Source organism: Nerophis lumbriciformis, linkage group LG12 (genome assembly GCF_033978685.3).
Source record: "Nerophis lumbriciformis linkage group LG12, RoL_Nlum_v2.1, whole genome shotgun sequence".
NCBI lineage: Eukaryota > Metazoa > Chordata > Actinopteri > Syngnathiformes > Syngnathidae > Nerophis > Nerophis lumbriciformis.
In genome coordinates this window covers 19,651,358-19,939,715 of record NC_084559.2, presented here as the reverse complement: position 1 = coordinate 19,939,715, position 288,358 = coordinate 19,651,358, and the positions used below count along the sequence as shown (strand labels likewise).

The 288,358-nt window shown below is 41.1% G+C and overlaps 2 protein-coding genes and 1 non-coding gene across 6 annotated transcripts in view; 2 read left to right on the top strand and 1 right to left on the bottom strand.

Moving 5' to 3' along the window:
• Positions 1-57,736: 57,736 nt before the first annotated feature.
• trnas-gcu (transfer RNA serine (anticodon GCU)) lies at positions 57,737-57,818 on the bottom strand. Its single transcript has one exon. It is a non-coding gene; the product is annotated as a tRNA-Ser (tRNA).
• A 20,393-nt stretch (positions 57,819-78,211) lies between these two features.
• On the top strand, positions 78,212-241,651 carry LOC133623085 (netrin receptor UNC5D-like). Its single transcript, XM_061986044.1, has 18 exons — positions 78,212-78,240; positions 84,070-84,119; positions 90,113-90,291; positions 125,977-126,180; positions 151,557-151,700; positions 154,899-155,002; positions 163,109-163,277; positions 169,430-169,597; positions 173,506-173,670; positions 179,546-179,731; positions 188,760-189,116; positions 193,471-193,555; positions 209,144-209,315; positions 218,025-218,252; positions 220,509-220,658; positions 230,108-230,272; positions 232,613-232,791; positions 240,952-241,651. Exons 3-18 carry the CDS (start codon positions 90,210-90,212, stop codon positions 241,121-241,123), a joined length of 2,730 nt encoding a protein of 909 aa, XP_061842028.1. The 5' UTR covers positions 78,212-78,240; positions 84,070-84,119; positions 90,113-90,209; the 3' UTR covers positions 241,124-241,651.
• A 32,686-nt stretch (positions 241,652-274,337) lies between these two features.
• LOC133623079 (tumor necrosis factor receptor superfamily member 10B-like) overlaps positions 274,338-288,358 on the top strand; it is a 20,780-nt gene continuing 6,759 nt past the window's right edge. Inside the window, exons 1-8 of one of the 4 annotated variants that reach the window (XM_061986036.1) lie at positions 274,338-274,428; positions 281,828-281,969; positions 282,091-282,219; positions 282,350-282,461; positions 282,552-282,643; positions 286,664-286,765; positions 286,920-286,948; positions 287,660-287,722. In XM_061986036.1, the coding sequence (XP_061842020.1) occupies positions 274,405-274,428; positions 281,828-281,969; positions 282,091-282,219; positions 282,350-282,461; positions 282,552-282,643; positions 286,664-286,765; positions 286,920-286,948; positions 287,660-287,722 (693 nt within the window). In that variant the 5' untranslated portion in view covers positions 274,338-274,404. Of the gene's footprint in view, positions 274,429-281,827; positions 281,970-282,090; positions 282,220-282,349; positions 282,462-282,551; positions 282,644-286,663; positions 286,766-286,919; positions 286,949-287,647; positions 287,831-288,358 lie in introns of all 4 variants that reach the window. The other 3 variants (XM_061986034.1, XM_061986035.1, XM_061986033.1) reach the window with 3 other exon arrangements.

The following is a 288,358-nucleotide window of genomic DNA, read 5'->3' as shown; positions in this document are numbered from 1 at the left end:
TATAGCGACATTAGCTCGGATTCAGACTCGGATTTCAGCGGCTTTAGCGATTCAACAGATTACGCATGTATTGAAACGGATGGTTGTAGTGTGGAGGCAGGTAGCGAAAACGAAATTGAAGAAGAAACCGAAGCTATTGAGCCAAATCGGTTTGAACCGTATGCAAGCGAAACCGACGAAAACGACACGACAGCCAGCGACACGGGAGAAAGCGAGGACGAATTCGGCGATCGCCTTTTAACCAACGATTGGTATGTGTTTGTTTGGCATTAAAGGAAACTAACAACTATGAACTAGGTTTACAGCATATGAAATACATTTGGCAACAACATGCACTTTGAGAGTGCAGACAGCCCAGTTTTCATCAATTAATATATTCTGTAGACATACCCTCATCCGCTCTCTTTTCCTGAAAGCTGATCTGTCCAGTTTTGGAGTTGATGTCAGCAGGCCAGGGAAGCTAGGGTCGATATTCTTCTCTTGATCATTTTCGGTGGCATAAGGGACGGTGTGAGCCAAGACATCCAGGGGGTTTAGCTCGCTCGTCTGCGGGAACAAACTGCCGCCATTGCTTGCCGTGCTACCGAGGTCCTTTGTCCCTGAATTGCTCACACACTCCGGCAGATTCAATGGGGGTCTGGCGGCAGATTTCTTTGACTTTATCGTTGGAAATGCATCTGCTTTGAGTGTCGCAGGATATCCACACATTCTTGCCATCTCTGTCGTAGCATAGCTTTCAGCGGTAAAGTGTGCGGAACAAACGTCCAATTTCTTGCCACTTTTGCATCTTTGGGCCACTGGTGCAACTTGAATCCGTCCCTGTTCGTGTTGTTACACCCTCCGACAACACACCGACGAGGCATGATGTCTCCAAGGTACGGAAAACAGTCGAAAAAAACGGAAAATAACAGAGCTGATTTGACTCGGTGTTTGAGAAAATGGCGGATTGCTTCCCGCCGAGAGCGAATATTAGAAAGGCGTTTAATTCGCCAAAATTCACCCATTTAGAGTTCGTAAATCGGTTAAAAAAAAAAAAGGTCTTTGTTCTGCAACATCAAGGTATATATTGACGCTCACATAGGTCTGGTGATAATGTTCCCCTTTAAGAGTGGCAGGACAGCTGGACTAGGACGAGTGGACGCACAAACACACACATAGTCATCCCGTGGGCCGCCGCCGCTCGTCATCCTTCTTCTTTTAAGCCTTTTTTCCCCCCCCAGCTAATTCATCACTTTGCAATAATCAGGGTCTCTATCTGGGGTAATTCTTCATAACCGTTTTGGCAGTGAAGATTAAGCCCAGGCACAGTTGTGATACCTTAGCCTACCTTACGTCCCCCCCAGGAGTCAACCGCTTCCAGACTTTCTGTGGTTTCATCTAAAGTTCTGTTCTTCAGGGAGATTTGCCTGATTAGTGTCAAAGAGGCCAGCGGATGACATGGCTGACATTTTTCCTCCCCTTTAGAGAGCCAGGCCTTCAGCCTAGGCGGTGCGACTCAGCCTTTGTGGTCTTCCGTCGTTTACATCTACACGATTAGTCATGCATGGCAGCTTTGGCCCTGACCAACAGAAAAACAACCGCAACAGAAGTTTCTACCAATATTAAAATACTTGTGTCCACTAACTTAAAACCACCTGGAACACCAATGACGAGAAGGTCCTTAAAAGGCCCCTCTAATGCTGACGACGTTATTTCAAAGACTACGTTTACACTGCAGGCCAAAAAGGCCCAAATCTGTTTTTTTTTTAAATCTGATTTTCCAACTGACTGTTTACACTGCAAGTAAAATGTGATTTTTATCAGACTCCAGTGTAAATGTGCATGCGGCCCCAATGTGGCCCCCACATTAGCTTCGACGCCACTTGAATGCGCACTTTGATAAAGTGAAAACTAGAGATGTCCGATAACGGCTTTTTTTGCCGATATTGTCCAACTCTTAATAACCGATTCCGATATCAACCGATACCGATATATACAGTGGTGTAATTAACACATTATTATGCCTAATTTTGTTGTGATGCCCCGCTGGATGCATTAAACAATGTAACAAGGTTTTCCAAAATAAATCAACTCAAGTTATGGAAAAAAAAATGCCAACATGGCACTGCCATATTTATTATTGGAGTCACAAAGTGCATTATTTTTTTTAACATGCCTCAAAACAGCAGCTTGGAATTTGGGACATGTCCTGAGAGAGCATGAAAAGGTTGAGGTGGGCGGGTACGGGGTAGCGGGGGGTGTATATTGTAGCGTCCCGGAAGAGTTAGTGCTGCAAGGGCTTCTGGGTATTTGTTCTGTTGTGTTTGTGTCGTGTTACGGTGCGGATATTCTCCCGAAATGTGTTTGTCATTCTTGTTTGGTGTGGGTTCACAGTGTGGCGCATATTTGTAACAGTGTTAAAGTTGTTTATACGGCCATCCTCAGTGTGACCTGTATGTCTGTTGATCAAGTATGCATTGCATACACTTATGTGTGTGTAAAAGCCGCATATATTATGTGACTGGGCCGGCACGCAAAGGCAGTGCCTTTAAGGTTTATTGGCACTCTGTACTTCTCCCTACGTCCGTGTACACTCCGTACAGCGGTGTTTTAAAAAGTTATACATTTTACTTTTTAAAACCGATACCGATAATTTCCGATATTACGTTTTAAAGCATTTATCGGCCGATAATATCGGCAGTCCGATATTTTCGGACATCTCTAGTGAAAACAAAGGAAGTTGACCGGGAGAAAGTCGCTACTACTACAAAATAAAATAATAGTCACCCCACCTTTAAAATTAGTGGGTTTTTTTACGTGAAAATAAAGTAAAGTTATATAATGTATGAATGGATGTATATAGTGTAATATATTTGGAGGGTTCTAATCGTTTAATGGCTGTTAAGTAGAGGAGACATGGACATAAGCGTGGATCTACTAGTTGTACTCAATCAATCAATCAATGTTTATTTATATAGCCCTAAATCACAAGTGTCTCAAAGGGCTGCACAAGCCACGACGACATCCTCGGTTCAGAGCCCACAAAAGGGCAAGGAAAAACTCACTTGTACTGCTTGTCCTTAGTCTATGCTAATTAGTCGCCTTAGCTTCAAGTGCGATCGGAACGTTGTTCCGTCGACTTGTTTTCTGTTTTTTGTCCCTCTTCGAGTTTTTGAGAATAAATAATGTTCCTACCTGCACGTCCTGTCCGGAGTGGTCCGTTTGCATCCCGGGGGAACGAACCTTGCAGCAAGCTGCGACCCCCCCGCCGTAACATTCCAAGCGTTTTTTTATCATCTTTAAAATCCTAAATAAAAAAAAAAGACGTGTGTTCTTGTCTCTCATAATGATTCCAAAAAAAGTGCAGTTCCTCTTTAAAATTAATTGCCATCCAAGCAATGAACAGAAAAAAATACCAACTTACAGTATATCCATCCATCCATTTTCTACCTCTTGTCCCTTTCGAGGTTGCGGGGGGGTGCTGGAGCCTATCTCAGCTGCATTCGGGCGGAAGGCGGGGTACACCCTGGACAAGTCACCACCTCATCACAGGGCCAACACAGATAGACAGACATCATTCACACTCTCATTCTAGGGCCAATTTAGTGTTGCCAATCAACCTATCCAATGCAAATTCCCCACAGAAAGACCCCGAGCCCAGGATCGAACTCAGATCTTTTGTATTGTGAGGCACATGCACTAACCCCTGTACCACCGTGCTGGCCAACTTACAGTATATGCACACTACAGGGTAAGTACATAGAGTAAGAGCCTGGCAGTAGTTTGCTAACAAACATTACCACAAAAAACACCATTCCACAACATGGCTTCACTTTCACTTTGTATCAACACTAAGACTTTGGCAGAGTTCTTCGCTCACCTGGGTTTTTTTTTGTTTTTTTTTACCATGCTTGGTCACCGACTGCAACAACTGAAGCACTTTTCTTTTCCTAATGAGACCGATCATTACTTGGCACATGCAGAATGTGGTTACGTTTTCTTACTGGCCTCCTTTGGGTTGCAGTTTTTGGCATTTTAAAACGCCATTCACAGTAATTAGGGATTTACTTTAACAGCGTGGCCATTGACATTTGATTTGGTTTACATAGCGTTAGAGAAGTTTCACTGTTTTCTTACGTCTTCTGAGTGGTGTGAATCTACAGCTTCTACTCTTTTACGACTCCTCCATATGTTCTTGATTAAGGTAATTGAAGTTGAATTATATATTTAACACAAATTTAAGATACTCTCAGCTCCTATATAGTGTAGAATGGTGTATATGGTGTAACACTGTGCTGCTTGTAGCTATGCTGCCTGGTATTTTTGAACCATAATGATTACTTTATTCATCCCATGTAATTCTGCATGTAGTTTCAGTCCGGTTTCAGGGCAAATCACTGTACGGAGGCAGCCCTTGCAAAAGTGACTAATGATCTACTGCTAACGATGGATGCTGATGCGTCATCCATGTTGCTGCTTCTTGAGCTCAGCACTGCTTTCGATACCGTCGATCATAACCTTTTATTAGAACGTATCTGTGGAGGGGGGCGTGGTCTGCGGGCCTGCCGCGGAGCGGGGTGTGTAAGGCATACTTGCCAACCTTGAGACCTCCAAATTCGGGAGATTTGGGGGGGGGGGTTAGGGTGGGGGGGGGTTAAGGGGGAGGAGTATATTTATAGCTAGAATTCACTGAAATTCAAGTATTTCTTATGTATATATATATATATATATATATATATATATATATATATATATATATATATATACATATATATATATATAAAATAAATACTTGACTTTCAGTGAATTCTAGCTATATATATATATATATATATATATATATATATATATATATATATATATATAAAATAAATACTTGACTTTCAGTGAATTCTAGCTATATATATAAATATATATATATAAATGAAATAAATACTTGACTTTCAGTGAATTCTAGCTATATATATATATATATATAAAAATAAAATAAATACTTGACTTTCAGTGAAATCTAGCTATATATATATATATATATATATATATATATATATATTTATATATAAAATAAATACTTGACTTTCAGTGAATTCTAGCTATATATATATATATATATATATATATATATATATATATATATATATATATATATAAATAAAATAAATACTTGACTTTCAGTGAAATCTAGCTATATATATATATATATATATATATATATATATATATATATATATATATATAAATAAAATAAATACTTGACTTTCAGTGAATTCTAGCTATATATATATATATATATATATATATATATATATGTGTATTTTATTATATATATATATATACATATAAATAAAATAAATACTTGAATTTCAGTGTTCATTTATTTACACATATACACACATAACACTCCTCTCTACTCATTGTTGTATTTGAAAGTGCAATGCACAGCCTTTGAAGGAGCATAGATATGGGCAGTGTAATATTCTGGGTGGGAGTCAACTTCATACTTCAGAACCGACTACCACACTTGCCGTCAGGGTGTGCAATACAACGTAAACCGTTGGCCAACCAAAAAGTAACCTTTTGGTTGGCCAAGCAGCGACAGGCTGTCCTCACTCAGGTCCGCACGGACCTGAAGGGGGCGTGCCTTAAGTCCGGCTGGAAATCGGGAGAAATTCGGGAGAATGGTTGTCCCGGGAGATTTTCGGGAGAGGCACTGAAATTCGGGAGTCTCCCGGAAAATTCGGGAGGGTTGGCAAGTATGGTGTAAGGACCGGCCTCGAAGCCAGCGGCAGGTGAGTGGATTGCCCAGCTGGGGCTATTTATCTAATCATCTGTCGCCTTTATTAGCAGCAGCTGGACCGAGACACGTTGTTGGAGTTGGAGACAGAGAGAGAGAGCACAAACAGAGACACAGCGGACTGAAAAGTCTTAAATATATGTTGCTGGAAAGCAAACCATACTTGTGTATGACAAATAAAAGACTTGCTCCAACCTGTCTACCGGGCTCACGAAAGATCTGTCGGCACCAGGAGAACCCTCCCACACTCAGAGACTTCCACAGTATCAAAACACGCATTGGTATGTCAGACTCAGCCTTTTCTTGGTTTAACTCCTATCTTACTGACAGGATGCAGTGCGTCTCCCATAACAATGTGACCTCGGACTATGTTAAGGTAACGTGCGGAGTTCCACAGGGTTCGGTTCTTGGCCCTGCACTCTTCAGCATCTACATGCTGCCGCTAGGTGGCATCATACGCAAATACGGTGTTAGCTTTCACTGTTATGCTGATGACACCTAACTCTACATGCCCCTAAAAGTGACCAATACGGCAGATTGTAGTCACCCAAATGAAATCAAACAATCGATGTCCAGCAACTTTTTGCTTCTTAACGCTAAGAAAACGGAAATGCTGATTATCGGTCCTGTTAGACACCGACACCTATTTTATAAAACCACCTTAACATTTGACAAGAAAACACAAAGCGACTCAGTAAAGAATCTGGGTATTATCTTCGGCCCAACTCTCTCAATTGAGTCACACATTAAGAGTGTTACTAAAACAGCCTTCTTTCATCTTCGTAATATATCGCAAAAAATTGTCCCATTTTGTGAGATGTCCTCGGTGGTCCCCACATCTGCGATCCCTTCCAAGGTTTGTCGTTCTTGGAAGAACGAGAGCCGAGGATGTCGTTGTGGCTTGTTCAGCCCTTTAAGACATTTGTGATTAAGGGCTATACAAAGGGAATAAGCGGTAGAAAATGGATGGATGGAAGTAAACTTTGATTGTTTGACTGAATAACGTGTTGATAGTAAGGTATTTATTATGATGATAATAATAATAATATTAATATAATAATAATTGGCTCCAAATACATATAGTAACAATAATATAAATAAATAAAACATGCACGGTATTATTATTATTGTTTTTATTTTATTTTTTTATTGTAAATTATATTAATAAAGTAGTACTGGAAAAGGCTTAAATCTTTGTGGAAATAATCATTGGCATAGTTGGTATTAAGGTCAGTTTACATTTTGAGCAAACTGATTTGAGGTACGTTCATACTTGCCAACCCTCCCGGATTTTCCGGGAGACTCCCGAAATTCAGCGCCTCTCCCGAAAACCTCCCGGGACAAATTTTCTCCCGAAAATCTCCCGAAATTCAGGCGGAGCTGTAAGCCACGCCCCCTCCAGCTCCATGCGGACCTGAGTGACGTCAGGTGCGCAACACCACATAAATCGTTGGCCAACCAAAAAGTAACCCCAGTACGCTATAGCCAACATTCACCAGGAGATGGCAACAGACAAACATAGATCACTATTCCAACCAAAAAATGCAGCAGCTCAATTAAAAAACTGTACTGAAGCCACATTCTTTTTTTTTTTTTTTTTAGTACTGAACTCTTAACCCTCATTTGTAAAAAATAACATGCTTATTATACAAACAGTATTTGTACACCTTTAACAGAGATTTTTATACTGTCTTCAGAGATTCATTTTTTTTGGTGGTACTCGAAACCTTTCTGGGTACCTGCAAAAGGGTGTTCAGCATGGTTAGAAAAATAGTGACAGAGAATAGAACAAGGATGGACAAGTCAACCCTTAACTCAACAATGAGTAGATGAGTGTTATGTGTGTGTATATGTGTAAACAAATGAACACTGAAATTCAAGTATTTCTTTTATATATATATATATATATATATATATATATATATATATATATATATATATATATATATATATATATATATATATATATATATATATATATTGGCCCTGCGATGAGGTGGCGACTTGTCTAGGGTGTACCCTGCCTTCCACCCGATTGTAGCTGAGATAGGCTCCAGCACCCCCCGCGACCCCAAAGGGAATAAGCGGTAGAAAATGGATGGATGGATATATATATATATATATATATATATATATAATAAAATAAATATAAATATATAGCTAGAATTCACTGAAAGTCAAGTATTTCTTATATATATATATATATATATATATGTATTTATATGAAATACTTGACTTGGTGAATTCTAGCTGTAAATATACTCCTCCCCTCTTAGCCCCGCCCCCAACCACGCCCCCGCCCCACCCCAACCACGCCCCCCACCCCCCACCTCCCGAAATCGGAGGTCTCAAGGTTGGCAAGTATGGGTATGTTGATTCTTGGTGACAGACTAGAAGCTTCCTGCCACTTCCTGTAACCCGATGCTTTAAACACAAAAACACTAGTTAGCATTGTTGCATCGCAAATAAAATAAAAATCACCCTTCACTGCTTCACATGTTTCATGACCATGTTCACACACTTTTAACATCTAATTGTTAAATATTAAAAACGTATCACTTTCCTCTGGCACTGTTCCCCTAGCATTCAAAAAAGCGGTTATTCATCCTCGGCTCAAAACACCTAACCTCGATCTTGACCTCATGGTAAACTACCGGCCGGTGTCCCACCTTCCCTTTATCTCGAAAATCCTCGAAAAAATTGTTGCACAGTCCCTAAATGAACACCTAGCGTCTAACAATCTCTGTGAACCCTTTCAGTCCGGTTTCAGGGCCCTTTTAGACCAGTTGATCTGCCGTCTCTTTTCTACTCTGCCCCCCTCTCCTGTGTGGAGAGGTTATTAGGTGACCACAGATGACGCGCTAGCTGTTCAAAGTCGGGACCCGCGTCAGGTTCAAACACTGATGACATCTATTAAACAGACGAGAAGCAAGGAATCATGCAGAGACAGAGTTCAATTTGACTCAATGAGGAGACACGTGTTTTGGGCTGTATTGTCATTACAGATCCAAACTACGCTCTAAAAGTCCAGCCCGCGTGCTTCCTCATCCCTGTTTACATCACTGAAGCTGTCGCTGAGGGAAGGGGGTAATCTCAACAACTCCAGCTAGACACAATATATGATTATACAAAAATGCAAGTGTGTTGACGCTGGTGATATCGCCTTGTCTCTGCTCTGTCTGCGTCACGGCGGTGTTCGGCCTTGGCAGTCAGCAGGCCGAGTCTGGGCACAACACTGATACGAAACGGCTGGCAATCTTTTGGATTTTGGAAAAATACAGATAATAACTATAGCAACGGCCCTTAAGCATAAAGTTGTGTGATAATATATACATGATTATTCTAACAACCCGGGGGTGGACCACTCATTTGTGCATCAGTTGGGGACGTCTTTGCACTGCTGACCTGTCTCCACTCATGATGATTCCCTGCTGGCCCCACTATGGACTGGACTCTCACACTATTAACTAGATCCACTTGACGTCCATTGCACCGGTCGCCCAGGGGAGGATCCCCACATCTGCGGTCCCCTTCAAGGTTTCTCATAGTATCCCGTTGGGTTGAGTTTTTTCTTGCCCTGATGTGGAATCTGAGCTGAGGATGTTGTTGTGGCTTGTGCAGCTCTTTGAGACACTTGTGATTAAGGGCTATATAAATAAACTTTGATTGATTGATTTATAAATCAGTCATGGTCATTTAAAGAAGGAATTTGACCTGGAAAATATTTATGAGTTGGAAGAATGCTAACAGGAATCTGATCATGTTGGCTGTGCTTTGTCAAAAACATGCCTTTTTACGGGATAAAAGGGTTCTCATAGCACAATTAGAGGAACGAGTCAAGGCCAAGTGAAATCCCCCCACTTCTCCTCTCACCTCTGATCGACACACTGACTGTTGGCAGCCTCACACTAAACAAATATACAAGCCAGTCGGTTCCTGCTTTGTTTCCTCCCCCTCCCCGTGAACCTTCCCTGGCTCTGACGCTCCTGACTTTGCCTATGGTGTTTAAACTGTGTGGGCAAGCACAATAAACACAATAAACGCAGAGGCCACACTTCCTGTCATCGCCAGCTCTTGTGGAGAAAGACCAGAAGAATGACTTGCAGGGAAGGTGACTGAAAGCAAAAGTAGATGAGGCAGAAAGAATGTGGGAAAAGCCAAAATATGCCTCGGAATGTGATCTGCGACGTACAAGCCGGGTGACAATGTAGCGGTTAACTCGGCTGCCATCCTGTTGCAGCTAGGATTCATTTCCCACACATTGATGATAAAGGTGTTTCTGGCGAACAGTCAATTGTGCTACTATTTTTCCGAAATTGGGCAAGATGGACTTTGAACTGGATCGGTTCGCAGCCGAGTGTGAAGCGACTGGGATGAGAATCAGCACCTCCAAGTCCGAGTCCGTGGTTCTCGCCCGGAAAAGGGTGGAGTGCCATCTCCGGGTTGGGGAGGAGATCTTGCCCCAAGTGGAGGAGTTCAAGTACCTCGGAGTCTTGTTCACGAGTGAGGGAAGAGTGGATCGTGAGATCGACAGGCGGATCGGTGCGGCGTCTTCAGTAATGCGGACGCTGTATCGATCCGTTGTGGTGAAGAAGGAGCTGAGCCGGAAGGCAAAGCTCTCAATTTACCGGTCGATCTACGTTCCCATCCTCACCTATGGTCATGAGCTTTGGGTTATGACCGAAAGGACAAGATCACGGGTACAAGCGGCCGAAATGGGTTTCCTCCGCCGGGTGGCGGGGCTCTCCCTTAGAGATAGGGTGAGAAGCTCTGCCATCCGGGGGGAGCTCAAAGTAAAGCCGCTGCTCCTCCACATGGAGAGGAGCCAGATGAGGTGGTTCGGGCATCTGGTCAGGATGCCACCCGAACGCCTCCCTAGGGAGGTGTTTAGGGCACGTCCAACCGGTAGGAGGCTGCGGGGAAGACCCAGGACACGTTGGGAAGACTATGTCTCCCGGCTGGCCTGGGAACGCCTCGGGGTCTCACAGGAAGAGCTGGACGAAGTGGCTGGGGAGAGGGAAGTCTGGGCTTCCCTGCTTAGGCTGCTGCCCCCGCGACCCGACCTTGGATAAGCGGAAGAAGATGGATGGATGATGGATGGATGGATGGACTTTGAACAGGATAAGCATGTAAAAAAGCACATATGTCTACAGCTGAAGTCAGGCACAACTGATGTATCTGACGTAGTCGTAGATATAAACAGGCCATTCGCAATACAGCTGGACACATAATGGCATGTAACCGTCTGAATATCAGTGTGACAGTCGCTTGCTGTCGTGCAGGTTCCAAGGACCATCAAGGAAGGACATAGCTGCCAGCACGTTTAGATTTCTTTTATTTTTAAATAACAAAGGTCTCTTGCCGGGTCGCTTTTCAGCTGCTCCGTCTGCCGCTCGCTCTTCCGCTTGCTTTTCAGCTTCTTGCGTCGTCTTCTTCCTCGGGCTCTCCGTCTCTCTCGCTCGGCATCCGCTTCTCTCTTGCTCCGTCTCTTCTCTCCGTCTCTCTTCTCCACGTTCACGGCTGCCGCCCTTTTATACAGTGCGAGACGATTATTTGATTGTGCCCAGTTGGGCGATCCACGCCTCCTCGCCGCCATCTTGGAGCGGGCTCCGGTGTGCCCTGCCTCGCTGTCGGACTGCCGGCCCCGCCTCTCCACAATCAGTATTAAGGCAACATTTCTGGGTATACACTTGGGGCCGGATCTACTATGATCCAAATAATAAGTGCTAAATTGTGTGTACCAGTGTCGTCCCAATACCAATATTTTGGTAGCGGTACCAAAAGGTATTTCGATACTTTTCGGTACTTTGCGATACTTTTCTAAATCATACTTGCCAACTTTGAGACCTCCGATTTCGGGAGGTGGGGGCGTGGTCGGGGGTGGGGCGGGACGTGGTTGGGGGCGTGGTTAAGAGGGGAGGAGTATATTGACAGCTAGAATTCACCAAGTCAAGTATTTCATACATATATATATATATATATATATATATATATATATATATATATATATATATATATATATATATATATCTACATCCTGAAAATATGCAAACAAAACTGTGTTTAGATAATTGATACTTCAAACTTGCATAAATAAATATTAAGGAATATAACATAACTTGGCTTCTGAGGGTTTCAAAATGTAATGAATAAAATGCTAAAGTTGTTGATGAACAAGCAATTATTTTAATAATTAAATATGGTCATTTTAAATGAATTATTATGATAATTTAAAATCAATTATTTCAAATATGTTTATTTTAATGTATAATTCTATGGCTGGATGTAATAAGGAGTCACGAAAAAATACAAATAAAAATACAATTAATTTTGATGTTTTTAGCAAAATATAGTAAAAATTATTATTATTATTATTATTTTTTTAATTAATAAATATATTTATTTTTAGGTAAAATAAACATAATAATACAATTTATCTCTAGTCTGGATGATTTAGTTCTTGTCACCCTGTTGTCCTCCCGTCATGAAAAAAGGCTGTCCTCACTCAGGTCCGCATGGAGCTGGAGGCGGCGTGGCTTCCAGCTCCGGCTGAAAATCGGGAGATTTTCGGGAGAATATTTGTCCCGGGAGGTTTTCGGGAGAGGCGCTGAATTTCGGGAGTCTCCCGGAAAATTCGGGAGGGTTGACAAGTATGTTCTAAATAAAGGGGACCACAAAAAATGGCACTTTTGGTTTTATTTTAACAAAAATGTTTAGGGTACATTAAACATATGTTTCTTATTGCAAGTTTGTCCTTAAATAAAATAGTGAACATACAAGACAACTTTCCTTTTAGTAGTAAATTAGCAAACAAAGGCTCCTAATTAGTCTGCTGACGTATGCAGTAACATATTGTGTCATTTATCATTCTATTATTTTGTCAACATTATAAAGGACAAGCTGTAAAAAAATATTATTAATCTACATGTTCATTTACTGTTAATATCTGCTTATTTTCTCTATTAACATGTTCTATCTACACGTCTGTTAAAATGTAATAATTAGTTTTGGATGATACCACAAATTTGGGTTCCAATCCGATACGGATTAGTTACAGGATCATACATTGGTCATATTCAAAGTCCTCATATGTCCAGGGACATATTTCCTGAGTTTACTAACATACATTTTTAAAAAAACGAAAAAGGATTTTGTGATGCATATCGATGTAATCGTGGTAGTATCGACTAGATACGTTCCTGTACTTGGTATCATTACAGCGGATGTTAGGTGTTTAATTTCTATTTTTTTTATGTCATCTTACTACTAAGTCAGTCACAGTAACAATCAAAATGTTATGTTATCACTGCGCCTTAACCGTAATCTGAACACGGGAGAAAAGCACCACCCACCTGAACCACGCGTGCAGCAGGTGTTTGCTGCAGGGATGTCGCCTCTCCTCACAGCAAAAAATAGTCTTGCTATGGCTTTCCATACGGTAGACTTTCTTTTGTCCATTTCTGATCGCTTGTGGGTCATCAGTACATACTTGCCAACCTTGAGACCTCCGATTTCGGGAGGTGGGGGCGAGGGGGGCGTGGTTATTTACAGCTAGAATTCACCAAGTCAAGTATTTCATATATATATATATATATATATATATATATATATATATATATATATATTAAATACTTGACTTTCAGTGAATTCTAGCTATATATATATATATATATATATATATATATATATATATATATATATAAATAAGAGAAATACTTGAATTTCAGTGTTCATTTATTTACACATATACACACACATAACACTCATCTACTCATTGTTGAGTTAAGGGTTGAATTGTCCATCCTTGTTCTATTCTCTGTCACTATTTTTCTAACCATGCTGAACACCCTCTCTGATGATGCATTCTGCTTCGTCTCCTTATTGTGTGCGCAGTTGTGCACTGCACTCTCTAAAAGCCCTTCATGTTATTGTCACATATGCATGTACAGTAGATGGCAGTATTGTCCTGTTTAAGAGTGTCCCAACATTGCTGTTTACTGCAGACGAACTGCTTTACGGTAGATGAAAACGTGACTGCTGTTGTTGTGTGTTGTTGCCGCGCTGGGAGGACGTTAATGAAACTGCCTAACAATAAACCCACATAAGAAACCAAGAACTCACCCTCCATCATTCTACAGTTATAACGTGATTGGGCAGGCACGCTGTTTATATTGTGGGAAAGCGGACGTGAAAACAGGCTGTCGACACGTCACTCAGGTCCGCATGAATTTCGGGAGATTTTCGGGAGAAAATTTGTCCCGGGAGGTTTTCGGGAGAGGCGCTGAATTTCGGGAGTCTCCCGGAAAATCCGGGAGGGTTGGTAAGTATGTCAGTAGCAAATAAACTGCAGCCAAGTTCCTCCGCTACAGCACTCTCCAAGGGTCAAAATGGACATGTGTGCGTTAATCTCCCGTTTAAATAATAACGGCACAAAAATTGTGCCGTTATTATCGCGTTAACTTTGACAGCCCCAGTTTTAATGCACACAAATCTTCAGTATATCAGGCCTTGTGTACACACTATTGTGCAACATCAGAGGCTTATATAAAATGGTTGAAAAAATATTGAAAATTACCTGTCTGTCACGATGGGGTCGCACAATAGCGAGAGTCGTGTTCCCAAGATGCAGATGGACAGGCAGGTAAGATGAATCTTTACAAAAATACAAAAAACAGAGACGTGCCACTGGGAAGCGCCATACCCCCCCCCCCCCGAAAAACTCCCGATTTCCACCCGTACAACATAATTGGGGGTGTGCCTTAAAGACACTGCCTTTAGCGTCCTCTCTCACCTGAAACCTTCACTCCTTAACAGCCGCATGCTGTCCAGGCGTCCGCTTTTCCTCCATATAAACATTGTGCCGGCCCAGTCACATAATAATGTAGCGTTGGAAGGGTTTAACAATGGTCTTTACTCGAAGATGTCAAGAAATGCTGACACGTTGTATGATCTTTTAACTGGTTTAATGATAACGTTAATTTCAAGTAAGGCATACTTGGTCAACAGCCATACAGGTCACACTGATGGTGGCCGTATAAACAACTTTAACACTGTTACTAATATGCGCCACACTGTCAACCCATACCAAACAAGAATGACAAACACATTTCGGGAGAACATCCTCACCGTAACACAACATAAACAGCAGCACTAACTCTTCCGGGACGCTACAATAACATCTACGGCTTTTGGAGCTCAGTGCACAACTGCACACACAACAAGAAAGAGACAAAGCAGAAGAACGAAGTGACATGGCGACGACGAGCAAGAAGAAATACACTTGTAAGTTCCAAAATGATTGGATAAAATAATTTAATTTCATCCAGGACAGCTCAAGGAAGGGGTTTGCTGCCTGCACCTCAACCACGCCCCCCAACCATGCCCCCCAACCATGCCCCCCCACCCCATCTCCCGAATTCGAATGTCTCAATTAAGATGGCGGCCACATGGTAGCAGGCTGAGTGTGTTGCGTCTGCTCCTTCATGCCTAATTAACTTTAAATCCGCCGATACTAACTCTCTCCTAACAACATATTAAACCAATAAGTTTGCTGTTTGCACATGTTTATTTTCTGATTCCTCTAAAAATGCCGAAAACCAGAGGAAATCAGACTGATGCGGAACCCGAATTGTCTATGGCGTCTTTGACCACTTTGCTCGAGTCCCATCGGGAATCTCTATCCAAAGATTTCAAAACTTCGCTCGCAGCTATAGAGAGCAAACTGGACGAAGTACAAGCCACAGTATCTGCAAATTCTGCCAAACTTCTAAATCTTGAGATTACGGCTAATGACATGGAGAGCCGCGTGCGAACTCTGGAAACATCCATTACAGCACTAGCAGACAAAAATACCAAACTGGCAGTCAAAGTTTTAGACCTTGAGTCCCGCAGCCGCCGCAATAATATCAGAATAATTGGCTTACCTGAATCCATTGAGGGTCCACAACCTACTGCTTTCTTCTCCAACATGCTGGTGGAAGTCTTCAGCGACATCCTGGACTCCCCACCCGAATGCGAGCGCGCCCACAGGTCCCTCGCCCCCAAACCTCCAGCAGGCCAGCGACCGAGACCGGTTATCATCAAGCTCCTCAGGTTCCAGGAAAAGGACGCGATTATCCGGGAAGCCCGGTCCAAGAGAGGAAAGCTGAAGTTCCGTGGTCACTCTATCTTGGTCTTTGAGGATTATCCACCCGAAGTTGTCGATCAGCGAAAGGAATACTTCATGTCGAAGCTCTTCAAGTTAGGTCTCAGACCTGCCCTGCGTTACCCAGCCAAACTTTCCATCATGGTGGAGACAGGCAGGAGATCCCTCTCCTCGGTCGATGAGGCTAAGGCATTCATCGCGACCCGGGCTGCGAGCTGCAATTTGGGTGTTGAGCCAGCTACTGAGGCGGCAAACGGCTAACGTGACTTGCTACACGGTAAGGCTAACGTTAGCTAGCCAGCTAACACACCATAACTTTCTCGGAGCAGAGTAACATTAACATTAACATACATCTCTCCTAACTGATCTACCAGCCCACGCCTTCACGTTGCGCTTTAAAGTCAATATGTACAATCCCACGCGTTGATGTTCCTCATATTGTTCACAGCGTTTGTTGATGTTTTGGTTTTCTCTGAAGTGAAATTAGAGCAGGCTACACCTGGCTTTGATACACACGTGACATTCTTGTTATTGTTTTGGTCTCGTATTGGCCGTAATTTCTTTTTACCCCGCGGGGTGGCGCTGATGTGCCTCGGAACTGGTCCAAAACCTGACTGTTAGTTGGGACCTCTCCTTTTTGGTAAGAAATGTTACGTTTTCGTGGGACTCATACGCCCATCGGGGTGACTACGAGTGACATTTGGTGGGTCGTTGGCGGGTTGGGGGAGGTGCGTGAATGTTTATTTTCTCGGCATGTCATGTCATATTCATACATTGAAGGGGATTGATGCGATCCTATGCTAAATGGAAGCAGCTTTTTCCAGTATGTATGGTACGAGTGTGTGTGAATGGGAGTGTCCATGTATGAGTATTTACTATTTGAATGCCATCCCAGCAGGCAAACCTGACTACTTTCATATAATATTTTATGGGTTTTGAAGACCTTGACACAGTTGGAGATTTACAGCACTGCATTGGTATTGAGAATAATATAAACTGCAATGTCTATGACCCTGAGCAATTAAAGTCCTTATATGATCTTTATAATTACTCATTTTTACATTTGAATATTAGAAGCCTGAATAAACATCACACTGATTTAGTCTCTCTACTTTCCAATATGAGCTGTATGTTTAACTTTATTGCCTGTAGTGAATCGTGGCTTTCTGATTCCTCATATATTGATCTGTTTAGACTGGATGGATACAATTTACATGTAAAAAATAGACCCAGTGGAAGAGGTGGAGGTGTGTGCCTCTATGTCCAGAACAATCTTCATGCCAAAGTATGTAACATCACCCTAGAAGATGATCTCTGTGAATCCTTGTTCATGGAGATCAACAACAAAGGAAAAAAGTTAATTGTTGGAGTACTCTATCGTCCTCCTGACTCACCTCTTGACACTTTTCTTTCCAAATTGGATGAACTATTACTCAGTCTAAATAAACTAAACAAAAACTGCATCCTTCTTGGTGACTTTAATATTGATATTTCCAAGGACGATGGAGCAAAACTGAACTTTATCAACACGTTACATTCTTCTTCCTTCTTCCCCACCATCAATAGGTTCACTCGAGTCACAGATGCCTCAAAAACAATAATCGATAACATTATTACTAACATCCGTAATACAAAGCTCGTGACAGGGGTGGTGCAATCCGATATCACAGACCACTTTCCCATTATACTATTCTTTGACTCTGGCAAAACTCCCTCCTCCCTACCTCCTAAAGGTAAAACCAAAATACTCAACAATACAACTCTACTACACCTAAATAATAATCTGCTTGCCAGGAAATGGGACTCTGTGTTTAATTGCACCTGTCCTGATGCTGCATATGAACATCTGATTAAAATGATTCAGGATGCTATTCAGGAAACAATCCCTGAAAAAATTATCAAAAATCATACCTCAGAAAAAAATCCCTGGATTACAAGGGGGATCTTAAAGTCCATCAGACAAAAGAATAAACTCTACAAATGTTATATTTCGAACCCTACTACTGTCAACAAAGAAAAATACACAAATTATAGAAATAAATTAACTCATATTATCAGGAAAAGTAAGCGCAACTATTATTCTGAACTATTACAAGCATCGCAGGGGGATTGTAGGAGAACATGGAACGTGCTGAATACTGTTCTCAACAAGGGACATAAGGCCCCTGTTGTTCCGGATACAGGGTCAAATAGGGCTGATCTTGCCAATAGTTTTAATACATTTTTTGCTTCTATTGGGAAAAACCTATCCAGTAAAATAGGTCAACCTCCAGGGTATTCCTTTAAAGAATTTTTATCAGGCAGCTACCCTAGCTCCTTTTTCATGCAGCCAACCGACATCAATGAGCTTCATACGATCATTATGGACCTAAAGTCATCACATACAGCTGGAGTGGACGGGATATGTAGCAAAATCTTGAAAGCCATAGCAAATGTGATCATAAATCCTCTCTGTCACTGTATAAACCTGTCACTTAGTGCTGGCATTGTACCCAAAATGTCCAAAGTGGCAAAAATAATCCCAATTTTTAAATCAGGTGATAAAAATAATATGAACAATTATAGGCCAATTTCAATTTTACCAACATTTTCAAAAATATTTGAGAAAGTGGTCTATAACCGACTGAATGGCTTTCTGGAAAAACTAAATATCCTTGTCCCCTCCCAATATGGTTTTCGTAAAAAAAGCACCACCAGTATGGCTATACTCGACCTTTTGGAAAAGGTCAATGACTGTATTGAAGAAGGAAAATGCGGTATTGGCATTTTTTTGGATCTATCCAAGGCCTTTGACACAATAGACTTTGAGATCTTATTGTATAAGCTATATCACTATGGTGTCAGAGGGGTACCTCTCGATTGGTTCCGCTCTTACCTATACGGAAGGCAGCAATGTGTGTGCGTCAATGATCACAATTCACCCTGTATGACCATAAATTATGGGGTTCCCCAGGGATCCATCTTGGGGCCTCTCCTTTTTATCCTATACATAAATGATTTTGTAAACTCCTCCGAAACTTTTCATAAAATAATTTTTGCTGACGATACAAATTTGTTTACCTCACACAGGAGCCTACACGATCTACAAGTAACTGTCAATTCAGAGCTTGTGAAAGTAGATTCCTGGTTCAAATGCAATAAGCTCTCACTTAATGTAAATAAAACAAATTTTATTCTATTTTGTTCTAATAAAAACCGGACAAATACTGAGCACTGCCATATCAACATCAATGGGCAGGAAATACAGAGAGTGTACTCCACAAAATTCCTGGGGGTCATCATTGACGAATACCTCAATTTCAAATGTCACATTAGCCATCTGTTAAACAAATTATCCAAATATGTTGGCCTGTTCTTTCACCTTCGTCATTATCTTCCTCTTTATGCTCTACTCACACTATATAAAACTCTCTTTGAACCACATCTAAACTACTGTAATGTCATCTGGTGTAACACCTTCCCTACCTACCTCCACAAATTAGAATCTATGCAAAAGAAAATTATACGGGCCCTGTCATGGTCCAAGTTTAATGCCCCCACTCGACATCTATTCCATAATTATCATCTCTTAAGACTGACAGAGTTCAATATTTATCAAAATGCTTGTCTAACCTATCAAGTCATTTACAGGCTGAATTTAAGGCTCTGTAGCTTGGTTCCTATCTACCATCCCCAGCATGCCCACAACACTCGTAACTTAGATTTGATATCAGGGAAACATCGTTTACTGGATTGTACCGCTCGAAGTGTTGTATGCAGGGGACCAAAGATTTGGAACCGGCTTAATGAGAACCTCAAGATGCTGTATCCATTCTCCAACTTCAAAAATAAACTAAAAACTTATCTATTAACCACCTATATTTAATGCCTCATGTAGGGTAGACTACTGTTGGGTTTTGCATGGTTGAATGAATGTATGTATGTATGTGTATGCTTGCTTTAGTACTATTATCTTGTGTTAATCATATAGCGTTGTTTTTTGTTTTGTTTTTTGTTGTTGTACTTGCTACCATGTTCCATCATTCCATGTATATTCCATCATTCCATGTATATTCTATCTTCTGGACCCCCTGTCAAAAGCTTCTTCTAGCTTATTTGGGGGACCCTTTCACGTACCAACATCTTTAAATGATGATATTTTACTACTATTGTATTTGTTATATGGTATTGTGAATAAACTTGAAACAATAAAAGGTTGGCAAGTATGGGAAGCGCACGGGAGCTCAAGGCAAAGGATCATTCTTAGACTAGCATCAAAATGCATTGTGATGTACAAGAGAGCGTGATTAGTGGAAACAGCAGGTGGGGACACTAAGCACTAAACAAAGGCAGGTGCGGAGAACGGCGCTTAATACGTGGTCACGTCATAGCAGGAAGAGAAAACCAAAATAGGAGCGCTAGAAAACTAAACATTAACATACCTGCAGGGAATCCATACAACAAAAACAACACAGGACATGACAGGAAGGACTAGTCATGACAATGTCAAATCAACGACCTCCCACAGAAACATTGGAAAAACACTTCAACGCGTTCTATTCAGGCTGTAGTACTATGGAATGCCCTCCCGGTAACAGTTAGAGAGGCCCAATCCAAGTCCCATCTTAAAACTCATTTGTATACTCTAGCCTTTAAATAGACCCACTTTTTAGACCAGTTGATCTGCCGTTTCTTTTCTTTTCTGCCCCCCTCTCTCTTGTGAAAGGGGGGGCACAGGTCCGGTGGCTATGGATGAGGTGCTGGCTGTCCAGAGTCGAGACCCGGGATGGACCGCTCGCCTGTGCATCAGTTGGGAACAACTCTGTGCTGCTGACCCGTCTCCGCTCGGGATGGTCTCCTGCTGGCCCCACTATGGACTGGACTCTCACTATTATGTTAGATCCACTATGGACTGGACTTTCACAATATTATGCTGGACCCACTCGACGTCCATTGCATCCGGTCTCCCCTGCAGGATGGGGTAAACCACATCTGCGTTCCTCTCCAAGGTTTCTCATAGTCATTCGCATTGACATCCCACTGGGTTGTGAGTTTTTCCTTGCCCTTATGTGGGCTCTGAACCGAGGATGTCGTTGTGGCTTGTGCAGCCCTTTGAGACACTTAGGGCTATGTAAATAAACATTGATTGATTGATTGACATTAGGTATTTTATCGGTCTGCGCTGTAAAGGTCAATTGTCGGAGTAAAAGTGCCTACGTCTGAAGGTACTCCCCTTGAAGACATCTTTTATTCCTCTAAAAGTATTTTTCCTGAGACAGTCTGTTGACATTAGCGCAAACAATCTGTTCTCAAAGCACCGATGCATGAAGATCGCTGAATATGTCCTCGCAAATTTGCCTACCAGCCATTTTTGAATACTTCTCCGGTCATGTTTATTTTTAGAAGGATAAGGATCACGGCAGGATCACTGATGATCATCCCGCACATGCTTTTGAGGATTTACGATGGCCGGCCTGTGCGAGGTGCTGTGCTGCCTCCCTTTCTTTTGGCTGCAAGCATCTTTAGGATTCCAACGGTCCGGCCAGCAGAGCAGGGAAACCCCACCGCTGAGAGAAAGCAGCCTCAGCAGTCTGCGGCCAGACGAGCTCCTATCAACGGCGGACGTGGTTCTGCCAAGAATCGAGGTCCAGAGGAATAACAGGAGTGGTGTGGAGAGAGTTCATCTCAGTTTTGCAAAAACCGGGAGGTCGTGTGTGTGTGTGTGTGTGTCCGAGTCTATGTGCCGTTGAATGGCAGAAAGGCACTTCCAGCTGTTGTGCTTCATAGGCAATTAGCTCTAATCAGCTCTCTGAGCGCTCTGGGTGTTCCGAGACGCTTCCATAGACTGGCACTCCACCGGATATCATCAACGACTACACACACACACCAGCCGACCAACACTAAGCTTTACCTTGAAAATGAAGCAATTCTATTATGCATCCACTGCCTGAGAATTGGAAAGGACGTGGGGTTCTCTGTGTGTGTGTGTAGGTAATATGCGGTGGTTGTTTGTAGCCGGCCTCTGTGGACCATCTAGCCTTTGGCTCTTGTTGCGTTCAAACTTCAGCATGTGTTGCACACATGTTTCCAGGCCCGTGAATCGGTCTTTGTGTGAAGCTGCATCCTTCACAGCAGTTAGTGTATTTCCTCCTTATTACAAAACTTGCTTGAACGGAAGACTTTTGACCCCTTTCTGGGTCCATGAGTACGGTAACACACCAAGAACAAGGAGGCAAGTTGGAACTCCACAGATTCCTGAACTGATCCCCTGCCCACTTTGACAGTGACAGATCCCCAAGGGGCATTGGGGGGCTTGTATTGTAAGCCGGCCATGACACTTCTCATCCCCACTGTGTGTGGGCCCATTCAGCCTGCAGAGGCATCTCCCGGTAGACATGAACCACTGCTGCTCCGCAACTGTTGCTCCAAAAAAGTTCGAGTGAGAAATTCCACTCCCCACTTCAGATAAAAATCAGTGAGCTATAACTTCTACATCACAAATCAAAGGAACATATGGATAAAAAGGATGAGGTTTATTTCCCCCACATGGCATTAAATCTACCCTTTTTTGATTCTTACAACCTATCCCTTTCATGTAGACATTTACTGTAATGCACAATGGGCCCCATTCAGCAACCGTTCTTAAGAACAAATTTTGTTCGTAGGCCCAGAGGGGATTTTTGTATTCACCAATGTTTTCTTAGCTGGAATTTGTTCGTAGGTAAGAACACAATCTACGAGTGCTCCAGAGCACTCTTAGGGTGGCCTATTTGTTCTTAAGTGTGACAAGTTCCCTTACTTCTATTGTCTAATGTTAAATTAACTCTTGTGTCATGTTCATATTGTTGTTACTCAGCCAGCGTTTGTGGGTCTGATGGACCCGTTGCATTTTGTGGCTTTTAATGCCTCACAACTTTTATGTTAAAATACTGAACAGATGTTTACCTTATCCCACACAAGGTTGCAACATTGTTTGTCAACACTGTCTGCTCTCATTTTCTCACACATTTGACCCTCTGATGTTCTGTGTACCTACACTCTGTCCTCCTCCTGTCTAGGCCTGCCGTGTGTGTGTGTGTGTGTGTGTGTGTGTGTGTGTGTGTGTGTGTGTGTGTGTGTGTGTGTGTGTGTGTGTGTGTGTGTGTGGGGTGGGGGGTTTGTGGTACACAAAACATCAATTTCCACACTACACTTCTATTAGCCCCGGGAGTAGGGGGAGTGTATGGTGTGTGTGGTCATTAAATATGTATTCTGATATTTGTTCTTCACAGAAAATGAGCCGAAGTCAGTGAGTCTCAGTTTGAAAAATTAAACAATTGTATCGTTTTTCTTTTAATAAAAAATGAAAATGGGTCCCACAGACACGAACACCACACAATAGATAGATAGATAGATAGATAGATAGAGATAAGACAGACAGACAGAAATATAGCAAAATGAGCAATATATAGACATTTCAAAATACTGTGTGCGTGCACGCACACACACGCACACGCAAGCACATACACACACACACACACACACACACACACACACACACGCACACAAACGCGGTTTCTAAATCTTCACAATAATGCCGCGACGTGTGATGGGCAACTCAACTCACACATTGGCAATGCTTTTGCTGCTACTGCAAGATGCCGCAGATTGTGCCCTTGGGAGGGAGCGCATATTTCACCACCATGTAGACCTATTTTCCCCAAGTGACAAATATTTATTTGAACGCTTTGGACTACCCTGAGCAGTCCCCCCTTTCTTAAACGTACGTTTTGACATTATGTATTTCCCCCGCGGGATAATACAAATTTCTCTTCTGTAATCTGTTTGTGTTTTCTCCGTGTGCTTTGATGTTCGGCTTTTCCGCCGGAATTGTGCCCTTATATGGGGAATTAAGGGCGTTTACCTATGCAAATTACGGAATTCTGGTGTTTACATATGCATATTGGGGAAATAAGGGCGTGTCTATATGCAAATTATGACAGACACGCACGCGCTAACCATTTGGCATTCAGCAACATAAGAACAGCAGGTGGGAACAATTTGGCCGTTTAAGAACATGTCATGAATTTGAATGGACTCCTCTTAGGAAATCACTTAGGAAGAAAAATAAGAGGAAAAGTTAGGGACTTATTGCTGAATGGGGCCCAATGAATGGGAAGTTGTGTCATGAAGAAAATGAGGCAAACTAGGGTGCACTACTTGTCTGCAACCAGCAGAGGCGCTGTTGTTTTGGTTAACAATGATGAAAAGTGAAAATAGTAAGAGTGCTTTTTAATATACTTCAATATGTATACTATGTACTCTGTGTACATCATAGGTGTCAAACTTAAGGCCCGGGGGCCACACCTGGCCCAACGTATCATTTTATATGGCCCATGAAAGCCTGGACATAATGTGCGTCAATAAGGCATTTCATTTTTCATGATGAGTATATTTAAATTTTGACAGAAAAAAATACAATGCATGCAAATGCAGTTATCGATAATATTTGCTACAACTTTGCTTTTCCAAGCTCGTTTTTGTCATTGAAACCCTTTTCAAGTGAAATTCTACACTCGCCAAACTAAAATATCTACTTATCATTTTGACGGCTGATTTCAAAGCAAGGTTTCCATCAGTTTGTTCATAAACAATGATGTTACTGTAAGGTCTGGGGTAGAATGCACAACTTTTTAAAAGCAGCATCCACCTAGTTTGTACATATATTGGTCACACAATTCTATAAGCCGCAGGTGTTATGATTTTGATTTACAGAATAAACAACTAAGAACTAAGGTTTTGGCCGTTGTTTTCTCTAAACGCATACATTTGTCTAAATATGGCCAAGGACACGCATTATTGTGGGTTTCCTGGACGTCATCTTCATCTCTGAAGGAAAAATTGAATCTCGGGGTGAAAATCCCTCTGCCATTTTCAAGTTTATTTATTTTTTTGAGGAGTCAGCTTGAAGCGTCCCTCTGTCTCGGACTCCCTTGAATGCGTGACTGTTATGACTTTGCTTACTAGTTTCGATGACCCGCCTTATCTTGACTCTGATTGGCTAGTCTGTAATGTTTCGCCCCAACCTTAGCCAATTGCGACTCATTATAAGAACACCAACCAATCATCATGGATTGTGTCCGTATGTGTGGATGTTCTCATTCATCCAGGTCATTGGATTTTCTCCATATTTTTTGGGGTGGCCTGGATTTGAAGTCCATGTTCTCTCTTTGTATCTTGTAGCTTTGATGTAAGCTACATAGCTACATGGGTCTAAAAGTACCTAAGCTACAGGAAAAGCTACTGGAAAATGTAGTTAAGCTATGTAGCTTAGCTACATGTAGCTTGCTACTGCCCATCACTGAAGACGGACACGCTAAATGGATTGAGCTCTTTATTCTGGCGCACTCCTCTATGCACACTGTGAGGAGGCAGGGCCGGCAGACCTGCAGCGAGGCGGGGCACGCTGGGACCGGCTCCAAGATGGACGTCAGGTGCGTGGATCGCCCACCTGGGCGCAATTCTATAATCACCTGGCAGTGTGTAAAAGTGCAGTAGCCGAGAACGTCGGGGCAGAAGGAGTTGGGTAGCCAGAAGAACGACCGAGAGCGAGACGAAGACGGCGACGACACGTGAGGCTAAAAAGCGAACCGTAGAGCGAGGAGTTGGGAAAAGGAGCTGAAAAGCGACCCGACGATAGATGTTTATTGAAAAATAAACTAAGTCACGAAACTGCTCGAAGTCATGTCTGTCCTTGGTGGTCCATGGAACCCGGAGGGAGGAAGACCTCCACACACACGTTTAGTAGCTCATCTTTGCATGCGCTATCAAGTTTGCACGTGTTTCAGTACACGCAAACCATTAGTAGATCAGACGGTGTTTTATTACGAGAAGGCACCTGTTGCTATGGCAACAAGAACTCTCTGGCTCAAAGAATAGTGTTGTGAGAGCTATTACAGAATCAGGTCTATTTGCTTGTTTTTAAAGTGTAAGACTATAAACAAAGTAGTTGCTGGCGATTAGCAGCTGACTTCCCTCAGTAGCGAGCAGTACACATGCCGCTTCAGCTGACTCACCCTACACACACACACACATACACACTGTCGTAGATAAACATGCGCACAAGTGATACACACACTGACACTTGGTCAGGGTGCAGCTCAGCACATTCTTGTGGGGTATGTTGACACGCCGACAGGCAGGATCTAGGAGAACGTTCTGGCATGGAGAGCACTTAGTTATTCCAACACATATCGACTCCCATCGCTTGCAGCCACAAACCAAATGAGAAAAACAAAAACCCAAGACTTAAGTGAATGCATTGATATTTGGTTGTAACGTCCTCCTCGCTATGCAGAGTGCTAACGCATTGAAGCGATCGCTTGTCCTGTTGTTATTTGTTAGAGGCTAAGGCCCCGTTTACACGAAGCCAGATAAGGTTATCCAGGGTAAATCGCACCTAACCTTATCCGTGTCCACATACAACAATGCCACCGTTTAAGACCCCCTCCACCCTCCGTAAAATGTGAACGTCATAGTCACCTCCAGTGTTGCTTTTTGTGCAAGTTCTTAAGTTAAATGTCATTTATCTGAACAATATCCAGTGTTGTGGTATTTCAATGAACTGGAATCCAGTGTGCTGTGGGGCCCTATTGTAGTGAATCACACCTGAGCCATCATAAATTAATCAAATCTTTATTAGACACATAAACAATGTGATAAAAAACATTTGACAACAATCAATCTAGGGATCTAGATATCTGGTCAGGACACTCCTCACTCTTTTGCCTTCACCTTCATTGTCCATTCGTTTTTGGTGACTTTATATACTCTGGACCGAGACGTTGAGTCCGCGACATACATGGCGGACAATAACTGATAGTCTGCTTTGCCAGTCCAAAAGAATTTGCCGTTTTCCGTAGTTAGTCTTCCCTCGACGGCCAGGTAATACAAAGCAAACGCTACCTTTTTTATCACATCCACGGGAGCTTGCATTTTCGTTGACTCTCCTTTGACAAATGTGCGAAGTTTTTCCCCAAGTAGAATCACAGCTGACCTGGACATTGGAAAGTTCTCTTGCCGTCTGAGAAGTGTTGTATCCCAGATAGCTGCAATTACTTTCTCTTAAGGTATTCATGTGTGATTTCCACAAGCGTCTGTACATGTAGAAGAAGGAAAAACACGGGCATGTCTAGATGACTCGCCTCCACATTTCTAGTGTTTACCTCCGAGTTACGAAACCGCTTTATTATGAAGCTGGCTGTGGCGCGTTCTTTCTGACGTCACTTCCTGTGTGGGCCGCGGTCTTTCTGGCGTCACTTCCTCTCCGAACTGACTTTGTAAACGATCAATGAGTCCATACAAAGCTAAGAGCCGGAGATTCAAGAAATAAACGGCGCACTTAGCTGTGTAAAAATGTGTCCGAGGAGGGGGACCTTAAACGCTGGGTTAGTGTGGCTGAAACGGGGCTTAGGCTAAATAATTATTCGTTTAAGGGGTTAAACGACTTAGTGTAGACATGGCCTAAATAACAACAGAACATACCGTTTTTTTCGGAGTATAAGTCGCTCCGGAGTATAAGTCGCACCGGCCGGAAATGCATAATTAAGAAGGAAAATAACATACAAGTCGCACTGGAGTATAAGTCGCATTTTTGGGGGAAATTTATTTGATAAAACCCAACACCAAGAATAGACATTTGAAAGGCAATTTAAAATAAATAAAAAATAGTGAACAACAGGCTGAATAAGTGTACGTTATATGAGGCATAAATAACCAACTGAGAACGTGCCTGGTATGTTAACGTAACATATTATGGTAAGAGTCGTTCAAATAACTATAACATAGAACATGCTATACGTTTACCAAACAATCCGTCACTCCTATTTGCTAAATCCCATGAAATCTTATACTTCTAGTCTCTTACGTGAATGAGCTAAATAATATTATTTGATATTTTACGGTAATGTGTTTATAATTTCACACATAAGTCGCTCCTGAGTACAAGTCGTACCCCCGGCCAAATTATGAAAAAAACTGCGACTTATAGTCCGAAAAATACGGTACACACTTTTGTTTCAGGACCCCCCGTTGACCTTCAATACAACTGAATAGAATGCATTCGATGCTGATTCCATCCTAACGACTGTTGCTCTCTTCTTTGTAGCTCAACAACTGTCATTTTGCACCACAATAGAGCAAAGTCGTCCATGTCTGGGCATGTCCCCTCTTGTAGAGAATACATACGTTGAAGCCTGCACCAGGCCCTCAGACTAAGGCCCTGTCTACATTAAGGTCCCATCCATTTGATAATATTTTACACGGGTAAGTGCGCTGTGTAATTCTTGAATCTCCGGCTCTTAGCTTTGTATAGACTCATTGATCGTTTACAAACTGAGTTCGGAGAGGAAGTGATGCCAGAAAGACCACCCCCACACAGGAAGTGACGTCAGAAAGAACACTACACAGCCAGCTTCATAACAAACGGTTTCGTAACTCAGAGGTAACCATTGAAAATATGAAGGCGAGTCATCCAGACATGCCCGTGTTTCTCCTTCCGTCTGTACAGACGCTTGTGGAAATCACACATGAATACCTTAAGAGAAAGCGATTGCAGCTATTTGGGATACAACACTTCTCAGACGGCAAGAGAACTTTCCAATGTCCAGGTCAGCTGTGATTCTACTTAGCTAACCAGCTAATTGAAATACCACAACGCTGGGTATTGTTCAGATAAGTTAAATTTAATTCAAGAACTTGCACACAAAGCAACACTGGAGGTGACTATGACGTGCACATTTTCCGCGCATGCGTACTAGGTCGCGTTGTGCTGGCGGACGGAGGGGGGGAGGGGGTCTTAAACGACCATTGTGTGTGTGTGGACAAGGATAAGGTTAGGTGGCATATACCCTGTATAACCTTAGGCTTAGTGTAGAAGCTACCTAAAACTGTCCTAAGTCTGAGAGAATGAACTGATGAAGTCTGCTCGGATGAGAGACCCAACGTCTTCTAAGATCGTCTGGACAGTCCAGTTGGGATGTATTCAACGACCTGAGAATTTGAACAATGAACGACAACAATGTTAACTTTAAACATGTAACTCTAATAACTATTTACAACAAGCACTGCAAGGCATGCTGGGAAGTCAGCATCAACTCCCAGTGACATGTCAAACAGGACAATTATTGTGATTCCAATAAAATACATTGTCTCTGATATTATAATTCGGTGTTTGTCTGGACCCCAGGATGCAGAGACAGAAGGCAAGTGCTGTAACTATTTTTGATTATTATATTTTTTACTAGCAGAATGATGGGTAACTTGATTGAAATTGTAAAACAAGTTGAAAAGCAGATATTTTAATTATTTTTTAAAATTTTTGCTGTTATGGTTTGGTTGCGCGGTTCGTTCTCTTGGGATGCAAACGGACGACTCCGGACAGGACCTGCAGGTAGCAACATGATTTATTCTTGAACAAATCAAAGAGGTACAAAAAACACAAAACAAACCGACGGAACAAGGTGCAGATTGCTCTTGAAGCTAAACACTTAGCAGGGGTTAGGAGACAAGCAAAACGTACGTAACAGTAGCGTGAAGCAAACAAAGAAGCCAGACCCACGGACTGGCAAAGGCAGGCTTAAATAATGTCTCTTGGTTAGCAACAGGTGAGCGTCCCAAACACAAGAGGCAGGTGAAAATAATACGTAGCCATGGTAACAACTCAGAGGTGCACAAACAGGAACTAAAGGAGTCCAAAACTAACAGAAAACACAAAACATTTGCATTATCAAATATTTTTTAAGTACAGAATATATGCAATTATATGTAGTATAAGAACTAATACATTTATGCAGAAAGTGCTTTATTATTTCCAGAGTTTCACAGTCCACATTAAATGAGGCGGCAGAGGCCACCTTAAATGTTGTGGCAGGCAACGTTCCCTCTAAGGTGCGCGCCTGTGCAATTGCGCACTGCTCAAGCGTCCTCTGCGCACGGCAAATCTATGCCACGCACAAAATCAAATAAAAAAATAAGCGCATAACAATTTTCGACACACGGACACGACAGAGAAAACCGTTTTCGTCATCATTGTTCAAATATTGTAACGTCTGTCGAGACGCTTTGAGGACATGAAATCCATCCATCACTTTACTGAGCAAAACTCTTTATTGTCGGCCATAAACACATCACCAAAACATTAATAAAAAAAAAGTATATCTAGCAAAACTGGTCATTTCAAACCAGACCAAAAGCAACTTTGTTATATCAACAGCAGCCGCTCGCTCTTTCTCACTTGCGACAACACATGCACATATGGCACTTAGCCAGTGATGCGTTTACAGCCACACAAAAAGTCGGACAACTCCAACACCACACATAAAATGTCATTCCAGGTCGTTACACTATGATTTACCAATCAAATGTGTGCTTATTCTAGTGTCATTTATTAGGAATCTTAATTTATAAATATTAATCATGAAATGCTGTTAGTATATTAAATAAATACTAATAAAGATATATTTGTGCCCCTGCTTACATCTCATTGTGCAACATGTGAATGTTTTAATGGGCACTAAATGCAATGTCTGAAAGAAGTACAAATTATTTCCAAAGCAGGACCTCCACCTAGACAAACAATACTAGCACACAGTTCATGAAAAACAATATTTTTTGTTATTGTCATTGTAAGTGGTCCTAAACACTTATATTAGAAAATAACCTCATGGAAATGACTGCTGTCATTTGATTATAATAATAAGAGAATGTTGTCTGTCTATCTGCGGTGACTTGTCCAGGGTGTACCCAGCCTTCCGCCCAAATACAGCTGAGATAGGCTCCAGCATCGCCTGTGACCCCGAAAGGGACAAGCGGTAGAAAATGGATGGGCCTTGAGTTTGACACCAGTGGTTTAAAGCAACAGAAACAACAAACAATGTCTCTTTGAATGTTTGCACTGCATTCCCCTGTTCCAACATGAACCCTACCAATTGTTTTGTTGTGGCCCTTCTGGTGGCTTTCATGTGCCCAAATCTCCCTTTCAGGCCCGTTTAATGATCATAGAATGTCTATTCTAATTTGGGGGCGCAGCACAGCTAATGTCAAACACATGCAAGGAAGAAACGGATTACATTTCTTCTTTTAAGTGATAATGACTTGATTTCTACTCTTGACTTTCTCCGCATGTGCCGTACATGTGCGGGAGCCTGCACAAGAATGCTGCATACCGTACTCCCATTATCTTCCACGCATATTCCCCCTTATGTTATTATCATTCACCCTGTCATCTTGTGATTGACTGAAACTGTTTCGACACATTGCAGGTTTTTTTTTTTGTGAGCGTGCAAACTCCTTGCCGCAACATGATTCAGATGCCACAAGAGCAAGCGCCCCCTATGGGCCGCCCAAAAAAATATCTGTGGTCCGTTTGGGCCGCGGTGGTACTCAGTTGTAATACACGTTTTCACCACTTGTGGCAGTAATGACAAACAGAAGAGGTCTGGAGCTACAAACCCCGTTTCCATATGAGTTGGGAAATTGTGTTAGATGTAAATATAAACGCAATACAATGATTTGCAAATCCGTTTCAACCCATATTCAGTTGAATATGCTACAAAGACAACATATTTGATGTTCAAACTGATAAACATTTTTTTTTTTTTTTGCAAATTATCATTAATTTTAGAGTTCGATGCCAGCAACACGTGACAAAACAAGTTGGGAAAGGTGGCAATAAATACTGATAAAGTTGAGGAATGCTCATCAAACACTTATTTGGAACATCCCACAGGTGAACAGGCAAATTGGGAACAGGTGGGTGCCATGATTGGATATAAAAGTAGATTCCATGAAATGCTCAGTCATTCACAAACAAGGATGGGGCGAGGGTCACCACTTTGTCAACAAATGCGTGAGCAAATTGTTGAACAGTTTAAGAAAAACCTTTCTCAACCAGCTATTGCAAGGAATTTAGGGATTTCACCATCTACGGTCCGTAATATCATCAAAGGGTTCAGAGAATCTGGAGAAATCACTGCACGTAAGCAGCTAAGCCCGTGACCTTCGATCCCTCAGGCTGTACTGCATCAACAAGCGACGTCAGTGTGTAAAGGATATCACCACATGGGCTCAGGAACACTTCAGAAACACACTGTCAGTAACTACAGTTGGTCGCTACATCTGTAAGTACAAGTTAAAACTCTCCTATGCGAGGCAAAAAATGTTTATCAACAACACCCAGAAACGCCGTCGGCTTCGCTGGGCCTGAGCTCATCTAAGATGGACTGATACAAAGTAGAAAAGTGTTCTGTTGTCTGACGAGTCCACATTTCAAATTGTTTTTGGAATCTGTGGACGTCGTGTCCTCCGGACCAAAGAGGAAAAGAACCATCCGGATTGTTATAGGCGCAAAGTTGAAAAGCCAGCATCTGTGATGGTATGGGGGTGTATTAGTGCCCAAGACATGGGTAACTTACACATCTGTGAAGGCGCCATTAATGCTGAAAGGTACATACAGGTTTTGGAGCAACATATGTTGCCATCCAAGCAACGTTACCATGGACGCCCCTGCTTATTACAGCAAGACAATGCCAAGCCACGTGTTACATCAACGTGGCTTCATAGTAAAAGAGTGCGGGTACTAGACTGGCCTGCCTGTAGTCCAGACCTGTCTCCCATTGAAAATGTGTGGCGCATTATGTAGCCTAAAATACCACAACGGAGACCCCCGGACTGTTGAACAACTTAAGCTGTACATCAAGCAAGAATGGGAAAGAATTCCACCTGAGAAGCTTAAAAAATGTGTCTCCTCAGTTCCCAAACGTTGACTGAGTGTTGTTAAAAGGAAAGGCCATGTAACACAGTGGTGAACATGCCCTTTCCCAACTACTTTGGCACGTGTTGCAGCCATGAAATTCTAAGTTAATTATTATTTGCACAAAAAAAAATAAAGTTTAAGAGTTTGAACATCAAATATGTTGTCTTTGTAGTGCATTCAATTGAATATGGCTTGAAAAGGATTTGCAAATCATTGTATTCCGTTTATATTTACATCTAACACAATTTCCCAACTCATATGGAAACGGGGTTTGTAAATTCATAGAACAGTTTCTTAACACTAGAACAGGTTTTTCTTAACCCCTGCAATTCCCAGAGTCGAGCCAAATGGCTGTTAGTTTAAAACATAATGCTCAACAATCGACATTTAGCCTCCTTTCTTTTGTAAAGAAAGCCATTTCATCGAAATGTGGTGGACCCCTCGAATGCCCAGACAGGGGGAGGGAAACCTCAAACCCGTTGGACAGGCTTTGTCCAGGCTGCAAAGTTTGGAGGTCTTTCATGGGAAGCTTCACACAGCTACTGAGGCCCTGTCTACATTAAGCCGGATAACCCCTTAAACAAATAATTATTTAGCCTAAGCCCCGTGTCAGCCACACTAACCCATCGTTTAAGGTTCCCCTCCTTGGATATTTTTTTACACGGGTAAGAAAACCAAGTGCAACAGTGTGGTGCAAGAGATCAAATGCCGCCGATTCCAATGGCTTGGGCGTGTTCTCAGGATGGACCAAGACCGCATCCCCAAGATCGCACTACGTTAGACTCGACCTGGGAAAAGGAAGCAAGGCCGACCCAAGAACACGTGGCGGCGTACGGTGACAGCTGAGCTGAAGGAGATGAACCTAACCTGGGGCGAGGCACAGCATGTTGCTCAATTTAGTGTTTCCAATCAACCTATCCCCAGGTGCATGTCTTTGGAGGTTTTTATTTGCAAATCAATCATTATAATCTGCAAATAATGTGCCGTTGTCTAGTGTCTGTGCTGTATAGAGCTCGGCACGGTAACCGTGTAATACTCTTCCATATCAGTAGGTGGCAGCAGGTAGTTCATTGCTTTATAGAAGTCGGAACGCTTCAATGATGGTTTGTCGCGATCCCAATATGCAGAGCACAGCGGGAGACAGGGTGCAGGTAAAAAGCTATGTTACGCTTAAACCAAAAATGAACAAAAGGCAAGTCTCGCTAGGAAAAGGCACTGAAGCATAGGGGTGGCTATGCAAAACGAAAGTAAAACTGAACTGGCTACAAAGTAAACAAAAACAGAATGCTGGACGACAGCAACGACTTGCAATGTGTGTCCGTACATGACATGACAATCAACAATGTCCCCTCAAAGAAGGATAGCGTCCGCACAACTGAAATAGTCTTGTTTGCCAATACAAAGCAGGTCAGGCATTGGCACTCAAATGAAGGCGTAAATCTGCTACAGGAAAACACCAACAAAACAGGAAAAGCCACCAAAATTACAGCACGAGACAGGAACTAAAGCACTACACACAGGAAAACATCAAACTAAAAAAAAAAGACAATCTTGTGGAGTTTCCTTTTTTTAACGTTTCTTCTAGTGGTGTGCCTCTGTATGTTTTCAATGAAAAAAAATGTGTCTTGGCTCAAAAAAGGTTGAAAAACACTGCCCTCATGTCCAAATAACTCTAAATTAAGTCTTTGTTACTTTAATAAGAAACTAATTAATGGTGAATATGTTCCTCATACTAAAGTGTTACCGGAAATGTATTTATGAGTCCCTTCTCATGTGGTATATTTGGTTAGTACTTATTTTTCTAATCAGCCTGACCTAAGCCTAAGTTTCATGTGTCAATTAAATAGTCATCCAGGTGATTAATACATTGTTTCATATTTTGACAAAGTTTTTAACTGTAAGTAGGTTATCTATCATCACTGAATATGATTAAAATCAAGAGTAAGATTGACAGTGTTAAAGGGGAACATTATCACAATTTCAGAATGGTTAAAACCATTAAAAATCAGTTCCCAGTGGCTTTTTATATTTTTCGAAGTTTTTTTCAAAATTTTACCCATCACGCAATATCCCTAAAAAAAGCTTCAAAGTGCCTGATTTTAACCATCGTTATATACACCCGTCCATTTTCCTGTGACGTCACATAGTGAAGCCAACACAAACAAACATGGCGCATAGAACAGCAAGCTATAGCGACATTAGCTCGGATTCAGACTCGGATTTCAGCGGCTTAAGCGATTCAACAGATTACGCATGTATTGAAACGGATGGTTGTAGTGTGGAGGCAGGTAGCGAAAACGAAATTGAAGAAGAAACTGAAGCTATTGAGCCATATCGGTTTGAACCGTATGCAAGCGAAACTGACGAAAACGACACGACAGCCAGCGACACGGGAGAAAGCGAGGACGAATTCGGCGATCGCCTTCTAACCAACGATTGGTATGTGTTTGTTTGGCATTAAAGGAAACTAACAACTATGAACTAGGTTTACAGCATATGAAATACATTTGGCAACAACATGCACTTTGAGAGTGCAGACAGCCCAATTTTCATCAATTAATATATTCTGTAGACATACCCTCATCCGCGCTCTTTTCCTGAAAGCTGATCCGTCCAGTTTAAGGGACGGTGTGAGGCAAGACATCCAGGGGGTTTAGCTCGCTCGTCTGCGGGAACAAACTGCCGCCATTGCTTGCCGTGCTACCGAGGTCCTTTGTCCCTGAATTGCTCACACACTCCGGCAGATTCAATGGGGGTCTGGCGGCAGATTTCTTTGACTTTATCGTTGGAAATGCATCTGCTTTGAGTGTCGCAGGATATCCACACATTCTTGCCATCTCTGTCGTAGCATAGCTTTCGTCGGTAAAGTGTGCGGAACAAACGTCCAATTTCTTGCCACTTTCGCATCTTTGGGCCACTGGTGCAACTTGATTCCGTCCCTGTTCGTGTTGTTACACCCTCCGACAACACACCGACGAGGCATGATGTCTCCAAGGTACGGAAAACAGTCGAAAAAACGGAAAATAACAGAGCTGATTTGACTCGGTGTTTGAGAAAATGGCGGATTGCTTCCCGATGTGACGAGAGCGAATATTAGAAAGGTGTTTAATTTGCCAAAATTCACCCATTTAGAGTTCGGAAATCGGTTAAAAAAATATATGGTCTTTTTTCTGCAACATCAAGGTATATAGTGACGCTTACATAGGTCTGGTGATAATGTTCCCCTTTAATATTTGACCCCTCTGTAGGGGAAAAGTTGGGCCCTGGCATCAAAAAGGTTCAAAACCCCTGCACTAAGGCATGGTGCCAACTGCACATACAGTTTTGTCAATGGAAAGATGCCTTGCACGGCTAGGTCTATCAGAGATGCTCCAAGTTCTCGAATGACTCCGCAGTGGTGGGATGTGTGTATGAGACGAGCATGCAGGAATACCGAGAAGTCATCTCAGGCTTGGTCGACTGGTGTGCATATAATCACCTGCACTTGAACACCAGTAAAACAAAAGAACTTGTGATCGACCGCCAGCGTTCAGCTGAAAAAGCGGACTTATTCAAATACCTGGGTGTCATCAACAACATCAACAAGAAACTGAACTGGAACTCGCGATTAAAGTCGCCTGTATCCTCCTAGGGCGGGGGTCATCAACCCGCGGCTCCAGAGCTCAAGAGGCTATTGACAATTCCAAAGTCTGATTGTGTGTCTCCAGTCCATGCTGCTCTACTTTCCTGACCCGTGTTGTTCCTGCCTTTGAAGCTGAGCGCTCTGCTTTGCTGCTGCCAGACAGGATGCCCCACATCCTGCAGGAGACAGGAAGGAACACTTTGTGTGCAACTCCAGGAACGGCCTCCAGCAAGCCTTTTTTTTTCCTGCACAAAAACATCCAGAAAAAAGAAAGTTCCAGAACTTCGTTAAAGAAGGTGAAAAACATGATTGAATTAAAGAAAGAACTCGTGCTCGATGAGTGTATTTTTGCGCACTAGAATGTTGGCACTGTTCTGACGTCATACTGAATTGCCGTATTCCGCCTGGCGCTAGTGTTTGACTTGCCTCCATTCAATAGAGTACCATCATTTTTTAAGTTACGTCACAAGCCTCTATGCTTTTTTTATCGATAATGACTGCAAAATAAGTCACCACAGGGCCTAAGAAAGTGGCAAGTTCCAGAACTTTGCTAAAGAAGGCGAAAAACATGATTGAATTAAAGAAAGAACTCGAGCTCGAAGAGTGTTTTTTTACTCACAAGGATTTTGGCACTGTTCTGACGTCATACTGAATTGCCGTTTTCCGCCTGGCGCTAGTGTTTGACTTGCCTCCATTCAATAGAGTACCATTATTTTTTTAAGTTACGCCATAAGCCTCTGTGCTTTTCTTATCGATAATGACTGCAAAATTAGTCCCCATGGGGCCTAAGAAAGTGGCAAGTTCCAGAACTTTGTTAAAGAAGGTGAAAAACATGATTGAATTAAAGAAAGAACTCGCGCTCGAAGAGTGTTTTATTACTCACAAGGATTTTGGCACTGTTCTGACGTCATACTGAATTGCCGTTTTCCGCCTGGCGCTAGTGTTTGACTTGCCTCCATTCAATAGAGTACCATTATTTTTTTAAGTTACGCCATAAGCCTCTGTGCTTTTCTTATCGATAATGACTGCAAAATTAGTCCCCATGGGGCCTAAGAATGTGGCAAGTTCCAGAACTTTGTTAAAGAAGCTGAAAAACATGATTGAATTAAAGAAAGAACTCGTGCTCGAAGAGTGTTTTTTACGCACAAGGATTTTGGCACTGTTATGACGTCATACTGAATTGCCGTTTTCCGCCTGGCGCTAGTGTTTGACTTGCCTCCATTCAATAGAGTACCATTATTTTTTAAGTTACGCCAAAAGCCTCTGTGCTTTTCTTATCGATAATGACTGCAACATTAGTCCCCATGGGGCCTAAAAAAGTGGCAAGTTCCAGAACTTTGTTAAAGAAGGTGAAAAACATGATTGAATTAAAGAAAGAACTCGCGCTCGAAGAGTGCTTTTTACGCACAAGGATTTTGGCACTGTTCTGACGTCATACTGAATCGCCGTTTTCTGCCTGGCGCTAGTGTTTGACTTGCCTCCATTCAATAGAGTACCATTATTTTTTTAAGTTACGCCACATGTCTCTGTGCTTTTCTTATCAATAATAACTGCAAAATAAGTCACCATGGGGCTTAAGAAAGTGGCGAGTTACAGAACTTTGTTAAAGAAGGTGAAAAACATGATTGAATTAAAGAAAGAACTCCCGCTCGAAGAGTGTATTTTTACGCACTAGAATTTTGGCACTGTTCTGACTTCATACTGAATCGCTGTTTTCCGCCTGGCGCTAGTGTTTGACTTGCCTCCATTCAATAGAGTACCAATCATTTTTTATTTTACGCCACAAGCCTCTGTGCTTTTCTTATTGATAATGACTGCAAAATTAGTCCCCATGGGGCCTAAGAAAGTGGCAAGTTCCAGAACTTTGTTAAAGAAGGTGAAAAACATGATTGAATTAAAGAAAGAACTCCCGCTCGAAGATTGTTTTTACGCACAAGGATTTTGACACTTTCCTGACGTCATACTGAATTGCCGTTTTCCGCCTGGCGCTAGTGTTTGACTTGCCTCCATTCAATAGAGTACCAATAATTTTGTATATTACGCCACAAGCCTCTGTGCTGTTCTTATCAATAATAACTGCAAAATAAGCCACCATGGGGCCTAAGAAAGTGGCAAGTTCCAGAACTTTGTTAAAGAAGGTGAAAAACATGATTGATTTAAAGAAATAACTTTTGCCCGAAGAGTGTTTTTTTACGCACAAGGATTTTGGCACTGTCCTGACGTCATACTGAATTGCCGTTTTCCGCCTGGCGCTAGTGTTTGACTTGCCTCCATTCAATAGAGTACCATTATTTTTTAAGTTACGTCACAAGCCTCTATGCTTTTTTTATTGATAATGACTGCAAAATAAGTCACCACAGGGCCTAAGAAAGTGGCAAGTTCCAGAACTTTGCTAAAGAAAGTGAAAAACATGATTGACTTAAGGAAAGAATTCCCGCTCGAAGAGTGTTTTTTTTACGCACAAGGATTTTGGCACTGTCCTGATGTCATACTGAATTGCCGTTTTCCGCCTGGCGCTAGTGTTTGACTTGCCTCCATTCAATAGAGTACCATTATTTTTTATGTTACGTCAGAAGCCTCTATGCTTTTTTTTATTGATAATGACTGCAAAATAAGTCACCATGGGGCCTAAGAAAGTGGCAAGTTCCAGAACTTTGTTAAAGAAGGTGAAAAACATGATTGAATTAAAGAAAGAATTCCTGCTCGAAGAGTGTTTTTTTTACGCACAAGGATTTTGGCACTGTTCTGACGTCATACTGAATTGCCGTTTTCCGCCTGGCGCTCGTGTTTGACTTGCCTCCATTCAATAGAGTACCATTATTTTTTAAGTTACGCCATAAGCCTTTGTGCTTTTCTTATCGATAATGACTGCAAAATTAGTCCCCATGGGGCCTAAGAAAGTGGCAAGTTCCAAAACGTTGTTAAAGAAGGTGCAAAACATGATTGAATTAAAGAAAAAACTCACGCTCGAAGAGTGTTTTTTTACTCACAAGGATTTTGGCACTGTCCTGACGTCATACTGAATTGCCGTTTTCCGCCTGGCGCTAGTGTTTGACTTGCCTCCATTCAATAGAGTACCAATCATTTTTTTATGTTACGCCACAAGCCTCTGTGCTTTTCTTATCGATAATGACTGCAAAATTAGTCCCTATTGGGCCTAAGAAAGTGGCAAGTTCCAGAACTTTGTTACAGAAGGTAAAAAACATGATTGAATTAAAGAAAGAACTCGCGCTCGAAGAGTGTTTTTTTACGCACAAGGATTTTGGCACTGTTCTGACGTCATACTGAATTGCTGTTTTCCGCCTGGCGCTAGTGTTTGACTTGCCACCATTTAATAGAGTACCATTATTTTTTAAGGTACGCCATAAGCCTCTGTGCTTTTCATATCGATAATGACTGCAACATTAGTCCCCATGGGGCCTAAGAAAGTGGCAAGTTCCAGAACTTTGTTAAAGAAGGTGAAAAACATGATTAAATTAAAGAAAGAACTCGCGCTCGAAGAGTGTATTTTTGCACACTAGAATGTTGGCACTGTTCTGACGTCATACTGAATCGCCTTTTTCCGCCTGGCGCTAATGTTTGACTTGCCTCCATTCAATAGAGTACCATTATTTTTTTAAGTTTCGCCATAAGCCTCTGTGCTTTTCTTATTAATAATAACTGCAAAATAAGTCACCATTGGGCCTGAGATAGTGGCAAGTTCCAGAACTTTGTTACAGAAGGTGCAAAACATGATTGAGTTAAAGAAAGAACTCGCGCTCGAAGATTGTTTTTTTACTCACAAGGATTTTGGCACTGTTCTGACGTCATATTGAATTGCCTTTTTCCACCTGGCGCTAGTGTTTGAGTTGCCTCCATTCAATAGAGTACCAATCATTTTTTATGTTACGCCACATGCCTCTGTGCTTTTCTTATCAATAATGACTGCAAAATAAGTCACCATGGGGCCTAAGAAAGTGGCAAGTTCCAGTACTTTGTTAAAGAAGGTGAAAAACATGATTGAATTAAAGAAAGAATTCCCGCTCGAAGAGTGTTTTTTTTTTACGCACTAGAATTTTGGCACTGTTCTGACGTCATACTGAATCGCCGTTTTCCGCCTGGCGCTAGTGTTTGAGTTGCCTGCATTCAATAGAGTACCATTATTTTTTATGTTACGTCACAAGCCTCTGTGCTTTTCTTATCGATAATGACTGCAAAATAAGTCCCCATGGGGCCTAAGAAAGTGGCAAGTTCCAGAACTTTGATAAAGAAGATGAGAAACATTATTGAATTCAAGCAATAACTTTTGCAAAGTACAATGGTACCTTCGCCAACAAGTCTTCAATGAAAGTAAAAGTGGTAGTGAATGTTAATTTGTCCACTTTATTTTCATTAAATTGTTTTCTGCGTGGAAGATTATAATTAAAACTGTAATCATTCTCTGTTAAATGTGTTTTAGTTCACATTTTCTCAGTGTCTGGAATAAGAGGCTTTCCTTTTGGATCTAGATTACTAACGAAAAGCCAGGTACCACTGTATATGTTGTTGTCAACATGAACCAAACTCGTATGTAGTTGATGTCTGTTTGCATTGAACACAGGCCAAACTTCCATGTTGATTTGTAAAGCTGCTTTCAGCAGTCAGGAATTGAGGCGTCAATTTTTAAGTATGTAAAAAATATAGAAACAATATCTGACACGACATATGAGAACAACATTATGTATTATATCACTATTATTTACAGACGCCTTTAAAAGGGTCAGTAATATTTCACATTTTTGCACTCATATTTCATGGGTGGCAATGACGCTCTGGGTGGTTGCAAAGTGAAAACCGTAACAGGAGACTTTGTTTTAAATGGAGTCATGCATTTAGATTTTACAGCCAAATTTGATACTCATTCTTTAGCGCCATCAACCTAAGTTGCCCTTTTACTTCACTCTAAACTGGGTCTAAGTTCCCATCTGCCGACAGTTTGGGTTGAAAGGGAGCAAACTTGAGTGCTTAAAGCCCCCCTTTAATGCTCGACTGTCGCTTGTTTTTGGACCGGCATGCCCGTTTTGCCAGACTATTGCTTTTCAGTGCAATGAAAACGGGCACACATCCAGAATGCTTGGCCTCCTCCCAAAGACCACAGAGAGAGAGAGGGGGAGTGACAGTGGTGGTTGTGCTCTCTAATAGCTCCGCAGCTGAGGCCAAAGGTATCACTCTGTGTACTGCAGTCTAATCTGTGCCAGAGCAAATTAGACTCGCTGCCCAGTCAGCTCTCAGGTTAGGGAAACTGCCTCTGTCATGGCAGTCATCAAATATACTACTTTGATTTAGATCATTAAGATAAAATGCAGAGTGCAGTACTGCAAGTCAATACACAACAGGTACGTGCGGTGAGGCTGTTGGCTGGTGAGGTACTGACATTTAACTTTTTGTGCTGTATGTATGTATATATATATATATATATATATATATATATATATATATATATATATATATATACAAACCCTGTTTCCATATGAGTTGGGAAATTGTGTTAGATGTAAATATAAACGGAATACAATGATTTGCAAATCCTTTTCAAGCCATATTCAGCTGAATGTACTACAAAGACAACATATTTGATGTTCAAACTCATAAACTTTATTTTTTTTTGCAAATAATAATTAACTTAGAATTTCATGGCTGCAACACGTGCCAAAGTAGTTGGGAAAGGGCATGTTCACCACTGTGTTACATGGCCTTTCCTTTTAACAACACTCAGTCAACGTTTGGGAACTGAGGAGACACATTTTTTAAGCTTCTCAGGTGGAATTCTTTCCCATTCTTGCTTGATGTACAGCTTAAGTTGTTCAACAGTCCGGGGGTCTCCGTTGTGGTATTTTAGGCTTCATAATGTGCCACACATTTTCAATGGGAGACAGGTCTGGACTACAGGCAGGCCAGTCTAGTACCCGCACTCTTTTACTATGAAGCCACGTTGATGTAACACGTGGTTTGACATTGTTTTGCTGTAATAAGCAGGGGCGTCCATGGTAACGTTGCTTGGATGGCAACATATGTTGCTCCAAAACCTGTATGTACCTTTCAGGATTAATGGCGCCTTCACAGATGTGTAAGTTACCCATGTCTTGGGCACTAATACACCCCCATACCATCACAGATGCTGGCTTTTCAACTTTGCGCCTATAACAATCCGGATGGTTCTTTTCCTCTTTGGTCCGAAGGACACGACGTCCACAATTTCCAAAAACAATTTGAAATGTGGACTCGTCAGACCACAGAACACTAAGTTCAAATAAAATACCACTGATTTTTGTATTTTTTTTCTTCTTGATTTTGAACACTGACTTTTTGCAGTGTGTCTTGACTTTCCAATAATTTCTACAACTCCTATTTTTGGAGTGATTGGAGCACATACTTGTTGGCATACTTGCCAACCCTCCCGAATTTTCCGGGAGACTCACGAAATTCAGCGCCTCTCCTGAAAACCTCCCGGGATAAATATTCTCCCGAAAATCTCCCGATTTTCAGCCGGAGCTGGAGGCCACGCCCCCTCCAGCTCCATGCGGACCTGAGTGAGGACAGACTTTTTTCACGACGGGAGGACAACAGGGTGACAAGAACTAAATCATCCAGACTAGTTGTATTATTATGTTTATCTTACCTAAAAATAAATATATTTATTAATTAAAAAAACAACAAAAAAAACATTTTTACTATATTTTGCTAAAAACATCAAAATTAATTGTAGTTTTATTTGTATTTTTTCTGACTCCTTATTACATCCAGCCATAGAATTATACATTAAAATAAACATTGGAAATAATTAATTTTAAATGATCATAATAATTCATTTAAAATGACCATATTTAATTATTAAAATAATTGCTTGTTTATCAACAACTTTAGCATTTTATTCATTACATTTTGAAGCTCTCAGAAGCCAAGTTTTGTTATATTCCTTAAGATGTATTTATGCAAGTTTGAAGTATCAATTATCTAAACACAGTTTTGTTTGCATATTTTCAGGATGTAGATATATATATATATACATTTATATATATATATATATATATATATATATATATATATATATATATATATATATATATATATATATATATATATATATGTATGAAATACTTCACTTAGTAAATTCTAGCTGTCAATATATTCCTCCCCTCTTAACCACGCCCCCGCCCTCAACCACGCCCCCGTCCCACCCCCGACCACGCCCCCCACCTCCCGAAATCAGAGGTCTCAAGGTTGGCAAGTATGCGTGTTGGTCACAAAAAAACATTCATGAAGTTTGGTTCTTTTATGAATTTATTATGGGTCTACTGAAAATGTGACCAAATTGTCAGGTTCAAACACTGATGACATCTATTAAACAGACGAGAAGCAAGGAATCATGCAGAGACAGAGTTCAATTTGGCTGAATGAGGAGACACGTGTTTTGGGCTGTATTCTAGTTACAGATCCAAACTACGTTCTAAAAGTCCAGCCCGCGGTGCTTCCTCTATTTATTTGGGAGGTCCCTGTTACATCACTGAAGCTGTCGCTGAGAGAAGGGGGTAATCTCGACAACTCCAGTTAGACACAATATATGATTATACAAAAAAGCAAATGTGTTGACGCTGGTGATATCGCCTTGTCTCTGTTCTGTCTGCGTCACGGCGGTGTTCGGCCTTGGCAGTCAGCAGGCCGTTCCTGGACACAAAACACTGATTCCAGACTACGCTGTACACTGCAAAAAGTCAGTGTTCAAAAACAAGGGAAAAAAAATACAAAAATGAGGGGTATTTTACTTGAACTTAGCAAAATTATCTGCCAATAGAACAAGAAAATTTGGCTTGTCAAGATTTTGCAAAACAAGTAAAATTAGTTAACCTCAATGGATAAAAAAATACCTTAAAATAAGTATGTTCTCACTAATAACAAGTGCACTTTTCTTGATAGAAAAAAAAAAGAGACCTTTTTGCTCAAAATGTTGAAAAATATTCTTCAAAATTAAGTAAATGCTAGTGCCATTATCTTGACATAATGATATGCGCTCAGCATTACATTTCTTGAAACCAGCAAATTTATACTAAAAACTAATTTATTGTTCTTAATGGAAAGGCAACAAGGCAACCGCTTGTTACTCTCGGGGTCTCCCAGCCGCTTAGGCAAATCATATTCTCTAAAAATGCATTTTTCCATCGATAACATGACATCATCGCGCCAAGTGTGTGCTCTTTCAGTCAATTAGTGCGCATATATACAGCCCGGCCCCAGGCCACTTTTTTTTAATTGTAATTTTGAAGAATTCATCTGAACTATTTCTGTTCAAAATTGTTAGAAATGTTAAATGTTTAAATATTAACTGTCAGTTTACTGTACCGTGCCAACTGCACTACTATATGAGTACGTGTTTTCTATTGTTTCATTGAAAATAAAACAGCAAAGTCCATTTGGCTGTCATCTGTTTTAATTATGAGACACAATTTTGTCAATTTTTTTTTTTTCATGCTTGAAATAAGAAATGATTACTTTAAAAAAGTAGTTTTATACTTGTGAGTGTTGATGACACAGCTTTGCAACAGTTGATATTCTAGTTTCAAGCATGTTTTACTCAATATAGGTCATCAAATCTCAGCAACAAGCTGTCATATCGTGCTGAGATCATTTAGGACCAAAACCCTTAAAACAAGTAAAACACTCTAACATAAAATCTGCCTAGTGAGAAGAATTATCTTATCAGACAGAAAATAAACAAATATCACCCTTATTTGAGATGTTTCATCTTACTTAGATTTCAGTTTTTGCAGTGTAAGACAGTGAAGTAAATATTATTCTTAAACAACATCCGTCATCTGTAAATCTACTAAACGTATTTGCCTTATTAAAACTACATTATATTACTACTGTATCCTTTTGATTGGACAAATATCATTACAACTTTTTCTCACGTTGATGGACATACAATGACTATTTTACAGACATACAGCAGAAAAAGGTCCATACAGTATGTATTCTAGTGTCTCTGCAGAACTGGAGAACTGTCTTGGTTATTGCAGTTACAAGAGCCCCCTTGTGGCGGTGGTCTGGATGTTTCTTGGCGGAGCTGCTTAGTGCTAATGAACTGAACACTTAGTCACATTTATATTATGGCATCGCAAATTAAAAGTCGTGCTCCTTGAGGGTCAGCAGGCTCTCAGTGAGTGTGGATGGTTTGCTTTGAGGGGGATGCACACACCTCCTCCATCTGTTCATCTAACGCAGGGGTCGGCAAGCCAAAATGTTGAAAGAGTTATATTGGACACAAAATACAAAATAAAAAATCTGTCTGGAGCCGCAAAAAAATTAAAAGTCTTATGTAAGTGTTATAATGAAGGCAACACATGATGTAAGTGTCTATATTAGCTATATTAGCCTAATATCAAAATTACTTTAAAAGTTTTATATAAGTGCTTATATAAGTGCTTTAATGAAGGCAACACACGATGTAAGTGTCTATATTAATTATATTAGCTTACTATCAAAATTACTTTACAAGTCTTATATAAGTGCTAAAATGAAGGCAACACATGATGTAAGTGTCTATATTAGCTATATTAGCCTACTATCAAAATTACTTTAAAAGTCTTATGTAAGTGTTATAATGAAGGCAACACATGATGTAAGTGTCTATATTAGCTATATTAGCCTACTATCAAAATTACTTTAAAAGTCTTATATAAGTGTTATAATGAAGGCAACACATGATGTAAGTGTCTACATTAGCTATATTAGCCAACTATCAAAATTACTTTAAAAGTCTTATATAAGTTCTTATATAAGTGCTTTAATGAAGGCAACACACGATGTAAGTGTCTATATTAACTATATTAGCCTACTATCAAAATGACTTTACAGGTCTTATATAAGTGTTATAAAGAAGACAACACATGATGTAAGTGTCTATATTAGCCTACTATCAAAATGACTTTAAAAGTCTTATATAAGTGTTATAATGAAGACAACACATGATGTAAGTGTCTATATTAGCTATATTAGCCTACTATCAAAATTGCGTTAAAAGTCTTATATAAGTGTTATAATGAAGACAACACATGATGTAAGTGTCTATATTAGCTATATTAGCCTACTATCTAAATTACTTTAAAAGTCTCATATAAGTGTTATATATAAGGCAACACGTGATGAATGTGTCTATATTAGCTATGTTAGCCTACTATCAAAATTACTTTAAAAGTCTTATATAAGTTTTATAATGAAGGCAACACATGATGTGTCTACATTAGCTGTATTAGCCTACTATCAAAATGACTTTAAAAGTCTTATGTAAGTGCTATAATGAAGGAAACACATGACGTAAGTGTCTGTATTAGCCTACTATCAAAATTACTTTAAAAGTCTTATATAAGTGCTATAATGCAGGCAACACATGACATAAGTGTTTGTATTAGCTTTATTAGCCTACTATCAAAATTACTTTAAAAGTCTCATATAAGTTTTATAATGAAGGCAACACATGATGTAAGTGTCTACATTAGCTATATTAGCCTACTATCAAAATTACTTTAAAAGTCTTATATAAGTGCTATAATGAAGGAAACACATGACGTATATGTCTATATTAGCCTACTATCAAAATTACTTTAAAAGTCTTAAATAAGTGCTATAATGAAGGCAACACATGACGTAAGTGTCCATCCATCCATTTTCTACCGCTTATTCCCTTCAGGGTCGCGGGGGGCGCTGGAGCCTATCTCAGCTACAATCGGGCGGAAGGCGGGTTACACCCTGGACAAGTCGCCACCTCATCACAGGACGTAAGTGTCTATATTAGCTATACTAGCCTACTATCAAAATTACTTTAAAAGTCTTATAAAAGTGCTATAATGAAGGCAACACATGACATAAGTGTCTATATTAGCTATACTAGCCTACTATCAAAATGTCTTTAAAAGTCTTATATGAGTGCTATAATGAAGGCAACACATGACGTAAGTGTCTATATTAGCTATATTAGCCTACTATCAAAATGACATTAAAAGTCTTATATAAGTGTTATAATGAAGGCAACACGTGACGTAAGTGTCTATATTAGCTATGTTAGACTACTATCAAAATTACTTTAAAAGTCTTAAATAAGTGTTATAATGAAGGCAACACATGATGTAAGTGTCTATATTAGCTATTTTAGCCTACTATCAAAATGACTTTAAAAGTCTTATATAAGTGTTATAATGAAGACAACACATGATGTGTCTATATTAGCTACATTAGCCTACTATCAAAATGACTTTAAAAGTCTTATTTCAGTGCTATAATGAAGGCAACACATGATGTAAGTGTCTATATTAGCTATATTAGCCTACTAGCAAAATGACTTTAAAAGTCTTATATAAGTGTTATAATGAAGGCAACACATTATGTGTCTATATTAGTTATATTAGCCTACTATCAAAATTATTTTAAAAGTCTTATATAAGTGTTATAATGAAGGCAACACATGATGTAAGTGTCTATATTAGCTATACTAGCCTACTGTCAAAGGCTGATGCAAATCTTCGTTGACAGAAATGTACTATTTTAATTTTTATTTTACACATTTTTGCAACATTGGAAATCATTAGTAAAATGGAGGCTTCTCACAGGATGAGATAACTTCTGGATATTACTGGCTCAGAATGACCAAAGGTATAGATGTGTGAGTCCAAGTTAAAGGAAACGTCAGGCTGTCTTCTTCTAATGGATTTATTACAATCTTTCAACGTTTGCTGTGGTCTGGAACAACATTGCACACAAACAACTATGAGGAATGCAGTCAATATTACATACAGATAATGTGTCATGAGACATGCAAATATAAATTGAATACACAGAGGACATAAGTAAAGGAAATTAAATGAGCTTAAATATACCTACAAACGAGGCATAATGATGCAATATGTACACACAGCTAGCCTAAATAGCATGTTAGCATCGATTAGCAGTCATGGATTGACCAAATATGCCTGATAAGCACTCCAGTATATCAATAAAATCAACAAAGGTCACTTCCGTGCATTCACGCACAGCATACAATATTTGGTGGACAAAATGAGACAAAGAAGGAGTGGCATAAAACACGTCTTTCTGTGGCAGCATCGGAGAAAGTTGTACATGCAAACAAACTACGATGAGTTCAAGGATCGCTGAAATTGGTGGGACAAAACGGCGCTCGCCAAATACTCTCATCAGTGAAGCATGTTTTACATAAACAGTGGGATTTCTAACAATTAGGAAGGTTTGTGTCATGTTTGTTTTCCTACAGAAAATTATATTTAATTATATTCATGTTTTTTTCTTCATCTTTTTCCATTTTCACACATCTCTGAAAGAGGTCAAGGGAGCCACTAGAGCGGCGCTAAAGAGCTGTGGGTTGCTGACCTCCGATCTAATGCATCACTATATGTAGTTTCATGAGAAGGGAGAAGGGAAAACAATTAAATAATTGGTCGTGCAAAACAAGGAATTTTCATTTACATAATTGTAGCTGGAGCATTTTACAGCGCATTTGGAAAGTATTCACAGCGCTTCACATTTTGTTATATTAGAGCCTATTTGAAAATGGAAAAAGTTTTTTTTTTTTTTTTAATTTTGCAAATATATTACAAATAAAAAAACTAAGAAATCTTGTGTACATAAGCATTCACAGCCTTTGCCATGATGCTCAAAAGTAAGCTCTGGCGCATCCATATACATAAATACATGTGTGTTTTTTGGTGTAGAGCAGGGGTGTCAAACTCATTTTCATTGAGGGCCACATCGCGGTAATGGCTGCTTTCAGAGGGCCGTTTTTTTTTAAATGTATTGACATTATGCATGCGGGTAATAACCTGTGACTAATCATGATTAATCGAAATGCATATGCGTTGGATTATTTTATTTTTTTTATGTATAATTTGCTTTAAAATCATAAATAAAGGTGACAAGCAGATATTTAACTATTTGTTTTTATCTCACAAAAATAGTTTTGCAGTACGGTATATAATATAATTGGCATGAACAGATAATATTAAAGTTTAAAATACGCATTTTTTTTTCTGTCAAAATTGGAAGAACAAATGCAGTTAGTAAAAAAAAGAATTTAAAAAAGTATATATATAAATATATATATATATATATATATATATATATATTTTTTTTTTTAAATATTATTAATACCTGGAAAAAATGGGTTTCAATTTAAAAAAAATAAAAATAAAATATATATATATATATAATTATTGTTTTAAATAAAAAATTAATAAATTAAATTAAATTAAAAAAACAATAATATATCAATACGAAGGTCCTGAGTAGTTTGGGGTTCAATCCCGGGCTCAGGATCTTTCTGTGTGGAGTTTGCATGTTCTCCCCGTGACTGCGTGGGTTCCCTCCGGGTACTCCGGCTTCCTCCCACCTCCAAAGACATGCACCTGGGGATAGGTTGATTGGCAACACTAAATTGGCCCTAGTGTGTGAATGTGAGTGTGAATGTTGTCTGTCTATCTGTGTTGGCCCTGTGATGAGGTGGCGACTTGTCCAGGGTGTACACCGCCTTCCGCCCGATTGTAGCTGAGATAGGCTCCAGCGCCCCCCGCGACCCCGAAGGGAATAAGCAGTAGAAAATGGATGGATGGATGGATATATATATATATATATATATATATATATATATATATATATATAATGTTTTTTTAATTTAATTTAATTTATTTATTTTTTATTTAAAAAAAAAAAAATATATATATATATATATATTATTTTTATTCTTTTAAAAAAAAAACTATATATATATATATATATATATATATATATATATATATATATATATATATATATATATATATATATATATATAAATAAATGATAAATGGGTTGTACTTGTATAGCGCTTTTCTACCTTCAAGGTACTCAAAGCGCTTTGACACTACTTCCACATTTACCCATTCACACACACATTCACACACTGATGGAGGGAGCTGCCATGCAAGGCGCTAACCAGCACCCATCAGGAGCAAGGGTGAAGTGTCTTGCTCAGGACACAACGGACATGACGAGGTTGGTACTAGGTGGGGATTGACAATAATATATATTAAAAAATAAATAAAATATATATATTTTATTTATTTTTTAATATATATTATTGTTTTTTTTTATTTAATTTTATTTATTTATTTTTTATTTAAAAAAATGATATATATATATATATATATATTTTATTGCATCAAATTTAAAAAAATCACGTAACGCACATGAATTTGTACATTTTACAAATATAAATAAATAAAATTATATATATTCCAGGGTGTACCCCGCCTTCCGCCCGATTGTAGCTGAGATAGGCTCCAGCGCCCCCCGCGACCCCAAAGGGAATAAGCGGTAGAAAATGGATGGATGGATGAAAATATATATATATATATATATATATATATATATATATATATATATATTATTGTTTTTTTTATTTAAGTTTATTTATTTATTTTTGTAAAATGTACAAATTCATGTGCGTTACGTGATTTTTTGAACTTGGTGCAATAAAAACAAAAAACAAAAAAAAAAACCAAAATATATATATATATATATATATATATATATATATATATATATATATATATATATATATATATATATATATATATATATAATTGTTTTAAATAAAAAATAAATAAATTAAATTAAATTTAAAAAAAACAATTATATATATATATATATATAAATATATATATATATATATATATATATATATATATATATATATATATATATATATATATATATATTATTGTTTTTTAAAATTTGATTTTATGTATTTATTTTTGTAAAATGTACAAATTCATGTGCGTTACGTGACTTTTTGAATTTGGTGCAATAAAATATATATATATATATATATATATATATATATATATATATTTATTATTTTTTTAAATAAAAAATAAATAAATACAATTAAATAAAAAAACTGTTTTTTTTATTTATTTATTTATTTTTTTTTTTTTTTGAAAAAATAATTTATATATATATTTTATTTATTCAAAAAAAAATTTGAAACCCATTTTTTCCAGGGATATATATATATATATATATATATATATATATATATATATATATATATATTTTTTTTTTTTTTTTTTTTAGTTTTTGTTTTTTTTGTTTAATTGAAACCCATTTTTTCCAGGCTTTCGCCGGCCACATAAAAAGATGAGACAGGCCAGAACTGGCCCCCGGGCCTTGAGTTTGACACCTGTGGTGTAGAGCGTACGAAAACTGAGGTTTGTTTGTCGTGTACTATATAGTAGTTGTAGAAATATACATTTGGAGGCTGCAGTTAATCAAATAACTGAAGGAAAGGTGACAAAGGGCTGTTTGTTGCGCCCAAGAAGGTGTCAGCAGCGTAAGAAACGTCATACGGCGGAAGCTCAGTCACACGTCGGCTTCAAGCTTTACAGCACGAGTGCACCTGTGCAAACACACAAAAGGGCAGCAGAGGCATCACCTCCCCCAAGCGGGTCCCCCAAATAATGATTTGCATCGTAACTTATGTTCTGTTTCGCTGCGCCAGACACGGCTGCAAATCAAGACAAAAAATGACTTGATTTGACCCGACATGACTAATCTGCGTGTGGTAGATTTGGTCTTTTGTCTCCGCTGAATGTGGCAGTGTAGTCTGAGGAAACTGCTGTCTGACTCAGAAGAAGAACTCCTTCCTGCATCACGGCCGCCAAGACTGCAGCAATTTATTGTGTTTGTGTTGTATAGTTGACAGCATATAGGTCTCTGCATGGGACTCGCCAATAAAGGCACTTCAGCTGAAGCCAAAGCACTGTGGTGTGTGTGTGTGTGTGTGTGTGTGTGTGTGTGTGTGTGTGTGTGTGTGTGTTCTTGTATTTCTACCCTTCTTGAGACATCAACAAGGAAAAGTATCTTCCATATGAGGAGGTGTGAACAAGTGATGACATAAATCATGGTCCCAATACAGAAAACCATTGCATCTAATAGAGACTGTCTCATTTGCACCCCTGGTGGTGAAATCTATCAAAATGAGGGTGGTCCCAAAAAGGAGAGATTTTTCAAATTGACTGTGTGTCGGTTTTAAAAGTGCTCCCCCTCTGGTCAACATATGAAATAACAAGTGTGTGTAAGAAAATGAAATGTGCCCACTTTGGCCAAAATTAATAAATACAATAAATATGTATATAGAGACATATTGGAATAACTTGAAGTAAATAATGAAGATTCAAAAACAATTACAAACAATTTTTTTTATTTTTTTTTTATTTTTTTACTAAAAGCAGTCTTTTTCTCACAATGTGTTGACTTTTTTTTCATAAAATTGGGAACAATTTCACATATTCTTTCTGTTTCTGTAATATTGCAATATTTTCTCGTAAAAAATATTACTTTTTACTGCAAAATGGTGACATTTTTCATATAAAATTCAGACTTTTATCACGGTATTGGTAATTTTTTTTGTTGTGTAAAATAGTGACATTTTTGAGGTAAAATTATGACTTTTGTCATAATTTTGCCGGGTAAAATTTCGATTATTGTTACAATATTGCCAAAATGTTAAAGTTTCCTTATAAACATAGTGAGTTTTGTTGAGTAAAATTGCGACTCTTTTCATAAAATTGTCAAAATGTTGAGCTTTTCTCGTAAAGTTGCGACTGTTTTTGAGTAAAATTCCAACTTTTATCATAATATTGCACAAATGTTCAGATTTTCTTGTAACATTTTGACTTGCGTTGAGTGAAATGACGACTTTTGTTATAACTGCCAAAATTCCAAGTTTTTCTTGTGAAATTATGACCTTTTTCTTGTGAAATTCCAACTAATTTTTCACAACAAGCTTTTTTTATACTAACATAGTATGTATATATTATTAATGTTGTAAATACACATCTTTATATATCTAGAAAGGGTGGTCCTAAAGAGGTAGGCATTTTTCTCAGGTCTCAAGAAGGTAAGAAATACAAGAATGTGTCTGTGTGTGTTTGTGTGTGTGTGTGTGTGTGTGTGTGTGTGTGTGTGTGTGTGTGTGTGTGTGTGTGTGTGTGTGTGTGTGTGTGTGTGTGTTCAGGCATGTCTAGAAAGGACCAGAGTGTTATTCTATGTCAGAGGTCTCTGCGCTGATGAATGCCGAACATTTCTCACCAGTAAAAGTGGCGATTACAACTTATGGAAGAGGGGAAGCAAACCACAATGCGCTAGTATTTTTTTATTTTTAGCCATGAAAAAAATGTAAAGCAAATAAAGGCAACGCCTAAATTACGAGATCTTGGGGGATGAAATATTCCAGCTGAATTTTACAAAAGCCAAAACCAGTGAAGTTGGCACGTTGTGTAATTCGTGAATAAAAACAGAATACAATGATTTGCGAATCCTTTTCAACTTATATTCAATTGAATAGACTGCAAAGACAATATATTTGATGTTGGAACTGAGAAACTTTATTCTTTTTTGCAAATAATCAATAACTTAGCAACAAATTGCAAAAAAAAGTTGGCACAGGAGCATTTTTACCATTGTGTTACATGGCCTTTCCTTTTAACAACACTCAGTAAACGTTTGGGAACTGAGGGGACACATTTTTTAAGCTTCTCAGGTGGAATTCTTTCCCATTCTTGCTTGATGTACAGCTTAAGTTGTTCAACAGTCCGGGGGTCTCCGTTGTGGTATTTTAGGCTTCATAATGCGCCACACATTTTCAATGGGAGACAGGTCTGGACTACAGACAGGCCAGTCTAGTACTCGCACTCTTTTACTTTGAAGCCCCGCTATTGTAACACGTGGCTTGGCATTGTCTTGCTGAAACAAGCAGGGGCGTCCATGGTAACGTTGCTTGGATGGCAACATATGTTGCTCCAAAACCTGTATGTACCTTTCAGCATTAATGGTGCCTTCACAGATGTGTAAGTTACCCATGTCTTGGGCACTAATACACCCCCATACCATCACAGATGCTGGCTTTTCAACTTTGCGCCTATAACAATCGGGATGGTTCTTTTCCTCTTTGGTCCGGAGGACACGACGTCCACAGTTTCCAAAAACAATTTGAAATGTGGACTCGTCAGACCACAGAACACTTTTCCACTTTGTATCAGTCCACCTTAGATGAGCTCAGGCCCAGCGAAGCCGACGGCGTTTCTGGGTGTTGTTGATAAACGGTTTCCGCCTTGCATAGGAGAGTTTTAACTTGCACTTACAGATGTAGCGACCAACTGTAGTTACTGACAGTGGGTTTCTGAAGTGTTCCTGAGCCCATGTGGTGATATCCTTTACACACTGATGTTGCTTGTTGATGCAGTACAGCCTGAGGGATTGAAGGTCACGGGCTTAGCTGCTTACGTGCAGTGATTTCTCCAGATTCTCTGAACCCTTTGTTGATATTACGGACCGTAGATGGTGAAATCCCTAAATTCCTTGCAATAGCTGGGTGAGAAAGGTTTTTCTTAAACTGTTCAACAATTTGCTCACACATTTGTTGACAAAGTGGTGACCCTCGCCCCATCCTTGTTTGTGAATGACTGAGCATTTCATGGAATTTATTTTTATATACAATCATGGCACCCACCTGTTCCCAATTTGCCTGTTCACCTGTGGGATGTTCCAAATAAGTGTTTGATGAGCATTCCTCAACTTTATCAGTATTTATTGCCACCTTTCCCAACTTTTTTGTCACGTGTTGCTGGCATCAAATTCTATAGTTAATGATTATTTGCAACAAAAAAAAACGTTTATCAGTTTGAACATCAAATATGTTGTCTTTGTAGCATATTCAACTGAACATGGGTTGAAAATGATTTGCAAATCATTGTATTCCGTTTATATTTACATCTAACACAATTTCCCAACACAATGGAAACGGGGTTTGTAATACGTAGCCATGGTAACAAACTCAGAGGTGCATAAACAGGAACTAAAGGAGTCCAAAACTAACAGAAAACACAAGTGACTCAAAAAGCTTAAACAGACTACGATCCGGGCAGCGGATCATAACACACACAGACATAATAATGATAATAAATGATTAGATTTTATATCGCGCTTTTCTATTATTGGATACTCAAAGCGCTCACAGAGAAGTGGGAACCCATCATTCATCATACATGGCAATGTATCGATGAGTTATCAAGTTCATTTTCATTTATCGTTCAATTAACTGTTTCATTGACTTTTGTCCCAGGCCTAATATTGACTACAAATAATGTACCTTTGTTTATCCATCCATTCTACAGATGAAAAGTGAGAGGCAGAACAACTAAATGTTATTCTAGTAGAGAGCAGAAGCTACATAATTAACTTGTGTAACTATATGTTATTATTTTGCTGGCCATCATCTGAAGCTTTTTTTCCACGTTGGGCAAATGGGAAAGTCACTGCTAACTAAACAATAATAAAATGATTCAATATTGACGTCAAATGCATTAAAAGGTTCTCAAAAACAGAATACAAAGTTAGTGTGTTTAAAGGGGAACATTATCACAATTTCAGAAGGGTTAAAACCATTAAAAATCAGTTCTCAGTGGCTTATTTTATTTTTCGAAGTTTTTAAAAAATTTTTACCCATCACGCAATATCCCTAAAAAAAGCTTCAAAGTGCCTGATTTTAACCATCGTTATATACACCCGTCCATTTTCCTGTGACGTCACACAGTGATGCCAATACAAACAAACATGGCATATAGAACAGCAAGTTATAGCGACATTAGCTCGGATTCAGACTCGGATTTCAGCGGTTTAAGCGATTCAACAGATTACGAATGTATTGAAACGGATGGTTGTAGTGTGGAGGCAGGTAGCGAAAACGAAATTGAAGAAGAAACTGAAGCTATTGAGCCATATCGGTTTGAACGGTATGCAAGCGAAACCGACGAAAACGACACGACAGCCAGCGACACGGGAGAAAGCGAGGACGAATTCGGCGATCGCCTTCTAACCAACGATTGGTATGTGTTTGTTTGGCATTAAAGGAAACTAACAACTATGAACTAGGTTTACAGCATATGAAATACATTTGGCAACAACATGCACTTTGAGAGTGCAGACAGCCCAGTTTTCATCAATTAATATATTCTGTAGACATACCCTCATCCGCTCTCTTTTCCTCAAAGCTGATCTGTCCAGTTTTGGAGTTGATGTCAGCAGGCCAGGGAAGCTAGGGTCGATATTCTTCTCTTGATCATCTGTCGTAGCATAGCTTTCGTCGGTAAAGTGTGCGGAACAAACGTCCAATTTCTTGCCACTTTCGCATCTTTGGGCCACTGGTGCAACTTGAATCCGTCCCTGTTCGTGTTGTTACACCCTCCGACAACACTCCGACGAGGCATGATGTCTCCAAGGTACGGAAAACAGTCGAAAAAATGGAAAATAACAGAGCTGATTTGACTTGGTGTTTGTAATGTGTTTGAGAAAATAGCGGATTGCTTCTCGATGTGACGTCACAACGTCATCGCTCCGAGAGCGAATAATAGAAAGGCGTTTAATTCGCCAAAATTCACCCATTTAGAGTCCGGAAATTGGTTAAAAAAATATATGGTCTTTTTTCTGCAACATCAAGGTATATATTGACGCTTACATAGGTCTGGTGATAATGTTCCCCTTTAATCATGTCAATACATTTAAACTACTTAAATATCTCTAAAAAATTTTGGGCGATATTTAAAGTGTTCAGATATTTAGGCTACGTGTGTCAATCAAGTGTATTGAACAACAACAAATGGATGTTTTGACATTTTTCTCATAAAATAATTGAACTGTTTTTAAGCAATTTGCCTGGGCTCATATTCCTAACCAAACCTATTTGGTCCAGAGCAAGAATTCCAGGCTGTGTGGGGAATAGACATGACAAATGATGAAGACCAGTAAGTCTCACAGTCCAGTCTGAGGTTCTGGATAGGGTCAAAGTGTGGGGCGGGTCTCATTTATCTCTGTGGTCTGTCAACTACGTCCCTCAAAATTGACATTGATGTTAAAGTGTGGGAACCACCGAGTTAGACACAAACAGATTACAAGGGAACACTTTCAAAGCCAAAAGATCTTCAGCGCAAAGGTTCTTCATTCCATATCAAAATAATTCCATCTATAATCTGATAATACATAGTCAACTTCTAAAAATGTGGCAATATTTATTTTGTCTCTTTGTACAAAGTTCCTATGGGGAAGATTCTTCGATTGAGTAACAGAATGGAGAGTACCGTATTTTCCGGACCATAGGGCGCACCGGATTATAAGGCGAACTGCCGATGAGCGGGTCACGTCAGGTCTATTTTCATACAAAAGGCGGGGATCGGACCTCCAGGAGCCCTGCCTTCAGCTGCCGCCCAGCCCACAATGCCCCCTCCTATGTGAGTAGTGAACCCATCGTTGACCTTTGGACTTAGACTTAGACAAACTTTATTGATCCACAAAGGAAATTGTTCAAAAAAAGTCCGACGAGGATGGGATTCGAACCCACGCGTGCAGAGCACAATGGATTAGCAGTCCATCGCCTTAACCACTCGGCCACCTCGTCCTCTGCTTGAAATTGAGCCCCACCGCCAGCCTTGGCTCGAAAAGGGTCCGAGCAGTGGTGTGCCGTCAGGGCCAGCAAGGCCTTCTCTGTTGGCCTAACATAACCAGAAATCATGATCATAATTACATATACAATTATTTTTTTAATTTACTTTCCCTAAATATCTAAAAGTATTCATATTCTCTTCATGTCATAGTATGCTCCTTCCACTCCTGTTGTTTTTAGTTTTACTTTGTATCATACTTGCCAACCCTCCCGGATTTTCCGGGAGACTCCCGAAATTCAGCGCCTCTCCCGAAAACCTCCCGGGACAAATTTTTTCCCGAAAATCTCCCAAAATTCAGGCGGAGCTGGAGGCCACGCCCCCTCCAGGTTTATTGTTAGGCAGTTTCATTAACGTCCTCCCAGCGCGGCAACAACACACAACAACAGCAGTCACGTTTTTGTCTACCGTAAAGCAGTTCGTCTGCCGTAAACAGCAATGTTGTGACACTCTTAAACAGGACAATACTGCCATCTACTGTACATGCATATGTGACAATAACATCTAGGGCTTTTAGAGAGTGCAGTGCACAACTGCGCACACAACAAGGAGACGAAGCAGAATGCATCATCAGAGAGGGTGTTCAGCATGGATAGAAAAATAGTGACAGAGAATAGAACAAGGATGGACAATTCAACCCTTAACTCAACAATGAGTAGATGAGTGTTATGTGTGTGTATATTTGTAAATAAATGAACACTGAAATTCGAGTATTTATTTTATATATATATATATATATATATATATATATATATATATATATATATATATATATATAATAAAGTAAATATATATATATATATATAGCTAGAATTCACTGAAAGTCAAGTATTTTATATATATATATATATATATATATATATATATATATATATATATACATACATACATATATATATGTATATATATATATATATATATATATATATAATAAAATAAATATATATATATAGCTAGAATTCACTGAAAGTCAAGTATTTCTTATATATATATATATATATATATATTGACTTGGTGAATTCTCGCTGTAAATATACTCCTCCCCTCTTAACCACGCCCCCGCCACCCCCACCCCCCACCTCCCGAAATCGGAGGTCTCAAGGTTGGCAAGTATGCTTTGTATCCAATCAGAATTCAGACGCCTTCAGAATCAACAATGCAGGCATCCATGCACTGTAAGTGAACGGTGACATACAGTTGATAGATAATTGCGGTAGCCAATCACATCACGAGTTGTCATGAGTAAGGCCTTCTAGATGGCCTCACGTTGAACGTGACATTTACGCGTACTGTGATTGGATACTCACCGTTAGCGAATGAATTTGAGAACTAATAGAGTGGAGAGACAGTTGCGATAGCCAATCAGATCACAAGTTGTTGACAGTAGCTGTTCTGTTACAACTACAAGTTGTAAACTCTTGTTGTTAAAGTGTGTCATGCTTGTCATTGAATTAACATTGTTACATGTGTATTTGTCGCCATCATGTGGTCGGGGCGGTTAATATATCTTTGAGAAGTGTGTACTTTGAATAAAACTTTATTGACTGGAAGTTGCATAAGCCAAGCAAAGAAATTTACGGTATATGTTTTAATTGCTGATGAGTTTTAATTCCCCCCCGCCCTCTGAGGGAGACCGGATGCAATGAACGTCGAGTGGGTTTAGCATGATATTGTGAAAGTCCAGTGGGCTGTGCCAGGGCCGGCTTCGAAACACAGCTGACAGGTGATTAGATTGCCCAGCTGGGGCTAGTTATCTAATCACCTGTTGTTCTTTTCAGTGGCGGCCGGGAGCAGAAGAAGGAGGAGGAGTGGTTGGAGAGACGTTGGAGCAAGCAAACCAGAGTGACGAGGACTGAAAAGTTGAGGGAGGTGTTACAACTCATGATCAATAAAACTTTGTTGAACCCTGAGTGCCGAACTCCCGTGCAGAGGTGGGTAGAGTAGCCAGAAATTGTACTCAAGTAAGAGTACTGTTACTTTAGAGATTTATTACTCAAGTAAAAGTAAGGAGTCCATCCATCCATCCATCCATCCATCCATCTTCTTCCGCTTATCCGAGGTCGGGTCGCGGGGGCAGCAGCCTAAGCAGGGAAGCCCAGACTTCCCTCTACCCAGCCACTTCGTCCAGCTCTTCCTGTGGGACCCAGAGGTGTTCCCAGGCCAGCCGGGAGACATAGTCTTCCCAACGTGTCCTGGGTCTTCCCCGCGGCCTCCTACCGGTCGGACGTGCCCTAAACACCTCCCTAGGGAGGCGTTCAGGTGGCATCCTGACCAGATGCCCGAACCACCTCATCTGGCTCCTCTCGATGTGGAGGAGCAGCGGCTTTACTTTGAGCTCCCCCCGGATGGCAGAGCTTCTCACCCTATCTCTAAGGGAGAGCCCCGCCACCCGGCGGAGGAAACTCATTTTGGCCGCTTGTACCCGTGATCTTGTCCTTTCGGTCATAACCCAAAGCTCATGACCATAGGTGAGGATGGGAACTTAGATTGACCGGTAAATTGAGAGCTTTGCCTTCCGGCTCAGCTCCTTCTTCACCACAACGGATCGATACAGCGTCCGCATTACTGAAGACGCCGCACCGATCCGCCTGTCGATCTCACGATCCACTCTTCCCTCACTTGTGAACAAGACTCCGAAGTACTTGAACTCCTCCACTTGGGACAAGATCTCCTCCCCAACCCGTAGAGAGAAGTAAGGAGTAATCACCCAAATATTTACTTGAGTAAAAGTAAAAAGTATGTTGTGAAAAAACTACTCAAGTACTGAGTAACTGATGAGTAACCTGTTCGTTTAATGATGACGGCAACAAATAATGCACAAAAACATAAAAATAGCAATGAGTAATTTCAGAGCCAGGAATATCTCTTAAGCAACTAAAACAATAATATATATTAAATAATAATACATTAACATGAAAAAAAATGAAGGCAAATTGAGCCACAATAACTTAACAGCACCATAGACTCAGTAGGCAGAGATTACAAAGGAAAATAACAAGTTAGCCTTTACGCAAACCATAAACTGATAGGTGTGGGCTGCACCTGGGAACACACTGTGCACTTCTGATTGGTGTTTGTACGCATGCGTGATTGTGTGTGCGACTGTGCGTGTGAGTGTGTGTGTCTCTGTCTGTCTATGAGGCCGCAGTGCGTTAACAAATGTCCCCACACGATGTACGTTTGACAGTGATTCATAGCAGGGAAGCTAACATCAGCCTACGGTGACAGCCAAAATATCTACTGGCTCTGTTTGATTGGTGAAACAGAGTCAAACGTCACCAGTGACTGCATTTGATTGGTGAAACGCAGGCATGCGATAGATCCTACTTTGAAGGTCTGTCTGACAAACAAAGCGTGCATTAACAGATCGATAAAAATCAGTAGCGAGTAGCGAGCTGAATGTAGATAAATGGAGCGGAGTAAAAGTAGCGTTTCTTCTCTATAAATATACTCAAGTAAAAGTAAAAGTATGTTGCATTAAAACTACTCTTAGAAGTACAATTTTTTATCCCAAAAGTTACTCACGTAGATGTAACGGAGTAAATGTAGCGGGTTACTACCCACCTATGCTCCCGTGCAAGTGTGCGTGATCAGCAGAACCCACTAGAAGGCAACTTCTACTATAAAATTCCCAATACTGACTTCAACCGGGTTAGATACAAAAAATAACCTTTCTGGCTTCTATTTTCATGAAGATTTTGTAGAAATGTCACACTTTTTCATCATGTAAAACAAAAGTACAATATTCTGTTCATAACCTTTATGGACAGAATTTCTAGGCGCAGTCAGGGCGTTGAGGGTATCTGGTTTGGTGGCTGCAGGATTAGGTCTCTGCTTTTTGCAGATGATGTGGTCCTGATGGCTTCATCTGGCCAAGATCTTCAGCTCTCACTGGATCGGTTCGCAGCCGAGTGTGAAGCGACTGGGATGGGAATCAGCACCTCCAAGTCCGAGTCCATGGTTCTCGCCCGGAAAAGGGTGGAGTGCCATCTCCGGGTTGGGGAGGAGATCTTGCCCCAAGTGGAGGAGTTCAAGTACCTCGGAGTCTTGTTCATGAGTGAGGGAAGAGTGGATGGTGAGATCAACAGGCGGATCGGTGCGGCCTCTTCAGTAATGCGGACGCTGTATCGATCCGTTGTGGTGAAGAAGGAGCTGAGCCGGAAGGCAAAGCTCTCGATTTACCGGTCGATCTACGTTCCCATCCTCACCTATGGTCATGAGCTTTGGGTCATGACCGAAAGGACAAGATCACGGGTAGAAGCGGTTAAAATGAGTTTCCTCCGCCGGGTGGCGGGGCTCTCCCTTAGAGATAGGGTGAGAAGCTCTGTCATCCGGGAGGAGCTCAAAGTAAAGCCGCTGCTCCTCCACATCGAGAGGAGCCAGATGAGGTGGTTCGGGCATCTGGTCAGGTTGGGGAGGAGATACTGCCCCAAGTGGAGGAGTTCAAGTACCTCGGTCTTGTTCACGAGTGAGGGAAGAGTGGATCGTGAGATCAACAGGCGGATCAGTGCGGCGTCTTCAGTAATGCGGACGCTGTATCGATCCGTTGTGGTGAAGAAGGAGCTGAGCCGGAAGGCTAAGCTCTCGATTTACCGGTCGATCTACGTTCCCATCCTCACCTATGGTCATGAGCTTTGGGTCATGACCGAAAGGACAAGATCACGGGTACAAGCGGCCGAAAAGAGTTTCCTCCGCCGGCGGCGGGGCTCTCCCTTAGAGATAGGGTGAGAAGCTCTGTCATCCGGGAGGAGCTCAAAGTAAAGCCGCTGCTCCTCCACATCGAGAGGAGCCAGATGAGGTGATTCGGGCATCTGGTCAGGTTGCCACCCGAACGCCTCCCTAGGGAGGGGTTTCGGGCACGTCCGACCGGTAGGAGGCCACGGGGAAGACCCAGGACACGTTGGGAAGACTATGTCTCCCGGCTGGCCTGGGAATGCCTTGGGATCCCCCGGGAGGAGCTGGACGAAGTGGCTGGGGAGAGGGAAGTCTGGGCTTCCCTGCTTAGGCTGCTGCCCCCGCGACCAGACCTCGGATAAGCGAAAGAAGATGGATGGACATACAGAAGTGTAAAAAGTTGAATAAAACTGTAGGACAAGGCCCCTTTAACTCTTCTTTTACTGCAATATATGAAGAAATGTAACCAAAAATTACCGCCATTAACTCCCATACCCTTCCATGGTGTGGCCAGACTTAGTGGTTTCTGTTTGTTTTTGTACAAAAAGTACTGGAACATGTTGGCTGGGCTAAAGACGCAGAGGCCCTGCAGACCCACTCAAAGGCAAAAAAAAAACCAAAAAAAAAACGGGACTGAGCCAAAGAAACTCTCCATGACACCGCAGCTTTATTTTTAGTCAAATGTAGTCATTCAAGTTCATACAGTAGCAAATATTTCTGTCAGTGACAGAAATAAATCATGACATTTATGGCATTAATGCTTGCTATACAATCCTGCACAGTGTGTGTGTGTGTGCGTACATGTAAGAGTGTGTGTGTGTATGTGTAAACTGCTTTGCAACTCCACACAGGGGAATACTATATGTGGGTTAAATAGAAGTATAACTTTTAGTTCAGTCGAGCTTCTCCATATAGTATCCCGTGAAAGAAAATACAACAGTGCTGCTATTTTAACGACATTAGAACATTCTTCAGTGGCATTAGAAAATATTTGGAGAAACCTAAGACATGAGCCCACGGAGCTGGGAGAGCTGTCGGGCATGAGCTGCCAGGGGAAGGTGTGGTTTGTAGGAATTTGAGCAAATGCAGTCGCTCTTTTTCTTCATCTGAAAGTTTTTTTTTAAATTGTTTTATTATTATTTTTCACCAGAATAACATATGCTCTCAGTGTGAATGTTAAAAAAAAAGAAATAGATCGCAAAATTGTCTATGAAGAAAGAGCCACCCAAAACATTACAATAAAATCGAGCGATCTGAAATATTTTACAGCTGTTATATAATGTTAACAAACCTTCCTCTGTGGAGTCCAGTTTTTCACGTGGACCACTGCGATAATTCATGTTGCATTGGGATGTGAGGTTACAAAGATATTGTCAGCATGCAGGGAATAAGTATTGCTTTGTCAAAGTGGTTTACCCAGAGTATTGCTCCAAACATTATTCATATGGAACAATCAACTGATTTAAGCCTCATTGGTTTAAATTACTCATAAAACTAAAAGATTATTTCAATCTGTCATGATCCGTGGTTCGGGTCATGTTTTGTATTTTCTGTTAGTTTTGGACTCCTTTAGTTCCCGTTTGTGCACCTCTGAGTTTGTTTTAGTTGCCATGGTTGCTCATTGTGTTCACCTGTCTTTGATTAGTGTTCTCCCACTCACCTGCTTCCCGAGCACTAATCAGAGGCATTATTTAAGCCTGCCTTTGCCGGTCAGTCGGCCTGGCGTCATTGTTTGCTTCATGCAACCTTTGTATGAAAGTTTTGCTTGTCTCCTAGCCATGCTAAGTGATAGCGATGGCTCAAACCCTCCAGATTTTTCCAGGAGACTCCCGAATTTCAGTTCCCCCCCCGAAAATCTCCCGGGGCAACCATTCTACCGAATTTCTCCTGATTTTCACCCGGACAACAATATTAAGGGCGTGTCTTGATGGCACTGCCTTTAGCGTCCTCTACGACCTGTCGACGCGTCCGCTTTTTCACCATACAAACAGCGTGCCGGCCCAGTCACATGTTGTATGCGGCTTCTGCATACACACGAAAGTGACTGCAAGACATACTTGGTCAACAGCCGTACAGGTCACACTGAGGGTGGCCGTATAAACAACTTTAACACTGTTACAAATATGCGCCACACTGTGAACCCACACCAAATAAGAATTACAAACACATTTCGGGAGAATATCCGCACCGTAACACTACATAAACACAACAGAACAAATACCCAGAACCCCTTGCATCCCTAACTCTTCCGGGCTACAATATACACCCCAACTACCACCAAACCTTTCCCCCCCAACCCCAATCTCCCGAATTCGAAGGTCTCAAGGTTGGCAAGTATGACTCCAAGTGCGATCAACACGTAGTGCCTTCGGCTTGTTTTTCCGTTTTTTTGTACTCCTTTGATTTTTTGAGAATTAAATCATGTTTTTACCTGCACGCCACGTCCGGACTAGTCCGTCTGCATTTCGGGAGATCGAACCCCGCAGTTAGCTGCGAAAACCCCGCCGTGACAATGTTTTTGTCAATCCAATACAAACCCCACTCCGAACTACACTGCAAAAACTCAAATCTAAGTAAGATTAAATATCTCAAATAAGGGTGATATTTGCTTATTTTCTGTCTGATAAGATAATTCTCCTCACTCAGCAGATTTTATGTTAGAGTGTTTTACTTGTTTTGGTCCTAAATTATCTCAGTAAGATATTACTGATAGATTTGATGACCTATATTGAGTAAAACATGCTTGAAACTAGAATATCAACTATTGCAAAGCTGTGTCATCAACACTCACAAGTATAAAACTGCTTTTTCAAAGTGAGAATTTCGTATTTCAAGCATGAAATAAAAAATCATGACACAATTGTCTCATAATTAAAACAGATGACAGCCAAATGGACTTTGCTGTTTTATTTTCAATGAAACAATAAAAAATACGTACTCTTATAGTAGTACAGTTGGCACAGTACAGCAAACTGACAGTTAATATTTAAACATTTAACATGGGACATTTCTAACAATTTTGAACAGAAATAGTTCATGCACATTCAGATAAATTCTTCAAAATTACAATAAAAAAAAATTTGGCCTGGGGCCAGGCTGTATATATGTGCACTAATTGATAAATGATAAATGGGTTGTACTTGTATAGCGCTTTTCTACCTTCAAGGTACTCAAAGCGCTTTGACACTACTTCCACATTTACCCATTCACACACACATTCACACACTGATGGAGGGAGCTGCCATGCAAGGCGCTAACCAGCACCCATCAGGAGCAAGGGTGAAGTGTCTTGCTCAGGACACAACGGACATGACGAGGTTGGTACTAGGTGGGGATTGAACCAGGGACCCTCGGGTCGCGCACGGCCACTCTTCCACTGCGCCACGACTGAAAGAGCACGCACTTGGCGCGATGATGTCATGTTATCGATGGAAAAATGCATTTTTAGACAATATGATTTGCTGAGCGGCTAGTAGACCCCGAGAGTAACAAGGTGTTGCCTTGTTGCCGTTCCATTAAGAACAATAAATTAATTTTAGTATAAGTTTGCTGGTTTCAAGAAATGTAATGCCGAGCGCATATCATTATGTCAAGATAATGGCACTAGCATTTACTTCATTTAAGAATATTTTTCAACAAATTGAGCAAAAAGGTCTCTTTTTTTCTACCAAGAAAAGTGCACTTGTTATTAGTGAGAATATACTCATTTTAAGGTATTTTTGGGTTCATTGAGGTTAGCTAATTTGACCTGTTTTGGAAAGTCTTGACAAGCCGAATTTTCTTGTTCTATTGGCAGATAATTTTGCCTAGTTCAAATAAAATACCCCTCATTTTTGTATTTTTTTTTCTTGTTTTTGAACACTGACTTTTTGCAGTGTATATTTTGTTTTTGATTAATGGATGCTTTTGGGCAAGGTAGTAGATTTAAGTGAGTGGCAGATAAAGGCTCTTTTTAATGTATGATAATAGAATTCCAAAGTTTTGCCCTTGATTAAATTAAAATACAGCACAGAAGGAATTTCCTAAAAAGAAACTCAAACCCATTTGCCAAAAAAAAAGCACAGTATGCACCACATTTTGTAGTATCAGGCATGAGTTACTTTTCAGAGTAGTTATGGTGCATTATGAACAAAGGGAATTACAAGAATGGGAATGTTTTATAAATGCATGTAATTATAAGCATGTGTTTTTGTGGTCCTTGTCCGCGGCCACACTGAAGATGGCCGAAGAAGAGAAGGTCATAATCCGTGGCTTTCCTGTGCGGCTGGTGTTGAGTTTCCTTCCAAACAGCTGGGCCAGGGTGTTCCGTGGTCCTCTTCGGCCCTATTTTGAAAGAGGATAGTCAAGCCGAATCCCCTCAATGAGGCCTTAAGGACCCAGCCGCCTCGGTCCCTATGTCCTGGTTGTGGACACGGCACCTGTGATCTTCAGTTTAAAGTGGGAACACTAGACAGTGTCAAGATGGCTGAGGTGGGTCGATGAAAGACAAGACGGCGGTTGAGCACAAATGTCCTCAGCTCGAACGGGGTGTGGCGGACAGAGCTTAACGTGAAGTAGTTCTCCAGCTGGGGGGGAGAGCTTGACACCTACAGAGGAAGATGACATGTCGAAGAAGAACCTTGACAATGTGTTGATTCAACTTTCCCCTCCCATCTCACTGATATAGAGCTTGTCAAACAGGGGGAACCTTCAGAGTTGAATGATGTCCTTTTATTTTGCCTGGACTCACAAGCTGGAAAAAAAAAATGTCTGTGTTTGGTTTTGTTTGGCGTGGCTGTTGTGTTTTATTTGGAGCCACGAACTAAAAGATGAGTAACCCAGTTAGACCAGACGGAGCCCCGAAACCTTGGGAGATCTCACAGGCACTAAAACTCATGTGAGACGTATGAACAGCAGCCAGCCTTTATTCGCAGTGTTTGATCATCAATCGCACTGTGAAAAGCTGAGTTTGGTAGACTATTGATTGATTGATTGAAACTTTTTTTAGTAGATTGCACTGTACAGTGCATATTACGTACAATTGACCATTAAATGGTAACACCCCAATAAGTTTTTCAACTTGTTTAAAGGGGAACATTATCACAATTTCAGAAGGGTTAAAACCATTAAAAATCAGTTCCCAGTGGCTTATTTTATTTTTCGAAGTTTTTTTCAAAATTTTACCCATCACGCAATACCCCTAAAAAAAGCTTCAAAGTGCCTGATTTTAACCATCGTTATATACACCCGTCCATTTTCCTGTGACGTCACATAGTGATGCCAACACAAACAAACATGGCGCATAGAACAGCAAGCTATAGCGACATTAGCTCGGATTCAGACTCGGATTTCAGCGGCTTAAGCGATTCAACAGATTAGGCATGTATTGAAACGGATGGTTGTAGTGTGGAGGCAGGTAGCGAAAACGAAATTGAAGAAGAAACTGAAGCTATTGAGCCATATCGGTTTGAACCGTATGCAAGAGAAACCGACGAAAACGACACGACAGCCAGCGACACGGGAGAAAGCGAGGACGAATTCGGCGATCGCCTTCTAACCAACGATTGGTATGTGTTTGTTTGGCATTAAAGGAAACTAACAACTATGAACTAGGTTTACAGCATATTTGGCAACAACATTCACTTTGAGAGTGCAGACAGCCCAGTTTTCATCAATTAATATATTCTGTAGACATACCCTCATCCGCTCTCTTTTCCTGAAAGCTGATCTGTCCAGTCCAGTTGGAAATGCATCTGCTTTGAGTGTCGCAGGATATCCACACATTCTTGCCATCTCTGTCGTAGCATAGCTTTCGTCGGTAAAGTGTTCGGAACAAAAGTCCAATTTCTTGCCACTTTCGCATCTTTGGGTCACTGGTGCAACTTGAATCCGTCCCTGTTCGTGTTGTTACACCCTCCGACAACACACCGACGAGGCATGATGTCTCCAAGGTACGGAAAACAGTCGAAAAAACGGAAAATAACAGAACTGATTTGACTCTGTGTTTGTAATGTGTTTGAGAAAATGGCGAATTGCTTCCCGATGTGACGTCATGTCTTGACGTCATCGCTCCGAGAGCGAATAATAGAAAGGCGTTTAATTCGCCAAAATTCACCCATTTAGAGTTCGGAAATCCGTAAAAAAAAAATATGGTCTTTTTTCTGCAACATCAAGGTATATATTGACACTTACATAGGTCTGGTGATAATATTCCCCTTTAAGTCGGGGTCCACTTAAATTGATTCATGGTACAAATATATACTATCATCATAATACAGTCATCACACAAGTTAATCATCAGAGTATATACATTGAATTCTTTACATAATTTACAATCCGGGGTGTGGGATGTGGGGGGGGTTAGGTTTGGTTGATATCAACACTTCAGTCATCAACAATTGCATCATCAGAGAAATGGACATTGAAACAGTGTAGGACTGACTTGGTAGGATATGTACAGTAAGTAGTGGACATAGAGAGAGAGATCAGAAAGCATAAGAATAAGTATCTACATTTGATTATTTACATTTGATTATTTACAATCCAGGGAGGTGGGATGTGGTGGGGGGAGGGTGTTAGTTTAGGGTTGAAGTTGCCTGGAGGTGTTCTTTTAGTGCGGTTTTGAAGGAGGATAGATATGCCCTTTCTTTTACACCTGTTGGGAGTGCATTCCATATTGATGTGGCATAGAAGGAGAATGAGTTAAGACCTTCGTTAGATCGGAATCTGGGTTTAACGTGGTTAGTGGAGCTCCCCCTGGTGTTGTGGTTATGGCGGTCATTTACGTTTAGACAATAATTGTACTGTTAATTTAGAGAAGGGGTCTTAAACTTATTATAGCAATCTGGAATCCCAAGACACTTTGATGTACTAAAGATATGTTAAAGTTAAAGTTAAAGTACCAATGATTGTCACACACACACTCGGTGTGGTGAAATTTGTCCTCTGCATTTGACCCATCCCCTTGTTCACCCCCTGAGAGGTGGGGGGAGTAGTGGGCAGCAGCAGTGACGTGCCCGGGAATCATTTTTGGTGATTTAACCCCCAATTCCAACCCTTGATGCTAAGTGCCAAGCAGGGAGGTAATAGGTCCCATTTTTATAGTCTTTGGTATGACTCGGCCGGGGTTTGAACTCACAACCTACCGATCTCAGGGCGTACACTCTAACCACTAGGCCGCTGAGTAGGTGTGTGTTAAATTAATATGTGTGTATTAAAACACATGCAGAGAGGATTGTGTATCTTAATTGGGCAAAAAGATGTTTGTTCTCATATAGGCAGAATATGAACTGAACATCGGAAGGCTCACAAAACTGGGAGGAAACAAATGCCAATAAAAATGTATTAATCACACACAGGAAAGGAACTTTGAATGCTCCAGGATACCAAAACATTTTGGACAACTCCATGCTCCCAACATTGTGGGAACAGTTTGGAGCGGGGCCCTTCCTCTTCCAACAAGACTGTGCATCAGTGCACAAAGCAAGGTCCATAAAGACATGGATGACAGAGTATGGTGTGGATGAACTTGACTAGCCTGCACAGAGTCCTGACCTGAACCCGATAGAACACCTTTGGGATGAATTAGAACGGCGACTGAGAGCCAGGCCTTCTCGACCAACATCAGTGTGTGACCACACCAATGCGCTTTTGGAAGAATGGTCGAAAATTCCTATAAACACACTCCGCGACCTTGTGGACAGCTTTCCCAGAAGAGTTGAAGCTGTAATAGCTGCAAAACGTGGACCGACATCATATTGAACCTTATGGGTTAGGAATGGGATGGCACTTCAAGTTCATATGTGAGTCAAGGCAGGTGGCCAAATACTTTTTGCAATATAGGGTAGATGAGATATTAGTAACATCTCATATATGAAAAAACTTATTATCATCCTTGCGCTCTGCTTGTCGCACCTCTGGACTCCGCCCTGCAGCAGCCGCCAGCTGCAATCATTCACCGGCAATCAGCGCACCTGTCTGTAATGAAGGAGCTGCCTTCATAAGCCTGCACAACCTGCCATGCTGGTGCCGGAATATAATCTTGCGTTGGCGTACGGTAAGCGATCATCCTGCTCTATGTAAACCTTCCTTCGCTCTCTGTGTTTTCCTCCGTCGTGTTTATATGGTCTCACGTTTTCCCTTGTCGTCCTTCCTGCAGTCTGCTTTTGTTCCGCATGTCGAGCTGTGCGTCTCGACATTCCTCGTTTCTCCCCGTGCTTCCCGGACTGCCTCTTGGATCTCGACCTCCCGCTTGGACACGGATCTCTCTCTGCACTGGATCATCGTCTCCCGGAAAATTCGGGAGGGTTGGCAAGTACGGGTGTAGGTGTGTCCTGTATGTTTCCAAACACAGGATCAGTCAGAATCTTCACTTGTTTTTCCACAAAATGTGTAATGTCAATCAACTCTTAACTCATGTTTGTCCCTCATGGTGTATGGCAATTTCTTTATAATGTTCAGCATGTTTTATGGTGTGTCCAGGTCATGAGTGTACTGCACATCTCCACCAAGGCATTGCAGCTTTGAATTCCTGGAGGCCCCTTACGTCCTCTCTGCACGTGTTTTAATGCAAGTCCATGACAGGGCTCTTTCCGTGTATGTTGCTGCCATCTTCTGCTCATTTCCAGTAAGTTCTTTCAGCAAGAGTGCTGTATCCTCTGTGTGGGTCCATATGTTCAACAGGCTGTGATGGAAAAAAAACCCAACCGGTGAGATTTTACAAGGACATGGCTGCAGTGATGCACAGGAAAATAAAAGGAGTTTGAGAAAGTAGACAGAGTGAAGTTAAAGTTGAAAAATTGTTACATTAAGGTTGAAACTTCTCCCTCTATTTATAATTAACAGACTTGGCATGCTAGATGGGTGACAAAAAGTGCCGTTCTAGTAACTGACTTGTTTAAAAGTATTATCTGATTTATAATGATGTGGGATCTGAACCGAGGATGCCGTTGTGGCTTGTGCAGCCCTTTGAGACACTTGTTATTTAGGGCGATAAATAAACATTGATTGATTGATTATAATAACAGAGCAGATTAATTAGGACATGTTATTTATACTTTAGAATAGTCATACTCTTGTGTGGGACAGTGCACAACATTCTGGAGGTTCAATATTTGATATTTATCTCATACTTGCCAACCCTCCCGGATTTTCCGGGAGACTCCCGAAATTCAGCGCCTCTCCCGAAAACCTCCCGGGACAAATTTTCTCCCGAAATTCAGGCAGACTCAGGTCCTCCACAATATAAAAAAGCGTACCTGCCCAATCACGTTATAACTATAGAATGATGGAGGGCGAGTTCTTGGTTTCTTATGTGGGTTTATTGTTAGGCAGTTTCATTAACGTCCTCCCAGCGTGGCAACAACACACAACAACAGCAGTCACGTTTTCGTCTACCGTAAAGCAGTTCGTCTGCCGTAAACAGCAATGTTGTGACACTCTTAAACAGGACAATACTGCCATCTAGTGCATTTGATGAAAGCACTTTTGTGCGTGCCACACATCAATGCATCATCAGAGAGGGTGTTCAGCATGGTTCGAAAAATAGTGACAGAGAATAGAACAAGGATGGACAATTCAACCCTTAACTCAACAATGAGTAGATGAGTGTTATGTGTGTGTATATGTGTAAATAAATGAACACTGAAATTCAAGTATTTATTTTATATATATATATATATATATATATACATACAGGTAAAAGCCAGTAAATTAGAATATTTTGAAAAACTTGATTTATTTCAGTAATTGCATTCAAAAGGTGTAACTTGTACATTATATTTATTCATTGCACACAGACTGATGCATTCAAATGTTTATTTAATTTAATTTTGATGATTTGAAGTGGCAACAAATGAAAATCCAAAATTCCGTGTGTCACAAAATTAGAATATTACTTAAGGCTAATACAAAAAAGGGATTTTTAGAAATGTTGGCCAACTGAAAAGTATGAAAATGAAAAATATGAGCATGTACAATACTCAATACTTGGTTGGAGCTCCTTTTGCCTCAATTACTGCGTTAATGCGGCGTGGCATGGAGTCGATGAGTTTCTGGCACTGCTCAGGTGTTATGAGAGCCCAGGTTGCTCTGATAGTGGCCTTCAACTCTTCTGCGTTTTTGGGTCTGGCATTCTGCATCTTCATTTTCACAATACCCCACAGATTTTCTATGGGGCTAAGGTCAGGGGAGTTGGCGGGCCAATTTAGAACAGAAATACCATGGTCCGTAAACCAGGCACGGGTAGATTTTGCGCTGTGTGCAGGCGCCAAGTCCTGTTGGAACTTGAAATCTCCATCTCCATAAAGCAGGTCAGCAGCAGGAAGCATGAAGTGCTCTAAAACTTGCTGGTAGACGGCTGCGTTGACCCTGGATCTCAGGAAACAGAGTGGACCGACACCAGCAGATGACATGCCACCCCAAACCATCACCCAACCATGCAAATTTTGCATTTCCTTTGGAAATCGAGGTCCCAGAGTCTGGAGGAAGACAGGAGAGGCACAGGATCCACGTTGCCTGAAGTCTAGTGTAAAGTTTCCACCAGGCCCTAACCAATCTGGCGCCCTAGGCAAGATTTTAGGTGGCGCCCCCCCACATCGGCAGTGAAGTGTATATACTCACAAGAACCCGAATAGCTTTGTCTTTGACCTTTTTTTTTTTACTTACAACTATACCTAATATATAAAGGGGTGGAAAAGTGACGATTACCTGCAGGGCAAACATTAGCTAACCAGAAGGCAATAACAATGTAAACAAAAAACACCTGCTTAAAAGATCTAATACAAACATTTATATGCACGTACAACACTTATAACTTTTAGCATATCAGTATGTGGAATTAAATTATGGAATGGATTAAGTAAAGAAGTTAAAAATTGTACTGATATGATCCAGGTTGTTCAAAATAATAGTGCTTACAGAGTACAAAGAAGAAGAATTATGAGAAATACTTTCAACCTTATTGAAAATAAGATATTCTTCATCTCAGTATGTTAATAATGACTGAATGAATGAATGAATTACATATTACAAAACTGTTGTATACTAATTCATAGATGTTATTTTATTATATAAAAAGGTCAGTAAATGATTCTATATATTGGTAAACGCTTTGAAGTGGGAAAGGGGTAGGATTAAATAAGCTTTGCTTCTTCCTACTCCTTTTCGGGCATGATGTCAAATGAAATGATATGCAATTGTGTGATGTATTATGATGTAAGTGTGTTTATGTTCCAAATAAACTAAAGAAAGAAAGAAATGTCCCTGAGGAATGTAAGGTGGGAGTACTGTAATTACCTAACGTTACATTATTATTTACCATAACAATTTAGCCCCCTCCACAATATTAACCCGACGTTAAAACAGAACTAGCTATTTATTGATTAGCAATTGCCGAATCATGTAACATTAGCTTAATGCTAAAAAGCCAGGTTACTATCACATTCTGTAACAGACAAATAATTTCATGTAGGCTAACGTTACCTACCTGCTACCTCTGTCTTTTCTCGTTTCTCCTCCTCTTCTTTTCTCTTTTTTCTTCCCTGGGCACCTGACAGTTTTGGCAACTTGTGTTGATTTTTTGATGTCGTGACGTCCAAAAAGAGTCATGATCATGATACGGGAAGAGAGGGGGCGCACCGTGCGGGGGGAGGAGGGGGGGCCGTAATGTTGTAACAAATAATATTTCTATTAAATAGGCTTTACTTTGCATTTTAATTAACGTGGGATTATTTTTTGTATTTAGAAATAATAGTACCAACTTTCTTTTTTTTTTTCTTTTCTCCAACATTTGTGGCACTGGCGTGGCGCCCCCTGATGGACGGCGCCCTTAGCATTTGCCTATACGGCCTATGCCACGGGCCGGCCCTGGTTTCCACCATCAGTGATGGTTTGGGGTGCCATATCATCTGCTGGTGTCGGTCCACTCTGTTTCCTGAGATCCAGGGTCAACGCAGCCGTCTACCAGCAAGTTTTAGAGCACTTCATGCTTCCTGCTGCTGACCTGCTCTATGGAGATGGAGATTTCAAGTTCCAACAGGACTTGGCGCCTGCACACAGCGCAAAATCTACCCGTGCCTGGTTTACGGACCATGGTATTTCTGTTCTAAATTGGCCCGCCAACTCCCCTGACCTTAGCCCCATAGAAAATCTGTGGGGTATTGTGAAAATGAAGATGCAGAATGCCAGACCCAAAAACGCAGAAGAGTTGAAGGCCACTATCAGAGCAACCTGGGCTCTCATAACACCTGAGCAGTGCCAGAAACTCATCGACTCCATGCCACGCCGCATTAACGCAGTAATTGAGGCAAAAGGAGCTCCAACCAAGTATTGAGTATTGTACATGCTCATATTTTTCATTTTCATACTTTTCAGTTGGCCAACATTTCTAAAAATCCCTTTTTTGTATTAGCCTTAAGTAATATTCTAATTTTGTGACACACGGAATTTTGGATTTTCATTTGTTGCCACTTCAAATCATCAAAATTAAATGAAATAAACATTTGAATGCATCAGTCTGTGTGCAATGAATAAATATAATGTACAAGTTACACCTTTTGAATGCAATTACTGAAATAAATCAAGTTTTTCAAAATATTCTAATTTACTGGCTTTTACCTGTATATATGAAATACTTGACTTGGTGAATTCTAGCTGTAAATATTCTCCTCCCCTTTTAGCCACGCCCCCGTCCCACCCCGACCACGCCCACCCCACCCCCTCCACCCACCTCCCGAAATCGGAGGTCTCAAGGTTGGCAAGTATGACTTATCTGCACATCGCTACTTTTAGGGAAATATTCTATAACCCTAAAATATCACAAACTAACAAAGAAGAATGAGAGAAAGATACAACCTTGGTGGAAATATATACAGTCGCGATCAAAAGTTTACATACACTAGTAAAGAACATAATGTCATGGCTGTCTTGAGTTTACAATTATTTCTACAACTCTTATTTTTTGTGATAAAGTGATTGGAGCACATACTTGTTGTTCCCAAAAAGCATTCATGAAGTTTGGTTCTTTTATGAATTTATTATGGGTCTACTGAAAATGTGATCAAATCTGCTGGGTCAAAAGTATACATACAGCAATGTTAATATTTGGTTACATGTCCCTTGGCAAGTTTCACTGCAATAAGGCACTTTTGGTAGCCATCCACAAGCTTCTGCTTGAATTTTTGACCACTCCTCTTGACAAAATTGGTTCAGTTCAGCTAAATGTGTTGGTTTTCTGACATGGACTTGTTTCTTCAGTATTGTCCACACTTTTAAGTCAGGACTTTAAAACCTTAATTCTCGCCTGATTTAGCCACGAGGGAGGGAGGGCTGAGAGTCAGTTATTAGAGAGCGCAGTATTTTATGCGGTTGTCCCTGACACAGGTAGATGGGAGGCCGTCAGGAACGAGGGAGGCAGGGAGGGAGGGCTGAGAGAGTCAGTTAGTATTACAAACCCCGTTTCCATATATGTTGGGAAATTGTGTTAGATGTAAATATAAACGGAATACAATGATTTGCAAATCCTTTTCAACCCATATTCAGTTGAATGCACTACAAAGACAACATATTTGATGTTCAAACTCATAAACTTTTTTTTTTTTTTTGCAAATAATAATTAACTTAGGATTTCATGGCTGCAACACGTGCCAAAGTAGTTTGGAAAGGGCATGTTCACCACTGTGTTACATGGCCTTTCCTTTTAACAACACTCAGTAAACGTTTGGGAACTGAGGAGACACATTTTTTAAGCTTTTCAGGTGGAATTCTTTCCCATTCTTGCTTGATGTACAGCTTAAGTTGTTCAACAGTCCGGGGGTCTCTGTTGTGGTATTTTAGGCTTCATAATGCGCCACACATTTTTAATGGGAGACAGGTCTGGACTACAGGCAGGCCAGTCTAGTACCCGCACTCTTTTACTATGAAGCCACGTTGATGTAACACATGGCTTGGCATTGTCTTGCTGAAATAAGCAGGGGCGTCCATGGTAACGTTGCTTGGATGGCAACATATGTTGCTCCAAAACCTGTATGTACCTTTCAGCATTAATGGTGCATTCACAGATGTGTAAGTTACCCAAGTCTTGGGCACTAATACACCCCCATACCATCACAGATGCTGGCTTTTCAACTTTGCGCCTATAACAATCCGGATAGTTCTTTTCCTCTTTGGTCCGGAGGACACAACGTCTACAGTTTCCAAAAACAATTTGAAATGTGGACTCGTCAGACCACAGAAAACTTTTCCACTTTGTATCAGTCCATCTTAGATGAGCTCAGGCCCAGCAAAGCCGATGGCGTTTCTGGGTGTTGTTGATAAACGGTTTTCGCCTTGTATAGGAGAGTTTTAACTTGCACTTACAGATGTAGCGACCAACTGTAGTTACTGACAGTGGGTTTCTGAAGTGTTCCTGAGCCCATGTGGTGATATCCTTTACACACTGATGTCGCTTGTTGATGCAGTACAGCCTGAGGGATCGAAGGTCACAGGCTTAGCTGCTTACGTGCAGTGAGATCTCCAGATTCTCTGAACCCTTTGTTGATATTACGGACCGTAGATGGTGAAATCCCTAAATTCCTTGCAATAGCTGGTTGAGAAAGGATTTTCTTAAACTGTTCAACAATTTGCTCACACATTTGTTGACGAAGTGGTGACCCTCGCCCCATCCTTGTTTGTGAATGACTGAGCATTTCATGGAATCTACTTTTATACCCAATCATGGCACCCACCTGTTCCCAATTTGCCTGTTCACCTGTGGGATGTTCCAAATAAGTGTTTGATGAGCATTCCTCAACTTTATCAGTATTTATTGCCACCTTTCCCAACTTCTTTGTCACATGTTGCTGGCATCAAATTCTAAAGTTTATGATTATTTGCAAAAAAAAAAAAAGGTTTATCAGTTTGAACATCAAATATGTTGTCTTTGTAGCATGTTCAACTGAATACGGGTTGAAAATGATTTGCAAATCATTGTATTCCGTTTATATTTACATCTAACACAATTTCCCAACTCATATGGAAACGGGGTTTGTACATAGTGTCATGTACATAGTGTATATACCCCTTCCCCCATTTTTTTTGTATATATTGTTTTTCAAATCACCTTACATGTATACTGTGTATATGTACATAATTTATCCATTTTTTGACGTATTTTTTTAAATACATGTTACAGGTTGTATATATTTTATTATTGAATGCATCAAATGTGATCAATATTTAGTCAGCACAACAATGCTGACTATTATTTATCAATTTGGACCAATACAATTACCTCTATTGTGCTACTTACTTTAGGGTTTGCAGAGAACTGAATTTTAGTCTTACAAATCCCTCTATGCATTTTTTTGTGGCACACAGTTCTCCTAGCACCTGTGATGCTTCCTTTAAATTCCAAACTGGAACTATTATGCTATTCTAGCCTGGATGCAAGCACCAATTTGGACCAATACTAGGAAAAATGTAACTAAGGGTGTTTATTTTTCGAGTCAATTCATATTATTTATGTTTTTATTTTATAATTTATATGAATTTTGATTAGTATTTCTATTTGCTTACATAATATTTACAATGGAGAACATATTGTACACCTTGCTATAGCTCTGTTTGGCCGATAGAGGGCGCCATCGGTCCATCTATGACATAGCACGATGACCGGATTTTCCAATCTTGCTTCCGGTTTCACTTAACTACGGCACCAAGCAGTTGATGACATCCTTCACGATAGCTTGTGTAAGCATATATATATATATATATCTTTCTCTTTCTGGATTTCACTACACGAAACAACACCTTCAAGATTAATGGGATAAGACACTATTTGAAAGACCCTACCTCAATTTGGAACTTCATTTCTCATCATGTTCCAGGTTTGATCCCCGCTTCCGCCATCCCACTTCACCCACCTGCTCCCAGTGCCACCCACACTGGTTTAAATGTAACTTAGATATTGGGTTTCACTATGTTAAAAGCGTTTTGAGTCACTAGAGAAAAGCGCTATATAAATATAATTCACTTCACTTATTTTCTAACCTTTGAGGCATACTTGCCAACCTTGAGACCTCCGAGGTGGGGGGTGGGGGCGTGGTCGGGGGTGGGACAGGGCGTGGTTGGGGGCGTGGTTAAGAGGGGAGGAGGATATTGACAGCTAGAATTCACCAAGTCAAGTATTTCATACATATATACAGAGGGGTTAGTGCATCTGCCTCACAATACGAAGGTCCTGAGTAGTCTTGGGTTCAATCCCGGGCTCGGGATCTTTCTGTGTGGAGTTTGCATGTCCTCCCCGTGACTGCGTGGGTTCCCTCCGGGTACTCCGGCTTCCTCCCACTTCCAAAGACATGCACCTGGGGATAAGTTGATTGGCAACACTAAATTGGCCCTAGTGTGTGAATGTGAGTGTGAATGTTGTCTGTCTATCTGTGTTGGCCCTGCGATGAGGTGGCGACTTGTCCAGGGTGTACCCCGCCTTCCGCCCGATTGTAGCTGAGATAGGCTCCAGCGCCCCCCGCGACCCCAAAGGGAATAAGCGGTAGAAAATGGATGGATATATATATATATATATATATATATATATATATATATATATATATATATATATATATATATATATATATACATCCTGAAAATATGCAAACAAAACTGTGTTTGGATAATTGATACTTCAAACTTGCATAAATAAATCTTAAGGAATATAACATAACTTGGCTTCTGAGAGCTTCAAAATGTAATGAATAAAATGCTAAAGTTGTTGATAAACAAGCAATTATTTTAATAATTAAATATGGTCATTTTAAATTAATTATTATGATAATTTAAAATCAATTATTTCAAATATGTTTATTTTAATGTATAATTCTATGGCTGGATGTAATAAGGAGTTCCAAAAAATAAAAATAAAAATACAATTAATTTTGATGTTTTTAGCAAAATATAGTAAACATTTATTTAGTTATTGTTTTTTTTTAAATTAATAACTATATTTATTTTTAGGTAAAATAAACATAATAATACAATTTATCTCTAGTCTGGATGATTTAGTTCTTGTCACCCTGTTGTCCTCCCGTCATGAAAAAAGGCTGTCCTCACTCAGGTCCGCATGGAGCTGGAGAGGGCGTGGCTTCCAGCTCCGGCTGAAAATCGGGAGATTTTCGGGAGAATATTTGTCCCGGGAGGTTTTCGGGAGAGGCGCTGAATTTCGGGAGTCTCCCGGAAAATTCGGGAGGGTTGGCAAGTATGCTTTGAGGCCTAAAATTTTTGCTATTGTGTGATTGATTGATTGAAACTTTTACTAGTAGATTGCACAGTACAGTACATATTCCGTACAATTGACCACTAAATGGTAACACCCGAATAAGTTTTTCAACTTGTTTAAGTCAGGATGATTCATGATACAGATATATACTATCATCATAATACAGTCATCATACAAGATAATCATCAGAGTATATACATTGAATTATTTACATTATTTACAATCCGGGGTGTGGGATATGGAGGGGAGGGTTAGGTTTGGTTGATATCAAAACTTCAGTCATCAACAATTGCATCATCAGAGAAATGGACATTGAAACAGTGTAGGTCTGACTTGGTAGGATATGTACAGCAAGTAGTGGACATAGAGAGAGAGATCAGAAAGCATAAGAATAAGTATCTACATTTGATTATTTACAATCCGGGGAGGTGGGATGTGGTGGGGGGAGGGTGTTAGTTTAGGGTTGAAGTTGCCTGGAGGTGTTCTTTTAGTGCGGCTTTGAAGGAGGATAGAGATGTCCTTTCTTTTACACCTGTTGGGAGTGCATTCCACATTGATGTGGCATGGAAAGAGAATGAGTTAAGACCTTTGTTAGATCGGAATCTGGGTTTAACGTGGTTAGTGGAGCTCCCCCTGGTGTTGTGGTTATGGCGGTCATTTACATTATGGAAGTAGTTTGACATGTACTTCGGTATCAGGGAGGTGTAGCGGATTTTATAGACTAGGCTCAGTGCAAGTTGTTTTACTCTGTCCTCCACCCTGAGCCAGCCCACTTTGGAGAAGTGGGTAAGAGTGAGGTGGGATCTGGGGTGGAGGTCTAGAACATACTTGCCAACCCTCCCGAATTTTCCGGGAGACTCCCGAAATTCAGCGCCTCTCCCGAAAACCTCCCGGGACAAATTTTCTCCCGAAAATGTCCCGAAATTCAGGCAGGGCTGGAGGCCACGCCCCCTCCAGCTCCATGCGGACCTGAGTGACGTGTTGACAGCCTGTTCACACGTCCGCTTTCCCACAATATAAACAGCTAATGATCGAGGGCGAGTTCTTGGTTTCTTATGTGGGTTTATTGTTAGGCAGTTTCATTAACGTCCTCCCAGCGCGGTAACAACACACAACAACAGCAGTCAAGTTTTTGTCTACCGTAAAGCAGTTCGTCTGCCGTAAACAGCAATGTTGTGACACTTTTAAACAGGACAATACTGCCATCTACTGTACATGCATATGTGACCCACCCATAATGTGTCACATTTTTGTGTTGATTTATTTATTTTATTTTGTGGTTTGAATTCGTTTTTGGAGCTGTCATTACACATTTATCAGTATTCACATTGGTCAGTAGGGGGCAGTAGGGTGTTTCTTCCCAATTGAATGCTATCACCTGCAGACCGGAAGTGCCTTGTCATTCTGATGAGCGCGACCAGTCTGTGAACAATTGAAACGTCCTGTGTGCTTTTTCCTCCTGTATAACAGGTTAGTTTTGGTGAATCAACTTACTGAATAATATCCATGTGATCTTTATAAGTTTAAGTACACATTCTGATGGTAGAGCCTAACTCTAAAGTGTTTGTGAGTTGTAGTTTGTATTTGTGAATGAATCCAGTGCACAGCTGCAGTAATCAATACAAAAAGACGACGTGAGTACGCATTGTTTATATAGGAACTTCTGATCCTAATTCAGACTCCCAAATTAGAGCTCCCGTTTTCTTATTGATTTTATAATGTATATTTGTATAATGTTTGTGTTCTGAAATAGTGACAGCGAATAGAACAAGGATGGACAATTCAACCCTTAACTCAACAATGAGTAGATGAGTGTTATGTGTGTGTATATGTGTAAATAAATGAACACTGAAATTCAAGTATTTATTTTATCTATTTATATATACAGGTAAAAGCCAGTAAATTAGAATATTTTGAAAAACTTGATTTATTTCAGTAATTGCATTCAAAAGGTGTAACTTGTACATTATATTTATTCATTGCACACAGACTGATGCATTCAAATGTTTATTTCATTTAATTTTGATGATTTGAAGTGGCAACAAATGAAAATCCAAAATTCCGTGTGTCACAAAATTAGAATATTACTTAAGGCTAATACAAAAAAGGGATTTTTAGAAATGTTGGCCAACTGAAAAGTATGAAAATGAAAAATATGAGCATGTACAATACTCAATACTTGGTTGGAGCTCCTTTTGCCTCAATTACTGCGTTAATGCGGTGTGGCATGGAGTCGATGAGTTTCTGGCACTGCTCAGGTGTTATGAGAGCCCAGGTTGCTCTGATAGTGGCCTTCAACTCTTCTGCGTTTTTGGGTCTGGCATTCTGCATCTTCCTTTTCACAATACCCCACAGATTTTCTATGGGGCTAAGGTCAGGGGAGTTGGCGGGCCAATTTAGAACAGAAATACCATGGTCCGTAAACCAGGCACGGGTAGATTTTGCGCTGTGTGCAGGCGCCAAGTCCTGTTGGAACTTGAAATCTCCATCTCCATAGAGCAGGTCAGCAGCAGAAAGCATGAAGTGCTCTAAAACTTGCTGGTAGACGGCTGCGTTGACCCTGGATCTCAGGAAACAGAGTGGACCGACACCAGCAGATGACATGGCACCCCAAACCATCACCCAACCATGCAAATTTTGCATTTCCTTTGGAAATCGAGGTCCCAGAGTCTGGAGGAAGACAGGAGAGGCACAGGATCCACGTTGCCTGAAGTCTAGTGTAAAGTTTCCACCATCGGTGATGGTTTGGGGTGCCATGTCATCTGCTGGTGTCGGTCCACTCTGTTTCCTGAGATCCAGGGTCAACGCAGCCGTCTACCAGCAAGTTTTAGAGCACTTCATGCTTCCTGCTGCTGACCTGCTCTATGGAGATGGAGATTTCAAGTTCCAACAGGACTTGGCGCCTGCACACAGCGCAAAATCTACCCGTGCCTGGTTTACGGACCATGGTATTTCTGTTCTAAATTGGCCCGCCAACTCCCCTGACCTTAGCCCCATAGAAAATCTGTGGGGTATTGTGAAAAGGAAGATGCAGAATGCCAGACCCAAAAACGCAGAAGAGTTGAAGGACACTATCAGAGCAACCTGGGCTCTCATAACACCTGAGCAGTGCCAGAAACTCATCGACTCCATGCCACGCCGCATTAACGCAGTAATTGAGGCAAAAGGAGCTCCAATCAAGTATTGAGTATTGTACATGCTCATATTTTTCATTTTCATACTTTTCAGTTGGCCAACATTTCTAAAAATCCCTTTTTTGTATTAGCCTTAAGTAATATTCTAATTTTGTGACACACGGAATTTTGGATTTTCATTTGTTGCCACTTCAAATCATCAAAATTAAATGAAATAAACATTTGAATGCATCAGTCTGTGTGCAATGAATAAATATAATGTACAAGTTACACCTTTTGAATGCAATTACTGAAATAAATCAAGTTTTTCAAAATATTCTAATTTACTGGCTTTTACCTGTGTGTGTGTGTGTGTGTGTGTGTGTGTGTGTGTGTGTGTGTGTGTGTGTGTGTGTGTGTGTGTGTGTGTGTGTGTGTGTGTGTGTGTGTGTGTGTGTATATATATATATATATGTATGTATGTATGTATGTAATAAAAGATATATATATATAGCTAGAATTCACTGAAAGTCAAGTATTTCTTATATATATATATCTTAACCACGCCCCCCACCTCCCGAAATCGGAGGTCTCAAGGTTGGCAAGTATGGTCTAGATGTAATCTGACTAGCTTGTTCTGGGATGTTTGGAGTCTAGATTTGAGGGTTATTGGAGGTGCTAGGGTACCAGCAGGTGCATGCGTAATCGAAAAAGGGTTGAATGAGAGTTCCCGCCAGAATCTTCATGGTGCTTTTGTTGACCAGAGAGGAGATTCTATAGAGAAATCTTGTTCGTTGGTTGACCTTTTTGATTACCTTAGTTGCCATTTTATCACAGGAAAGATTAGCCTCTAGAATGGAACCTAGGTATGTGACCTCATCTTTCCTGGTGATAACAATGTCATCCACTTTTATAGTGAAGTCACTGACTTTCTTAAGGTTGATGTGGAACCCAAATAGGATGGATTCCGTTTTACCCAAGTGTATGGATAGTTTGTTGTCAGCAAGCCAGGTGCAAGTTCTACAGAGTTCAGCACTGAGGATTTTCTCCACCTGTGACTTGTCCTTGTCTGATACCAGCAGGGCAGAGTCATCCGCAAACAGGAACAATTCACAGTCGCATGCTGATAACATGTCGTTTTTGTATATTAGGAACATTAAATGCCCTAATATACTGCCTTGGGGGACTCCACAGCTTACTGAGAGGTGGGGGAGCACCTCTACCACCTGTTTCCTCCCCTCCAAGTAAGTGTAACTACAACATTGATAGGCTTCCTGTTGATCTTTCAAACTTCCACAAACAAGCCCTTCTGGCATGGTCTCTTATATACAAGCACCATTTCTCACCTACGAAATACTTTATTTGGAACAATAAAGACACCAAAACTTTTTAATTACCAAGAATTTCTCAACCATTTTCCGGTCTCTGTGACTCCCAAACAAATTGCCATTGTATTTGATGCCATTCCAACAGGTGTTATGTTGTACAGCAGTGTTTTTCAACCTTTTTTGAGCCAAGGCACATTTTTTGCGTTGAAAAAATGCGGCGGCACACCACCAGCAGAAATCATTAAAAACTAAAGTCAGTTGACAGTAAAAAGTCGTTGTCGCAATTGTTGGATATGACTTTAAACCATAACTAAGCATGCATCACTATAGCTCTTGTCTCAAAGTAGGTGTACTGTCACCACCTGTCACATCACGTCGTGACTTATTTGTAGTTTTTTTGCTGTTTTCCTTTGTGTAGTGTTTTAGTTCTTGTCTTGCGCTCCTATTTTGGTGGCTTTTTCTCTTTTATTGGTGTTTTCCTGTAGCAGTTTCATGTCTTCCTTTTGAGCGATATTTCCCGCATCGACTTTGTTTTTATCCTTCTTCGTGGGGACATTGTCGATAGCCATGTCATGTTCGGATGTACATTGTGGACGCCATCTTTGCTCCACAGTAAGTCTTTGCTGTCGTCCAGCGTTCTGTTTTTGTTTACTTTGTAGCCAGTTCAGTTTTAGTTTTGTTCCGCATAGCCTTCCCTAAGCTTCAATGCCTTTTCTTAGGGGCACTTACCTTTTGTTTATTTTTTGTTTAAGCATTAAATACATTTTTACCTGCACACTGCCTCCTGCTGTTTCCCACATCTACAAAGCAATTAGCTACCTGCTGCCACCTACTGATATGGAAGAGTATTACACGGTTACTCTGCCAAGTTCTAGACAGTACCGACACTCAACCATAACACATAATTTGCAGACTATAATTACTGGTTTGCAAACAATATTTTAAACCCAAATAGGAGAAATTAGATCATCTACCACGTCACACCAGACTGTATCTCACGGCACACTAGTGTGCCGCGGCACAGTGGTTGAAAAACACTGTTGTACAGGGCTTACTCATCTCCTCTTTCTGCTGTAAACAATGTGAATGATCCACTTGACACTCCTGTGGGGAAACTTTGCTTTGATCAGAAAAATAACAGAAAAATCCGCAGCTTATTCCAAAATGATTGTGTGTGTCTGTCTCCTATGTAATTGCACGCTGGAATAATGTTGTGAATGACATCTGCTGGGTCAAAACGTGGTCCTTTCCTAACAGGTATTTACTTACCAACAAAGTCAAAGAGATATATTTTTAAAATCATTCATGGTTATTACCCTGTAAAGACTGTGATGGTTAGATACAAGAAGGACATTGATGTTACCTGCACCGTATGTAACATGCATCCAGGGACTGTTCACCACCTGTTTTGGACTTGTGAAAGCACTCCATCACTATGGCAGGGCATCTGTCGCTTCATCCTGGACAATATTCATGACAAATGTGTGCTTTGTTTTAAAAGATGTGCTATTTGGATTCACACTGTATGAAAATGAATTTTACCTTTGCAACCTCATTGCAACTATTGGCTAAGTTTTATATTCATAAATGTAAGTTTCTCAATACCCAACCTGTTTTTTATGCCTTTAAAGGGGAACATTATCACCAGACATATGTAAGCGTCAATATATACCTTGATTTTGCAGAAAAAAGACCATATATTTTTTTAACCGATTTCCGAACTCTAAATGGGTGAATTTTGGCGAATTAAACGCCTTTCTAATATTAGCTCTCGGAGCGATGACGTCACAACGTGGCGTCACATCGGGAAGCAATCCGCCATTTTCTCAAACACCGAGTCAAATAAGCTCTGTTATTTTCCGTTTTTTCGACTGTTTTCCGTACCTTGGAGACATCATGCCTCGTCGGTGTGTTGTCGGAGGGTGTAACAACACGAACAGGGACGGATTCAAGTTGCACCAGTGGCCCAAAGATGCGAAAGTGGCAAGAAATTGGACGTTTGTTCCGCACACTTTACCGACGAAAGCTATGCTACGACGTAGATGGCAAGAATGTGTGGATATCCTGCGACACTCAAAGCAGATGCATTTCCAACGATAAAGTCAAAGAAATCTGCCGCCAGACCCCCATTGAATCTGCCAGAGTGTGTGAGCAATTCAGGGACAAAGGTCCTCGGTAGCACGGCAAGCAATGGCGGCAGTTTGTTCCCGCAGACGAGCGAGCTATCGACCCTAGCTTCCCTGGCCTGCTGAAATCAACTCCAAAACTGGACAGATCAGCTTTCAGGAGAAGAGAGCGGATGAGGGTATGTCTACAGAATATATTAATTGAGGAAAATTGGGCTGTCTGCACTCTCAAAGTGCATGTTGTTGCCAAATGTATTTCATATGCTGTAAACCTAGTTCATAGTTGTTAGTTTCCTTTAATGCCAAACAAACACATACCAATCGTTGGTTAGAAGGCGATCGCCGAATTCGTCCTCGCTTTCTCCCGTGTCGCTGGCTGTCGTGTCGTTTTCGTCGGTTTCGCTTGCATACGGTTCAAACCGATATGACTCAATAGCTTCAGTTTCTTCTTCAATTTCATTTTCGCTACCTGCCTCCACACTACAACCATCCATTTCAATACATTCGTAATCTGTTGAATCGCTTAAGCCGCTGAAATCAGAGTCTGAATCCGAGCTAATGTCACGATAGCTTGCTGTTCTTTCCGCCATGTTTGTTTGTGTTGGCATCACTCTGTGACGTCACAGGAAAATGGACGGGTGTTTATAACGATGGTTAAAATCAGGCACTTTGAAGCTTTTTTTAGGGATATTGCGTGATGGGTAACATTTTGAAAAAAACTTCGAAAAATATAATAAGCCACTGGGAACTGATTTTTAATGGTTTTAACCCTTCTGAAATTGTGATAATGTTCCCCTTTAAAAAAGAATTGGAACTCTATGTTAAAACACTCTCTAACTCTAACAACCAAAAAGCTGTGAAAACGATGATGCTGTGTTCTAAATTTAAATTATTTACTGAACTTGTGTGAGCTTATGGCTTTGCACTTTGTTATATACAGGTATATATATTTTGCATTCTATTTTAGTTACTTTATTGAGTTTACAACCCCCTGGCGCTGTTTTGTACTGTTTTTGTACTTATTTTGATTATTATTATTTCACAATTGTTTGTAAATGTTGCAATTTATAAATAAAGGTTTATACAATTACATGGGATCCCTCCGGGTACTCTGGCTTCCTCCCACCGCCAAAAACATGCACCTGGGGATAGGTTGATTGGCAACACTAAATTTGCCCTAGTGTGTGAATGTTGTCTGTCTATCTGTGTTGGCCCTGTGATGAGGTGGTGACTTGTCCAGGGTGTACCCCGCCTTCCGCCCGAATGCAGCTGAGATAGGCTCCAGCACCCCCCGCGACCTCAAAAGGGAAAAGCAGTAGAAAATGGATGGGAAAAAAAAAAATATATATATATATATATATATATATATATATATATGTATGTATGTATGTATGTATATGTATGTATGTATGTATGTATGTGTGTTTCTCTTTATTACTCGACAAGTCCTGCCTGAAGAAGAAGATTTGTATCTAAACGTTGCCCAGACTTGTCTTAATAAATATCTACTATATTTCTCTAACCAAAACCCTAACACCCTAACCCTAACCCTCCGCCTCGGGGACCCCCGGGATCCATTTTCTGTACACATGCATACCTGCATGTGGTTGTCCTATCTACTTCATGCAGAACATCAACATTGAAATGCTTTTGATTCATCACTATCACTACTACGCTACTTGCTGCTTTTTTGTCTTGGGGTCACAGAGAACCTAATTTTAGTATAAATCCCCTTAAACAAAACTTGCTAAACACAATGTGTATGTCAGTAGACTAATTAAGAGTCTTTGTTTGTTTACTTACTACTAAAAGACAAGTTGTCTTGTATGTTCACTATTTTATTAGGACTAAATTGCAATGAGAAACATATGTTTAATGTACCCTAAGATTTTTTTGTTACAATAAAGCCAATAATTACATTTTTTTGTGGTCCCCTTTATTTAGAAAAGTACAGAAAAGTACCGAAATACTTTTGATACTAGTACCGGTGCCAAAATATTGGTATCGGGACAACACTAATGCCCACTAGGGTTGTACGGTATACCGGTATTAGTATAGTACCACAATACTAATGAATCATTTTCGGTACGATACCGTCTCTGAAACGTACTGGTCCCGCACCCCCCTGCGCCCGCGTCGAAGTCACGTCGTGACTTTGCTGGTTTACGAGCAGACGAGCATGTTCGGCGGCACAGAATCACAGAGTACTTACAAGCACACAGTGTGTAGACAGAAAACGGAGAACGGACGCATTTTGGCTTAAAAACTGACGATAAAGGTGAAGTTATAACACTGAAACACCCTCAGGAAGCGTTGCTTTAAGACATGGATAGCTAGCTAGCGGCTGCAGTGTTTTAGCTACTTCTAAATCACTAATCCTGGTCTCCATGGCGACAAATAAAGTAAGTTTCTTCCAAGTATCATCCCTGCAGGACGAGGAATAGCTAAACATGCTTCACTACACACCGTAGCTCACCAACGTCAAAATGTAAACAAACGCCATGGGTGGATCTACACCTAACATCCACTGTAATGATATCAAGTCCAGGCCGTATTTAGTCGATACTACTAAGATTACGTCAATATCTTTCGTTTAAAAACATGTATATTATGTTTATAAACTCAGGAAATATGTCCCTGGACACATGAGGACTTTGAATATGACCAATGTATGATCCTGTAACTACTTGGTATCGGATTGATACCCAAATGTGTGGTATCAACCAAAACTAATGTAAAGTATCAAACAACAGAAGAATAAGTGATTATTACATTTTAACAGAGGTGTAGACATAACATGTTAAAAGAGAAAGTAAGCAAATATTAATCTCACACTATGTTAGATCCACTATGGACTGGACTCTCACAATATTATGCGAGATCCACTCGACGTCCATTGCACCGGTCGCCCATGGGGGGCATGTGGGTCCCCACATCTGCGGTCCCCTCCAAGGTTTCTCATTGTATCCCATTGGGTTGAGTTTTTTTTTTTTCCCCTGATATGGGATCAGAGCCTAGGATGTCGTTGTGGCTTGTGCAGCCCTTTGAGACACTCGTGATTTAGGGCTATATAAGTACACTTTGATTGATAAACTTTGAACAATATATGAACAAGTAGATTAATAATTAATTTTCTACCACTTGTCCTTAATAATGTAGACACAATAATAGAATGATAAATGACACAATATGTCTGCAGACTAATTAGGGGCCTTTGCTTGTTTACTTGACAAGTTGTCTAGTATGTTCACTATTTTATTTAAGGACTTAACTGCAATAAGAAACATATGTTTAATGTACCCTAAGATTTTTTTTCTTAAAATAAAGCCAATAATGCCATTTTTTATGGTCCCCTTTATTTAGAAAAGTACCGAAATACTTTTGGTACCGGTACCGGTACCAGAATATTGGTTATCGTTACAAATGGGACCCATTACCTCCCTGCTTGGCACTCAGCATCAAGGGTTGGAATTGGGGGTTAAATCACCAAAAATGATTCCTGAGCGCGGCCACCGCTGCTGCTCACTGCTCCCCTCACCTCCCAGGGGGTGATGAAGGTTGATGGGTCAAATGCAGAGAAACTGTTCGCCACACCTCATGTGTGTGTGACAATCATTGGTACTTTAACTTAACACTAACACGCACACACACCGAGCACCCACATGCAGAAATGTAGATCTGCGCCTCTGGTTGGAGGCAGAGGAAGGGAGGAACTCTGAGCGCTGAAAGCTGTAGAGAAGCGAAGATGCATCTTCCCTTGACTTCATTATCTTCCCTCTGCAGCCACAGACTCTTCCCTGGCTGGCTTTACAGAGAGGACCTCCCGGGAAGATCCAGCCAACCATCCGGCGTGCGTGGACCACCAGTGTGACGCGTGGGGATGTGTACGCTGACTGAAGGGCGTGACTTTGCCACGGCTGGTCTCCTACTTCTTCTTTGTTCCACCTCTGTCACCTCCAAAGGTAAGAAAGATGATATGAAACAATGTGTGGCATCCCCCCCTGAGTGCACACTGCATATTGTGTGCAAACATGCTTCATACTCATTACGTTTGCCTCAGAGTTGTGTGCGTAATCACCGCCTTTATTGAGGCTTTTGGGCATATGCTGTGCAATGGAATTGACGCGCCGTCTATAAAGCTGTGGAGGTAAAACATGTCTTTGAAAATTAATTGACTTCATGCAAAAATTGTATTTAATTTATTGTATTATTATTTATTTTTTTACCATAGTTTTATCTATCCTCGGGTTGTGATTGTAAATGGAGGGAATGTGTTGTTGTTGGTTTTTTTTTGTTTTTTTTTACTCATAAGCCAGTTAAGTATACAAATAATAACAGAAGAAATGAACAAATTAAAAAGACGGTTTGACAAAAGCAGACTTATCTTTGAATCGCAGCAAAACTAAAATATTGCTATTTGGTAACGGTAGAAGAGAAAGTCAAACACAAATACAAATAGACAGAGTAAATATTGAAAGGGTAAAAGAAACCACATTTTTGGGTGTAATAATAGATGAATTGGAAATCTCATGTAAAAACATATACGACATTAAGTGGCAAGAAACACGTCAATAATGAATAAAGCAAAACATGTTCTAGACCAAAAGTCACTTCATATTATCTACTGGTCCATAGTAGTGTTACCATATCTGAGTTATTGTGCAGAATGATGGGGAAACAACTACAAATGTGCGCTTCATTCATTAACGGTGTTACAAAAAAGGTCAATTAGTGTCTATATTAGCTATATTAGCCTACTATCAAAATGACTTTAAAAGTCGTATATAAGTGTTATAATGAAGACAACATATGATGTTAAGTGTCTATATTAGCTGTATTAGCCTACTATCAAAATGACTTTAAAAGTCTTATATAAGTGTTATAATGAAAGCAACACATGATGTAAGTGTCTATATTAGCTGTATTAGCTTACTATAAAAAGGACTTTAAAAGTCTTATATAAGTGTTATCATGAAGACAACACATGATGTAAGTGTCTATATTAGTTATATTAGCCGACTATCAAAATGACTTTAAAAGTCGTATATACTGTAAGTGTTATAATGAAAGCAACACATGATGTAAGTGTCTATATTAGCCTACTATCAAACATGCTTGTATTATCTTTAAACACCTTTAACTTGTTAACAACATTAACTATATGTGTTAAACATGCTTGTATTATCTTTAACCACCTTTAACTTGTTAACAATATTAACTATATGTGTTAAACATGCTTGTATTATCTTTAACCACCTTTAAGTTGTTAACAATATTAACTATATGTGTTAAACATGCTTGTATTATCTTTAACCACCTTTAACTTGTTAACAATATTAACTATATGAGTTAAACATGCTTGTAGTATCTTTAACCACCTTTAAGTTGTTAACAATATTAACTATATGTGTTAAACATGCTTGTATTATCTTTAACCACCTTTAAGTTGTTAACAATATTAACTATATGTGTTAAACATGCTTGTATTATCTTTAACCACCTTTAAGTTGTTAACAATATTAACTATATGTGTTAAACATGCTTGTATTATCTTTAACCACCTTTAACGTGTTAACAATATTAACTATATGTGTTAAACATGCTTGTATTATCTTTAAACACCTTTAACTTGTTAACAATATTAACTATATGTGTTAAACATGCTTGCATTATCTTTAAACACCTTTAACTTGTTAACAACATTAACTATATGTGTTAAACATGCTTGTATTATCTTTAACCACCTTTAACTTGTTAACAATATTAACTATATGTGTTAAACATGCTTGTATTATCTTTAACCACCTTTAACTTGTTAACAATATTAACTATATGTGTTAAACATGCTTGTATTATCTTTAACCACCTTTAAGTTGTTAACAATATTAACTATATATGTTAAACATGCTTGTATTATCATTAAACACCTTTAACATGTTAACAATATTAACTATATGTATTAAACATACTTGTATTTTCATTAAACACCTTTAATTTATTAACAATATTAACTATATGTGTTAAACATGTTTGTATTATCATTAAACATATTTACCTTGTTAACAAAAACATATATTTCATAAATAAGTAAATATAAATGATATATATGAATGAGGTAGATCCGCACGACTTGATCATTTGAAAAGTAGCTCGCCTGCAGAAAAAGTGTGAGCACTCCTGATTTACACGATAAGTCGGATGTGTCTTTACCTCCGTGGCGGAGGCCCTGCCGAACCCCTGAGGCCGACTCACCGAACCTCTAGGGTTCGATCGAACCCAGGTTAAGAACCACTGGGTTAGAGTGTCCGCCCTGAGACTGGGAGGTCGTGAGTTCAAACCCCAGCCTAGTCGTGCCAAAGAAGACAAAAAATGGCACCCATTGCCTCCGTGCTTGGCACTCAGCATGAAGGGTTGGAATTGGGGGTTAAATCACCAAATGATTCCCGAGCACGGCGCATGCTGCTGCTCACTGCTCCCCTCACCTCCCAGGGGGTGAACAAGGGGATGAGTCAAATGCAGAGGACACATTTCACCACACCCAGTGTGTGTGTGTGACAATCATTGGAACTTTAACTTTAACTTTAACTTTAACTTTAATAACGACATCCTCGGCTCAGATCCCACATTATTTGGTTTAGTTGACGTTTGTATTGTTTGCTGAGTAAGAAAAGCAGTGAGGTGGAAGGATTAGCTCATGTTTATCTTTTAGGATTATTGAAGTTGTTCGTAATTGGCAGTCATGCGTTGCAGAGTAATGGAAATGTTATAACAGGGAAAACATTTGCCTTGTGGAATTAGAGGATTTTCTTCCAGATTATGTTGGCATTATGTATGAACCAGTGACGTGCGGTGAGGTTGATGGCTGGTGAGGCACTGACTTCATCACAGTCAGATTTACAAACATATGAACCCTAAAGAGTATCTTATTCACCATTTGATTGGCAGCAGTTAACGGGTTATGTTTAAAAGCTCATACCAGCATTCTTCCCTGCTTGGCACTCAGCATCAAGGGTTGGAATTGGGGGTTAAATCAACAAAAATGATTCCCGGGCGCGGCGCCGCTGCTGCCCACTGCTCCCCTCACCTCCCAGGGGGTGATCAAGGGGATGGGTCAAATGCAGACGACAAATTTCATTACACCTAGTGTGTGTGTGACAATCATTGGTACTTTAACTTAACTTTAACTTTACACATACAAACTGTAGCACACAAAAAAGCACATTTAATAAAAAAAACTTACCTTTACTTATAAATGAAGTCCACAACTAAAGCCCTCACTTAAACTTTCCACGTGCAAGATTGAATCTATTTAAAAAAGTGTAACCGAGGGTTTATAAATGTCGCCTATACTGTATGAAACTACAAAATAACAAACACGGAGGCTCCAGTTTACACGAGGACCACTTTATTTACCTTCTTTCAAAAACCTCCGCAACGTGACATCACTTCCGCTCTTAGCGCCTTCAAAATAAGAGCTCAAGACATATACTGTATAACAGCGCATAACAGGAACTTAACATCACAAAGAGGAAAGCCCATGAAAATAGGTTACAAAAGTTATTTAATAAGAAGCCAAAAAGTGCAAAAACAATAATGTTCATGTTGGAGGAGTTGTGAATTAGGTACACCTGCAGTCTGCAGGTGTATCTAATGTTGTGTCCCTGCAGTCATTCACAACTCCTCCAACACCAACATTATTGTTTTTGCACTTTTTGGCTTCTTATGAAATAATTTTTTTAAATAGATTCAATCTTGCACGTGGAAAGTTTAAGTGTGGGCTTTAGTTGATATAACAATTCTACGGCGGGGGTGCAGGAGGCGAGCCTCAGCCAGTGCGTCTTTTGCAGCCGTTTTATGATCGCTCAGCACAAGAAATACTTTACACACATACAGTTGTTGACAAAATACACTGTACATTATATACCTCAGCTAACTAAACTATGGAAATGTATAATATAGTTCATATAACAATACAGTCTCACTGCACAGCAGGCCAGCAGTTAGCCGAGTCATTGCGCAATCCATGTTGCGGCACTGAGTGACGTGCCTCAACTGGCTGCTGTTCACCGCACCGTCTCTTCTCAGTATTTGAACGGCAAATGTGAAAATTCAGCGATTTTGAATAAAAATAATCTAAAACTGGTGAAGTTAAATGGAAAATAACTTTATAGTATAATCACTGGATACATATAACAATTTAATTATTTTTTTTTCTTTTTACATTTTTTTTCTTTCCATGATGGCCTCTAGTGACTGCACGTCACTGTTATGAACGCTATATCAATTTGCATTAAAGTACCAGGAAGCGAGCCAACCGTATTTGGCACATCCAACCTACTCAGTGGCCTACTGGTTAGAGCAGGGGTCACCAACCTTTTTGAAACCAAGAGCTACTTCTTGGGTACTGATTAATGCGAAGGGCTACCAGTTTGATACACACTTAAATAAATTGCCAGAAATAGCCAATTTGCTCAATTTACCTTTAACTCTATGTTATTATTAATAATTAATGATATTTATATTTGTGGAAACACTGATCATCTTAATAATTTCTCACATATATATAGAAACAGATAAATATCAATATGCAACACTTTATTTTTATATTTTCTCTAAGTGCACATTTTTCAAATTGAACATTTTCAAATGATCACTTCTAAGACAGCCTTGTGAAATCACAATATCCCATTTTAACTAGCTAGCCACTAACATTTTTAAACAAATCATGAATTACTTTGCACCATGTTTGTACAAATAATAACTCATGTAAAATACAAAAGTCAACTCTCAAATTTTTAAATAAATCATGTCACACTTTGAACTGGACACCAAATCTGTTATCTGTTTCTTTGTCAGTTAGTGAAGACCAAGTCTTTAAAATATTTTCTTGGATTTTCAAATTCTATTTGAGTTTTGTCTCTCTTAGAATTACAAATGTCGAGCAAAGCGAGACCAGCTTGCTAGTAAATAAATACAATTAAAAAAATAGAGGCAGCTCACTGGTAAGTGCTGCTATTTGAGCTATTTTTAGAACAGGCCAGCGGGCTACTCATCTGGTCCTTACGGGCACCGCGTTGGTGACCCCTGGGTTAGAGTGTCCGCCCTGAGATCGGTAGGTTGTGAGTTTAAACCCCGGCCGAGTCATACCAAAGACTATAAAAATGGGACCCATTACCTCCCTGCTTGGCACTCAGCATCAAGGGTTGGAATTGGGGGTTAAATCACCAAAATGATTCCCGGGCGTGGCCACCCTTGCTCCCCTCACCTCCCAGGGGGTGATCAAAGGTGATGGGTCAAAATGCAGAGAATAATTTCGCCACACCTAGTGTGTGTGTGACAATCATTGGTACTTTAACTTGAACTTAACTGTAGCACGAATATCAATCAATCAAAGTTGACTTATATAGCCCTAAATCACAAGTGTCTCAAAGGGCTGCGCAAGCCACGACGACATCCTCGGCTCAGATCCCACATCAGGGCAAGGAAAAACTCAACCCAATGGGATGTGTTGCGTTTGGACCAGTTGTTCCTCTCAGGGAATTCAAGTCGCTGGTTGCTCCCAAGCTCTTTACGACACTTAAAGCTGAGTCGAAGAACCACCAGAGACAGAATAGGTATTTTGTAATATATTTGCAAAGCTTTGCAAACATACTGAGACCAGCCCAGCATAGAACATTCAATCGCGCAGCTAAGATGGTCCTCCCCCCGAAATGGAAAACCCTCTATTCTATAAAGTCTCTCTCCCTCCCTCCCTCGCTGTCTTGTCTTTTCAGCCCAAACACATGCCCATTGTCCTCCGCAACTGGACATAAGAATAGATAAGAAGAAGGAGTATCTCTCTTTCTTACATTCCACACTCAAGGTTAGCACACAGTATTTGCAGGCAACCAAAAGACCACAATTGGAAGAAAAACACTAGCTGTTTTGTAATATGATTATGAAATTAAAGAAGTAACACTTAAATACGGATATATGTAAATATCTGCCTCCGACAGATGACAATGAGAGACCTTGGAGGGGACCGCAGATGTGGGGACCCCCTGCCCCTGGGCGACCGGTGCAATGGACATCGAGTGGATCTAGCATGATAGCATTATGCTTTGTCACCTTACTGTAGTGTACTGTATGAATTTATTTTACTATTTATTATTTCTCTTCACGATGGAAGGACTGACTGAAACAAATATGCTCAAAAGTGTTGTATTTTTTACCCGGAAAACAATACAGGAGGTTTTCAGCTTTTTGTGAACACATACAGACATAAGTTATTGGTTATTTTCAAGTATAGCATCTCCTATACTGTCAACTACCGGTGGCGGAGTGGATGATCATAGTGAGGTTGCCATGGGTGACGACAATGTGTGCAGTTCAGTGCCCAGATTTACATTTAAATGAAAGTGATGGCCATGCGTTCAGAAATGATATACTGTAATAATGATGGTAATATAAGTAAAGTCTACTTTCATATTGGACTCGTTCCCTTGTGGGGTTCCTGGGATTTGGCACTTCTACTTGTGCAGTTTATGAATTATGCCATTATGGTCTGCAGGCTGTACCTTTTACATCTCAATGAGTGGATTAGTCATTTTGCTCTTTAAAAGCTCCACTGTAGTCAGCACTCAACCCTGGAGCTAATTTTGGTTTTCTGGCTATGTGGCTTAGTAGTTCTACGGTATTTGTATTCTTATTTGTAAATCTTTATGGCAAATGCCGATAAATTTTGTTGATGATGGACTGACGATGATGTAGGATAGCGATTACCGTATTTTCCGGACTATAAGGCGCACTTAAAATCATTTTTTTCTCAAAACTCGACAGTGCGCTTTATAACCCGGTGCGCCTAATGGTTTTGCTTATCAACCTCAAAGCTATTTTATTTGGTACAAGGTAAAAATGATAAGTGTGACCAGTAGATGGCAGTCAAACATAAGAGATACGTGTAGACTGCCATATGATGGCAGTCACACATAAGAGATACATGTAGACTGCAATATGACTCAAGTAAACAACACCAAAATGTTATATGTTCCATTGAAAATATAGAACATTACACATGGCGCTCAAAAATCTATCAAAATGTTTTAGTATGACTTTGGTAAGCTATGAAGCCGCTGCGCTTGATGGATTGTACTGTGCTTCAACATAGGAGTATTATTATGGTGTGTGTATAAGGTAAGACATTATATCTGGAGTTTTGAATCGCAATATTATGCAAAAGCAACTTTTCTTACCTTCTGGTACCCGCTGATCTGTATTTGGGATCTGCATGAGTTCTGAAAAACTTACATAGTTGATAATCTTTTTCTTTTTCTCTATCTTCTTGTTATGGGACTTCTCTTATGTTTGACTGCCATCTATTGGTCACACTTATCATTACACTATGTACCAAATACAATTGCTTTGATGTCGGTAAGCACAACCGGAATTATTTCGTACATTAGGCGCACCGGGTTATAAGGCGCACTGTCGATTTTTGAGAAGATTTTATGTGCGACTTATAGTCCGAAAAATATGGTACATAAGGCTCAGGGTAACTACAGCTGATCGTTGAAGCAGTTAAGAAATGTTGTCAAGTGGTTATAATGTGATTCTGATGTGAATACTTTGTTACACACGAACTCTAACTACCTCCAAGTAAATTGAGTTCGAGAACCCTGCCTCATATGTTTGAAGTCTGGTTTAAGATGATTTATATGTTTCATGACGAACCAGGTTTTTACAATTTCATGAATGTGGGAGTATAATAGAAGGTGTGAATGCTCTTGGTGTGTGATTATGCACAGGTGTTAGAGATGAATAGGTAGCACAAAATGAGGAATGTGCTATTTTACACTAATTCAAACATACCTGTAACCAGTGGGATTGGTTGCCAGCAAGTGTGCTACAAAGGCTGAGGGGAAACTTAGTGTATAGATTGCATCTTAGATGCTATTATATCTTAAACTCAAGGCCCCGGGGGCCAGATCTGGCCCACCATGTCATTGTATGTGGCCCGCGAAAACCTGGGAAAAGTGTGTGTTAATAAAATATAATATTTTTTTACTGAATATAAATAATTATTTTAATTTTGACAGGAAAAAATGCGCATCTTTTAAACGTTATTATCTAAACGTGCCAAATATTACATTGTTATAGTATATTACAAAAATATGTTTAAAAAAAAATTGCTTGTCACTTTTACATATTATTTATCCATTAGTTTTTACATGAAAAAATCTAATAGGTCAGCCTACCCATAGCTAACATCTCAGATCTAAACCACAGGTCCATCATTCGACTGGCAAACAGAATAGTCCAGGATATGAATCACCCACTACACCAATACATCATCCCACTACCATCAGGGCGCAGGTACAGAACTATCAAATTCTGGAGAGCCCGCCTCGGGAAAATCCTTATCCCTGCAGGCAGCTATAGCTGCCCTAAACAGCAGGCCCGGCCGACCTGTCTGACAAGCCTGTAAATGTGTTGGTCATGTATGATGTCCTTTTGTTATTTTTGTTCGTGATGTGTAATGTCTATTGTTTAAATGCACGGCAGTGAAAATGAATTTCCTCAACGGGGACCAATAAATCTAAAATTTAATAATTGCATAGGCAATAGTGTAATAATATGAGGTGATTACTGGTACACCTTTATATCATCAATGCTGTCAAATGATTTGTTTTAAATCAGAGACATTTGAATTTTGATTAATCACAGGTTATTGCCCGCATGCATAAGTTAGTGCTGCAAGGGATTCTGGGTATTTGTTCTGTTGTGTTTATGTTGTGTTACGGTGCGGATGTTCTCCCGAAATGTGTTTGTCATTCTTGTTTGGTGTGGGTCCACAGTGTGGCGCATATTTTTAACAGTGTTAAAGTTGTTTGTACGGCCACCCTCAGTGTGACCTGTATGGCTGTTGACCAAGTATGCCTCGTGTGTTTTACAAAGTCATAAATTTTACTTTTTGAAACCGATAATTTCCGATATCACATTTTAAAGCATTTATCGGCCGATAATATCGGCAGTCCGATATTATCGGACATATCTAGTTTAAACGTAACTTAGATATTGGGTTTCACTATGTAAAGCGCTTTGAGTCACTAGAGAAAAGCGCTATATAAATATAATTCACTTCACTTCACTTCAAAGAAAACAAGTTTGACACCCCTGTCTTAGATAATGCATAATATTTCACATCCTTTCCATTGACCTTGAAAGTTTGAATTGGGGAACAATGTAAATTTATACGAAGTGGTCGAGACATTCTAATGAGAAATGTCGTATAACAAAGAGTTGAGCTGAGGGATTAATTATTGATCGGCCACTGAGAAAGGTGGAAATGTGCAGCCTGCAAATCCACGACAGTCCTCATTACAAGGCGAAGGCAGCTGCAGCAGTGACTTTGTCTCTCCACTCAAGGAATTGCTCTTCAAATGTAATGTGGTCGAACCACTGTGAGACAACAGGTGTCTAAAGTAAAAGCAGTGATCTGTAGTGCAAATTGCTTCGCCAGAAGTTCAACTAAAAATGTCTAATCCCACTTGTGGTGATTTCCTCTGGGATTTAAGGTGCTTGTGCAAGTAACCTCGCTGTTCAGAGACATCAATAGACCTCTGTATCCAAGCATTATCCAGAATGACACATTAAAACACTCCTGTTTATTTCTTAGTTTACTGTTTCATTTTGGTCATGCGATGATGGCTGGTGCGTCATGGGACACGCCGGAGGTTGTGGTGATTTTAAGGATGCAGTTGAACGAGGTTGGAGCGTGAGGTAAAAGGGGTATTTATTACTCAAGACAGGGATAACGAGCAACACTTAAGTCCTTTGTGTCAAAGTCAAGGCATGGAATGAATATCTATGGCCCCCGGGATGATATTTGATTAGTATTAGAACACAGCCGCCTGCTACTGTCCCAGGGACCCCATCAAGTCATAAAAATGGGGTCCCACAGTAAATTAAAGTTAAAGTTAAAGGGGAACATTATCACCAGACCTATGTAAGCGTCAATATATACCTTGATGTTGCAGAAAAAAGACCATATATTTTTTTAACCGATTTCCGAACTCTAAATGGGTGAATTTTGGCGAAATAAACGCCTTTCTATTATTCGCTCTCGGAGCGATGACATCACAACGTGATGTCACATCGGGAAGCAATCCGCCATTTTCTCAAACACGTTACAAACACCGAGTCAAATCAGCTCTGTTATTTTCCGTTTTTTCGACTGTTTTCCGTACCTTGGAGACATCATGCCTCGTCGGTGTGTTGTCGGAGGGTGTAACAACACGAACAGGGACGGATTCAAGTTGCACCAGTGGCCCAAAGATGCGAAAGTGGCAAGAAATTGGACGTTTGTTCCGCACACTTTACCGACGAAAGCTATGCTACGACAGAGATGGCAAGAATGTGTGGATATCCTGCGACACTCAAAGCAGATGCATTTCCAACTGGACTGGACAGATCAGCTTTCAGGAAAAGAGAGCGGATGAGGGTATGTCTACAGAATATATTAATTGATGAAAACTGGGCTGTCTGCACTCTCAAAGTGCATGTTGTTGCCAAATGTGTTTCATATGCTGTAAACCTAGTTCATAGTTGTTAGTTTCCTTTAATGCCAAACAAACACATACCAATCGTTGGTTAGAAGGCGATCGCCGAATTCGTCCTCGCTTTCTCCCGTGTCGCTGGCTGTCGTGTCGTTTTCGTCAGTTTCGCTTGCATACGGTTCAAACCGATATGGCTCAATAGCTTCAGTTTCTTCTTCAATTTTGTTTTCGCTACCTGCCTCCACACTACAACCATCCGTTTCGATACACGCGTAATCTGTTGAATCGCTTAAGCCGCTGAAATCCGAGTCTGAATCCGAGCTAATGTCGCTATAGCTTGCTGTTCTATCCGCCATGTTTGTTTGTATTGGCATCACTATGTGACGTCACAGGAAAATGGACGGGTATGTATAACGATGGTTAAAATCAGGCACTTTGAAGCTCTTTTTAGGGATATTGCGTGATGGGTAAAATTTTGAAAAAAACTTCAAAAAATAAAATAAGCCACTGGGAACTGATTTTTAATGGTTTTAACCCTTCTGAAATTGTGATAATGTTCCCCTTTAAAGTACCAATGATTGTTACACGCACACACTAGGTGTGGTGAAATGTGTCCTCTGCATTTGACCCATCCCCTTGTTCACCCCCTGGGAGGTGAGGGGAGCAGTGGGCAGCAGCGGTGGCCGCGCCCAGAAATAATTTTTGGTGATTTTGTCGTGATCTGTGGTCTGGATTATGTTTTTGTTATTCTTTGTTAGTTTAGGACTCTTTTAGTTCCTGTTTGTTTAGTTACCATGGCGACTTATTAATTTCACCTGCCTCATGTGTTCGGGACACGCACTTGCTCTAATCAAGAGACTATTATTCAAGCCTGTCTTTGCCAGTTAGTCGTCCTGGCGTCATTGCTCTTTTCATGCCACAGTTTCATGCTTGTTTCATGCTTAATTCATGCTGCTCGTTCCATGTCCGATTCCAAGGTTTTGCTAGTTATTTGTTTCATGCCACAGTAAGTATTGTTTGTTCTATGTTCATAGTTCAGGCTAAGTGTTAGCGTCTATGTTTCCTGCGTTAAGTTTTATGTTCCTTAGCCTCTCGTGCAATCGGCACACTTTCCTTTTGTGTAGGATTAATTAATTAATGAATATGTTCCTACCTTCAAGTCCTGTCCGGAATAGTCCGTTTGCGTCCTGGGAGAACAAACCCTGCAGTAAACTGCGAAACCCCCCCATTATGACAGATTTAACCTCCAATTCCCCAACTCTTGATGCTGAGTGCCAAGCAGGTAGGTCATTGGTCTCATTTTTATAGTCTTTGGTATGACTCTGCCGGGGTTTGAACTCACAACCTACCGATCTCAGGGTGGACAGTCTAACCACAAGGCCACTGAGAACATGCAAATATGCATTATCCTGTTATACCTCACATTGTATCTTGTGTTTTTGGAAAAAAGGTTGTCATTTATGCAATCGTCTTGATATTAAGGAACATATTTTATTTTTTAAGGACATTTACTGTTGAAAATGTTTTCCCTTTGAAATAACTGACAGAGCCCTTTTATTCATTTAGATTTATTAATTGAATATAATTTTTCTTTGAAGGAAGTTTGTTTTTGTCTGTGAGCCTATTGAAAAAATGTTTTCACTTGAAATTAGTGACAGAGTACGGAGCCCCTAGAGCAGTGGTTCTTAACCTGGGTTCGATCGAACCCAGGTGTGTAATTTGTTGTGAGTTTATGCACTGTGTTGGTTTTGTTCTTTGAACAAGGTGATGTTCATGCACGGTTCATTTTGTGCACCAGTAAACAAACATGGTAACACTTTAGTATGGGGAACATATTCACCATTAATTCATTGCTTATTAACATGCAAATTAGTAAAATATTGGCTCTTAATTAGTCATTATTAAGTACTTATTAATGCCTTATTCGGCATGGCCTTATTTTAAGCCTAACCCTCTAACCCTAACCCTAACCAAATAACTCTAAAATGAGTCTTTGTTACTTAGAATATGTTCCCCATACTAAAGTGTTACCAAAAACATAAAACTTTGTCTTGAATTTGAAAACAATAAACATTTTATTTTTCACTAAAGAAGGGTTCGGTGAATGCGCATGTGAAACTGGTGGGGTTCGGTACCTCCAACAAGGTTAAGAACCACTGCCCTAAAGGGACATTGATGTTTTACGAGATCTCGCAAAAGTTTTTTTTCCTATGTCAGTGAACCTGAAGTAAAACAGACACAGTGATGGAGGAGCGCCAGCATGCGGGAGCCTACTCATCATCTGTGCTCTGTTGTGGGACCATAATACGATTTGATGTCTTTATATGTTAGGTCAATACTAAAATGGAAATCAATAAACTTCTCCCACCGATGATGGGTAGGCTACTCCATCGCTTTGTCTGTTTCACTTCTGGTTCACCATCGCTGTGTCTGTTTTACTTCCGGTTCACTGACATAGGAAAAAAATATTTTGCGAGATCTCGCAAAAAGTATTGCGAGATCTCGCAGTGGTTTTTAACCTTGTTGGAGGTACCGAACCCCACCAGTTTCATATGCTCATTCACCAAACCCTTCTTTAGTGAAAAATAAAATGTTCTTTTTTTTCAAATTCAAGACAAAGTTATATGTTTTTGGTAACACTTTAGTATGGGGAACATATTCTAAGTAACAAAGACTTAATTTAGAGTTTTTTGGACACTAAGGGAACATATTCTAAGTAACAAAGATTTCATTTAGAGTTATTTGGTTATTTTGACGAGGCATGATGTCTCCAAGGTACGGAAAACAGTCGAAAAAAACGGAAAATAACAGAGCTGATTTGACTCTGTGTTTGTAATGTGTTTGAGAAAATGGCGGATTGCTTCCCGATGTGACGTCACGTTGTGACGTCATCGCTCCGAGAGCGAATAATAGAAAGGCGTTTAATTCGCCAAAATTCACCCATTTAGAGTTCGGAAATCGGTTAAAAAAATATATGGTCTTTTTTCTGCAACATCAAGGTATATATTGACGCTTACATAGGTCTGGTGATAATGTTGCCCTTTAAGTCGGGGTTCACGTAAATCAATTCATGGTAAGGCCCCAGTGCCTTGAGTTTGACACTTGTTTTTTAAGGGCTTAAAACAGGACTTCATCACACAGATGCCAGCTCTTTATTCTGCTTTTTGCAATAACTTTGAAACTATGTTCTGCTAAACTAAAAATGTAATGTATGCAAAAAAAAAAAAAGAGAAACAAAGCACATTTAATTACGCTTAGCATCTGTGTGGCTATGTAGTGAGCAGCCTGCTTTTCACTCTCCACACAATAAAGGCAGCTGATGCCGCACTTTTGCTTCCAAATTTTGTTATCTCCTCTTAAATCGCTCAATAGATAAGCTCAGCAAAAAAATGCAAACGTAAACCTTTTTTCCGAGCCGACAGTTTGAGGGTACGTGGCATGTGGCTCGTAAATTGTAAATCTCACGGTAAATGGCTTGGATGGAAGAAAAAAAAAGCCCAGCAATTATGAAAATATAAATATTGCAGACATCTATCTATCTGGATAGATATATGGAAAACATCCATGTTTGTTGATCGGATGATGTTTTTTCTTTGTGTTTCTAATCTGTTTTGAAGAATTTATCTGAATGTGCATGAACTATTTCTGTTCAAAATTGTTTGAAATGTTAAATGTTTAAATATTAACTGTCAGTTTACTGTACTACTATTTGAGTACGTATTTTCTATTGTTTCATTGAAAATAAAACAGCAAAGTCCATTTGGCTGTCATCTGTTTTAATTATGAGACACAATTTTGTCGAAATCATGATTTTTTTTTCATGCTTGAAATAAGAAATTATTACTTTAAAAAAAGTAGTTTTATACTTGTGAGTGTTGATGACACAGCTTTGCAACACTTGATATTCTAGTTTCAAGCATATATAGGTCATAAAATCTTACTGAGATCATTTAGGACCAAAACCTTTAAAACAAGTAAAACACTCTAATATAAAATCTGCTTAGTGAGAAGAATTATCTTATCAGACAGAAAATAAGCAAATATCACCCTTATTTGAGATATTCAATCTTACTTAGATTTCAGTTTTTGCAGTGTTACTACTGTTACCCCAGGTGGTCCTTGGCAAATGCCTAGTACCTGACTGCCCCCTAGCCAGGGATACGGTGAAGACCTCAACGGCGGAGCAGGCGGAAGACGGTAGATTTAAGAACTACCACAACGGCTGCGATGGCGGAAGAAGGCTGCAGCAGAAAAGGGTCCCCTGTCGTCTTGGACTCCATGCCACTGGACCCTGACCCGATTCTGTCAAGGATCGTGTGATGACTGTCTGTGCACCAGTCTCCACATGCTAAACTAAGTCACGCACAGGCATCCTCCATAAAGGGAGACACCCCTACCAGGAGGATCGTCATACTCATACTTGCCAACCCTCACGGATTTTCCGGGAGACTCCCGAAATTCAGCGCCTCTCCCGAAAACCTCCCGGGACAAATTTTCTCCCGAAAATCTCCCGAAATTCAGGCGGACTCAGGTCCTCCACAATATAAAAAAGCCTACCTGCCCAATCACGTTATAACTATAGAATGGTGGAGGGCGAGTTCTTGGTTTCTTATGTGGGTTTATTGTTAGGGAGTTTCATTAACGTCCTCCCAGCGCGGCAACAACACACAACAACAGCAGTCACTTTTTTGTATACCGTAAAGCAGTTCGTCTGCCGTAAACAGCAATGTTGTGACACTCTTAAACAGGACAATACTGCCATCTAGTGCATTTGATGAAAGCACTTTTGTGCGTGCCACACATCAATGCATCATCAGAGAGGGTGTTCAGCATGGTTCGAAAAATAGTGACAGAGAATAGAACAAGGATGGACAATTCAACCCTTAACTCAACAATGAGTAGATGAGTGTTATGTGTGTGTATATGTGTAAATAAATGAACACTGAAATTCAAGTATTTATTTTATATATATATATATATATATATATATATATATATAATAAAATATATATATATATGTAATAAAATAAATATATATATATATATATATATATATATATATATATATATATATATATATATAGCTAGAATTCACTGAACGTCAAGTATTTCTTATATATATATATATATATATATATATATATATATATATATATATATATATATATATATATGAAATACTTGACTTGGTGAATTCTAGCTGTAAATATACTCCTCCACTTTTAGCCACGCCCCCAACCACGCCCCCGTCCCACCCCGACCACGCCCACGCCCACCCCCACCTCCACCTCCCGAAATCGGAGGTCTCAAGGTTGGCAAGTATGGTCATACTCGTTCGAGTGACCGCCGATGATGATGATGATTGGAGCATGTATGTGTGGTTCTGATCATATGCGTGCCCATTGTGAGGCAAAGTAGGGCTGTATGATTTCCAAGAGCACGAGCTTGGCGCCCGGACCCTACAAAGCTCTCCATCGCGAGAGCTGAATTTGAGACCATGGAATGCCTCGGGATCATTCGCTCGCCCACCTAGTGGAGAGGCCTGGTGGTGGTTGGCGGCCATGCGGTGATTATCACAGGCTCAACGATGCGACTACCCCGGACCGTTATCCAGTCCCCCACATACAGGATTTGTCCGCCAACGTTTTTTCTAAGGTAGATCTCGTCCGCGGCTATCATCACGTGCCGGTCCATCCCTCTGATGTCCCAAAGACAGTGGCCATCACCCCATTTGACCTGTTAACATTTTTACGGATGCTTTTTGGCCTTAAGAGCGCTGCACAGACTTTCCTGCGGCTGATGGATTCTGTTTTACGTGACTTGCCATTTCTGTTTGTCTACTTGGATGACATCCTGGTAGCGAGCACCTCTCAAGCCGAGCATTTTTACTCACCTCAGGACTCTTTTTCAGCGTCTTAGCCCAGTGTTTTTCAACCTTTTTTGAGCCAAGGCACATTTTTTTCATTGAAAAAATACGAAGGCACTCCACCAGCAGAAATGTTAAAAAATGAAAATCCACCAGGTTGTCTTTTTTTTTTAGTTTGTAGTTTTCTGTGTGTAGTGCTTTAGTTCCTGTCTTGCGCTGTTGTTTTGGTGAGTTTTCCTGTTTTGTTGGTGTTTTCCTGTAACAGCTTCACATATTCCTTTGAGTGCTTTTGCCTGACCTGCTTTGTATTGGCAATCAAGACTATTTCAGTTGTGCGGACGCTATCCTTCTTTGTGGGGACATTGTTGATTGTCATGTCATGTACGGACACACACTGTAAGTCTTTGCTGTCGTCCAGCATTCTGTTTTTGTTTACCATGTAGCCAGTTCAGTTTTACTTACGTTTTGCATAGCCATCCCTATGCTTCAGTGCCTTTTCCTACAAGACTTGCCTTTTGTTCATTTTTGTTTTAAGCATTACATACCTTTTTACCTGCACACTGTCTCCCGCTGTGCTCTGCATATTGGGATCACGACAAACCATCCTTGACGCGTTCCGACTTCTGCAAAGCTATTAACTACCTGCTGCCATCTACTGGAGTACTACATTGTTACCCTGCCAACCACGATATGACACAGACACTACACAAGGGCACATTATTATAATTATTGATTTGCAAAAGATATTTTTTGGACCAATTAGGTGAAGTTGCATAATTTCCCACGGCACACCAGACAATATCTCTCGGCACAGTGGTTGAAAAACACTGCCTTAGCCAACACGGGCTTATTGTTAATCCGGCTAATGCCAGTTCAGCTTGTCTGTAATCGACTTCCTTGTACATCGAGTCCTTGACCCCGTAAGGGACAAGCGTTAGAAAATGAATGGATGGATAGAACCCTGTTCAAGAACCAATTAAGTTCGTAAATGGAGGTTCAACTGTATTGTTATTATAAGCTCTAATGGTAAGGAACTACTTTTAGCGGCACCAAGATCACAGAGCGATAACTCGCTTATGCAGCTATTGACATACTGAGCCGGTGAGTTGTTGCATCGCCTCTGAGTTGGTGACAGTTACTTTGAGATCATGCCTCTGACTTGTATAGTAAGTTTTTGACAAAAACCCAGAAGTTGGTCAACTTTGATGTTTAACTCAGACCCAGAGATGGCAAGAAAAACACGGGAAATATGCTTTTTGTACAAAACCCAAAACCAGTGAAGTTGGTACGTTGTGTAATTCGTAAATAAAAACAGAATACAATGATTTGCAAATCCTTTTCAACTTTTATTCAATTGAATAGACTGCAAAGACAAAATATTTAATGTTCGAACTGAGAAACTTATTATCATTGCTAAAAAGTTGTCACAGGGGCATTTTTACCACTGCGTTACATGGCCTTTCCTTTTAACGTTTGGTAACTGAAGAGACACATTTTTGAAGTGGAAGTATTTCCCATTCTTGCTTGATGTATACATTTAAGTTGTTCAACAGTCTCCCTTCTGCTATTTTAGGCTTCATATTGCACCACACACTTTCAACGGGAGACAGGTCTGGACAACAGGCAGGCCAGCCTAGTACCCGCACTCTTTTACTATGAAGCCACACTGTTGTAACACGTGGCTTGACATTGTCTTGCTAAAATAAGCAGGGGCGTCCAGCGAGATAGAATTAAAGTCTGTAGAGCTCTGTGTATAAATACAAAGTATGATGGAGTGTGAGTGTTGGAATGTCTTTGATGATCCAGCAAATGTCCTCCAATGTAGCCCAAGAAAACGGCCGGAGCCTCTTTGATTCCAAACGCTGGCAAGGAAACATCAAAGAGTCATACAGACAATGCATGGACAAGCCTAAGACATTGTTGATACTCCAAGGCACTGTGACTGCACTCCCGTTAGTGGTATGACCATAAACCACCCGTGACTGTCGTGAAGCTGTCATGAAGTGATTCCTTAAAGTGAAATACATACACAAATATATACAAATACGTTGTTAGAAATTGCATCTGTCTTACAATAATATTAGATAAATAGAATAACTGTGTCAATCACTACTGAACCTTTATGTATTCATAAAACTATTTAATACAATTTAAAGGGGAACATTATCACAATTTCAGAATTGTTAAAACCATTAAAAATCAGTTCCCAGTGGCTTATTATATTTTTCGAAGTTTTTTTCAAAATTTTACCCATCACTCAATATCCCTAAAAAAAGCTTCAAAGTGCCTGATTTTAACCATCGTTATAAACACCCGTCCATTTACCTGTGACGTCACATAGTGAAGCCAACACAAACAAACATGGCGGAAAGAACAGCAAGCTATAGCGACATTAGCTCGGATTCAGACTCGGATTTCAGCGGCTTAAGCGATTCAACAGATTATGCATGTATTGAAACGGATGGTTGTAGTGTGGAGGCAGGTAGCGAAAACGAAATTGAAGAAGAAACTGAAGCTATTGAGTCATATCGGTTTGAACCGTATGCAAGCGAGACCGACGAAAACGACACGACAGCCAGCGACACGGGAGAAAGCGAGGACGAATTCGGCGATCGCCTTCTAACCAACGATTGGTATGTGTTTGTTTGGCATTAAAGGAAACTAACAACTATGAACTAGGTTTACAGCATATGAAATACATTTGGCAACAACATGCACTTTGAGAGTGCAGACAGCCCAATTTTCATCAATTAATATATTCTGTAGACATACCCTCATCCGCTCTCTTTTCCTGAAAGCTGATCTGTCCAGTTTTGGAGTTGATGTCAGCAGGCTAGGGTCGATATTCTTCTCTTGATCATCTTCGCTGGCATAAGGGACGGTGTGAGCCAAGACATCCAGGGGGTTTAGCTCGCTCGTCTGAGGGAACAAACTGCCGCCATTGCTTGCCGTCCTACCGAGGTCCTTTGTCCCTGAATTGCTCACACACTCCGGCAGATTCAATGGGGGTCTGGCGGCAGATTTCTTTGACTTTATCGTTGGAAATGCATCTGCTTTGAGTGTCGCAGGATATCCACACATTCTTGCCATCTCTGTCGTAGCATAGCTTTCGTCGGTAAAGTGTGCGGAACAAACGTCCAATTTCTTGCCACTTTCGCATCTTTGAGCCACTGGTGCAACTTGAATCCGTCCCTGTTCGTGTTGTTACACCTTCCGACAACACACCGACGAGGCATGATGTCTCCAAGGTACGGAAAACAGTCGAAAAAACGGAAATTAACAGAGCTGATTTGACTCTGTGTTTGAGAAAATGGCGGATTGCTTCCCGATGTGACGCCACATTGTGACGTCATCGCTCCGAGAGCGAATATTAGAAAGGCGTTTAATTCGCCAAAATTCACCCATTTAGAGTTCGGAAATCAGTTAAAAAAATATATGGTCTTTTTTCTGCAACATCAAGGTATATATTGACGCTTACATAGGTCTGGTGATAATGTTCCCCTTTAACAGCTGGGTTAAGTCACTACAAACACTAGCAAATATTAGCAATTTGGCTGTGTCGAGAGCATATTGGCTTTTTACGCCACTGAGGATTTTGGCTTGTATGGACTGTTTGATGAATGCCTTGACACATCTGTGACCATTATTTCAGAGCACTCCAGCAAAATCAATAGTGTTTTTCTCTAGCTGCCTCAGGCAATGATACCCATGAATGCTTTATTTACCTCTTTGTGCATGAACATTTGAAGCACCATTCTGTGCTGACTAATGAATGAACTCGCCTTGCAAAAACTCCAGCTATTGCTCAAACCAGTATCTAATCACCTCAAATTCATATTCCATTTACCCTCCACCTCATCAATAATATGTAAGGATTGAGGTCAGTGGAGGTTAAAAAGGAAAAATATGTGTCCCTGTGCCCCCATGAGGGCCCACAGAGGCCTGGAGGCAGATATGCTCCCTATCTTTCTCTGCTTGTTTCTTCCAGTTAATGAGGCAGATGTCAGTCAGGCCAAATGAGCTGCACCTTGGTGCCTTGTGTTCATCGGCCCATCTTTCATAATTGGCACCGGATAAGTTGGACGGGCTCAGTACGCTGACATTCATTACACTTAATAATGCCTTCCAGGCACCTTGTGTTTCTCTCTAACTGGCTATCTCCTCACATACCAGTACAAATCAAAGCTGTTTTGACACAACTCCTCTGTGGTTGTGGCTATCCGTCTCACCCGCTTGCTTTGCTTGTCCATCACTCCACTGAGGTGGGAAGAGCCATGTTGAGCTGAAGAAGGGTCTATTCCTAACCTGACTCTTGCCAGATCCTTGTAGTTCGCTGAGCTCTACACAAGAATCTGGGACTTCTCAATAGGAGATGTATATCAGAAGGCGGGGCCTTGTAAAAAAAAAAAAAATTGTATGTGATTGGATAGACCACTTGTCTGTTATCTTGAATGACGTGCTACTTCAACCACTCACATCGAAATCAACCCGTGACGCTGATGAGAAAGACGCTGGGAAATCCAAACCCGGTCGGAAGAAGAGCCAAAACATCCTTGCCACTAATAAATGCCTTCAAAACCGTTCTCTGTTCATCTTTTAAATAATGAATATTCGATAGATTCGACAAAACAGTTGCAATAGCAGAATCAATGTCATTGTTGTTTGAATCAAACAGTCCCTTCGGCGCTACGTCACATCTATGAAATCCCGCCTGCCGATCCTGATCGGTTCATTATTTTTTGCTATCTGGAAGGAGTTTGTAATGCTTTCAAGCCCAGACCCTTATGTGGAGTTCAGCGAAGTACAAGGGTCTGGCGAGAGTCAGGTTAGTTTCTTCCAGCCTTCGAAGAAATCCAGAGGGTAAAGGTAGCATTTTTAGAAGAATGTCTAATTTAGCAGGTTGTTATGTGTCTTATCTGCATACTTGCCAACCCTCCCGATTTTTCCGGGAGACTCCCGAATTTCAGTGCCCCTCCCGAAAAGCTCCCGGGGCAACCATTCTCCCAAATTTCTCCCGATTTTCACCAGGACAACAATATTAAGGGCGTGCCGTGATGGCACTGCCTTTAGCGTCCTCTACAACCTGTCGACGCGTCCGCTTTTTCACCATACAAACAGCGTGCCGGCCCAGTCACATGTTGCATACACACGAAAGTGACTGCAAGACATACTTGATCAATGGCATACAGGTCACACTGAGGGTGGCCGTATAAACAACTTTAACACTGTTGCAAATATGCGCCACACTGTGAACCCACACCAAACAAGAATGACAAACACATTTCGGGAGAACATCGGCACCGTAACACAACATAAACACAACAGAACAAATACCCAGAATCTCTTGCATTCCTAACTCTTCCGGGGTTCAATATACACCCCCGCTACCACCAAATCCCCCCCCCCCCCTATCTCCCGAATTCGAAGGTCTCAAGGTTGGCAAGTATGCTTATCTGGTGAAACCTTCCTGTCATCAGGTGTGTTACACGTGAGACATGCTGGCTTCTACTGCCAATCAAAAGCCCAAAATGTTGTTGTATGTGCCAAATCCCAAACACCACTGGCATAGTGGGCGAGTCTGTGCTCTCCAATCAGGCTTTAGTTTGATGCATGTGCAGGAAATATGTTTGGGGGTGGGAGTAAGGACCAATTTAAATGATCTCTCCTTCCTCTACCCTCGTCTATTTGACTCTCACCCTTGGCATCTAGCATCTAGTGCCTATGTGCCAACAGGTGTAAAAGAAAGTGCATCTCTATCCTCCTAAAAGAACACCTCCAGGCAACTGCAACCCTAGACTAACACCCTCCCCCCACCACATCCCACCTCCCCAGATTGTAAATAATCAAATGTAAATAATCAAATGTATATACTTGTTCTTATGCTTTCTGAGCTCACTATGTTCACTGTTCGCTGTACATATCCTACCAAGTCAGACCTACACTGTTTCAATGTCCATTTCTCAGATGATATAATTGTTGATGACTGAAGTGCTGATATCAACCAAACCTAACCCAACCCCCCCTCCACGTCCCACCCCCCGGATTGTAAATCATGTAAATAATTCAATGTATATACTCTGATGATTAACTTGTGTGATGACTGTATTATGCTGATAGTATATATTTGTACCATGAATTGATTAACGTGGACCCCGACTTAAACAAGTTGAAAAACTTATTGGTGTGTTACCATTTAGTGGTCAATTGTACGGAATATGTACTGTACTGTGCAATCTACTAATAAAAGTTTCAATCAATCAATCAATGAAGTCGAGGCCCGCCAGCCAGATCCGACACGCGAATGAATGATCTCTGACTTCGGGATGATACTTGATTAGTATTAGAACCGACCCGCTTTTGCACGCACAAATACTCCATCCTCCATTTTAATTATTTTATTTTATGTATCCGTTATGTTTGGCCCTGTAGATAAGTTACTGTCAGTTTAATTCCATACCTGACTATAAACATTATTTAATTTCTCACCATAAGCTTTTGTCATTTTTGTTTGTGTACTCTTTGTTCATTGTCTTAATTCGTATAACAATTCCATGGCCCTTTTATGGAAAGACACATCACAATGTCTGCCCGAACCTGAAAAATAATAAAAATAACATTTTGCTGTACAGCTTGCATAACTATTTAAGCATTGCCCATTTGCAGGGCCTGTATGTCGCATATAAATGTCACAGTGACATTTTTAGGTTACCTTATTACCGGTCCTTGGCCAAGATGTAAATGGCGAATAAGCTAAAGTGCTTTGACACTGTCACCTCGTTCACTCACTGATGGCACAGTACAGGGGCCAATTACCGATGGCACAGTACACAGGGGCTTCACTAGGTTTGAAGAACAGGAGGGGCTTAGCCCCCAGGAGGTACCTGTGATGCTCGCGCGCAAAGCAAGCATTTTTTGCACGTTCAATATTATTTCGCTCACAACTTTTTGGCACTGTATTAGGATTACACAACAATAAATACATGGTTGAAAGTGGAAGTGTAAAAAAGCTTCAGTCGTCTTTAGTAAGCATGAGATGGCCCAAACACATAAGGGCAGTATTGCACGTGCAAGCTAGCAGGCAACTTGCAAACAGAGAAAGGTTGCACAGATGATAGCAGTGGAAATTAACGTGCACAGCACTACACAGTTGACCTGAAAACAGAGGAGGTTCTGGTGGAAAGTGACTTTCCCTCCTGGAAAACAGGGGCTGGATGTCCACCCAAAGATATGTTGTCTGCGCACAACCTCTTTCATTCGGAATTTTTGCACTTGCAATATACATCACAATTTTGGTCCATGTATTGATCCCTGTGGCACACCACAGGGATATATTCATATACTGTATATATATATGTATATATATATATATATATATATCAGTGACGTGCGGTGAGGTTGATGACTGGTGAGGCACTGACTTCATCACAGTCAGATTTACAAACATATAAACCCTAAAGAGTACCTTATTCACCATTTGATTGGCAGCAGTTAACGGGTTATGTTTAAAAGCTCATAGCAGCATTCTTCCCCGCTTGGCACTCAGCATCAAGGCTTGGAATTGGGGGTTAAATCACCAAAAATGATTCCCGGGTGCGGCGCCGCTGCTGCCCACTGCTCCCCTCACCTCCTGGGGGTTATCAAGGGATGGGTCAAATCCAGAGGACAAATTTCACCACACCTAGTGTGTGTGTGGCAATCATTGGTACTTTAACTTAACTTTAACTTTACACATATAAACTGTAGCACACAAAAAAGCACATTTAATAAAAAAAACGTTATTATGGTTGTGCTGGATTAATGCACCCCCTGACGGGAGTGTTATATCAACTAAAGCCCACACTTAAACTTTCCACGTGCAAGATTGAATCTTTTAAAAAAGTTATTTAATAAGAAGCCAAAAAGTGCAAAAACAATAATGTTTGTGTTGGAGGAGTTGTGAATGAATGAAATATGAAATCCGTGCTGCAGTCTGCAGGTCTACCTAATGTTGTGGCCCTGCGATCGTTCGCGGCTCCTCCAACGCGAGCATTGTTGTTTTTGCACTTTTTGGCTTCTTGTTGGGTGACTTTTTTGAGTGGGTTCGGTCTTGCACGTTTGGGGGGTTTGGGTGTGGGCTTTGGTTGGTGTGGCGCTCCCGTCGGGGGGTGCGTTCTACTGTGGGGGTGCATTAACCGGCACAAGGAGGCGGGATTACTGCGAGCCTCAGCCAGTGCGTCTTCGCAGCAGTTTTATGATTGTTCAGCACAAGAAATATGTTACACACATACAGTTGTTGACAAAATACACTGTACATTATATACCTCAGCTAACTAAACTATGGAAATGTATAATATAATTCATATAGCAATACGATCTCACTGCACAGTTAGTTAGCCGAGTCCACAATCCATGTTGAGGCACTGAGTGACGTGCCTCAACTGGCTGCTGATCACCGCACCGTCTCTTCTCAGTATTTGAACGGCAAATGTGAATTTTTGAATAAAAATAATCTAAAACTGGTGAAGTTAAATGGAAAATAACTTTATAGTATAATCACTGGATACATATAGCAATTTAATAAAAAAATTTTCTTTTTACATTTTTTTTCTTTCCATGATGGCAGGTGAGGCGGGGCCTCACCTGCCTCTAGTGACTGCACGTCACTGATATATATATATATATATATATATATATATATATATATATAGGGGCGGAATAGCTCGGGTAGTAGAGTGGCCGGGCCAGCAACTTGAGAGTTCCAGGTTCGATCCCCGCTTCCGCCATCCTAGTCACTGCCGTTGTGTCCTTGGGCAAGACACTTTACTCACCTGCTCCCAGTGCCACCCACACTGGTTTAAATGTAACTTAGATATTGGGTTTCACTATGTAAAAGAAAAGCGCTATATAAATATAATTCACAATTCACAATATACATATATGTATATACTGATATACTGTATATCCTGGACTGGTCACCTGTCAATCACAGGACGGGGACACATAATGACTCAAAAAAAATCATATTCATCTAAGGGGCTTTTAGCTGTACTGCATATGTATCCATTATAGAACAATAGCTGCATATTATAAAATAATGGATGCATTGAAGTGTACCACCAAGCTAGACATTTGCAAAAATTCTGTGTCAGACTGCGACATCTGCTTTTGGTACTTTGAGAAACTAGCCATTGTTACCATGACAACTGGAAGGCACTCACTTAGTATGTTTAAAATGAGGATGAAGAAAGTAATGTTTTGAAAGCTGTGCAGAGTCAGAGCTTTGCCAGTGACAAAATAAAACGAATAATGGGTAGTGAGAATGTATTCTTCCAGCTTTAATCAGTAAAACAGTATATTTGAGTACAAATGCTCATAGACAATCTGTGGCATGGAATGTTAATGCAATAAAGCCATGATTTGATTGACAATGTTATATTCTGTAAAAACAATACACTTGGCTACCAGCGTAGACATATAATTATTGAAATTACGAATTTCCATCACTCTGACACATATGATATAGCTGATATAACTGTTAGTTGTGGAGGAAAACACATCATCAAATTATACAACCTATTCTTACATATATCAACAAGAATACCTGTACATTTTTTGGACCCTCAATTGACATGCTCGAGATTGGACTGGATGAGATGAGAATGAATTAGGCATGCTGTCTACTTTTGGCCAGTGTTAAACTTGGCAATGTGCATCACTTTCAAGTCCAAACTGAATGTGGGTCACACAGCGCTCTGCTTGTGGTCTCTGTGGTTTTGCTTTGCATAAATAACCACACATCAGTAGTGACTTCAAAGAGCGTCCATGGGCCTGAGACCATATTCACTGTGCCAAAGCATGGAGCCTCCAGGAACTAGGGACTGACAGGGTGACCTTTTAAACAGTTTAAATTGAATAAATAAAGCAGAACTGTTCTTACTGTCACACAGTTTGTATTTATAACATGTTTCAACAAATAGTATGAAGTATGAATATGTATTACATTTGGTAAACCACCCAAATTTGACCCACGAGCCCCACTTTGGAAGCTCTTTGCACACAGGATAGATGACCAGTGTTGCGTTTTGGACCAGTTGTTCCTCCCAGGGAATTCAAGTCACAAGTCGCTCCCAAGCTCTTTACGACACTTAAAGCTGAGTTGAAAAACCACCAGAGACAGAATAGATATTTTGTAATATATTTGCAAAGCTTTGCAGATATACATTCACAGAGACAGCATAGAACATTCGGATCGCCCCGCTAAAATGGTCTGTCTTCCCGACCCAAAACCCTCTCTCCTCTTCCCTCTCTCTAGTCAAAACACATGCACATTATCTCTCTAGTCAAAACACATTCCAAAGATCAAGGTTAATACACACAGTTTACTTGCAGAGAAACAGAAAGAGAACAAAATGGAAAAACACGAGCTGTTCTCAAATATGACTATGAAATAAAAAAGAAGTAACACTTAAATTCGGATATATGTAAATATCTGCCTCCGACACCAGCCAGTCAGTTAACTCAAAGGAGCCATATGTAACAATGTGACCAGAAATGGTACTGCAATCACGGTCAAAATTCTATAGCCCCCTACCCCTCTCCCTGACTGAGGTTGCCAGACACGCAGTCGAATCCTGCTGGATGGACTGGGCTACTCCAAGGAACTTCAAACTTCCACTGCCTCTTACTAAGGGTTGAGGTGCTGGGACCATAATGGCTGAATAGACAAGCGTTTCATAACAAATGGCAATCATATGGTTATTGTCAGTACTATCAGAAAACAAAGACTAAAACCAACTACAACCAACGCTAGCAATGGTTATGCTAGTGAAAATAAGTTACCATGCTTAGCAGCCTAATGTACGTCCAAAACTAAAGAGGAGATATTTTACCAAGGTATGCCTATAGGCTACTGTTTCAAACCTTTCAGATTGCCATATAACTTAGTACATGTAGTCCACAATATGCAAACACGATTGAGGAATTATTGATTGGCTATGATTTGGCTGTCTCCATACGTTTCACAATGCTACAACAACCGTCCTAATGTTGGAACCCATTTCCTCAGCATATTGAGAAGGAAATGCGTACTGACACTACCCATATACACATCGGTTTTATTTGTCCAAAATATACTTTTCCCTGTCTGTTGGAATACACAAGGACGTACAGGCTAACGGCCATATAGTTCCCCCGTTAGCCTGTATGTTGTTGTGTCATTGACCGGGCTGGCATACTAACATTGGTTGCAGGAACATTCTAGCTTTGTTAGACAAGATCATAGACTGTATTGGACAATATAGTTTACATACCAAATGTCCATTTCCATTTATTACAAGTAATAAGAAAAAGCAAATGCCTGACTTACCTATAAAGGAGGAAATGAGCAAGTTTGGGGTCAGATGAAAAAATCTTCAATGGTATTCATCTTTCAAAGTCATCCCCGATACAAATCCTGGTTTTGTTGCTAGCTTTGTCATGAATAAGTTGAGAATGGTACATTTTAGATGGACTAAGGTCTGACATGTTTAGTAACTTTACCAGTGGCAGTAGCCACCCCAAAATGGCAACCAAGATGTGACACAATCACAGACTTTCTAATTTTACAAACGGTAGACCGCGGGACATCGAAATGAAAACAACAACAAGATTTTGGGGCTGTTAATCTAATTTTGAAATGAGCATATCTGTTATAGCTGTTATCAGAAAAAGAAGCTAATTTATTAATGGCTTTTGACATATCATTTAATGATGACTTGACATTAAATCATTACACATGGCTCCTTTATCAGAGTAACATAATATTTTATATTCATATGTCAAGGATATGATTCGGTAATGACAATTTTGTTAATTTACAAACGGGCAACCGGAATGAAGAGCAAAATTATATAATTTCATTTTATCATTCAACTTGGACACACACATCTTTACCTTTGGCCATTCTAAGCCAGTATTTTCCAGGAGTTATCTCACCCTCTGAAAAGCCTGCGCTTTAGTAATGTTGTCCAATGTTGTAAAAATGTGTAGAATAAATATTACATTTCAACATTTCTGTCAACGAAGATTTGTGTCAGCCTGCGAAAAATAGTCATTTTGATAGTAGGCTAATACAGCTAATAAAGACACTTACGGCTTTACATTTTTTGCGGCTCCAAACAGATTTATTTTTTGTATTTTTGGTCCAGCATGGCTCTTTCAACATTTTGGGTTGCCGACCCCTGGTCTAAGTAGACAAAGTAAAGAATTTAGAATGATTCATTACCTCATTGGAAAAACCATGTTCGAAATATAAACAACACAACAACACAAAGATTTAGCATCACGACTTAACACATCAATATGCTAGATAAATTAGCTCTGATGTAGCATAACAAGTAGCTTGTAGCAGTTAGCTCGGACTAACTGCTACAAGTTAGTCCGGTAGGTTTAAAGAATGATTAAACCTACCAGAAGTGCTTTTCCCGCTTAACTTGTCCACTCCAGGACTGTAAGAGGCAAACTTTGGTTGGTGTGACTGTCATACTTGCCAACCTTGAGACCTCCGAATTCGGGAGATGGGGGGCGGGGTTGAGGTGTGGGGGGGGCGGGGTTTGGTTTTTAGCGGGGGTGTATATTGTAGCGTCCCGGAAGAGTTAGTGCTGCAAGGGATTCTGGATATTTGTTCTGTTGTGTTATGTTGTGTTACGGTGCGGATGTTCTCTCAAAATGTGTTTGTCATTCTTGTTTGGTGTGGGTTCACAGTGTGGCGCATATTTGTAACAGTGTTAAAGTTGTTTATACGGCCACCCTCAGTGTGACCTGTATGGCTGTTGATTAAGTATGCATGGCATTCACTCTTGTGTGTGTAAAAGCCGCATATATTATGTGACTGGGCCGGCACGCTGTTTATATGGAGGAAAAGCGGACGTGAGGTTGTCGAGGACGCTAAAGGCAGTGCCTTTAAAGCACGCCCCCAATATTGTTGTCTGGGTGGAAATCGGGAGAAATTCGGGAGAACGGATGCCCCGGGAGGTATTCGGGAGGGGCACTGAAATTCGGGAGTCTCCCGTGAAAATCGGGAGGGTTGGCAAGTATGGTGACTGTAAACATTGAAGGGAATCTGTACAATCAGGCCAGTTTCAGTGGATGAAAACTCTTCAGGACTCTAAGTCAACATTCTCTTGATATTTTACAGTTTTGTAATTAAAGTGTGAAGCGCAGAAGTAATTGCACCTCATCGTCTGTCCAAATCAAAGAGTCATTTGCCACTTGCCGTGCATCTGCCATGACTTTTTGTTTTCATTTTTTGTTTTGACGTGTGAGCTGAGAATACAACTTAATGTGTGTGCGTGGTTTCTTCTTCTATAGTTTTGGTGGTTCCGGGGGCTTTGTTTGCTTACAGCAACCATTTGAAGGTTCTTCTTATGGTTTATAAATGTTTTTTTATGGTATTGGGCCTTCTTATCTTTCAGGTTTTTGTTTTTTTTACCCTACAAAACCTTCGCGAGCCCTGAGATCTTCCGGCACTCATCTACTAATTATTCCAAAAGTCAGGACACAAAGTCATGAGATGGCATCTTTCCACCATTATGGCCCCCGTCTATGGAACATCTTCCTGGAGGACATCAGAGCTGCGGAGAACGTTCATGTTTTTTAAGAGCAGGCTTAAGAATCCGGCTTATTAGTGATTCCCAGAGCCCAAAAAAAGTCTACGGGCTATAGAGCGTTTTCTATTGGGGCTCCAGTACTATGGAATGCCTTCCCGGTAACAGTTAGAGATGCTACCTCAGTAGAAGCATTTAAGTCCCATCTTAAAACTCTAATTTGTATACTCTAGCCTTTAAATAGACCCCCTTTCTAGACCAGTTGATCTGCCGTTTCTTTTCTTTTCTGCCCTCCTCTCCCTTGTGGAAGGGGGGGGCACAGGTCCGGTGGCCATGGATGAAGTGTTGGCTGTCCAGAGTCGGGACCCGGGGTGGACCGCTCGCCTGTGCATCAGTTGGGAATATCTCTGCGCATCCCAAGTCTCCGCTTGGGATGGTCTCCTACTGGCCCCACTATGGACTGGACTCTCACTATTATGTTAGATCCACTATGGACTGGACTTTCACAATATTATGCTAGACCCACTCAACGTCCATTGCATCCGGTCTCCCCTAGAGGGGGGGGTCTCCCACATCTGCGGTCCTCTCCAAGGTTTCTCATAGTCATTCACATTGACATCCCACTGGGTTGTGAGTTTTCCCTTGCCCTTATGTGGGCTCTGAACCGAGAATGTCGTTGTGGCTTGTGCAGCCCTTTGAGACACTTGTGATTTAGGACTATATAAATAAGCATTGATTGATTGATTGATTAAGACCCACCTTTATGATATGGCTTTTACCTAATATTAGTTATTTTATTGAAGTAATTCGTATTTTTTGCAAGATTTTATTTTGTTATATTTATTTGTCATATATTTACTGTACATTCATTTTATTTATCTTTTTTATTTATTTATTTATTATTGTTATTTTTTTTAATCTTCATACGTCTTGTATTTTATTCTCTATCTCTACTCATGGTTCTTACTATTTTTGCAAGTTTTATTATTTTTTACTTCCCAGCGTTCCTTAGATGAGCCATTTCCCTCGGGGGTTGTCGGCCGTGCGGTCGGGGGGCTTTGGGTCTGGGTCCTGGTGGCCATGGTCTGATGACCTCCTGGTGCAAATGTGATAGTGTTTACTCACATGTCCCCTCTGTACTCAGCCATGCATTCATTTGTTTATACATGTGCATATGTGTGTGTGTGGTGGGTATTTGTGTTTGGTATCTGTGTGCGTGTGATAATGGGGGATCTGGGTCACCGGGTTATTGTTTTTAACTGTGTGAAGCACTTTGCATTGCATTTCTTGTTATGTATGAAAATCGCTTTACAAATACATCCGCTTGGATATGACTGTGGGGACACATTTATAAAATAAATGTGTTTGCATTCACATTTGTATTTGCTTCGCTTACTTACGCTCTCGCTCTGTTATCCCTTTCTTGGAAGTGGAAACAGCTTGTCAATAACTGCCAGAGTCAATCAGGTCTCTAGGCCGCTGGGTTGTGTGCCGTACCAAGACTATCTCACAGAAACAACCTATAACTGACAATCTCTGCTATGTAATCACTGGGGATCCCGCCTCTGAAACTCCAGCCTGGCCACAGCAGACCGTGTAATTGCTTCCTATATTGCACAACCTTTTAAAATTGATCACAGCCCATGTACGAGGCTGAACTACATTTCCTGCAACCAAATTATGTATGTATAACCATTGTCTGTAACGCTGTAACTAAATCCAATTACAATTCAGTTTTTTGGGGATACATTTACTACATGTACAATGTACTACATTGCCATCACAGTATGTAGTATGCCCTTGGTTGGAATTTAATGTAATGATATTATATTTATGTTACTGCATTATGTTATTCTATTGTAAATATTGTACATTCTGAGAGAGGTGTGTGAGCTGAGAGGTATCTGAGCAAAATTGTCTTTAATGATTGTCTGTAATTGTTTGTTGCGTATCTTGTCCTGTGTTGTACTGTATCATATTAATTGTAAATGTATTTGGTCCCCCTTGAAAACGAGATGCTGCATCTCAAGGGGTTTTTCATTAAAGGGGAACATATCACAATTTCAGAAGGGTTAAAACCATAAAAATCAGTTCCCAATGGCTTATTTTATTTTTCAAAGTTTTTTTCAAAATTTTACCCATCACGCAATATCCCTAAAAAAAAGCTTCAAAGTGCCTGATTTTAACCATCGTTATATACACCCGTCCATTTTCCTGTGACGTCACATAGTGATGCCAACACAAACAAACATGGCGCATAGAACAGCAAGCTATAGCGACATTAGCTCGGATTCAGACTCGGATTTCAGCGGCTTAAGCGATTCAACAGATTACGCATGTATTGAAATGGATGGTTGTAGTGTGGAGGCAGGTAGCGAAAACGAAATTGCAGAACAAACTGAAGCTATTGAGCCATATCGGTTTGAACCGTATGCAAGCGAAACCGACGAAAACGACACGACAGCCAGCGACACGGGAGAAAGCGAGAACGAATTCGGCGATCGCCTTCTAACCAACGATTGGTATGTGTTTGTTTGGCATTAAAGGAAACTAACAACTATGAACTAGGTTTACAGCATATGAAATACATTTGGCAACAACATGCACTTTGAGAGTGCAGACAGCCCAATTTTCATCAATTAATATATTCTGTAGATATACCCTCATCCGCGCTCTTTTCCTGAAAGCTGATCTGTTCAGTTTTGGAGTTGATGTCAGCAGGCCAGGGAAGCTAGGGTCGATATTCTTCTCTTGATCATCTTCGGTGGCATAAGGGACGGTGTGAGCCAAGACATCCAGGGGGTTTAGCTCGCTCGTCTGCGGGAACAAACTGCCGCCATTGCTTGCCATGCTACCGAGGTCCTTTGTCCCTGAATTGCTCACACACTCCGGCAGATTCAATGGGGGTCTGGCGGCAGATTTCTTTGACTTTACCGTTGGAAATGCATCTGCTTTGAGTGTCGCAGGATATCCACACATTCTTGCCATCTCTGTCGTAGCATAGCTTTCGTCGGTAAAGTGTGCGGAACAAACGTCCAATTTCTTGCCACTTTCATATCTTTGGGACACTGGTGCAACTTGAATCCGTCCCTGTTCGCGTTGTTACACCCTCCGACAACACACCGACGAGGCATGATGTCTCCAAGGTACGGAAAACAGTCGAAAAAACGGAAAATAACAGAGCTGATTTGACTCGGTGTTTGAGAAAATGGCGGATTGCTTCCCGATGTGACGTCACGTTGTGACGTTATCGCTCCGAGAGCGAATAATAGAAAGGCGTTTAATTCGCCAAAATTCACCCATTTAGAGTTCGGAAATCGGTTAAAAAAATATATGGTCTTTTTTCTGCAACATCAAGGTATATATTGACGCTTACATAGGTCTGGTGATAATGTTCCCCTTTAATACATTCAACGTGACAACTTCACTGCTTTTGGGTTTTGTACGTGACGATCACTAAGACTGCAGTCACATCAGGTAAATATTTGATTCATATCCACATATGAAAGAGGCCCGGGTCGGGTATCGGATTTGAAAATTCGGAATTGCATTGTTCACATTGGCATGAATACAGGTCACATATGGGCAAAAAAATCAAAACCCAAAAATCTCACACTTAATCAGACATTTCAAGCTGCAATTGTCATGATCTGTGGCCCGGATCATGTTTTGTTATGTTCTGTTAGTTTTGGACTCCATAATTCCTGTTTTTGTGCACCCTTGTTTGTTTTAGTTACCATGGTTACTTAGAATTTCCATCTGTCTCTGATTAGTGTTCGCCCGCTCACCTGCTTCCCGAGCACTAATCAGAGGCATTATTTAAGCCTGCCTTTGCCGGTCAGTCGGCCTGGCGCCATTATTTGCTTCATGCAACCTGCTACGTAAGTTGTTTGTTTCATGCCAAAGTTAGGTGATTTTTTCTTGTCCTTAGTCCATGCCATACTTGCCAACCCTCCCGAATTTTCCGGGAGACTCCCGAAATTCAGCGCCTCTCCCGAAAACCTCCCGGGACAAATATTCTCCCGAAAATCTCCCGATTTTCAGCTGGAGCTGGAAGCCACGCCCCCTCCAGCTCCATGCGGACCTGAGTGAGGACAGCCTTTTTTCATGACGGGAGGACAACAGGGTGACAAGAACTAAATCATCCAGACTAGAGATGCATTGTATTATTATGTTTATCTTACCTAAATATAAATATATTTATTAATAAAAAATAAAAATAAAAATAAATACATGTTTACTATATTTTGCTAAATACATCAAAATTAATTGTATTTTTATTTGTATTTTTTCCTGACTCCTTATTACATCCAGCCATAGAATTATACATTAAAATAAACATATTGGAAATAATTTATTCTAAATTATCATAATGATTAATTTAAAATGACCATATTTAAATATTAAAATAATTGCTTGTTTATCAACAACTTTAGCATTTTATTCATTACATTTTGAAACTCTCAGAAGCCAAATTATGTTATATTCCTTAATATTTATTTATGCAAGTTTGAAGTATCAATTATCTAAACACAGTTTTGTTTGCATATTTTCAGGATGTAGATATCTATATATATATATATATACCGGTATATATATAGATATATACATAGATATATACATATATATATATATATGTATGAAATACTTGACTTGGTGAATTCTAGCTGTCAATATACTCCTCCCCTCTTAAACACGCCCCCAACCACACCCCCACCCCCCACCTCCCGAAATCGGAGGTCTCAAGGTTGGCAAGTATGGTCCATGCTAAGTGTTAGCTTTAGCTTCGAGTGCGATCAGGCACGTTGTTCCGTCGGCTCGTTTTCTGTTTTTTTGTACCTCTTTGAGTTTTGATAATTAAGTCATGTTCCTACCCGCACGCCATGTCCAGAGTGGTCCGTCTGCATTTCGGGAGAACGAACCCCGCAGTAAGCTGCGAAAACCCCAACGTGACAGCAATAATCTCACAAAAAAGGCTTTCGAAAGAATGAGGAGACTTCGCTTAGATTTGTGCATTTATCTTGGGGTGACTTGTAATTAAAACAAGGATTTCTGGGGTGGAAAGAGCACAAACATGCTCAGTAGGTAATGTTGTCTGATTTCAGCCCGTATCATGGTTCCTTGAATAAGCTTTCACATCGCTTTGTTTTCAAATGCAATTGTGGCTTGCAAGGAACAATGGTTGTAAACTGCTTGTCAAGAGACCGTTGCAGGCTGACAGCAGCGAAGAAGCTGTTATTGTCTCAAACAAAATGTGCCAGATATACTCTACATTCAGACTCCACAGCCTCAATTTGGCTAATCACTGCCCTCTTGATTCCCTTCCACTTGGTTTGCTGTGAATCCATTTATCTACAAATTGCTCTGAGTGGACCAATTTTGCTCTAAATGGAATAGATGTATACTCTTGTGGACAATCACCTCTCTGGAATATGTTATTTTCTGATGATTGGAAAATTCAAAACAGCAATCGTATTACATTTGTTGGCAGTCACTGTTGACACTGTTCAAAATAAAACAGTATGCACAAGAGGAAGTAAAAGTGAATGTTTTCAGTCAAATAACTTAAGTATTTTGTTACATTTGTTGGCAGCCACTGTTGACACTGTTCAAAATAAAACAGTATGCACTGGAGGAAGTAAAAGTGAATGTTTTCAGTCAAATAACTTAAGTGTTTGCTTGCAGGTGCTCGAGGGGATGCCCAACTCGCGGTGCAGGGCACCCTGCCGCACTTCATCCAGGAGCCAGAAGATGCCTACATAGTCAAGAGCAATCCTATTAAGCTGCGCTGTCGAGCCACACCCGCTTTGCAGATCTTCTTTAAATGCAATGGAGAATGGGTTCACCAGAACCAACACTTCTCCAATGAGTATAAAGACGTCAGCACTGGTAAGATAAAGCTTTGTGAGCTCATCACAAATCATGTGTCCACGGGCTGGAATAATCTTTCAGTTCATTGTAAAATAGACAAATTGAATTGGAAATACTGACATGATGATTACCTAATGATAAAAATGAGACACTCTCAATACACATTTTGCATATTAACTATAAAGTAACAGGGTTAATAAGTCTTCTTCTGTCTTGACAATGCTTATAGTCAAATATATACCGCCAAGTGACATTTCTGGTTTCCCCAATGGCAGACATGCGATACTAAGAAATCCCTCAAAGTTGTATAAGCGTTGGACAAATGGTCAATGATTTATGGGAAATGACTAAATCCTGCTTGTGCCCCTGTAAAGATGTTAATTGTGTCAATGTTTTTTTAAAACTAGTTTTGCTGCCATTTTTGTTATGTATTGCAGGGGGAGTTGACGGCACAGACACAAGGGGGAAGTAAAGCACTATGATTTAATATATATATATATATATATATATATATATATATATATATATATATATATATATATATATATATATATATATATATATATATAAAATATCCCATTAAACTGGGAAGCTTCTTCAGCTGAACGTGGGAAATGGAGGAAGTTAGTGAAGGAGGGCGTACATCAGAGTGACTTAAGAAGAGTAAGACAGTGGGAGGAGAAGCATGAACGTAGAAAGCGAACAGTCACACCCCCACTGAATCAACCAACAATACAATATGTATGCAGGAACTGCAACAAAGCATGCCTGTCAAGAATTGGCTTATATAGTCACAACAGGCGTTGCACATGAATTTACATTTGTGAGCATAACTCTATTGTCTCTCGAGACAAACAGATGCCAGAGGATATATATATATATATATATATACACACAATATATATAATGATAAAACAATAATACTTAAACTAAGGAAATGGAGTGTGACTAATCCAAAAGGGGTGTATGGTGAGAGACTATGTGTATGAATGATTAGCTGTTGAGTATTACCTAATTGTTGGATGAGGAAGCAGACAAGTCCAAAGGGGAAAGCAGAAGAAGGTCTGTGATCCAAGCGGGAGGTCCGTGGGGCTGAGAGAGGCGCCAAGGGGTCCGTGTGCAACAAGGAGGTCGAGGATGAAGGGAGGCAGTCCAGAATCCAGAGGGGAACAACAGGGGATCACAGGAGAACACGGGAAGCACTATGGGAAAACAACAAGGGCATCAGACACGGAAACAAGGAAGTCACAAGGGGAGAGCGAGATCACAGGATGGAAGCCAGACACGGGGTGCTTACACAGGTAACTGAAGATTAAGTTCCGGCGAGGATCCTTGGGTCCACTGGTCTATATATCGCCCTCATCAGTCTCAGGTGTGCGGATTGCTGATTGCCCACAGCCTTGCCGGCATGTGGCCGTGATGCGGCCAGTGCGAGCAGGGGCATGTCTCGGCGCGCCGCCAACGGAGGTGCTGGCAGACCCAGCTGACGGAGAAAAGCGAGTTCGAGCCCGCGCCGTGACAATTTTACACAAACATGCTTATCAGTCGGTTAAAATGTGTACCAAATGTGTTGGTAATTTGGCTTAAGGTACAGTGGGTCTTTTGTAGACCGCGTTGAGCTAGGAGTGAAAGTCATTTCAAGGGTCAAACATTGGGATTTATTCATAGTGCCACCATGTGGTGTACTATAAATAGAATCTTAAATATAGTATACTATTCTTTGGGAAACAAATACATAATATCCCATGCAACACAGCCATGGTACCTGTTTTGACATCTGTTAAACCTTTTGTGTGCAGTGGTTCAGGAGGAGAAGAGTTAGTTTACTCACACAAATACAGTCATTGGCCCACTTTTTTACTGCACCACATATGTACAACTCTGTAAAACTGTCAGAGTTCCTCAGCTATGTTAATACTGCTGTACCATACACAACCGTACTTTTCGGACCATAGAACGCACCTATTATAAGGCGTGCTGCCGGTGAGTGGGTCTCGTCAGGTCTATTTTCATACACAAGGTGCACCAAATTATAAGGCGCATCCAACGGGTCATAATATGATTGTGAAGGTCTCTGTGGTGGACGGTCAGCTGAATAAAAAAGTACCAATAACAGTATCATTAGTCCAGAATGTTACCAGTCCTCTTGGACCGACCCAATTACCTTATTTTCTGGACCATAGGACGCACCGGATTATAAGGCGCACTGCCGATGAGCGGGTATCATCAGTCTCACCGATCACTCGCTCGACTTCCGTCTGCTCCAAGCAGCTAACAGTTCATCCTCCGTATGTTCAGGCTCAAAAAAATAAGGTTGTGAATCTTCATTTCTCCCAAAAAAATTTAATCTTTGTTGTCTGTTACCAAGTCTGCCATGGTTACAACACACGTGTGTTTGTCTACGGAAATAGAAACATACATTGACGCTTCTATGGAAACTCAAATATATGCGCTGAGTAAAATGCATAACATTACCAAAATACGGTAAAAATTATTACATATTGTTATGAAGGTGTCTGTTACTACATTATATATATACATGCAGTGTGTATATTGTACATATTACATATTGTTATGAAGGTGTATGTTACTACATTATATATATATATATATATATATATATATATATATATATATATATAGATAGATATATAGATATCTATCTATGTATATATGTATATATATATATATATATATTTATATATATATATATATATATATATATATATATATATATATAAGAAATACTTGACTTTCAGTGAATTCTAGCTGTATGTATATTTATTTTATTATATATATATATATATATATATATATATATATATATATATATATAAATAAAAGAAATACTTGAATTTCAGTGTTCATTTATTTACACATATACACACACATAACACTCATCTACTCTTTGTTGAGTTAAGGGTTGAATTGTCCATCCTTGTTCTATTCTCTATCACTATTTTTCTAACCATGCTGAACACCCTTTCGCAGGTACCCAGAAAGGTTTCGAGTACCTGAGTAACTGAATCTCTGAAGACAGTATAAAAATCTGTGTTAAAGGTGTACAAATACTGTTTGTATAATAAGCATGTTATTTTTTTACAAATGAGGGTTAAGAGTTCAGCACTAAAAAAAAAAAAAGAATGTGGCTTAAGTACAGTTTTTTAATTGAGCTGCTGCATTTTTTGGTTGGGTTGTTTATTTATTTTGAGTAACTTCTATACATTTCTAAAAGGGGAATAATGTAATAGAGTTATCTATGTTTGTCTGTTGCCATCTCCTGGTGAATGTTGGCTATAGCGTACTGGGGTTACTTTTTGGTTGGCCAACGATTTACGTGGTGTTGCGCACTTGACGTCAAAAAAAAAAAAAAAAAAAAAGACGTCACTCAGGTCCGCATGGAGCGGGAGGGGGCGTGGCTTCCAGCTCCGCCTGAATTTCGGGAGATTTTCGAGAGAAAATTTGTCCCGGGAGGTTTTCGGGAGAGGCAGTGTGTATATTGTACATATTACATATTGTTATGAAGGTGTATTTTACTACATTATATATATACAAAACGCTGATGGAGGGTTTTCATGTTGTTTTAAAGGGCTTTGAAGGCTACAATGCTGACACCCATAAGCCACACTTTGCTAGTGTGTTATATCATCTTTAGAATCCTATAATGATTGTGAACGATAGGCAGAATTCCCCCAAAAAAGGGCAGTCCCCCTTTAACACAGCAGAGAAAGATTGTTTCTCTGAAATCTTTGGTTGTTTTAACAACCTTTTCCATTTTAAAATAAACTATCTAAGGAACTCTGTTATAATTTTTTACAAAACCCTTACTGGAGCGATTTCCACACAAGACAACAGCAACTGGAAGTGATGTCACATGAAACCAAACAGTATTTTATTCAGGTCAAACATATTTTGAAAAGAAGATTTGGTGTTTGTATCCGACCATGTCAGTGTAGTCACACCAGTGAAATATCAAAGTTGTTGGAGCTCCTGCTTGCAATCATTGGGCTGTAGTGGATTAACAATAAGGTTGGCCACAGGATGATCTTTCCAAAGACCGTCTAGCATTGATGGCATCGGTTATCAGGAATAAACACAAAACCAGATAAGCACGGTCTTAAGTGTGCCACTTGGTTGTAGCTCAGCAGTAGTCAGCAACATTGCTCATTGAAATGGTCCAGTTTATCGCGGTAGAGATCAGCAAGGAACCAGAACGTTATTGATCAGAGCGTGGGCACTTCATTGCCATCAGGAACACCTGATAACATTTCCTGTTTACCAACTAGACTGATGAATCACCCAATACTGCAAAGCTGAGAATGCACTTCAGATCCCCATGCACTCCACACAATTACTGTATGCTCAGGGGTATCAGTGCATACTTTTCAATCAAAGGAACCATCTGAGGGTCTTCTTGTAAGGCTTTGCAGCGACAACTTCAACATTGTAGTCAGTCTATCACAGGGGTCGGCAACCTTTACCAGTCAAAGAGCCATTTTGACCAGTTTTACAAATTAAAGAAAACAATGGGAGCCACAAAAATCTTTTGAAATTTAAAATGAAATAGCACTGCATACAAAGTTTTTTTTTTGCTTTGTGCTATGAATAAACTAAGGGTCTCAGACACGCGGCCCACACCTTAATATGAAAATTGAATGTTAGTGCGGCCCGCGAGTATTATATGAATGGCGCTTGTCAACCCTTCCACTTGGTCAACCACCACACAGGTTACACTGACGGTGGCGGTATAAAAAACTTTAACACTCTTACTAATAATGCGCCACACTGTGAACCCACACCAAACAAGAATGACAAACACATTTTGGGAGAACATCTGCACCGTAACACAACATAAACACAACAGAACAAATACCCAGAATCCCATGCAGCCCTGGGGGGGGTGTTGATGTGTGAGGGAGCAGGGTTGGGGTGGGGGCGGGGTTTGGTGGTAGCAGGGGCGTATAATGTAGCCCGGAAGAGTCAGGGCTGCATGGGATTCTGGGTATTTGTTCTGTTGTGTTTATGTTGTGTTAAGGTGCAGATGTTCTCCCGAAATGTGTTTGTCATTCTTGTTTGGTTTTGGTTCAAAGTGTGGCGCATTATTAGTAAGAGTGATAAAGTTGTTTTATATGGGCACCGTCAGTGTAACCTGTGTGGCTGTTGACCAAGTATGCCTTGCTGTCACTTACGTGTGCAAGCAGGAAATGCATATAACAAAAGGCTAGGCTGGCACGCTGTTTATACAGATTGTAAAGTGCGCTAAATGCTGTTCCATCATGGCACACCCTTATTATTATTGTAAGGGTAAAAATCGGAGGATATTAATCCCGGGAGTTTTCTACGAGAGGCACTAAATCCGGAAGTCTCCCGGGAAAATCGGGGGGGTCGGCAAGTATGCATCAGAGTGATCAAAGAGCCACATGCGGCTCCGGAGCCGCGGGTTGCCGACTCCTGGTCTATCAGATACAGAACCGTTATTTTCTTAATTTTTCCTCCATCTACGGTATCCTTTCTGGTCCAGATTGCAATGCAGCCATAAAGACAAAATGGCAATTTTAAAGTGTTTTTTCGAACTGGAACACATCGATGTGTTACAATACTCCCTTTTATTTCAAATATTAATTCATACTTGCCAACCTTGAGACCTCTGATTTCGGGAGGTGGGGTGCTCGGGGGGGGGGGGGGGGGGGGGGGATAATTCACCAAGTCAAGTATTTCTAAGAAATACTTGACTTTCAGTGAATTCTAGCTATATATATATATATATATATATATATATATATATATATATATATATATATATATATATACACAGGTAAAAGCCAGTAAATTAGAATATTTTGAAAAACTTGATTTATTTCAGTAATTGCATTCAAAAGGTGTAACTTGTACATTATATTTATTCATTGCACACAGACTGATGCATTCAAATGTTTATTTCATTTAATTTTGATGATTTGAAGTGGCAACAAATGAAAATCCAAAATTCCGTGTGTCACAAAATTAGAATATTACTTAAGGCTAATACAAAAAAGGGATTTTTAGAAATGTTGGCCAACTGAAAAGTATGAAAATGAAAAATATGAGCATGTACAATACTCAATACTTGGTTGGAGCTCCTTTTGCCTCAATTACTGCGTTAATGCGGCGTGGCATGGAGTCGATGAGTTTCTGGCACTGCTCAGGTGTTATGAGAGCCCAGGTTGCTCTGATAGTGGCCTTCAACTCTTCTGCGTTTTTGGGTCTGGCATTCTGCATCTTCCTTTTCACAATACCCCACAGATTTTCTATGGGGCTAAGGTCAGGGGAGTTGGCGGGCCAATTTAGAACAGAAATACCATGGTCCGTAAACCAGGCACGGGTAGATTTTGCGCTGTGTGCAGGCGCCAAGTCCTGTTGGAACTTGAAATCTCCATCTCCATAGAGCAGGTCAGCAGCAGGAAGCATGAAGTGCTCTAAAACTTGCTGGTAGACGGCTGCGTTGACCCTGGATCTCAGGAAACAGAGTGGACCGACACCAGCAGATGACATGGCACCCCAAACCATCACTGATGGTGGAAACTTTACACTAGACTTCAGGCAACGTGGATCCTGTGCCTCTCCTGTCTTCCTCCGGACTCTGGGACCTCGATTTCCAAAGGAAATGCAAAATTTGCATGGTTGGGTGATGGTTTCGGGTGCCATGTCATCTGCTGGTGTCGGTCCACTCTGTTTCCTGAGATCCAGGGTCAACGCAGCCGTCTACCAGCAAGTTTTAGAGCACTTCATGCTTCCTGCTGCTGACCTGCTCTATGGAGATGGAGATTTCAAGTTCCAACAGGACTTGGCGCCTGCACACAGCGCAAAATCTACCCATGCCTGGTTTACGGACCATGGTATTTCTGTTCTAAATTGGCCCGCCAACTCCCCTGACCTTAGCCCCATAGAAAATCTGTGGGGTATTGTGAAAAGGAAGATGCAGAATGCCAGACCCAAAAACGCAGAAGAGTTGAAGGCCACTATCAGAGCAACCTGGGCTCTCATAACACCTGAGCAGTGCCAGAAACTCATCGACTCCATGCCACGCCGCATTAACGCAGTAATTGAGGCAAAAGGAGCTCCAACCAAGTATTGAGTATTGTACATGCTCATATTTTTCATTTTCATACTTTTCAGTTGGCCAACATTTCTAAAAATCCCTTTTTTGTATTAGCCTTAAGTAATATTCTAATTTTGTGACACATGGAATTTTGGATTTTCATTTGTTGCCACTTCAAATCATCAAAATTAAATGAAATAAACATTTGAATGCATCAGTCTGTGTGCAATGAATAAATATAATGTACAAGTTACACCTTTTGAATGCAATTACTGAAATAAATCAAGTTTTTCAAAATATTCTAATTTACTGGCTTTTACCTGTGTGTGTGTGTGTGTGTGTATATATATATATATATATATATATATATATATATATATATATATATATATATATTTATATATATTTATTTTATTATATACTGTATACATATATATATATATATATATATATATATATATATATATATATATATATAAAAGAGTAATACTTGAATTTCAGTGTTCATTTATTTACGCATATACACACACATAACACTCATCTACGCATTGTTGAGTTAAGGGTTGAATTGTCCATCCTTGTTCTATTCTCTGTCACTATTTTTCTAACAATGCTGAACACCCTCTCTGATGATGCATTCTACTTTGTCTCCTTGTTGTGTGCGCAGTTGTGCACTCTCTAAAAGCCCTAGATGTTATTGTCACATATGCATGTACAGTAGATGGCAGTATTGTCCTGTTTAAGAGTGTCACAACATTGCTGTTTACGGCAGACGAACTGCTTTACGGTAGACGAAAACGTGACTGCTGTTGTTGAGTGTTGATACCGCGTTGGGAGGCCGTTAATGAAACTGCCTAACAATAAACCCACATAAGAAACCAAGAACTCGCCCTCGATCATTCTACAGTTATAACGTGATTGGGCAGGCACGCTGTTTATATTGTGGGAAAGCGGACAGGCTGTCGACACGTCACTCAGGTCCGCCCGAATTTTAGGAGATTTTCGGGAGAAAATTTGTCCCGGGAGGTTTTCGGGAGAGGTACTAAATTTCGGGAGTCTCCCGGAAAATCCGGGAGGGTTGGCAAGTATGTATTAATTTGACATTGGAGTTGAATGCATTCAAAAGTGTGGGCTGTATACCATCTGAAGAAGTTACAGTATATACACACAAACTGACCGATAACCAGTGTTCGGAAAAATGGCGTTACTTAATACTGGATTTACTAGCCTTTCTAGTAATGAGTAATCTAATTCACTACTTTTTTGTAAGTTACTCAAGTAAGTAAGTTATTCAGTTGTAAACAAATGGCATTATTGGCATTCTGGTCACCTTCTGGGACCAGAATGTTTCAAACTCATGTTATTTGCTGAAGGCTAAATTGCGGAGTCTTATAGGCAGTGGTGTGTTGTCAGGGCCAGCAAGGCCTTCTCTGCTGGCCTAACATAACCAGACATCATGATCATAATTAAAGATACAATTTTTTTTTTAATTTACTTTCCCTAAATATCTGAAAGTATTCATATTCTCTTCACGTCATATTATGCTCCTTCCAGTGCTGTTGTTTTTAGTTTTAGTTTGTATCCAATCAGAATTCAGCTAGCTTATGTTGCCATGCTGTACCAAATCTGCCCGGGGCCTTCAGAATCAACAATGTCTGTGCACTGTAAGTGAACGGACACATACAGTTGATAGATAATTGCGATAGCCAATCAGATCACGAGTTGTTGTCAGTAAGGCCTTCTAGCTGACCTCACGTTGAACGTAACATTTACGCGTCTGGTGATTGGATACTCACCGGGACCGTTAGCGGATGAATTTGAGAACACATACAGTTGATAGACAGTTGCGATAGCCAATCAGATCACAAGTTGTTGACAGGAGCCTATCTAGGTAGCCTGATGTTAACGAAACTGTGATTGGAAACTCACTTGTCATTCCAAAGTGAGTATCCATTCACAAGTTTCAATTTAGCAGGAAGCGGGAAGTGTTGCGCGGTAGCCATACTACCGGGATAGCAGAAAAGGAGAACAAAATGTTGATTAGGTGGCAGATATATATTTGCAAGGCCATTTTCAAGAAGAATATTTAAAGGGGAACATTATAACCAGACCTATGTAAGCGTCAATAAATACCTTGATGTTGCAGAAAAAAGACCATATATTTTTTAACCGATTTCCGAACTCTAAATGGGTGAATTTTGGCGAATTAAACGCCTTTCTAATATTCGCTCTCGGAGCGATGACGTCACAACGGGAAGCAATCCGCCATTTTCTCAAACACCGAGTCAAATCAGCTCTGTTATTTTCCGTTTTTTCGACTGTTTTCCGTACCTTGGAGACATTATGCCTCGTCGGTGTGTTGTCGGAGGGTGTAACAACACGAACAGGGACGGATTCAAGTTGCACCAGTGGCCCAAAGATGCGAAAGCTATGCTACGACAGAGATGGCAAGAATGTGTGGATATCCTGCGACACTCAAAGCAGATGCATTTCCAACGATAAAGTCAAAGAAATCTTGCCGCCAGACCCCCATTGAATCTGCCGGAGTGTGTGAGCAATTCAGGGACAAAGGCCCTCGGTAGCACGGCAAGCAATGGCGGCAGTTTGTTCCCGCAGACGAGCGAGCTAAACCCCCTATCGACCCTAGCTTCCCTGGCCTGCTGACATCAACTCCAAAACTGGACAGATCAGCTTTCAGGAAAAGAGCGCGGATGAGGGTATGTCTACAGAATATATTAATTGATGAAAATTGGGCTGTCGGCACTCTCAAAGTGCATGTTGTTGCCAAATGTATTTCATATGCTGTAAACCTAGTTCATAGTTGTTAGTTTCCTTTAATGCCAAACAAACACATACCAATCGTTGGTTAGAAGGCGATCGCCGAATTCGTCCTCGCTTTCTCCCGTGTCGCTGGCTGTCGTGTCGCTTTTTTCGGTTTCGCTTGCATACGGTTCAAACCGATATGGCTCAATAGTTTCTTCTTCAATTTCGTTTTCGCTACCTGCCTCCACACTACAACCATCCGTTTCAATACATGCGTAATCTGTTGAATCGCTTAAGCCGCTGAAATCCGAGTTGGAATCCGAGCTAATGTCGCTATAGCTTGCTGTTCTTTCCGCCATGTTTGTTTGTGTTGGCTTCACTATGTGACGTCACAGGAAAATGGACGGGTGTTTATAACGATGGTTAAAATCAGGCACTTTGAAGCTTTTTTTAGGGATATTGCGTGATGGGTAAAATTTTGAAAAAAACTTCAAAATATATAATAAGCCACTGGGAACTGATTTTTAATGGTTTTAACCATTCTGAAATTGTGATAATGTTCCCCTTTAAAGAGAAATTTCCACTCGAATAAGCCGACAACGAGGGGTATCGCTGGCTTACAGGTACGTACTACTAATTGTGAGTTCAAATATTTTATTTTTTCACTTTTGATATCTATCCATCCATCCATTTCCTACCGCTTGTCCCTTTTGGGGTCCCGGGGGGTGCTGGAGCCTATCTCAGCTGTTTTTTGCAATTTTAATTTTGACAGTACCACATAATAGATGTTTTAATTGCTGAGGCGTTTTAATTGATTTTTAAATGCGCCAGAAAATAACCCGTTTTGTACACTGTTGATGTGATTAGGGTGTGAATGTGTTCCTGTATAGTATTTCTCCAGCAATGGTCATGTGGTAAAACAACTTGCACTGAGCCTAGTCTATAAAATCCGCTACACCTCCATGATACCGAAGTACATGTCAAACTACTTCCTTAACGTAAATGACCGCCATAACCACAACACCAGGGGGAGCTCCACTAACCACGTTAAACCCAGATTCCGATCTAACAAAGGTCTTAACTCATTCTCTTTCTATGCCACATCAATGTGGAATGCGCTCCCAACAGGTATAAAAGAAAGGGCATCTCTATCCTCCTTCAAAACCGCAATAAAAGTACACCTCCAGGCAACTTCAACCCTAAACTAACACCCTCTCCGGATTGTTGTTAATAATCAAATGTAAACAATTAAATGCAGATATTTTTCTTATGCCTTCTGATCTCTCTCTCTTTCTCTATGTCCACTACTTGCTGTACATATCCTACCAAGTCAGACCTACACTGTTTCAATATCCATTTCTCTGTTCTCAATTGTTGATGACTGATGATAACAACCAAACCTAACCCCACCCCCTCCACACCCCGAATTGTAAATAATGTAAATAATTCAATGTATACACCCTGATGATTATCTTGTGTGATGACTGTATTATGATGATAGTATATATGATAGTATATATCTGTATCATGTAAGTGGACCCCGACTTAAACAAGTTGAAAAACGTATTCGCTTGTTACCATTTAGTGGTCAATTGTACGGAATATGTACTTCACTGTGCAACCTACTAATAAAAGTCTCAATCAATCAATCAATGGTGACAAAAAATATGATATTTTGAGAGGTAATCATTGAGGTCGGACATCACTGAAGGCCTAGGTGGGAAACGCACAGCCCGCCACTGCTTTTAGGAATGGTTGAAAGGACAGTGTTGTATGTGGGAGATAGGTGGTGTCGTAGACCACCTCCTCCATTCGAGGATGGTTTTTCAACCTTGAAATAGATGGCTTCCCTCACTCCTCTTTGGTACCATCCGTCCTCCCTGTGCAGATCGGTACATTTTTGTTCTTAAAGGAGTGTTGTTTCTCCCTGAGGTGCAGGTAGACATCTGAGTCTTGGCCTGAAGACTTTGTTGTCAAAGTAGTGCTGTTTCACCCTGAGGTGCAGATAGAGCTGAGTCTTGGCTTGAAGAGTTTGCCCGTCTATGCTGTGCAATGCATCCTCTTGGTGGGTGTTTTGTTTCCCCATTACACTGGATAGTTTTACACAAATCATGTCTATCGTGTATTTCACATAAACAAAACAGAAGGGTTAGTGTTAATACATATATAATAATAATAATTCTGAGACATGCAGCTCACCAAGCTTGTAATTACAATGACAAACACTGTGGGGGGAGCTGTGATTGTTCATGTTTTTCAGTCAGCACAGAGTGGTGTCCATAACATTGTGTATTCCAGTAGGCTCTAATTAAAAAATGGTTGGGAAGAGGGAATTGCAAACCTTTTCCATCAAATGTTGACAGTGCCATTCGTCAAAGGTATCCTTCGGAAACAGGGACTTACACCGGATTCAAAGAAGCAGAGCATGCAACGGATATGTTGTCGCTGGAAATTTTTCCACAAACCAGACATCACTGAAGTTCCAGTAATCAAAGACAAGCTGCAAAACGTTCAGCCAAAGGACAAATGCATAATGTATGCTGGCTAATATTTGTATTAATTCACAACAAATCTGTTTCATCAACCCACCAAATGTTTGATTTGTGTGTTATTGCATTATGCTTGGTTATGAGAACATATTTGATGACATTTGCAGAAAAAAAATAAACAAGGCAGATAAGTACACCAGCAGTAGACAAACATATTATTAAAGGGGAACATTATCACCAGACCTATGTAAGCGTCAATATATACCTTGATGTTGCAGAAAAAAGACCATATATTTTTTTAACCGATTTCCGAACTCTAAATGGGTGAATTTTGGCGAATTAAACGCCTTTCTATTATTCGCTCTCGGAGCGGGAAGCAATCCGCCATTTTCTCAAACCCATTACAAACAGCGAGTCAAGTCAGCTCTGTTATTTTCCGTTTTTTCAACTGTTTTCCGTACCTTGGAGACATCATGCCTCGTCGGTGTGTTGTCGGAGGGTGTAACAACACGAACAGAGACGGATTCAAGTTGCACCAGTGGCCCAAAGATGCGAAAGTGGCAAGAAATTGGACGTTTGTTCCGCACACTTTACCGACAAAAGCTATGCTACGACAGAGATGGCAAGAATGTGTGGATATCCTGCGACACTCAAAGCAGATGCATTTCCAACGGTAAAGTCAAAGAAATCTGCCACCAGACCCCCATTGAATTTGCCGGAGTGTGTGAGCAATTCAGGGACAAAGGACCTCGGTAGCACGGCAAGCAATGGCGGCAGTTTGTTCCCGCAGACGAGCGAGCTAAACCCCCTGGATGTCTTGGCTCACACCGTCCCTTATGCCACTGAAGATGATCAAGAGAAGAATATCGACCCTAGCTTCCCTGGCCTGCTGACATCAACTCCAAAACTGGACAGATCAGCTTTCAGGAAAAGAGAGCGGATGAGGGTATGTATACAGAATATATTAATTGATGAAAAGTGGGCTGTCTGCACTCTCAAAGTGCATGTTGTTGCCAAATGTATTTCATATGCTGTAAACCTAGTTCATAGTTGTTAGTTTCCTTTAATGCCAAACAAACACATACCAATCGTTGGTTAGAAGGCGATCGCCGAATTCATCCTCGCTTTCTCCCGTGTCGCTGGCTGTCGTGTCGTTTTTGTCGGTTTCGCTTGCATACGATTCAAACCGAAATGGCTCAATAGCTTCAGTTTCTTCTTCAATTTCGTTTTCGCTACCTGCCTCCACACTACAACCATCCGTTTCAATACATGCGTAATCTGTTGAATCGCTTAAGCCGCTGAAATCCGAGTCTGAATCCGAGCTAATGTCGCTATAGCTTGCTGTTCTATGCGCCATGTTTGTTTGTGTTGGCATCACTATGTGACGTCACAGGAAAATGGACGGGTGTATATAACGATGGTTAAAATCAGGCACTTTGAAGCTTTTTTTAGGGATATTGCGTGATGGGTAAAATTTTGAAAAAAACTTCGAAAAATAAAATAAGCCACTGGGAACTGATTTTTAATGGTTTTAACCCTTCTGAAATTGTGATAATGTTCCCCTTTAACTAGAAAGTATTTGATTTGGGAATTATCTACATGAGGCCAGAAAGTGATTTGGTAGGTGGATGTATAAGTGAAAAGGGAACTATAATAACTATACACACATAATAAACATGTTACACATATCACAATAACCACGAATGATGGACTGAGTATGTCATAATGGGTGACGTAGTTGTAATAACAAAAAATTAATGATGTCTACTAATGTGTGGGATTAACAGTTTTTAAATCAATCAATAAAATTAAATTTACATAGCCAATAACCACAAGTGCCTCAAAGAGCTTCACAACCTCACAATGACAACCCCAGATCTAAACTATTGTCGAGACAAGGACAACCTTAAAAACAAGTCCAGCTGGGGAAAAAGAAGAACCGCAGATGTAGGGACCCCACCCATCCAGGGTAACCGGCTGCAGTGGATGTCTAGGGGTTAGAATTATTGAACGGACAAACTAAACTTCCGGGCTCAGCTCGTCAGCTACACACCGGGTCCACCTCGGGTCAGCCAGTCCTCCATCCACATTGGCACCTCCACAAAAAATATCCGTGGCCACCTGGTACCTTCTCCAGGGGGGACACAGAAGAATAACATCAAATCACCTCATCAAAAATGGGGTCTATTTAGAAGATAGAGTCTGTAAATTAGTTTTGAGGTGGGACTTCAATGCTTCCACTGAGGTAGCATCTCTAACTGTTGCTGGTAGGGCATTCCAGAGTACTCCCTGATACCGAAGTACATGTCAAACTACTTCCAGAACGTAAATGACCGCCATAACCACAACATCAGGGGGAGCTCCTCAAACCACGTCAAACCGAGATTCCGATCTAACAAAGGTCTTACTTCATTCTCCTTCTATGCCACATCAACCCTAGACTAACACCCTCCCCCCCCCCACCACATCCCACCTCCCCGGATTGTAAATAATCAAATGTAAATAATCAAATGTATATACTTGTTCTTATGCTTTCTGAGCTCACTATGGTCACCGCTCGCTGTACATATCCTACCAAGTGAGACCTACACTGTTACAATGTCCATTTCTCAGATGATATAGTTGTTGATGACTGAAGTATGCTGATAGCAACCCAACTTAATCCCCCCGTCCCAACCCCTTCCACATCCCACTCCCCGGATTGTAAATAATGTAAATAATTCAATGTATATACTCTGTTGATTAACTTGTGTGATGACTGTATTATGTTGATAGTATATATTTGTACCATGAATTGATTAATGTGGACCCCGACTTGAACACGTTTTTAAACTTATTCGGGTGTTACCATATAGTGGTCAATTGTACGGAATATGTACTGTGCTGTGCAATCTAGTAATACAAGTTTCAATCAATCAACCAATGTAGCCTAAATATATATATATATATATACATATATATATATATATATATATATATATATATATATATATATGTATGTGTGGGGAAAAAAAATCACAAGACTATTTCATCTCTACAGGCCTGTTTCATGAGGGGGGTACCCTCAATCGTCAGATTTTTTTTTTTTTTTTTTCCCCACACATACATATATTGCGCTCTACTACGGTATCGAGCACTATTTTTTGGATAACCTTATTAAGACATATATATATATATATATACATATATATATATATATATATATTATTATTATTATTTTTTTTTTTTTTAAACACTGCCTGCACACTTTTATAGTGCTTTAGGGGTAAAAAAAAAAAAGTATTAATTAGCTAATAAACCAGCATAATCACATAACTGTACAGTGGAGATATTAGTTTTTGTAGTTTTTGTAGTTTAACCAGAACTTTTAAATGGGTTGTGTTGAATTTTTGACTGAAAATCTCTTTAGAAGAAATATGGTTTTAGATGTAGCAGCTGGTAGGGCTAAATGGGATTTATTGATCGTACACCAGAGTTCAGGGTAGGTAGTAGGACTACAAAGATATAACCTTGAGGCCTTCCGACAAATTATCACTTGTTCAAAAGATTCTGTCAATAAAAATTTTAGATCCTGGGACAAAATGTTTGGAGGCTACTGTCCATTAAGCCCTGGTTTACTCAAGGTTTTCTCCATATTCATGGAATTGGGTTTGTACTGTTTGTACTGGCGACTGAATGTTGGGTAGCCTGCATGTGCATAGAACAGATGTACTATGCAATAGGTGAGTCTGGTATAGTCCTTATGTAGCAGTTGGACAATACATGTTTGAAGAAGCAACAGACAGCTGGTGATGAGAAAAAACAGTGGTATAGGGTAGCCATTCTATTGCGTGTGATGGATTGAACAGTAAAACAAACAATGTCTCTTTGGTAGTTTTGAGACGGACTGACTTTTGAAAATGTACTAAAAAGTGCTACATAAATCCAATTCATTGCAATTAGAATATTGTTATTAAATGATCAAATAATATTTTTTCCAATTTAAAGAATTAAAGCTAAAAAAATGTTTTTAGATAACAAGGTTGGTACATATTGCAAGTGCCACACAGGTATTTTTTTTGCCGTCCACGATAATGAGTTTGATAACATGTCTCCAGCAAAGTGTGCGTTTACTAATGCTTTAAGACAGGGGTGCTCATTACGTTGATCGCGAGCTACCGGTCGATCGTGGAGGGTGTGTCAGTCGATCACCAGCCAGGCATTAAAAAAATAGTCCTAAAAATGAGCGATCATAAATCTTCACTATGACGTCACTTTCGTCACTTGATTGACATTCACGGCACCCGAGGGTCTTCTGAGATGACGCTGGCTGCTGCCAGCTCATTAAAATTACCGACTGGAAGGCGAGAAACACTTTATTTCAACAGACTCTGGCGCCGTACCTGTCGTCAAAACTCCAAAGACCGACTGCACAGTTGCGCTAACAAAATAAGAGTCTCAGAAAGCTGGCGTGCACAAGCTAGCAAGCTACGGAGTTTGCCGACAATGTATTTCTTGTAAAGTGTATACAGAGGAGTACGGAAGCTGGACAAATAAGATGCCAAAAACCAACCACTTTCATGTGGTATTGGACAGAAAGGAGGACTTTTTTTCTCCTCCATTCGAAAATGCGGACGTTATCAGCACCACTGTCTGATTCCTATCAATGCAAGTCATCACAATCAGGTAATACACCAACTTATATTCTTGTCTTCATGAAAGAAAGGAATCTATATGTGTTAAACATGCTTGTATTATCTTTAAACACCTTTAACTTATTAACAATATTAACTATATGTGTTAAACATGCTTGTATTATCTTTAAACACCTTTAACTTGTTAACAATATTAACTATATGTGTTAAACATTCTTGTATTATCTTTAAACACCTTTAACTTGTTAACAATATTAACTACATGTGTTAAACATGCTTGTATTATCTTTAAACACCTTTAAGTTGTTAACAATATTAACTATATGTATTAAACATTCTTGTATTATCATTAAACGCCTTTAATTTATTAACAATATTAACTGTGTTAAACATGCTTGTATTATCATTAAACACCTTTAACTTGTTAACAATATTAACTATATGTGTTAAACATGCTTGCATTATCTTTAAACACCTTTAACTTGTTAACAATATTAACAATATATATTAAACATACTTGGATTATCATTAAACACCTTTAATTTTTTAACAATATTAACTATATGTGTTAAACATGCTTGCATTATCATTAAACACCTTTAACTTGTTAACAAAAACATATATTTCATAAATAAGTAAATATAAATTATATATATGAATGAGGTAGATCCCCATGACTTGATCAATTGAAAAGTAGCTCGCCTGCAGAAAAAGTGTGAGCACCCCTGCTTTAAGACATATACTCCTTAAATGTTCAACTCAAATTTACCGTGTATGTTAAGTGCAGTACTAAAATCGTACAATCCATGGAAACCGAGCTCTACAGCAGTTAAGAAAACCTATGTCGGACGGTGTACTTCACTTACCAAAGTCCCCCATCTGATTGAACAAGAACAGGACTATTAAAGCAAACTTTTTTGCACAAGACAAGCATTATAGGGTTTTCAGTTGTCTCTTTAGTTCAGATTTTTGCTCTAAAATCTATAGACATGCATTGCTGACTGATCCCTACGCTCCTGGGTGTACAGCTGGCACATGTCTGATAAATCAGGGAAAGCTATCGTTCATTGCCCGTCTTGGCACTTCCCCTAATTATGGTGACCATTTCCAACTTGGAAGTGTGAGGATATCAGCATCAACCAGGCTCTCTCATAGGAAAAGCCTTTGTCCTTGTTTGTTCTAAAAGAGGAGACTTCTGCCATGCGGTTAGGACAGGCACAGTCTTATTTATGTGACTTTAAAGGGGAACATTATCACAATTTCAGAAGGGTTAAAACCATTAAAAATCAGTTCCCAGTGCCTTATTTTATTTTTCGAAGTTTTTTTCAAAATTTTACCCATCACGCAATATCCCTAAAAAAAGCTTCAAAGTGCCTGATTTTAACCATCGTTATATACACCCGTCCATTTTCCTGTGACGTCACACAGTGATGCCAATACAAACAAACATGGCGCATAGAACAGCAAGCTATAGCGACATTAGCTCGGATTCAGACTCGGATTTCAGCGGCTTAAGCGATTCAACAGATTAGGCATGTATTGAAACGGATGGTTGTAGTGTGGAGGCGGGTAGCGAAAACGAAATTGAAGAAGAAACTGAAGCTATTGAGCCATATCGGATTGAACCGTATGCAAGCGAAACCGACGAAAACGACACGACAGCCAGCGACACGGGAGAAAGCGAGGACGAATTTGGCGATCGCCTTCTAACCAACGATTGGTATGTGTTTGTTTGGCATTAAAGGAAACTAACAACTATGAACTAGGTTTACAGCATATGAAATACATTTGGCAACAACATGCACTTTGAGAGTGCAGACAGCCCATTTCAGGTGCGCTAAGAACATATATTTTTCCACGATTTCAGCACTCAGGTTAACCATACCTAAATAGACACAAAATACTGCATTACACAAGACTACCCGAATGTACTCGAATGATTGAAAAAAAAAATGTTTTTAAGCTAAATTATTGGTAAACACAGTTTATGTATAATAATTTACGTAAAACCGCGAGTAATGAATAAAGTTTTCATCAATTAATATATTCTGTAGACATACCCTCATCCGCTCTCTTTTCCTGAAAGCTGATCTGTCCAGTTTTGGAGTTGATGTCAGCAGGCCAGGGAAGCTAGGGTCGATATTCTTCTCTTGATCATCTTCGGTGGCATAAGGGACGGTGTGAGCCAAGACATCCAGGGGGTTTAGCTCGCTCGTCTGCGGGAACAAACTGCCGCCATTGCTTACCGTGCTACCGAGGTCCTTTGTCCCTGAATTGCTCACACACTCCGGCAGATTCAATGGGGGTCTGGCGGCAGATTTCTTTGACTTTATCGTTGGAAATGCATCTGCTTTGAGTGTCGCAGGATATCCACACATTCTTGCCATCTCTGTCGTAGCATAGCTTTCGTCGGTAAAGTGTGCGGAACAAACGACTGACCATTTCGTCGGCTTTCCCCACAGCCTCGTATTTTGAACAAATTTCGTCCAATTTCTTGCCACTTTCGCATCTTTGGGCCACTGGTGCAACTTGAATCCGTCCCTGTTCGTGTTGTTACACCCTCCGACAACACACCGACGAAAGTGAGAAAATGGCGGATTGCTTCCCACGTCACAATGTGATGTTATCGCTCCGAGAGCGAATAATAGAAAGGCGTTTGATTCGCCAAAATTCACCCATTTAGAGTTCGGAAATCGGTTAAAAAAATATATGGTCTTTTTTCTGCAACATCAAGGTATATATTGACGCTTACATAGGTCTGGTGATAATGTTCCCCTTTAAGCTTTCCTTGGACTATTGCCGCCCTTCAACACACAAACATATTCTGTACGGTAGAATAAAGGGCAAGTATCGCCAATGCCAATAGATTATGTTTCAATATCAATGAATGATTCTGTAATATTTGCCTTATTTTTATACCATTATTGCCAAATTTGTTTTCATTCATATCCTTAAGTGTAATGTCCCCAAAGTCATCCTTATGTGTATGTGTGTATATATATATATATATATATATATATATATATATATATATATATATATATATATATATATATTTACATACTATACACATATGTTTAGTACACTATATTTAAACGTGTATTTGTAAATATCAACATAGAACAACTGGAAAATATAAATCTCTTCACGCTATAGTATTGAGTGGATAGCAGTACCGAGCCAACCAACTCTCCTGGATGGAATATTATCGTTCAGCACTAACCCATCGAGCAGAAGGGAAGCGAAAGAGTGAAGGAAAACTCTGACCTTTCTTTCTGGCACCTGGAGCTGGTGAATGTAATCATTTGTGAACAGATTCTGGTCTTCATACACTGCAGCTTATCCAATATCTGAGGGGAGCTGTTGGTGTGGGGCCGTATATTTAAAGTTATGTCACGTGGGACGCATGTTGATGGGGGAATTCATGAGCACAATGCACACAGCAGTGCTATGTGCTATGGTTGTAATGTATTTGTACAGTATGTCATTGCAATGCCTAATACAACATAATGAGTTTTTGTGTGTCTGCAGGAGCTTCATATCAGAGTGCATGTAAAATATAGTGCATCAATTGTGCATGCAGTATTTCTTTAATAAACATTCAGGAATATTGTGTGTGTCTGGATGATGGAGACTTGTAGAACGGAGAGAAAAGAGCTGTGTAATTTGTTGTAAAATGTTTATTTGTATGGTCATGCTTGACGACAGGACAAATGATGGGAGTTGACAAACTGGTGGCTTTACCTACCACTCTTTTAGCTATTTCTAACTCACTTTTTCCACTCGCTGAAAAGTAATGGCCTCTACAGCCACAATTGATGTTATCTTTACAATAGTGTTGCTTTGCAAGCCAGTTAATGGCGTTGTTAGCCAAATAAACCCGACAATACACATCACACACATGAACAGCCCACCTAACCTCCACTACCGAGAGGGAATGAAGGGGTAATAACGTCTCTTAGTTTCAGAGATGATTTTATTTAGCCTCAGTATTGGTTTTCTGCAGGGCCAAGGAGTAGGCTGTAAATATATATATTAAAAAAAAAATATATATATATATATATATATATATATATATATATAAAAAAAAAAATATATATATATATATATATATATACATATAAATATATATGTGTATATATATATATATATATATATATGTATATATATATATATATATATATATATATATATATGTGTATGTATATATATATATATATATATATATATATATATATATATATATATATATATATATGTATATATATATATATATATATATATATATATGTGTATATGTATATATATATGCCCCGCGATGAGGTGGCGACTTGTCCAGGGTGTACACCGCCTTCCGCCCGATTGTAGCTGAGATAGGCTCCAGCGACCCCAAAGGGAATAAGCGGTAGAAAATGGATGGATGGATGGATGGATGTATATATATATATATATATATATATATATATATATATATATATATATATATACTCCTCTCAGCTCTCCTCTCTGAGCTGCCACCTTACCGTGGTAGAGGAGTTTGCGTGTCCCAATGATCCTAGGAGCTATGTTGTCCGGGGGCTTCCATGCCCCCTGGTAGGGTCTCCCAAGACAAACAGGTCCTAAGTGAGGGATCGGACAAAGAGCAGCTCGAAGACTTCTATGGAAATGCAAAAACCGAGACCCAGATTTCCCTCGCCCGGACGCGGGTCACCGGGGCCCCCCTCCGGAGCCAGGCCCGGAGTTGGGGCACGATGGCGAGCGCCTGATGGCCGGGCCTGTCCCCATGGGGCCCGGCCGGGCACAGCCCGAAGAGGCAACGTGGGTCCCCCCTCCAATGGGCTCACCACCCATAGCAGGGGCCATAGAGGTCGGGTGCAATGTGAGCTGGGCGGCAGCCGAAGGCAGGGCACTTGGCGGTCTGATCCTTGGCTACAGAAGCTAGCTCTTGGGACGTGGAACGTCACCTCGCTGGGGGAGAAGGAGCCTGAGCTAGTGCGCGAGGTAGAAAAGTTCCGGTTGGATATAGTCGGACTCACCTCGACGCACAGCAAGGGCTCCGGAACCAGTTCCCTCGAGAGGGGCTGGACTCTCTTCCACTCTGGCGTTGCCAGCAGTGAGAGGCGACGGGCTGGGGTGGCAATTCTTGTTTCCCCCCCGGCTCAGAGCCTGCATGTTGGAGTTCAACCCGGTGGACGAGAGGGTAGCTTCCCTCCGCCTTCGGGTGGGGGGACGGGTCCTGACTGTTGTTTGCGCTTACGCCCTAAACAGCAGCTCAGAGTACCCACCCTTTTTGGATTCACTCGAGGGAGTACTTGAGCGTGCTCCCCCGGGTGATTCCCTTGTTCTACTGGGGGACTTCAACGCTCATATTGGCAGCGACAGTGAAACCTGGAGAGGCGTGATTGGGAAGAATGGCCGCCCGGATCTGAACCCGAGTGGTGTTTTGTTATTGGACTTTTGTGCCCGTCACGGATTGTCCATAACGAACACCATGTTCAAGCATAAGGGTGTCCATATGTGCACTTGGCACCAGGACACCCTAGGCCGCAGTTCCATGATCGACTTTGTAGTTGTGTCATTGGATTTGCGGCCTCATGTTTTGGACACTCGGGTGAAAAGAGGGGCGGAGCTTTCTACCGATCACCACTTGGTGGTGAGTTGGCTGCGATGGTGGGGGAGGATGCCGGACAGACCTGGCAGGCCCAAACGCATTGTGAGGGTTTGCTGGGAACGTCTGGCAGAGTCTCCTGTCAGAGAGAGTTTCAATTCCCACCTCCGGAAGAACTTTGAACATGTCACAAGGGAGGTGCTGGACATTGAGTCCGAGTGGACCATGTTCCGCACCTCTATTGTCGAGGCGGCTGATTGGAGCTGTGGCCGCAAGGTAGTTGGTGCCTGTCGTGGCGGTAATCCTAGAACCCGTTGGTGGACACCGGCGGTGAGGGATGCCGTCAAGCTGAAGAAGGAGTCTTATCGGGTTCTTTTGGCTCATGGGACTCCTGAGGCAGCGGACAGGTACCGACAGGCCAAGCGGTGTGCGGCTTCAGCGGTCGCGGAGGCAAAAACTCGGACATGGGAGGAGTTCGGGGGAGCCATGGAAAACGACTTCCGGACGGCTTCGAAGCGATTCTGGACTACCATCCGCCGCCTCAGGAAGGGGAAGCAGTGCACTACCAACACCGTGTATGGTGCGGATGTTGTTCTGCTGACCTCGACTGCGGAAATTGTGGATCGGTGGAGGGAATACTTCGAAGACCTTCTCAATCCCACCAACACGTCTTCCTATGAGGAAGCAGTGCCTGGGGAATCTGTGGTGGGCTCTCCTATTTCTGGGGCTGAGGTTGCTGAGGTAGTTAAAAAGCTCCTCGGTGGCAAGGCCCCGGGGGTGGATGAGAACCGCCCGGAGTTCCTTAAGGCTCTGGATGCTGTGGGGCTGTCTTGGTTGACAAGACTCTGCAGCATCGCGTGGACATCAGGGGCAGTACCTTTGGATTGGCAGACCGGGGTGGTGGTTCCTCTCTTTAAAAAGGGGAACCGGAGGGTGTGTTCTACCTATCGTGGGATCACACTCCTCAGCCTTCCCAGTAAGGTCTATTCAGGTGTACTGGAGAGGAGGCTACGCCGGATAGTCGAACCTCGGATTCAGGAGGAACAGTGTGGTTTTCGTCCTGGTCGTGGAACTGTGGACCAGCTCTATACTCTCGGCAGGGTCCTTGAGGGTGCATGGGAGTTTGCCCAACCAGTCTACATGTGCTTTGTGGACTTGGAGAAGGCATTCGACCGTGTCCCTCGGGAGGTCCTGTGGGGAGTGCTCAGAGAGTATGGGGTTTCGGACTGTCTGATTGTGGCGGTCCGCTCAGTGTCAGAGCTTGGTTCGCATTGCCGGCAGTAAGTCGGACACGTTTCCGGTGAGGGTTGGACTCCGCCATGGCTGCCCTTTGTCACCGATTCTGTTCATAACTTTTATGGACAGAATTTCTAGGCGCAGTCAAGGCGTTGAGGGGATTCGGTTTGGTGGCTGCAGGATTAGGTCTCTGCTTTTTGCAGATGATGTGGTCCTGATGGCTTCATCTAGCCAGGATCTTCAGCTCTCACTGGATCGGTTCGCAGCTGAGTGTGAAGCGACTGGGATGAGAATCAGCACCTCCAAGTCCGAGTCCATGGTTCTCGCCCGGAAAAGGGTGGAGTGCCATCTTGCCCCAAGTGGAGGAGTTCAAGTACCTCGGAGTCTTGTTCACGAGTGAGGGAAGAGTGGATCGTGAGATCGACAGGCGGATCGGTGCGGCGTCTTCAGTAATGCGGACGCTGTATCGATCCGTTGTGGTGAAGAAGGAGCTGAGCCGCAAGGCAAAGCTCTCAATTTACCGGTCGATCTACGTTCCCATCCTCACCTATGGTCATGAGCTTTGGGTTATGACCGAAAGGACAAGATCACGGGTACAAGCGGCCGAAATGAGTTTCCTCCGCCGGGTGGCGGGGCTCTCCCTTAGAGATAGGGTGAGAAGCTCTGTCATCCGGAGGGAGCTCAAAGTAAAGCCGCTGCTCCTCCACATCGAGAGGAGCCAGATTAGGTGGTTCGGGCATCTGGTCTGCATATTTAATGCCAAAAGTCTTATTGTCTCTGGGTAAAGCCGACAACTCCCCGGTCACCTGAGTCTCAACCTGAACAATACAAATAAACGGCTTTAGCACAAATTAACTGTGCACAACGTCTCTTTCTTGGTGGCTATGCTAATAACACCAGCCGTTACCTTGACAACTCACCTGTAGCTCGCTCAGTGGGTTATGAAATATGTGTTCACGTTGTCTTCATTACATTTTAGTTTTTTTTTCATTCAGGAAAGTCAAAAATGTAAAATAAATAAATATAAGCAAAATTTATGATTGGCTCTGTTTCAAACCCTTTGTTTGTTGCCCTTGAAGCATCCAGAAACCTTATTCTGTGATAATCACAAATATGTACTAATCTTTGTAGTATCGACCATATACTGATACTATACTTAGTATTGTTCCTCTCAATATTTGTACCAATCCACCCATCTCTGTTTAAGTTCTAGCTTAGTGGTTAGCATGGCTCATTCTATCCTCCTAAAGGGTGCAACGTAGCTTGTATTGCTTGACCGCCAGTGATGATAATTATACTTGCAAGAAACTGTTCATTTACTGGCATCAAGGCGACGATTAGTGATAAGCAGCTTCGCACTGTGAAAGGACGTTAGTCGCTACCTCGCCAGTGAATACGCTACATTGGTCAATGTCAAATTTGTGGCTAGAATGTGTTATCAACATGAATTACCGCAATATGAAAATAGTCATTAAAGCTCCATGATACAAGGAGGTTGTTAGTGCCTGTTGAAATACTCTTAGCTTTACTGGTATGAAACCGTTTTGAGTCTTGACAGAAAAGTTTTTATTTTTCTGTGTTTTCAGGGCTTAATGTGCGAGAGGTGCTGATCAACGTGTCCCGTCAGCAGGTAGAGGATTTTCATGGCCCGGAGGACTACTGGTGCCTCTGTGTGGCTTGGAGTCACCTGGGTACATCCAAGAGTCGCAAGGCTACTGTTCGCATCGCATGTAAGTAGTTGGACAGTTAAACATTTGTATTGCTTGTATTACGACACGTGACTTCTTCCCGGACGCGAAAACCAGTGGTGGTCAACCAAGCTAAGATGGCTGTAGTTCGCTAAGATGGCAAACTATCTGAATAAAAAAGAGGCTTAAATCTTCCTGTAAAAAACAGCAAAGAAAATCAAAGTATGCAATGGAATAGATCCTTATACTTTTATCAAAACAAGTTTTGTCGAGGAATATTAAGCATTATATGTCGGTCGCGTTCTCAGACATATCGAACTATTGTGCTTCAGATGCCATTCTACACGACAAAACAGATGGAAACTTGGAAAAGCATGGAGGTCTACAACTTCTTTGTGTGTGTCTGGGTCAAGGAAATTGGTATCAAGACTCTCCCAGATAGATTTGCATCGTTTTTGCTCGGGTAAGGTTGCATTTCATGATATAACTTTGCGTCTACAGTCATGTTTGTTGCTGTGGCACGAGCCGTTTGAGAGTACGCGTTTCCCTGTCTTATCAAATTATAACTATAGATGTCAACGTTGTGTATTTATGGTAGTTGCCTTTGGTAAAAGCTTAACTACTTTCGGTTTTGCCGACATTTGCTTTCTTGTTAAAAAAAACGACACACAACACAACATCATTTTGGACACGACTCACCTCAGCAATGCAAGCAGCAAAGTGAGAAGAGGGGGGAGGAGATACGGAAACTACAGAAGCTTGGTAGGGTATGAAGAAACAGGAAAGAGTTCAAATAAAATAACTAATATTAAAAAAAGGAAGCACTCTTTGAGATAAAATTCACAAATACACAATACTTGGATAACAAAATAAGCACATTTAGAAATAACAGTAGGTTACACATCTGGAAGCAAAAGACACTACTCGAGAAAGAAGTTTGAGAATAAAGGTTTGTAACAAATTCCATCAATGGAAATGAACAATGTCAACAATACAGACAGCTGTATAATTATTTGTCATGAGTATGTATTCCCAACAAAACTCTGGCTCACTGTTTAGTCATATAACTGAAGTCAATGCATATGAAGTGTTGTCTGCAGCTCTAGATTGTTACCCAAAAGCTATCTAAAAAATATATGGTAACCTACACTTGACATTTTGTGTTGTGGAGCCAGGCCGCTGTCATTCAGATTTGGCATCAAAAGAACAGCATAGCCAGGGCCGCAGCAATGATATGACAAATACCAAGGTTAAAAATTGGTGGTCTAACAGGAGCGTTGAAAGACTGCAATCATGGGTATCTTAGCACCATATAAATAATATTACCTTGAACAACACAATGAACATTCCACTTTTTAAATGACTATACTGAACTTTAGCTTTTTAAACTATTTTGACATCATTAAAACATAAGTTAAAAAACTTTACATAACTTCAACTCTGTTATGGATTTGAACCCCAGCCCTTCGAACTTGTAATGTAAGTACTAGTGTGAGCGTACAAGAGCTCGCCGGGTGTATTGATGTGTCTAGTGCAGCAACGTCTTGCTTGTAGAGATGCATGTGACCCTCTCCCTTAGTTCCTGCCGCTGACCAACCCAGTCTGGGTAAAGGAAGCCGAGTGCGTAAGTCTTCTGAGGTCAGTACATAGCCTCTCCATCGCCAAGACTTCTGCAGTGCCTCTTCTTGGCCACACACGGTAACTGGGCATCGCGAGGTCGTAGGCCAAACTGTAGGAGATCTCGGAGCAGCAGTGGGCCCCAGAGGTGAGGCGCGCAGGCCCACCGGTGTGTGGACACGCCCTGGCGTCTGCCAACCGCTGTCACAAAACTGATTTTTTTTCTCTTACACACACACTACCGAAATTGTTTTCTCTCACACACTACTGAAAGTCTCTCACACACACAACTGAAATAATTTCACACATACACAACTGAAGTTTGTTTCTCTCAATCACACTACTGAAATTCTCTCACACACTACTGAAAAGCTCTCACACACACTACTGAAATCCTTTCACACACACAACTGAAAATAATTTCAGTTGTGTGTGTGTAAGGTTTTCAAGAGTGTGTATGAGAGAGAAAAAAACAGTTGTGTATGTGAAAATATTTCAGTAATTTGAGAGTGTTTCAGTATTGTGTGTGAGAGAAAATAATTTCAGTAGTGTATGAGAGTGTTTCGGTCGTGTGTATGAGAGTGTTTCAGTAATGTGTGTGAGAATATTTCAGTAGTGTACATGAGAGTGTTTCAGTAGTGTGAGTGACACTGTTTCAGTAATGTGTGTGAGAGAAAAACATTTCAGTTGTTTATGTGAGAGCATTTCAGTAGTGTAGGTAAGAGGTCATTCTGAATAACGTCCCTAACCGCGCCTCATAAAGTGAGACCCCTTTCTCCCTATTTGAAGCGAGAGACAGAGAAACAATTTTGATTGGCAAACTTTTATTTATTTATTTATTTTTGATGATTGGCAAACATGTCTGTTACTCAAATGCCGGTGACTCAGCCTCATGTGGTTACATTATCTTACTAAATCAAACCTCAATGTCGGTTTGCTAGGGGTACAGCATTCATACTTTGTTGTCCAGTCATTGTTAAAAGTTAGATTTTTGCAATTTATCTAGATTTTTTTTCCAGGTTTGAATGAGTAATCTTCTTCTACTCACCCCACTGCTGCTTCATTGGGACACATATGCCTCACATTTGCACCCTGCGGGGTGGCGAGAGTACTGCATACATGATTAACCCCTAGTTTTAATGGTTTCGTTAGGCCATTTTTGGTGCTGTTCGGCGGGCCAAATTAAAAGCTTTTGCGGGCCGGATATGGCCCGAAAGCCGCCAGTTGAATAGACCTGTGCATATGTCACTCTCCCATTCGTATAAAAGATGGAAGTTGATGCGAATGCCCATGTGCTGCCAGAAAACCAAAAGAAAAGGAATTACTCCTATCGTCGCAGAAGCCAAAACAACCAAAGAAACGAAAAGTTTTGTCTGAAAAAGAAAAGGGGAGGCTACCCGGATAAAATGTCAAACACGGATCAACAGTGGCCCAGCTTTCAGTCGCTGACGAGCCGGTTTGTGGACTCAAAAAGGTTAAGGTCTAAACCGCCTTGTCAATACATTGTCTGGCGCAGGACGATGGTTGGTTTTCAAGGGCAGGGCGGGTGTGGCCTTTTGAAGATAGAAGCCAAGATGACTGAACACTTGACACCTGACAGTTGCTTCTTATCTCCCCACACAGACCTGAGAAAAAACTTTCAGCAGAACCCACAGGGAAAGGAAGTGCCAATCAATGGGATGACCGTCCTGCATTGCCGTCCACCGGAGGGAGTGCCTGTGGCCGAGGTATGACAGACCCTCTTCTTGCCTTCTCTCCTGAAAGACGAGAAGCAAATACTCCCTCAGAAGAGCAGATGGGAATCAAGTGTTATGTAATTCCTCAAGATAAAACTCTGAAGAGCAGACAGTCAATAATTGTGTCTCTTGACCTTATAGAGATGGATACTTGTGTTTGATCCCTGTGACAAGTGCTCCAGCATTTGCTGGTAAATTAAAGGGTTTTTTTTTTCCAAAGAGAAAGAAAAGACATACTGTAAACATATCATTAATATTAACAGTTGAGAGTCTTGTTAGAGTCCGTTGTTATATCATGTTAAAAAGTGGATATTTCATCACAACATCCGGTTTCGGTGAGCAAAGTCTATTTAAGACGACTAAATGTTCACTTCTCAGTAGGGCACAAATAATAGTACATGAATATATATATGAATATATATTTTGATTCTGAAGAAATAGCGATTGTTGAAAGACTGGAATTGAGGCTGTGGTGCATTTGCTTACATGGGAGTTGAAAAATAAAACTCCCGTACATCTCGTGTCTCCTCTACCTAACAGTCATAAAAACATTACAACCCTACCCAATATATTACACTATACACATCCATTCATACTTTATATTACTTTCATTTACTTTACTTTACTTTCATTTACTTTCATAAAAAAAACTTCCTTTGTTTTCACTTCATGGAAGTGCATATGCAAGTGGCGTAGAGGCCACTTTGGGGCCACATTTGAGTCTTTTTGCATGAAGAAGCACATTAAAATGTAAATTATTGAATGACATATAATATTTTACCCCAAACATATCCTGGCCACGTCATGCTCTGTCACTGATTAGACTATGAGGAGAACATGTCCTCCTTTTCTTCCGGTGGCTCCGTCATTAGCACTTGTCCTGTAAAGCAGAAACTCTTGGGTTTTAATTCTGGTTGTGGTTAAAAATTTGGTATGTTTTTTAAATGTATGTTTTAGTGATGTTTAAATTGGTTAATATGCTAAACTTCAGGATATTAATAAAAAAGTTAATATTTACGCTGATTATCAAATATGTTAGATGAGTGATAAATAGTTACAGCTCAAATAAAGCTTTTGTTATTCTGGAAATGAATGGTGTTGCTCAAGGTAATATGATTTATTTGGTACAAGGATACCCAAGACATCAGCCTTTCAAAGTTCTTTTTGGAAAGCCAATTTCTGACCTCAGGCATTTGTCAAATCCTAGTTACGGCCCTGCTTGCAGTGTGTATATAATTCAAGATTCAATTCAAGATTCAAGATGCTTTATAATTGTCCATTCTTTAACATGTACAAGATACATACGAACTGAAATTACATTTTCGGCACAGTCCCACTAAGAGCAGACATACGTTACAAGGGGGACAAGACGGGACCGCCAACGGATCAGCCACTTACGGCGCTCCTTAAAAAAGGTGGGAAAAAGGTGACATTGGGAAAGGGGGAAGAGTAAAAAAAGTATCATTCTAAGGCTAGACCCTCGGGAAGGGTCCAGACTGAGTCCAACCTCACATAGCATAGCACACATAAACATGATAAATGTAATCACAACAACTCGCAACAGAGAGGGGGGGGGGTCCTGGAGGCCGGCTGCCGCTATAAAACGCTACTAAGCCGTCCACAACCCCGAAGAGGAATTAAGCAGTGGTGAAGGCGTTGATTGGGGGAGGGGCGGGTGCGTGCATGTATGCCCAATTAACTTGGGTGAGATGTTGAAATGTTTTTGTGGACTGGGGCCGATCTCAAAGTTCGACACCAGGTGTTATTGAAAAAAAGGAAGGTCAAAAGCGTCCATCGTTGAGGAGTCCTCGGGGGAGTTTTTCAGAACAGCCTGATCCTGATAGCCTCAAGGCCATTCGTGGGAGTCAAATCGTAGATTAAGATGTTGTTTTCTTCGAGCAGTCAAAACAATGACATTCCTGCTCTGTGTCCGTGCTGGCTCTCTCAAGTTCAATTCAATTCTTCCTTCTAAGCAAGCTTCTCCATGATGAGATCCATTTTGCGATTCAAATCAGAAATCGCCACAGTCTGTGTTCCCACAGCCCGACCCAATCCTTCCATTGCGATGAACAACCGTTGGGCTCCTTGAGTGTATGCCATCGTCTTCCGAATTTGACGATAGACCAGAGCAATGCCCAGCCCAATCAGCAGGTGCCCCGCGAACACGGTTCCAAATAGGTAGATGTCTTCCACGTCCTCGATGGAAAGGACTGAGAGGCACATGATTATCCATTCATCCCAGGAGTCTCTTACGTACCCGCAGCAATGGTTCCGTCAGGGCAGCCAGCCTCCCCCGAACCTCTTTTCCTTGTCGAAAAGACTTTGTCAATTGCGTCGAGAGTCCAGCTGACCATATCCATGTTTGATGTTTAGATTTGAGGACAGTGCAAAGACAGAGGCTTCAAAAAAGTTCAGACAGGACAAGGACACGAAGAAAGCAAGCAGGGAAGAAGGGAGCGGAGAAAAATGCGACCACCCTCACCAAGAGGCAAGACATCTCCATCAACATATAAAACGTTGATGGAGCGTTTTGAAGTTGATTAAGAGGACTTTGACGGCTACAACGCTGACTCCTACTAAAAAAAGACGCATGTTTTTCATAATGATTGTGAACGATAAGTAAAATTCCAAAAAAAGTACAGTTCCCTCTTAAGAGCGGATACTACCAAGTCTCCCTTTTCCCTCGAATCCCGCCCTGAATCCACTTTTTGTATCGGCCTGTGGCAGTTCAAGGTCCTAAGTGTTTAGCTTTGTAATGTCCCCGCCACTTTCGCCTGCTGGTTGGTATCCATACTTGCCAACCCTCCCGATTTTCCCGGGAGACTCCCGAATGTCAGTGCCCCTCCCGAAAAGCTTGGTGCCTGGACGACATCTTGGTACATGGACGGTCCATCAAAGCAGCCCTGGGGTCCTTGAGGAGAGTCCTGGAGAGGATTAATGCAGCGAACCTGAAACTGTACCATAAAAATGCTGTTTCATGCGGCAAGAGACGACCTTCTTAGGGCACGAGCTGGGCGCAGATGGTATTGGCGCCATTGGCGAGAAGGTATGGGCTGTGGACTGTTTGTCCTGGGCATGACGTTAAAGTGCATCCGGCAGTGGAGGCTCCTCTATGGGGTCTTGGGGCACTAGGAGGTTAACCCCTTTACTACTGTTACCCTAGGTGGCCCTTGGCAAAGGCCTAGTACTTGACTGCCCCCTAGCCAGGGATACTGTGAAGACCTCAACAGCGGAACAGGCGGAAGACGATAGATTTAAGAACTACCACAGCGACTGTGATGGCAGAAGAAGGCTGCAGCAGAAAAGGGTCCCCAGTCGTCTTGGACTCCATGCCACTGGACCCTGACCCGATTCTGTCAAGGATCGTGTGGTGACTGTCTGTGCACCAGTCTCCCCACGTAAAACAAAATCACGCACAGGAATCCTCCATAAGGGGATACACCCCTACCAGGAGGATCGTCATACTCGTTCAAGTGACCGCTGATGATGATGGGCTGTGAACGACTGGCCCACACCTCGTGACCAAGGACAGCTAAAGACCTTCACCTGGCTGGCCTCCTACTACCGCAGGAATGAGCAGGGTTTTGCAACCTTTTCCTCGCCCCTAAATCGGCTGCTTGAAAATGGCAAAGACTATGTGGGAACATAGTAGACATTCCTGTATACTGAATACATGTATACAGGGATAGTTTCACAGTCATTACAATGTTAAACGAATGGTTTTAGACACACAAAGGTTTGCTCTCAAAGTACCGTTGTATCACAGTCAATGGTCATTTCAAGATTGTTTCCCTCTGAGCAGGTGACAAATGTTTCTCACAGTGGGATTAGTTTACAAAATGCTAAAAAACTCTCTTTCCCTGACATCTTTAACACAACACAATTCTCCAAACCCCAGACTTAATTTGTATTGGGTTTCTATCTTGTAGCAGTCGCCCTGTGGGTGCAATCTGACCTGACACTACCGCACAATCACCATCTCAATATTTCATGGAACCAGTTGTGCTGAAATCGAATGGGCTGAGAATATTGACCTCTGCATTATTAACTCCCATCTCTTGCGGCTGGACTCATTTGTGTTGGCGAAGGACTAGATATAAGCTTGTGATTTGGTCCTTGCTACTTGGACTTAATTATTGTTATCCACAAGGTGGATTCTGCATCGATGAGATGGAATTTCTACTCTGTTTGAATATGAAATCATTTATGCAGTACAGGCTCCACCTAAAAATGTACCCTACACACATCAATAATCTATCCAGTCATGTGGTCACCACTCAACCTGGTATGGAGTGTTGTAGACGTTGTAGAAACCTGCATTTGGTATACTTTTTATTTTACAAATGATTCAGTATACAAGAACGGATTGGATAATAAAATATAGTGTATAGCTGTTTTTTAAAAGATGCCAATTTTAATGTGACAATGTCCTCGTTGAGAAGACACATATCAAATAAAATCTATGCCTTGGTGATCCGTCCAGAGCAGGTCTATCTAACTGGCGGCCCATGGGCCACATCCGGCCCGCCAAAGCTTTTCAAATGGCTTGCCGAACACGGCCCAAATAGGCTTGATGAAGCCATTAAAGTTAGGCTTGATCATGAATGCAGTACTCAGAATGCCACCCAGCAGGGGGCAACAGCGAGGTATATATGTCACAATGAAGCCGCAGTGGGGTACGTAGAAGAAGACAACCTATTCAACTCTGAAAGAGTTAAAGTGTCCGCCCTGAGACTGGAAGGTCGTGAGCTCAAACCCCGGCCGAGTCATACCAAAGACTATAAAAATGGGACCCAGTACCTCCCTGCTTGGCACTCAGCATCAAGGGTTGGAATTGGGGGTTAAATCACCAAAAATGATTCTGGTGGAACAAGGGGATGGGTCAAATGCAGAGAGTAATTTTACCACAGCTAGTGTGTTTGTGACTATCATTGGTACTTGAACTTTTAACTTTTAATATGTTCCCAGTCCACTATTGACAAATCCCGATGGAAGGCTTGTTCATTAACATTTTTTAAAGATTCTTTCTACAAACAATTTGAGGTTTGCACATGTGAATCATAGTATTTCTCCATGCAGCAATAACACAATGATCACTCAAATCATTACAGAATACACCCAAGACAGATAACCTATGAGGCACATTAGTTAAAATCAAATCGATCAAGGTAGATTTCTCTGGACTTTTGGGATTAGGCCTGGTGGGAAAGTTGACCAACTGGTTGAGATTAACAGAATCACAAAACCTTTTAAATTCACCAGAAGCTGCATTCAACCAGTCCCAGTGAAAATCTCCTAACATAAGTAACACAGCGTAGGTTAATCTATCCAAAAGCTGTTTTAATGACACTAGCGCATCCTTTGAAGCAGATGCCATCCATCCATCCAACTTCTTCCGCTTATCCGAGGTCGGGTCGCGGGGGCAGCAGCCTAAGCAGGGAAGCCCAGACTTCCCTCTCCCCAGCCACTTCGTCCAGCTCCACCCGGGGGATCCCGAGGCGTTCCCAGGCCAGCTGGGAGACATAGTCTTCCCAACGTGTCCTGGGTCTTCCCCGTGGCCTCCTACCGGTCGGACGTGCCCTAAACACCTCCCTAGGGAGGCGCTCAAGTGGCATCCTGACCAGATGCCCGAACCACCTTATCTGGCTCTTCTCGATGTGGAGGAGCAGCGGCTTTACTTTGAGCTCCCCCCGGATGACAGAGCTTCTCACCCTATCTCTAAGGGAGAGCCCCGCCACCCGGCGGAGGAAACTCATTTCGGCCGCTTGTACCCAAGATCTTGTCCTTTCGGTCATAACCCAAAGCTCGTGACCATAGGTGAGGATGGGAACGTAGATCGACCGGTAAATTAAGAGCTTTGCCTTCCGGCTCAGCTCCTTCTTCACCACAACGGATCGATACAGCGTCCGCATTACTGAAGACGCCACACCAATCCGCCTGTCGATCTCACGATCCACTCTTCCCTCACTCGTGAACAAGACTCCGAGGTACTTGAACTCCTCCACTTGGGGCAAGATCTCCTCCCCAACCCGGAGATGGCACTCCACCCTTTTCCGGGCGAGAACCATGGACTCGGACTTGGAGGTGCTGATTCTCATCCCAGTCGCTTCACACTCAGCTGCGAACCGATCCATTGAAGCAGATGGAGGCATGTAATTACTACAGTAATATGTCGTGATTTGACTATTTCTACATCCAAAGCCAAACATGCCATGTGTTTACTGACTGACAGGGAAAGAACAATTGAAGCATTAAATCTGGATTTAATATGAATAGCTTTTCTCCTCCAAACATATTGCTGGGTTTTGTGGCACCAACAGCTCAATTTTTGTTTCATCTGACCACAGAACTTTCCTCCAGAAGGTCTTATCTATGTCCATGTGATGTTAGATGATTCAAATCCCTGTGGAGTGAATGAATGATGGCTTCTCACTTCTCTGTGAGCATTTTGAGTGTCAAGTGTCTAGAAAATTGCTATATAAATCTAATCCATTCCCTGTATTCAGCCTCCATTTGTGAGTCGATGGTACTTTTATCATGCTTCACCCGTATCGCCACACCTCAGGTATGGCAACAGTATAGAATATGAGGCCACTTTTGATTCAGATGTCCATCCATCCATCCATCTTCAACCGCTTATCCGGAATCTCCAGCAGAGACCCCCAGACTTCCCTCTCCAGAGCAACATTAGCCACTTCCTCCTGGTGAATCCCTAAGTGTTCCCAGGCCAGAGAGGAGATGTAATCCCCCCATCTGGTCCTTGGCCTGCCCAGGGTCTCCTCCCAGTGGGACGTGCAACGAGGACCTCCCTAGGGAGACGCTTGTGAGGCATCCGCATGAGATGCCCGAACCACCTAAGCTGGCTCCTTTCCAAGCGAAGGAGCAGTGGCTCTACTCCGAGTCTCTCTCGGGTGACTGAACTTCTCACCCTATCTCTAAGGGAGATCCCAGCCACCCTTCTGAGGAAACTAATTTCGGCCGCTTGTATCCGCGATCTTATTCTTTCGGTCATGACCCACACTTCATGACCATAGGTGAGAGTAGGAATGTAGATAGCTCGGTAGACCGAGAGCTTTGCCTTCTGGCTTAGCTCTCCTTTCGTCACAACAGTGCGGCAGAGAGACTGCAATACTGCCCCAGCTGCTCCGATTCTCCGGCTGATTTCCTTCTCCATCTTTCCTTCACTCGTGAACAAGACCCCGAGATACTTAAACTCCTCCACCTGAGATAGAGTCTCGCCCTCTACCTATTCAGATGTCGTTTTGCCTTATTCAATATTGAAACATGTTGTGTTGTATGTACTTGATGTGTGCTTTCCAGCTCCTTTTATTCTTATTGTAACTCCTAAAAATGTGATTTTATATCTGTCACGACTGCTTAGACCAGGCCGTGCCCTTTAATTGGTGTTCTGCTTTGTTTTGTGTTGGTTCCTGTCCTGTGCTTTTCTTTTGGTGGCACTTCCTGTCGTGTTGGTGTTTTTTTCATGACCGCTTCACACATCTTGCCCGGAGTGTTTCCCCTCACCTGTTTTCGGTTTGCAATCAGTTCTATTTAAGTTGAGTGTGAGCCACCGTTGTGGTTTGGAAATGATGATAATTTATCTTTCTTCCTGCCGTGAGTTTTGCTGTATTCCAGCATTCCTTTTTGTTGTTTTTCACCTGTCAGCTTTAGGTTAGTTTTTGCCTAGCCCTCCCTATGCTTCGGTGCCTTGCCAGCGGCACTCATCTTTCTTTGTTTTGAGCATCATTAAATACTTTGACCTGCATGTTGCCTCCTCTGGGAACACGCCACTAATCACCGTCATGCTTATATTTATATACCATTTTTCTTACTTATTTCAAACAACACTTATTTAGTTTTACTTAAATTCAGGGATAATCTGTTTTCATCAAACCATTTTTAGGTGGTTAATTTCTCCTTGCACCATGTTCATGACGTCATGAGTGTTTTCACACACTGTCAACTGCATGATGAGATGAAAATCCTTGTCATCTTTGTACATCCTATCTTCTATGCATCTGTGTAAATAGACTTATACATGCGCAGTGAAATTAATATTTTAAACTTCTCATCAGTGATTCATGGTGTCATCTGTAGGTGGAATGGTTGAAGAATGAAGAGCTTGTGAGTTCCCTCACTGACGCCAGGGCAGACTACAACCTGGTCATAAATAAGGCTCGTCTCTCGGACTCCGGCAACTACACCTGCCTGGCGAGCAACATCGTGGCCAAGAGACAAAGTACCACGGCCACGGTGATAGTCTTTGGTATGTTGTGCCTCCGTTTTTTCACTTGGATTTAATTGGTCAATGCAACTGATTATCTCTGTAACCTCTTTATTTAATTGGATGTATTATTCAAAGTTTTTTTAATACATTTTTACTATATAATAACCCGTCAGTATATTTTGCCAATTTAAAATGGTTTGTATTATTATTTCGTTTGGAAAACAGCCTTTTAGCAAATGTTCTGGACCACAGTTCACGGTGGCTAAATGACATGTTTCGTAGGTCGGGGCCAAGGTGGCTAAATGTCATGTTCCACAGGTGGGGGCCACGGTGGCTAAATGACATGTTCCACAGGTGGGGGCCACGGTGGCTAAATGTCATGTTCCACAGGTGGGGGCCATAGTAACTAAATGTCATGTTCCACAGGTGGGGGCCACAGTGGCTAAATGTCATGTTCCACAGGTGGGGGCCACGGTGGCTAAATGTCATGTTCCACAGGTGGGGGCCACAGTGACTAAATGACATGTTCCACAAGTGGGGGCCATAGTGAAAAAATGACATGCTCCACAGGTGGGGGTCACAGTGGCTAAATGACATGTTCCACAGGTGGGGGTCACAGTGACTAAATGTCATGTTCCCCTCGTGGGGCCCACAGTGGCTAAATGTCATGTTCCACAGGTGGGGGCAACACAGTGACTAAATGACATGTTCCACAGGTGGGGCCCACAATGACTAAATGACATGTTCCACAGTTGGGGGCCATAGTGACTAAATGGCATGTTCCACAGGTGGGGGGGCCATAGTGACTACATGACATGTTCCACAGGTGGGGGCTATAGTGACTAAATGACATTTTCCACAGGTGGGGGCCATAGTGACTAAATGACATGTTCCACAGGTGGGGGTCACAGTGGCTAAATGACATGTTCCACAGGTGGGGGCCATAGTGACTAAATAATATGTACCACAGGTGGGGGCCACCGTGGCTAAATGACATGTTCCACAGGTGGGGGCCATAGCGACTAAATATTATGTACCACAGGTGGGGGCCACCGTGGCTAAATGACATGTTCCACAGGTGGGGGCCATAGCGACTAAATGACATATTCCACTGGTGGGGGCCATAGTGACAAAAGGACATGTTCCACAGGTGGGGCCCACAGTGGCTAAATGTTATGTTGCACAGGTGGGGGCCATAGTGACTAAATGACATGTTCCACAGGTGGGGGCCATAGCGACTAAATGACATGTTCCACAGGTGGGGGCCATAGTGACAAAAGGACATGTTCCACAGGTGGGGCCCACAGTGGCTAAATGTTATGTTGCACAGGTGGGGGCCATAGTGGCTAAATGACATGTTCCACAGGTGGGGGCCATAGCGACTAAATGACATGTTCCACAGGTGGGGGCCATAGTGACAAAAGGACATGTTCCACAGGTGGGGCCCACAGTGGCTAAATGTTATGTTGCACAGGTGGGGGCCATAGCGACTAAATGACATGTTCCACAGGTGGGGGCCATAGTGACAAAAGGACTTGTTCCACAGGTGGGGCCCACAGTGGCTAAATGTTATGTTCCACAGGTGTGGGCCACAGTGGCTAAATGTCATGTTCCACAGGTGGGGCCCACAGTGACTAAATGTCATGTTCCACAGGTGGGGGCCATAGTGACTAAATGGCATGTTCCACAGGTGGGGGCCACAGTGGCTAAATGACATGTTCCACAGGTGGGGGCCATAGTGGCTAAATGTCATGTGCCACAGGTGGGGGCCACCGTGGCTAAATGACATGTTCCACAGGTGGGGGCCATAGTAACTAAATGTCATGTTCCACAGGTGTGGGCCACAGTGGCTAAATGACATGTTCCACAAGTGGGGGCCATAGTAACTAAATGTCATGTTCCACAGGTGTGGGCCACAGTGGCTGAATGTCATGTTCCACAGGTGGGGGCCATAGTGACTAAATGACATGTTCCACAGGTGTGGGCCACAGTGGCTAAATGACATGTTCCACAGGTGGGGGCCATAGCGACTAAATAATATGTACCACAGGTGGGGGCCACCGTGGCTAAATGACATGTTCCACAGGTGGGGGCCATAGCGACTAAATGACATATTCCACAGGTGGGGGCTATAGTGACAAAAGGACATGTTCCACAGGTGGGGCCCACAGTGGCTAAATGTTATGTTGCACAGGTGGGGGCCATAGTGGCTAAATGACATGTTCCACAGGTGGGGGCCATAGCGACTAAATGACATGTTCCACAGGTGGGGGCCATAGTGACAAAAGGACATGTTCCACAGGTGGGGCCCACAGTGGCTAAATGTTATGTTGCACAGGTGGGGGCCATAGCGACTAAATGACATGTTCCACAGGTGGGGGCCATAGTGACAAAAGGACATGTTCCACAGGTGGGGCCCACAGTGGCTAAATGTTATGTTCCACAGGTGTGGGCCACAGTGGCTAAATGTCATCAGAATCAGAATCAGAATCAGAATCAGAATCAGCTTTATTGTCATTACGCAAGGTAACGAGATTGAGGCCATTCCATACAGTGCGATGTGTGCATGCTAGAAAAACAATGTGCAAATATATAAAAATTTAAAAAATGTAGAAGTGCAATGAATATGGTGTGAAATGAATATATACATGAAAAAACAAAACAAAAACAGGGTGGTTGGTGGAATGGGTTATTGCACTGAAGAGAAGGCAGTTATGAGGGACAATGGGGCAGTCCGTTCAGGATGGTCATGGCCCTGGGGAAGAAGCTGTTCTTTAGCCTGTTTGTTTTGGTTTTAATGCACCTGTAGCGCTTCCCAGAGGGCAGCAGGTGGAACAGGTCAGAGCCAGGGTGGGTGCTGTCCTTGATGATGGCACTGGCTCTGTTGAGGCAGCGGGAGGTGTAGATGTCCGTCAGAGAGGGCAGAGGGCGGCCGATGATCTTCTGAGCCGTCTTGACCACTCTTTGCAGCCTCTCCCTGTCTGCTGCAGTGCAGCTGCCGTACGATACCGTAATACAGTAGGTCAGCAGGCTCTCGATGGACGAGCGGTAGAAGGTCAGCAGCAGGTCAGGCTTCAGGTTGTACTTCCCGAGGACTCTAAGGAAGTGTAGCCGCTGCTGAGCCTTCTTGATGATTGATGTGGTGTTGACTGTCCAGGAGAAGTCATTAGAGATGTGGACTCCAAGGTACCTGAAGGTGTGGACCCTCTCTACACGCTCGCCGTTGATGTAGAGGGGGGCAGGGTCGGTGCTGCTCCTCCTGAAGTCGACGATGATCTCTCTGGTCTTGCTGGTGTTGAGAGCGAGGTTGTTCTCCGAAGACCAGGCCGTCAGCTTCAGGACCTCCTCTCTGTAGGCAGCCTCGTCACCCCTAGAGATGAGCCCGACCACTGTGGTATCGTCGGCGAACTTGACGGTAAGGTTGTCACTGTGGGCCGGACTGCAGTCATGGGTGTAAAGGCAGTAGAGGAGGGGGCTCAGCACACAGCCCTGTGGGGAGCCGATGCTCAGCGTGCGGGAGGATGAGAGGTGCGGGCCAAGTCTCACATTCTGGGGTCGGTCCGTTAGGAAGTCCCTTATCCAGGCGTTTGTGAGAGGGGGGAGGCCAAGAGTGTCCAGTTTATTGCAGAGTCTGTCCGGGATTATTGTATTGAAGGCAGAGCTATAGTCCACAGAGAGCATCCGGACGTAGCTCTGCTGCTGCTCCAGGTGGTTCAGAGCAGAGTGGAGAGCAACAGCGATGGCGTCCTCTGTGGACCTGTTCGCCCGGTATGCGAACTGGTGGGGGTCGAAGTCTGGAGGGATATGGTCCTTGATGTGCTGGAGAACAAGTCGCTCGAAGCACTTCATGATTACCGGAGTGAGGGCCACTGGTCGGTAATCATTCAGGCTGGTGATGGGAGACTTCTTCGGCACCGGAATTATTGTAGATGATTTCAGGCAGGATGGGATGACTGCCTGAGCCAGGGAGAGGTTGACGATCCTGGTGAGGGGGGGGGGGGGCGAGCTGGTGGGCGCACGTCCTGAGCACCTTTCCAGGTACTCCGTCTGGTCCGGTAGCCTTCCTGGGGTTCACAGCCAGGAGCACTCGTCTGACACTGTGCTCCTGTACAGTGAGTGGAGTGGCGCCGGAGCCCGGTGGGGGCGGGGGCAGGGCTGGAGCAGATGAGTGTCGCTGGGGGGTTTCGAAACGGGCAAAGAAACAGTTAAGCTCCTCTGCCAGTGTCGCACTCTGATCCGCAGTTGTCATATTGCAGCCTCTGAAGTTCGTGATGTCATGAATGCCCCGCCACACCTCCCGTGAGTTTTTGCTGGACAGATGGGACTCTATGCACCTCCTGTGGTCCGCCTTTGCTTTTTTAATCCCACATGTTCCACAGGTGGGGCCCACAGTGACTAAATGTCATGTTCCACAGGTGGGGGCCATAGTGACTAAATGGCATGTTCCACAGGTGGGGGCCACAGTGGCTAAATGACATATTTCACAGGTGGGGGCCATAGTGACAAAAGGACATGTTCCACAGGTGGGGCCCACAGTGGCTAAATGTTATGTTGCACAGGTGGGGGCCATAGTGGCTAAATGACATGTTCCACAGGTGGGGGCCATAGTGACTAAATGACATGTTCCACAGGTGGGGGCCATAGTGACAAAAGGACATGTTCCACAGGTGGGGCCCACAGTGGCTAAATGTTATGTTGCACAGGTGGGGGCCATAGCGACTAAATGACATGTTCCACAGGTGGGGGCCATAGTGACAAAAGGACATGTTCCACAGGTGGGGCCCACAGTGGCTAAATGTTATGTTCCACAGGTGTGGGCCACAGTGGCTAAATGTCATGTTCCACAGGTGGGGCCCACAGTGACTAAATGTCATGTTCCACAGGTGGGGGCCATAGTGACTAAATGGCATGTTCCACAGGTGGGGTCCACAGTGGCTAAATGACATATTCCACAGGTGGGGGCCATAGTGACAAAAGGACATGTTCCACAGGTGGGGCCCACAGTGGCTAAATGTTATGTTGCACAGGTGGGGGCCATAGTGGCTAAATGACATGTTCCACAGGTGGGGGCCATAGCGACTAAATGACATGTTCCACAGGTGGGGGCCATAGTGACAAAAGGACATGTTCCACAGGTGGGGCCCACAGTGGCTAAATGTTATGTTGCACAGGTGGGGGCCATAGCGACTAAATGACATGTTCCACAGGTGGGGGCCATAGTGACAAAAGGACATGTTCCACAGGTGGGGCCCACAGTGGCTAAATGTTATGTTCCACAGGTGTGGGCCACAGTGGCTAAATGTCATGTTCCACAGGTGGGGCCCACAGTGACTAAATGTCATGTTCCACAGGTGGGGGCCATAGTGACTAAATGGCATGTTCCACAGGTGGGGGCCACAGTGGCTAAATGACATGTTCCACAGGTGGGGGCCATAGTGGCTAAATGTCATGTGCCACAGGTGGGGGCCACAGTGACTAAATGTCATGTTCCACAGGTAGCCATAGTGGCTAAATGTCATGTTCCACAGGTGGGGGCCATAGTGACTAAATGACATGTTCCACAAGTGGGGGCCATAGTGAAAAAATGACATATTCCACAGGTGGGGGCCACAGTGACTAAATGTCATGTTCCACAGGTGGGGGCCATAGCGACTAAATTACATGTTCCACAGGTGGGGGCCATAGCGACTAAATTACATGTTCCACAGGTGGGGGCCATAGTGACTAAATGTCATGTTCCACAGGTGGGGCCCACAGTGACTAAATGACATGTTCTAATGGTCTAATCTTGATGCCGGACAGTCTGGCCTGTCTATCTTTCCTTGACATTATTCCTGTGATTAGTTTAAGTCGGGTGACCTCCGACCCCTATCCTCTGTCCCTATCTGTGGACCTTCTACCTGGTGTTGCTAATGTCTTTAATCTTCCTCCCAAACCTGACACCTGGCATCTCCTGTGGACACTCTCTACAGTGCCGGTGATGGACCTTTGCACTTTGACCTTAGTAGAAGAATACATTTAAAAGATGATGTGGCCAAACACAAACACATGCTACTTCCAATCCTATAAGATAATTATACATGATGTAATTAACCACAGTTGTCTTCCAGGGGCAAAGTTAATTTTGCAGTATTTTGTGTACTGGAAGTGTGGTGTGTTGCTGTCCTCTAACATTCTTCAACTTTGTGCAGTGGCGGGCGGCTGGTCCCTGTGGACAGACTGGTCCTCCTGTGATGTGCCGTGTGGGCGTGGTGTGCAGAGGAGGTCACGGAGCTGTACTAACCCGGCACCGCTGAACGGTGGCGCTTTCTGCCAAGGCATGTCTGTACAGAAGATATCCTGCAACCCCCCCTGTCCAAGTCAGTCACACTTACACACATGCATTGATACTGTGAAACAAGTGTGTGAAATAGTGCCTGATTCACAAATATGATGCAAGATACTGGGAATTATCGTAAAACCTGTTTTAAGGAAAGTTATTAAGACAAAAACCTGAAGGATTGTTCACATTCGTACTAGTTATATAACGATTTTTATCAAGCTGTTTAATTTTTAACTACCCTATTTTTTGGACTATAAGGCACACTTAAAAGCCTTTAATTTTTTCAAAACTCGACAGTGCGCCTAATGTATGGAATAATTCTGTTTTTCTTACCGACCTCGCAGCTATTTTATTTGGTACATGGTGAAATGATAAGTGTGACCAGTAGATGGCAGTGACACATAAGAGATACGTGTAGACTGCAAGTTGATGGCAGTAAACAACGGCAACACTTTAAATGTTCCATTCGGAATATAGAACTTTACACACGGCGCTCAAAAATCTTTCAAAATTTTTTAGTACGACTTTGGTTAACAATGAAGTCATACCGCTTGATGGATTGTCAACATACGAGTATTGCTATGGTGTGTGTACAATGACCGCAAAATGGCACCCATTAGCAGACATATTATCTGCCGTTTTGTTTTGCAATATTATGCAAAAGCAACTTTTCTTACCTTCTGGTACCTGCTGATATGTATTTGGGATCTGCATAAGTCCTGAAAAATTGCGCGTGTCCACCTTTGTAGTCGGTGCTGACACCATAGTCGATAAGTTTCTTCATTTTCTCTATCTTTTTCTTATGGGACATTCATCCTCTGCTGTTGCCATTTCTAATATAAAGTAGTGTAAAGTTCTGATTTATATCTCGCTATGGAAGCGCTAAAACATACCGGTGTAGTGAGTTTACTTTATTCACCCAAGGAACTATAGTTATTGGAGAGTCCGGCCTTGTTGTTGCACTATTGAGCCACGGATGAGAGGATGCTACTCCGTTATTGATTGAAGTAAAGTCTGAATGTCATTAAAACAGTTAGCTCCATATTTTACATTCCTTCTACTCCCGTCCTTGCACGCTACACCGCTACAACAAAGATGACGGGGAGAAGACGCTGTCGAAGTGGAGGCACGTAAATAAGATCGCGCACAAAACGGCGCATCCCGAAGTGACTGTCAGAAAGCTACTTGAAGATGATCTGTAAAACATCATCTACGCAACATTTTGAGGCAACTGCCCCAGTGAGGGGAATAATAAAAATAAAAAAAAGATCACAGACACGCTGACACACAAAGGCCACTAGCCCAACAGAAGTGCAGCTTGATGTACAACAGAATGTAACCAGCTATTAACAAGTCGATTGATAATAGCTTTGACAAAATACAACTGGATATTAAGCAATGTTATCCGAACATTAGCAGCCAATTTTTTTATAACCCAATTTTAAAAAAAATAGTTCGTTTTTTTTTTGTCTGTCCTAAAACATTTTAAAGGTAAGGTTTGCAAAATGAAAAAAAGCAAGTACACATCTTGGTAGACATAAATTATGTAATTGAATTTAGTTATTGTAGTTGTTTTATTTTATATTCATATTGGGGCTGTTGAAGTTAATGTCTTAATGCATACAAACACACACAAAAAAAATTGCATTATTTATGTATGAACGTGGAATAATTCATTTTGACCACACATGCTCCTTTGCCTTAATGGTTAGCTGAAATGCGGCACAGCATTGGTTGCTTAGTGATTAGGACAATGCATGCACCAGCCAAGACACTGAGACACCTGCTGTGGCAAGTTTCACCCAGAAAGAACAAAAATAAAAATAGTACAACATTTTGACAATAAAATTAAAAAAAGTTGACTTGTAAATCATTTACTACAATTAATCACATTGAAAGTGGGAGTCATCTAATCAGTTAATTGCCTAATTATAATTGATATATTCAAAAATGTAAGCTCAATGCTTGAATCAAATGTACTAAATGCTAAATCATGATAAAAAAAAAATGCTTTAAAATTTGTTGCACAGCAATTTTGGGATTTTGTTTTGGTAATTACAACTTGGGGTGGTCTGTTGTTTGAGGGGTCGATGGGTTCTTCGGTGAGAGCCCAACAATGTTTGACTTTGAAAACCGCATGGGTAACTAATTATATTGGCAGCCCCGTATTGAGTTGTGTTTGTGCTTCCTGTTGTACTAAGCACTAAGTTGTAATAAGCCTTGTTTATAAGTCATCACTGATGACTTATATTATGACTGTTTATTCGTATTTTTTTAACAAAATGCATGTTTACTGCTGTTGATACCAATTGTTAGTATAAATTGCATGCTGTGTATTGTACCAGCATGCCTTGCATTTAGCAGTGTATTATAGCTTTCAGTGTACTGTATTTAGGGAAGATGATGTTATTGTTTGCCATCTGCTTCAGGCTATAACATCTATAGCACTATTATGTTAGATCCACTATGGACTGGACTCTCACACTATTATGTTAGATCCACTATGGACTGGACTCTCACACTATTATGTTAGATCCACTATGGACTGGACTCTCACACTATTATGTTAGATCCACTATGGACTGGACTCTCACACTATTATGTTAGATCCACTATGGACTGGACTCTCACACTATTATGTTAGATCCACTATGGACTGCACTCTCACACTATAATGTTAGATCCACTATGGACTGGACTCTCACACTATTATGTTAGATCCACTATGGACTGGACTCTTACACTATTATGTTAGATCCACTATGGACTGGACTCTCACACTATTATTTTTTTCGATCCACTATGGACTGGACTCTCACACTATTATGTTAGATCCACTATGGACTGGACTCTCACTATTATGTTAGATCCACTATGGACTGGACTCACACTATTATGTTAGATCCACTATGGACTGGACTCACACTATTATGTTAGATCCACTATGGACTGGACTCTCACACTATTATGTTAGATCTACTATGGACTGGACTCTCACACTATTATGTTAGATCCACTATGGACTGGACTCTCACACTATTATGCTAGATCCACTATGGACTGGACTCTCACACTGTAATGTTAGATCCACTATGGACTGCACTCTCACACTATAATGTTAGATCCACTATGGACTGGACTCTCACACTATTATGCTAGATCCATTGCACCGGTTGCCCAGGGGTGGGGTCCCTACATCTGCGGTCCCCTCCGAGGTTTCTCCTTGTCATCCCATTGGGTTGAGTTTTTTCTTGTCCTGATGTGGGATCTGAGCCGAGGATGTTGTTGTGACTTGTGCAGCCCTTTGAGACACTCGTGATTTAGGGCTTGTGACAGACTCTCGCTGTCGTCCGGGTTCCATGGACCACCAAAGACAGACATGACGTCGAGCAGTTTGACTTCCTTCTCTTTTTCAACATTACTCAGTCTCGTCGGGTCGCTTTTCAGCTCCTTTTCCCTGCTCGCTCGTCGGTACGCTTTTTACAAAAATCTACTACTCTGCTTGCATGTCAGCAGACTGGGGTAGATCCTGCTGAAATCCTATGTATTGAATGAATAGAGAATCCTTTTGAATCAGGAAAAAAATCGTTTTTGAATCAAGAATCGTGCTAAATTGAAAAAAAATCGATTTTGAATCGAATCGTGACCCCAAGAATCGATATTGAATCGAATCGTGGGACACCCAAAGATTCACAGCCCTAATTGATTGATATAGTCTGCCCTGCCTGGTTTCATTCAGCAAATGTCACAAACTTTATAACTTCATATTATATAATGTTACTTCTGTCGTGGGAGCAGGGTTTTTCTGGTTTGACATGTAGTTCAGAAAGAAGAAAAGCAAGGAAGGAACTAAAGAAGTACTACTCAGTGGTGTCTTCTGTTTTCGAATGCTACTTTCCTGCAGATCTCCTTCTCTTCTGATATGTCGCTGGCCTTGTGTTGCAGTTGACGGAGGCTGGGATGAGTGGAGCCAATGGACGGTGTGCGGCAGACAGTGTGAGAGACAACGTAGTCGCGGGTGCAATTCCCCGTCACCCAAACACAGAGGCAAGATGTGCCAAGGGAGCTCCCAGTCCACTGGCAATTGCACAGATGGACAGTGTACACAAGGTAAATCAATTCTGATCTTATCATTCATTTATCCATCCATTTTCTACCGCTTGTCCCCTTTGGGGTCGCGGGGGGTGCTGGAGCCTATCTCAGCTGCATTCGGGCGGAAGGCGGGGTACACCCTGGACAAGTCAAGTCTTATCCAGTAATGACAAATCTTCACAGATGTGTTGGGGACCAGTGTTCATTTCAACAGCAGCTTTTAACTTACTTCCAGTCAGTTTGGGTTTTTTTTGACTGAATGTATTTTAGTTTTTGTTTAGTATTAGTTGACTACATTTCACATTTTAGTTAGAAGATTAAGATGATTAAAAATAAGAAATAGGAAAATTAGGCATCTGTGCAGGTCTTGCACCTCTGGGTTCTTTGGACCACCAAAGAAGGACATGACAGGCTTGACGGTTTTGTGATTTGGTTTATTTTGCAATAAACTTATCGCTCTGCTTTTCAGCAATCACCTCTCTTGACGGTCTCGCTCTTCGGGTTGCTTTTCAGCCATCCGCTCTCGTCTCCGTCTCCGTTTCCGTCTCGTTCTCGCTCTCGCTCTCGCTCGTGCTCGTGCTCGTGCTCGGGTTCTCTCTTCACCATCAACCCCTCCAACCTCTTCCTTCCTGGCTGCTGCCCTTTTATAGAGTGACAGGTGATCAGATAAACGCGCTCAGGTGGGCCATCTCGGAGCCGGCCCCGGCACACCCCGCCTCGCTGCAGGTCCGCAGGCCACGCCCCCTCACAGCATCTTTAAAGTTTCTTTAAACCAAATTTTTTTAAGCCACCTGCAAAGTATCTCAATAATAAAAGCTACAGTATAACAAAAAGTTCAACTGCTCTCAATGAATATATTAATAAATTAACTAACCGTTGTGTAGTGCTTATCAATTATGTTCCGTTACCCCCCTCAGGAAGTAGAACACATTCTCCACCACAACTATAAATGTTATCATTTTATTATAAGTACACCTCTGCATAACATTGTATCATTTTTAACATTAAAGAAAAATTAAATATGCACGTATCGACTTACAACAAAAAGTAACTACCGTATTTTTCGGAGTATAAGTCGCACCGGAGTATAAGTCGCACCTGCCGAAAATGCATAATAAAGAAGGAAAAAAACATTAGGCAACTTTCATAAACTATGAAAAAAACTGCGACTTATAGTCCGAAAAATACGGTATTAACATTTTTTTAGTCTACAACAGAAACAATTTAAAATGCATCAATTTGCCTGAAATAAAATTAGTTTTATCATTATTTAAACTAATAATTTTTTGACCGTTTGACACATAAAAATAAAATAAAAATTAATTCAATAAATAGTACATTCAAATGATCAGCAACATTAACTTAGGAGCTCAATATTTAACCTACATCCATCCATCCATTTTCTACCCCTTGTCCCACAAAACAAAAATGAACAAAACAAATTGTGCTGATTCTTTTTTTATCAATATGAGGAAGTCATGATTAATGACTGTAATTAGAACGTTTTGTAGTGCACAGCTTTTTGAAGCAGGGTTTGTTGCCCGGGGTCACATGTGCACTCCTTAACAATGCAAGTAAAGACAATTCTCTATTCCAAAAAAAAAACTCACAAAAACTCCAAAAATGCTTTAACTACAAGTTGTAAGTGTTTATGTACACTGCAAAAAGTCAGTGTTCAAAAACAAGAAAAAAAAATACAAAAATGAGGGGTATTTTATTTGAACTAAGCAAAATTATCTGCCAAAAGAACAAGAAAATTTGGCTTGTCAAGACTTTCCAAAACAAGTAAAATTAGCTCACCTCAATGAACCCCAAAAATACCTTAAAATAAGTATATTCTCACTAATTACAAGTGCACTTTTCTTGGTAGAAAAAAAAAAGACCTTTTTGCTCAATATGTTGAAAAATATTCTTAAATTAAGTAAATGCTAGTGCCATTATCTTGACATAATGATATGCGCTCGGCATCATGATTTTTGTTTTCATGCTTAAAGTAAGAATTGATTACCGGTACTTTAGAAAAGTAGTTTTATACTTGTGAGTGTTAATGACACAGCTTTGCAACAGTTGATATTCTAGTTTCAAGCATGTTTTACTCAATATAGGTCATCAAATCTCAGCAACAAGCTGTAATATCTTACTGAGATCATTTAGGACCAAAACACTTAAAACAAGTAAAACACTCTAACATAAAATCTGCTTAGTGAGATGAATGATCTTATCAGACAGAAAATAAGCAAATATTACCCTTATTTGAGATATTTAATCTTACTTAGATTTCAGTTTTTGCAGTGTAATGTAACAACATGTAATATTTACAGTATTTTGGTCATTTTAAGCATTACCGTAACTTCCAGTGACATGCGGTGAGGTTCATGACTGGTGAGGCACTGACTTCATCACAGTCAGATTTACAAACATATGAACCCTAAAGAGTATCTTATTCACCATTTGATTGGCAGCAGTTAACGGGTTATGTTTACAAGCTCATACCAGCATTCTTCCCTGCTTGGCACTCAGCATCAAGGGTTGGAATTGGGGGTTAAATCACCAACAATTATTCCCGGGCGCGGCGCCGCTGCTGCCCACTGCTCCCCTCACATCCCAGGGGGTGATCCAGGGGATGGGTCAAATGCAGAGGACATATTTCACCACACCTAGTGTGTGTGACAATCATTGGTACTTTAACTCATTGGCGTTGTTAGGCCTATTTTAGGGGGGCTCAAGCCCCCCTAAAATATTCTTAAGCCCCCCTAAATAATTTGGTGGTTTTTTTTGTTTTTTTTTACAAATAAATGCCGACATATTCATTATAAAGTGGCCCAAATATGAGTTTAAATAAATAATCATATAACCTGTTATTATTCACTCAGTTTCCCCCCACTTCGTAGCGTAAGGTAGAGAGCCCCTTTAGTGCGTCGGTATCCAATCCATTCCACTTGTTCATATAGAAAATGCCCACATCACTCAAATTCCAGCCCGCATTTTCTCTGCGACCTTGCTTGCGGTCCTGCAAGTGTACGAAGCACATTTTCTTCCTTTACAATGAGTGAAGCTGCACAAAACCTTGTGTGTGCAATTGTAAATCATTTATTTTTTAAGTTTTGTGTTTCTTGTAGAATCTATATAAAGTAATATACCTAAGCCTATTGTTAAAATAATGAAAAAAACATCATTAAATATATTTGTTTTATTGTATTGTTACATTAATAGCTGTTTTATTATTATAGGATGGCTTGTTAAACATTTAATAGGATTTTCAGAGGGAGGAAAAACCAAGACATTTAATATAAAATGTAAAATGAATAAATACATAAAAAGAAAAAGAAAATATATGGTTAAAAGCCATCGTCCCAGGGAGCATTTCATTTCGTCCCGTGCATTTTTTTTAAATAATAATAATAACAATGAATAATTTCTAAGTCTTTGTTAGCCGTTTGTGAAGTTTTGTGCTCGTGCGTAACATTCGCTCGCATCCTGTGCATCTCCTGGGGGCAAAGCCCCCCCTGTCCTTAAAAGCTAGTGACGCCCCTGCTTTAACTTAACTTTAACTTTACACATACAAACTGTAGCACACAAAAAAGCACATTTAATAAAAAAAAACTTTATTATGGTCTTACCTTTACTTATAAGTGCGGGTACAGTGGTGTTCGGTGTGGTGGAGTTGTGAATGAATGAAATATGAAATCCGTGCTGCAGTCTGCAGGTGTACCTAATGTAGTGTCCTTGCAGTCGTTCACGGCTCCTCCAGCGCGAGCATTGTTGTTTTTGCACTTTTTGGCTTCTTGTTAAGTGACTTTTTTTGGGTGGATTCGGTCTTGCACGTGGAGGGTTTGGGTGTGGGCTTTTGTTGGTGTGGCGTTCCCGTCGGTGGGTGCAGTCTGCGGCGAACGTGTCTTAAGCACCAGGAGGCGTGGTTACGCGTGCCTCAGCCAGTGCGTCTTCGCAGCAGTTTTATGATCGCTCAGCACAAGAAATACGTTACACACATACAGTTGTTGACAAAATACACTGTACATTATATACCTCAGCTAACTAAACTATGGAAATGTATAATATAGTTCATATAGCAATACGGTCTCACTGCACAGCAGACCAGCAGTTAGCCGAGTCCGTCCATGTTGAGGCACTGACTGACGCGCCTCGACTGGCTGCTGTTCACCGCACCGTCTCTTCTCAGTATTTGAACGGCAAATGTGAAAATTCAGCGATTTTGAATAAAAATAATCTAAAACTGGTGAAGTTAAATGGAAAATAACTTTATAGTATAATCACTGGATACATATAACAATTTAATAATTGTTTTTTCTTTTTACATTTTTTTCTTTCCATGACGGCAGGTGAGGCCCTGGTAACTTCTAACCGTAAAGTTAAAGTTAAAGTTAAAGTACCAATGATTGTCACACACACACAAGGTGTGGCGAGATTATTCTCTGCATTTGACCCATCACCCTTGATCACCCCCTGGGAGGTGAGGGGAGCAGTGGGCAGCAGTGGTGGCCGCGCCCGGGAATCATTTTTGGTGATTTAACCCCCAATTCCAACCCTTGATGCTGAGTGCCAAGCAGGGAGGTAATGGGTCCCATTTTTATAGTCTTTGGTATAACTCTGCCGGGATTTGAACTCACAACCTACCGATCTCAGGGCGGACACTCTAACCACTAGGCCACTGAGTAGGTAACTAATGAAAGCTACTTCCGTCAACAACATAGTGAGCAGAGTGCCTTGTGCTCGCTACCACTAATCATGACAGACTTTGTGGGAGCATTAACAGATCATGGATTACTAGTGCTAAAGGTTTCATGGACAAAATAAGGACAAAACACACAGATGTGGAGCTCGGCGAACTACAAGGATCTGGCGAGAGTCAGGTTATCAATGGAGGCCTGTATTCCTTAAATTTAATTTAATAAACTTTGAAAGAATCACAGTATAGTGACTAGATCTACAGTGATGTGGTGTCACTGACCCATAGTGACTAATAAATATACACAACTGCATATCATTAGAGTATGTTTATTGCTCTCTTTCAAAAGATTCGACTGATAGTGAAAAATTATTCAGATTCGACAGTGACAATCCTTCGTCGAAGACAGACCTTGTATTCATATAAATATATACTGTATACTGTATATAGACATGGATTAAGGTCCATGACGCGTAACCTGTAAAAGTTAAAGTTAAAGTTTCATTTCATTTCATTCATAGATGTTATTTTATTATATAAAAGGTCAGTAAATGATTCTATATATTTGTAAACGCTTGAAGTGAGAAAGGGGTAGGATTAAATAAGCTTTGCTTCTTCCTACTCCTTTTCGGGCATGATGTAAAATGAAATTATATGAAATTGTGTGATGTATTATGATGTAAGTGTGTTCATGTTCGAAATAAACTAAAGAAAGAAAGTACCAATGATTGTCACACACACACACTAGATGTGGCGAAATTATTCTCTGCATTTGACCCATCCCCTTTGATCACCCCCTGGGAGGTGAGGAGAGCAGTGAGCAGCAGCGGTGGCCGCGCCCAGGAATCATTTTTGGTGATTTAACCCCCAATTCCAACCCTTGGTGATGAGTGCCAAGCAGGGAGGTAATGGGTCCCATTTTTATAGTCTTTGGTATGACTAATAAATCGGTAGGTTTGAACTCACAGCCTACCGATCTTAGGGCGGACACTCTAACCACAAGGCCACTGAGTAGGTTTAACGGAAAAACAGCATGTGCAAAATCCAATTAAACTGCTCCCTCTTACCAAAGTACACACACATTTAATGCAAACATCCTGCAGCTGTCTTGCCAGTGTTTGCCCTTGAATGTCCACATTCAATTATTGCTGTCTTAACTGCAATTGGTTCTGTACTGTAGTGTTTTATTCCCGTTGTGTATTTTAGGTCTGGACCGTTCCAATGACGTGGCTCTATACTCAGGCCTGGGAGCTGGCATTATTGCCGTGGGCATTTTGGCAGTGGTTATCATGCTGTACAGGAAACATCCGAGTGGATACGGTGAGGATGTCATTGATTCCTCTGCACTCGCTGGTGGATTCCAGTCTTTCAACTTCAAGACTGCCGGACAAGGTGAGAAAACCAGTGTTGGGACTAACACGTTACAAAGTAACGCGTTACTGTAACGCCGTTACTTTCGGCGGTAACTAGTAATCTAACGCGTTATTTTTTATATTCAGTAACTCAGTTACCGTTACTACATGATGCGTTATTGCATTATTTTACGTTATTTTTTATGTAGTATTGGCTAGAAACTGAGAAGATCTGAGTGTGTTTTATTGGAGCGCTGCGGAAGAGGCGCGCTGCGTTTGTATGTGTGTGTGTGGGCGGGGGCGTGTCTGTGTTTACTAACAAGACGATCCCTCAGGCTGTACTGCATCAACAAGCGACATCAGTGTGTAAAGGACATCACCACATGGGCTCAGGAACCCTTCAGAAACCCACTGTCAGTAACTACAGTTGGTCGCTACATCTGTAAGTGCAAGTTAAAACTCTCCTATGCAAGGCGAAAACCGTTTATCAACAACACCCAGAAACGCCGTCGGCTTCGCTGGGCCTGAGCTCATCTAAGATGGACTGATACAAAGTGGAAAAGTGTTCTGTGGTCTGACGAGTCCACATTTCAAATTGTTTTTGGAAACTTTGGACGTTGTGTCCTCCGGACCAAAGAGGAAAAGAACCATCCGGATTGTTATAGGCGCAAAGTTGAAAAGCCAGCATCTGTGATGGTATGGGGGTGTATTAGTGCCCAAGACATGGGTAACTTACACATCTGTGAAGGCGCCATTAATGCTGAAAGGTACATACAGGTTTTGGAGCAACATATGTTGCCATCCAAGCAACGTCTTTTTCATGGACGCCCCTGCTTATTTCAGCAAGACAATGCCAAGCCACGTGTTACATCAACGTGGCTTCATAGTAAAAGAGTGCGGGTACTAGACTGGCCTGCCTGTAGTCCAGATCTGTCTCCCATTGAAAATGTGTGGTGCATTATGAAGCCTAAAATGCCACAATGGAGACCTCCGGACTGTTGAACAACTTAAGCTGTACATCAAGCAAGAATGGGAAAGAATTCCACCCGAGAAGCTTAAAAAATGTGTCTCCTCAGTTCCCAAACGTTTACTGAGTGTTGTTAAAAGGAAAGGCCATGTAACACAGTGGTGAACATGCCCTTTCCCAACTACTTTGGCACGTGTTGCAGCCATGAAATTCTACGTTAATTATTATTTGCAAAAAAAAAAAAAGTTTATGAGTTTGAACATCAAATATGTTGTCTTTGTAGTGCATTCAATTGAATATGGGTTGAAAAGGATTTGCAAATCATTGTATTCAGTTTATATTTACATCTAACACAATTTCCCAACTCATATGGAAACGGGGTTTGTAATCAAAGACAACAGTTTTCAGTCTCAGTGGAGCAGACATTATGATTGGTTAAATATTGCCATTCTGATTGTTATTATTATCAAATAGGACTTTACTTACCCCTTTAAACAACATCTTGTATCGGTGCTGGACATTATAAAAATATCCTCCTCTTCTTTGGAGTTGCTGACTCGGACTTCCTTCATTGACAGTCCAACACAAGCTCCTTGTTATCATTACCATATTCATGAGATCCTTTATGGATGATTATGGAGGGACACCGGGAACTCTTCTGTGCACAATTCACTGCATGTGTGATTGTTACTGAGAAAAGTGCATACAAGTGTAGCATGGTTTTGTGAATCTGTGTGCGTACGTACATTCTGAGTGTTGTGTGTATATGTATGTGTGTGTGTGTTTTTATTTATTTAATAATAATATTATTACCAGAATCAATACAACATGTATGTTTAAAAAGATAAAAAAATAAAGTCAAAGTCAATACAACCAATCGTAAAAATCACAAAATGACCACAGCAGTTAAAGTTTAAATACAAAACCCAAAACCAGTGAAGTTGTCACGTTGTGTAAATGGTAAATAAAAAGAGAATACAATGATTTGCAAATCCTTTTCAACCTATATTCAATTGAATAGACTGCAAAGACAAGATACTTAACGTTTGAACTGGAAATTCCAAATGAGCAAATTTTTTTCAAATATTAGCTCAGTTGGAATTTGATGTCTGCATCATGTTAAAAGCTGGCACAAGTGGCAAAAAAGACTGAGAAAGTTGAGGAATGCTCATCAAAACTTATTGGGAACATCCCACAGACGAACAGGCTAATTGGGAACAGGTGGGTGCTATGATTGGGTATAAAAGAAGTTTCCATGAAATGCTCAGTCATTCACAAACAAGGATGGGGCGAGGGTCACCACTTTGTCAACAAATGTCTTACTACAATAGGGCCCCACAGCACACTGGATTCCAGTTAATTGAAATACCACAACACTGGATATTGTTCAGATAAGTTACATTTAAGAACTTGCACACAAAGCAACCCTGGAGGTGACTATGACTTGCGCATTTTCCGCAAACTGCGTACCAGGTCACGTTGCACCGGCGGACGGAGGGGTGCAGGGGTCTTAAACGGTGGCATTGTGTGTGTGGACACGGATAAGGCTCGGTGTGATTTACCCTGGATAACCGGCTTAGTGTAAACGGGGGCCTAAGATGTGAGGGTAGAAGCAAGGTTGGTGATGACCACATTCATCAATCCTCTTTAAATAGGCCAGCTCTTCCCTGGCCACTGGCCTCAATCACTCCTTTCCTTGTTCTCCATCACCTGGGCAGAACGTTATTAAAACCAACTTTGGTCTGGAAGAAGTTGTTCATGTATTTCATTATAACCTCATCATATTCAACATACTAAAATGTAGACATTAATTTTTTTTAAAGCTACAAAACGTACTAATAAAATCCGTCAATGCTTTGGGATGGAACGCTATTGGAGGCAATTTAATTCTGAACCTGTCCCTCCACTTGATTTCTGCCTGTGAATGATTTTTAATCAGACATCCAATTCCAAAGCTACCCTTTAAGCCATTAGACCTGAGCTACATTGCACTTACTCACCACTGCCATTCCATTTCTGGCGCCCCATTCTTAATGTGATCATGTGATGTTTCTGAACTTGACCGATGGGGAGAAATTCAGCAGTGATTGAATGTCAGCTGCAGAGGGCTGCAACCCTGGGTGTAGGCAGTATAGGGTAATCCTGTGCCATTGTCCATAGGGGCAGATCATTTTTGTTTTAGTGAGATATGTTATTTTTTTAAAGGCCTACTGAAATGCGATTTTCTTTTTCAAACGGGGATAGCAGGTCCATTCTGTGTGTCATACTTGATCATTTCGCGATATTGCCATATTTTTGCTGAAAGGATTTAGTAGTGAACATCGACGATAAAGTTCGCAACTTTTGGTCGCTGATAAAAAAGCCTTGCCTGTACCGGAAGTAGCAGACGATATGCACGTGACGTCACAGGTTGTGGGGCTCCTCACATCTGCACATTGTTTACAATCATGGCCACCAGCAGCGAGAGCGATTCGGACCGAGAAAGCGACGATTTCCCCATTAATTTGAGCGAGGATGAAAGATTTGTGGATGAGGAAAGTGAGAGTGAAGGACTAGAGGGCAGTGGGAGCGATTCAGATAGGGAAGATGCTGTGAGAGGCGGGTGGGACCTGATATTCAGCTGGGAATGACTAAAACAGTAAATAAACACAAGACATATATATGCTCTATTAGCCGCAACACAACCAGGCTTATATTTAATATGCCACAAATTAATCCCGCATAACAAACACCTCCCCCCTCCCGTCCATATAACCCGCCAATACAACTCAAACACCTGCACAACACACTCAATCCCACAGCCCAAAGTACCGTTCACCTCCCCAAAGTTCATACAGCACATATATTTCCCCAAAGTCCCCAAAGTTATGTACGTGACATGCACATAGCAGCACGCACGTACGGGCAAGCGATCAAATGTTTGGAAGCCGCAGCTGCGTGCGTACTCACGGTACCGCGTCTGCGTATCCAACTCAAAGTCCTCCTGGTATAAGTCTCTGTTGTCCTAGTTCTCCACAGGCCAATGGTAAAGCTTGACTGTCATCTTCCGGGAATGTAAACAATGAAACACCGGCTGTGTTATCCGGCACAACAGTCAGGGGGTGCATTCTACGGCGTTATCCGTAAACTATCAGACTGCGTGGTCGGTAGTAGTGGGTTTCAGTAGGCCTTTAATGTCACATAAACCTAAATCAAAAGTACTTCATGTTCAGGGTGTGACGATACACGATATTGGGTTCAAGATGATATTTTAACATTACTTCAAAGTAGGGAGTGGACTGGGAAACAAATGGGTCAGAGGGGCTCTTGGGAATTGTTGTTTTTTTCTTTAAAGGCTACAATATAGTATTGGTGTGTACTACTAAGCTTTTTTTCCGTTACATTATGGCTTTTGTTCAATTGTATTTTTTTCCTGTTCTTTTCGTTTAATTTTAATTTTGCAATCCGATAAAAAATAAGCCACAAATGGCCACAGTGCCTGCCATTTATTTTGGTACCGGTACCAACATTTTCAATATTGTCTAAATAAAGGGGACCACAAAAAATAGCATTATTGTCTTTGTTTTAACAAAAAATCTTAGGGTACATTAAACATATGTTTATTATTGCAATTTAGTCCTTAAATAAAATAGTGAACATACGAGACAACTTGTCTTTTAGTAGTAAGTAAACAAACAAAGACTCCTAATTAGTCTGCTGACGTATGCAGTAACATATTGTGTCATTTATCATTCTATTATTTTGTCAACATTATGAGGGACAAACTGTAAACATTTATTATTAATCTACTTGTTGATTTACTGTTAATACCTGCTTAATTTCTGTTTTAACATGTTTTATCTACACTTCTGTTAAAATGTAATAATTACTTATTCTTCTGTTTGATACTTTACATTAGTTTTGGATGATACCACAAATTTAGGTGTGGATCCGATACCATGTCATTACAGGATCATACGTTGGTCATATTCAAAGTCCTCATGTGTCCATGGACATATTTCCTGAGTTTATGAATATAATATGAATAAAAAATATTGATTTAATCATAGTAGTATCGACTAGATACGCTCTTGTACCTGGTATCATTACAGTGGATGTTGGGTGTCGATCCAGCCATGTCTTAAAGCACGTTTCAGTGTTATAACTTCACCTTTATCATTGTTTTTTTAAGTCAAAATGCATCCATTCTCCTTTTTCTGTCTACACACCGTGTCTGCTTGTAAGTACTCCGTGTGTGTGAACCAGCAACGTCATGACGTGACGACACACCATCATTCCTGTAAAAAAAAAATATGGTGAACTGCTTCGTTTCAAACAGAGTAAAGTACCGTTTTTGGTTCATTAGTGCCGCGATACTATATTAGTGCCGCGATACTATATTAGTACCGGTACAACCCTACTCCCATGTACTATTTAGCTTATTATCTTCCCATCTCTTTGATTACCATCAAAGGATGGTAGAGAAAGAGAGAAGGGAAGTGTCCTCACTGTTCAAACTAATCAATGTCTTACAACTCATTTTTATTGCAAGTGTTGATCCAAGGTTGAAGAAGGTGGAGTTAAGCCAGTTGCACACAGAAAATGTTCTCCAAGATGATCAATTTCAGCATTTAGACTGTGAGTTTCTGTGACGCAGTTATACCTCAAAAACAGCGTCACCCATTGAAATACATTTTAATAAATTGAATCTGTGTTTGGCTGGTAAAACACTAGCATTTTGACATGCGACTTTGCTTTTGAAAGAAAAACTAACGTTTAGATTAGAAAAACTCCTTGAAAAACAATAAAATGGCATGTACCCCAATTTCTTTTTCTACCGCTTGTCCCTCTTGAGATCTGGAGCCTATACAAGACTTGTCCAAGTAACACCTTGGACAAGTCGCTACCTCATCACAGGGCCAACATAAACAGACAACATTCACATTCACGCACTAGGGAGCATTTAGTGTTGACAATCAACCTATAATAATAATAATAATAAAATAATGGATTTTATTTGTAAAAAGCACTTTACATTGAGTAAACAACCTCAAAGTGCTACAGTGTATTAATAAAAATAAAAAGATAATAACAAATAAATAAAAATAAAAACTAGAACAGCCAAATAGCTAGAACTAGTATGCATATATCTAAAAAGAAAAGGCTTCTTTAAAAAGCATCCACAGTCTGTGGTACCCTCAGGTGGTCAGGGAGAGCATTCCACAGACTGGGAGCGGCAGAGCAGAAAGCCCGGTCTCCCATTGTTCGTAGCTTTGTCCTCGGAGGTTGGAGGAGGTTAGCCTGCCCGGAGCGGAGGTGTCGTGTGGAGGATTTGGGGGTGAGTAGTTCTTTGAGGTAGAGGGGGGCATTTCCATGGAGGCACTGGTGGGTTAGTAGGGAGACTTTGTATTCAATCCTCAGTGGAACAGCAAGCCAGTGAAGGGATTTGAGAACAGGTGCCAGACTTTGGAGGTGGGAGGGGCCTATCCCCAGGTGCATGTCTTTGGAGGTGGGAGGGGCCTATACTCAGGTGCATGTCTTTGGAGGTGGGAGGGGCCTATCCCCAGGTGCATGTCTTTGGAGGTGGGAGGGGCCTATCCCCAGGTGCATGTCTTTGGAGGTGGAAGGGGCCTATCCCAGGTGCATGTCCTTGGAGGTGGGAGGAGCCTATCCCCAGGTGCATGTCTTTGGAGATGGGAGGAGCCTATCCCCAGGTGCATGTATTTGGGGATGGGAGGGGCCTATCCCTTGGTTTTCTTTAGAGGTGGGAGGGGCCTATCCCCAGGTGCATGTCTTTGGAGGTGGAAGGGGCCTATCCCAGGTGCATGTCCTTGGAGGTGGGAGGAGCCTATCCCCAGGTGCATGTCTTTGGAGATGGGAGGAGCCTATCCCCAGGTGCATGTATTTGGAGATGGTATGGGCCTATCCCCAGGTGCATGTCTTTGGAGGTGGAAGTGGCCTATCCCAGGTGCATGTCCTTGGAGGTGGGAGGAAACCGGAGTGCCTGGAGAGAGCCCATGCAGTCACGGGGAGAACATGCAAACTCCACAAAGAAGACTGTGAATACTTTGGAAAAAAGTTCATGGCATTAAGTAAAATGGGATGCTTGTAACTCTAATTTGTGCCTTCATTTTAAAGCATAATAATAAGCCAATGTACAGCTCTTATGTCAAAACACTCTTAAGTAGGGGCACTTGTAAATTGAGGTACCACTTTGTTAAAGTGAAAAATATATCTTTTTTTAAATATAGAAATGCTAAATGTGTCTGTTTCTTTACATGTTTTTTCCGTACATATTGTACTTCAAAGGCATTTTTGGTGGCATAATACACACAAACACAAATCAAAGCTCACCCCAAATATATATAAAAAAAACCCTCCACAAATGGTTCTGTAATTAATGATTCCCCTAAAAATAAAACAACATTAGCCTCCCACCTTGCACCCTCGCCCGGCAACAGCTGGGCAGCAAGGACACTGTGACTTCAGGTCTTTCGGAAAGCGGCGCCTTCATCTGCCAGATCGATGGCGTGCACTCCTGACTTGTTGTGGCATCATCCTCACATTTCATTAGCGCAGAAGAAGGCGCCACTTTTCAGGCGTTTGCTTCCACACTGGGAGCGGAAGATCTCCCCTGATTTACAAACCATTCCCCTAAACCCTCCTGGCCAACCTACTGTCCTTCACTTGTCCTTCAGGCGCTCAGCTGGCTGTACATCACAAAAGATGGATTATGGTGATAGTTTAGTATCTTTTGAACGTCCATTCATCCATCCATCCATCTTCTTCCGCTTATCCGAGGTCGGGTCGCGGGGGCAGCAGCCTAAGCAGGGAAGCCCAGACTTCCCTCTCCCCAGCCACTTAGTCCAGCTCCTCCCGGGGAATCCCGAGGCGTTCCCAGTGGCCTTCTACTGGTCGGACATGCCCTAAACACCTCCCTAGGGAGGCGTTCGGGTGGCATCCTGACCAGATGCCCGAACCACTTCATCTGGCTCCTCTCGATGTGGAGGAGCAGTGGCTTTACTTTGAGCTCCTCCCGGATTTCAGAGCTTCTCACCCTATCTCTAAGGGAGAGCCCCGCCACCCGGCGGAGGAAACTCATTACGGCCGCTTGTATCCGTGATCTTGTCCTTTCGGTTATAAAAGCTCATGACCAGCGGGGGGGTGTATATTGTAGCGTCCCAGAAGAGTTAGTGCTGCAAGGGGTTCTGGGTATTTGTTCTGTTGTGTTTACGTTGTGTTACGGTGCGGATGTTCTCCCGAAATGTGTTTGTCATTCTTGTTTGGTGTGGGTTCACAGTGTGGCGCATATTTGTAACAGTGTTCAAGTTGTTTATACGGCCACTCTCAGTGTGACCTGTATGGCTGTTTATATGGAGGAAAAGCGGACGTTACGACAGGTTATAGAGGACGAAAAAATGCAGTGCCTTCAAGCCACGCTCCCAATATTGTTGTCCGGGTGGAAATTCGGGAGAATGGTTGCCCCGGGAGATTTTCGGGAGGGGCACTGAAATTCGGGAGTCTCCCAGGAAAATCGGGAGGGTTGGCAAGTATGCCAGCACCCCCCGCGACCCCGAAAAGGACAAGCGGTAGAAAATTAATGGTTGGATATTTACACACGCGTATTTTACTAGAATACCATTATGAGCATTACATATATCAACATCAAGTACTTACTGTACTGTTTACTTGTTGAAATACCCTCGAGATACATATCTCGTGCGCACGAGATACATACAGTATCTAAAAAAAAAAAATTCCCCATGTCCCTTTAGGGGCTCCGAAAATATGTATTAATTTCTGTAATAATAAATACAGGAGAAACAACAATACAATAAATAATGTATAAAATAAATGATTAATGAACAGACACTGTGTAAAAAAACATAATGTCTTCTACTTGTAGTCCGTTCAATTGATTTTACTCTGCACATTGATGTTGAGTTCTTTTTAATGTCTTTTTTTCCCTACCTTTTCTCCGGGAGATGGAAATGCTATGCTGTTTTATGGATCACAAGTGCGAGTAGAAAATGCAATGAAAATGAAACAAAATTAACTTGACCTTTTTGGGTGTGCAAAGTGTTGTACAGGTTTAGATGACATGTATTTTATGTCTCTACAGGCAACCCCCTGCTTCTCAACTCGTCCATACAAGTAGATTTAAGTGTGGGACGCGCCTACAACACTCCCCTGTGCCTCCAGGGTGGTGCAGACAAAGCACTTTTTGACCCCTTTCCAGACATCAAGGTGAAAGTGCAAAACTCACTTATGGTCTCACTTGGTGTAGCAGAAGGGACAGAGTTCCATGCCAAAGCCCCCGTTGGGGCTTTCCCACAGGATCAGAGGCGGGATTACTGCAGCTCAATAGACAAGACAGGTGCGCTCACCTTCAATGAACCTTTGAGGACCTGTAGAGAGCAGCTGAGGACCACTGGTGTGTTTGGTTCCACTGGAGGACGACTGGTTCTACCTAATACTGGTGAGTAGGAGTTTGGTTCCAAATGGAGATAATCAGCAGAGATAAGTTTGAAAATCGGCGCTTCTTCTGGGATGCTTGGCTTTTTCCGCTTAATGCACTGGCATTGGTGTGTTACATAGTCTTCTATACCACGTTGCAAAAATGGTAAATACAATCTGTCTGAACAAACTTGTCCACCCCAACATGACCCATATCATCATGCAGGTGTTTTAGCACAGTCGGCTTTAAACATACTTGCCAACCCTCCCGGATTTTCCGGGAGACTCCCGAAATTCAGCGCCTCTCCCGAAAACCTCCCGGGACAAATTTTCTCCCGAAAATCTCCCGAAATTCAAGCGGAGCTGGAGGGGTGTGGCCTTCAGCTCCACGGACCTGAGTGACGTGTTGACAGCCTGTTCACACGTCCGCTTTCCCACAATATAAACAGCTAATGATCGAGGGCGAGTTCTTGGTTTCTTATGTGGGTTTATTGTTAGGCAGTTTCATTAACGTCCTCACAGCGCGGTAACAACACACAACAACAGCAGTCAAGTTTTCGTCTACCGTAAAGCAGTTCGTCTGTCGTAAACAGCAATGTTGTGACACTTTTAAACAGGACAATACTGCCATCTACTGTACATGCATATGTGACCCACCCATAATGTGTCGCTTTTTTGTGTAGATTTATTTATTTTATTTTGTGGTTTGAATTCGTTTTTGGAGCTGTCATTACACATTTATCAGTATTCACATTGGTCAGTAGGGGGCAGTAGGGCGTTTCTTCCCAATTGAATGCTATCACCTGCAGACCGGAAGTGTCTTGTCATTCTGATGAGCGCGACCAGTCTGTGAACAATTGAAACGTCCTGTGTGCTTTTTCCTCCTGTATAACAGGTTAGTTTTGGTGAATCAACTCACTGAATAATATCCATGTGATCTTTATAAGTTCAAGTACACATTCTGATGGTGGAGCCTAACTCTAAAGTGTTTGTGAGTTGTAGTTTGTATTTGTGAATGAATCCAGTGCACAGCTGCAGTAATCAATACAAAAAGGCGACGTGAGTGCGCAATGTTTATATAGGAACTTCTGATCCTAATTCAGACTCCCAAATTAGAGCTCCCGTTTTCTTATTGATTTTATAATGTATATTTGTATAATGTGTGTGTTCTGAAATAGTGACAGAGAATAGAACAAGGATGGACAATTCAACCCTTAACTCAACAATGAGTAGATGAGTGTTATGTGTGTGTATATGTGTAAATAAATGAACACTGAAATTCAAGTATTTCTTTTATTTATTTATATATATATATATATATATATATATATATATATATATATATATAGCTAGAATTCACTGAAAGTCAAGTATTTCTTATATATATATCTTAACCACGCCCCCAAACACGCCCCCCGCCCCACCCCCGACCACGCCCCCCACCTCCCGAAATCAGAGGTCTCAAGGTTGGCAAGTATGGCTTTAAATCACTAGGAATAACCAACTGTTTCCGTTGTCCTGTCTGCTCGTACAATATTCCTTTTTGTTTGTTTGTTCCATTCCTGTACGAGTCTGCGTGTTTCCAGATTGATTTGTTTCTTGTCTTTATAATTAGGCTTTGATTCTCTCCTCATCAAGTTAATTACCTCATTTATTGGGACGTCTTACCCATGGCACATCACTATCTTGCCAAGCTGTATCCCTGTGCAATAAGTCAGAAATGACATCTGGGGGTATTATCTCTGAGTACTCAGTCAGGTGGTCATGTAGCTGCACTAACCATCGTGACAGAGCATCAGCGGCTGCATCCGACTTGCCTCGCCGGTACTTGATGGTAAAATGGAATTAAAATCAGAATCAGAATCAGAAGAGTTTTTATTGCCAATGTTTGAGAACGGGTTCACAAACTAGGAATTTTACTTGGCGCAATCGTGCAACATAAAACAGATATAACACAGAATAGAATAACATGAGTTGTAAACTGAGCTATCGGATCTTGTTATTGTTCATGTGTCTGATGGCCGAGGGGAAAAAACTGTTCAGGTGGCGGGAGGTGTGGGTCTGGATGGACCGTAGTCTCCTGCCTGAGGGGAGAGGGGAGAATAGTTTGTGTCAGCTAAGTAACCAAACCAACGATGTCCCACTGCATTCTACTTGGCTGTGCTTAAAAGATAAGCCAGAGGAAGAATATCTGTGTATACTGCGAAGCCTGAATGAAGATGCAACTATTCTCATCAGCTGTGAGTGTCCTGATAACAAAAGCAATAACATGAAGTAGCTTTCCTTTTGTCGGTAGAGCACTGTTCAAAGGCCATCATTTGATCTGGATGTAGAGGCTTTCTGGATTGACTCAAGTGGGCTTTCTATGAGTTTAAAGAGTGGCTTGGCTATCGCCAACAAGGCGAGACACAACAGCGGGATGTTCTGTCTCCTACAAGACAGGGGTTTTGGATGAGAATTGACTGCTATACTACTATACTTTAGCTGAGCCTTATTAGATCTGGATGTAGAGGCTTTCTGGATTGACTCACGTGGGCTTTCTATGAGTTTAAAGAGTGGCTTGGCTATCTTCAAAAAGTCCCCTAGAAACCCTAGGAGGGCTCTGACCTCTCCTACTTTTGTATATTCTTAATATACAAAAAAAAAAAAGCAGACAACTGTATATTCTTAATATACAAAAGTAGGAGAGGTCAGAGCCCTCCTAGGGTTTCTAGGGAACTTTTTGAAGATAGCCAAGCCACTCTTTAAACTCATAGAAAGCGCACGTGAGTCAATCCAGAAAGCCTCTACATCCAGATCTAGATGCAACTACGGTATTCTCATCAGCTGTGAGTGTCCTGATAACAAAAGCAATAACATGAAGTAGCTTTCCTTTTGTCGGTAGAGCACTGTTCAAAGGCCATCATTTGATGCGTGAGTGTGCAGCACAAAAAAAAAGGTTCAAGTCTGGATAAGCCAACAAGGCGTGACACAACAGAGGGATGTTCTGGCTCCTACAAGACAGGGGTTTTGGATGAGAGTTGACCGCTATACTACTATACTTTAGCTGAGCCTTATTAGATCTGGATGTAGAGGCTTTCTGGATTGACTCACCTGGGCTTTCAATGAGTCTAAAGAGTGGCTTGGCTATCTTCAAAAAGTCCCCTAGAAACCCTAGGAGGGCTCTGACCTCTCCTACTTTTGTATATTCTTTGGCTCCCTATCTTTTAATTGTTGCACTGCCTCGAGGTCATTTAGGTCCATTTGAATACCCTCTCTGGTCACTAGTCGGTCTAAATATCTTACCTTTCACTAAAACAGTTCACATTTTTTGGGGCGTAATTTTATACCATGTTCTCGCAGACAACTAAGCACTTGCCTCACCTCGGTAACGTGGGCATGAAAAGTTTTAGAAAAACAGAGCACTCATCACTAAAACTCTCGATGACTCCTTCCATGCATCTCTGAAATGCAGCTGGGGCATTGGTAAGGCCAAAAGGAAAGCACATCTACTCATATAACCCCCAAGGTGTGCTAAATGCAGTTAGATGTCTGGAACACTTTTCAACAAAACCTTGGTGGTAAGCACTGCCTTAATCAAGTATCGAAAACCACCGATTGCTATCCCTGGTTATCAAGGTTCAAGGTTCAACTATATTGTCAATTCGTAACATGTACAATAACATACGAATCAAAATTTCATTTTCAGCACAGACCCATTCAAGAGCAGACAAGCATTACAGGGAAACAGAACAGAAACACTGACGGGTCAGCCAGTTTCTGGCGCCCCTAAAGGTGGGAAACCGGTAAACATTGGGGGAGGAAGGGGTAATAAAATAATCAGTCCAAGGCTGGGGGTCCAGACTAAGGCCAGGAAAAGAAAACTCAATAGCCATAGCACTCATAATCAAGTTACAAATAATTCACAACACTTGCCACAGACATTGTCCCAACTTTGATCTCTCAGGTCATTCTTGAAAGCTGTCATACTTTGTGCTGTACATATTTTTCGGAAAGTCTTTTCGTCATCAATGTTCCTCTTCTTGTAGTTTCCGTCATAGATTATGAAAACTGGCAGATGATCACTGAGGTCGGATATTAGCAGACCAATTGTGGTGTTATTTATTATCAAAATCATTAGTAAAAATACTATCAATACGTGTGTCCTGAGATTCTCCTTGGCTTTGTGATTTTAGGATATAAACTCAGGCTATACATTGTGTCTATGAAGTCATCTGTAGACTTTTGTTTGTTAGGGTTCAAAGGGCAATGTTGAAGTGTCCACATAAGAAGGTTATTTTTTTGACTGATTTCATCAGTAAAGCCTTAATCCAGTTCTAAAACGTATCAAATGTCTGCTGAGTTGTTGCTTTGACACAACTCTGCATGTTTTCCAGGAGTCAGCATGCTGGTGCCTCATGGAGCTGTGGCTGAAGATATGTGGTGGGAGATGTACATGGTGATCAGTCTCGGGGAAGCAAGGTGAGGCTAACTAAAGATCTTATCTACCATCTGTTCATTTGTCACATTATTGTGTCGCCCATCTCCCTCAACGTTTCATCCTTGGTTCACCACTAGTGGAATACGCCAAAAATAAGACCATTTCTCACGTAATGCTGGCACAAAAACTGGCATCTTACTGGCACATTGCTAGTAGGGTAGCATAATGAATTTGTGTTTCTTGGGCGTTTAAGCAAACAGGCAGGGACTTCATGTAGTAATGCATCACAGAGACACACGTAATAAGCTTTTTCATGAAAAGAATATACATATAGAAGGCACTCTTAAAGGGGAACATTATCACCAGACCTATGTAAGCGTCAATATATACCTTGATGTTGCAGAAAAAAGACCATATATTTTTTTAACCTATTTCCGAACTCTAAATGGGTGAATTTTGGCGAATTAAACGCCTTTCTATTATTCGCTCTCGGAGCGATGATGTCACAACGTGGCGTCACATCGGGAAGCAATCCGCCATTTTCTCAAACACCGAGTCAAATCAGCTCTGTTATTTTCCGTTTTTTTCGACTGTTTTCCGTACCTTGGAGACATCATGCCTCGTTGGTGTGTTGTCGGAGGGTGCAACAACACGAACAGGGACGGATTCAAGTTGCACCAGTGGCCCAAAGATGCGAAAGTGGCAAGAAATTGGACGTTTGTTCCGCACACTTTACCGACGAAAGCTATGCTACGACAGAGATGGCAAGAATGTGTGGATATCCTGCGACACTCAAAGCAGATGCATTTCCAACGATAAAGTCAAAGAAATCTGCCACCAGACCCCCATTGAATCTGCCGGAGTGTGTGAGCAATTCAGGGACAAAGGTCCTCGGTAGCACGGCAAGCAATGGCGGCAGTTTGTTCCCGCAGACGAGCGAGCTAAACCCCCTATCGACCCTAGCTTCCCTGGCCTGCTGACATCAACTCCAAAACTGGACAGATCAGCTTTCAGGAAAAGAGCACGGATGAGGGTATGTCTACAGAATATATTAATTGATGAAAATTGGGCTGTCTGCACTCTCAAAGTGCATGTTGTTGCCAAATGTATTTCATATGCTGTAAACCTAGTTCATAGTTGTTAGTTTCCTTTAATGCCAAACAAACACATACCAATCGTTGGTTAGAAGGCGATCGCCGAATTCGTCCTCGCTTTCTCCCGTGTCGCTGGCTGTCGTGTCGTTTTCGTCGGTTTCGCTTGCATACGGTTCAAACCGATATGGCTCAATAGCTTCAGTTTCTTCTTCAATTTCGTTTTCGCTACCTGCCTCCACGCTACAACCATCCGTTTCAATACATTCGTAATCTGTTGAATCGCTTAAGCCGCTGAAATCCGAGTCTGAATCCGAGCTAATGTCGCTATAGCTTGCTGTTCTTTCTGCCATGTTTGTTTGTGTTGGCTTCACTATGTGACGTACAGGAAAATGGACGGGTGGTTAAAATCAGGCACTTTGAAGCTTTTTTTAGGGATATTGCTCGATGGGTAAAATTTTGAAAAAAACTTCGAAAAATATAATAAGCCACTGGGAACTGATTTTTAATGGTTTTAACAATTCTGAAATTGTGATAATGTTCCCCTTTAACAAAATAACTTTACAAGTCAAATGTTGGTTCAGGGATTTAATTTACCAACTGCATTACACATTCTCATTAAGTATGTGAAAGATGTTTAAAACAGTTCATTAATGTTATGATAATTACACTAAAGAAGCATTAAATGAACAGGATTCTAATGTGCAGCCATCTGATCACAAATGACCTCTAAAACACATCACACCTGGGCCACCAAATCATTTTATATGGCCCGCAAAAACCTGGAAATGTGTGTCAATATGGCATTTTATCATGCATGTTAAATGTGTTTCTTTAATGACATAAAATCAACTGTGAAGAACTGCCGTTCTTCACAACTCAACATTATTTGATGCAAAAAACTATTACAAGCGTTTTTGTGGTCATGGAAATACGTTTTGAAATACATTTTCTATAGTTGAACTTTAACACTTGCTTGTCACCTTGACTTATGGTTGCAAAGCAATTTTTCCATTTTTGTTGGCATACAACATGATAAGGAGAGGGGAAGGAGGAAGCCCAAGGAGACCCAAAGCCAGAGTGGCACGGCCCGGCCCCCGCCCGACCGCGGCAATCCCCCTAGCACCCCGGGCGCAGTCCCCAGCCCAACCACCCACGAGAGGGACAAACCACCCTAACCCTAACCCAAACCAAGGCGACCGCCCCAAGCCCCACCCGCACCCCAACTACCCCAAACCGCTAGACCATCTATGGATCAGCCCGCCAGGCCGGAACCAGGGAACACACCGAAGGCCCACCCGACCCCCAGAACCCGGCTCCTCCGGCACCCAGGACCCCCCATCCACGGAGCAAGACCCGTAGGAGCAGAGCAACAGCCCCTTCCCCCATGGGACTCAGTTTAGGAAATTCATTAGCGGTGCCCAAAGAGATCGGAATTCTGTCAGTTGTTGTTTTGATTCTGCAGACACATGCTGGGTATTATTGGACAAATCAGACTAATTTAGTGCACAGAAACATACCGACTTAAAAAAGTGACATGACGTCAGACAAGGCAGCACACATCTTCAATGATTAATTTCAAACTAGTAAAAAGAATAATTACATTATGTGCTGTCATCTGTGTCAGTAGAAATGTTCACATTTCAGCCTCCAAGCATTCCACTTCCAACCAGAGAAATCATGCTGTGTATATGATTTTTATGTTTTACACACACACACACACACACACACACACACACACACACACACACACACACACACACACACACACACACGCTCAAATCAACTACAAAGAACCATTTAAAATAGCTACTAAATAAATCAGAAGTTACTCACAAGCATACTTGCCAACCTTGAGAGCTCCGATTTCGGGAGGTGGGGGGGTGGGGAGTGGGGGCGTGGTCGAGGGGTGGGGCGGGGCGTGGTTAAGAGGGGAGGAGTATATTGACAGCTAGAATTCACCAAGTATTTCATACATATATATATATATATATATATATATATGTATCCTGACAATATGCAAACAAATCTGTGTTTAGATAATTGATACTTCAAACTTGCATAAATATAACATGAATATAAGATAACTTGGCTTCTGAGAGCTTCAAATTGTAATGAATAAAATGGTAAAGTTGTTGATAAACAAGCAATTATTTTAATAATTAAATATGGTCATTTTAAATGAATTATTATGATAGTTTAAAATTAATTATTTCAAATATGTTTATTTTAATGTACCGGTATAATTCTATGGCTGGATGTAATAAGGAGTCAGAAAAAAATACAAATAAAAATACAATTAATGTTGATGTTTTTAGCAAAATATAGTAAAAATGTATTTCGTTTTTTTTTTTTTTTTAATTAATAAATATATTTATTTTTAGGTAAGATAAACATAACAATACAATTTATCTCTAGTCTGGATGATTTAGTTCTTGTCACCCTGTTGTCCTCCCATCGTGAAAAAAGGCTGTCCTCACTCAGGTCCGCATGGAGCTGGAGGGGGCGTGGCCTCCAGCTCCGGCTGAAAATCGGGAGATTTTCGGGAGAATATTTGTCCCGGGAGGTTTTCGGGTGAGGCGCTGAATTTCGGGAGTCTCCCGGAAAATTCGGGAGGGTTGGCAAGTATGCTCACAAGTTACTCAATATTTAAGTCGTTTTTTCACACAATACTTACTCTTACTCAAGTAATTATTTTGAAGACTACTTTTTACTTTTAAAATAACAGCACTCTTACTTGAGTACAATATTTGGGTACTAAACCCACCTCTGGCCATTAATTGTTGTTTACTTGCTTGTATCTATAATTCCTTTATACCTAAATTGCTAAAAATAAATACCATATTTTAAGGAAATTTTACCTGCAGTGTCCAGTATCCAGTATTTATTTCACAGTAACACTGCTTGATTTATTTTTTGATTTTTTTTTGCTGAAAATTTACTGAATTGATATCAGCTCACTGAAACGTTTCGAATTGTTTTGTTCTAAAAAAAAATTAGATCGTCCCTAAATCGTATCGCAACCACACATATTGAATGGAATCGAATCGTTGTTAAAAGAAATGGTTACACCCTACTCAAACACTGGACTACTTTAACTCATGGTGGAAATGCTCTTTATTCAAGGTATGCTCACAATTCAAAGCAAAAAGCCCAGACACTGCTCATATGTCAAATTACTTGTGAGTTACGATACTCATGCACTTAGATACCGCTGAGTACATAATGTTTCGATATTGTTGAAATGTCAATAGCACTCACCATAAATTAATTGAAAAATGTACGTTTGATACATGTGATCGTTATCGGCATTGGCGTCAGTCGATTTCACTTATGGATCATCGGAATGGGCAGCATAAAACCCTGATCGGAACATCCCTATGAATTGGACAAATCTCAGGTTGGATAAAGATTCTAAAGGCAGAAGTGTTTGACCTTCCTCACATCTCATTGTGTTGACTGCCAGCCTGCAAAGCTGCAAGAATCTGAATGAAGTTTGTTATTTGCAGAATCCTGACAGGTGGTGATGTACACATTGATGCTCAGGAGGCTGTGGAGAAGCTTCGGTTTGTGGCACATGACCTCAGATGAAGGCTTTTAAAAAGTATTCCATTTCTCCTACTGACTGTCACGAAGCAAAATCAAACCTTCAAGCTCTTATTCGTCCCATGCACTCTGCCTAAGAGTCAATATGTGTGCTCTGGATGAGAGTCACCACCTCAGAGGCGTGTAGAGACAGAATGTGGTGACGGATCACAGAGTAGAAGGCATCACCATCCCTCGAGAAACACTATCTCTGCGGTGCACGTGTCACGGCTTGGTAATGACCCTTGGATGGACTCTCGATGCTCTTCACTGCGGTGAGCCATGAGGGACACCCATTTCTTCTGAAGCACCGACGTTTATTCACAGTCCTCCATTAGAGCAAGGTCACAAAATAAAATGGAGCTACATTCATGCTGTACACGGTAGAAGGATAGGGACCCAAGATGATTGAAATAATGGCTAGTAATCATCTTAAGTTAAAGTACAAAGTACCAATGATTGTCACACACACACTAGGTGTGGCGAAATTATTCTCTGCATTTGACCCATCACCATTGATCACCCCCTGGGAGGTGAGGGGACCAGTGAGCAGTAGATGATTTAACCCCCAATTACGACCCTTGATGCTGAGTGCCAATGGGTCCCATGTTTATAGTCTTTGGTAAGATTCAGCCGGGGCTTGAACTCACAACCTACCGATCTCAGGGCGGACACTCTAACCACTAGGCCACTGAGTAGGTGCACTAGGCCATTGAGTAGTAGTCTCTAGAATTACTTGATGTACAAGCGTCTTTCTAACTTGGAAAGGCTTCTCTCAGGTGTCTCCGAATTAACATGGAGCAATTCAGCTCGGGAGGGCTGTCAGCGTTCGCTGTTCAAATGAGTCACTTGTGCAGCGCGGTGGTTAAAATAAATGGAACATAAAGTACTCAAGCTGTCCTTGTCTTCAGTGCTTCCTCGTGACTTTAGAACATTTAGTGAAAAAATTATGTTTTGCCTTTAGATTTGATTCCTAATGTGCTTGTTTATCCTGTCAGTGAGTGTGCATGCCCTCTTACATCTTTAGAGGACCTGTATAAGAGAAACTGCAGCAGGGGAGCAAACGGCATCCTCAGGGACTCATCCCACCCAGGTCACCACTGGCTTGAGCTCTTGCCCTCAGGGAGGCGCTATAAGACCATCAAAGCAAGGACAAATAGACTGAAAAACAGTTTATATCCGAGAGCTGTTATTGCCCTAAACTCTGCACTTACCTGAACACTCACCACTTTATTAACTTGCTTACATCTGATAGAGATCTGCTGTGCAATATGTTTTTAAAATGTTTACTATGTTTTTAAAATTGTTCTTATTGTTTGTTGTCTTAAGAGTATTGTATGTAGGTTGTTTTAAAAGCACTGAGCTGGATTGCTGTTCAATTTCGTTGCTTCCATGCAATGATAATAAAGGTATTCTGATTCTGAAAACCTATTTCGGAGACTGCCATGTTTCCCTGTAGATGTTAGTGCTATGTATCTGAGCAGCTGTCCATCACTGTGTATCTGAGCAGCTGTCAATCACGCCAAGCCCACAAAGAATTGCTTCACTTTAATGTCCAGCTCCTATCAGTGCCAATTCTGCACACTCTGACAGATTCCATTGAGTCTTATTTTTGAGATGTGTTCTCCAAGGTGCACTTTTGCTTAGGTCAGACATATTCCCTTTGCAGCCCAGGCTATATGAGGGCTTTGTACTACTGGGGCAGTAGCAGCTTTGTTCTGATGAGAAAAAAAACCTTTAAAGAAGAGTTAAGTGGTTTCTGTTGGTGTTTTTGCAGAATTTCTGTCCACTGTAATGCTCTTTGTTATGTATTTTTGTCTTTATGCCCTCTGTTCTTGAACAATAAGTTCTAAAAGGAGAACAAATATAGATTATAGATAGATGTCTAAGACTAAAGGTGCAGTGTTGACATAACTCCTAACTCATTTCATTAGTTTGTTGGAGAAATCTTTGGATCATCCGATTGAATACTTATTGGTCCACATGGTTGGTTGGTTGAAGTTTATTTGGAACATGTATAACATTTCAGTATGACACATCACATATTTTCATTTTTCTTTACAACACGGTGTCTCTCGCTCGGCCCCGCTGACGTACAGTAGTCTCTCCGGGCCTAACCGTTGCTGGCTGGGCCTCGCTGTCAGAGTCGCTCCCGGGCCGCTGCCACTGTCTGTTATTGGTCGTGCCTGGGATGGTGTTACTGGTCGTGCCTGGGATGGTGGAAGGCTGCGGCACCAAGCCAGAAGGTTGGTCAAGTTTGAAAAAGTTTGGTCAATTTGAGGAATAAAGGAAAACAAAGTTTGTGGTCAGCTCTTTGTCACTCTCTCTGTGTAGCTCAATGGTAAATAATATTAAAAGCTTCACCACTTAGTCATCATTTTTGCGCTTAACTAACTTCTCTATGACTTCAAGACGTCTTCTGTTTGCCGCTGCTGCCCACTGCTCCCCTCACCTCCCAGGGGGTGATCAAGGGTGATGGGTCAAATGCAGAGAATAATCTCGCCACACCTAGTGTGTGTGTGACAATCATTGGTACTTTAACTTTAACTTTTTTAATGTTGTCATTACAGCCACAAGTGGTGGAAAAGTGTATTACCTACCGCTGTGGCCCATACGGCTGAGAAAGGTCACATGGTTAAAGGGGAACATTATCACCAGACCTATGTAAGCGTCAATATATACCTTGATGTTGCAGAAAAAAGACCATATATTTTTTTAACCGATTTCCGAACTCTAAATGGGTGAATTTTGGCGAATTAAACGCCTTTCTAATATTCGCTCTCGGAGCGATGACGTTACAACGTGACGTCACATCGGGAAGCAATCCGCCATTTTCTCAAACACCGAGTCAAATCAGCTCTGTTATTTTCCGTTTTTTCAACTGTTTTCCGTACCTTGGAGACATCATGCCTCGTCGGTGTGTTGTCGGAGGGTGTAACAACACGAACAGGGACGGATTCAAGTTGCACCAGTGGCCCAAAGATGCGAAAGTGGCAAGAAATTGGACGTTTGTTCCGCACACTTTACCGACGAAAGCTATGCTACGACAGAGATGGCAAGAATGTGTGGATATCCTGCGACACTCAAAGCAGATGCATTTCCAACGATAAAGTCAAAGAAATCTGCCGCCAGACCCCCATTGAATCTGCCGGAGTGTGTGAGCAATTCAGGGTCAAAGGACCTCGCTAGCACGGCAAGCAATGGCGGCAGTTTGTTCCCGCAGACGAGCGAGCTAAACCCCCTGGATGTCTTGGCTCACACCGTCCCTTATGCCACCGAAGATGATCAAGAGAAGAATATCGACCCTAGCTTCCCTGGCCTGCTGACACCAACTCCAAAACTGGACAGATCAGCTTTCAGGAAAAGAGCATGGATGAGGGTATGTCTACAGAATATATTAATTGATGAAAATTGGGCTGTCTGCACTCTCAAAGTGCATGTTGTTGCCAAATGTATTTCATATGCTGTAAACCTAGTTCATAGTTGTTAGTTTCCTTCAATGCCAAACAAACACATACCAATCGTTGGTTAGAAGGCGATCGCCGAATTCGTCCTCGCTTTCTCCCGTGTCGCTGGCTGTCGTGTCGTTTTTGTCGGTTTCGCTTGCATACGGTTCAAACCGATATGGCTCAATAGCTTCAGTTTCTTCTTCAATTTCGTTTTCGCTACCTGCCTCCACACTACAACCATCCGTTTCAATACATGCCTAATCTGTTGAATCGCTTAAGCCGCTGAAATCCGAGTCTGAATCCGAGCTAATGTCGCTATAAACTTGCTGTTCTATGCGCCATGTTTGTTTGTATTGGCATCACTGTGTGACGTCACAGGAAAATGGACGGGTGTATATAACGATGGTTAAAATCAGGCACTTTGAAGCTTTTTTTAGGGATATTGCGTGATAGGTAAAATTTTGAAAAAAACTTGAAAAATAAAATAAGCCACTGGGAACTGATTTTTAATGGTTTTAACCCTTCTGAAATTGTGATAATGTTCCCCTTTAACCACGACCCATCAAGAGCAAGGGTGAAGTGTCTTGCTCAAGGACACAACAGACATGACGAGGTTGGTAGTAGGTGGGGATCGAACCAGGAACCCTCAGGTTGCTGGCAAGGCCACTCTCCAAACCGCGCCACGCAGTCCCCATGTCTGTGGACATTCTGCACAAAGTCCGTTCTAATCAGAGTACGCTCAAGTCGGTCCATCCAGACACCCTATGGAGGAAACTCATGTATATCTTACAGTATATCTGCAATCTTGTTCTTTTGGTCACTGCCCAAAACTGGGGACCACAAACGTATGGTGCCTTCCAACGCAGCTCTTTTTCCACGACAGTCTGGTACAGCGACTGCATTATTGCAAATGCTGCACCGATTTGCCTGTCAATCTTGCTCTTCAGCCTTCCCTCACTCGTACAAAAGATTCCCAAATATATTAAATGTGGGGTACAAATCCCCCTTTTACGTCTGTAAACCATGGCCTCATATTAGGAGATGCTGAACTTGGTCCCAGAAGCTCCACACTTAGCTGTGAATCGCCCCAGTCAACGCTGAAAGGTCATAGACTGATGACATCAGGAACACATCATCTTCAAATAGCCGAGATGAGATCCTAAGGCCCGCCAACTGCACAACTTGAAAGCCTTGGCTGTGCCTAAAAATTATGTCAATCAAAATTATAGACAGGACTGGGTGACAAAGGACAGTCTTTGAGTCCAATGTTTCTGTGAACAGGGTTGACTTGCAGCTGAAAATGCAAACCAGGCTCCTGTTTCAGTTGTAAAAGGACTGAATGACACTTAGTGAGGTGTCACAAATTCGGTTCTCCCACAGAACTTCACATAAGACACAGAGAAGGACATGGTTGAATGCCTTTTGCAAATCCACAAAGCACATGTGGACAGGTTGGGCAACTCCCACTTGTATGTCCCTTCCAGTTACCTTGCAAGTTTAGAACTCAAGTTTCAACTGAACTGGCATGTTTTATGTTTGTTCACTTTTAAACACCGTATTGCTTATCAAAATATTGTAAAACAATTGCAATCTGGACACTCTGTCATTGGTGCCAGTGTTTCCAGCAAACTGTCTGGCTTTTTCTAGAACAACATTCTTTTACTATGAGTGTTCAGTATTGAAAGTTATGCTGAACTAGGGATCGGTATCCTTTACATTTGAACTGATATGGTACCAATTCCCGGCACCTGGGAATCAAGTGTTCAGTTATTACAAACCCTGTTTCCATATGAGTTGGGAAATTGTGTTAGATGTAAATATAAACGGAATACAATGATTTGCAAATCCTTTTCAACCCATATTCAGTTGAATATGCTACAAAGACAACATATTTGATGTTCAAACTGATAAATTTTTTTTTTTTGCAAATAATCATCAACTTTAGAATTTGATGCCAGCAACACGTGACAAAGAAGTTGGAAAAGGTGGCAATAAATACTGATAAAGTTGATGAATGCTCATCAAACACTTATTTGGAACATCCCACAGGTGAACAGGCAAAAATGGGAACAGGTGAGTACCATGATTGGGTATAAAAGTAGATTCCATGAAATGCTCAGTCATTCACAAACAAGGATGGGGCGAGGGTCACCACTTTGTCAACAAATGCGTGAGCAAATTGTTGAACAGTTTAAGAAAAACCTTTCTCAACCAGCTATTGCAAGAAATTTAGGGATTTCACCATCTACGGTCCGTAATATCATCAAAGGGTTCAGAGAATCTGGAGAAAGATCAGCTAAGATCCCTCAGGCTGTACTGTACTGCATCAACACGCGACATCAGTGTGTAAAGGATATCCCCACATGGGCTCAGGAACACTTCAGAAACCCACTGTCAGTAACTACAGTTGGTCGCCACATCTGTAAGTGCAAGTTAAAACTCTCCTATGCAAGGCGAAAACCGTTTATCAACAACACCCAGAAACGCCGTCGGCTTCGCTGGGCCTGAGCTCATCTAACATGGACTGATACAAAGTGGAAAAGTGTTCTGTGGTCTGACGAGTCCACATTTCAAATTGTTTTTGGAAACTGTGGACGTCGTGTCCTTCGAACCAAAGAGGAAAAGAACCATTCGGATTGTTATAGGCGCAAAGTTGAAAAGCCAGCATCTGTGATGGTATGGGGGTGTATTAGTGCCCAAGGCATGGGTAACTTACACATCTGTGAAGGCGCCATTAATGCTGAAAGGTACATACAGGTTTTGGATCAACATATGTTGCCATCCAAGCAATGTTACCATGGACGCCCCTGCTTATTTCAGCAAGACAATGCCAAGCCACGTGTTACATCAACGTGGCTTCATAGTAAAAGAGTGCGGGTACTAGACTGGCCTGCCTGTAGCCCAGACCTGTCTCCCATTGAAAATGTGTGGCGCATTATGAAGCCTAAAATACCACAACGGAGACCCCCGGACTGTTGAACAACTTAAGCTGTACATCAAGCAAGAATGGGAAAGAATTCCACCTGAGAAGCTTAAAAAAGGTGTCTCCTCAGTTCCCAAACGTTTACTGAGTGTTGTTAAAAGGAAAGGCCATGTGACACAGTGGTGAACATGCCCTTTCCCAACTACTTTGGCATGTGTTGCAGCCATGAAATTCTAAGTTAATTATTATTTGCAAAAAAATATAAAGTTTATGAGTTTGAACATCAAATATCTTGTCTTTGTCGTGCATTCAATTGAATATGGGTTGAAAAGGATTTGCAAATCATTGTATTCCGTTTATATTTACATCTGACACAATTTCCCAACTCATATGGAAACGGGGTTTGTATACGGTATCTTGTTTTTTGATTACATTTGAGTCTCATTTGCAATGCAGTTGGACTTCCAAAACATTAGATGGCAGAAGATGTATCTATGGTATGTTGTCTAACAAAGAAGCACATGTTTCCATTAAGTTGAGATGTTATGTTGCGCCCTACAAAGTGTTTATACTGTAAGTATTGTGCTTATTACACACCAGCTCTTTGATTGTATCAATATTCTTAGGTATAGTTTCCTATACCAAATTTGGAGGTATTGAAATCACCATGTAAAATAGCTAATGCTAATACTAGCCTGTTCATGGCAAATCCAATGTAAATCGGCTTTAAGCATTTTGAAAGAGTGGAGCATTACTTTACGTTCCAGCATTTTCTAGCAAGAATACTTGCTTTGTTGCTGTTGAAAATTGCAACGTCACTGAAAGGGAGTTTGGCTGAGTGCTGCTTGAGCCGATGTTTAGTCTGCAACCGGACCTGACGTCACATGCAACAAAGCTATTGAAATATGGCACCGTTTGAATTTACGGGAATCAATGGTACTTTTATAGACACCGACCAAATTCCGTCAATGCCTGTAAAATTACCAAAACCCGTACCCATCCCTATGCTGAACCATTGTTCCCTCCTATTAGGATTCCCAGAACTATTTATTCTAAACTCCAAACTTACTTTACTGTCGGCTATCTTGTTTGTTCTAAGCCTTTTTTAATGAACACACTCCAACGCAGCAGCAAATTGCAATGACTTTGACCCGGGCTGGGAAACAAATCCTGCAGGCTGAACACTAGAGAGCTAACATTCACGCTTGCAAGGAGTCAAGCCTCAAGGCATGTTTTGCTTCTAGCCCACCTGTTTGCATAAGCTGCTCATTAGTCTGGTGGTTTTTTGTGCTTCAGCCGCGTAAAGGTAGTGTTGAACAGACGGGTATAAAAAAATAAAAATAAACGTTTTGTCAGATACAGTGCTTAGAGGGGAACATTATCACAATTTCAGAAGGGTTAAAACCATTAAAAATCAGTTCCCAGTGGCTTATTTTATTTTTCAAAGTTTTTTTCAAAATTTTACCCATCACGCAATATCCCTAAAAAAAGCTTCAAAGTGCCTGATTTTAACCATCGTTATATACACCCGTCCATTTTCCTGTGACGTCACATAGTGAAGCCAACACAAACAAACATGGGGCATAGAACAGCAAGCTATAGCGACATTAGCTCGGATTCAGACTCAGATTTCAGCGGCTTAAGCGATTCAACAGATTACGCATGTATTGAAACGGATGGTTGTAGTGTGGAGGCAGGTAGCGAAAACGAAATTGAAGAAGAAACTGAAGCTATTGAGCCATATCGGTTTGAATCGTATGCAAGCGAAACCGACGAAAACGACACGACAGCCAGCGACACGGGAGAAAGCGAGGACGAATTCGGCGATCGCCTTCTAACCAACGATTGGTATGTGTTTGTTTGGCATTAAAGGAAACTAACAACTATGAACTAGGTTTACAGCATATGAAATACATTTGGCAACAACATGCACTTTGAGAGTGCAGACAGCCCAATTTTCATCAATTAATATCTTCTGTAGACATACCCTCATCCGCTCTCTTTTCCTGAAAGCTGATCCGTCCAGTTTTGGAGTTGATGTCAGCAGGCCAGGGAAGCTAGGGTCGATATTCTTCTCTTGATCATCTTCGGTGGCATAAGGGACGGTGTGAGCCAAGACATCCAGGGGGTTTAGCTCGCTCGTCTGCGGGAACAAACTGCTGCCATTGCTTGCCGTGCTACCGAGGTCCTTTGTCCCTGAATAGCTCACACACTCCGGCAGATTCAATGGGGGTCTGGCGGCAGATTTCTTTGACTTTATCGTTGGAAATGCATCTGCTTTGAGTGTCGCAGGATATCCACACATTCTTGCCATCTCTGTCGTAGCATAGCTTTCGTTGGTAAAGTGTGCGGAACAAGCGTCCAATTTCTTGCCACTTTCGCATCTTTGGGCCACTGGTGCAACTTGAATCCGTCCCTGTTCGTGTTGTTACACCCTCCGACAACACACCGACGAGGCATGATGTCTCCAAGGTACGGAAAACAGTCGAAAAAACGGAAAATAACAGAGCTGATTTGACTTGGTTTTTGAGAAAATGGCGGATTGCTTCCCGATGTGACGCCACGTTGTGACGTCGTCGCTCCGAGAGCGAACATTAGAAAGGCGTTTAATTTGCCAAAATTCACCCATTTAGAGTTCGGAAATCGGTTAAAAAAATATATGGTCTTTTTTCTGCAACATCAAAGTATATATTGACGCTTGCATAGGTCTGGTGATAATGTTCCCCTTTAGAGTTTATCTGTGTGAATTGTTTATACAATGAGGTGAACTAAAAAGCTAAATGATAAGTCATTTAAAGAATCAATCAATATGTATTTGTATACCCCTTAATCACGAGTGCCTCAAAGGGCTTCACAGTCCACAATGACATCTTCGGATCTGAAAATAATTGTTAAATACATTTTGTGGGTTTTAATATTTATTCTAGGAATTATTAAAAGGCCGGAACAGATCTGAGGAGCCGCTGTAGGCTCATATGGCAGGTCTGAGCTATAAAACAATTGGACAATCAATTATGCGCTGGAATCCATTTATTAATCATGTGCAGCCTGTACCTTTTTTTGTCAGTCGGGGACCAAAGAAGTCCAATTGAGAGTCTCCCTTTAAAGGGGAACATTATCACAATTTCAGAAGGGTTAAAACCATTAAAAATCAGTTCCCAGTGGCTTATTATATTTTTCGAAGTTTTTTTCAAAATGTTACCCATAACGCAATATCCCTAAAAAAAAGCTTCAAAGTGCCTGATTTTAACCATCGTTATATACACCCGTCCATTTTCCTGTGACGTCACACAGTGATGCCAACACAAACAAACAGCAAGGTATAGCGACATTAGCTCGGATTCAGACTCGGATTTCAGCGGCTTAACACTGTCTGATAAGATAATTACTAAGAACTATGAACTAGGTTTACAGCATATGAAATACATTTGGCAACAACATCCACTTTGAGAGTGCAGACAGCCCATTTCAGGCGCACTAAGAACATATATTTTTCCACGATTTCAGCACTCAGGTTAACCATACCTAAATAGACACAAAATACTGCATTACACAAGACTACCCGAATGTACTCGAATGATTGAAAAAAATAAATGTTTTTAAGCTAAATTATTGGTAAACACAGTTTATGTATAATAATTTACGTAAAACCGCGAGTAATGAATAAAGTTTTCATCAATTAATATATTCTGTAGACATACCCTCATCCGCTCTCTTTTCCTGAAAGCTGATCTGTCCAGTTTTGGAGTTGATGTCAGCAGGCCAGGGAAGCTAGGGTCGATATTCTTCTCTTGATCATCTTCGGTGGCATAAGGGACGGTGTGAGCCAAGACATCCAGGGGGTTTAGCTCGCTCGTCTGCGGGAACAAACTGCCGCCATTGCTTGCCGTGCTACCGAGGTCCTTTGTCCCTGAATTGCTCACACACTCCGGCAGATTCAATGGGGGTCTGGCGGCAGATTTCTTTGACTTTATCGTTGGAAATGCATCTGCTTTGAGTGTCGCAGGATATCCACACATTCTTGCCATCTCTGTCGTAGCATAGCTTTCGTCGGTAAAGTGTGCGGAACCATTGTCCAATTTCTTGCCACTTTCGCATCTTTGAGCCACTGGTGCAACTTGAATCCGTCCCTGTTCGTGTTGTTACACCCTCCGACAACACACCGACGAAAGTGAGAAAATGGCGGATTGCTTCCCGATGTGACGTCACAACGCTCCGAGAGCGCATAATAGAAAGGCGTTTAATTCGCCAAAATTCACCCATTTAGAGTTCGGAAATCGGTTAAAAAAATATATGGTCTTTTTTCTGCAACATCAAGGTATATATTGACGCTTACATAGGTCTGGTGATAATGTTCCCCTTTAAACTGGAATTACTTGTGGGACTCTTGGGGTTTTTACCTGAATCAAATGAAGAAAGCATTTGCTTCTACTGTGCAGTTCCTCCAATACCAGCATATAATGCATCGTAATAGACACTGAATCCACACAGCCTCGAAGACCTTCAGGACCACTTACTGGATGTGCAAATGACTTTTGTTGTCTGTGGTGGACTCAGGCTTCTCTTTGTAATTCTGTGTAGTGCAGATACACTGGAAGGCTACCAAATCCCCCTAAGCCCAGAGGTGACGTACGGTCCTCCTGGTCTGGACCTGGCCTGCCCAGTGGCCATGACCATGGCTCACTGTGCCGAGGTGGACTCTGAGAACTGGACCATTCAGCTCAAGAGGAGGACCCAGGACAGTAAATGGGAGGTGAGATTGATTGATTGATCGATTGAAACTTTTATTATTACAAACCCCGTTTCCATATGAGTTGGGAAATTGTGTTAGATGTAAATATAAACGGAATACAATGATTTGCAAATCATTTTCAACCCATATTCAGTTGAATATGCTACAAAGACAACATATTTGATGTTCAAACTGATAAACTTTTTTTTTTTTGCAAATAATCATTAACTTTAGAATTTGATGCCAGCAAAACGTGACAAAGAAGTTGGGAAAGGTGGCAATAAATACTGATAAAGTTGAGGAATGCTCATCAAACACTTATTTGGAACATCACACATGTGTGCAGGCTAATTGGGAACAGGTGGGTGCCATGATTGGGTATAAAAGTAAATTCCATGAAATGCTCAGTCATTCACAAACAAGTATGGGGCGAGGGTCACCACTTTGTCAACAAATGCGTGAGCGAATTGTTGAACAGTTTAAGAAAAACCTTTCTCAACCAGCTATTGCAAGGAATTTAGGGATTTCACCATCTACGGTCTGTAATATCATCAAAGGGTTCAGAGAATCTGGAGAAATCACTGCACGTAAGCAGCTAAGCCCGTGACCTTCGATCCCTCAGGCTGTACTGCATCAACAAGTGACATCAGTGTGTAAAGGATATCACCACATGGGCTCAGGAACACTTCAGAAACCCACTGTCAGTAACTACAGTTGGTCGCTACATCTGTAAGTGCAAGTTAAAACTCTCCTATGCAAGGCGAAAACCGTTTATCAACAACACCCAGAAACGCCGTCGGCTTCGCTGGGCCTGAGCTCATCTAAGATGGACTGATACAAAGTGGAAAAGTGTTCCGTGGTCTGATGAGTCCACATTTCAAAATGTTTTTGGAAACCGTGGACGTCCTGTCCTCCGAACCAAAGAGGAAAAGAACCATCCGGATTGTTATAGGTGCAAAGTTGAAAAGCCAGCATCTGTGATGGTATGGGGGTGTATTAGTGCCCAAGACATGGGTAACTTACACATCTGTGAAGGCGCCATTAATGCTGAAAGGTACATACAGGTTTTGGAGCAACATATGTTGCCATCCAAGCAATTCTAACCTGGACGCCCCTGCTTATTTCAGCAAGACAATGCCAAGCCACGTGTTACATCAACGTGGCTTCATAGTAAAAGAGTGCGGGTACTACACTGGCCTGCCTGTAGTCCAGACCTGTCTCCCATTGAAAATGTGTGGCGCATTATGAAGCCTAAAATACGACAGCGGAGACCCCCGGACTGTTGAACGACTGAAGCTGTACATCAAGCAAGAATGGGAAAGAATTCCACCTGAGAAGCTTAAAAAATGTGTCTCCTCAGTTCCCAAACGTTTACTGAGTGTTGTTAAAAGGAAAGGCCATGTAACACAGTGGTGAACATGCCCTTTCCCAACTACTTTGGCACGTGTTGCAGCCATGAAATTCTAAGTTAATTATTATTTGCAAAAAACAAAATAAAGTTTATGAGTTTGAACATCAAATATGTTGTCTCTGTAGAGCATTCAACTGAATATGGGTTGAAAAGGATTTGCAAATCATTGTATTCCGTTTATATTTACATCTAACACAATTTCCCAACTCATATGGAAACGGGGTTTGTAGATTGCACAGTACAGTACATATTCCGTACAATTGACCAATAAATGGTAACACCCGAATAAGTTTTTCAACTTGTTTAAGTCGGGGTCCACGTTAATCAGTTCATGGTAAAGAGAGCGACAAGTAAAGTTTGTGAAGCTGAAATGACTCTTCTTGATTGCATTTTTTCCACAATCCGAGTTTTGCAGCTAAATGTTTACGTTAGAATACCAGCAGTAAGCATTACCTCAAAACTTTATTGTTATGAGTATTCGTTGTGGTAGCGAAGTGCTGCACCACAAGATACATAGAGATTTACAGTATGGTGAATTCCGGACTATAAGCCACTGCTTTGTTCCTACGCTTTAAACCCTGCAGCTTACAAAACAGTGCGGCAAATTTATGGATTTTTCTTCACTAGTGACGATAGTGTTTTGTGTTCAACATTTAGTCTTCATTAAACACAAGCAGAGACACTGAAAAGGTGTGGAATTGCTTGTGCTATGGCGCCCTCTTTTGGCGCCATAGCACAGAAAGTCAGAAAGAAAATGAGGAGTCAAGCTCAATAGGAATAATTCCTTCCTTCCAGTTGAAAATATTTCAGTTCTTAGAATGCTGTTGTCTCATAAATAAAACACTGTGCTGTTCATACTATGTCGTGTTCTCATCTTGCTGTCTACCATCTTTTCACTCTTCCCCAGAGACTGTGTGGAATTTATTTTATGACTTACACTTTTTGTATATTGACACTCTTGTTCTACAGTGCTGTACAATCCATAATGTGTTCACTTCATCCATGCAGCATGAATAGTTGATGCTTCTTTGAATTCAACAGAACTTCACTCTAAAAGTGTTGAAGGAGAAGAACAAATCCAATCAGGTTCTATATGTACTTGCTTTATTATGAATCATTAATCTAATTTTTTTGTTTGTTTTAAGAAAAAAAAATCACGATTTTACTCACCAGAACGGCGACAATATTATAAATAATTGTTTTCATAAAAACATCTCTGTGGAGGTCTTGCTCCTCCGGGTTCTCTGGACCGCCAATGCGGACATGACAGCTTTGTGAACAATAATTTATTTTTCAATACGTTGTGCTTTTCAGCCATGTGAAAGTATCTCGCTCATTCTCCACCATCAACCACCACCTCTCCTTCCCGACTGCTGCCTTTAACAGAGCGACAGGTGATCAGACAAACACTCACAGCTGTGTCATCTACGCACCTGTCACTAATCTCGAAGCCGATCCTGACACACCCCGCTTCGCTGCAGGTCCGCAGGCCACGCCCCCCCACAATCTCCGTTGCGACGGGCGCATTATCGTCTGTGATTGACAGCTATGACCAACCAATCAATGCATTGTGAAAACAAATTGGGTGGTCCCAAGTTGGGTGGGCTTCAGTCCTGGTAAGCCCAGAGGCGTAGCTCCTTTTTTTTTCCTAAAATCAAACTAGTTGAAGCTTCACCAAGGGCCGAGGCAGGCTTCAGTGGCCCCGTGTCTGACAGCGGGCTCCTGTCCAGGTGGGGCGCGTCCCGACGGGCTCTATGTCCCCCCCATCCTTTTAACACACCTGCTGTGGGCGGAGGTGACTTGGATACTCAACATACGGACACGATAGTCGACAGAGAATCCAATAGTCAACTATTCTAAAAGACCCCAAATTTAACATGTCAAAAATACACATTTATAAGGCTTTTCTGCGAGTGCTGATATTCAAACTTCTTCACTTCTTGTGTGTTGCACTGCTGGTAATTTTTTTAACATGTGGGCATACATATTTTCAATATAACTAAAACCATACTTGCCAACCTTGAGACCTCCGATTTCGGGAGGTGAGGGGGTGGGAGTGGGGGCGTGGTTGGGGGCGTGGTTAAGAGGGGAGGAGTATATTGACAGCTAGAATTCACCAAGTATTTCATACATATATATATATATATATATATATATATATATATATATATATATATATACATCCTGAAAATATGCAAACAAATCTGTGTTTAGATAACTGATACTTCAAACTTGCATAAATATAACATGAATATAAGATAACTTGGCTTCTGAGAGCTTCAAATTGTAATGAATATAATGGTAAAGTTGTTGATAAACAAGCAATTATTTTAATAATTAAATATGGTCATTTTAAATGAATTATTATGATAATTTAAAATTAATTATTTCAAATATGTTTATTTTAATGTACCGGTATAATTCTATTGCTGGATGTAATAAGGTGTCAGAAAAAATACAAATAAAAATACAATTAATTTTGATGTTTTTAGCAAAATATAGTAAAAATGTATTTCGTTTTTTTTTTTTTTTTTAATTAATAAATATATTTATTTTTAGGTAAAATAAACATAATAATACAATTTATCTCTAGTCTGGATGATTTAGTTCTTGTCACCCTGTTGTCCTCCCGTCTGAAAAAAAGGCTGTCCTCACTCATGAGCTGGAGGGGGCGTGGCCTCCAGCTCCGGCTGAAAATCGGGAGATTTTCGGGAGAATATTTGTCCCGGGAGGTTTTCGGGTGAGGCGCTGAATTTCGGGAGTCTCCTGGAAAATTCGGGAGGGTTCGCAAGTATGACTAAAACTATTTAAAAATTCCATACTAAATGAAATGTGGACAAGGCTCATTAAATAAGGAAAATATTTAAAACTGTGGTCCAGTGTTGTAACGATACCAATATTTTAGTACCGGTACTGGTACTAAAATTATTTCGATACTCTTCGGTACTTTTCTAAATTAAAAGGGACCACAAAAAAATTGCATTATTGGCTTTATTTTGACAAAAACTCTTAGGGTACATTAAACATATGTTTCTTATTGCAGTTAAGTCCTTAAATAAAATAGTGAACATACAACACAACTTGTCTTTTAGTAGAAAGTAACCAAACAAAGGCTCCTAATTAGTCTGCTGACGTATGCAGTAACATATTGTGTCATTTATCATTCTATTATTTTGTCACTGTTATTAAGGACAAGTGGTAGAAAATTAGTTATTAATCTACTTGTTCATTTACTGTTAAAGGCCTACTGAAATGCGATTTTCTTATTCAAACGGGGATAGCAGGTCCATTCTATGTGTCATACTTGATCATTTCGCGATATTGCCATATTTTTGCTGAAAGGATTTAGTAGAGAACACCGACGATAAAGTTCGCAACTTTTGGTCGCTGATAAAAAAGCCTTGCCTGTACCAAAAGTAGCAGACGAGTAGCGTGACGTCACAGGTTGTGGAGCTCCTCACATCTGCACATTGTTTACAATCATGGCCACCAGCAGCGAGAGCGATTCGGACCGAGAAAGCGACGATTTCCCCATTAATTTGAGCGAGGATGAAATATTTGTGGATGAGGAAAGTGAGAGTGAAGGACTAGAGGGCAGTGGGAGCGATTCAGATAGGGAAGATGCTGTGAGAGGCGGGTGGGACCTGATATTCAGCTGGGAATGACTAAAACAGTAAATAAACACAAGACATATACTCTATTAGCCACAACACAACCAGGCTTATATTTACTAAATTAAATTTAAAAAATTAATCCCGCATAACAAACACCTCCCCCCTCCCGTCCATATAACCCGCCAATACAACTCAAACACCTGCACAACACACTCAATCCCACAGCCCAAATTACCGTCCACCTCCCCAAAGTTCATACAGCACATATATTCCCCCAAAGTCCCCAAAGTTACGTAGGTAACATAGCGGCACGCACGTACGGGCATCTCTCTCTTTTCCTCCTCCTCCCCGTTGTTGTTGTTGAGAGAGATCTCTCTCTTTTCCTCCTCCTCCGTTGTTGTTGTTGAGAGAGAATCTCTCACTCTTTTCCTCCTCCTCCTCCGTTGTTGTTGTTGAGAGAGAGATCTCTCTCTTTTCCTCCTCCTCCGTTGTTGTTGTTGAGAGAGAAACAGTCAAGGGGTGCATTCTACGGCGGGGGGTGCGTTATCCGGCACAACACCTGCCGCAATACACCGCTTCCCACCTACAGCTTTCTTCTTTGCTGTCTCCATTGTTCATTGAACAAATTGCAAAAGATTCACCAACACAGATGTCCAGAATACTGTGGAATTTTGCGATGAAAACAGACGACTTAATAGCTGGCCACCATGCTGTCCCAAAATGTCCTCTACAATCCGTGACGTCACGCGCAGGCGTCATCATACCGAGACGTTTTCAGCAGGATATTTCGCGCGAAATTTAAAATTGCACTTCAGTAAGCTAACCCGCGTATTGGCATGTGTTGCAATGTTAAGATTTCATCATTGATATATAAACTATCAGACTGCGTGGTCGGTAGTAGTGGGTTTCAGTAGGCCTTTAATATCTGCTTACTTTCTCTTTTAACATGTTCTGTCTACACTTCTGTTAAAATTTAATAATCACTTATTCTTCTGTTGTTTGATACTTTACATCATACTTGCCAACTTTGAGACCTCCGATTTCGGGAGGTGGGGGGTGGGGGCGTGGTCGGGAGTGGGGCGGGACGTGGTTGTGGGCGTGGTTAAGAGGGGAGGAGTTTATTGACAGCTAGAATTCACCAAGTCAAGTATTTCATACATATATATATATATATATATATATATATATATATATATATATAGACATCTACATCCTGAAAATATGCAAACAAAACTGTGTTTAGATGATTGATACTTCAAACTTGCATAAATAAATATTAAGGAATATAACATAACTTGGCTTCTGAGAGTTTCAAAATGTAATGAATAAAATGCTAAAGTTGTTGATAAACAAGCAATTATTTTAATAATTAAATATGGTCATTTTAAATGAATTATTATGATAATTTAAAACCAATTATTTCAAATATGTTTAATTTAATGTATAATTCTATGGCTGGATGTAATAAGGAGTCACGAAATACAAATAAAAATACAATTAATTTGGATGTTTTTAGCAAAATATAGTAAAAATGTATTTAGTTTTTTTTTTTTTTAATTAATAAATATATTTATTTTTAGGTAAAATAAACATAATAATACAATTTATCTCAAGTCTGGATGATTTAGTTCTTGTCACCCTGTTGTCCTCCCGTCATGAAAAAAGGCTGTCCTCACTCAGGTCCGCATGGAGCTGGAGGGGGCGTGGCTTCCAGCTCCAGCTGAAAATCGGGAGATTTTCGGGAGAATATTTGTCCCGGGAGGTTTTCGGGAGAGGCGCTGAATTTCGGGAGTCTCCCGGAAAATTCGGGAGGGTTGACAAGTATGTTTTACATTAGTTTTGAATGATAGCACAAATTTGGGTATCAATCCAATACCAAGTCGTTACAGGATCACACACATCGGTCATATTCAAAGTCCTCATGTGTCCAGGGACATATTTCCTGAGTTTATAAACATAATATACATTTTTAAAAATTGAAAGATGTGATGCCAAAAAATATTGACGTAATCATAGTAGTATCGACTAGATACGTGCTTGTACTTGGTATCACTACAGTGGATGTTAGGTGTAGATCCACCCATGGCGTTTGTTTACATTTTGATGCCGGTGAGCTACGGTGTGTAGTGAAGCATGTTTAGCTATTCCTCGTCCTGCAGGGATGATACTTGTAAGAAACTTACTTTATTTGTCGCCATGGAGGTGAGGATTAGTGATTTCGACGTTAGCCGCTAGCTAGTTAGCCGTGTCTTAAAGGGGAACATTATCACAATTTCAGAAGGGTTAAAACCATTAAAATCAGTTCCCAGTGGCTTATTTTATTTTTCTACGTTTTTTTCAAAATTTTACCCATCACGCAATATCCCTAAAATAAGCTTCAAAGTGCCTGATTTTAACCATCGTTATATACACCCGTCCATTTTCCTGTGACGTCACATAGTGATGCCAATAAAAACAAACATGGCGGATAGAACAGCAAGCTATAGCGACATTAGCTCGGATTCAGACTTGTATTTCAGCAGCTTAAGCGATTCAACAGATTACGCATGTATTGAAACTGATTGATTGTAGTGTGGAGGCAGGTAGCGAAAACGAAATTGAAGAAGAAACTGAAGCTATTGAGCCATATCGGTTTGAACCGTATGCAAGCGAAACCGACGAAAACGACACGACAGCCAGCGACACGGGAGAAAGCGAGGACGAATTCGGCGATCGCCTTCTAACCAACGATTGGTATGTGTTTGTTTGGCATTAAAGGAAACTAACAACTATGAACTAGGTTTACAGCATATGAAATACATTTGGCAACAACATGCACTTTGAGAGTGCAGACAGCCCAGTTTTCATCAATTAATATATTATGTAGACATACCCTCATCCGCTCGCAGATTTCTTTGACTTTATCGTTGGAAATGCATCTGCTTTGAGTGTCGCAGGATATCCACACATTCTTGCCATCTCTGTCGTAGCATAGCTTTCGTCGGTAAAGTGTGCGGAACAAACGTCCAATTTCTTGCCACTTTCGCATCTTTGGGCCACTGGTGCAACTTGAATTCGTCCCTGTTTGTGTTGTCACACCCTCCGACAACACACCGACGAGGCATGATGTCTCCAAGGTACGGAAAACAGTCGAAAAAACGGAAAATAACAGAGCTGATTTGACTCGGTGTTTGAGAAAATGGCGGATTGCTTCCCGATGTGACGTCACAACGTCATCGCTCCGAGAGCGAATAATAGAAAGGCGTTTAATTCGCCAAAATTCACCCATTCAGAGTTCGGAAATCGGTTAAAAAAATATATGGACTTTTTTCTGCAACATCAAGGTATATATTGACGCTTACATAGGTCTGGTGATAATGTTCCCCTTTAAAGCACCTCTTCCTGAGGGCGTTTCAGTGTTATAACTTCACCTTTATCTTTAGTTTTTAAGGCAAAATGCGTCCGTTCTCACTTTTCTGTCTACACACTGTGTCTGCTTGTAAGTACTCTGTGACTGTGTGCCGCCGAACATGCTCGTCTGCTCGTAAAACCAGCAATGTCATGACGTGACGACGACGCGGGCGCGGGAGGCGATATAGTACCGAAAATGATTCATGAGTATCGCGGTACTATACTAATACCGGTATAATGACAACCCTAGTGTGGTCACTATTGCTTAGAATTTTCCTATACTATCATTGAAGGTTAAAATGTTGTGTGTTCCAGGAGGTGATGTTGGTGGAGGATGAGTCCACTTCCTGTTACTGTCTGATGGACTCAACCAGCTGCCACTTGCTGCTGGACCAGCCTGGTTCATACGCCCTGGTGGGTGAGCCCCTGACACCGGCTGCCATCAAGAGGCTGAAGCTGGCCGTGTTTGGCAACGTGGAAACCACTTCCATGGACTACAGCCTGCGGGTGTACTGTGTGGATGATACACCACTTGCTTTCCAGGTGGGGAGCAAGATACTTTCTTTCATAAAAGTCTTTATTTCACACAGAGGTTCTGACATTTCTCCTATAACCTTTTTTATCGTTACCATATCTATTCCATGACAGTCGGTTGAGGTCTTGGATTTACAATTTTTTACAATGTTGATTATTTCTAAGTGAGTAGTATTTCATATAGTGAGGTGAATAAGATTTTTGATAAGTTCAGAATGTTTATCATGGTTCTTCTTCTTTGTACTTTGCATACTTGCCAACCCTCCCGGATTTTCCGGGAGACTCCCGAAATTCAGAGCCTCTCCCGAAAACCTCCCGGGACAAATTTTCTCCCGAAAATCTCCCGAAATTCAGGCGGACTCAGGTCCGCATGGACCTTAGTCCGCTAACCCACAATATAAACAGCGTACCTGCCCAATCACGTTATAACTGTAGAATGATGGAGGGCGAGTTCTTGGTTTCTTATGTGGGTTTGTTGTTGGGCAGTTTCATTAACGTCCTCCCAGCGCGGCAACAACACACAACAACAGCAGTCACGTTTTTATCTACCGTAAAGCAGTTCATCTGCCGTAAACAGCAATGTTGTGACACTCTTAAACAGGACAATACTGCCATCTACTGCATTTGATGAAAGCACTTTTGTGCGTGCCACACAGCAATGCATCATCAGAGAGGGTGTTCAGCATGGTTTGAAAAATAGTGACAGAGAATAGAACAAGGATGGACAATTCAACCCTTAACTCAACAATGAGTAGATGAGTGTGATGTGTGTGTATATGTGTAAATAAATGAACACTGAAATTCAAGTATTTATTTTATTCATATATATATATATATATATATATATATATATATATATATATATATATATATATATATATATATATATATATATATATATATATATATATATATATATAATAAAATAAATATATATAGCTAGAATTCACTGAAAGTCAAGTATTTCTTATATATATATATATATATATATATATAATAAAATAAATATACATTTATAACTAGAATTCACTGAAAGTCAAGTATTTCTTATATATATACTTTATATATATATATCCATCCATCCATCCATCTTCTTCCGCTTATCCGAGGTCGGGTCGCGGGGGCAGCAGCCTAAGCAGGGAAGCCCAGACTTCCCTCTCCCCAGCCACTTCGTCCAGCTCCTCCCGGGGGATCCCGAGGCGTTCCCAGGCCAGCCGGGAGACATAGTCTTCCCAACGTGTCCTGGGTCTTCCTCGTGGCCTCCTACCGGTCGGACGTGCCCTAAACACCTCCCTAGGGAGGCGCTCGGGTGGCATCCTGACCAGATGCCCGAACCACCTCATCTGGCTCCTCTCGATGTGGAGGAGCAGCGGCTTTATTTTGAGCTCCCCCCGGATGACAGAGCTTCTCACCCTATCTCTAAGGGAGAGCCCCGCCACCCGGCGGAGGAAACTCATTTCGGCCGCTTGTCCCCGTGATCTTGTCCTTTCGGTCATCACCCAAAGCTCATGACCATAGGTGAGGATGGGAACGTAGATCGACCGGTAAATTGAGAGCTTTGCCTTCCGGCTCAGCTCCTTCTTCACCACAACGGATCGATACAGCGTCCGCGTTACTGAAGACGCCGCACCGATCTGCCTGTCGATCTCACGATCCTCTCTTCCCTCACTCGTGAACAAGACTCTTGAACTCCTCCACTTGGGGCAAGATCTCCTCCCCAACCCGGAGATGTGTATATATATATATATATATATATATATATATATATATGAAATACTTGTCTTATTATTTTGTCAAGTATTTCTTATATATATATATATATATACACCCGCCCCCAACTCCCGAAATCGGAGGTCTCAAGGTTGGCAACTATGACTTTGCAAAGACTTTGAGTTTGAACAGTTTCTTAAATTGGATCATATTAGTACATGGTTTGATTTCTTTACTCAATCCATTCCACAATTTAATTCCACAGACTGATATCCAAATGCATTTAAATATTGAAGATTGGAAATAAACCCTTGAGTGGGATTAGAGTCACATGTTTAATTTTCTTGAAATGGCGGTAAAATTGAGATAAATCATCATGCGTTTGCCACATCACTTTTTGCATTAATGACAAAAGTTTGACAACATGTAAAACAAGAATGAAGTGACCCAATGTGGTTGTAATTTTAAGGTATTTTATTCAAATTTCCACTTGCTTTCCTTTTCTATTTTTCCTGATTCTTTTGACCCCATATCTATGATGACTTCTTCCTCCAGGGAGTTGTGAGAGCAGAGAAGAGCAGAGGGGGTCAGCTCCTCCAAGAGCCAAAGATCTTGCCTTTCCTAGCAAACACCTTCAGTCTCCAGGTATCCATCCAGGATGTTCCTCAGTTCCTGTGGAGCATTAAACCCTTTACCACGTTTCAGGTAATGATGGATGGAACTAAAACACATGTGCTGCCAATTCATTGCTAATTAGTGTACAAAATAAGTTGTCACGTTGTGTAAATGGTAAATAAAAAGAGAATACAATGATTTGCAAATCCTTTTCAACTTATATTCAATTGAATAGACTGCAACAACAAGATATTTAATGTTTTTTTGAAAATATTCAAGAACTTGGAATTTAATGGCAGCAAAAAAGTTGTCACAGGGGCATTTTTAATACTGTGTTACATGCCCTTTCCTTTTAACAACATTCAGTAAATGCTTCGGAACTAAGGAGACACATTTTTGAAGTGGAATTATTTCCCATTCTTGCTTGATGTACAGCTTAAGTTGTTCAACGGTCTCCCTTCTGCTATTTTAGGCTTCATATTGATTTTCAATGGGAGACAGGTTTCCACTACAGGCAGGCCAGTCTAGTACCCGCACTCTTTTACTATGAAGCCATGCTGTTGTAACAGGTGGCTTGGCGTTGTTTTGCTGAAATAAGCAGGGGCGTCCATGGTAACGTTGCTTGGATGGCAACATATGTTGTTCCAAAACCTGTGTGTACCTTTCAGCATTAATGGCGCCTTCACAGATGTGTAAGTTACCCATGTCTTGAGCACTAATACACCCCCATACCATCCCAGATGCTGGCTTTTCAACTTTGCACCTATAACAGTCCAGATGGTTTTTTTCCTCTTTGGTCCGGAGGACACGATGTCCACTGTTTCCAAAAACAATTTGAAATGTGGACTCGTCAGACCACAGAACACTTTTCCACTTTGCATGAGTCCATCTTAGATGAGCTCGGGCCCAGCGAAGCCGGCGTGTTCCGTGGTCTGATGAGTCCACATTTCAAATTGTTATTGGAAACTGTGGTCGTGTCTTCCGGACCAAAGAGGAAAAGAACCATCCGGATTGTTATAGGCGCAAAGTTGAAAAGCCAGCATCTGTGATGGTATGGGGGTGTATTAGTGCCCAAGACATGGGTAACTTACACATCTGTGAAGGCACCATTAATGCTGAAAGGTACATACAGGTTTTGGAGCAACATATTTTGCCATCCAAGCAACGTTACCATGGACGCCCCTGCTTATTTCAGCAAGACAATGCCAAGCCACGTGTTACAACAGCGTGGCTTCATAGTAAAAGAGTGCGGGTACTAGGCTGGCCTGCCTGTAGTCCAGACCTGTCTCCCATTGAAAATGTGTGGCGCAATATGACGCTTAAGGGAAGCAGAAGGGAGACTGTTGAACAACTTAAGCTGTACATCAAGCAAGAATGGGAAAGAATTCCACTTCAAAAATGTGTCTCCTCAGTTCCCAAACGTTTACTGAGTGTTGTTAAAAGGAAAGGCCATGTAACACAGTGTTACACATTTTTTCTCCAGTATAATTTACCCGCATTTCTTTTTTCAGGATCAGAAAGACAAAATGATCTAATAAATTAAACACACTGCAACTGTCATCCATTATTTCTTTCATACGGTACATGTTTTTTTTTTTGTACCAGAAAGCTTGTGCAGAACTTCTGAGCTGTACCCAGGCTTAACAATACAGTGAATGCAGGGTGAAAGCTCTGTGCTTCAAAGCCATCCACCTTCTCCACAGCCTTATTTATGAGAGCCTTGGGAGAGCAGCAATGCCTCACTTTGGTGTAGAATAATAGCGCAGCACTGTGGCATACTTCAAGTCAGCTTTTAGTGCCAAAGCAGAATCTAAGCTTTTCCTCTTCACAACCCCTTACCTCTCTCTGAATATATTTTTCTGCTCCCGTGTGCAGGCAAAGCCTGAGGGTTACACAGGTCAACACTTTCAATCTATAATCACATATTAAAGGGGAACATTATCACAATTTCAGAAGGGTTAAAACCATTAAAAATCAGTTACCAGTGGCTTATTTTATTTTTCGAAGTTTTTTTCAAAATTTTACTCATCACGCAATATCCCTAAAAAAAGCTTCAAAGTGCCTGATTTTAACCATCGTTATATACACCCGTCCATTTTCCTGTGACGTCACACAGTGATGCCAATACAAACAAACATGGCGGATAGAACAGCAAGCTATAGCGACATTAGCTCGGATTCAGACTCGGATTTCAGCGGCTTAAGCGATTCAACAGATTACGCATGTATTGAAACGGATGGTTGTAGTGTGGAGGCAGGTAGCGGAAACGAAATTGAAGAAGAAACTGAAGCTATTGAGCCATATCGGTTTGAACCGTATGCAAGCGAAACCGACGAAAACGACACGACAGCCAGCGACACGGGAGAAAGCGAGGACGAATTCGGCGATCGCCTTCTAACCAACGATTGGTATGTGTTTGTTTGGCATTGAAGGAAACTAACAACTATGAACTAGGTTTACAGCATATGAAATACATTTGGCAACAACATGCACTTTGAGAGTGCAGACAGCCCAGTTTTCATCAATTAATATATTCTGTAGACATACCCTCATCCGCTCTCTTTTCCTGAAAGCTGATCTGTTCAGTCCATTTGGAAATGCATCTACTTTGAGTGTCGCAGGATATCCACACATTCTTGCCATCTCTGTCGTAGCATAGCTTTCGTCGGTAAAGTGTGCGGCACAAGCGTCCAATTTCTTGCCACTTTCGCATCTTTGGGCCACTGGTGCAACTTGAATCCGTCCCTGTTCGTGTTGTTACACCCTCCGACAACACACCGACGAGGCATGATGTCTCCAAGGTACGGAAAACAGTCGAAAAAACGGAAAATAACAGAGCTGATTTGACTCGGTGTTTGAGAAAATGGCGGATTGCTTCCCGTTGTGACGTCATCGCTCCGAGAGCGAATAATAGAAATGCGTTTAATTCGCCAAAATTCACCCATTTAGAGTTCGAAAATCGGTTAAAAAAATATATGGTCTTTTTTCTGCAACATCAAGGTATATATTGACGCTTACATAGGTCTGGTGATAATGTTCCCCTTTAATATGCAGATTTGGCAGCCATGTCCAGTTGAGCATTCTTACAGACTTGCTACTTTTCCAGACATTAACTGTAGATAAAGTCAATCTTTTAGCCATCCTTAAAATGGAACTGTATTATGTATAACAGTGTTTTCAACCACTGTTGCCTCGGCACACTAGTGTGCCGTGAGATACAGTCTGGTGTGCCGTGGGAGATTATCTAATTTCGCCTATTTGGGTTAAAAATATTTTTTGCAAAGCAGTAATTATAGTCTGCAAATGATGTGTTGTTGTTGTTGAGTGTCGGTGCTGTCTAGAGCTCGGCAGAGTAACCGTGTAATACTCTTCCATATCAGTAGGTGGCAGCCGGTAGCTAATTGCTTTGTAGATGTCGGAAACAGCGGGAGGCAGCGTGCAGGTAAAAAGGTGTCTCATGCGTAAACCAAAAATAAACAAAAGGTGGGTGCCCCTAAAAAAGGGCATTGAAGCTTAGGGAAGGCTATTGTTAGATTCCGTTAAGTTCTTTTGCGAATCAAAATCCAGCCCTCCGTCAAAGGGGTCCTGTCCTCTCGGCACAGGCGGTCTTACCGGCTGCTCCACTGACGTAGGCTCTACTCAGCTGGATGGCGAGGCAGTTCGCCTAGTTCTAACTACCCTGTGTTGGTTCAGCGTTTGTCCCGCTTCCCTTTGTGGTCGACTCGGCAGAGAAGCCTATCTCTTAAGACTAGGGATGATGCTCGAACCCGGTTTTCCCGGTTGTTCGATAAGAAAAGAACCGAGTCCTCGGACTCGAATCCCTTTTTGAGAACCGGTACCCGTTATCGAGACCACAATAGTAAAGAAAAAGAGTTGGTTCTTTAGTTGAATCAATGGGAACGACTCCCGTCCCGATAAGAAATGCCCCGTGAGACATCACAAGAAATGACGTCACGTAGCTCAGTCATTTGTCACGGTGGGGTGCAGCGTGCTACGGTTCGTTCCCGGGACGCAGAACTGACGGCTCCGGACGAAAGCGTGCAGGTAGGAGATTATTTATTTCTCATAAATCATACACTTTACAACAGACAGGAACGAAACAAAAGGAAAGCGTGCCGTTCGCACGAGAAGCTAAAGCAAAAACTTACTTAGCACAGGAATACTAGAAGCTAAGACCAGAATGCCAACGTAACTTGCAAATGCAAACAATGAAGCCACGATGAGTGACCGGAAAAGGCAGGCTTAAATAGAGTCTCTGATGATCAAGGCAGGTGAAAATCATAAGTAGCCATGGTGACTAAAACAAACCCCCGAAGTGCACAAAACAACTAAGGAAGTCCAAAACTAACAGAACATAACTAAACAAAACATGATCCGACCACATCATAATACATCACAGTTTCATATCATTTCACTTTACAGGAGTAGGAAGAAGTAAAGCTTATTTAATCCTACCGCTTTCCCACTTCATAGCGTTTACAAATATATACATCATTTACTGACCTTTTTATATAATAAAATATCTGTGAATTAGTATATACAACAGTTTTGTAATATGTAATTAAATAATTCAGTCATTATTAATATACTGAGATGAAGAATATCTTATTTTCAATATGGTTGAAAGTATTTCTCATAATTCTTCTTCTTTGTACTTTGTAAGCACTATTCATTTGAACAAACTGGATCATATCAGTGCAATGTTTAACTTCTTTACTTAATCCATTCCATCATTTAATTCCACATAATTTTAGCTGTTTGCAATTTTACCAAATCATCGAACTTTAATATTTTTGACTCAATAAATAAAGTGTTTGTATGTTCTCTATATCCAACATTATGTATCAGTCTAATCGATCTTTTTTGTAACACGGTTAACGAATGTAGCGCACATTTGTAGTTATATCCCCATATTTCTGCACAATAACTCAGATATGGCAATACTATAGTAGCAAGCAGTAGAGAATGTGAAGTGATTTATTAAACCAAATATTGTGTTTTTATCCATATACAACAACCTATCTGGACTCGATAAGAGAATCGATAAGGAATCGGTTCGATAAGATGATTCGATAATAGGCTCGAACTCGATAACTTCTTATCAAACATCATCCCTACTTAAGACCGAGTCAAAAAAAAACAAATCCCGCTGTTTAATGGTAGCTTGCCTCTAATGAATCTTGGCTTTTGTTACTGACTAGGTTAGATTTGAGGGCTGGGAAAAGAAAAGCCCTTCAGGACATATTTGTATGTGGACTGCATTAGAGTGACCTTTCAGAGCTAGGTGTTGGACACACAGGAGTCCTAACTTTTTATGTCAAGGACGTAATGGTACGATAAGGGAAAAAAATCGTGATACTTTTTATAATGCTTTTTATTGCAGGCTCAATAGTGTAAGCATTGCACAGGGTCAATAAATCATTCACAATAATAATGAAAACTGAAAGAATGAAAAATTGTAAAGATGTAATAAATGGCTAATCAATGTGTATCTAATTCAGTCCAAATGTAAATTTGGTTGGATCTTACTGTGCAAGGTTCTTCGGGGAAGGTCAGAAAATGTCCAAAAAAGTGTCTCTATAATTTAGAAGAAGCTGGATAGGTCACACGAGCCCGGTGAACACATCCAGGCTTCGGCTGCGTCAGCAGAAGAGGGGAGCCAGCAGGAGAAGTGGTGTCGGCCAAGAGCTGTGGCCCGGGCGGCCAAAGCCCTTGTTCCTCTGGTAGATTCAGCAGTCAGTCCTCTGGTGCCAGAATGCAGAAGTCGAATCCTGTTCCTCTTCTGCTTTTGTTGCAGGGGGAGATCAGATGGAGAAAAGTCTCTCGGTGTCGAATTAAGTCCTTCTTGGAGAGTTGGAAAAGTTATTTTAGTCCAAGCAGGTCAAGAGTCCTCTCTGTAGTCCATCCGATGCCCAGTCGAAGTACAAAATCCCGTATAATAGCGAATTCTGCATCCGTGTATACCCTTCGATCTGGGTTGATACATTTCTAAGCCAACCACATCTCTCCACGCTCTTGGGTTACAATACATCACATAGTTCTCAACTTTTCATTGGATATGGTTTCAGTTTGTCCCTTGTACTATCATTTCATTGGACACAGTATACTTGTTACTACCCGTTGACTGGAAGACTCTGGTACTTTCCAGAATCTTACCCAACTTCCCGTTGCTAACTGGCCATCCGTCTCTAACTTTCCGTTTCTTACTGACCACCTGTCTCTAAGCACAGTTTCCCCTGACTCAACTCTTCCTCCACCTCAGAGGTCATACGTTTGTATATCGGCCATGCCCTCTCATTCCCTCCTTTCAGCTCTAAGACTTCTTCTTTTATCATACTAGGATAATACACATATTCCCCACTTGATTAACTTGTTTTACCACACTTGATTAATATGATTACTATATACGATTAACTATGTTGTGATTACAGTCATTGATTACACTCTGGAATATATAACTGATTATATATCTGGGCCCTTCGGTTCTGCCGTGCAAAGGTGGTTATAGGTGTTAGGACCCGAGGGTTCTACTAAACTCAACACCCCCTTCTAGAAACCCACGGTAGGGAGGTCAGAAGATAGTATCATCTCTGTCCCCAGGGAGAGTAGTATCTAAGATATCGGGCACGGGCTCAACTGGGGCCTCAGGGATCAGGGGAGAAAGGGGATCAGGTGAAAGGGGAGCACTAACTACTGTGCTCACGACTTCCACGATTTGCATCGGAGAGGCCGGAGCGGAGACAAGACCCGCGGAGGGGCCGCACCTCACCTCCTTGATGGCACACGGCTCCACGTCGGCAGTGAAGGTCTCGGGATCCGCCCCACGTGGCCAGAGGTGCTGGATCGGGTCGACCGCCTTCCTCACTTGCCATCTCTCGGCTACGGCAGTCAGCATCAGCTTCCCCGAGCGGCCCAGGAGGGCACACGGCGCACAAGCCCACAGCTTCCTTCCATCCCACTGGCACCGGCATGTCGACAGGTCCAGCGGAGCACCGCACGTACTCCACGGGGTTAGGAAGGACAGCCATGGCAGCGTGTCCCAGCGGCACCTGCCGCACACAAAGGCGTCCAGCACTTTCACAAGTTTGTAAAGCCTGCGACTGAAAACCTTCATCTTCATGGAAAAACCGACAGGTTTCTCTCAACCAGGTCCTTCCCACAGTACTTGAAGTGTAGAAGTATTCTGACACACGACACAAGTATTCTTTATTTGTGTCCACTTGACCATCTCTTTTTCTTCGCAGAAGCCCTTCTTAGCAAAGTCTAAAATGTGGGTACCTCTGCCTGCCTAGAGTCCCAATGTACCCCGTCGCAGGACAACCACCCCTTTAACAGTGGCCAGTCTGACGAAGGGTGGTAGGTTCTGTGTGTTACTGGCCATGCTTAGCTCCTAGTCGTCTCTATTCAGGAACCGGCATAAGCTGCCCAATTCCTTGGATTCCTGACCGTTGAAGCCAAACTGTATTTCGGTCCACGTTCTCAATCACGATGTCTGTTCTAAGCTCTTTAGGCAGTCCCAAACATGCACAGGCTTGGTTCAAAAGGCCAATAACACTTGTAGCATTAGCTTGCCTCACCGGCTTGGTAAAGACATAGCCCGACATGGAGTCAACAAGCACCAACAGGTACTTCTCACCTCGTTGTCCGGTTATGCCTAGGAGTCCAGCAACGGCCATGCAAATGGACCTCCATGGCACGGATCTCTTGATGGTGAGGCCTCCAGTCCGCCGTCCTCTCTGTCCTGCATTGTACTGACCACACAGCTCACAGTCCTTCAGGACACAGCGGACATCTTTTTCTGGAATCCAAAGTTGCTGCTTTTCCAGTTCCTTGCGTGTCGGGACAGATCCCGCATGGCCTAGCGCCTCATGCACCGCCAGCGTCACCCCCTTCACGCTCTGTTGGGGGACTATTTTGCCCTTAGGCGATTCGTCCCAATTCTCGATCCCGACAAAAACAACTTTTCTCAGCTGGACGAAACGATCCACTTCTTCGTTTCCTCTCCAGTGAGCGTCTTCTCGTGAATGTGCCTTCTGGTGCAACTCGTCCAAGTCCATGTTGACTTGTAATTCAGCGATTTTCTTCCATAGCCCTTCATGGGCTACAGTCTTTCCTTTAACGGTATCAAAACCATTTTCTTTACATAAGTGTCCTTTCTGTTGTCCTTCCTGTTGTCATCTCTCTCAGCTGTTCCGGTCCGGTTCAGCACTCCAGTCCTTGGCTGCACCCATGGCGGCTGCTACCCCTAGAGCCATGGCCGCTCCCCCGGCGGCTTGCGCTGCTCGGGCATCATCTGCGCCTTGGGCAGCTGCTTCCCCCAGGGCGTAGGCTGCTCCTCGGGCGGCGTTTTCCCCTCGGATGGCACCTTCCCATCGGCCGGCTGCTCCTCGGGCGGCGGGGTCCTCCCAGGCGTCCCAGGCGACAGTTCCTCCACGGACGGCAGCATCTCCTCGGGCGTCAGCTACCCCTTCGGACTTCTGCTCCTCCTCGGGCGTCAGCTCCTCCTCAGACGTCCGCTCCACCAGCCCCGACTGGGGCTCCGCATTCTCAGCTTCTGACGACCTCTTGTCGCCAGATGGCTGCACTCCAGCAGAACAAAACTAAAACTGAACTGGCTACAAAGTCAACAAAAACAGAATGCTGGACGACAGCAAAGACTTACTGAGGAGCAAAGACGGCGTCCACAATGTACATCCGTACATGACATGACAATCAACAATGTCCCCACATAGAAAGATAAAAACAACTGAAATGTTCTTGATTGCTAAAACAAAGTAGATGTGGGAAATAGCGTTCAAGGAAGACATGAAACTGCTACAGGAAAATACCCAAAAAAAGAGAAAAAGACACCAAAATAGGAGCGCAAGACAAGAAGTAAAACACTACACACAGGAAAACAGCAAAAAACTCCAAATAAGTCAGGGCGTGATGTGACAGGTGGTGACAGTACACCTACTTTGAGACAAGAGCTATAGTAATGCATGCTTGGTTATGGTTTAAAGTCATATCCAACAATTGTGACAACGACTTTTTACTGTCAACTGAGTTTCGTTTTTTTAATGATTTCTGCTGGTGGTGTGCTTCCGGATTTTTTCAACGCAATAAATGTGCCTTGGCTTGAAAAAGGTTGAAAAACACTGATGTATTAGATATAAAAAAAAGGAGATAAATATTCAAAATGCATGTCAGTATAAAGCCTGTCAAACAATAATACATGAATTGATTTCATTTAAACGGGAACTTAGGTTTTGATTAACAGATGAAAACGGTGTAGTGCGTTGCTGACAACAATAGTCGAACAAAATATTATGCTTAATTTTTCATGGTATGTAATAATTCATTGTTATAACTCCCAGTATAATCCTGAAGCATTATAGTATGTTCATATAACTATAAGGTAAATTGTGTGGCCCAAGATTAAAAAAGTCTATCATTTTAGTGTACTTTATGTTGTGGCTGATATGCATGCTGTTGAGCTTTGGAGTTTAGTCATTATTTTAGACTGACTGTCGCTATAATTTGCTGGTGTCCTTCTGCAGGAATTCTCCTTCTCCCAAGTGTGGTGCAGCAAGCAGCAGCCCCTGCATTGTGCCTTCTTTCTGGAGAGATTCAGCCCAGCCAGCACCCAACTCTCTTGCAAAATCAGCGTGAGCCAGGTCAAAGGGCATGATCAAATTCTGCAGGTTTACACAGTCGTTGGTGAGGTGTGTGGAGCTAACTCTGTGTTTACTAACCCTGTGTTTACTCACTCTGTGTTTACTCACTCTGTGTTTACTCGCCCCAGCCTCACATCTGCTGCACTGCAAAAAGTCAGTGTTCAAAAACAAGAAAAAAAAAATACAAAAATGAGGGGTATTTTATTTGAACTAAGCAAAATTATCTGCCAATAGAACAAGAAAATTCGGCTTGTCAAAACTTTCCAAAACAAGTAAAATCAGCTAACCTCAATGAACCCAAAAATACCTTAAAATAAGTATATTCTCACTAATAACAAGTGCACTTTTCTTGGTAGAAAAAAAAAAGAGACCTTTTTGCTCAATATGTTGAAAAATATTCTTAAATTAAGTGCCATTATCTTGACATAATGTTATGTGCTTGGCATCATGATTTTTTTTTCATGCTTGAAGTAAGAAAATATTACTTTAAAAAAGTAGTTTTATACTTGAGAGTGTTGATGACACAGCTTTGCAACAGTTGATATTCTAGTTTCAAGCATGTTTTACTCATACTTGCCAACCGTCCCGGATTTTCCGGGAGACTCCCGAAATTCAGCGCCTCTCCCGAAAACCTCCCGGGACAAATTATCTCCCGAAATTCAGGCGGACTCAGGTTCATGCGGACCCGAGTCCGCTTTCCCACAATATAAACGGTGTGCCTGCCCAATCACATTATAACTGTAGAATGATGGAGGGCGAGTTCTTGGTTTCTTATGTGGGTTTATTGTTAGGCAGTTTCATTAACGTCCTCCCAGCGCGGTAACAACACACAACAACAGCAGTCACGTTTTGGTCTACCGTAAAGCAGTTCGTCTGCCGTAAACAGCAATGTTGTGACACTCTTAAACAGGACAATACTGCCATCTAGTGCATTTGATGAAAGCACTTTTGTGCGTGCCACACAGCAATGCATCATCCGAGAGGGTGTTCAGCATGGTTAGAAAAATAGTGACAGAGAATAGAACACGGATGGACAATTCAACCCTTAACTCAACAAGTATATGTGTAAATAAATGAACACTGAAATTCAAGTATTTATTTTATATATATATATATATATAAATATATATATATACAATAAAAGAAATATATATTTATAGCTAGAATTCACTGAAAGTCAAGAATCTTTTATATATATATATATATATATATATATATATATATATATATATATATATGAAATACTTGACTTGGTGAATTCTAGCTGTAAATATACTCCTCCCCTCTTAGCCACGCCCCCAACCACGCCCCTCCACCAAGCCACCCCACCCCACCACCACCCCCCCACCACCACCTCCCGAAATCGGAGGTCTCAAGGTTGGCAAGTATGGTTTTACTCAATATAGGTCATCAAATCTCAGCAACAAGCTGTAATATCTTACTGAGATCATTTAGGACCAAAACACTTAAAACAAGTAAAACACTCTAACATAAAATCTGCCTAGCGAGAAGAATTATCTTATCAGACAGAAAATAAGCAAATATCACCCTTATTTGAGATATTTCATCTTACTTAGATTTCAGTTTTTGCAGTGTGTGCATGCCTGAAAAGAGTAATGACAATGGGTTATTGTTATTTTCCAAAGTTTACCGCAGTCTGGAAGTTGAATGTGTCTAGAATAGAATAGAATGGACTTTATTGTCATTATATTTGCATATAAGGAGATTAAGGACTCCAACTTAAGGTGCGGTAGTGGAAACAAATATGGAATAAAAATAAATCACACAAGAAGTAATAAAGATAAAAAATAAGAATTGAAATAAACAGACTACTATCTAATAAAAACAATAAGCAAACCTGTACAATATACAAAATACTGTACAATATACAGAACAAAACGAGAGTACCAAGAGTATCTACTAATATTTGCAGAAACAGTTAGCAGTTTCACATTTACTTGCACCCAGGGAGCTGCCTGGAATTAGAACAGTTTTCTGTCAGCAGATAAGCAGCTCCACTGGAGCAGCCCGGAGTTTAAACATCCTTATTCAAGAGCATCTCGAGAGAGTGATGCTCACAAGTCTCTTTCACTCGCATTCTTCTCCTTGGACAACTACAAGCTTTTATCATCCCCATGTGGACGATGAATTCCTCAGACGTGAAGACGAACGTCAACACGGCAGTTTTGGAGCTTGATGGAATAGTCCGGCTTTTCTCCAAAATAATATCATAGTTTAAGTAATTAGAACCCTTAATTAGAATTTGCACACAGTGACTGATCAATGTAGAAGTGACGGTGCACTGCAAAAAGTCAGTGTTCAAAAACAAGAGAAAAAAAAACCAAAATTAGGGGTATTTTACTTGAACTTTGAAATTTGTTCCCCCAGACTCCTAAGGAGCTGGTTCCAATGTGGATGGAGACAGACTGCACCATCACATCCCAGACAGGTCCCAAAGTCTTCAAAGTCCCATCATCCATCCGCCAGAGGATTTGCGCCACGTTTGACCCTGCCAACGCCGAGGGAAAGGACTGGCAACTGTTGGCCCACAAACTCTACTTAGATGGGTGAGCCACCCGTCACTCTTCACCCTTTTTGAGAATGTGTGGCGTCTGGTCTGCTGATCAAAGTTGTAGAGCAAACCCAAACGTAGACCAAATATATGTATGTACTGGTTTTCCTGTAACATGTGAGGTAAGCCTATTTCAGTAAGGTTCAAATAATGGATTTTTCTTTGGCAAAATCTTGACTTTTGGAGCCTATAATCTCCTGTTAAGTGGATGCTTCAAGGCAGTCTGTTATCTTACATTCCTTTGGTATTTCAAATTATCTGATTTTCTCTCCACACTGGGTCTGATGTGACTAAAGGCTACAGCCTTTGAAGGTGGCTGTAAGAGAACTGTAGCTAAACACTGACTCCTACTGGACTGTTGCTACATGACAAGTCAATACAGTGGCTTGGCATTTTGAATAATATTGGTTTATTGTCTTATATGGGAATCCTTTCCAAAATAAATAATTAAAATCACAGTGTAGTTATGCTACCTGCTGCCCGTTATGCAAATGTTCCATCTGTCTTTATGTCCCTGGAGTCTGCCAGAGAAGATTTGTGATACTAATATAAATAATACCAGTTACGCACCAGAGGCACCGCTATGATCATAAAAAATATCATTAATGATAATAAAATACATATTAATATGCGTTCATTTTTCTGTGTGATGAATGTATTTTTCTGAATGATTTCAATCCTCTAACATTTTCTCCCCAAACCCCCCAAAAAACAAGTGAACACTCTGTGCCTTCACAATAAAATCACTGTACATACTGTGCTAACAAAATAAGGGTGTCAGACAAATAACTTAGATATGTACTGTTATTATTAATTGGCACTTGAAGTAACACTACCTTAATACTGTCATGATCCGTGGTCCGGATCATGTTTTGTGTGTTTTCAGTTAGTTTTGGACTCCTTGAGTTCCTGTTTGTGCACCTCTGAGTTGTTACCATAGCTCAGTGGTTCTTAACTTTGTCGGAGGTAACCACAAGTTTTCATATGCGCATTGAAAAAAAATATGTTGGGGTTTTTTTCAAATTCAATACAAAGTTATATGTTTTTGGTAACACTTTAGTATGGGGTACATTTTCTAAGTAACAAAGACTTAATTTAGAGTGTTTTGGACACTAGGGGAACATATTCTAAGTAACAAAGACTTAATTTTGAGTTATTTGGTTAGGGTTAGAGGGTTAGGGCCAGGGTTAGAGGGTTAGGGTTATAATAAGGCCATGCCGAATAAGGCATTAATAAGTACTTAATAATGACTAGTTAAGAGCCAATATGTTACTAATTTGCATGTTAATAAGCAAGTAATTAATGGTGAATATGTTCCCCATACTAAAGTGTTACCACGTTTTTTTACTGGTGCATAAAATGAACCGTGCATGAACATCACCTTGTTTAAAGAACAAAACCAACGCAGTGCATAAACTCACAACAAATTACACACCTGCAAATCAGTCTGACTTCTGCTGTTGCCGTATCCGTAATATGCCGATAGGGAGAAGTTTTTATTTACGCGATGAGTCGGGTGTGTCTTGACCTCCGCCGAACCACTGCCATAGCTGCTTATTATTTTCACCTGCCTCTCGTGTTTGGGACGCTCACCTGTTGGTCATCAGAGATACTATTTAAGCCTGCCTTTGCCGGTCACTCGTCCTGGCTTCTTTGTTTGTTTCACGCTACTGTCACGTAAGATTTGTTTGTTCATGCCACAGCTAGTAAGTTTTCTAGTTCTTGATTCCAGTGCTAGGTTTTGCTTGCCTCCTAGCCCATGCTAAGCACTTAGCTTCAAGTGCGATCGGGTTGTTTTCTGTTTTGTACCTCTTTGAGTCTTGTTTCAAGATTAAATCATGTTGCTACCTGCAAGTCCTGTCCGGAGTCATCCGTTTTCATCCCGGGAGAACGAACCGCGCAGTAAGCCGCAACCAAACCGTGACAGATACTAATTGCAGTGGTGCAAGTGGACTTTTATTTGCGATTCCTTTCTTAATTTAAAGGGGAACATTATCACCAGACCTATGTAAGCGTCAATATATACCTTGATGTTGCAGAAAAAAGACCATATATTTTTTTAACCGATTTCCGAACTCTAAATGGGTGAATTTTGGCGAATTAAACGCCTTTCTAGTATTCGCTCTCGGAGCAATGACGTCGTATCGGGAAGCAATCCGCCATTTTCTAAAACACAGAGTCAAATCAGCTCTGTTATTCTCCGTTTTTTCGACTGTTTTCCGTACCTTGGAGACATCATGCCTCGTCGGTGTGTTGTCGGAGGGTGTAACAACACGAACAGGGACGGATTCAAGTTGCACCAGTGGCCCAAAGATGCGAAAGTGGCAAGAAATTGGACGTTTGTTCCGCACACTTTACCGACGAAAGCTATGCTACGACAGAGATGGCAAGAATGTGTGGATATCCTGCGACACTCAAAGCAGATGCATTTCCAACGATAAAGTCAAAGAAATCTGCCGCCAGACCCCCATTGAATCTGCCGGAGTGTGTGAGCAATTCAGGGACAAAGGTCCTCGGTAGCAAGGCAAGCAATGGCGGCAGTTTGTTCCCGCAGACGAGCGAGCTAAACCCCCTGGATGTCTTGGCTCACACCGTCCCTTATGCCACCGAAGATGATCAAGAGAAGAATATCGACCCTAGCTTCCCTGGCCTGCTGACATCAACTCCAAAACTGGACGGAACAGCTTTCAGGAAAAGAGCGCGGATGAGGGTATGTCTACAGAATATATTAATTGATGAAAATTGGGCTGTCTGCACTCTCAAAGTGCATGTTGTTGCCAAATGTATTTCATATGCTGTAAACCTAGTTCACAGTTGTTAGTTTCCTTTAATGCCAAACAAACACATACCAATCGTTGGTTAGAAGGCGATTGCCGAATTCGTCCTCGCTTTCTCCCGTGTCGCTGGCTGTCGTGTCGTTTTCGTCGGTTTCGCTTGCATACGGTTCAAACCGATATGGCTCAATAGCTTCAGTTTCTTCTTCAATTTCGTTTTCGCTACCTGCCTCCACACTACAACCATCCGTTTCAATACATGCGTAATCTGTTGAATCGCTTAAGCCGCTGAAATCCGAGTCTGAATCCGAGCTAATGTCGCTATAGCTTGCTGTTCTATGCGCCATGTTTGTTTGTATTGGCATCACTGTGTGACGTCACAGGAAAATGGACGGGTGTATATAACGATGGTTAAAATCAGGCACTTTGAAGCTTTTTTTAGGGATATTGCGTGATGGGTAAAATTTTGAAAAAAACATCGAAAAATAAAATAAGCCACTGGGAACTGATTTTTAATGGTTTTAACCCTTCTGAAATTGTGATAATGTTCCCCTTTAAAACCACACTTTTGTCTAAGCTGGCATATTTACACTTCCGCACTTAGTTGAGACTTTTACATTTGTGTAAGTGCAAAACAAATTGTTATCAATCCATTCAGAATCTTATGAATGAAAATGGAATGGATTTCGGAAAATGGTCGTTCTACTCAGCCCTCTTCCACAACCACAGCCTCCTCTCAACTATTTCTCTGGCAGCTCAACATTTTTGACCTACAATGAATGATCTTCTCTTGTTTGTTATCTTCTTCATATGTCAACATTGATTAGAGGAAAATAATTAATGCTGTTGTAGAACACTGACCTTGGGTCATAAATAAATGAGATGAGATAAAATATTCAAAAAAGATGAAGCTGTCCCATAAATGACTCTTTCTTCTCCTTCAAAACAATACATTATAAGAGTGAGTGAAGTTTCTTCTAATAAAGTATGTTGTGGCTGACGGGGCAGACATACAACCAAAGCAACAAACGGACAAATAGATACAAGTGGATTTATTTCTGGAAGAAAGAGATATCCAGCACCCGGCAGATATAACCCTGAAGTTTTTTTTTAATGTTGATGAGAAAACAGACAAGTGAAGGCTATGTTGATGAGAATTCCTTGCACATACCTCTTATATTTTTGCAATGGTGGATTTGGTCAGGAGCTTGTACAGAGAAGCTCGGACCGAACGCATTACTATCAGTGAGGAGCCTCATCGTCAATTTGCAGCATGACATCTAAAGGCCTACTGAAACCCACTACTACCAACCACGCAGTCTGATAGTTTATATATCAATGATGAAATCTTAACATTGCAACACATGCCAATACGGCCGGGTTAGCTTACTAAAGTACAATTTTAAATTTTGCGCGAAATATCCTGCTGAAAACGTCTCGGGATGATGACGTCTGCACGTGACGTCACGGATTGTAGAGGACATTTTGGGACAGCATGGTGGCCAGCTATTAAGTCGTCTGTTTTCATCGCAAAATTCCACAGTATTCTGGACATCTGTGTTGGTGAATCTTTTGCAATTTGTTCAATGAACAATGGAGACAGCAAAGAAGAAAGCTGTAGGTGGGAAGCGGTGTATTGCGCCCGACTGCAACAACACAAACACGGCCGGTGTTTCATTGTTTACATTCCCGGAAGATGACAGTCAAGCTTTACCATTGGCCTGTGGAGAACTGGGACAACAGAGACTCTTACCAGGAGGACTTTGAGTTGGATGCGCAGACACGGTACCGTGACTACACATGCAGCTGCGGCTTCCAAACATTTGATCGTTTGCCCGTACGTGCGTGCCGCTATGTGCATGTCACCCCAACACGGGGAACCTTACCTGGCCCGGACACGGAAAGGATTGACAGATTGATGGCTCTTTTTGGGGAAATATATGTGCTGTATGAACTTTGGGGAGGTGAACGGTACTTTGGGCTGTGGGATTGAGTGTGTTGTGCAGGTGTCATGATCCGTGGTCGGATCATGTTTTGTTTAGTTATGTTTGGTTAATTTTAGACTCCTTTAGTTATTGCTTGTGCACCTGTGAGTTTGTTTCGTCACCATGGTTACTTATTATTTTCACCTGCCGCTTGTGTTCCCGACGCGCACCTGTTTTCCATCACTGACACTATTTAAGCCTGCCTTTCTGTTCACTCGTCCTGTGCTCCTTGTTTGTGGTAAGCTACAATCACGTTGGTTTGTTTTTCATGTTCCTGAGTCCTGTGCTAAGTTTAGTCTCAGCTTCCCGTGCGTTCAGCACGCTTTTCTTTTGCTTGTTTTTCTGTTTGCCTATGATTTATGTAATTAAATCATTTCTTACCTTCACGTCTTTGTCCGGAGTGTCCGTGTTGTGCATTGGAGGAACGATCCCGCATGAATATGCGACCCCCACGTGACAGAATGAGCACAGCCGCTCCCTGGTCGTCCGCCTCGCCAAGTGCGCCCACCTCCCAGTCGGCCACGAATGTGGCCATTCCCTGGGCGCCCGCCTCGCCTGCTGCAGCGGCGCTCCACTCGCCGCCGCCACTTGACTTTGCCTCGATGGATTCGGGGACACTTGGCCTGGCGACCCACCGCTAAGTCCTCCCTCCGCCCTCCCGTGACTTTTGACCCTGCTTGTTTTTTTTGTTTTCTATTAGGACATCTAGAATCTGTCCTTAAGGGGGGGCTCTGTCATGATCCGTAGTCGGATCATGTTTTGTTTAGTTATGTTTGGTTGATTTTGGACTCCTTTAGTTATTGCTTGTGCACCTGTGAGTTTGTTTCGTCACCATGGTTACTTATTATTTTCACCTGCCGCTTGTGTTCCCGACGCGCACCTGTTTTCCATCACTGACACTATTTAAGCCTGCCTTTCTGTTCACTCTTCCTGTGCTCTTTGTTTGCGGTAAGCTACAATCACGTTGGTTTGTTTTTCATGTTCCTGAGTCCTGTGCTAAGTTTAGTCTTAGCTTCCCGTGCGTTCGGCACACTTTTCTTTTGCTGGTTTTTCTGTTTGCCTATGATTTATGTAATTAAATCATTTCTTACCTTCACGTCTTTGTCCGCAGTGTCCGTGTTGTGCATTGGAGGAACGATGCCGCATGAATATGCGACCCCCACGTGACAGCAGGTGTTTGAGTTGTATTGGCGGGTTATATGGACGGGAGGGGGGAGGTGTTTGTTATGCGGGATTAATTTGTGGCATATTAAATATAAGCCTGGTTGTGTTGTGGCTAATAGAGTATATATATGTCTTGTGTTTATTTACTGTTTTAGTCATTCCCAGCTGAATATCAGGTCCCACCCGCCTCTCACAGCATCTTACCTATCTGAATCGCTCCCACTGCCCTCTAGTCCTTCACTCTCACTTTCCTCATCCACGAATCTTTCATCCTCGCTCAAATTAATGGGCAAATCGTCGCTTTCTCGGTCCGAATCGCTCTCGCTGCTGGTGGCCATGATTGTAAACAATGTGCGGATGTGAGGAGCTCCACAACCTGTGACGTCACGCTACTCGTCTGCTACTTCCGGTACAGGCAAGGCTTTTTTATCAGCGACCAAAAGTTGCGATCTTTATCGTCGATGTTCTCTACTAAATCCTTTCAGCAAAAATATGGCAATATCGCGAAATGATCAAGTATGACACATAGAATGGACCTGCTATCCCCGTTTGAATAAGAAGACTGCATTTCAGTAGGCCTTTAAGTTTATACACCCAGAGTCGAAAAACGATCTTTAGTTTAGGGACAGAGCAAGCCGCCGTTGAAATGTATGATAAGGTAGCCCACATGGCCCAAGTCTCATCGCCTCCAGCCACTTCTCAGCTTTAGGACAATCACATGATAAACATCACCAAATGTATTAAAAAAAACAGTTTTTTCTAGGACGGAAAGATGAATCAACAAGACTTCCTGTAGTGACCACAACTTGTTGGAACTTGTAGTTGACAAAAAACATCTGCATATTTCAAGGTCATCTGTATAACAATTGCATGAAAGTAAAAGTGTCAGCACTTTGCCAACATCTGTTAGGACAGTGGTTCTCAAATGGGGGTACGCGTACCCCTGGGGGTACTTGAAGGTATGCCAATTAAGGGGTATGTGAGATTTTTTTTTAATATTCTAAAAATAGCAACAATTCAAAAATTCTTTATAAATATATTTATTGAATAATACTTCAACAAAATATGAATGTAAGTTCATAAACTGAACATCAAATCAAGTAGGATATTCTATTCATTACCATAAACCCAGGGTTTCCCCCATGCCATGATGGTTTGACCCTCACTAAAACGTCTGTCAAAAAGAACTGTGAAAAGAAATGCAACAATGCAATATTCAGTGTTGACAGCTAGATTTTTTGTGGACATGTTCCATAAATATTGATGTTAAAGATTTATTTTTTGTGAAGGAATGTTTAGAATTAAATTCATGAATCCAGATGAATCTCTATTACAATCCCCAAAGAGGGCACTTTAAGTTGATGATTACTTCTATGTGTAGAAATCTTTATTTATAATTGAATCACTTGTTTATTTTTCAACAAGTTTTTAGTTAATTGTATATCTTTTTTTCCAAATAGTTCAAGAAAGACCACTACAAATGAGCAATATTTTGCACTGTTATACATCTTATAGCATCGTATTTGTAATAGAAATGTGTAGGGGAGGTGTATGGTGTGTGGTCATTAAATATGTATTTTGATATATGTTCTTCACAGAAAATGAGCCAAAGTCAGTGAGTCTCAGTTTGAAAACCGTGAAAAAGGAGAAGCGACAATTAATGGGAATTCAAGAATGAATTTCGTTACAGATGCATACAGGCACCAACTGCATGTTTCTTCCAAAGTTCCAATTTGTGTAATGGCCAGATGCTACGATACTTCTGTCCATGTCAGAATCAGAATCAGAAGTACTTTATTAATCCCCGAGGGGAAAATGAGAATTTCAGTACAATCCCATTCAAGATCAGACAAACATTACAGGGAGACAGAAACAGGATCGCTGACAGGTCTGCCAACTTCCAAAAAAAGGTGAGACACAGGTAAACGCTGGGAGGGGTGGCTAAAAAAATATTCAGTCAAAGTCTGAATACCCCTCCAGGGCGGGGTTCCAGACTGAGGCCAAGGGAAAAAAAACTCGTAGCCATAGCACATATAAACAAGTTACATAGAATCAACAAAACTTGCAACAGAGGGGAGTGAGTGGGAGCTACTGCAGCTATTTAAGCACTACTCAGCCGTCCATCGTCCCTAAGGGGAATCAAGCAATGGTGAAGGCGTATAGCATCTAATGTAATTGATACCTGTTCATTATTCATTTTAATCCTTTACTTTTTGTGTGTACCATCTACAGAAACCTGGGTTATTTTGCAAAGCAGCGGAGTCCATCGGCTGTCATATTGAGCCTTTGGGAGGCTCGCCACCAGGACGCTGCTGACCTCCACTATCTTGCCAGTGCCCTGGAGGAAATTGGCAATATCCATTACAAACGTTATCCTAAGGATCAGAATGAGCATGAGACTTAACTTCAACCAAATACAGAAAGATAGCCTGGGAGGAACATGTACATTTTCCAATTAGAATGCAGTGGAGTCAAGGTATCAATATTCAGGCTGAGAAGAAACTGTCATATAATTGTTACGCTTTGGTTTAAGGTCAGGTGAATAAAAAAAGAACATAATTTCCTAAATCCTGTCCCTGAAGGTCTAGTTTTATTTTAAACCTTAGACTTGCTGTTTGTTGTATGTAGCAAAAGATGAATATAATTCATAGCATCTAGTCAAAGTGATTGCCTGGTGGGGTGAGATGTCCAGCTGTGGAATTAAAGATAACACTTTTCTGTCACCAACAAGATAGCATGGGACAAAGTGTAAAGTAAACCCTCTTTTCCCTCCTACTGTACAAAGTGCATCACTGCATCTGGCAACCAATTACACCAGGGGTGCCCATTACGTCCATGGCCAGCTACCGATTGATGGCGGAGGGTGTGTCAGTCGATGGCGGAGGGTGTGTCAGTCGATGAAGGAGGGTTTGTCAGTTGATGAAGGAGGGTTTGTCAGTCGATGAAGGGGGGGTGTCAGTTGTTGAAGGAGGGTGTGTCAGTCGATAGTGGAGGGTTTGTCATTTGATGGTTTTGAGGTTGTGTCAGTCGAAGGTGGAGGTTGTCAGTCGATGGTGGAGGTTGTGTCAGTCGATGGTGGAGGTTGTGTCAATCGATGGTGGAGGGTGTGTCAGTCGATGGTGGAGGTTGTGTCAGTCGATGGTGGAGGTTGTGTAAGTTGATGGTGGAGGTTGTGTCAGGTCAGTCGATGGTGGAGGTTGTGTCAGTCGATGGCGGAGGTTGTGTCAGTCGTTGGTGGAGGTTGTGTCAGTCGATGGCGGAGGGTGTGTCAGTCCATGGCGGAGGGTGTGTCAATCGATGAAGGGGGGGAGGGGGGGTGTCAGTTGATGAAGGAGGGTGTGTCAGTCCATGGCGGAGGGTGTGACTGTCGGTGGTGGAGGGTTTGTCAGTCGATGGTGGAGGTTGTGTCAGTCGATGGTGGAGGTTGTGTCAGTCGATGGTGGAGGTTGTGTCAGTCGATGGTGGAGGTTGTGTCAGTCGATGGTGGAGGGTGTGTCAGTCCATGGCGGAGGGTGTGTCAGTCCCTGGCGTAGGGTGTGTGAGTCCATGGTGGAGGGTGTGTCAGTCCATGGTGGAGGTTGTGTCAGTCGATGGTGGAGGTTGTGTCAGTCGATGGTGGAGGTTGTGTCAGTCGATGGTGGAGGTTGTGCCAGTACATGGCAGAGGGTGTGTTAGTCCATGGCGGAGGGTGTGTCAATCGATGAAGGGGGGGTGTGTCAGTTGATGAAGGAGGGTGTATCAGTCCATGGCGGCGGGTGTGTCAGTCCGTGGCGGAGGGTGTGTCTGTCGATGGTGGAGGTTGTGTCAGTCGATGGTGGAGGTTGTGTCAGTCGATGGTGGAGGTTGTGTCAGTCGATGGTGGAGGTTGTGTCAATCGATGGTGGAGGGTGTGTCAGTCGATGGTGGAGGTTGTGTCAGTCGATGGTGGAGGTTGTGTAAGTTGATGGTGGAGGTTGTGTCAGGTCAGTCGATGGTGGATGTTGTGTCAGTCGATGGCGGAGGTTGTGTCAGTCGTTGGTGGAGGTTGTGTCAGTCGATGGCGGAGGGTGTGTCAGTCCATGGCGGAGGGTGTGTCAATCGATGAAGGGGGGGAGGGGGGGGGTGTCAGTTGATGAAGGAGGGTGTGTCAGTCCATGGCGGAGGGTGTGACTGTCGGTGGTGGAGGGTTTGTCAGTCGATGGTGGAGGTTGTGTCAGTCGATGGTGGAGGTTGTGTCAGTCGATGGTGGAGGTTGTGTCAGTCGATGGTGGAGGTTGTGTCAGTCGATGGTGGAGGGTGTGTCAGTCCATGGCGGAGGGTGTGTCAGTCCCTGGCGTAGGGTGTGTGAGTCCATGGTGGAGGGTGTGTCAGTCCATGGTGGAGGTTGTGTCAGTCGATGGTGGAGGTTGTGTCAGTCGATGGTGGAGGTTGTGTCAGTCGATGGTGGAGGTTGTGCCAGTACATGGCAGAGGGTGTGTTAGTCCATGGCGGAGGGTGTGTCAATCGATGAAGGGGGGGTGTGTCAGTTGATGAAGGAGGGTGTATCAGTCCATGGCGGAGGGTGTGTCAGTCCGTGGCGGAGGGTGTGTCTGTCGATGGTGGAGGTTGTGTCAGTCGATGGTGGAGGTTGTGTCAGTCGATGGTGGAGGTTGTGTCAGTCGATGGTGGAGGTTGTGTCAATCGATGGTGGAGGGTGTGTCAGTCGATGGTGGAGGTTGTGTCAGTCGATGGTGGAGGTTGTGTAAGTTGATGGTGGAGGTTGTGTCAGGTCAGTCGATGGTGGAGGTTGTGTCAGTCGATGGCGGAGGTTGTGTCAGCCGTTGGTGGAGGTTGTGTCAGTCGATGGCGGAGGGTGTGTCAGTCCATGGCGGAGGGTGTGTCAATCGATGAAGGGGGGGAGGGGGGGGGGGGGGGTGTCAGTTGATGAAGGAGGGTGTGTCAGTCCATGGCGGAGGGTGTGACTGTCGGTGGTGGAGGGTTTGTCAGTCGATGGTGGAGGTTGTGTCAGTCGATGGTGGAGGTTGTGTCAGTCGATGGTGGAGGTTGTGTCAGTCGATGGTGGAGGTTGTGTCAGTCGATGGTGGAGGGTGTGTCAGTCCATGGCGGAGGGTGTGTCAGTCCCTGGCGTAGGGTATGTGAGTCCATGGTGGAGGGTGTGTCACTCCATGGTGGAGGTTGTGTCAGTCGATGGTGGAGGTTGTGTCAGTCGATGAAGGAGGGTGTGTCAGTCGATAGTGGAGGGTTTGTCATTTGATGGTTGAGGTTGTGTCAGTCGAAGGTGGAGGTTGTGTCAATCGATGGTGGAGGTTGTGTCAGTCGATGGTGGAGGTTGTGTCAATCGATGGTGGAGGTTGTGTAAGTTGATGGTGGAGGTTGTGTCAGGTCAGTCGATGGTGGAGGTTGTGTCAGTCGATGGCGGAGGTTGTGTCAGTCGTTGGTGGAGGTTGTGTCAGTCGATGGCGGAGGGTGTGTCAGTCCATGGCGGAGGGTGTGTCAATCGATGAAGGGGGGGAGGGGGGGGTGTCAGTTGATGAAGGAGGGTGTGTCAGTCCATGGCGGAGGGTGTGACTGTCGGTGGTGGAGGGTTTGTCAGTCGATGGTGGAGGTTGTGTCAGTCGATGGTGGAGGTTGTGTCAGTCGATGGTGGAGGTTGTGTCAGTCGATGGTGGAGGTTGTGTCAGTCGATGGTGGAGGGTGTGTCAGTCCATGGCGGAGGGTGTGTCAGTCCCTGGCGTAGGGTGTGTGAGTCCATGGTGGAGGGTGTGTCAGTCCATGGTGGAGGTTGTGTCAGTCGATGGTGGAGGTTGTGTCAGTCGATGGTGGAGGTTGTGTCAGTCGATGGTGGAGGTTGTGCCAGTACATGGCAGAGGGTGTGTTAGTCCATGGCGGAGGGTGTGTCAATCGATGAAGGGGGGGTGTGTCAGTTGATGAAGGAGGGTGTATCAGTCCATGGCGGAGGGTGTGTCAGTCCGTGGCGGAGGGTGTGTCTGTCGATGGTGGAGGTTGTGTCAGTCGATGGTGGTGGTTGTGTCAGTCGATGGTGGAGGTTGTGTCAGTCGATGGTGGAGGTTGTGTCAATCGATGGTGGAGGGTGTGTCAGTCGATGGTGGAGGTTGTGTCAGTCGATGGTGGAGGTTGTGTAAGTTGATGGTGGAGGTTGTGTCAGGTCAGTCGATGGTGGAGGTTGTGTCAGTCGATGGCGGAGGTTGTGTCAGTCGTTGGTGGAGGTTGTGTCAGTCGATGGCGGAGGGTGTGTCAGTCCATGGCGGAGGGTGTGTCAATCGATGAAGGGGGGGAGGGGGGGGGTGTCAGTTGATGAAGGAGGGTGTGTCAGTCCATGGCGGAGGGTGTGACTGTCGGTGGTGGAGGGTTTGTCAGTCGATGGTGGAGGTTGTGTCAGTCGATGGTGGAGGTTGTGTCAGTCGATGGTGGAGGTTGTGTCAGTCGATGGTGGAGGTTGTGTCAGTCGATGGTGGAGGGTGTGTCAGTCCATGGCGGAGGGTGTGTCAGTCCCTGGCGTAGGGTGTGTGAGTCCATGGTGGAGGGTGTGTCAGTCCATGGTGGAGGTTGTGTCAGTCGATGGTGGAGGTTGTGTCAGTCGATGGTGGAGGTTGTGTCAGTCGATGGTGGAGGTTGTGCCAGTACATGGCAGAGGGTGTGTTAGTCCATGGCGGAGGGTGTGTCAATCGATGAAGGGGGGGGGGGGTGTCAGTTGATGAAGGAGGGTGTATCAGTCCATGGCGGAGGGTGTGTCAGTCCGTGGCGGAGGGTGTGTCTGTCGATGGTGGAGGTTGTGTCAGTCGATGGTGGAGGTTGTGTCAGTCGATGGTGGAGGTTGTGGAGGTTGTGTCAGTCGATGGTGGAGGTTGTGTCAGTCGATGGTGGAGGTTGTGTCAGTCGATGGTGGAGGGTGTGTCAGTCCATGACGGAGGGTGTGTCTGTCCATGGCGGAGGGTGTGTCAGTCCATGGTGGAGGGTGTGTCAGGCTACACTCTCGACTAGTTGCGAGGCAATGACAGACTACACTTTCGACTAGTTACGAGGCAATGACAGGCTACACTCTTGACTAGTTGCGAGGCAATGAGAGGCCACACTCTTGACTAGTTGCGAGGCAATGACAGGCAACATATAGATAGTAACATTTACTCCTTTCTGCTAATTGATAGGGAATCATTACCATGACAGTCACAACTTGTGACCATTGGTACAAAGATGCAGTTTCAATACATTTATTTTACTCTTTGATACTCTCGCAGTTAATGGCATAACTTTCAATAAACGGAATTGTCACTGACATGATACTTGTCAACGAGTTTAATTGGCAATTATGCAAAGTAATACTCACATTACCAACCAAAACAAAGAATTACACAGTTTATACTGGCAGGTTAACTGTTGGTTGGTCTCTGTAACTGTGACAGATTGATTTGCTATATGAAAAACATTCTGTAAACTATGATTTTGCAATGTTTGTTGATGGTTTAAGAAGACAAGACACTATTTCAGGAGCTTTGGCATTGTCTTTATCCTTTCAAGCCTACTTGGTCCTTTTCATGTTTTTTTAGGGTTTGCTCCACGCATGGCCCTTGGCTTCATATTACTATTATTGTGCCTTTTTAACTACTGTGAATCTTGTAAGGTACAAATGAGAATGACAAAAAAAAAAAATCACGCTGTTAACATATAAAGGTCTTTCTTTGAAAAAGATATACATGTACAAAAGCAGTGAAGTTGTCACGTTGTGTAAATGGTAAATAAAAACAGAATACAATGATTTATTTGCAAATCCTTTTCAACTTATATTCAATTGAATAGACTGCAAAGACAAGATACTTAACGTTCGAACTGGAAAACGTCGTTATTTTGTGCAAACATTAGCTCATTTGGAATTTGATGCCTGCAACATGTTTCAAAATGCTCATCAAAGACTTATTTGGAACATCCCACAGGTGAACAGGCTCATTGGGAACAGGTGGGTGCCATGATCGGGTATAAAAGCAGCTTCCATGAAATGCTCAGTCATTCACAAACAAGGATGGGGCGAGAATCACCACTTTGTCAACAAATGCCTGAGAAAATTGTTTAAGAGCAACAATTCTTAACCAGCTGTTGCAATAAATTTAGGGGTTTCACCATCTACAGTCCTGGAGAAATCACTGCACGTATGTGGCAAGGCCGAAAACCAACATTGAATGCCCGTGCCCTTCGATCCCTCAGGCGGTAGTGCATCAAAAACCTACATCAGTGTGTGTAGGATATCACCACATGGGCTCAGGAACACTTCAGAAAACCACTGTCAGTAACTACAGTTGGTCGCTAGATCTGTAAGTGCAAGTTAAAACTCTCCTATGCAAAGCCAAAACCATTTATCAACAACACCCAGAAACGCTTCGCTGGGCCCGAGCTCATCTAAGATGGACTGATGCAAAGGGGAAAAGAACCATCTGTGATGGTAAGGGGGTGTAGTAGTGCCGAAAGGTACATACAGGTTTTGGAACAACATATGTTGCCATCCAAGCAACGTTATCATGGACGCCCCTGCTTATTTCAGCAAGACAATGCCAAGCCACGTGTTACAACAGTGTGGCTTCGTAGTAAAAGAGTGCGGGTACTAGACTGGCCTGCCTGTAGTCCAGACCTGTCTCCCATTGAAAATGTGTGGCGCATTATGAAGTCTAAAATACCACAACGGAGACCCCCGGACTGTTGAACAACTTAAGCTGTACATCAAGCAAGAATGGGAAATAATTCCTCTTCAAAAATGTGTCTCCTCAGTTCCCAACCGTTTACTGAGTGTTGTTAAAAGGAAAGGCCATGTAACACAGTGGTAAAAATGCCCCTCTGACAACTTTTTTGCAATGTGTTGCTGCCATTAAATTCTAAGTTAATGATCAAGTGCAAAAAAAAAATTAAGTTTCTCAGTGTGAACATTAAATATCTATTCAATTAAATATAAGTTGAAGAGGATTTGCAAATTATTGTATTTTGTTTTTATTTACCATTTACACAATGTGCCAACTTCACTGCTTTTGGGTTTTGTACATTTAAATTAAAATACTTAGTAGACTAGAAAGCTTTTCTAGTGCTGAGTTTATAGTATATGTTTGGTAATGCCAGGGCAGCTTTGTGGTATATTGTATATATAATCATGGACATTTTGGATGTTTTCTGTATATTGGAATTTGCAAATGTATATGCAGCCTTTTGGTAATAAATGTACAGTTGAAGGTTATCAACGTCACTTGTGTTTTTTTTATTCAATTTTAATGTGATCTTATCCCATTGATAGCGTAGAGTAGTGTTTACATATGATATTATCTAATACCGGTAACAAGTTCGTACCTTTTAAACGATGTCGGTCGCAACGTCTGGTACTTTAAAAACATGGAAAACATCCACATTTTGTCCAAACATAATAGTGAATTTTTACAGTAATTTAAGTACTTCAAAAATATATAAAATTATAACTAAGTAATAATGTGGAGGGGGCGTGGCCAGGACCGGCTTCGAAATCAGCGAGAGGTGCGTAGATGATATTATATTTTCACACTTGTTTCATGCAATATGTCAGTGTCCTCACATTATTATTATTTCCTATTTTCAAATATGAGTAAACAATACTAAACATGTTTAATTATTTTCATAAATGTATATCCTATATCCTATTTTCCTGTAGATAATAACACTGATCAATGTGACACCTGTGGATGTGAAATGAACACGATGTAAATATTAGTGACTAAATACTGTTGGGACTGAACCATATACAGTGATTCATTAGGATAATTGGGTTATGTATGTTCTATTAATGATGTTTTCATGTCTTTAAACACTAAAATATTTTCTTCAAATGGTGCTGTCTTTGTTAATTTTAGCATGTTAAATTGGTGAAAAACCAGGAGCTTTCCTGGACCTGGCTGGGGGCCCCCAGAAATGTTTTCAGTCTTTTTCATTGTGGTCAAATCACATGCCTGTTGGTTTGACTCGGCCGGGGTTTGAACTCACAACCTACCGATCTCAGGGCGGACACTCTAACCACGAGGCCACTGAGTAGAGTAAAAGACAATTGCTGGAAAGCAAGACACACTTAAAAATAAAACTGTATTGTGAACCTGAACCGGACTATCATGTCAGTGCTTGGTGGTCCGAAGAACCCCCTTGAGGGCAACTTCCACAAATAAGTTCACAAATATGACATAAATCTCGAAGCAAAATGTCACAATTATCACAGCAAAAGAAAGCGTGCGCACAGAACAAAGGGAATATACACATACAAACTGTAGCACACAAAAAAGCACATTTAATTTAAAAAAAACGTTATTATGGTCTTACCTTTACTTATAAATGAAGTCCATGCGCTGCTCCTTCTGAACAAAAGCATCGATAACTTGTTTATAGAAGTCTTGCATGTTAAGTTAATGTTAAGTGCATGTTAAGTTAATGTTAAGTGCATACATTACGCACAACTCCAGCAGAAATATGATACAAAATGTTGGCGATCTTAGACGGTGTTTTCCATTTCATCTTACATGCAAGAATTGCGTACTAATTGAGCAAAATTAAGTCCTCGTGGTGTTGATAACTGGAAATATTCTCTAAATAGTAACAACATAACTGCACTGCACGTCCTGTGCAATTACTAACTCGACATGCTTTTTGTAACCGTAAGGCTCTCGGTTTCAGGTATTTGACTTAGGGCTGTCAAAGTTAACTCGTGCAATTAATCACAAAACATCATCGCATTATCATGCACAAAAGCAGATTTACAAAGTTTCGTTGTACTTGTGCAATGACAATAAAGACCTACCTACCTGTGTAATTTATTTTGACCGCTCAAGCTCCTTTACCTTGACCGCGGAGCAGGTTGATTAGTGGTTATAGTGATCAGGACAGTGCTTACTTCATCAGTGCAAAGGTAACTGAGAAGACTGGTGTGCTTGCCAGCAAATTTCACTACAAAAGTGCTATCTTTCTAACAGTGACGTGCGGTGAGGTTGATGGCTGGTGAGGCACTGACTTCATCACAGTCAGATTTACAAACATATGAACCCTAAAGAGTATCTTATTCACTATTTGATTAGCAGCAGTTAACGGGTTATGTTTAAAAGCTCATACCAGCATTCTTCCCTGCTTGGCACTCAGCATCAAGGGTTGGAATTGGGGGTTAAATCACCAAAAATGATTTCCGGGCGCGGCGCCGCTGCTGCCCACTGCTCCCCTCACCTCCCATGGGGTGATCAAGGGGATGGGTCAAATGCAGAGGACACATTTCACCACACCTAGTGTGTGTGTGACAATCATTGGTACTTTAACTTAACTTTAACTTTACACATACAAACTGTAGCACACAAAAAAGCACATTTAATAAAAAAAAAAACATTATTATGGTCTTACCTTTACTTATAAATGAAGTCCATGCGCCGCTCCTTCTGAACAAAAGCATCGATAACTTGTTTATAGAAGTCTTCCTTATCTTTCTTCAGTTTTAAAAGTCTCTCTGTCTCGATGGAGATCTTCCTTTAATTATTACCTCCTGCTTCGATTGGAAGTCCAGTTTAGAAAACTGTTTTATTTTAGATATGTAATCCTCCATGTTAAAAGTCCTAGGAGAGAGGAAAAATAAACGATCGCTGCTAACTGTTGCTGCTTGTTGTCACTTCTTCTGCAGCCGAGTAGTCGCAAGAATGATCCCTGGGATCACTAGCGCCCTCTACCACCATGAGGCGGGATTACTGCGAGCCTCACACAGTGCATCTTCGCAGCCGTTTTATGATTGCTCAGCACAAGAAATACTTTACACACATACAGTTGTTGACAAAATACACTGTACATTATATACCTCAGCTAACTAAACTATGGAAATGTATAATATAATTCATATAGCAATACGGTCTCACTGCACAACAGGCCAGCAGTTAGCCGAGTCATTGCGCAATCCATGGTGAGGCAGGGCCTCACCTGCCTCCCCTGACTGCACGTCACTGTTACTAAGCTAGCAAAGCTAAGCTAGGCCCAGTCCAAAGACAGCAAGAACTGGACTCGGTGAAAGAAATAACGTGAGTATGACTTCCTGTTCTTCATGCACCCTTCTCGTTCATAGGTTAGCCTTGCTAGACGACTGCGTCCGCCAGTTAGAGCAGGGTAACTTCATCAATTTAGACGCCATGGACACGCTTGCTAGCATTAACCGTAGCGAGCTATAGCTAGCCCAGTCTGTAGGAGCCTTAAACGGCATATAAGCTACAGCGAGTACTGGTTATGACAAATAACAGATTTAGGCCTATTTTTAGGCCAGTCTACCGGGCACCACACCTCATACTTGCCAACCTTGCATTCTGCTTCGTCTCCTTGTTGTGTGCGCAGTTGTGCACTGCACTCTCTGAAAGCCCTAGATGTTATTGTCACATATGCATGTACAGTAGATGGCAGTATTGTCCTGTTTAAGAGTGTCACAACATTGCTGTTTACGGCAGACGAACTGCTTTACGGTAGATGAAAACGTGACTGCTGTTGTTGTGTGTTGTTACCGCGCTGGGAGGACGTAAATGAAACTGCCTAACAATAAACCCACATAAGAAACCAAGAACTCGCCCTCGATCATTCTACAGTCATAATGTCATTGGGCAGGCACGCTGTTTATATTGTGGGAAAGCGGATGTGAGAACAGGCTGTCGACACGTCACTCAGGTCCGCATGAATTTCGGGAGATTTTCCGGAGAGGATTTGTCCTGGGAGGTTTTCGAGAGAGGCGCTGAATTTCGGGAGTCTCCCAGAAAATCCGGGAGGGTTGGCAAGTATGCCACACCTTAGTCATAGGGGACTCCATCACCCAAAACATACAGTTTAGTAAACCAGCCATAATTAAGTGTATTCCCTTGGCACACCAGATTGACGCTAATCTTAGGAAGTTGACTGGCAACAGGCCTAGTAAACACATAATGAAAGGTTAATTGCACCAGCTACGCCAACATAGTTGTACACGTCGGCTCCAGTGACACTAGGACGAGACAGTCAGAGATTACAAAGAGGAACACAGCTAGGACTTGTAATTTCGCTAGAAAGATGTCCAGGCATGGAGTACTTGTCTCGGGCCTCCTGCCTGCGAGAGGCAATGATGAGAGGTATAGCAGATTAGTCTCGCTTAAAGGGGAACATTATCACCAGACCTATGTAAGCGTCAATATATACCTTGATGTTGCAGAAAAAAGACCATATATTTTTTTAAACGATTTCCGAACTCTAAATGGGTGAATTTTGGCGAATTAAACGCCTTTCTATTATTCGCTCTCGGAGCGATGACGTCACAACGTGACGTCACATCGGGAAGCAATCCGCCATTTTCTCAAACACCGAGTCAAATCAGCTCTGTTATTTTCCGTTTTTTCGACTGTTTTCCGTACCTTGGAGACATCATGCCTCGTCGGTGTGTTGTCGGAGGGTGTAACAACACGAACAGGGATGGATTCAAGTTGCACCAGTGGCCCAAAGATGCGAAAGTGGCAAGAAATTGGACGTTTGTTCCGCACACTTTACCGACGAAAGCTATGCTACGACAGAGATGGCAAGAATGTGTGGATATCCTGCGACACTCAAAGCAGATGCATTTCCAACGATAAAGTCAAAGAAATCTGCCGCCAGACCCCCATTGAATCTGCCGGAGTGTGTGAGCAATTCAGGGATAAAGGACCTCGGTAGCACGGCAAGCAATGGCGGAAGTTTGTTCCCGCAGACGAGCGAGCTAAACCTCCTGGATGTCTTGGCTCACACCGTCCCGAAGATGATCAAGAGAAGAATATCGACCCTAGCTTCCCTGGCCTGCTGACATCAACTCCAAAACTGGACAGATCAGCTTTCAGGAAAAGAGCGCGGATGAGGGTATGTCTACAGAATATATTAATTGATGAAAATTGGGCTGTCTGCACTCTCAAAGTGCATGTTGTTGCCAAATGTATTTCATATGCTGTAAACCTAGTTCATAGTTGTTAGTTTCCTTTAATGCCAAACAAACACATACCAATCGTTGGTTAGAAGGCCATCGCCGAATTCGTCCTCGCTTTCTCCCATGTCGCTGGCTGTCGTGTCGTTTTCGTCAGTTTCGCTTGCATACGGTTCAAACCGATATGGCTCAATAGCTTCAGTTTCTTCTTCAATTTCGTTTTCGCTACCTGCCTCCACACTACAACCATCCGTTTCAATACATGCATAATCTGTTGAATCGCTTAAACCGCTGAAATCCGAGTCTGAATCCGAGCTAATGTCGCTATAGCTTGCTGTTCTATGCGCCATGTTTGTTTGTGTTGGCATCACTATGTGACGTCACAGGAAAATGGACGGGTGTATATAACGATGGTTAAAATCAGGCACTTTGAAGCTTTTTTTTAGGGATATTGCGTGATGAGTAAAATTTTGAAAAAAACTTCGAAAAATAAAATAAGCCACGGGGAACTGATTTTTAATGGTTTTAGCCCTTCTGAAATTGTGATAATGTTCCCCTTTAACAAGTGGTTGGCTAGTTTTGGTAGACAACAGGGACTAACGTTTATTTAGAATCGGCCCTCTTTCTGGGACAAACCGGGCTTTCTGAGGATGAACGGCCTTCACCCTAACCGGGAAATGTTATACAAACTATAACATTTTTAACTTAAACATTTTTTTTGAACATGTACCACAATAATATTACTAATTCATATTAACAGTAAGTGGGTTATGGGTTATACTTGTATAGGGCTTTTCTACCTTCAAGGTACTCAAAGCGCTTTGACACTACTTCCACATTTACCCATTCACACACACACATTCACACACTGATGGTGGGAGCTGCCATACAAGGCGCTAACCACAACCCATCAGGAGCAAGGGTGAAGTGTCTTGCTCAAGGACACAACGGACGTGACTCGGTTGGTAGAAGCTGGGATTTAAGCTGGAAGTAAGTGATTTTTTTCTTATGTTTCTAGTTTGTATTTCTTCTTTAGCACTTAGCAATAGTGCTACTGGCTCTGCTTGTCACTCAGCTTCTAAAACATGTGGCTCATTCTCCGTATATTCAGGCTCAAAAAAATTCAAGATTGTCCCAAAGTAGTTTTTGTTGCCCCTACGTAGGGCAGAGCCCACTCAAATAAATGTCTTGCCCTCTCAAATCAAAATGTTTGAAGTTGAGAAAGTACATTTTAATATACTCACAAAAAGTACATATGACAACATGACAAAATGATCAGTGGTCGCGTGGAAATCCGCTAAAAAGGGTCACGCTACAAATGTATGATATCATCTTCCCTCTTCACTGTATCAGAGCAGACACACACAGCCTTCAGTTAACCACATTTGTTCCTGTGCTTTTTTTTATGAGTCACTATGCTCGCATGGCAGCCTAGTTGAACTGTAGTCTTTCAGAAGGTGGAAGTGAAGGATGTCCGCCAAGAAGTGACACAACACACTATGTCTGCATAACTTGGATTAGCAACTTGTACGTTGCTTCTCTCAAAAATGCTTTTGTACGTGTGCACATAATGTACATGTTGACAAGAGCGGGGGAGTGAACACCAATCATTTGGATTAAAACAATGATTGCATAACTTTATTATTGTTACGGCTCAAGCACCTTCCGCCTCTCATTCTTCTGAGCATTCCACTCATGCTGCAGCCGCACCTTGACGCTGATGAGGCTCCACTCTTCTTAAGATAGCGCAACCTGCTTTCCTGTGCCAGAACGTAGCTACCTGTATTGTACAGTAAGCCCACACGTCTCTTGCTTTCTGTGTTTCCCCTCCTCTGTGCTCATCGTGTCTTGTCCTGTGTCATCATCCAGCAGCCCTTTGTCATCCCCTGGTTTCGAGCTGTGTGTCTCGTCTCCCTGGATCCCCTCGGGACTCTCTGCTGCCTCCCTGGATCTTAACCTCACGCCTGCCCTCAGACAACGACGCCTCGCTCCAACCGATGACCTCCTGCCTGTCCCTGGATCTCCGAGCTAGACTTGTCACGGGGGAGAATACGCCTCTGTCATTTTTTGACGCCACTTCTCTACATATCCTTTGTGTCATAGTGTGTGTGTGCGGGGTCAGGACAAACAGGAGATTTAGGGGACGGCAGGGATGTTGACCATAAGGGGAATAGTCGAGTGGATTATCTACATGTACCAATTGAGGTAGATCTTCTTTCCACGACTCCTCTTTGTCTGTCAATGTGTCCTGTCAACTATTTGACTAATTTAGGGAGTTTGTTTAAATCAACCCCTTAATTATATACTGTAGTTATCAAATGTACAAACCCCGTTTCCATATAAGTTGGGAAATTGTGTAAGATGTAAATATAAACGGAATACAATGATTTGCAAATCCTTTTCAACCCATATTCAGTTGAATGCACTACAAATACAAGATATTTGATGTTCTAACTGATAAACTTTTTTTTTTTTTCAAATAATAATTAACTTAGAATTTCATGGCTGCAACACGTGACAAAGTAGTTGGGAAAGGGCATGTTCACCACTGTGTTACATGGCCTTTCCTTTTAACAACACTCAGTAAACGTTTGGGAACTGAGGAGACACATTTTTTAAGCTTCTCAGGTGGAATTATTTCCCATTCTTGCTTGATGTACAGCTTAAGTTGTTCAACAGTCCGGGGGTCTCCGTTGTGGTATTTTAGGCTTCATAATGCACCACACATTTTCAATGGGAGACAGGTCTGGACTACAGGCAGGCCAGTCTAGTACTCGCACTCTTTTACTATGAAGCCACGTTGATGTAACACGTGGCTTGGCATTGTCTTGCTGAAATAAGCAGGGGCGTCCATGGTAACGTTGCTTGGATGGCAACATATGTTGCTCCAAAACCTGTATGTACCTTTCAGCATTAATGGCGCCTTCACAGATGTGTAAGTTACCCATGTCTTGGGCACTAATACACCCCCATACCATCACAGATGCTGGCTTTTCAACTTTGCGCCTATAACAATCCGGATGGTTCTTTTCCTCTTTGGTCCGGAGGACACGACATCCACAGTTTCCAAAAACAATTTGAAATGTGGACTCGTCAGACCACAGAACACTTTTCCACTTTGTATCAGTCCATCTTAGATGAGCTCAGGCCCAGCGAAGCCGACGGCGTTTCTGGGTGTTGTTGATAAACTGTTTTCGCCTTGCATAGGAGAGTTTTAACTTGCACTTACATGGAGCGACCAACTGTAGTTACTGACAGTGGGTTTCTGAAGTGTTCTTGAGCCCATGTGGTGATATCCTTTACACACTGATGTCGCTTGTTGATGCAGTACAGCCTGATGGATCGAAGGTCACGGGCTTAGCTGCTTACGTGCAGTGATTTCTCCAGATTCTCTGAACCCTTTGATGATATTACGGACCGTAGATGGTGAAATCCCTAAATTATTTGCAATAGCTGGTTGAGAAAGGTTTTTATTAAAACTGTTCAACAATTTGCTCACGCATTTGTTGACAAAGTGGTGACCCTCGCCCCATCCTTGTTTGTGAATGACTGAGCATTTCATGGAATCTACTTTTATACCCAATCATGGCACCCACCTGTTCCCAATTTGCCTGTTCACCTGTGGAATGTTCCAAATAAGTGTTTGATGAGCATTCCTCAACTTTATCAGCATTTATTGCCACCTTTCCCAACTTCTGTGTCACGTGTTGCTGGCATCAAATTCTAAAGTTAATGATTATTTGCAAAAAAAAAAAATGTTTATCTGTTTGAACATCAAATATGTTGTCTTTGTAGCATATTCAACTGAATATGGGTTGAAAATGATTTGCAAATCATTGTATGCTGTTTATATTTACATCTAACACAATTTCCCAACTCATATGGAAACGGGAGTTTGTAATTGTTGGATAGACGATATTTGGTTATATTAAAGTCCAAGTGGAAGGTTTGGGCCGAGCTGTGGGATCACAGACTGTGGCGATTTCTGAACTGAATCGCAAGATGGATCACATCATGGAGAAGCTTGAAAAGGAAAAATTGAATATGAGAGCAGCCAGCATGGACGAATAGAACAGACAAGTCATTGCATTGTCTGCTCGCGGAAAACAAACATCCTAATTTACGATTTGACTCCCTCGAATGGCCTTGACGCTGTGAACAACAGGAACAGGCTGTTCTGAAAACACCCCTGAGGACACCTCATAATGATGTTATATATGAACAGCAATAAAGATGTCATAATGATGTTATATGTGACAGCAATAACGATATCATAATCATGTTATATATGAACAGCAATAAAAATATAATAATGATGTTATATATGAACAGCAATAAATATGTAATAATTATGTTATATATAGCACCAATAAAGATGTAATAATGATGTTATATATGAACACTAATAAAGATGTCATAATGATGTTACATATAAACAGCAATAAAGATGTAATAATGATGTTATATATGAACAGCAATAAATATGTCATAATGATGTTATATATGAACAGCAATAATGATATCATAATGATGCTGTATATTAACAGCAATAAAAATGTAATAATGATGTTGTATATGAACATCAATAAAGATGTAATAATGATGTTGCATATGAACAGCGATAAAGATGTAATAATGATGTTATATATGAACAGCAATAAAGGTGTCATAATGATGTTGTATATGAACAGCAATAATAATGTCATAATGATGTTATATATGAACAGCAATAAAGATGTAATAAAGATGTTATATATGAACAGCAATAAAGATGTCATAATGATGTTGTATATGAACAGCAATACAAATGTCATAATGATGTTATATATGAACAGCAATAAAAATTTAATAATGATATATATGAACAGCAATAAAGATTTAATAATTATGTTGTATATGAACAGCAATACAGATGTAATAATGATGTTACATATGAACAGCAATAAAGATGTAATAATGATGTTATATATGAACATCAATAAAGTTGTAATAATCATGTTGCATATGAACACCAATAAAGATGTAATAATGATGTAATATATGAACATCAATAAAAATGTAATAATGATGTTATATATGAACAGTAATAAAGATGTCATAATGATGTTATATATAACAGCAATAAAGATATAATAATGATGTTGTATATGAACAGCAATAAATATGTCATAATGATGTTATATGTGAACACCAATAAAGATTTAATAATGATGTTGCATATGAACACCAATAAAGATGTAATAATGACGTTGCATGTGAGCAGCAATGAAGATGTAATAATGATGTTATATATGAACATCAATGAAGATGTAATAATGATGTTGCTTATGAACAGCAATAAAGATGTAATAATGATATGATGGACACTTTTGACCTCCCTTCCTTCTCAACGACACCTGGAGTCGACCTTTTGCTTGTATGCAGAAAGGCCCCAGTCTATGAACATTACATAATCACACCCAAGACAATGGGCACATACACACACCTCCTCTCCCCCCTCTCCAACCCCACGCCTTCACCACCGCTTGTTTCCCCTCGGACTGATGGACGACTGGCAGCGCTTCATAGCAGCAGTCGACCTCCAGGGCCCCAACTCCCCGCCCCTCTGTTGCGAGTTTGTCGTGATTAAATGTAACGTGTTTATGTGTGCATTGAATGGAGGTTTTTTCCCACTACAGACTAGGCCCGCTTAGGAGCCCAGTCTGGATTGTATTTTTTTACTCATCTTCTTCCCCCGCGTTTTACCTTTTTCTTATCTTTTACGGGGGCGCCTTTGGCGTTTGTCTAATCTTGAACGGGTTTGTGCTGAAAACATGGTTTCGTTGTACTTGTGCAATGACAATAAAGACCTATCCTATCCTATCCTATCCTAGGTGTGTTGACTGACAAACCCCTCCTTTCTCTCAGCAATTTGGCTTAACTGTGCCAGTTTGCACGAACATTCCAAACATGCTAAATATCAGTAATTTGGGGGCGTTCTTATACATAACATATATAGCACACACACGCTAAATGGATTGTGCTCTTCATTTTGCAGATTTAAGAAACGCAATCCTTATGCGAGAGGAGAGACTCGCCAAAGCCTCATCTTGAGTTTGTGATCAGGAAAAGTACAACTGAATTATTAATGCATTAAAAATTATTAAATGTTTTTTTTAACAGAATTCAATGGAAAATACGCATATTTATTGAATACTATTATCATGACTTCTGCCTCGCTTGCACACATCACTGATGTCATGCTATGTGCACTATAAGTACTATTTATATTTATTCCATTTGACAAATAAATCAAACAAGATTTCTGTTTACTAATTACGACCTCAACATATCAGACGAACAGCAGTCCAGTGCGTCTTCTTGCAAATGCATGTCTTATCTTGAAAAATGGGGCTTTTCTGTTACCCTCGACGAGAGCTTATCATTGCAAAGCACAAGTTCCAGAAGAGTGAACACAGTGCAGAATTACCACCGTAGTTATTCAGTGAGGAACAATATACAGTGAGGAAAATACTTATTTAATCCATTGCAGATGTAATGTAAGTGAGGTATATACAGTATTAGGAGGTATCTTTATAAAGCTGAACAGTCTGAACATCACAGACTGATGAAGCCTCTCTTTCCTATGTGCTTGGATATCTCGGAGCTGCAGACAACCGCTTCTTTAGATAAGGTCAACTGACAAATGAGAACAATTTCCAATGGCAGACTTTACGTTAGTTAGTTTATTTTTCAGTATGTTAAAATGTACTGGTATTTTCAAGTATCTTAAATGAATGAAGTAATTGTTATGTTTCTCCAGTTTGTTTGTTTCTGATGAGAGGAAACATATTTGCCAAGGTGGTATGTTTTGACTAGGAATTAACACTCGATATTGATAATTATGGCTGTAGCGTACCGTATTTTTCGGAGTATAAGTCGCTCCGGAGTATAAGTCGCACCGGCCGAAAATGCATAATAAAGAAGGGAAAAAACATATATAAGTCGCATTTTTGGGGGGAAATTTATTTGATAAAACCCAACCCCAAGAATAGACATTTGAAAGGCAATTTAAAATGAATAAAGGCTGAATAAGTGTACGTTATATGAGGCATAAATAACCAACTGAGAACGTGCCTGGTATGTCAACGTAACATATTATGGTAAGAGTCATTCAAATAACTATAACATATAGAACATGCTATACGTTTACCAAACAATCTGTCACTCCTAATCGCTAAATCCCATGAAATCTTATACGTCTAGTCTCTTACGTGAATGAGCTAAATAATATTGTTTGATATTTTACGGTAATGTGTTAGTAATTTCACACATAAGTCGCTCCTGAGTATAAATCGCACCCCCGGCCAAACTATGAAAAAAACTGCGACTTATAGTCCGAAAAATACGGTAAATTACGTTTGATGTTTATGTCAATGTATATCGATTAAACTATCTAATGAAGGTTTAAAAAAAAAGACTTATTTTGGACTTGCAAGATATATGTGTTCATTACCAGGTGCATACGTGTTTTTATTATGCATTTAAATCCTGAAGTCGCTGCAATGAAAAAAACAAACAGAATAATCTGCATATACATATATATATACATATACATTTATATATACATGTACATATATATATATATATGTATATATATATATATATATATATATATATATATATATATATATATATATATATACACATATATACATACATATATATATACATATATATATGTACACACATATATATACACATATATACACACAAATATATATATACATATATATACACAAATATACACACATATATACTGTATATATACATATGTATATGTACACACATATATATACACACACATATATATAACACATTTATACACACAAATATACACACATATATATATACATATATATATATATATATATATATATATATATATATATGTACACATATATATGTACACACATATATATACACATACATATACACACACACATATATATATACACAAATATACACACATATATATATATATACATATGTATATGTACACACATATATATACACACACATATATATATATATACATATGTATATGTACACATATATATACACGCATATATATACACATACATAATTACACATATACATACATATACATACATATATATATATATACAGACACACACATATATATATATATATATATATATATATATATATATATATATATATATATATATATATATATATATATATATATATATATATATTTATATATATATATATATATATATACCCAATTTTAGACCATATGATTTGCCTGGGCGGCTAGGAGACACCGAGAGTAATAAACGGTAGAAAATGGATTAGGAAGAACAGATTTAAAAACTAATAATAAAAAAAATTAAAAAAAAATCAAAAATGAAAAATATTTAATTTTTATTTATTTATTTTTAACTTTGGACTTCCCGCGGGCCGGATTTTGGACGCTGGCGAGCCGGATCCGGCCCGTGCGCCGTAGTTTGAGGACCACTGATCAAGATCAATGTTCTTGTTCTTTTATTTTTATTTTTATTTTTATTTATTTATTTTTTTTTTTTTAGTTCGGGGACCACTGATCAAGATCAATGTTCTTGTTCTTTTCTTTAAAGTCATCTCAGATTTTGGAACTTCAACATAACCACCTACAAATCGGGATTTTGGTGCAACTTTGTAAGAAAAAATATACATAGTATTTAAAATTATGATGTTTGTTTTTTTTAACAATCATTTCAGACATAAATCGGACATACTACTTTTTGCAGCTTTGCAAAAGAAATGATGACAATATTGTCTTTATTTGTCAAAGCCAACATGCAATCGTTGACATCTATGTATTCTCCCCAGTGTTAATAACAATATTTGCAATATTGGGGAGTTTGTCACTAATTTAAAAAGTTCAGTTATTTATATTAGTTAATTGTTTTTTTTAATGAAAATATGCTTTTAACATGTACAGTGCATTTGGAAAGTAATCACAATGCTTCACCCTTTCCACATTTTGTTACAACCTTATTCCAAAATGGAATAAATTCATTTTTGTCCTCAAAATTCAACACATAATACCCATAATAATAACAATTTTTTTTTTTTTTTTTTTTTTAAGAATATTTTGCACAGCCTTTCCTCAATACTTTGTTGATGCACCATTGGCAGCAATTGAAGCATCATTCCTTTTTAATTACGATGCCACAAGCTTGGCACAAGTTCCACACATTCCTCTCTGCAGCACCTCTCAAACTCCAGGCATTCACGACACAACTGTTGAATGCCTGGCATTCACGACAGTTTTATCTCATCAGACCAGAGAATGTTGTTTCTTATGGTCTGAGAGTCTTTCAGGTGCATTTTGGCAAACTCTTACAAAGAAATGGCTTCCGTCTGGTCACTCTACCATACTGGCCTGATTGGTGTATTGCTGCAGAGATGGTTGACATTCTGGAAGGTTCTCCTCTCTCCCATAGAGGAATGCTGACAGACTGACCATGGGGTTCTTGGTCACTTCTCTGACTGGGGCCCTTCTCCCAGAATCGCTCACTTTAGACGGCCAGCCAGCTCTAAGAAGAGTACTGGTGGTTTTCCAAACTTCTTCCATTTGATGGAAGCCACTGATATGCTCATTACGAGGCAGCAGAAATTTTTCTGTACTCTTTGTGCCTCAAGACAATCCTGTCTCTGAGGTCTACAGACAATTCCTTTGACTATACTCCTGGTTTGTGCTCTGCCATGCACTGTAAGATGTGAGACCTCATATCTAGACAGCCTTTTTAAATCAAGTCCAACCAACTGAATTGACCCCAGCTGGACTCTAATTAAGCTGAAGGAACATCTTATGGATGATCAGTTGAAACAGGACGCATTGTCATTATGGGGTATTGCATACTTGTCAACCCTCCCCATTTTCCCGGGAGACTCCCGAATTTCAGTGCCCCTCCCGAAAATCTCCCGGGGCAACCATTCTCCCGAATTTCTCCCGATTTCCACCCGGCCAACAATATTGGGGGCGTGCCTTACAGGCCTACTGAAATGCGATTTTTTATTTAAACGGGAATAGCAGGTCCATTCTATGTGTCATACTTGATCATTTCGCGATATTGCCATATTTTTGCAGAAAGGATTTAGTAGAGAACATCGACGATAAAGTTCGCAACTTTTGGTCGCTGATAAAAAAGCCTTGCCTGTACCGGAAGTAGCAGACGATATGCACGTGACGTCACAGGTTGTGGAGCTCCTCACATCTGCACATTGTTTACAATCATGGCCACCAGCAGCGAGAGCAATTCGGACCGAGAAAGCGACGATTTCCCTGTAATTTGAGCGAGGATGAAAGATTTGTGGATGAGGAAAGTGAGAGTGAAGGACTAGAGTAGAGGGCAGTGGGAGCGATTCAGATAGGGAAGATGCTGTGAGAGGCGGGTGGGACCTGATATTCAGCTGGGAATGACTAAAACAGTAAATAAACACAAGACATATATATACTCTATTAGCCACAACACAACCAGGCTTATATTTAATATGCCACAAATTAATCCCGCATAACAAACACCTCCCTCCTCCCGTCCATATAACCCGCCAATACAACTCAAACACCTGCACAACACACTCAATCCCACAGCCCAAAGTACCGTTCACCTCCCCAAAGTTCATACAGCATATATATTTCCCCAAAGTCCCCAAAGTTACGTCACATAGCGGCACGCTCGTACGGGCAAGCGATCAAATGTTTGGAAGCGTACTCACGGTACCGCGTCTGCGCATCCAACTCAAAGTCCTCCTGGTAAGAGTCTCTGTTGTCCCAGGTCTCCACAGGCCAATGGTAAAACTTGACTGTCATCTTCCTGGAATGTAAACAATGAAACACCAGCTGTGTTTGTGTTGTTGCTGCAGCCGGCCGCAATACACCGCTTCCCACCTACAGCTTTCTTCTTTGCCGTCTCCATTGTTCATTGAACAAATTGCAAAAGATTCACCAACACAGATGTCCAGAATACTGTGGAATTTTGCGATGAAAACAGACGACTTAATAGCTGGCCACCATGCTGTCCCAAAATGTCCTCCACAATGCGTGACGTCACGTGCTGACGTCATCATAGCGAGACGTTTTCAGCAGGATATTTCGCGCAAAATTTAAAATTGCACTTTAGTAAGCTAACCCGGCCGTATTGGCATGTGTTGCAATGTTAAGATTTCATCATTGATATATAAACTATCAGACTGCGTGGTCGGTAGTAGTGGGTTTCAGTAGGCATTTAAAGGCACTGCCTTTTGCGTTCTCCCTCACCTGAAAAGGAGACTATTATAAATGTCTCCGTTATCCGTAGGTTCATCTATAACCAATGTTCCCTCTAATTTTTTATGTGTGTGAGCAAACGCAAAAACACCCTGAGCATTCAGTGGAGCCCATGTGAGCAACATCAGACGTGCACACTGTGGCTACACCAGCAGCACACCTGTCCCAAACCTGACTAAATAACAAGTTCAATCTCCATCCATCCATCCATTTTCTACCGCTTGTCCCTTTCGGGGTCGCGGGCGGTGCTGGAGCCTATCTCACCTGCATTCGGGCGGAAGGTGGTGTACACCCTGGACAGTTCCCCCCTCATCGCAGGGCCAACACAGATAGACAGACAACATTCTCTTATTATTATAATAAAATGATGAGGTTATTTTCTAATATAAGTGTTTAGGCCCACTTACAATGACAATAACAAAAAATATTGTTTTTCATGAACTGTGTACTTGTATTGTTTGTCTGGGTGGAGGTCCTGCTTTGGAAATAACTTGTACCCCTTTCAGACATTGCATTTAGTTCCCATTAAAACATTCACATGTTGCCCAATGAGATGTAAGCAGGGGATCATGTGTACATTCCTGCAACTTCCTGTTTGTAAAAAATATATTTTTATTAGTATTTATTTAATATACTAACAGCATTTCATGATTAATATTTATAAATTAAGATTCCTAATACAAACCCCGTTTCCATATGAGTTGGGAAATTGTGTTAGATGTAAATATAAACGGAATACAATGATTTGCAAATCATTTTCAACCCATATTCAGTTGAATATGCTACAAAGACAACATATTTGATGTTCAAACTGATAAACATTTTTTTTTTTTTGCAAATAATCATTAACTTTAGAATTTGATGCCAGCAACACGTGACAAAGAAGTTGGGAAAGGTGGCAATGAATACTGATAAAGTTGAGGAATGCTCATCAAACACTTATTTGGAACATCCCACAGGTGTGCAGGCTAATTGGGAACAGGTGGGTGCCATGATTGGGTATAAAGGTAGATTCCATGAAATGCTCAGTCATTCACAAACAAGGATGGGGCGAGGGTCATCACTTTGTCAACAAATGCGTGAGAAAATTGTTGAACAGTTTAAGAAAAACCTTTCTCAACCAGCTATTGCAAGGAATTTAGGGATTTCACCATCTACGGTCCGTAATATCATAAAAGGGTTCAGAGAATCTGGAGAAATCACTGCACGTAAGCAGCTAAGCCCGTGGCCTTCGATCCCTCAGGCTGTACTGCATCAACAAGCGACATCAGTGTGTAAAGGATATCACCACATGGGCTCAGGAACACTTCAGAAACCCACTGTCAGTAACTACAGTTGGTCGCTACATCTGTTAGTGCAAGTTAAAACCCTCCTATGCAAGGCAAAAACCGTTTATCAACAACACCCAGAAACGCTGTCGGCTTCGCTGGGCCTGAGCTCATCTAAGATGGACTGATACAAAGTGGAAAAGCGTTCTGTGGTCTGACGAGTCCACATTTCAAATTGTTTTTGGAAACTGAGGACGTTGTGTCCTCCGGACCAAAGAGGAAAAGAACCATCCGGATTGTTATAGGCGCAAAGTTGAAAAGCCAGCATCTGTGATGGTATGGGGGTGTATTAGTGCGCAAGACATGGGTAACTTATACATTTGTGAAGGCACCATTAATGCTGAAAGGTACATCCAGGTTTTGGAGCAACATATGTTGCCATCCAAGCAACGTTACCATGGACGCCCCTGCTTATTTCAGCAAGACAATGCCAAGCCACGTGTTACATCAACGTGGCTTCATAGTAAAAGAGTGCGGGTACTAGACTGGTCTGCCTGTAGTCCAGACTTGTCTCCCATTGAAAATGTGTGGTGCATTATGAAGCCTAAAATACCACAACGGAGACCCCCGGACTGTTGAACAACTTAAGCTGTACATCAAGCAAGAATGGGAAAGAATTCCACCTGAGACGCTTCAAAAATGTGTCTCCTCAGTTCCCAAACGTTTACTGAGTGTTGTTAAAAGGAGAGGCCAAGTAACACAGTGGTGAACATGCTCTTTCCCAACTACTTTGGCACATGTTGCAGTCATGAAATTGAATTTGAAAAATGAAAGTTAATTATTATTTGCAAAAAAAAAAAAAAGTTTATGAGTTTGAACATCAAATATGTTGTCTTTGTAGTGCATTCAACTGAATATGGGTTGAAAAGGATTTGCAAATCATTGTATTCTGTTTATATTTACATCTAACACAATTTCCCAACTCATATAGAAACAGGGTTTGTAAATGACACTAGAATAAGCACACATTTGATCGGTAAATCATAGTGTAACAACCTGGAATGACACTTTATGTGTGGTGTTGGAGTTGTCCGACTTTTTGTGTGGCTGTAAACACATCATGTGCATGTGTTGGCGCAAGAGAGAAAGAGCGAGCGGCTGCTGTTGATATAACAAAGTTGCTTTTGGTCTGGTTTGAAATGACCAGTTTTGCTAGATATAATTTTTTTACTAATGTTTTGGTGATGTGTTTATGGCCGACAATAAAGAGTTTTGCTCAGTAAAGTGATCGATGGAATTCATGTCCTCAACTCGTCTCGACAGACGTTACGTTTATTCCAGCCGGCACGTTAACACACCGACACACAACATCCGGATTCCCATCACGCATTGCTTCAAAACTACGGCAAGTAGCAATGTCCAAAAATATAACAGAGACGAAGCAGAAGAACGAAGAAGAGACACGGCCACGACGAGTAAGAAGAAGAAGTGCGCTTGCAAGTTCTAAAATGATTGAAAAAAAATCATTTCAGTTCATCCAGGAAAGCTGGAAGGGGAAAGGGTATGCTGCCTGCAAATGTTGTAGATCAGACTTCTCCATTGAACACGGTGGCCGGATATACTCATTTTAGGACCACTTCTCTTTTCCATTCATTTACTTCCCCTGGGCTCAATCCTAAGAAAGCATGATATTTCTTTTCATTGTTATGCCGATGAAATGTATTTTCCGTTAAAGAGAAATCATGCCTCTTCAATACAGCCATTGCTTGCCTGTCTTGATGATATCAAGGCCTGAATGGCCCTAAACTTCTTAAATGTCAATGAAAAGAAGACAGAAGTAATAGTGTTTGGACCTAGTGGTACCTGTGAGCTGTTGACTTTGGCCCCTTGGCTTTGCACGTTAAGCCCATGATCACCAACCTGGGCTTTGGTATTGACTGCAATTTTAGATTGGACCGTCAGATTGGCACAGTGGTGAAAACCAGATTTTTTTTATTTACGTCAGCTGGTCAAGGTTAAAAAACCTTCTTTCCAGGCAACAGTTAGAGACAGTAATCCAAGCCTTTATCACATCTCGGCTGGATTACTGTACCGGTAACTCTTTGTATTTTGGAATTAGTCAGTCCTCCCTATCACGTCTGCAGCTGGTCCAAAATGCAGCTGCCCGACTTTTAAAAGGGAACATTATCACCAGACCTATGTAAGCGTCAATATATACCTTGATGTTGCAGAAAAAAGACCATATATTTTTTTAACCGATTTCCGAACTCTAAATGGGTGAATTTTGGCGAATTAAACGCCTTTCTATTATTCGCTCTCGGAGCGTTGTGACGTCACATCGGGAAGCAATCTGCCATTTTCTCACTTTCGTCGGTGTGTTGTCGGAGGGTGTAACAACACGAACAGGGACGGATTCAAGTTGCACCAGTGGCCCACAGATGCGAAAGTGGCAAGAAATTGGACGAAATGTGTTCAAAATACGAGGCTGTGTGGAAAGCCGACGAAATGGTCAGTCGTTTGTTCCGCACACTTTACCGACGAAAGCTATGCTGCGACAGAGATGGCAAGAATGTGTGGATATCCTGCGACACTCAAAGCAGATGCATTTCCAACGATAAAGTCAAAGAAATCTGCCGCCAGACCCCCATTGAATCTGCCGGAGTGTGTGAGCAATTCAGGGACAAAGGGCCTCGGTAGCACGGCAAGCAATGGCGGCAGTTTGTTCCCGCAGACGAGCGAGCTAAACCCCCTGGATGTCTTGGCTCACACCGTCCCTTATGCCACCGAAGATGATCAAGAGAAGAATATCGACCCTGGCTTCCCTGGCCTGCTGACATCAACTCCAAAACTGGACAGATCAGCTTTCAGGAAAAGAGAGCGGATGAGGGTATGTCTACAGAATATATTAATTGATGAAAACTTTATTCATTACTCGCGGTTTTACGTAAATTATTATACATAAACTGTGTTTACCAATAATTTAGCTTAAAAACATAAACATTTTTCAATCATTCGAGTACATTCGGGTAGTCTTGTGTAATGCAGTATTTTGTGTCTATTTATGGTTAACCTGAGTGAAGTCTCCCCATTATTTTGTTACAGGTGTTACAGGTTGTTAGTTGTTAGTTTCCTTTAATGCCAAACAAACACATACCAATCGTTGGTTAGAAGGCGATCGCCGAATTCGTCCTCGCTTTCTCCCGTGTCGCTGGCTGTCGTGTCGTTTTCGTCGGTTTCGCTTGCATACGGTTCAAACCGATATGGCTCAATAGCTTCAGTTTCTTCTTCAATTTCGTTTTCGCTACCTGCCTCCACACTACAACCATCCGTTTCAATACATGCGTAATCTGTTGAATCGCTTTAACCTGCTAAAATCCGAGTCTGAATCCGAGCTAATGTCGCTATAGCTTGCTGTTCTATCCGCCATGTTTGTTTGTATTGGCATCACTGTGTGACGTCACAGGAAAATGGACGGGTGTATATAACGATGGTTAAAATCAGGCACTTTGAAGCTTTTTTTTTAGGGATATTGCGTGATGGGTAAAATTTTGAAAAAAACTTCGAAAAATAAAATAAGCCACTGAGAACTGATTTTTAATGGTTTTAACCCTTATGAAATTGTGATAATGTTCCCCTTTAACAAACACAAGAAAAAGAGAGCACATTACTCCTGTTTTAGCCTCCCTTCACTCGCTGCCTGTGTCTTTTAGAGTCCATTTTAAAATGATTTTACTCGTTTTTAAATTCTTACGTGGTCTTGCCCCACCCTACCTCTCTGAGCTGCTCCACCTCTATGCCCCCACCGGGTCCCTCAGGTCAGCTGATCCTGGAGGTACCCAAAACAAAGCGCAAGCTCAGAGGGGACAGAGCCTTCTCTGTTGCGGGTCCCAAACTCTGGAACCATCTCCCTCTCCATGTGAGACAGGCCCCTTCTTTGGCTATTTTTAAGACCCTTCTTAAAACCCATTTTTATTCACTGGCTTTTAACCCAGCATGAGACTTTAAACTGTTTTTAGCTTTTAACTGTTTTTAACTTTTAAACTGTTTTTTATCTAACAAACTGTTCTTAGGGTAATTAGGGACCGAATGTCCCTTTGGGACAGAGGATCCTATTGTATTTTGTGGGTTTTATTCTTTATTATTATTATTCCGCCGCCTCTTTGAGCTGTAATTTGACCCCTTAACATGCTTCAAAACTCACCATATTTGACACACACATAAAACTCAAAATTGCGCTCTAGCGCACCCTAGGAAAAAATACAGACAAAACTGCTTGTAACTTCCGCTAGGAATGTCGTAGAGCAGGGGTAGGGAACCTATGGCTCTAGAGCCAGATGTGGCTCTTTTGATGTCTGCATCTGGCTCTCAGATCAATCTTAGCTGACATTGCTTAACACGATAAGTAATGAATAATTCCGCTGGTAATCAGTGTCAAAAATAACGTTCAGAATATAAAACATTCTCATGCATTTTAATCCATTAATCCGTTTTCTTCCGCACCTGTTCATTAATGGTAAAAAGCATTTTATTTATTATTGATTAACTTCAGAATAAAAATGTTATTAAAAAGAATAAGAGACTTATTATACTCTAAAAATGTTGGTCTTACTTAAAAATGCACACATTTAGTTGTGTTCAGTGTTAAAAAAAAATACTATATGGCTCTCACGGAAATACATTTTAAAATATTTGGCTTTCATGGCTCTCTCAGCCAATAAGGTCCCCGACCCCTGTCGTAGAGACATGAAACAAAAACCTCTATGTAGGTCTGACTTAGACCTAGATTTCATACATTGACTTCTTTGGGCAAAAATTAACAGGAAGTTGGCAATTCCCCCTTCAAAACAAAAGTTGTTATTATTATACCGCCGCCTCATTGAGCTGTACTTTGACCCCCTTAACATGCTTCAAAACTCACCATATTTGACCCACACATCAGGACTGGCAAAAATTGTGATCTAATAAAAAAACCTAGCCCCAAAACTCAAAAATGCGCTCTAGCACCCCCTAAGAAGGAAACACAGACACAACTGCCTGTAACTTCCAGTAGGAATGTCGTAGCGACATGAAACAAAAACCTCTATGTAGGTCTCACTTAGACCTAGATTTCATAAAATGACAACCTTCAGCTAAAATAAACAGGAAGTTGGCAATTCCCCCTTCAAAACAAAGGTTTTGTAAATACAGTCACTTTTGCCTCTTTGAGCTGTAATTTGACCCCCTTAACATGCTTCAAAACTCACCAAACACACACACATCAAGACTGGTAAAAACTGCGATCTAATAAAAAACCCAACCCCAAAACTCAAAATTGCGCTCTAGCGCCCCCTAGGAAGAAAACACAGACACAACTGCTCCTAGGAAGAAAACTCAGACAAAACTGCCAGTAACTTCCATTAAGAATGTTGTAGAGACATGAAACAAAAACCTCTATGTAAGTCACACTTAGACCTACATTTCATATATTGACAACTTCCAGCAAAAATCAACAGGAAGTTTGCAATCTCCCTTCAAAACAAAAGTTGTTATTATTATTGTACCGCCGCCTCTTTGAGCTGTAATTTGACCCTCTTAACATGCTTCAAAACTCACCATATTTGACACACACATCAGGACTGGCAAAAATTGCGATCTAATAAAAAAAAACCTAGCCCCAAAACTCAAAAATGCGCTCTAGCGCCCCCTAAGAAGGAAACACAGACACAACTGCCTGTAACTTCCAGTAGGAATGTCGTAGCAACATGAAACAAAAACCTCTATGTAGGTCTCACTTAGACCTAGATTTCATACAATGGCAACCTTCAGCTAAAATCAACAGGAAGTTGGAAATTCCCCCTTAAAAACAAAAGTTTACTAAAAACAGTCACTTTTGCCTCTTTGAGCTGTAATTTGACCACCTTAACATGCTTCAAAACTCACCATATTTGACACACACATCAAAACTGGCAAAAGTTGCGATCTAATAAAAAAAAACCTAGCCCCAAAACTCAAAAATGCGCTGTAGAAGGAAACACAGACACAACTGCCTGTAACTTCCAGTAGGAATGTCGTAGCGACATGAAACCTCTATGTAGGTCTCACTTAGACCTAGATTTCATACAATAACAACGTTCAGATAAAATCAACAGGAAGTTGGCAATTCCCCCTTTAAAACAAGTTTACTAAAAACAGTCACTTTTGCCTATTTGAGCTGTTATGTGACCCTCTTAACATGCTTCAAAACTCACCAAACTGGACACACACGTCAAGACTGGCAAAAATTGCGCTCTAATAAAAAACCTAACCCCAAGACTCAAAATTGCGCTCTAGCGCCCCCCAGGAAGAAAACACAGACACAACTGCTCCTAGGAAGAAAACTCAGACAAAACTGCCTGTAACTTCCAGTAGGAATGTTGTTAAGACATGGAACAAAAACCTCTATGTAGGTCTCACTTAGACCTACATTTCATACATTGACAACCCCCAGCAAAAATCAACAAGAAGTTTGCAATTCCCCCTTCAAAACAAAAGTTTTGTAAAGACCGGTCACCTTTTTTCAAACATTATCTCCTTTGAGCGCGTTTGTCGTGTCAGCTTCAAACTTGCACAGGAGAGAGATTGAACCCTTCTGATTAAAAGTTGACCAAAGAGTTTTAATTACTGCTCCGGTTTGGATTTTATGTGCCGTCAAAGTCGGTGCCGTCAAAGTCGGTCCCGTCCATCGCTGCTTGCAGCTTTAATTTATATTTGCTTTTTCAATGTGTATTTTCATTTCTGTTTTAAATGTTATTTTTTAGTCTGTCCTTTGCCTCTATTTCTTTGTGGTGTACAGCCCTTTGTTTTTCAACTGTGCTTTTTTTTAAAGGGCTTTATAGATAAAGTTGGTATGGTATGGTATGGTATTCATGAACGGATTATTTATATATATATATATATAATATATATATATATATATATATTAGGGCTGCGAATCTTTGGGTGTCCCAGGATTCGATTCAATATCAATTCTTGGGGTCACGATTCAATTCTAAATCGATTTTTTTTTTATTCAACGCTATTCTCGATTCAAAAACGATATTTTCCCGATTCAAAAGGATTCTCTATTCATTCAATACATAGGATTTCAGCAAGATCAGTCTGCTGACATGCAAGCAGAGTAGTAGATTTTTGTAAAAAGCTTTTATAATTGTAAAGGACAATGTTTTATCAACTGATGGCAATAATGTAAATTTGTTTTAACTATTAACTGAACCAAAAATATGACTTATTTTATCTTTGTGAAAATATTGGACACAGTGTGTTGTCAAGCTTATGAGATGTGATGCAAGTGTAAGCCACTGTGACACTATTGTTCTTTTTTTCTTTTTTTTATAAATGTCTAATGATAATGTCAATGAGGGATTTTTAATCACTGCTATGTTGAAATTGTAACTAATATTGATACTGTTGTTGATAATATTCATTTTTGTTTCACTACTTTTGGTTTGTTCTGTGTGGTGTTTGTGTCTCCTCTCAATTGCTGTTTATTGAAGTTCTGAGTGTTGCTGGGTCGGGTTTGGTTTTGGAATTGGATTGCATTGTTATGGTATTGCTGTGCATTGTTTTGTTGGATTGATTAATGAAAAAAAAAAAAAAATACATTTTTTAAATGAGAATTGAAACTGAGTCGTACATCCATCCATCCATTTTCTACCGCTTATTCCCTTCGGGGTCGCAGGGGGCGCTGGAGCCTATCTCAGCTATAATCGGGCAGAAGGCGGTGTACACCCTGGACAAGTCGCCACCTCATCGCAGGGCCAACACAGATAGACAGACAACATTCACACTCACATTCACACACTAGGGCCAATTTAGTGTTGCCAATCAACCTATCCCCAGGTGCATGTCTTTGGAGGTGGGAGGAAGCCGGAGTACCCGGAGGGGACCCACGCAGTCACGGAAGGACATGCAAACTCCACACAGAAAGATCCCAAGCCCGGGATTGAACCCAAGACTACTCAGATGCACTAACCCCTCTTCCACCGTGCTGCCCCTACTGAGTCGTACAGTTTCGATTTTTATTCATTTATTTTTTTTTAGACATGTATCTTGTGCGCATGAGAAACTATCTCGTGCGCACGAGAAACTTTCTTGTGCACACGAGAAACTTTTTATAAAAAAATTTTTAAAAAAAAGAAAAAAGTATAATTTTTTTTTTAGACATGTATCTCCTGCGCACGAAAACATTTCTTGTGCACACGAGAAACTTTTTATAAAACTATTAAAAAAAATTAAAAAATTATACTTTTTTTTTTGTATGTATTTTTTTTGTATGTATGTATCTCGAGAAAGTTTCTTTTTATAAAATTATTTTAAAAAAAATAAAATAAAACATTTTTTTCGACATGTCTAAAAAAAAAAAAATTATATATATATATATATATATTTTTTAACTCTATAAAAAGTTTATTGTGCGCACGAGATACATGTCTAAAAATACAAATTATACTTTTTTTTTATTTTTATAATTTTATAAAAAGTTTCTCAAGATACATGTCTAAAAAAAAATAAAATAAAATAAAATAAAATTATAAACATTTTTTTCCCCCCTATGTCCCTTTAGGGGCTCCTTAGAATCGCATGTGAGAATCGCGATTCAAATTCGAATCGATTTTTTCCCACACCCCTAATATATATATATATATATATATATATATATATATATATATATATAAGAAATACTTGAAAATATATACCCCCCCCCCCCCCCACCTCATCAACACCCCCTCCTCCCCCCCCCCCCACCCCCCATCTCCCGAATTCGGAAGTCTCAAGGTTGGCAAGTATGGGGTATTGTGTGTAGAATTTTGAGGACATAAATAAATGAATGTATTCCGTTTTGGAATAAGGCTGTAACAGAACAACATGAAGACCGTATGTCAAATAAAGGCTAGTTTTTGACATTTTGAAAGAGGTCACGTTCATTTTGGTGACTTTACTAAGCCACACGATGAAGTGAAAAGAGACTTCTTATGTCTCTTGGGTTAAAACAACTTTCTCTTAGACCCCGCCCCTACTCCCTGTCCCTATTCCCCGCCCCTTCCTGATTATTTAACACCTGCGCACATCGCTTCTTGCATCATTGCCCGAATGCCCGTCGGACGGGAGAAAGCCGGAAGCGAAAGTTTTTCGCTGGACTTCAGCGCGCTCGCATTCTCCGAAGAATGACCACATTCCTGCCTTTTACTGTAAGTTATGTTCGTCTATATTCATTTTGCAACGTTTGTTATGTCACGTATCAGATGTTTATTCCGCCATCTATTCGACACATTCTAGTTTAGAATGTTTGTCGCGGTGACGGTGTGTGACGTCACTTGGCTGACTTCCCAAACACTTGCCACATTCCTCGCTGCAGTGCCAAAGCAAAGTCATTTATTTAAGTTGTTTTAAAGCTCCCTCCAAATGTCGGTGCTGGTGCTACTAAATAGGACATATATTCATATATAATGTCAGTGTTGGTGCTACTAAATAGGACATATATATAATGTCAGTGTTGGTGCTACTAAATAGGACATATATTTATATATACTGTCAGTGTTGGTGCTACTAAATAGAACATATATTCATATATAATGTCAGTGTTGGTGCTACTAAATAGGACATATTTATATATAATGTCAGTGTTGGTGCTACTAAATAGGACATATATTCATGTATAATGTAGGGCTGCAACAACCAATCGATTAAATCGATTAAATTCGATTATAAAAATAGTTGGCGATTAATTTAGTCATCGATTCGTTGGATCTATGCTATGCGCATGCGCAGAGGCTACTTTTTTTTTTTTTTTTTTTTAACCTTTATTTATAAACTGCAAAATTTACAAACAGCTGAGAAACAATAATTAAAATAATAGGGGTGTAACAGTACGTGTATTTGTATCGAACCGTTTCGATACGGGGGTTTCGTTTCGGTGCAGAAGTGTACCGAACGAGTTTCCACACGGACATATTAAGTAGCGTACTGCACGTTGTGTAAACAATACTCAAAATGCCGGACATTTGGGGCACTTAAGAAACTCCGCCCCGACAGCTCCGCAAAAGAGGACATGTCCGGTGAAAAGAGGACGTATGGTCAGTCTATCCTAGCCCGTTAGCTGCTAGCATACTAGCAAAAGAGGACTAGCGAAACCGATCACTAGGTCCTGACCATACGTCCTCTTTTCACCGGACATGTCCTCTTTTGCAGGGCTGTCGAGCGGTGTTTCTTAAATGCCTCAAATGTCCGGCATTTTGAGTTAGGGTTGCGTGTATTTTCAATGTACGTTCAGGGTTAAGAAGGTTAAAAACAAAACAAATTGTGCGTGCAGCAGCATTCGTGAGGGAGGGGCAGAGACAGAGAGTGAGAGAGCTATGATCAATCAATCAATCAATCAATGTTTATTTATATAGCCCCAAATCACAAGTGTCTCAAAGGGCTGCACAAGCCACAACGACATCCTCGGTACAAAGCCCACATAAGGGCGAGGAAAAACTCACCCCAGTGGTACGTCGATGTGAATGACTATGAGAAACCTTGGAGAGGACCGCATATGTGGGTAACCCCCCCCTCTAGGGGAGACCGAATGCAATGGATGTCGAGTGGGTCTGACATAATATTGTGAGAGTCCAGTCCATAGTGGATCCAACATAATAGTAAGAGTCCAGTCCATAATGGGGCCAGCAGAACACCATCCCTAGCGGAGACGGGTCAGCAGCGCAGAGATGTTCCCAGCCGATGCACAGGCGAGCGGTCCATCCCGGGTCCCGACTCTGGACAGCCAGCACTTCATCCATGGCCACCGGACCTGTGCCTCTCCCCCCCCCCTCCACAAGGAAGAGGGAAGCAGAGGAGAAAAGAAAAGAAACGGCAGATCAACTGGTCTAAAAGGGGGGTCTATTTAAAGGCTCGAGTATACAAATGAGTTTTAAGATGGGACTTAAATGCTTCTACTGAGGTAGCATCTCTAATTGTTACCGGGAGGGCATTCCATAGTACTGGAGCCCGAATAGAAAACGCTCTATAGCCCGCAGACTTTTTTTGGGCTCTGGGAATCACTAATAAGCCGGAGTTCTTTGAACGCAGATTTCTTGCCGGGACATATGGTACAATACAATCGACAAGATAAACGTGTATGCGTCGCCAGGCTCTGCTTTTTATCGATACGTTTATCAGATTTAATTTTTTATTATCTATAGCAGGGGTGTCAAAAGTGTGCATTTCTGTAACATTTTCCTTGTTTTATTTGGTAAGTTGAAAGAACATGGCGCCAGTATGCTGTTTTTTTTTCCAATAAAATACTGGAAAGGATAGAAATGTAGTTTGTCTCTTTTATCCGATTATTAATCGAAGTAATAATTGACAGATTAATCGATTATCAAATTAATCGTTAGTTGCAGCCCTAATATAATGTCAGTGTTGGTGCTACTAAATAGGACATATATACATATATAATGTCAGTGTTGGTGCTACTGAATAGGACATATATTCATATGTAATGTCAGTGTTGGTGCTACTGAATAGGACATATATTCATATGTAATGTCAGTGTTGGTGCTACTAAATAGGACATATATTCATATATAATGTCAGTGTTGGTGCTACTAAATAGGACATATATTCATATATAATGTCAGTGTTGGTGCTACTAAATAGGACATATATACATATATAATGTCAGTGTTGGTGCTACTAAATAGGACATATATTCATATATAATGTCAGTGTTGGTGCTACTAAATAGGACATATATTCATATATGTCAGTGTTGGTGCTACTAAGTAGGACATATGTATATTCATATATAATGTCAGTGTTGGTGCTACTAAATAGGACATATATTCATATATAATGTCAGTGTTGGTGCTACTAAATAGGACATATATTCATATATAATGTCAGTGTTGGTGCTACTAAATAGGACATATATACATATATAATGTCAGTGTTGGTGCTACTAAATAGGGCATATATACATATATAATGTCAGTGTTGGTGCTACTAAATAGGACATATATTCATATATAATGTCAGTGTTGGTGCTACTAAATAGGGCATATATACATAGATAATGTCAGTGTTGGTGCTATTAAATAGGACATATATTCATATATAATGTCAGTGTTGGTGCTACTAAATAGGACATATATTCATATATAATGTCAGTGTTGGTGCTACTAAATAGGACATATATTCATATATAATGTCAGTGTTGGTGCTACTAAATAGGACATATATTCATATATAATGTCAGTGTTGGTGCTACTAAATAGGGCACGTATACAGTCTTGATCAATAGTTGACATACACTTGTAAAGAACATAATGTCATGGCTGTTTTGAGTTTCCAATAATTTCTACAACTCTTATTTTTTTGTGATAGAGTGATTGGAGCACATACTTGTTGGTCACAAAAAAACATTCATGAAGTTTGGTTCTTTTATGAATTTATTATGGGCCTACTAAAAATGTGACCAAATCTGCTGGGTCAAAAATACACACGCGCTCTGAATATGCCGATTATAAGTTAGGACAAGTAGGAATCATCTACTTGATGTGACTCAGCCCTTTTTTTGTCACTTAGTGGTATGACTCTGGGCCCTGACGTGTGATTGGCCAAATAAGGTGCCCATCAAACCACCTGTTGTCAGGTGAGTAAAGCTGAGTGTTAAAGGGAGGAGGTGAGCCAAGGACAAGTCACTGACTACCATACTTGCCAACCTTTTAGACCATCCATCCATTTTCTACCGCTTATTCCCAATGGTTCTCAAATGGGGCTACGTGTACCCCTGGGGGTACTTGAAGGTATGCCAAGGGGTACGTGAGATTTTTTTTAAATATTCTAAAAATAGCAACAATTCAAAAATCCTTTATAAATATATTTATTGAATAATACTTCAACAAAATATGAATGTGAGTTCATAAACTGAACATCAAATCAAGTAAGCTATTCCATTCATTACAATGCAACAATGCAATATTCAGTGTTGACAGCTAGATTTTTTGTGAACATGTTCCATAAATATTGATGTTAAAGATTTATTTTTTTGTAAAGAAATGTTTAGAATGAAGTTAATGAATCCAGATGGATCTCTATTACAATCCCCAAAGAGAGCACTTTAAGTTGATGATTACTTCTATGTGTAGAAATCTTTATTTATAATTGAATCACTTGTTTATTTTTCAACAAGTTTTTAGTTATTTTTATATCTTTTTTTTTCCAAATAGTTCAAGAAAGACCACTACAAATTAGCAATATGTTGCACTGTTATACAATTTAATAAATCAGAAACTGATGACATAGTGCTGTATTTTACTTCTTTATCTCTTTTTTCAACCAAAAATGCTTTGCTCTGATTAGGGGGTACTTGTATTAAAAAAATGTTCAAAGGGGGTACATCACTGAAAAAAGGTTGAGAACCACTGTTTTAGACCATGAGGTCTTATTAACTCATTCTCCGTCTATGCCTCATCAATATGGAATGCACTCCCAACAGGTGTAAAAGAAAGTGCATCTCTATCCTCTTTCAAAACCGCACTAAAAGAACACCTCCAGGCAACTACAACCCTAGACTAACACCCTCCCCCCACCACATCCCACCTCCCCGGATTGTAAATAATCAAATGTAAATAATCGAATGTAGATACTTGTTCTTATGCTTTCTGATCTCTCTCTCTATGTCCACTACTTGCTGTACATATCATACTGTTTCAATGTCCATTTCTCTGATGATGCAATTGTTGATGACTGAAGTGCTGATAACCACCAAACCTAACCCACCCCTCCACATCCCACACCCCGGATTGTAAATAATTAAATGTATATACTCTGATGATTAACTTGTGTGATGACTGTATTATGATGATAGTATATATTTGTACCATGAACTGATTTAAGTGGACCCCGACTTAAACAAGTTGAAAAACGTATTGGTGTGTTACCATTTAGTGGTCAATTGTACGGAATATGTACTGTACTGTGCAATCTACTAATAAAAGTTTCAATCAATCAATCAAAACCTCCAAATTCGGGAGATTTGGGGTGAGGGGTCAGGGGGCGAGGTTAAGGGGGAAGGAGTATATTTATAGCTAGAAATTCAAGTATTTCTCTCTCTCTCTCTCTCTCTCACATATATATATATATATATATATATATATATATATATATATTAATAAAATAAATACTTGACTTTCAGTTAATTCTAGCTCTATGTATGTGTATATATTAGGGCTGCAACAACTAATCGATTAAATCGATTATATAAACAGTTGCCGATTAATGTAGTCATCGATTCGTTGGATCTATGCTATGCGCATGCGCAGAAACCTTAAAAAATAAAATAAAAAGGCTTTTTTTTTTTTTTTTTTAATAAACCTTTATTTATAAACTGCAACATTTACAAACAGCTGAGAAACAATAATCAAAATAAGTATGGTGCCAGTATGCTGTTTTTTTTCCCAATAAAATACTGGGTAGGATAGAAATGTAGTTTGTCTCTTTTATCCGATTATTACTCGATTAATCGACGTAATAATCGACAGATTAATCGATTATCAAATCGTGTGTGTGTGTGTGTGTGTGTGTGTGTGTGTGTGTGTGTGTGTGTGTGTGTGTGTGTGTGTGTGTGTGTGTGTGTGTGTGTGTGTGTGTGTGTGTGTGTGTGTGTGTGTGTGTGTGTGTGTGTGTGTGTGTGTGTGTGTGTGTGTGTGTGTGTGTGTGTGTGTGTGTGTGTTATTATATACATATAAATAAAATAAAAACTTGAATTTCAGTGTTCATTTATTTACACATAGACACACAACACTCCTCTACTCATTGTTGTATTTGAAAGTGCAAATGCTTTGAAGGAACATAGGTATGGGCAGTGTAATATTCTGGGTTGGAGTCAATAACCAGGCAAGGTGACAAAGTTACGTCTCTTTACTTCATACTTCAGAACCGACTCCCACACTTGCCATCAGGGTGCGCAATACAACGTAAACCGTTGGCCAACCAAAAAGTAACCACAGAACACTAGTGTTCTGTGGTTACTTTTTGGTTGGCCAAGCGGACGTTACGACAGGCTGTCCTCACTCAGGTCTGCACGTACTTGGAGGGGGCGTGCCTTAAGTCCGGCTGGAAATCGAGAGAAATTCGGGAGAATGGTTGTCCCGGGAGATTTTCGGGAGAGGCCCTGAAATTCGGGAGTCTCCCAGAAAATTTGGGAGGTTTAGCAAGTGTGCTGACTACCTTTTCAAATCACATTTTTGGAGATCTGATTTTTTTCCAGCTGACTGTTGACACAGCAAAAGGAAAAAGGGATTTTCATCAGACACCTTTGGAAATGTGGCCTCTATGCCACTTGCATGGGGACTTCCATATAGTGAAAACAAGTTGACAGGAAGGAAGTCGCTATTACTACAAAATAAAATAAAGGTCGCAACACTTTAAAAATTAGTGGAGTTTTTTTTAAATGTGAAAGTAAAGTAATATAATGTATGAATAGATGTATATAGTGTAATCTATATATGGCTGTTTAAATAGAGGAGACACGGACATCTGCGTGGATCAAAGGGGGCTTTATTTTCTACTCACATGTAAGCAACTGTGTCACAGCGACAATTGCGGTCTTTCAACAATCGCCATTTCTTTGGAATCAAAATATACATTAGTATATTACATATAGTCTATTATTTTTGTACAATACTCACAAGTTATGTCCCGAATATTCGGTCATCCTAAATAAAAAAAAACAAAAAAACAAAGCCCAATGTTGTGACGAAACATCAATTTCTACTGGCGACTGTGTCGTAGTTTTCCTAAATTTTAATCCTGAATCTGATGCCAAAATATCAGATTTGAAGCACATTGGAGCGTTAGGACTGCCCAAAAAAATCAGATGTGTCACTTGAGGGCAAAATCAGGTTTGGTGTGCAGTGTAAACTGGGCCAAAGTGTTCTAGTTGCTGGAGTTGTTGACGGACTCATTTTTTTTTTTGGGTGGAGATCGACTAACATTATTTAATATGTATTCTCCATTAATGGGGTGATGCCATGACATGGATATTGTTTTAAACAAAACACTTTTTTTTTTTTCCCAAGACAATTCAGCAAACTTATTTCCAAAAAACAAATTGCTATTAGTGGTTAATTTGTTTTTAAAGGTAAACAGGAAGGACATTGCTATATTTTGCAGTACTTAAATTAACTTATTGGAAATGTTGAAATCTGTTTTAATTTTAGCAGCAGTTTATGAATTTGGTTTTAGTTATTCTTTTAATGAAAATGTTTTATTGAAACTTTAGTCATCTAAATTGACTTAGTTTTAGTCAACTAAATTTCCCTTTTTTTTTTTAGGGGGGTAACAGTCCATATATATTTATTTATTTTATTTTTTATTTTTTTTCTTATAAAATAAAAGTGAGCTTTTGTTAAACCAAATATTAGGTTGTTGTATATGGAAAAAAACACATCTGGAATCGATAAGAGAATCGATAAGGAATCGGTTCGATAAGAGGATTCGATAATGGGCTCGAACTCGATAATTTCTTATCAAACATCATCCCTAGTTGCAGCCCTATTTTTAATACTCAAGTCATTGGTTGACCATGTTTTATCTGTTTTCCCAAAGGTTTTTTTTGTTTTGATTTGCTCGTTTGCATCCTCCGCCACATTTTCCCAAGCTGGCTCTGTCATCAGGACACGACTGGAAGCTGTCTGCGGAGATGAGGAGTACTTAAGCAACAACATATGTTGTTTAAAATGCCCAGCTGGTAAGGCAACAACATGTTAGCCCACTGACATTGTCGCTGTCTCACACTTTAACACTTTCAATGAGCTTACCCAAAGGGCAAGTTTAGTTTCAACATTAAATGGTGATCTTTTTTTTTTCAGGTACCCATGTAAAGTCCCACTGTACCACAGCACACGAAAAGGGGCAGTGTGAGCAGTGCGACCATAAAACGTTTACCGAACATGCCAACGACTTGGAAAAATGTATCACATGTCCACCGTGTCGCTCAGGTATTTCTGCTTGTTGGAGTTCACTATTGAATGTGCTGAGTCAGAATCAAAAACCTTCACACTTTTCAAAATGCTCAGTTCAAATGTATTTAAACCAGGTATCTTTTTTTGTTTGTTTTTGTTATGACAGATCAGGAAATCATGAGGCCTTGTAGTCCCACTCAGAACATTGAATGTCGGTGTAAAGAAGGAACATTTTGTGCTCCAGAAGAAGCATGTGAGGTGTGCAAGAAGTGTTCAAGGTGACACTCCTGACTGTCTAATCAAGACCAATTAAAAAAAAATAGCCATTTGCATTTACTTTTTTTTGTTTTTGGTTTGACCTAATCAAGGTGTGAAGAAGATGACAAAGTTGTCAGGAACTGTACTGCTACCTCCAACACTGAGTGCAAGAAGACCCCCCTGCAGTCAGACCCTCCCTCAAGTATACTATATTTGCTTGCACAAACATATTTCTATCCCTGTCATAGGGCTGGCCTTTTTTTAATATCTCGATATTTTTAGGCCATGTCACGATACACGATATATATCTCGATATTTTGCCTTACCCTTGAATTAACACTTGATTAATATAATCACAGCAGTATGATGATTCTTTGTCTACATTAAAACATTCTTGTTCACACTGCATTAATATATGCTCATTTTAAACTTTCATGCAGAGAGGGAAATCACAACTAAGTCAATTGACCAAAACTGTATTTATTAAACAGTTATGAAGCAGTGGCACAAACATTCATGTCATTTCAAAACAGAAAGTGCAAGATTGTCAGACATTTTAAAACAAGCTATGAGTGCACTTTTGTGCAGAATGTCACTAAGATGACATATCAAAACACTAAATTAAAGTGCACTTTTTGTACAGAACGCCACCAAAATAGTTTAAAACAAATAAAGTGCACTTTTGTGCATGATGTCACACAAGATATTTCCATAACTGTCAAATAAAAATTAGCTGCATAATAGGAAATCAAATAGTGTATGTCCTTCGCTATGTGGTAGGTTCCTGCAAACGTTATCTCCTTCTGTTGACTATTTTTTTCATACGGTGTTGATGTGGAAATGGTTGCCTCGGCATTTTGTGGGTGTGGCACCGAACGGAGATGTTGACATGCGGAGTTTCAAACACTCTTCATTCTCTAGCGGGTGACTTTTCAAATGATGCTACATATTAGCAGTAATGCTACTTTTTGTAGCAACGCTTTTGCCCCACACTTGACAAATTACGGTTGTCTGTTCGACATATTCCCGCTTGAAGCCAAACCACCGCCAGACGAATGACCCCGTGCTGTTTTTCTTGGGAATGAATTCTTCCTTCATTTGTTACCAGATTCGCACCTTCTTTCTCTCGTATTACCACCCGCACCACAGCTAACTTTAACCATGCCGCTACCTCTCTGCTGCGCGAGGGCGTATACGTATGTGACTTATGTAAGAAGGTGCGCTTGTTTTATGTCTCTGTGATAAGGAGAGACAAAGAGTGAGAAACGCCTGTAGTGTAATGCCCGCAGCTAAAAGCAACTGCGTGAGAACGTATACTCTAATATCACGATATAGTCATTTTCTATATGGCACAGAGACAAACCCGTGATATATCAATATATCGCCCAGCCCTAACCTGTCATCATTTTTAAATTCCGTATTTTTGGGACTAAAAACCGCAACGGTGTATAAGCCACACCCATGACACTTTAGAAGAAAATATTTTTTTTTCATATGTTAGCCACACAGGACTATAAACTGCATATATATAGATGTAGGTTGTGATATGTACATACTTTGTAAACACTAAGTTTGAAACGTTTTTTAAAGTGAATCATTTTAACACGTTGTTTGATTTCTTTGCTTAATCCATTACATCATTGAGCGGAAAAATCTATATATTAGCCACACCTTTTTGTGTAAGGTCTATATAAATGACATTTGTAATGTTACAAAAGATTTAAAGTTAGTATTATTTGCGGATGATACAACAGTGTTGTGTTCAGGAGAGAACACACAGAAGATTATACAAATAATAACAGAAGAAATTAACAAATTAAAACGATGGTTTGACAAAAACAGACTATCTTTGAATCTCAGTCAAACTAAACTAATGCTATTTGGTAACAGTAGAAGGGAAAGTCATACACAAATACAAATAGACGGAATAGAAATTGAAAGAGTAGATGAAACCAAATTCTAGGTGTAATGATTGATAAATTGAACTGGAAATCTCATGTAAAAAATATACAACATAAAGGAGCAAGAAACACGTCAATAATGAATAAAGCAAATCATGTTGTAGATCAAAAATCACTTCATATTCTCTACTGCTCGCTAGTGTTATCTGAGTTATTGTGTAGAAATATAGGGAAATAACTACAAAAGTACACTTCATTCATTAACAGTGATACAAAAAAGATCAGTTAGAATAATACAGAATGTTGCATATAGAGAACATACAAACCCTTTAATTTGTTGAATCAAAAATACTTAAATTCCACGACATAGTGAATTTGAAAACAGCTAAAATTATACCCAAAGCAAACTAAAATCTGCTACCCAAGAATATAAATCAAATCAAATCAAATCAACTTTATTTATAAAGCACATTTAAAATTTACCACAGGGGTAGCCAAAGTGCTGTACAATGAGCAGGTTAAAAGATAAAACGAGTACCGAGCAAACACAACACAACACAAACAGAACATGATAAAAAATAAATAATTAAAATAGAATTAATAAAAACATAAAAACATAAAAACAGGATCACAGCAGGTGTATTATGGGGCGCCATTGCAGGATGGATATCACTCAGTGTTAAAAGCCATGGAATAAAAGTATGTTTTTAAGAGAGATTTAAAAACAGGAAGAGAGGAGGCTTGTCTAACACTCAGGGGTAGGTCGTTCCAGAGCTTGGGAGCAGCAACGGCGAAAGCTCTGTCACCTCTAAGCTTCAGCCTTGTGTCAGGGACCGTCAACAGCAGCTGATCGGCTGATCTTAAGGATCGGGTGGGGCAGTAAGGCTGAAGGAGGTCGGAGAGATAGGTTGGCGCGAGGTTGTTTAGACATTTAAAAACAAATAAAAGGAGTTTAAAATGTATTCGGTAACGCACAGGGAGCCAGTGAAGGGACGCTAAAATAGGGGTGATGTGCTCACGTCTGCGGGTCTGTGTTAGCAGACGAGCAGCAGAGTTCTGCACGAGCTGCAGGCGGGCGAGGGAGGCCTGGCTAATGCCAACATACAGGGCATTACAGTAATCAAGACGAGTCGAGATAAAAGCGTGGATTAATTTCTCAAGATCATGTCTTGATAGAAGCGGTTTCACTTTCGCTATTTGCCGTAATTGATAAAAGCTTTTTTGAACGACGCTGCTGATTTGTTTTTCGAATTTAAAATCTGAGTCAAACTTTACCCCCAGGTTTGTGACAGAGTCTCTGAGATACAGGGTCAGAGTGCCGAGGTCAACGTTGGGGGAGGGAGAGCGACTTGGACCGAACAACATAACTTCTGTTTTGTCTTCATTTAGGCTCAGGAAGTTAGCTGAAAGCCAGACTTTGATGTCGTGCAGGCAGTCAATAAGACTTTGAACCGTGTTATTTTGTGCCATGGGAAAATAAATCTGACAATCATCGGCATAAAAATGAAATGCAATACTGTACTTCCTAAAAATAGAACCAAGGGGGAGAAGGTAAAGCGCAAATAAAATTGGGGCAAGGATTGAGCCCTGGGGGACCCCATGTGGTAAAGGAGCTGTGGACGACATAAAACTGTCTACTTTTACACAAAAACTCCTGTCGGTTAGGTACGACCGGAACCAGTTGAGGGCGGCGCCCTTAATGCCCACACAGTTCTCAAGACGAGTGATTAAGGTGGCGTGGTCGACACCGTCGACCACGTACATACAACAATTCTTCTCAACAAAAGAGGAGAAATATAATCTTACAGAAAAAGTACAGTACAAATAAGAACGAAATTTCGTTGCAGAAGCTCATGTCAACTGAAGTTAAAATCTCCCAGATTGTAATGCTTTTGTAAAATACAAATGTCTCCTGAAGTTAGGAGCACATTGCCTTCCATGACCAAGCTCATAACTCAAAACACTCGTATCTCAAACAAAACTGCATGGAAGTAATTCTCCTAAAAGTGCAAACACCAAATGTTGGCAGCTCGTTAACTATACAGTACATGACATCACTGATTAAAGAACTGGTAATGGTAGATCATTGGGACAGTCTGGGGTGTAACAAAAACAGAAAACAATAAGATCCAAACCTAATAGGTATGTATATATCTTGCAAGAAAGACACAAAGCTGCATACATAATAGGCCTAAAATGTTTGTATGGGATTCAGTATGTTTTCATAAACTTTAAACATATCTCCAGTCATTTTAAAATCCCTATCATAAATACAGTAAAATAGTAATAATGGTGGTATTTGTTTTGTTCCCTCTAACCAGAACATGTTCTCTACGTCATTCTGGCTACAATCGCCGTTGGTCCAGCATTGGTGTTTGGGGGAGTTTGCATGTACCTGTATAAGAAGAGTCCCAGATCAGCAGGTAAGATTAAAACTCATAAGTCAAATTGTGTGCTTTTTGGTTCATTTTTATATTATTGAAATAGAATCAAATTGTAAGTGCGTTCAAACAATTTGAATGTGTTTTGCATAATAAATGGTTGCTTCATTTGATAAAATGAATTCTTTCTTTTCAGACACACTGGAAAACCTGGAGAAGGATCGGGTGAGTATTGTCAGTATTACTTTGGGAATACTTAAAGGGGACCAATAATGATTCTAATCTACATTCAACTCAGTTCCTTGCAGTTTAGATAATATATAGTGGTGTCAATTTGATAACCCACTTTTTGCATTTCTTTGTAGAGCCGTTCCCTTTGAGATTGCAATTGAAATCTTCCATGCTCTTGCCCTTAATTAAATGTAAAAAAAAATGTCTTGGAAGACAAACCTGTTTTTTTGGGGGGAGTTTTTTTCAGACGCGTTTTGAAAATAAACTTACAAACATAGCATATAGATTTACAACATTAGGTACACCTGCCCACTCTCAGATCGAAACAGAGCTGCATCACTAAGAAACTGCTTTTGCAGCATTTATGTCACACGCCCGTGTTAATTGTGCATGCTACAATTTAGATGAGAATGACGCTTTATCCTACCTTTTTGAGCACTCTCAAACCTAGAAAATGTTGCAATGGAGTTTAGTGGCTTACCCTGACAAAACAGACCTGTGTAAAATGTTGTGGACAGAACATAACCTGGAATTATTTTATAGCTCCCAGAGCAGGCATGAGATGAGGAGAAATGACCAGTCAGTGAAATAGAAAATCCTCATGGGTCCTCTTTAAGATGAATTATGAGCTGAGTTCAAAAAGCCAAGCAGATTTGGTGGCGGGTATGCAAGTGTGTTTTTAACATGTTACAGCAAAATGTGCAGCCCACCAGCAGCCATCCAAACCAAAATGTGAGATGCCCCAGTCTGCACTTCTTCCAGTCAGCGGTGAGAAGTCCACAGCCAGCCGTTGTGGTGGATGAGTGTCAACACTTGTGTGAAAGCATCACCAGCTCTGCCAGTAACTCTCAGCAAAATCTAACCATGGTGCACAAAGTGAGCAACAACCTTCACCTTTTGCTTCTTGCCAAGCCTTTCACTTGCTTCTTCATGCTCCTACGTACACTCTTTTTAACAGTTCTGAAAATATCCTATTACTTGCTTCTTAATGCTCGTATGTAATGTCCAACACTCTTTAACAGTCCTGACAGTATCCTATTACTTGCTTCTTCATGCTCTTATGTAGTGTCACAACTCTTTTTAACAGTCCTGAAAATATCCTATTACTTGCTTCTTAATGCTCCTACGTAGCATCCAACACAATTCTTTAAAATTACAATAAAAAAAACTTGGCCGGCGGCCGGGCTGTAAATATGCGCACTAATTGACTGAAAGAGCACACACTTGGCGCAATGATGTCATGTTATCCATGGAAAAATGCATCTTTAGACCATATGATATGCCTAAGCGGCTAGGAGACCCCGAGAGTAACAAGCGGTTGCCTTTCCATTAAGAACAATAAACTCGTTTTTAGTATAAGTTTGCTGGTTTCAAGAAATGTAAATGCCGAGCGCATATCATTAT

What these genes read in the sequence shown, in the direction of transcription:
- LOC133623085 (XM_061986044.1), top strand. Translation starts at nt 90,210, where the DNA reads ATGTGTACGCTGACTGAAGGGCGTGACTTTGCCACGGCTGGTCTCCTA. An exon ending in AGATGGACAGTGTACACAAG is followed by an intron (nt 173,671 to 179,545) that starts GTAAATCAATTC and finishes TGTGTATTTTAG; the next exon opens with GTCTGGACCGTTCCAATGAC. An exon ending in AACCCTTTACCACGTTTCAG is followed by an intron (nt 220,659 to 230,107) that starts GTAATGATGGAT and finishes GTCCTTCTGCAG; the next exon opens with GAATTCTCCTTCTCCCAAGT.